Genomic DNA, 257,715 nt, shown 5'->3' with positions numbered 1-257,715 from the left:
GTCAGGCAGAGGCTAATAAAGCCTTGCAGCAAAAACAAAAACAAAACAAGAAACAAACAAAGAGGACTCAGATTTGATTACCAGCACTGTGAAGACAGGACAGAACAAAAAAAATAACAGGGTTCCCTAGAACAGCTGAACAGACACCCCGAGTTCTCGGAAGGCCCTGTTTGTATCAGAGCCCAGAACAAGCTTGGTTGGTTGCTTAGAGTGATAGGAACAGCTGCTGCCTGGTAATTTCTGGGGTCCAGGAAGGCTTGGATGGCCTGCCCCCAGCCCCTCCCTGCCAGCGTCCCTGGCAGGCACACAGTTGCTGGGACTGTCTCACATTCCTAATGTCCCATGTCAGGACACAGATGCTGATAATTCCCCTGTGCAAGCTTTGCTGCTCCGTCAAGCCTGCCCTCCGCAGCATGGCAACAGCTGGAGCCTGGCCCCTTAGTCTGTCCCGGTTCTTGAGAAGCTTCCAAGCCTCTGCACAGCACTGGGCTCCTCTCCAGCGGGCCACTGGCAGACTCTGCTGACAGGGACAGACAACACTCAGATCCGATCCGGGAGGCTCCCGCCCACGTGAAGCTGACAGGAGCACCTGGAAGAGTCGGGGTACGAGGGGTAGTGCGGCCTCTGAGCCTCTTTCCCTGCCCGTAACAGGGATGACTGATGACACCTGCCAACCAGAGCCTGAGTGCTTCGTAAACAGCGGCTGTTATTGCACGGTGATTAAGACAGGGCCTCTAGGGCAGGCTGCCACGCTGGGGTGGGGGTGGGGCGCTGGCCCGTTCCCTTCTCTCTGGGCAGCCCTTCCAGGAAGGCATTCTCACCCCGCAGCCCTTCCCTGAGGGGGACACTGAGGCTCAGAAGTTGGAAATAATTGGCCCGTATCACGTGGGGCAGAATAAAGGAAGCGGGACGTCAGACCGGCTGGTCTATTCATTCCCCTCTGAGCTCATGTCCATGCCCTAGGTGGCCCAGAATTCCCTAGTGTTCAGAGACCCTGGGAAGCACAAATCAGGGAGACCCGATCAGCCAGTGAGGCTGGACAGACACTAAGCTGAAGCCATCTGGGCCTCAGATCGCTGTTTTAACTGCAGCCTCATCACCTAGCGCCTGGTAACCACCAACGCCTTCACCGGGGTTTTCCTTCCGGGGACACTTCTGCTGTTCACTGGGCCAAGCCCGGAGGCTGGGGCTGTAGCTCAGTTAGGAGATGTTAACGAGCGAGCGGTCCTGAATCCGGGGCTCAAACTGCAGCATTGCATAAACCAGGCAGACCTGGAGTAAAGACCAGCACTTGAGAGATGGAAGGTTTACGAGCTCAGGATCGTCCTCGGCCTCAGCCGGGTTGGAGGTCAGCCTAGAGACCACAGCTTACTCAGACCCTGGTTCTCACAACAGTGTCCTGTGTCCTCTCCACCGATGCTCGGATTAACCCTGCGCTGCCCCGTGCCTCACTCCTGAGAAGAAGAGATGTCCCAGGCGGGGGCTTAGCTCTACTGACAGTTCCTGCCTAGTAAGGCTAAGCTCCTGGATTCCCTCCCCAGAGGCCACATACCGACCCCCCCCCCCCCCAGTGACTCAATGACTCTAAGCACTTGGGGAGGGAGTTAAGGAGGAGGGGAGAGCCATGGATTCAAGGCTGCCTGGGCTATACAATGAGTTCTTAGGCTGGCCTAGGCTCCAGAGTGGGAGTTGCTTCAAAAAATAAAATAAACTGGGGAAGACTTCCCGAGACAACCCACAAGGAAGGAAGGAAGCCAGCCTTTGCGGATAGAGAATGCTACCTTATTTTCCTTTTGGCTCCTTTGGCTGGAGATTGCACCTAGAGCCCAACACATAACCAACAGGCAAGAGTCCTACCACTGAGCTGCACCCAGGTCTTTGATGCGATTTTTTGGTTTTGTTGTTGTTTTTTTGGGGATTTTTTTGGTTTTTTTTTTGTTTTTTTTTGTTTTTTTTTTGGTTTTTGGTTTTTGGTTTTTTCGAGACAGGGTTTCTCTGTATAGCCCTGGCTGTCCTGGAACTCACTCTGTAGACCAGGCTGGCCTTGAACTCAGAAATCCACCTGCTTCTGCCTCCCAGAGTGCTGGGATTACAGGCGTGCGCCACCACTGCCCGGCCTTTGATGCATTTTTAAACACATATTTTCTTATATATCTGAGAAGTCAGAGAAAGGCTTGCAGGGAATCCGTTCTCTCCTTCCACTGTGAGGGTTCTGGGGATTTAACTCGTCACCATGGCCAGAGGCAGGCGACCTCACCTGTTGAGCCCTTTGCTGAGGCACATCTCTATAGCCCCTCCCAAGTTTTTCTCAAATAGCAAAATTGAAACTTTGGCATACATCACAATGACCTAGAGGGTTAGGGTTGCTGGAGCCCACCCCAGGAAGGCTACTGGAAAGGTGGGAGCCAGCATTTGGGAAGAAACCACAATTTCTGAGTCACTATATGTACACGTTTTAAACAGCCGGGCAGTGGTGGCGCACGCCTGCAATCCCACCACTTGGGAGGCAGAGGCAGGTGGATTTCTGAGTTCAAGGCCAGCCTGGTCTACAGAGTGAGTTCCAGGACAGCCAGGGCTATACAGAGAAACCCTGTCTCGAAAAAACAAACAAAAAAAAAAGAAAAAAAAAAGAAAGCCCATTACTTGTATGTGTGTGTATGTGTGTATGTGTGTGTATGTGTGTGTATATGAGTGTGTGTGTATATGTGTGTATGTGTGTATGTATATGTATGTGTGTATGTGTATATATGTGTGTATATGTGTGTATATGTGTGTATGTGTGTATGTATATGTATGTGTGTATGTGTGTGTATATGTGTGTATGTGTGTATGTATATGTATGTGTGTATGTGTGTATGTGTATATGTGTGTATATGTGTGTATGTATGTGTGTATGTGTGTGTATGTGTGTGTATGTGTGTATGTGTGTGTATGTGTGTGTATGTGTGTATGTGTGTGTATGTGTGTATGTGTGTGTATGTGTGTATGTGTGTGTATGTGTGTGTATATGTGTATGTGTGTATGTGTGTATGTGTGTGTGTGTTGGCACACAGCAGTGACCCCAGCACTTGGTAGAAGTGATGGCAGAAAAGTCTTCCTCAACCAAGAAGAAAGCTCAAATGTGTGCCACTGTACCCAAAGCTTGGCACAGTGGCACACATCTTTAATCCCCACACCTAAGAAGCACAGGTAGGCACATCTCTATGAATTTGAGGCTAGCCCGCTCTACATAGAGATTTCCAGGACAGCTAGAGATACACAGTGGGAACCTGTCTCAAAAAGAGTAAACAAAAAGAAAAAGAAAGGTAAAAGGAAAAGAAAAAAGGAAAGATGGCACAAAGGAAGGAAGAAAAGAGGAAAAGAGAAAGAGAGAGAGAGAAAGAACAAGGCTAGCCTGGGCTACATGAGACCCTATCTGTACTGGCTGGTTTTGTGTGTCAACTTGACACAGGCTGGAGCTGTCACAGAGAAAGGAGCTTCGGTTGGGGAAGTGCCTCCATGAGACCCAGCTGTGGGGCGTTTTCTCAATTAGTGATCAAGTGGGGAGGGCCCCTTGTGGGTGGTACCACCTTTGGGCTGGTGGTCTTAGGTTCTATAAGAGAGCAGGCTGAGCAAGCCAGGGGAAGCAAGCCAGTAAGAAACATCCCTCCATGGCCTCTGCATCAGCTCCTGCTTCCTGACCTGCTTGAGTTCCAGTCCTGACTTCCTTTGGTGATGAACAGCGATGTGGAAGTGTAAGCTGAATAAACCCTTTCCTCCCCAACCTGCTTCTTGGTCTTGATGTTTGTGCAGGAATAGAAACCCTGACTAAGACACTATCTCAAAAAAGAGGCAAAGAATATCCAAGGAGCTGGCGTGGTGAGGCAAGTGCTTGCGATGCAAGCATGAGGACCTGAGTTCAAATCCCAGGCATGCACATACAAAGGCAGGCAGGATCGCTGGGACTTGCTAGCTGCCAGCCTAGCTCCAAGTTGAGCAGGAGACCCTGTCTCAAGGGAATAAGGCTGCCAGTGACAGAGCAGGGTACCTCTGGTCTCTGAAGACGCATGCATAGGTGTACATAAGAGCACGAACCCCTCCCACACACACACACACAAGAGCAACCCAAGCCTGGAGCTAGAGTAGCGTGGTGAGTCGCTTGCTCAGCCCATGCAAGGGCCTGTGCCTCACCAGTCACAGGCACACCAAGACTTCAGTGGCAAGCTACCCTTCGTCCCATCCTCTCTCCACATCCCTGCCCCTTGCTTGCATGACCCTTGATCCAGTTAAGCTATTACCATTCTTATTTACACCCCTAAATCCCAACCCAGGGCACACATGGCAGAAATGGAGCACAGTGAAGCAGCGCGAAGGAAGGGACAGGGACAGAGGTGACCCATGCTCAGGTCTAGGCACCGTCGTCGTCGCATGTGCATAGGCAAGCCCATACGTGCGCAGTTTCCCCTTTCTCCTGCATGCACGCCTGGGCCTCTAAAGGGGAGCCTCCTTGTCACCTGCTGTGGGATTTGGCCTAATCTATGAGTATGTATTCGAGGAGGAGAAGGAAGAAGAGGAGGAGGAAAAGGAAGAAGGGAAGGTAGGGGGAGGAGGGGGAGGGGGAGGAGGGGGAGGGGGAGGAGGGGGAGGAGGAGGCAGCAACGACTGCAGCTCTGCCCTCCAGAGGAAGTACCCTCTTTACCCCTTACCGCGGAAACCTGACCTTCACTGCCACCTGGGCTCCACGGCTGGAGCCTGTCCCCCAAGAAGCAGCAGAGGATGGGGCATGAAATCGACAACAGCTGAGAGTAACCAGCTTTGCCCACATCCTTCCCAACCCCCGTCAATGTTCACATTCCACAGCACCAGCTCACCAGCTCGTTCCGGGCCCCCTGGTGCCAGGCTACCTTGTCCTTTTGCTGCTGCCAGAGCATCAGCCTGACGTGACGCTGAGGCTATGCCCTGAGCTCTTTATAGTTCTGGGACCTCCAAGTCAGCCTTGTACACGCCAGGGCTCAACTCAGTGCCCCTCCCTTCAAAAAACCATAGCCGTCCTGACCTCACAGCATAGCCGAGGCATTCCACATCTGCACACATCTGCACCAACTCTACCCACTGATGTCTACCTCACCCAAAGCAGGGGTCTCATGGGACTCACCTCTGTGATCTTAGGCCCAGGGAAGAACAGACCACCCTGAGGCTTTTCATATGACGTGACAAGCTGGGTTGTAAGGCTCCTGTAAGCGAGATCTCTTGGATAGACCCTATCACTCCATGGTGAAGGTCCCCGGGAACTCAGAGGTCCCAGTCTTCCCTCAGGGAGGCAGGAAAGGAAGGTCAGCTGCTAGGAGGGAGACAGCCATACACATGACGAACAGCAAGGCTGCCTTCAAGATGGGGCATGGAAACCAGGTGTGCTGTGCACGCCTGTGATCTGAGCACGTAAGACACAGAGGCAGGAGCACCAGGAGTTTAAGGCCAGCCGTGGCTACAGCAAGCTGCTGGCTATCCTGGGCCGAGGCTAGACGTGAATGTTTGACCCTCTTGCCTCTGACTCCCCAGTGCAGGAATCTCAGGCCTGCACCACCATGCCCAGGTCTTACTTGTTTCTGGATAGGATCTCACACAGGAGCCCAGGCCAGTCTACTACCAGAAGCAATCTTTCTGCCTCAGCTTCCCAAGTGCTAAGATGACAGGGATCCGACTCCACGCCTGCTCCCCACCCCACCCCCTTTATTTTTAGCTGGCCTGGAACCCACAGAAATCTACTTGCTTCTGCCTCCTGAGTGCTGAGATTACCAAGGTAAGGGCTGAAATTGAACTTGATAAGTAGCCCAGGCTGACTCAAACTATCAATACTCCTGCCTCCTCCTCTAGAATAGCTGGGATCACAGGCCTGCATTACCATTTGATTATTTTGTTTTCATGACTTCAAATATAAGTTTAAAAAGCCATGTAGTATAACAACATAGACTCTGTCCAGCACAGAGGTTCCCCACATTCCTGAGGCTACGACCCTTTACCACATATTGTGGTAAGCCCACAACCATAAAATTATTTCATTGCTGCTTCATAACTATATTTTTTACTACTGTTATGAATCATAATGTAAATATCTGATATGCAGGATATTATATTCCTGTGAAACGGTCATTTGACACCCCCCAGGGGTTGTAATGAATAGGTTGAGAACCAACAGTTTAGAGCATTCATAAAAGGGCTCCTCTGCTCAGACGAGGGTCCACACCCCAAATCCCAGTACTCGAGAGGAAGGCACGGAGGCTCTGTGTGAGTTTGAGGCCAGCCTGGTCTACAGAGTTCCAGGCTAGCCAGGAATATACAATGAGGCCTTGTCCCAAACAAAAACAAAAAAGGGACTGTTCTAGATGTCCTGATAGGGGATGCAGTTTAGTGAGGTCCTTGGGCTCAATCTACACCAGAGAAGAAAGGAAGGAAGGAAGGACGGACGGAAGGAAGGAAGGAAGGAAGGAAGGAAGGAAGGAAGGAAAGGAGAGAGGGAGGGAGGGAGGGAGGGAGGGAGGGAAGAAGGGAGGAAGGAAGGAAGGAAGGAGAAAGAAAGGTCCGGGCAGTGGTGGTGCACCCCTGTAATCCCAGCACTTGGGAGGCAGAGGCAGGCAGATTTCTGAGTCTGAGGCCAGCCTGGTCTACAGAGTGAGTTCCAGGACAGCCAGGGCTACACAGAGAAACCCTGTCTCAAAAAAAGAAAGAAAGAAAGAAAGAAAGAAAGAGAGAGAGAGAGAGAGAGAGAGAGAGAGGAAGGAAGGAAGGAAGGAAGGAAGGAAGGAAGGAAGGAAGGAAGGAAGGAAGAAAGAAAGAAAGAAAGGAAGGAAGAACGAAAGGAAAGAAAGGAAAGAAAGAAAGAAAGAAAGAAAGAAAGAAAGAAAGAAAGAAAGAAAGAAAGAAAGAAAGAAAGAAAGAAAGAAAGGAAGGAAGGAAGGAAGGAAGGAAGGAAGGAAGGAAGGAAGGAAGGAAAGAAAGAAAGGAAAGAAAGAAAGGAAAGGGAAGGAAGGAGGGAGGGAAAAGGAAAAAACCGTAGACAGTTCCCAGCTCTACTCTGGCTCCATAATCCTGAGCTTTGCCCCCCACCCCCATCCCCACCCCCATCCCCACCCCCAGCCATCTCCAGCCCTTTACCCATCAGTTTCCTTACCCACACCCTCTTTTCTTTTCCAGTCTCTGGTTTAGGAAGGCAATCAAACAATCAGAACAGAGTCAAAGGTGACATACTGGGGTGTTGGTGCCACCTGCTGGTGGCCATAGGAAGTGCAACAGCTTGTTTTGGCCTGGCTCAGCGGTGGTTTGCATTGGGGACCTATAGAGCGATGTCATCTCCAGCTTGTGGTCATCAGGACATTTTTGGAGGACAGTTTTCTTTCAACTGTTTATTTATTTTATTTCACGTGTATGAGTGCTTCATCTGCATGTCTGTGAGCTTTGCAGAAGTCAGAGGGATCGTCATCCCAGAATCGAACCCGGGTCCTCAGCAAGAGCAGCAAGTGCTTTTAACCCCTGAGCCCTCTCTCCAGGCTTCCCAGGAGGATGGTTTTCTTCGCTCATGGGAGCTTCTGAGCAATTGCTTCTACTCAAATCTCTCCACTGACTTCAGGATTGGGGTCCATGTGCCTTAACATGACGAAGGATTTCAGTCTGGTCCTCCTTGGTCCCAATCAGCATGGGTCCTCCTACGTGGTGCCTCCAACCCTGTACCTCAGCAGTAGCCATGGGTGCTGTGGTGATTGAATAGGTGTGGTCCTCAATAAGTTGCGTGTTTGAATGCTTATAGGATGTGGCACTGGGAAGTGTGACCTTGTTAGAGTAGGCGTGGCCTTGTTGGAGGAAGTGTGTGGCACACAGTCTCCTGCCTCCTGAGGAACTCCCAGCTCGGTCGGTATGCCTGTCATGTCTGCCTGTGTGCTGCCATGCTTCCTGTCATAACGATAATGGACTAAACTTCTGAAGCTGTAAGGTGGATGGAATGGGTGCCCACCCTGCCCAGGGTGGCACTGGCTTCATCAACACAGGAAGGCTGTGGCAGAAGCCTCACAGGCTCTCGAGAGCTCCCATCAAGAAGGCGGAAGCAGAGACTTAGCCGAGTCACCGGAGTCCTGTCAAGGGCGCCCAGTGCGAGCAGCTCTTCGCTTCCCATTAGCCAGGGTTTTTGTTTCTTTGTTGTTGTTTTGTTTTATTCTGTTAGGTTTGCTCCACACACCCCCTCCCTCCCCCACAAGACAGGGTTCCTCTGTGCAACAGCCCTGGCTGTCCTGGAACTCTCTTTGTAGAGCAGGCTGGCCTGAAACTCACAGAGATCCTCCTGCCTCTGCCCCCTAGTGCTGGGATGAAAGGTGGGACCACCATGCCTGGCTCTTGCCAGTTTGTTTTTAAGACAGTCTCCTATAGCCCAGCTTGCCCCTAAAGTCACAATGTAACCAAGAATAACCTGGCACTTCTACTTGAGTTAGTCTTATTATGTAGTTCCCCACTGACCTCAAACCACAGAGATAGGCCTGACCCTGCCTCCCAAATGCTAGATTAAAAGTGTGCACCCCTACACCTATAGGATCCTTCTCATTTTCCAGCACTGAACCTAGGGTTTCTTTTTCTTTTTTCTTTCTTTTCTTTTTCAATCTTTCTTTCTTTCTTTCTTTCTTTCTTTCTTTCTTTCTTTCTTTCTTTCTTTCTTTCTTTCTTTCTTTCTTTTTGATTGTTCAGCTGACAGCAGCAGCAAGAGGATTTATTGTACACAAGTTACACTTGGCCACAAGAGAGAGCAGAACTAATCTGAATGCCAGAGGTCCTGGCAGAGGCCCAGCGGGACTGTTGTGGTTGTAAGGAAGGCAGCCATTTTCCCAGGTGATGTCCGCGGAACGACGCTCGATGTCCACCGAGACTTAAGTAGCGACAGCAGCAGCCCGTCCAACACCTTGTTCCGGTGTGGCGGCCGTCAGCATCCCTTCCTTCAGCTCCTGCGGGCTTCGTGGGCGCTCAGGCCGCTTCACTCTGCCTCATCTTTCGTCTCGCACTTCGGCCTGCGCACTCGCTTCTTCTGTCGCTTCGCTCTCAGGGCGCAGGAATTTCAAAGAAGATGGCGCTAAGGCCGAGCCGACCTAGTTTTTATAAGGGGCCTTGAACGCGTACGAAGGAGCCCTACATTCTAGAGTCCTAAACGGCACAACAAATACCCTAGGCCAGAGGCGAGCTTCTCTCTTCTCAGACGATGACAGCTCAGGGTTTGGGAGCACGGGAGATGCCAGACAGAAGTGATGAGACAGGGAACTCCGCCCTTGCTCGCCCTTGCTGGCCGTGAAGGATTCCTTCCCTCCCTGAGAACTCCTCAATGTAATTCCCTTGCTTAGTCACATGGGGGTGGCAGTGTATCATGGAGACTCTGCTCCTCTGAGTCAGCAAAAATGAAAACTAAGTGGGGCTGGAGACAGTGGCTAAGAGTGCTCTTCCAGAGGGCCTGGGTTCGATTCCCAGCATCCACACGGAAGCTCACAACTGTCTGTAACTCCGAGATTTGATACCCTCAGTCAGACCTACTTGCAGGCAAAACACCAATGCACATATAATAATAATAATAATAACAACAACAATAACAAAAACATCAACGAAGATGCTTGCCGCCAAACTTGATGACCTGAGTTGAGTCTCTGGAACCCACATGGTGGAAGGACAGATCAGACACCTGAAAGATGCTCTCTGACCTACACTGGTGCACAATCCCCAAAAAGAATTAAATAAATGTTTTGTTTTGACAGCTAAGTAGTAGAGTCTTTGGGTGACTCAGAGAGCCACTGAGAATTCTTACCACATCCCAGTGGGGACAGGCCATTCAAATCCCCAACTGACAGTCAGAATGAATGTGGACCTGGCCAGTGTCTCTCCCAATCTGCTGCTGCAGCTTCTGTGCCTAGGTTCGAAGTCCAGCTCTAGCCTCTGCTGAGCATGGCGGGGGTGGGGGGTGGGGGGTGGGGGGTAGGGTAGAGGGGCTGGGGGGGCAGAGGGGGGCTGAGCTGCAGCTGGGCTGTCAGAGCTGAGTTCTTACTGGAGAGAGACATGCTTGCACAAGAGGTGGGGTGAAGGACTGTCTGTACCTCTGTCATAGAAAGGTTGGTCTGGCCGGGCAGTGGTGGCGCACGCCTGTAATCCCAGCACTCTGGGAGGCAGAGGCAGGCGGATTTATGAGTTCGAGGCCAGCCTGGACTACAGAGTGAGTTCCAGGACAACCAGGGCTATACAGAGAAACCCTGTCTCAAAAAAAATCAAATCCAAAAAACCAAAAAAAAAAAAAAAAACCAAAAAAAAAAAACCAAAAAAAGAAAAAAGAAAGGTTGGTCTGAGAGATGAAACATTTGCGTTCCCATATGTATATATATAGGAAAAATATATACACACACACACATATATACGCGCTTGCGCGCGAGTATGTGTGTGTGTGTGCATTTATATATGTGTATACACACATATAGTGTATATTGTAGGCTTTAGAGTGTGGTTCTCAACTTTCTTCATGCTGCAACCCGTTAATACAGCTCCTCATGTTGTGATGACCATGACCATAAAATTATTTTCATCGATACTTCATAACTGTAGTTTTGTTACTCTTATGATCACGATGTAAATATCTGACATGCGATCCCTGTGAAGGGGTCCTCTGATCCCCTTGCTCTACAGTCTGAATCCCTGGGTTCTTCTAACTTCGAAAATCAGAGACTCAGAGGGCACCAGCTAAACACTTTTAGCCAAACACCATGCCACTTTTATTTATTTACTTATATATTTGTTTTTGGTTACTGGGGATAAACCCTGAACCTTCTACATGTTAAGCAAGGATTATGCAACAAAGTGCAAAACTCTCCTTTTGAGACAGGATTTCACTATACAGCCATGGCTGGCCTACAACTCACTACCTCAGAACTCCCAGATAGCTGACTGCCTCTGCCTCTACCTCTCCCAGAGACCACGCCCAGTTCAGCTCCCAAGCACTCTTTCCCGTGTATTTACCACACTCTGCTGGTTACAAAAGACCAAAATATCCAAGCAGCTAACGTGCATCGTAAATATGTATTTAGATATTTTAAAAACAGAAGAAGCACAGCCTTAACTGTAGGTACTGAGGATGGAGCCCGGGGCCCAGGGCATGCATCGCCATCCCCAGGAAAAGCACATGCTGTGTCTGGGATGTCTGGGAGAACAGAAGTGTTAACGGGAGATCCCGGTGGGGAAAGAGAAGGAAAGCCAAGCTTGTGGAAACCTCGCTGTCTTTAAAAATCAGGATGCCCTGGAAACCCCGCTGCCTTTCCTGGAAGTGAAACAAAGGTTTTCAACCGCCAGCAGATTCACTATCAGAGATCTGCAGCCAGATTACGATGGGGACAAAGGCCGCCTAGACGGAAGGACGGGGGTGGGGTGGGGGGGGAGAGGATGGGCCTGGAGCCGGTTGTTTAAAAAAAAAAAATGGGGGCGGCGGGGGGATGGGGGGGAGGGAAGATTGCCGGGGAAAAGAAAGAAGAGGGGTAAGAGCTGGTACTCTGGCCTCTGGAGCAAGAGGAACTCAAGGAAGCACGAGGTCGGGCATGGGGAGCCCACGACCCTCCAGTGGGAGCACTGCTGGGTCGGGAGTTTACAAATCCAGATAGAAGGGCACCGAACCACAGCTGGATCCTGGGCGTGCTGGTCTGGACAAGAATTGGCAGTCTCTTCCCGGCTCCGCCCAGCTTGCAAAGCTCGCCTTTTCCCAAGGCGCCTCATCCCGCACCAACGTCATGGTTTTGGCTGGAGTGGCTGCTGATTGGTCCGTGGCAACCATGTGACAAAGCTGAGCCACCCTCCGCGGAATGCAGTCCCACGTGCGGCCGCTGCGGCCGCGTGGTGGTGTCCGCGGCGTTATCGCGGGTTTGCAGGGCTCGCTACCCGGGAGCAGAGACTCAGCCTCCCCCGGTCCTGTTCCGCTGGCTGGAAGAAGCGTCCCCAAGCCTGGTGCCAGAACGCCGTGTCCTTTTGCTAAGTCTTACATGGTTCTCAGTTAACATCCCACCTCTTCACTGATCCAAGGCTGTGTTTTAAACTGGATGTGGTACCTCAGGCCTTAACACCATTGATAGGATTGTGAACGCAAGACCAGCATTGACCGACAGTATGGAGACAGCTCAGGCCTAGCATTGACTACACAGTATGGAGACTTTAAAAAGAGAGGGAAGAGGGAATAAGAAGGGAGGAGAAAGAGAAGGTAGTATTTTAGATTTTGAGGGTGGGGATTAGTTCAACTGCTTAGGGGAGAGCATGGAAGACCTGGGTCCTAGCTGTAGAACCCACCTAAAGAGCAGAGAGGTCCCTAGAAATCCAGAGTGGGGTGCTGGCCTGTTAACGAGCCCAGGTCCAAGGTGAATGGTTCCTGAGGAGGAGGGAATGACGTAGGAGTACTCTGGCCCGCACTTACACGTGCACATCCACTCACACACAAACATAATAATAATATAATAATAGAAATCAAACGTTTTTTTTTTTTGTTTCTTTGTCTTTTTTTTTAAGTAGTGTTTTAGGTCTTGGGACTGTGACTAGGAGCCTATCAGTTACGATTCCCAGTGGTACAAAGAGTGAATAGCATTTTAGGGACTTGGAAGCAAGCACATCTAGCTGAAATGAACTGCCCATCTTGTGGCCTAGGGCAGATCTTCAGTTTGATTGATCCTCAGATTCCCTATCTATGAAAGAGGATTACTCAGAGCCGGTAAGATGGCTCAGAGGGCTAAGGCACTTGCCGCCAATCTTGTGACCTGAATTCACTCTCTTGGCCCATATAGTGGAAAGAAGGATCGACTTCTGCACGTCTTCTGACTTCCACAAAGACACAAGTCTGCCCACAAAACCACCACGCTCACCTCCACCGATAAAATACATCCATATAGTGTTTTCAAATCCAGGGGACTGGAGGGAAGGCTCAGAGGTTAAGAATGCTTGTAGAGGGTGGGGGTTGGGTGTGTATGCTCACCTTTGATTCCAGCAATCAGGAGGCAGAGGCTGCTGGATCTCTGTGAGTTTGAGACCAGCCTGGTCTAGAGAGTGAGTTCCCGGACAGCCAGAGCTACACAGAGAAACCCTGTCTTGAATCCCCACCCCCACTCTCTCACCACACCCCCAAAAGAGTGGTTATTCCTCCATCACAAGCATCAGTCAGGGTGCTCATAAAGACCTGTGACCCCCAGCTCCAAAGGATCTGATAGGGATCGGCACACATATGTGCACATATACTCACACACACACAAGTAATAAAAACCTTACACACACACACACAAGACTCTTGCCTTGTGTTGGAAATCTCTTTGTGTGTGTGTGTGTGTGTGTGTGTATTCATCAGTTTCCCAGTGTGTGTACACATGGAGGCCACAGGTAGATGCCCGGGTATCTTCTTCTATCACTTGCCAATTTTATCTTCTGTGACACTGTTGCTCGTTGCCCTGGATCTTGCTGTTTTAGCAAGGCTGACTTGTCCATGAATCCCAGCATCTGCTTGTCTCTGTCTTGGCTTGGCAGGATTGGCAGGGAGTACTTTTTTATTTGCTGCTCCATATCTCCAGCTCTTGCAGTACTTTGTTGTTTGTTGGGGTTTGGGAGTTTGTTTTGGTTTTGTGTTTTGTTTTGTTTTTTGAGACAGAGTTTCTCTGTGTTCTCTGGTTTGGCTGTCCTGGAACTTGCTCTGTAGACCAGGCTGGCCTCAAACCCTGCTCTGCTTCCTGAGTGTGGGGATTAGAGGCCTGTGACACTGCCACCGCCCCTCTTAAATCTTTAATTTTCGTTGGCATGTATCAACAGAGTTGGAACCACGGTGCCAGTCTGATTTTGCGTGATTGTTGAATGTCCAGCATCTTAGACCCTGAGTCAAACACAACTAGACTGAGAGAGATCCCATTGTGGACCAGAAAGATGGCTTAGCAGGGAAAGGTACTTGGTGACATTCCTACTGTCTTAGTCACTGATCTATTGTTGGGAAGAGACACCATAACTAAAGCAAATCTTATTTAAAAAAAAAAAAAAAAGTACTTCATTAGAAACTTGCTTACAGTGTCAGAGGATTAGTCCCTTATCCTGGTAGGAAGCTTGGTGGCACAAAGGCATGGGGCCAGAGAGCTCACATCCTCACATCCTGGTCTACTGGTCTACAGGTTGGCAGGGAGAGGGAAAGGGAGAGAGAAAAACCTACTGCCAAGGCTACACCTCCTACAGGGCCACGCCCCCTACAACAAGGCCACGCCTCCTACAACAGGGCCACGCCTCCTACAACAAGGCTACACCTCCTAATCCTTCCCAGTTAGTTTCACTAATTGATGACTAAGCATACAAATATATGAGCCTATGCAGGCCAATCTCAAGCTACCACACCTAACACCCTGAGTTAGACACCTAGGTGCCATAAGATAAGAGAGAACCAATTTCTTCAAGTTTTCCTGTGACGTCTACATGTGTGTGCCTACAAACACACACACACTTTCAATCAATGTAATTTAAAACATAAAGGATCTCCTGTTCTTCACTCCTGCATTAGCAAGATTCCAGTGTCTAAAGCTCCCAGAAGACTGGACAGCATGGGTGAAGAAGATGGAACCCGTCTGTGGGTTGAACAGTGATCTTCCCAGGGGTTACAATGTACTCCGCTGCAGGGAAATATACAGGAGATGGAGACAGTTCACCCAGCCGGGGACCAAGCAGATATGGCTGGTGGAAATGCAGCTGCCCCAGAGGCTGTCAGAACCAGGGACTAGGCTCCAGTGGTGGCCATGACAGGTCAGAGCGTGGCATGTTCCCCTTTTGGCCTGAGTGGAGCTGAGCCACTGCAGGGCAGCCCTAAGAGCATTGGGAGTGTGGAAATGCACATCGGCCCCACGGCAGCAGCGACACCCCAGAGTCAAAGGCTGTGTGCCATGCAACTGGCTGGATTAAGGGGCTAAATGAGGTAAGTCTGTTGTTGTGCCTGATGGATGCCTTTTCCTGGAGAGATGTGTCCAGACGTAGTGACAAAACCAAAAACAAACAACAACAACAACAAAAAAAAACCCAAAACCACCAATTTCACAGTAGTCTAGCTTACTAAACCAGTAAGTTCACCGAAATTACTCACAGGAGTGCAGGCAAAAGGTTACTGGAAGGGCCGGGATGACCGGAAGAAAGGCAGCTGTGTCCTGGGAGCTCCCGAAGGACCTGCAGGCGATCGGCTGGGAACTGCCCTCTTCCTGGTTCAGAGCTTCCAGCTCCTTGGGCAAGCGCCTTGTGAAAGGTGCAACTTACTAGCTCTCTGAGTTGGCAGAGCCAATAACTTAATAGCAACTTCCTAGCTCTCGGAGCCAGGAGAGCTTCCTCAGCTTCATAAATCTCCCATTGATTTATTTTGTGTGTGGTTTTTTTTTGTTTTGTTTTATTTTGTTTTGTTTTGTTTTCGAGACAGGGTTTCTCTGTATAGCCCTGGCTGTCCTGGAACTCACTCTGTAGACCAGACTGGCCTCGAACTCAGAAATCTGCCTGCCTCTGCCTCCCAGAGCGCTGGGATTACAGGGGTGCACCGCCACTGCTGCCCTGCTCTATTGATTTATTTTAAAGGCAGGTTTTCAATGTGTAATTCTGGATGGCCTCAAATTCAGAGATCTACCTGCCTCTGCCTCCAGTGCTACCGTTCCAGACAGCTACCTTCCTAAGGCTTCTGAGCCTGTCTTCCCTCTAGTGAGGAAAGGTGCAGCTCAGAGATCCTCATGGGAGCTCAGCCATTCTCTTGACAAAACAGTTGATCCAAGTGAGGGACGCTAAGAGACATAACTGGTGCTGTTCCTCAGGCTCCTCCATGCTGCTCATACCAAATGGTGCTTGCTTGGAATGAGCAACTATGGGCCTTTAGAGACCTTGATCCCTTCTGTACAAATATTAAATTATGTAACACTAACCCTTGAGTGACTTACAGATTTAGAAAAGCATCTAGGAAAAAAATTAAAATAATCATTAAGAAGAAACCATTTTTTGTTTTTTTCATTTAAAAATAAAAGTTTTAGGCTGGGCCTGGTGGCACATGCCTTTAGTCCCAACACTTGGGAGGCAGAAGTAGAAGGATCTCTGTGAGTTCAAGGCCAACCTCATCTACAAAGTGATTGGAGGATAGCCAGCACTCTGTTACACAAAGAAACCCTGTCTCAAAAGAAAAAGGTGCTAGAGAGATGGCTCAGTGGTTAAGAGCACTGACGGTTCTTCTGAAGGTCCTGAGTTCAAATCCCAGCAACCACATGGTAGCTCACAACCATCTGTAAAGAGATCTGATGCCCTCTTCTGGAGTGTCTGAAGAGACCTACAGTGTATTCATATATAATAATAAATAAACCTTTAAAAAAAGAAAGAAAAAGAAGGCAGGAAAATCCAGGTTGGGTGGCAGTGGTGGCGCACACTTTCAATCCCAGCATTTAGGAGGCAGAGGCAGGCAGATCCCTGTGAGTTCGAGGCCAGCCTGGTCTACAGAGCAAGTTCCAAGCCAGCCAGGGCTACACAGAGAAACCCTGTACAAAAAAACAAAACCTAAACCAAAGCAAAATAAAGAGATGTGCTTTATTTTTTCTTGTGTGTGTCTGTGCACCACACCTGTTCTTGGTGCACTCAAAAGCTGGAAAAAGGAGAGATCCCCAGGAATTGGAGCTATGGACCACGCTGAGGTGATGTGTCTGCTGGGAAATGGACCCTGCCCTCTGAAAGAACAAGTGTTCTCACTCCCTGCGCGCTCTCTCCAGCTCCCTGGAAGGAGCTTAAACAAAACCCTGCCTGACCGGGAAGGGGGCACGAGACACCAAAGCTCCAGAGGTCAGTTACATGCCGAGGACTAGGTCATAAAACCTGTAAAGACTGTTGCTTTGAACAAAATCTCAAACATCCAATGTTGCCAATAAAGACTCAGGAGCCAGATTTGGGGGTGAAAAACCTGCTTGCTCGGAGAAGCAGAGAAAGCACCCAAATGACCTTCCTCCACATCCAAGGTCCCAAAAGGCAGTTCTTCTCTGCGAGGTCTCAAAAGTCCTTCAAACCGAATGTCCCTCCCTTCTACTTCCTGTGCGCCTCTACCCATTCTCCTGACTCCCTCTAGGTTCACTTCCTGTCAGCTGGTTGCCCGCTCCACCTCTTGACTAATCCTATTTACAATATTGAAGCAGAAAGTTCTTGGATTAAAGGTGTGTGCTAGGACTGAGCCACACCACAACAGTTTATCCCGGTAAATAACACAATCCTGAGGCTCACAGCATGATCAAATATCCTGCAGCAAAAGCGTCTTGCTATTGGTGTTAATTATATGTGTACTACGATAGCTATTCTTAGTTGTTAATTTGACTACATAATTAAAACCCCCAAATAGAGAGGCACACCCATGAAAGATTTTTGCTTAGTTAGAAATGGGAAGATCCACTTCTAATCAGGATCGATCTTTTGAGCCGGGAAAAAGCCACCTGTAATCTGTATCTAAGGACATGGAGGAAGGAAACGTTCCTCTTTGCGTATTTGCTCTTCCTTGTTAGCAAGTCCATTCCTTTCCTGACATCAGAACCTACTTTTTCAGGATTCTGGCATCTAATGAGGAAAACAAAAAGATCCAGCTTCATGGACTGAATGCCTAATGGATTCTTGAACCTCCAATCCATAGGCAGCCATCATTGGATTAGCTGGAACACAGCTTATAAATCACTCTAATAAGTCATATCTACATCTAACTGTATCTATACATATAAATATAGATATAGATAAATACAGATATTCACTCTACAAGCTCTGATACTCTAGAGAATCCAGACTAATATAATACAGCTACTACTGAAGACATTGAATGGTTTCGGCTGAAATCAGGCTCCTGGGGTAGAAGTGTTGCTAATTGTCCTGCTTGGTTTCAGATCCTACATGCTACACAAAGGACACACTTGGTGTCTCAGTCAGGGTGCCTGTTGCTACACTGACACACAATAACAAAAGAGCAAGCTGGGAAGAAAGGGGTTTGTTTGGCTGACACTTCCATATTACTTTTTATCATTGATGGAAGTCAGGACGGGAACTGAACCAGTGCAGGAACCTGGAGGCAGGAGCCGATGCAGAGGCCAAGGTGGCATGTTCCTTACTGGCTTACACCTCATCGCTTTCTCAGCCTGCTTTCTTATAGAACCCAGGACCACCAGCCCAGTGATGGCACCACCCACAATAGGCTGGGCCCTCCCCCATTGATCACTAATTGATAAAATGCCTTACAGCTGGATCTCATGGAGGGATTTCCTCAATTGAGGCTGCTTCCTCCCTGATGACTTTATCTTGTATCAAGTTGACACCCCAAAACAGCCAGTATGCTCGAGCAAAAGATGTGTGGCTGTTATAGGGCAATCAGCTGCTTTCTCATAGGACTTTGCCTGTTCTGAAAGAGGGAACTCACTTTGTTTGTTTTTTAAGATTTATTAATTATTATATGTGAGTACACTGTAGCTCTCTTCAGACACTCCAGAAGAGGGCATCATATCTCTTTACAGATGGTTGTGAGCCACCATGTGGTTGCTGGGATTTGAACTCAGGACCTTCTGAAGAGCAGTCAGTGCTCTTAACTGCTGAGCCTTCTCTCCAGGGAAGTCACTTTGTTGTTATTGTTTTGAGTCAGAGTCTTACTCTATGATCTCAGCTGGGCTAGAACTCTTTTTGTTGTTGTTGTTGCTGTTGTTGTTGTTGTTTTGGTTTTTTGGTTTTTTGGATTTGGTTTTTTTGAGACAAGGTTTCTCTGTACAGCCCTGGCTGTCCTGGAGCTCACTCTGTAGACCAGGCTGGCCTTGAACTCAGAAATCCATCTGACTCCCAGAGTGCTGGGATTACAGGCGTGCATCACCACCACCCAGCTTGGGCTGGAACTCTTAAAGATCCACCTACCTCTGCTCCTGTGTACAGGGTGGGAGTGGGGGAGGTGGGAGTGTAGGGGTGGGGTGGGGGTGGCAGTGGGGTGGTGGTTAAAGGGCTGGACCACCATGCCTTGTAGAACTCCCATTTTGTATTATAACCCAGGCCAAAAGCCCAAGGCTAGAAGGAATGACAAACCTCGGCAAGGAAGCAGCTATTATTTACTGTCAAATGAATTTGATGCGGATAGCCTCCTGCCATCCACGAGTTTGCTCACACCATGGATTACTGATGCTTGATTTTTGAGGTAAACATCTTTTTTCCCCTCAGTGGTCAGTGGTTACTAAAGAGACAGCTGATCAAATTCCTTAGTTTAAATGACTATTGCTGTAATAGAATGGATTATTGTTCAGTCAGAAGTGGGGGTAAAAGACAGTCTCTCCAAAGTTCAGAAAACATCCCAGAAGAAGGTGTACAGAGTGTGAGAGTCAGATGGGCGACATTGCAGCACAGGCCTTAAATCCCAGCACTACAGAGGCAGGTGGATCTCTGAGTTTGAGGCCAGCCTGGTCTACAGAGTGGGTAGACTGGGTTCCAGGACAGCCAAGGCTACACAGAGAAACCCTGTCTTGAAAAACAAAACAAACAAAAAAGATTGTGAGAATCAGAGGAATGGGTGGAGTGTTATGTAGGTATTTCCTCCAAACTGAACCATTTCCCTACTGGGGAAAGGAGGAAAACCCATCAGACTCAGGACCTAAAGCAAACTTACAAGACTTAGGAAGTTCCTGAAAGTTACAAGATTTTTCAAAGACACATGTCCAGGTTATAAAGCAGTAACAATGGCTAAGAACAGTACGGTCTCTGAGCTTCTGAGTTTTATGAGGAGGGGAGAATACACCTTTCCTGCATCCTCACCCATGCTGCAGTGGACTTCTGGGTACTTTTGAGTTATTTACTATTTTGAGTTATTCGTGTTTCTGTAAAGTAAAGCAAGCACTCACCCCTACCTCTGTGAGTAATAAACTCATCATCGGCTCCTTAAGTTAGACTTGGGTTACAAGGAGTTAAGTTAGAGATTTTTTGAGGGGGTGAGGTTGGTCTGTCCTTGGTACACGCTGGAGTGAATAGTTGTTTGCTCATGTCTATATAGTGAAAATCGCAAAACATCTAGGCAATTTAACTCAACTTTGTCTGAAAATAAAAAGTAAAACAGAGCTGGCTATATCTCAGTGATATACTACTTGCCTAACATCTGTGAGGCTGTACATTTAATGCCTGGTACTCTAGAACTAGAAAAAATGGGATCATATTTTCATATTTTCTGTGTCTACAACCACAAGTGAAATATCTTCCCTCCACATTCAAAACCTCTCCAAAATTAATATCACAAAACCCAGACATCAGCCTTAGGAAAGAAACTTTCTTTTTTAATCTTTAAAGTTTGTTTTATTGTTTTATGCACATGTCTGTGCACCATGTGCATACTCAGTGGCCAGGAAGGCCAGAAGAGGGCGTCAGATCCCTTAGAACCCAGTTCTGAGCAGCCATGTGGGCTCTCAAACTGGAACACAGGCCCTCTGGAAGAATGACCAGTGCTCTTAACCTCTGAGCCAAGTCTCCAGCCCCAAGAAATATTTATCTCTCTGTGTAATTATTTGTTTATTATTTGTTTGGGACAGGAACTCCTTGTAAAGATCGTGCTGACCTTGAACTCCTGGTGATCCTTCTGCTCAGCCTCATAAGAATTGGGGGTTACAAGAGTGTCCTTTTGCTCATACTTAGAACAAAAGAAGCTTGTGTGTATCTGTGTGTGTGTGTGTGTATGTGTGTGTATGTGTGTGTGAGTATACTAAAACACTAGACTTTGCACATGCTGGACAAGTGCTCTCCCACTGAGCTGTATCTCTAGGCTTTATCGCTGTCACTCCCACCCCCACCACTACGAGTAATTTATTTTTAGTTTGAGAAAGAAACTAAGTTGCCCAGGCTCGCCTAGAGTCCTTTTGCTCAGCCTCCAGAGTGACTGAGGTTACAGAATTGCAACAACAAGCCTGGGGAAAGACACATTCTTGCCAAAAATTTTAACCCAATCTGCCCTAAGCCCTAACTCGGTGTCCACTTTTCAGAAAGAGTCGGAGACAAGAGAGAAGCTAGATGACAGCTTAAGGAAGTGCCTACTTCAGAACTTGCAGACTGCAGAGTAACTGGTCTAGTCACATCTAAAGTCAAGCCCTGACTGGGTATGGTGGTTCACACGTGCAATCCTTGCATTCAGAAGGCTAAGGCAGGAAGATTACCATCAGTTTAAGAGCAGCCCAAACAACAACAGCAGGACCCAGCCCCAAAAAGCCAGAAGAGGTCCAGGTGTGGAGACTCCCAGGAGTTTAGGCGACAGAAGTAGGCGGGGCATTTGAGGTCAGTCTAGTGTAGATAGTGAGTTCCAGGTCACTTGGGGATACATAGTGAGACCCTTCCTTTTGAGAGAAAAAAAGGAAGAAAGAAAGAGCGGGGCTGGTGAGATGGCTCAGCTGGTAAGAGTACTGACTGCTCTCCCAAAGGTCCTGAGTTCAAATCCCAGCAACCACATGGTGGCTCACAACCATCTGTAATGAGATATGACGCCCTCTTCTGGTGTATCTGAAGATAGCTACAGGGTATTTAAATACAATAATATTAAATAAGATCATTGGGCCAGAGCGAGTGGAACTGACTGGAGCAAGCAGAGTTGAAAAGGAAGGAAAGTCCGCCTAACAAATTCTAGTATGCTGGTAATTCTAGAAATCATGAAGTAGAGGCAGAAGGGTCATGAGTTCAAAGCTGGGAAGCTTGATATTCGGTATGACAGTGACTCAAGGGATGTGTGATGTGTGTAATTGGGCAGCATGGTCCATCGACTTCTGATCCCACCTCTTGGGAGGCTGAGGCAGGAAGACTGACATGAGTTAGGCCCCTGTCATAACACCCCTTCCTTATACGGAGCGTAGACTGGCAAGCTAGCAGGTGTGTACTTCCGGCACTCGAGAGAGAGAGGCTGAGGGTGAGGCAGGAGCATAGATATCCTGAAGATTCAACAATAAGAAAGAGATTCCCCAATCCCAGCACTAGGGAGGTAGAGGCAGGCAGATTTCTGAGTTCAAGGCCAGCCTAGTCTACAGAGTGACTGTAGGACAGCCAGGGCTACACAGAGAAACCCTGTCTGGAAAAGAAAAAAAAAAGAAACAGATTTCCCAATTTATTTCATTCCATTTTGAGTCAGCATCTCAAGAAATAACCCTGGCTGGTCTAGAACTCAATCTGTAGAACAGGCTTGTCCTAAACTCACAACAATCTACCTGCCTCTGTCCACTGGAGACTTGGATTAAAGGTGTGAGCCAACACATTTGGATCAATTATTGTTATTGTTCCTGTTATTGCTATTGTTATTATTATTATTATTATTTTACCACAGGGTTTCTCTGTGTACTCTGGAACTTACTCTGTAGACCAGGCAGGCCTCAGACTCAGAGATCTGCCTGCTTCTGCTTTCTGAGTGCTGGAACTAAAGGTATGCACCACCAGCACCTGCCAAATTTCCCAATTTTTAACAATAAGCAAAGACTCTAACCAGAGATTTCTTCAAAGGGGAAATATAACATGTCAAAAGCCAGTAAGAGGTTGTATGTGGTGGTACAACCCTGCAATAGCAAGCCTAGGTCACAGCATTTTGGGATCAGGATTTCACAGAGGCCAGCCTGGGCTACAGGAGGCTAGCCTGGGCTATAGGAACCCCTATCTGAAAAACTTAAAAAAAAAAAAAAAAGCATTGAAAAGATGCTCAACATCATTAGTCACTAAATAAACACAAATTTAAACCATGACAAGATGCCACTTCACATCAAAGAGGCCTGGGGAACTCAGAATCCTCATTCACAGCTCCTGGGAGAGTGAACAGTCCACGCACCTCCGGTTAACACTAGGCAGAGTATTTTCATCCAGCCTGGCAGTTCTACTCTCAGGTACACACCCATGAGAACTGTGGTGTATGTTCAAGCAGGCACCTTTACTTGGGGAGAGGAGATCTGGTTCTGTTGTTAAGAGGGGGGCCTGTTCCCAGCACTCTGGGAGGCAGAGGCAGGCAGATTTCTGAGTTTGAGGCCAGCCTGGTCTACAGAGTGAGTTCCAGGACAGCCAGGGCTACACAGAGAAACCCTGTCTCGAAAAAAACCAAATTCAAAACAAAAACAAAAGCAAAAACAAACAAAAAAAGAGTGGGGCCTGTGCTTACAGAGGCCCCCGAGGTTGATTCCCAGTCCTGCATGCAGGCAGCTCACAACTGCCTGTTGTTCTGTAATTCTAGTTCTGGGGAGATCTGATACCTTGTGTTGGTCTCCAGGGACACTGCACACAAGTGCGCAAACCTCCACTGAGGCACACCCTCAAAAGAGAAAAGCCAGGCTATGTTATGGCTAATTTTGTTCATAATATATTTAGTCAACTGATGCACCTTATGAAAAATTAAACTTTTGTACCAAGTTAAAAAAATCCAACAAACAAATAAAAGCTAGGTGGTGGTGGTACATGTTTTTAATCCCAGCACTCGGAGGTAGAGACATGCAGGTCTCTAACTTCTAGAACAGCCTGGTTCTACAGAGTGAGTTTTAGAACAGCTGGGGCCACACAGAGAAATCTGTCTCTAAAAACAAAAACAAGGGCTGGAGAGATGGCTCAGTGGTTAAGAGCACTGACTGCTCTTCTGGAGGTCCTGAGTTCAATTCCCAGCAACCACATGGTGGCTCACAACCATCTGTAATGAGATCTGACGCCCTCTTCTGGTGTGTCTGAAGACAGCTACAGTGTACTTATACATAATAAATAAATAAGTCTTTGGACCAGAGCAAGCCGAGCCAGTGAGAGAAGGAAAAAAAAACAAAAACAAATAAACCTCAAATCGCCGGGCGGTGGTGGCGCATGCCTGTAATCCCAGCACTCTGGGAGACAGAGGCAGGCACATTTCTGAGTTCGAGGCCAGCCTGGTCTACAGAGAAACCCTGTCTGGAAAAAAACAAATCCAAACCAAAACCAAAACCAAAACCAAAGTAAACCTCAGATTAAGAAGTGTGTGCACGAATGCTCAGGGCTACATTTTATGTGGTCCTGAAGAGAAAGCAAAGCCAATGGGAAACACTGTGTAGTGCAGGCGTGCAGACGAGTGACTGTTTTGAGAAGGCATGGGTAGCACCGTGTAGTGTAGGCATGCAGAAGTGTAGGCATGCAGAGGAGAGACTGTTTTGAGAAGGAATGAGGAGTCAGGACACAGCACACAACTGGACCCGGAGAATGTGACAAATAGCATCAGGCTCAACAACTTAAGCTTGCAGTCTCAGCTCTGGGGAGGCTGAGGGAGGACAACAGAACAGTTAGTTTGAAGCTAATGAGACTTTGTCTGGAGGGGGAGGGGAGGGAGAGGAGTAAGGAGGCAGGGCGGAAAAGGAGGAAAAGGAGGAAGAAAAGGAAAAGGCTAAGTTAAAGACGTTGGATCGTAAAAGCATTCTACTTATAAATGTTCTTGTGGATGTATTTATTTTTGTTGGTGGTTCAGGGTTTTTTGTTTGCTTGTGTTATGATTTTGAAGACCTTGGGGCTTCAGAAAGACCACACCAGGCAAAACAGTTCCATGTGAGGTTTATTGAGAGGGGAAAGGATAAAGATGGCGACTGAAAAGGAAAGAGGAGGGAGAAAGAGAGAAAGAAAGAAAGAAAAAGAAAGAAAGAAAGAAAAAGAAAAAGAAAGAAAGAAAGAAAGAAAGAAAGAAAGAAAGAAAGAAAGAAAGAAAGAAAGAAAGAAAGGGGGACGTTCCCCTTATATATATATATGGATGGTGATGTGGTCACAGGGTAAAGGTGAGCCCATTGAATTCTGGGAATATAGTGGCTGTTGCTTTGGCGACAGGTGTGTAGGTCGCACTGTCACTTATGTGATGTCACAGGTTTCAGAGGTCCTGGTTTTGTTTGTTTTTTTAAGACAGGGTCTCTCTGTGTAGCCCTGGCTGCCCTGGAGGTTGTTATGCAATCTAGGCAGGTCGAGATCTTACAGAGATCCTCCTACCTCTGCCTCTCTAGTGCTGGAATTAAAGGCCTGCAGCAACACGCTCAACCTAACTTTTTTTTTTTTTCATCTTGAGATAAGATCTCATTATATAGCTCAGGCTGGTCTCAAACTTTTACAGCAATCCTCTGCCTCAGCTTCAGTGATGTATAAGAGACACGAGCCAGGAGGTCACACCTTTGATCTCTGCACTCAGAAGCAGCGACAGGCAGATCTCTATGACTAGCTTGGTCTACAGAGCAAGTTCTGGGACAGCCAAGGCTACACAGAGAAACCTTGTCTCAAAAAGCAAAAAAATATACTCTAAAGGGGGCTGGAGAGAGATGAGTCAGTCTTTACCAGCACTGACTGCTTTTCCAGAAGACCCAGGTTCAACTCCCAGCACTCACATGGCAGTTCACAAGTGTCTTTAACTCCAGTTCCGGGACTTCCATCATCCCCATGAACACATACATGAAGACCACCAATGCAAATAAAATAAGTTATTAAAAAAGAAACACAAACCAATGCTCTTGTTTTGTGTGTCTTTATTGTTTGTGTGTGTTAAGAAGACAAGACTGAAAAAAAAAAGAAGACAAGACTGGATGTCTTTCTTAGATACTGTCCACCCACCCTTTCTTCCTCCCTCCATTCCTTCCTCTCTCCCTCCCTCCCTTCCTTTCTTCCTTCTTTTCTTCCTTCCTCTCTTTCCTCCTTCCTCTCTTGTAGGTCTCCCACTGGCCTGGAACTTGCCATGCAGACCAGAATTGGGGCTAGTGAGTCCCAAAGACTTTCTACTCTCTGTCTCCCCAATACTCAAGAGCACAGACCACACCCAGCCTTTATTAAAGCATGGCTTCTGGAAATTGAACTAATGTTCTTATGCCTGCAAGGATAGCAGTTTACTATCTTCCTAAATTCCCTCTCTCTCTCTCTCTCTCTCTCTCTCTCTCTCTCTCGGTGTGTATGTATTTGTGACCTGGAGGTCAGAGTTGAAATAAGATGTTCTGTTCAGTTTTTCTCCATCTTCTTTCATTTAATTAAGAAAGCATCGTCAGGCATGGTGGCACATGCTCAATTCTGGCATTTGAGAGGGAGAGGCCTCTGTTCGCCTCTATGAGTTCGAAGCCCACCTGGTCCATTGACTAGAAATGCCCCTTACTCAATGTCTAGGTCCCATATAAAAAAGAAAAACTAGACAAGAAATCAACTAGGACCACCAAGGACTTGGAGAAAGGGTGAGGAAAGGCAGGAACTAGTCTAGTAAAAGTTGGGAGGCAGAACAACTTCTGGGATGTCAGAAATATTCAAAACCATGTAGAAGGCTCGTGCTAGGAGAGTGGCAGAGGGAGCCTGGAGTAGGGGCAGGAGGGCATACCAAACATGGAGTCCAGGCATACTCAGTTCTGCCTCCCTAAGGTAACACAGGTTCAAGGGCAGTGCAGAGAACAGAGCAGAACTATTTTCCCAGGAACTTTTAAGGGAGTACCAGGCTAAGCACAGCTAACACCTTTAAAGCCAGCACTCTAGAGGTAGAAGTAGGAGGATCTCTGAGTAAAAAAACAAACAAACAAAAACCTTGACAAAATAATAAAATAAATTATTATTCTTATCACTCTGGGGGCAAAGGGTGTGTGTGTGTGTGGCAGAAAGACATTATAAAATTGTTTTTCTCCATTCACCTTTGGTAGCAAGCTGACCAGCTTGCTTTACCAGCTTGCTGACCCAGCTCCTTTTATTTTATTGTAAATTTTGGGACACAGACTCTCTGTGGAGTCCTGACTCGCCAAGAACTCATCAGGCTTGACTCCTGGGGCTGAGGTTAAAGACATGCATTACCACACTTGGGTCCCTGTTTTTTTATTTATTTATTGCTTTTATTTGTTTGTTTGTTTTTGAGGCAGGGTTTCTCTGGGTTGTCCTGGTTTTCCTGAAATTCACTCTGTGAACCAGGTTAGTCTTGAACTCAGAAGCCTGCCTTCCTTTGTCTCCTGAGCGCTTGGGATTAGAGTCGTGTGCTAGCACGCCCTGGCTCGTCTTGTCTTTCCCGAGAAAGTACCTGGCTGAACCTGGAGGTGTGAATTTGCCACACTGGCCGCCAAGGGGATCTGTGAGTCTCCTGTCTCTTCTTTTCTTGGCTGAAATTGCAGGTAAGCTGTGTTTTCCTGGTTTTTTTGTGAATTCTTTCCCAGTCCCTAGAATGTTTCCATTTCTATGAATTGTCCAAAATAGACAAATCTATAGAGACAAAGATAAGCTTGGTAGCCATGTACTGGAGGAAGGAAAGGTATGAGGATTCGCTGCTCATTGGAAATTTGGGGTTTTTTTTCTTTCTGAAAAAAATTATTTTTTAAGATTTATTTATTTATTTATTATATGTAAGTACACTGTAGCTGCCCTGCTCGCGCCGGCCCTACTTGCTCCAGCCCAAAGATTTATTTATTTATTATTTGTGCGTACACTGTAGCTGTCTTCAGACACACCAGGAGAGGGCATCAGATCTCATTACAGATGCTTGTGAGCTACCATGTGATTGCTGGGATTTGAACTCAAGACCTTCAGAAGAGTAGCCAGTGCTCTTAACCACTGTGCCATCTCTCCAGCCCTTCTTTCTGAAATTATAATATTACATCATTTCTTGCTTCCCTTTCCTCCCTCCAAACCCTCCTATATATCCCTCCTTGCTCTCTTTCAAATTCATGTCTTGTTAACTTAGTTGTTGTTACATGAATATGTATGTATAGGCATATATATTTCTGAATATAGCCAGCTCGATCTGTACAATGTCACTCCTGTGTATGTTTTCAGGGCTGACCACTGTACCCAGCTGGATAACCAACTGGTGTGCTCCCCTCTGGAGAAGATGGCGCCTCCCACTCTCAGCCCTCTTTGGTTGCCCGTGGTTCTTTGTGTAGTGTTGAGGCCTCTTGGGCTTTCTCCTTCTATTGCTGGCTTTTTATTTTATTGTTGTTGTTTTTTGAGACAAGGTTTCTTTGTGTAGCGCTGGCTGTCCTGAAACTCACTTTGTATACTAGACTGACCTTGAACTCAGAGATCCACCTGCCTCTGCCTGGGATGAAAGGCTGGCATTAAAGGGTTCCCCACTACCTCCGGCTTCCTGACCTTCTCAGCTGACAGGCCTCTTACAGGGCGGGCCCCCTGCAGGTGCTTCTCAACCTATGCTTTCATTTCATGGAAGGGCGGTTGTGTGACTTGTAAAAGTCACCTCTTATACAGACCAAAGGGACAAATCTATCCTGGCTCTTGGTTGCATGTTGTGGACTTCTCTCCTTTGTCTGAGTCTGTCCCTTGGGCTGCTCAAGCCTGGCATTCTCCCACTGCCACACAATGGAATCAGGTTAGGGACGCATCCAACAAAATCATGTACTTAGTGAACAGCTCTGGCTGTCCTGCTCGACCTAGTGCCAGGTTTGTCTGTCGTCTGTTTTGTCTTCCTGTACATTTTGTAGGTGTTTGTTTTGTTGATGTGGACACAGCACTGTGCATTGCCAAGGTTGTCTTTGCATATATCTCTCATGTATCCCAGGATGGTCTTGAACTTCCAATCACCCTGTTTCTAACAGCAAGGGTTAACATTACAGGCATGTGCCTTGAATGAAAACCTTCAAAACAGTTAAGATACAGGCTGGGAATGAAGGAGGGATAGAGTGGAGTTAGGAATTGTTTTCTGATGTTCTTTGAGCCTCACTGATTGATTTAAAGCTAGTCACTAGATGCCAGAGAACTGTGTGCTCTGTGCCTTGTTGTAGGAGCTCTCCAACTGACTGGAACAGGACTGAGAAGCAATAGTACCTTGAAGGATCATGCTTTTAGGGGGACAGGCAGGGATTATGGGTCCTTAGGACAGCATTAGGGAGACCTCTGGGAGGAGGCATCCTCTCCATTGATATGAACAAGTGTTTGCCTGACAGACAGGGGAAGACAGAGAGACTAGCAGGAGTATTGAGCTGAAGGCATGCGGCCTATCTTGGCACCAGGCCACACCCACAGGACTTTGCAAAGTGATACTTGAGGGGAAGGAAACTTGACAGTGGAGCTGGAGCCCTTTGAGTTAGAGCTATAGCTATGGGACAGCTTAGAGACAGTTTTTGGTACAGGAAGACAACATTGCTACAGGGCTGCCTGACCTCTGATCCAGCCTGGCTGACCTTAATCTTATGTATAAGTTAGCTCTGGAGAACCCCCTAGGTGGTGACATGAAGGAAATAGCTCATGGATTCCCACGAAGGAGTGGTCACTGTGTGCACTACCTGCATTTGGAGTAAATTACCAGAGGCCTTGTCGGCTCTGCCAAGCCCCGACTGAGAACAAAGAGTATGAACTGGGCAAGGGTAGGGAGTTTAGCTTTGTGCTTTTCATGTCTGCAAGATGGAAAGAATCCTGGAGTGTTCAATGAGACAGTGTCATGGATGAGGATAAGCTACTACTGTTTGTGGAATACAATAATCACGGCCTGTACCAGAGGCAGGGTCCTTTCTGGGCTTGGGATGTGTTTCTAGTGCTTTCAGAGAATAGCAGACTGTTTTTACTATACAGGTGAAGTCCCATCATCACATCCACGGCACCCTAGTTCCTTCCTTCCAAGGCTCTGCCTGATCGAGATCGAGCCTCTGTGAGTTTTCCTATCTTCATTTCAGCCTCTCCGTGCACATATCCAGCCTTGGGCCCCAGGCTCCAGATCATGGTTATGCTCAGCTGTGGTCAGCTCCTCCAATCTGGTGTTTCTCCAGGTTCTTCTGCTGGAATCCCTACCTGTGTCCTCCCTCCCTGACTATTCCCTTATATCCTTCAGAATCCCCACCCCACCCCCATTGAAGTCCTTTCTAGACCTGCTGGGTGCTCTCCCAGAACTTCTGGTTTCTCCCCCCGACAAGGCTCTCATCATGCGCAACAAGTATTTGCTGAGCTAACAAATCAAAAGGGAACAGTATTAACAGGGCTGCTGCACGGCCCAGCATACGTGCAGGCAGGTACCTTGCATCAGGGCACCTGATAAAACAACCATGGGTTACAGAGGAAGCAATGGGGCTAAGGTAATAATAGCACCTTGCCTGACAGTCACGGCCCAGTACATCTGTGTGGATGACTTGCCTGGCATTTTACAGCATCTGTTGGGCATGTAGGCCCGAACGAGAATGGAGCCTACCACACTTGTGAAAGTAATGGTCCTGAGACCTTGCACAAAGGACTCGATTAGTCCTTGATTCTTCGTAGACTAGTAAAGGGTTAAAGGAACAGATGTGTGTCAAGCCCTCTAATGCATAATACACGTTCAACAAACATTTATTCTCCTCCGTCTCCAGGTGAGGTGTACAGGCCTGGAATGGGTTCTTGAGTTGGAGTTGTGATTAGCAGAGAAGAGCTCGGTCTATACCCCTGAACCCCATCCTACAAGAAAGCAGCCCTGTCTCACTTGAGGATTCAGCATCCTTCTGAGTATAGAAGCTGAGAAGATACTCAACTCAGCTCCAGTAAGTGCACTGGTTGAGTCACTGTGGTAGACAGTTTTATAGTATGAGGTAGGGAGGGGCCCCAGGAGTTACCCAGGGAAGTCTGATTTTTCCCTGGGGTTCCAGTTTTGTTCATGTCAGTAACAAGGTCATCTTGAAAGAGGGAGGGAGGTAGGAGGTCAGAGGTCCCGCAGGGCAGTAGTCTGCAGAGATCAGCTAATCTCTCTCAGTACTTTTAGTTAACCCCTTTTTTCCCCTGAGGCCACAGGTTGCCTGGCACAGTATCTCACAATTTGGTTCCCCCAACCTGGTGCATTGCCTAGACTGCAGGACAAGGCGGCTGAAGGAAGCAATGACTTACATTTCAGTATTCATCAAGTACTGTCTGTAATTGTTAAGGATAGTGTTAGCTTGTTTCAGGATCCTCCCAGTTGCCTGTGACTTGGAGGCCACAGGTGAGGAAACAGAGACTGGGGGGCTGAAAGAAAACTTCAAGGCCTCCCAGTGGCAGTTATGAGTACCTCAACAAGTACTTCAAAATGGCTAGATACTGGGAAGGACCTTGGAGTGATTAGCATTGGGGCAACTGCCAGTTAGAAATGACCAGCTCAAATTATTATTTGTGAAAAAGGAACCAGTGAAAGCTTTCCCATTGAATTGCCTGACGGGAGTTAGGCAGGAGTTACTCCTCTGTAGAACAAAAGGCCAGTCTCCGTGGGATAGGGCCCCAGCTTTTCTCTGGCTAGTTTTAGCGCAGGGAAAGCTGCCAGTCAACTTTGCATCTGGAAACTGGAGTGTCTCCTTCTTTAACCTGAGGAGCCCTGAGGTCACAGTAGCCTCTTCACTCTTGCTTCCACCGGACACCTTCTCTCAGGAAACCCACTTGCGCTGTTGGCAGGGCCAGGGCTCCAGCATTACCAACGAGATGCTGCAGGCTTATTTCTGAGCCTCCTTTAATGGGTTGTGGGTCTTGGACAGCAAACAGCTGGAAGCATCCTACACTGCTGCTTGCTGGACACAGTCTCGAGGTAAAGGACAGGGAAGGATGGAGTTTGGCTCCACCAATGCAGATACTCAACCAGTACAGATACGCGGCAGGGGAATGCCAAAAGTGGCTGTTCTCCCTGGTGGGGGGTCTAGTTACCAGAGGGGCCCCGATAAACACTCTACTGGGGCAATAACTCTACACATTTACTAAGCCTCTGGAGGAATGGTGGTCACGTGGCCACCGAGGGCGGCGCCCTAGGCTTTAAAATGAACTCCAAATCACCGAAGGCTTTCTGGAAGAGGCGGGAATTCTCGGGCAGTCCAGTATGGCTTTCTCTCAACAACAAGGATGCGCTTAAAGCTCTAGGGACCAAGTAATGCCTGAGGTGAGCTTCTTGCAGTGAAGCAAACCCAGGAAGCAGCAGGGTCCGGGAAGGGAGAAGAGCCTCAGGGGACTGGAGTTGCGGGACCAGGCCTGGCTTGGGTTCCCTGACCCGTCCTTCCACTGTCTTTGAGGAATGGACGCGCTCCAGCCCTGCTAGGTCAGGGCGGCAGGGCCCTGGTGCTGAGTGCACGCCGAGGCCCGGTCCTCCTAACGCCGAGCGCTCCTAGGCCGGGGGTCTGTGCCTTTCACGCTTGGTCAGGCCGTCCAGCCTGTCGGCTGTCCCCGTGCAGTCCCGCAGGGGTCCCGATGCCTGGGCCTCGGGGGCGAAGCGCGCTCGAGAGGGCCATCTGCCTGGGTGCGGAGAACTGCAGCGTCCGCTGGGCGAGGCGCTGCCCCTCCCGGCCCCCAGCCCCGCGCGCCCGCACCTCGCCAAGGCCGCCAGCGCCCGCAGCCCGGGCCGCTGTGCCAGGCCTAGACCCAGACCCACAGTAGACGCGGGAGGCGGTGCAGGGATTAGTGGACCCCTCCCCCAAAGCTCCCCTCGCCCCGCCCGGGGCGGCGAAGACCCCTGGGCCCGAGGGGCACGAAGGAGCTTCGTCCCCGCGGTGTCTGCACTGGGGGCTTGGCCTCGCTGGGCGGGGGCTGCACGGCGGCAGGCCGAGGTGCGGGCGCGCTCTGAGGTTGCATCCCGGCCGGGGTGCGGTGCGGGGCGTGGGCTCAGTGCTGAGTGCGGGGCCTCGGGGTCTCGTCCCTGGGCTGAGGCCACGGTCCTGCGGCCAGTACCCCGGGCGGGTAACCCGACCCAGCTCCCCGGAGCCGCTCACCCCGCACGGCCCGGCATGGGGAGGGAGAGGGAAGAGGGAAGGGGGAAGGGAAGGGGTGGTGGGTGAGGGGCTGTGGGACCGCAGGGCCGAGTCCCCGGCCCGCCTGCGCTGCTCTAGGGCGGCTGCCCCAGGCTCCCGGGAGGAGCCAGCCCCCTGCCTCGCGGGCGTCGAGCCTGCGGCTGAAGGGAGCCCCGGGGCTGTACAGGCTTGGCTCGGGGAGGCAGACCCGAGCTGCTGCCTCCATTTTGTTTCCTGTTCAGCTTGGTCTGAAGTGGTGGTGGTGTGGCTTTGGGGTGCGGCTGGGCAAGGGGGTTCACCTGCGGCCACGTCTGCTCGGGGACTGGGGCCTCGAAGACCCTATCCCAAGCCCGCAGGTGAGCCCTACAGCGACAGGGGGGTCGCCTCGGCCTCTGGGTCGAAACCAGCGGGGCTGAGGGCAGGTGCCCAGTGGATGGGGAGCCCAGGCTGTAACCTAAGATGGAGGCCGGGGCTGACGCGGGCCTGAGCAAGGCCGGCGGGCCAGGCCTCAGCCAGGCCAGGTGTCTCCGGGGTTGGGGTTCAGGATGAGCAGGGTGCGGTTGGCCGTGTGCAACCAGGGGCTGGCGCAGCGCCCCGAGGTAGGTGAAGGGAGCCTAATGCCACCCACGACGCCCGCAGGCCCCGACACTCCAGGGAGGCGCGCGAGGCCCCCGGGGAGCCTGCCTCAGGCCCCGCCCGGGCAGCAGGGCCAGCCCGTAGGCCCCGGCCCCGAGCGGGCGCACAGGGGGAGGGGAGGGGGCGGCCGCAGCCGCTCCGCTGATTGGGCGGGCCGCCCGCTCGCGAGCCCGACTTCACCCGCCCTGAACCCCGAAGAGTGGGGCGCGGGAGCGCGCTCAGGGTGGGTGGGGGGGAGGGGAGGGGGAGTGCGCGCGCACCCGGGGCCACTATCGCACGCGGGCCGGCGCGAGGCGCTCTGCTTAGCACGCGCCGCCGCGGGGGCGCGCGCGGTGGGGGTGTGAGGTGGAGGAGGAGGCGGCGGCGGCGGAGGAGGAATAGGCCGGGGCAGGTCGCGTTCGCTGCCTTCTTGCCTGAAGAGAGACGAGGGGGGGAGGGGGGTGCGGCGAGCGGCTCCTCTCTCTGTCCTCCGCTCTGCTCGCGCCCCAGTGTAATGAGGGTCACCCCCTCCCCCCAGCTGGCCCGGGAGGGGGCGCGGGGCACGGTAACTAGTGCGCAGGGGTGGGCGACGGGCGGGCGGGCGGGGGAGGGAGGAGACAGCCGGGCCGGGAAGATGGTGGTGGCCGTGAGGTGAGGGACTCGGTGGAGGGCCGGCGGCCGAGCAGGGTTGGTGGCCCGCGGCGCTGCAGCCGCGGCGCCCTCCCCCTCCTCCATCACTACCAGCGGGCCTCGGGCCTAGCTGGCCGGGCTGCGGCGAACTTCCTCCCAACGCGGCCCGTGCATCGCCGGCCGTGGCCCCGCGCGCACCTCGGCCTCTGCTTCCCCTCAGGTAGCTGGCTGGGGGGCGCGGGGGCAGCTGCCCTCCCGCAGCAAACTTTGCTCGCTGCTGAGTGTCCCCGAGTGCCAACGGCGCTGCGGGGAGGTGCTGCCGCGGCTGTGGGAAGGAGCGCGGCCCGGGCAGGCGGCGTCGGCGTCGGCAGCAGCCATGTTTGTCAAGCTGTAGCAGCTGCTGCTACCCTGACTCGGCTCTGCCGACCGCCTTGGTTTCTCTCCCGGCCGTGTCCCCGGTGCCTCGGTCCTCGCAGCTGCGAACCCAGTACGTTTGCAGCCAGGAAGGCGAGCTTCGGGGCACACCCGCCTCGGCCGACCCGCTTGAGGCCTGCGCACGGTAGCTGCAAAGTCTCCGGCGCCGGCTGGGCGCGGGGTGCAGCGCTATTGTGACCGCTGCGCCCAGCTTGCGGAGGAGGAGGAGGAGGAGGGGATACCTTTTTGTGCAGCGTCCAGAAGCTGCCCCCGAAATCCGCAGCCCCTAATCTTTCAAGAGATTTGGCTGTCGGACCTTGGGCGTGGGGAGGAGAGCAGGGCTCCCGATTGAGATCTGGGAATTTTGACTGCCAAAGGGTTTTAATTTTAGTTCAGCCCCAGTGTCCACCAGCCTGCAGTGCAGGGAAGAGGAATGGGCTGTTTCCATGTGGCAGAATTTACCCAGCTCTGGGAAGATGTAGTTCTCACTGAGGCCATTTTCCTGTCGTCAGCCTGGAGAACTTTTCCCGTCCTTGGAAGTGCAGCAGAAAGGCCACTAGGCCTTCAGAAGTGGCTGCCATTTTGAAAAGAAGAGTCAGATGGTTTCTTAACTCAGATTAATTGCTGTGTCTTTTGGATTCTAGGTTGATGCAGGCACATTATGGATCGGACTTGTGAATTATCTAGAAGAAATTGTTTGCTGTCCTTTTCTAATCCAGTGAATTTAGATGCCCCTGAAGACAAGGACAGCCCTTTCGGTAATGGTCAATCCAATTTTTCTGAGCCACTTAACGGGTGTACCATGCAGTTACCGACTGCCAGTGGAACATCCCAAAATGCTTATGGACAAGATTCTCCATCTTGTTACATTCCACTGCGGAGACTACAGGATTTGGCCTCCATGATCAATGTAGAATATTTAAGTGGGTCTGCTGATGGATCAGAATCCTTTCAAGACCCTGCAAAAAGTGATTCAAGAGCTCAGTCGCCAATTGTTTGCACTTCCTTGAGTCCTGGTGGTCCAACAGCACTTGCTATGAAACAGGAGCCCACTTGTAATAACTCCCCTGAACTCCAGTTAAGAGTAACAAAGACGACCAAGAATGGCTTTCTGCACTTTGAGAATTTTACTTGTGTGGACGATGCAGATGTAGATTCTGAAATGGACCCAGAACAGCCAGTCACAGAGGATGAGAGTATAGAGGAGATCTTTGAGGAAACTCAGACCAATGCCACCTGCAATTATGAGCCTAAATCAGAAAATGGTGTAGAAATGGCCATGGGAAATGAACAAGACAGCAAGCCAGAGAGTAGACATGGTGCAGTGCAACGGCCATTCTTGCCATTAGCTCCTCAAACTGAAAAACAGAAAAATAAACGAAGTGAAGTGGACGGAAGCAATGAAAAGACAGCCCTCCTCCCAGCCCCCATCTCACTAGGAGACACAAACGTTACCGTAGAAGAGCAATTTAACTCAATAAATTTATCTTTTCAGGATGATCCAGACTCCAGCACCAGTACATTAGGAAACATGCTAGAATTACCTGGAACTTCATCATCAGCCACTTCACAGGAATTGCCATTTGTAAGCAGTTTTTGGTACAACTTAAATATATACTTGAATGTATATATACAGGCCACGTAAAGGGAAACTTTAATTTGTCTTTGGTTCCAGTTCATAGGTGGAAGCTAACGATGAGCTTTTTTTAGGGAAATTTTACTTTGATTTTTAAACCATATCTCTGAGGTGTGAGTTTGGTTCTTTATCTTTATCCCAAATTGCTTCGTTGAGGATTGGCTAAGAGTTAATGCTCTAAGGGCATTTGACTGAGGTCAGGTTTACATTTTCAAGATACAGGTAGGTATACATTTGATTCACTTTAAAAAACAACAGCAACAACAAAACTAAAGCTTTGGTCTGCTGATTCCTTGGAGTGGGGAACCGGTGTGTGGCCTGGAGTTCTGTTTCTTCGTAAAGCATGAGCCAAACTTGCTGCAAGTTGAAGTGCATTTTGGGCATAAATTTAACTTGGCTCAGATGGGAAGTTTTCTTGGCCAGCGCTCAGAATTTAAATTAGGTTAATTTTTCTGAACTTCTTGTAATGTTAAAGTGGCCCATCCTTTTGATGACTGCCATCACTGAGTTAGTCTTTGTAAGTTTGTCTGGGTTTAAAATTTGAAGTGTGTCTGTAGATACATCTTGTGTGCAAGCATGCAGGCGGGTATAGAAATGGAGAGGAATAAAGGAGTTCCTCAGTGTTCTGTAGTATTGCTGGAGGGCGGTAGTTCCTGAGGTCTTATTTTTTAGAACTTAGAATTTCTTGACTAGTGACCAGACCAGTTGATCTCTTTAGCCCCAGTTTCATCACTTCTAAAATTAAAAGTGCTTAATTTCTGAAAGACCACTTTTAGCTTTACATATTTGGTTCTGATTTAGTCCTGGTTCTGACACTACATTGTCATGGTTACTGTTAATGTCACCAGAGAAAATTTTTGTTTAGAGTCAACAGATGCCTGAAATTACAACATAGATTTTATAAGACAAATTTTTATGGTATATAGATGATTGTTTTGAGGACATTAAAATTTTATTTTACTTTATACTTCTGTCAGTCTCTAAAGGTACAGAGAATGTGGGTGTGTCACCTTTGTTTCTCTTTATTGATACCAGCTATGGTTTCTGAGCTTGACAGTTACAGATTTTTAAAAATTGCTGTGGTGAATATTTCAAATTTGTGTTGTATTGTCTTGGATGTATATTACAATTTGTAGTTTTATTTTGAAAACCTACTGACAGCTCATAGCTATTCTTGGGACACGTTGGTATTTATTGTACATGTGTGTAACTTCGTCTTTGCTTTCACGTGTACATTGGATGTGAGGGTAGAGCTAGATTCCACAGAAGCATGCAGTAGAAATGTAGACCCGTGTAGCTCGCTCTCATCGGGTGTACGTAGTCCGTCTCGTATTGGCCCTGTTAATTGCTACAGGGAGGGCTAAGCATAGTGGTTCACACCTACAGTCTCAGCACTCTGGAGGGTGAACACTCTTGAGTGTGAGGTCACCTGTGTTACATAGTGAGTTCAAAGTCACCCAGTCTACAGTATGAGACTTTCTCAAAAACCACCCTCCCACCAAAAAAATTAACCTTTTGAGTATATTATGCCTCTAACATGGTAGAAAATAAACTTGTATAGATGTAGAAATTTTTATTTATTCCTTTTTCTTCCTAGTATAAACCTGCATACATTGTACATATTAGGTGACATCTTGAGAAAATATTAGACCCCAAAGTTTGAACAGGCTGTGACCTTATTATTTAGTCTGTACTGTCTCATTGGGTGGTAAAAGAGATGTCATAAGAGGAGGAAGGACAAAGCCAGTCAGCTATGGTGGCTCATGCCTGTTTCCTAGCATTCAAGAAACTGAGGCAGAAAGGGTTACTTTGAGGTTGAGGCCAACCTGAGCTACAGTGTTCAAAACAAACAAAAAAAGATGTGGATTTTTATGATACTTCAGAGCATTTCAGTCAGAATTGAGTACTACTGGTGTCCTACTCTGTGGGTCCTGGGGATTAATTAAACTAAGGCCTTCAGCCTTGGTGGCAAGCTCCTTTATCTTCTGTGTGTCATCTTACCTGCTGTGTGTGTGTGTGTGTGTGTGTGTGTGTGTGTGTGTGTGGTTGGTTATTCAAGAAAGTGTTTTTCTGTGTAGCTCTGGCTGTCCTGGAACTCTGTAGACCAGGCTGATCTTGAACTCAAATAGATTCACCTACCTTTACTGAGTGCTGAGATTAAAGGTGTAGGTCACTACTGTCTAGTTCCTATGTATATGCCTTTGAGACAGAGTGTCATATAATTCTTGAACTCTCTATATAGCAGAGAATGACCTTGAACTTCTGATCCTCCTACTTCCACTTCTCAAAAGGATGGTTTTTTCTTGCCATACAGCCTAGACGGCCTCAAACTCAAATCTCCTGTTGGTATGACAGTTATGTATCAGTGTGTGCTCAGCCACTTGCATTGCTAGCTATGACTGCCCTGTGTAAAAACTGTCTTTTTTTTTTGAAGTGTCAAAGATGACTTTGAAACTTTTTCAAAGATTTATTTATTTAATAGATGTATATGGGTACACTGTTGCTCTCTTCAGACACCAGAAGAGAGCATCAGATCTCATTACATATTGTTGTGTGAGCCACTATGTGGTTGCTGGAGTTGAACTCAGTCCTGGAAGAGCAGTGCTTTTAACCTCTGAGCCATCTCTCCTGCCCAACTTTGAAACTTTTAACTGCCAGGCAGTGGTGGTGCAAGCCTTTAATCTCAGCACTTGGGAGGCAGAGGCAGGTGGATTTCTGAGTTCGAGGCCAGCCTGCTCTACAGAGTAAGTTCCAGGACAGCCAGGGCTACACAGAGAAACCTTGTCTCCAAAAACCAAAAAAAAAAAAAAAAAAAAAAAAGAAGCTTTTATCTTAGAATTTCTAATTACAAACTGATCTTTTCACTTTATGTCATGGTCACTTAAAATGTGATATTAAACTGTATGGCACATGTCAGTAATCTCAGCACTTGGGAGGCTGAAGTCAGAATTTGATTTTGAAGCTAGTCTGGGCTACAGAATGGATTTAAATGCTGGGTTGTTGTAGCACATTAAAGGCAGAAGCAGGTAGATCTGTGTTCCAGGCTAGCGTGGTCTACATATAGAGTTCAAGGTCAGCCAGAGCTATACAGTAAGATGTTCTAAGAAAGGTGTATGTTTGCATGCATGTATGTGTGTGTGCTGGATTGATGACTCAGCCTTTAAGAGTGCCAGCTCTTCTAGAGGACCCAGGTTTGATTCCCAACATCTGTATCAGGCAGCTCACAGCTGCCTGTACCCAGGGAGATCTGATGTCTCTGATCTCCATGGTCACACAAACTCATGTACATATACTTTTGTACATGTATACAAAATTAAAAATATAAATCTTGAGAGGCTAGAGAGAGATGGCTCAGCATTTAAGAGTACTGGCTGTTCTTCCAGAGGATCCAGGTTTGATTTGCAGCACCTACATAGTGGCTCATAGCCTTCTGTAACTTCAGTCCCAAGAAGTCTGACTCCCTTTTCTGGCCTCCTCAGGCACAGTATGCATTTAGTGCATGGATACACATGTGGACAAAATGTTCATACACAAAATAAAATGAAAAAAAGTAAAAATTAAAATCTTGAAAAAATTTAGACAAATAAGACAGTGGAGTGACATATGAAGGAAAAAGGGTGGTGAGTTCCATCACTCCCCCATCCCCCTTTCTCTCTCTCTCTTTCCCCTCTCTCTCTCTCTCTCTCTCTCTCTCTCTCTCTCTCTCTCTCTCTCTCTCTCTCTCTCTCTCTCTCATACACACACACACACACACACACACACACACACACACACACAGGTAAACAACCTGAGTCCAGTCTCCAGGACCTCCCACAGCCCAGCACTCACCTGCAGGTCAGAATAGCATGCTGGATTTAGTTACCTCCTTGTTTCTTGTGTATTCTCTGTACTCCCGGCTCTCTGGCCCATGAGTTTCAAGGCAATTGTGTCTATGCTGGGATTACAAGTGCAGACCACTGAATCAGGCTTTCTGTGAGTTTGGGGCATGGAGCTTGTGTGGTCAGGCTTGAAGGCTAGTAGTTTTACTGACTGGACCATCTCTTAGGTTTTTTGTTTTGTTTTGTGTTTGGAGAGGGGTTAGTTTGAGACAGGGTTTCTCTGTGTAGCCCTGGCTGTTCTGGAACTAACTTTGTATATTGGGCTGGCCTTGAACTCAGAGATCCACCTGCTTGTACGTCCTCAGTGCTGGGATTAAAGACATGTGCTACCACTACCTGGTTTCTTCACTGTGGTTTTGATTTATATTTTTGCTGATAGGTTAAAGCATACTTTTTCTAAAAATTGTCTTTATGTGTGGGTGTTCTACCTTCCTGACTATCTATATACCACTTGTGTGCAGTGGCATTGGAGGCTAGAAGTCGATATCTGACCCTTTGGAACTTGGGTTACTAATAGTTCTGAGCTATCATACAGGTTCTGGAAAATGAATCCTAATTTTATGGAAGAACAACCAGTGCTCTTAACTTACATCTGTGCAGAGCTGTGCTTATTTGTCATTTGCATGTTGTCTTTGCTAAATATATTAATATATTTTGTCTATTTTCAAATTGAAGATAATGGTGACCATTTTACTAATACAGTCCAGGTAACTTGTACTTTCCACCCTCCTGCCTTAGCCTACCACATGGTGAAATATTACTCTCCAGAGGTTTGAGGTAGGATTGGTTAATGTTGGTAATTGTATTTAGGTTTCCACACTTGCTAGGCAGGTGCTCTACCACTGATAGATAACACATGTATATGTATATCCATCCTTAATCCTTTTCTTACATTTTATTTTGAGAACAGGGTCTTGATAAATTGCTTGGTTTGGCCTTGAATTTACTATCCTTCTATCTCAGCCTCCTGAATATCAGGAGTAGGACTATGCTATAAGGCTCAGTAAGTTTTTAAAGAGTTCTTCCTGTATATTCTACAAGATAGGATTTCTCTGTGTAGCCTGGCTGGCCTGGAACTCAGAAATCTGCCACTCTCTGCCTTCTGAGTGCTGGGATTACAGGTGTGCGCCACTGTTGATCAGTGATGTACATTCTGTTAATAACTCAATAAACCATTATTTAACCTTTTTTTCTTTGGTTTGATCTGATCCCAAGCAGGTAGTCAGGCTAGCTTCAAACCCACTGAATAGGCAAGGATGACCTTGAATTCCTAATGTTCCTTTTTCCACTTCCTAGGTACTAAGGTTATAGGCGTGTGCCACCATGCCTGCCTACTTACAGGGTTTTTTTTTGTTGTTGTTGTTGTTTTTGAGAGTGTGTGTCTAAAAAAACCAGTGCTGGCTGTCCTAAACTTGCTGTGTAGACCAGGCTGCCCTTAACTCACAGATCCACCTGCTTCTGCCTCCCAAGTTCTGGGTTTAAAGATGTGAGCCACATTATGCTGGGCAATTTTTTTTTGTTTTGATCCCATAGTTTACAGGTAGTTTCTGTTTTTAGGAACTTGGTTGGAGATCCAATAAGATGATGCACGCTCATGCCCTAGTGTGCTGTATCGGGTTTTCATGTCTGCTGCTGCTAGATGAAATTAGAAAGGCCTTTAAAGTTTTCTTCATACTTTGGGCTCGTAAGATAGTTCAGTTAAATTCAGTAAATTTATTTATTTATGAGACAAGGTTTCTCTGTGTAGCCCTGGCTGTCTTAGAACTTACTATGTAGACCAGGCTGGCCTCAAATTCACAGAGATCCTCCTGTCTCTGCTTGCTTTGGGAGTAAAAGCTTGCACTGTCATGGTCAACCTTAAATGTAAATTTAAGCAACTTTTATATCCTCCTCTTCCTCTTTGTCCTCCTTGTCCAGTAGTCTCCCAGGGTATTCTTGAATTCCATGTAGTAGAAGATGGCTGGTCATGGACTTGATATTGATATGCTCTTCTGCCCTCTTCCCCAGTGCTAGAGTTAGGCATGCTCCACCTCGCCCATCCATGCAGGGAATAGAGGGTAGAACATAGGCCTCTGTACATCCTAGGCAAGTACTTGATCACAGAGCGTGTCCCTAACTATCCAGTACAGTAAAGAGTGCTGGAAGGCTGAGTGTAGCGGCAGATGCAGCCAGGGCTGCGTCATAAGATCCCTTTCCAAAGACTAATGCTAGAAAAATATATGTTGTGGAGGATGAACTATCTTAATAGATTAGATTAAATTAAAATTACTGGTTATTTGATATCCCTTCCATGCTAGGGACAGTCAAGAAGTAGTCGCTTTCTGGGTTATGAGAGTGTATTCTTCATATCATCTCTGATTTCTTTTCATGCTATAATTGAAGCTGTTGTAGCTCTCTCCTATAAGTGGACATTACTGTCACACTAATTCTCATAGGCATTTTATTCCCAGAGCATTTTTTATTGTTTTTTGTTTTTGTTTTTAACATCTTTAAAAGTATATTTGTAGCCGGGAACAGCATCACATGCCCTCAGTCCCAGCACATAGAGAAATACAGACTGTCAGTGTAAGTTCCAGGCCAGCAGGACCACATAATGGGACCATATTTAAAAACCAATAAGAGGCCATTTATACTTCTTTTTTCTTTTCTTTTTTCTTTCTTTTTTTTTTTTTGGTTTTTTTGGATTTGGTTTTTTTGAGACAGGGTTTCTCTGTATAGCCCTAGCTGTCCTGGAACTCACTCTGTAGACCAGGCTGGCCTCGAACTCAGAAATCCACCTGCCTCTGCCTCCCAGAGTGCTGGGATTACAGGCGTGCGCCACCACCGCCCAGCTCCACTTATACTTCTATACAAAATTATTAAAGACCTGTCTTCTGTGGGATATGTGTGTACTGTCAGTGTTGAGGAGACTGGAGCAGAAAGGTGGGATATGCAATATCTGATCTCCAAAACCAAAGCTGAGCACACAGTACCCTCAACTTGTGGTCCTGGTAGGAAGCTTAGGCAGGTGGTGTTACAGGACAGCCAGTATCAAAGTGAGAATCTGTTTCAGGGTTTCTGCCTATTAAAAAATGATTATTTTCTTGTCAGTACTAGAGATTGGACCCAGGACTTTGTTCAACCGGGTTAACCCTCTGTACTCCTAACCTTACATTTTTTTAAAAAAAATTATTTGATATAGATAATTACTTCTATTATGCCATGATCTATAAAGTATGGCAGAACACTTAAAGGGTAATAGAATTTTGTGCTTAAAGTGATTATTGTTTAAAAGAGCCTAGGGCTATGTAGTTCAAGCTGACTTTAAAGATTTGTTTTTCTTAGCTTTCTGAGTGGATTGCAGGTATGTCCTATTATAACTAGTTTAAAGTGTTTTGGAAACAGCTTTAAGGGTAGGAGTGTTATTATACAAACAGGTAAAATTAAGCTTCTAATATTAGTTTTTTTGGTAGAGGTGATATTAGAGTCTTTGTTTTTTAGAGAGGCAATTCTAACTCCTCCAGTCTTGACCTCTCAAATACTAGGATTATAGGTACAAGCCCCTATACCCACCTGTGAATGAAGTCTTGATAGGTAGGTACTGTATCAGTTTTATTGTTATCTAAAGATAAACTGACAGAATTATAAGGACAAAGGTAACTTTTTATAGTTCTTGATAGGCTTATATCTGCTTTGATTTCCATAAAGAATTGTAACAAACAATTCAGGGACTGGATAGATGGTTCAGTGGTTAATAGCTATTACTACTCTTGTAGAGAACTTGAATTTAGTTCATAAACACTTGTGCTGGCTGCTCACAACCACCGTAACTCTGCTCCAGGGGGCTGGCGTCCTCGGTTAGCTTCTGTGAGCACTTGTACACATGCTGCATACATATGTACAGATTTTTTTTTTCTATCTATACTTTTTGTAACAGGGTCTCACTTAATGCATGAAACACATGTAGACATCATGTGTAGACATCACCATAAGCAGCAAAATAGATTTTAAAATTCCTGTACTATTTGATACAGCAGTGTGCATCTGCTCAGTTTGGACAGCACTGGATCTTACCCTTTGTTTTCTCCTCCTTTTTGAAACAGTCTCATGTATTCCAGGCTGACTTCTCATAAGCTGTTTTATTGAGGATGACCTTGATCATGTGGTCTCCTTGCCTCTGTCTCCAGAGTTCAGGGATTATAAGTGTGCACCACTGTGCCCAGTGGAGCTGGTTTAGCATCCCAGGTGTCACCCATGCTAAACAGGCCTGGTTGCAACTGAGTTGCAACTCTGTCACAAATTAAATGTCTGTCTTTGTCTTGAGACAGGGGCTTACCAGCTTAGAAACGGGCTGCTCATAACTTTGGTGATCTTCTATAGTACCTGGGTCATCTCTCCTCTCTTCTCTCTCCTTCCTCCCTCTCAGCGCATCCCTCCCTCCCCCATACCTACCCCAACACACACACATAAACACACACACACACACAATTTGTTGCTTGTTTTTGAGATGTGTTTTGTTAGTAGCCTTGGCCTCAATTGAGGGAATAAAGATGTGTACCACCACACCCATTTTAAAGAGTGCTATCTGTGTATGTGTGTGGCTGCTGCAGTACACATGTAGAAGGCAGCGGACAACTCAAAGGAGCAAGTTTCCTCCTTCCTACTTTTGGGTTCTAAGGATTGTACTTAAACAGTCAGGTTTAACAGTAATGGTCTCTTCCATTGAACCATCATGTTATCTGTCAAACTTAATATTTGAATAAACATGTAGTGAAAAATTTTTAATGTTTAACAGTGAAATTGCTGTGCTATGCTGTGCCTGGTTAGTTAACATCTCTCATTACTATGTCTTCTTTCCACTAAATAGCACAAAGTAGCAGATTTTGTACAGTTAAGATTCTTTGTAGCCAGGCAGTGGTGGCACAAACCTGTAATCCCAGCACTCTGGGAGGCAGAGGCAGGTGGATTTCTGAGTTCGAGGCCAGCCTGGTCTACAGAGTGAGTTCTAGGACAGCCAGGGCTACACAGAGAAACCCTGTCTCAAAAAAACCAAATCCAAAAAACCATAAAACAAACAAACCAAAAAACCAACCAAACAAAAAAAGATTCTTTGTTCACTTAATACATTATCTGTGTGTTCTAGCCCTTCATTTAATTGACCTTGCTTTACCCATGTTCCCAGACTGGCTTAGAGCTCACCTCTTGTTTCAGCCTCCCAAGTGAATGTTGGGATCTTAGGTATGTACTACTGGGCTTGCTTAGATTTATAATTTAGAAAAGTAAACCCATCTGCAGTAGAGAGAGTGCTAGCCTAGCTTGCAGAATGTAGTGAATTCAGTCCCCGGCATTCTGTATTAACAGAAGAAGCATTAGTCGCATTAGTTGTGCCACTTTGTGGGGCAAAAGAAGGAGGGTCTCTTGTGAGCTCTAGGCCAGCTAAGGGCTGTATAATGGAAATCTGTCTCAACAATAAATTTAACAAAAATTCAGTAGCCTAAAGACGAATCTGTTTAGGGGAAGTCATATAACCAAGGTACCATTGTCTAAGGTAACCTGACTTTAAGTCATCAACATGTTTTGTTTGTTTGTTTTTTAATTTTATTATTTTTATTTATTTATTTTTGATTTTTCGAGTCAGGGTTTCTCTGTGTAGCCCCGACTGTCCTGTAACTCACTCTTATAGACCAGGCTGGCCTAGAACTTAGAAATCCGCTTGCCTCTGCCTCCTAAGTGTTGGGATTACAGGTGTGCGCCACCACCGCCCGGCCCTTTTTATTTTATTTTTTTAATGTAACTTGTGTATATAGATTTATTATTTTGCTGAGTTTTGTTTGGATAATTGTTACAAGGATAGAGTTTAATTTTCTGTAATTATTTTAAATGATGCCTAGAAAGAAAATTTGAATACCATTTAAGAAAAAAGTCATGCCATGCACTGGTGACACACACCTTCAATCCCAGAACTCAGGAGACAAAGGAAGGCAGATCTCTGTGAGTTCGAGACCTGCGTGGTCTACAGAGTGAGTTCCAGGACAGCCAGGGCTACCCAGAAATTCAATTAACCAAAAGAATAAACATAAAAATAAAAGTAAATAAATAAATAAATAAATAAATAGAAGAAGAGTAGTTAATATTATGGTTTGACTACAATCTGGTATATAATTTAAGCTACTACTTTTTAGCATTTAAATTACTATTGTTTATTATTATTTTGATGTTTCTAGATAGGCTTTCTCTATGTATCTTTGGCTGTCCTGCAAGCCAGTCTGTAAACCATGCTGTCTCCGAACTCAGATTAACCCGCCAGCTATTTCAATGACTTTTTAGCTCAGTGTTTGAAATAAAAAGATTCATTGAAGGGATTTATCAGGTTATTATTTTTAGTAATTAGATATCCAGTATGCAGTATACATTTACCAGAAGTGTTAAAATTGGCTTTTGTCATATTACTTTCTCTGATAGTGCAGTTAAAATCTAAAAAGACCCATTTTTATAAAAAGTCTACATTTGGGAGGTTCTCATAATAACTTTGTGTTTATCTTCTTGTGGTGATGTGAGGATGAGTTTTTCTTTTAAGGCAGAATCTTGCTATGCAGACTAGGCTGGCCTTTAACTTGCCGTGATTTCATCTTTTTTCTGATCTCTTCAGTTTATGTTGGGAGTCTCAGTAACTGTTGACTGTTCTTTTCTCAACATGCTTTTGAACCTGTGTCATTCCCAGGAGTTCCCCCCCCAGTGCATTAAGATTTCAGATGCACCGGGTGGTTGTGGCACACATCTGTAATCCTAGCACTCTGGGAGACAGAGGCAGGTGGATTTCTGAGTTCGAGGCCAGCCTGGTCTACAGAGTGAGTTCCAGGATAGCCAGGGCTATACAGAGAAACCCTGTCTCGACAAAAACCAAATCCAAAAAAACAAAAAAAAGATGTTTTGTAAGCTGTGTTAAAGATTTCTATTTACATTGTATGCTATTTTACTTCTGACAATAATTTAAAGTTGCTTTATATTTTTTAGAGAGCAAAGTATAAGATGAACATCTTTATATGGGAGCTGGAGAGAGTCTCAGTGAGTAAGACCCTGCTCTTCCAAAACTGGGGTTCAATTCCCAGCACTCACATGGAGGCTTACAATTGTTTGTAACTCTAGTTCCAGGAGATTTGGTGAACTTTGGACTCCATCGGCATCGGGCATGCTTATGGTACACAAACATGCATACCGAACACCCATATACATAATACTTAAAACAATTTTTTTCACACACAATAGTTTGTTTTTCAGGCATTATCTTCTGCATTGCTCAGGTTCACCTTACAATTTTGGTACCATGTCCTTCTTTTTTATTGTCCCAAGGAGTCAAGATTAAGAATCCTGTCGTTAGGCTGATATACGCATATACAATTGAAAAACAAAATGGCCAGGCATTGGCACACACCTTTAATCCCAGCACTTGGGAGGCAGAGGCAGGTGGATTTCTGAGTTCGAGGCCAGCTTAGTCTACAGAGTGAGTTCCAGGACTGCCAGGGCTACACAGAGAAACTGTGTCTCGAAAAAACAAAAACAAACAAAAACAAAAAAAACAAAACAAAAAAAACAAAATATCAAGAAAAACAAATGATCCAACCTTGGCAGCTCTACTGTTTGTACCTTACTATATTTTATGTGTGATGTGTAGGCCGCTATAGTGTCTCTACCTAAAGAACTGCCAGTTAGGTATGGTGGTACCTACCAGGAAGTCAGTAGTTAGGTCAAACCAGGAGCTCAAAAATACCCTTGTTTACACTGAATTGGAGGCCAGCCTGGGCTACATAAGACCGTGTCTCAAAATTAAGGGGGAGCCAGCAAGATGTCTGCCCAGAAAAATGCACTTGCCAACAATCCTGATAACCTAGTCTTGGAGCCCATAAAGAGGTAGAGAAATAATTTCCACATCTATTTGTGCTCATACACAAGCTGTATGTGTCACTTACACACACACACACACCCAGACTCATACAAACAATATAAATACAAAAGAGTTTCCTTATTCTTTTAACCGTTTTTTTTATTTCATGCCTGTGAATGTTTGCTTGATAGATAACGCCTACCACATGTGTACAGAGGCCAGAAGGGGATGTTAGATTTTCTCTGAAACTAGAATTACAGGTCAGTGTGAGCTGTCACGTGGGTGCTGGGAACTGAACCTTAGTTCTCTGGGAGAATAAGTGCTCTTAAGTGTTGGGCCATCTTTTCAGCTCCAAATTGCTTAATTTTGTGCTTTCAGATCATTGGTTGGATGAACCACATTTATTAATTAATTAGTCATTGTTGATAAACATTGAGTTTGCTTTCCATATTTTGCTAATGTACCTAAGTTCAACAATAATTGGTCTTGTATGTATACCATTGTACGATAAACATGTATGTATTTAAGGATAACATTCAGGGTATTATAACACAAGCCTGTGATTGTAGCCCTCAGAAGGCTGAAGCAGGAGGATTGAGAATTTGAAGATAGTTTGGACTTCTTAGAGAGATCTTATCTGGGAAACCAAGCGAGCAGCATATGGCTAGAGGACCTTGAGTTTGAGACTAGTGGTGAGTTCCAGAGCGCCTTGGGTTATCCACAGGAGACCTTATGTCACAAAACAAACAAGAATAGCTAGAGAGATGGCTAAGCAGTTAAAGTATGCAGCGCTCTTCCCTGTGTTTCATTCTCAGCAACCATATCAGAAAGCTCTCTGCTCCAGCATGAACTCCAGCTTCATGAAGATCCAACTTCCTCAGACATCTACACTCATGTGCATTCTCATTAATTCATTCGTTTACCCACTCATTCATTCTCTCTTACATGTGCACACATACACACATTTAGCTGTTGTAAAAATCTTTAAAAAAAAATACTAAAATTGTCTGACTTCATGGCTGAGTGACCTTGCTGCTAATTAAGCCTGATTATGTGAGTTTAATCTCTGGACCCCACATGGCAAATGGTTAGGACATTCATATTTGTTGATTCATGCATACATAACAAGTACATAAAATGTATAAATAAAAGCAAATCTAGCAACAATAGTAATAACTAGCAAAAAGTACTCTTTTAAAGTCAGTTTTTAAATGTATTGTTTTCTCATCCAGACAGCAGTTTCCCTACTCTCCGCACCTCCACCCTCAGCCCCATCTGCTCCTCTTCTGTCCCTTCAGAAAAGGGCAGTCTGCAGTGAGACTAGGTACCTCTGCTTGTTTAAGGCTAGGCAGTGGAGGGAAGGGCTCCAAAGGTCGGCAGAAGAGTCAACCTCTGCTCCCACTGTCTGGAGTCCCACAGGAAGACTTAGCCACACAAGTACTCTTTGTCCCTGTACACATGGATTCTCCATGTAGCATAGGCCTTCTTGGAACTTTGTAGACCAGGCCAGCCTCTAGCTCACCAAGATACTTCTGCATCTACCCTTGCCTCTGCTTCCCAAGTGCTGCAATTACAGGTATATGCTACATGCCCAGGAAGTACTTTTTTTTTTTTTTTTAACAAATAATAAGGGTCCCGGCAGTGGTGGCGCACGCCTGTAATCCCAGCACTCTGGGAGGCAGAGGCAGGCGGGTTCTGAGTTCGAGGCCAGCCTGGTCTACAGAGTGAGTTCCAGGACAGCCAGGGCTACACAGAGAAACCCTGTCTTGAAAAAACCAAAAAGAAAAAAAAAAAAAAAAGAAATAATAAGGGGTTTTGTTTTTGTTTTGATTTTTTTTGTTTGTTTTGTTCTTTGTTTGAGTGATACCAGTGATTAAACCCAGGACATTGACCACTGCCAGGTCAGAGTTATTATTATATATTCAAGCATTTGAATTGCCCCTTTAAGTTAGACCACAGTAGTGTTTGGTCAGCAGATGGGTTTTTGAATTTGTAGTAGGTGCTAATATTTTAAAAGTACCGTATTAAAGTTAGTAGTTAGAGTCATGCACTGGGCAATGCTTAATCTTCTTAGATTGGGTAAGGTAAAATCAGAGAGACTTCTTGGAGCTGGATCTTCCCTAAGCTAGGCTGACACTTAATCTCCTGCCTCAGCCTTCTAAGTCACTAAGATGACATATGTAAGCTATCGCTTGTGGCTTATATTAGTCTTTTGAACAAAATTGAAATTATTTGTGTGAACATGTATGACATGGACGGAGGTCATAGGACAAGTTTTGGGATTTGATTCCCTCCTACCAAAGTTCAACGGAATGAACTCACATCAGATTTGCCTGACAGGTACTTTACTTTGCTGGACACTTATGTATGTCTTGGTTTTCCTTCCTTCCTCCCTCCCTCCCTCCCTCCCTCCCTCCCTTTCTTCCTTCTTTCCTCTTTCCCTCTCCCCTTCCTCCCTCCCCCCCTCTCTCTCTCTCTTTCTTGATTTATTTATTTTATTTTTTTGTATATGAGTACACTGTAGCTGTCCTCAGACACACCAGAAGAGGGAGTCAGATCTGCTGATGGTTGTGAGCCACCATGCAGTTGCTGGGCATTGAACTCAGGACCTCTAGAAGAGAGTCAGTGCTCTTAACTGCTGAGCCATCTCTCCAGCCCTGATGATGTTTTCAGTGCTGAGGACAAATCCAGGGCCTTGAAAGTGCTGATAAAACCCTGTACTTACAGCTATATTCCTGACCTTTGATGCTACTTTTAAACTTAAGTCCTTTTTATGAAGGATATAAATAATTATAATTTTTTAAAAGAAATTTTATTTTTATTTTATCTGTGTAATTGTTTTGTTTGCCTGCATGTACATTCCTGGTGCCTGAGGAGGCCTGAAAAGAGGATTGAATACCCCTGGAGCTGTTGTTCCTATAGATGTGGGGAATTGAACTTGAGTCTTCTGCAAGAATAGCAAGCGTTTTGAACCATTGTGCCATCTTTGCAGCCCCAATTTTTGTATCTTGAGATGGTTGACAAGTTCAGATCTATTGTCAGTTAAAAGCCGTATTAGTCAGTGAGAGTAAACTTGTACTTGTTTGTTTTTATGCTAGGATGTCATGAATACCTTAGAACTGTAGTTACAGATGTTTGTGATCTGCCAGATGAGTGCTACGAACTGAATCCAGGTCCTTTGACCTGGTGCAGCTCAGTCATCTTCCTGCTCCCAGAACCCTTTTTTATTTTATTTTATTTTAAGTTTTTGAGATTATTTCTTACCCTAGTCCAGGGCATCCTTTAACTCTTGATCCTCCTGTCTCTGCCTTCTCAGAGCTGGAATTTTAGATGTTGGCACCATTCCTGGTTTAGGCAGTGCTGGAGAGTAAGCCCAGGGCTTACTAGACATAGATTCTATACTAGACAAGGATTCTGCCAAGAGGCCCCAGCCTCCACCCTAATTTAACTCATCTGCTTTTTCTGATACTTAGTAAACATGAATGGGGTTTTTATTAAAGTGCTTCATGTTTGAATACGTATTGATTTCTGACAACGTTTAGCCAGAAATGATAGCTGGGGAACATTTTCAAAATTTGAATTCAAATTAGTTCTGTCTATATTTTGACACAGAGTTTCTCTGTGTAGAACAGGCTGTCCTGGAACTCAGAAATCTGCCTGCCTCTGCCTCCTGAGTGCTGGGATTAAAGGTGTATACCACTGCCACGTAGCCTTCAACTTGGTTGGGGAAAAAAAAAAAAAAAAAAACCAAACAAGCATGTCTGCATTGAATGTGTGTTTACGCTTTCAGAGGCCAGAAAAGAGGGCACTAGATAGCCCTTAACAGGAGTTACAGATAATTATGAGCTACTAGGTAGTGCTGGGAATCAAATCTGGATCCTTATGAGTGCCGATAACTGTTGAGCCATTTCTCCAGTCTTCAAATTTTAAAAATTAACTTAGTGTGTAAAAGTGTTTATGTCATTGTGCTCATATTTAGATGGGAGGACAATTTGTGAGAATTAGTTTTCTTATTTTACCGGATGAGTTCTGGGATCGAAGTGCATTTGTCAGGCTTCTCAGGTTTACCATCTTGCTAGTCTTTGACTTTTTTCAAGAGAGAGAAATTATTTCTCAACTGTATTTATAGCTCAAAGCCTAGACTGGCCTGGTAAATGTTAAATACTTGAATGAAAGAAATATTTTACAGATTTACCTGAGGTTCATAAAAGAATTCCCTCAGAAACAAATGGCCTGGGGATATACTCTGTTGGTAGAGTGCTTACCTGATTAGCACAAGCCCTGGGCCTCATCCCCAGTACTGCATAACCAGGTGATGGGGCACACCTATAGACCCAGGACTCGAGTGTAGCAGGATTGTGAGGTGTGTGGTCAGTTTGGATTCAAAGTTTTCATATGCTGCTGAGATTTCAGCCGGCTACCCAGCCAACCACAGCTAGAGGACAAAGAACACATGCTTGTGCTGAATTGTGTCCTCTGCTTGCATTCCTTCTGCTGAGGCAGAAAAGGTTTAGAACAACCTAGAACCTGTCTAGAGGCCTGGGAGCGGTTGGTCAGTGAGACTTGGAAGTGGTTAAATGCACTACTTAAGAAAAGTTTCATTTCTGACTTGGAGTTAAATATTGGTTATTGGGATCATGAGCCTTTTGTGAATTTCAAGAGTTTAATCACTGTGTTATCCTAGGCTAAAGATGATCTAGTTTTGCCCATTTTGTGCCAGTCCTCAGAATACATTCCTGATATTTGGTGCTGGGGATATATATAACCCAGGACCCTGTATGATTTAGGCTTATGCTCACTGGGGAGCTATACACCCAGCCCATCTCTCCCCTGCAGGTCCTAATGTGTAGTCCTGATAGCCTTAAACTCCTGTGTAGTCTGGTTTGCTCTCCAACCGTGTTCTTGCCTCTGCCTTCTATGTGTGGGAGTAGAAATGTGAACCACTGGCTTTTAGACCGTGTTTTCTTTAAAATTTTTATTACATTTATTTGAGTGTGGCAAGTGAGGGTAGACCTGGGCCATGCACACATGGAGGTGAGAGGATCATCTTGTGGAAAAATAGCTTTACTCACTATGCCTTCTCTTTCTCTCTCCCTTCTTCCCTCTCCACCCCCTCACTCTTTCTCACACACACACTCCCTTTTATTAAAAAAAAAAGGATTTAATTATTTATTATTTATTATTTATGTATATTGTGTGAGTATATGTATATGTATGTTAGGTGTCCAAGGAGGCTAATCAAGAGCTCCTTGGAGCCAGGCAGTGGTGGCGCATGCCTTTAATCTCAGCACTTGGGAGGCAGAGGCAGGTGGATTTCTGAGTTTGAGGCCAGCCTGGTCTACAGTGTGAGTTCCAAGACAGCCAGGGCTACACAGAGAAACCCTGTCTCAAAAAACAAAACAAAAGAAAAAGCTCCTTGGATCCTCTGGAGTTGGAACTCGTGTAGTCCACTCTGACTTCAAACTCCTCAGCTTCCTATATGCTAGGATTATAGATTGTACAACTGTGTCCTGCTCCTCTTAAATAGATTTTTAGCAGAAGTAGACCCCAAATCTATATATACTAATTGTATTCCATTGAATTCACAAATTTAGTTAGTAGTCATCTGACATTTTTTATACTTTTTTGACTGTGGTAAATTATTCCATGAACATTTATATACATGTTTTTGTGTGTGTGTGTGTTTCCGTGTTTCCCTGGTGTTGATTTTTGAATGGTAAATTACTCTATGAACGTGTGTGTGTGTGTGTGTGTGTGTGTGTGTGTGTGTGTGTGTGTGTGTGTTTCCATGTTTCCCTGGTGTTAATGGCAGGCAAATATTCTACCACTAAACTATACTCTGAGACCCTGGCTTTGTATCCATTACTCTTGAATATATTTATGAGGAAATCTTTTTTTTTTCTTTAGAGACACGGTTTTTCTATGTCTGGAACTCGCTCAGTAGACCTTGAACTCAGAAATTTGCCTACCTCTGCTTCCTGGATGCTGGGATTAAAGTTGTGTGCCACCACCACCTGCACTGAAGATTTAGTCTTTAAAAAGAAAACTTTTTTTTTTTTTTAGATTTGTATACACGAATTTGGCCACATGCATGTATGCTTACCATGTGAATACCAGGTACCCACAGAGGTTAGAAAAGGGTATCATCCCCTGGAACTAGAATTAGTGGATATGGTGTGGGAACCAACCCTGGATTCTCTGGACTCTGAGCCACCTCTCCAGCCTGCATCTTTTGGTCTCTTCACACTGTGTATTAAAGTTAACCATCCTGCTGTGCTCCACAAGCACCTATTGTTTTGCTGGTCAGAGCTCAGCAATGTGTCTGATAATACAATGTAATCCATTTGTAATAGGTATATGAATAGAAGGCAGAACCAATTCCATGTCCTCAATTATGGTTAAATTTCTCATAAGTAGTAACTGAGGCTTTATTGTTACTAAATGATAAATGCAGCCATTAATAGTTTGAGCTTCAGTTGTCCTATACAGCCTTGACTCTATTGCCTAAACTGATACTGTTAGTGTGTGGGTTATATGCGTATGTGTGTACCTAGAGGTACATAGAGGCACCTATGCTTGGAGGCCAAAAGGGTCAGGTATCTGGTAGTAAATAAGTATAAATGTATGCCTAATACAAATGCAGGGAAGGGGGATGGAGAGATGGCTCAGTGGTTAAGAGCACTGACTGTTCTTCTGAAAGTCCTGAGTTTAAATCCCAGCAATCACATGGTGGCTCACAACCATCTGTAATGGGATCTGATGCTCTCTTCTGGTATGTCTGAAGACAGCAACAGTGTGCTCACATATAATAATAAATAAACCTTAAAAGAAATAAAAGAAATGCAGGGAAGATCATTGTGCTTGATAAACTCGGAATACCAAGTAAACATTATCTATATTATTTACATTATTAAGACTTGAATATTTATTAATGATTGCAAATAAACATTTACATTTAGGACTTGAATAATATCAATGATTGGCAAATTATTCTTTTGGGGGCGGGGGGAGTTCACACAGGGTTTCTCTGTCTCTGTAGCCCTGGCTATCATAGAACTTAATTTATAGATCGGGCTGGCCTCAGATTCATAGAGATCTGCCTGCCTCTACCTATTGAGTGCAGGTATCAAATTTGTGTGCCACCATCACCTGGTATCAAGCTACAGATTACAAACTGAGTTGGCAAAAGCAAATGTTAGTATCAAATAGATTTTGGCAAATAAAAGATTTGTTTTCCTTTTCAGGCATTTTGTTTTTTTGAGACAAAGTCTCATGTGGCTCAGATTGGCTTGGAATTTAACAATGTAGTAGCTGATGCTGGCCCTGAACTCTGAGTCTCTGCTGCCATACAGGGCTTCATTCAGGCTTTAAAATTCCATAGTTAACAAACTTTGAAAGGCTTTCTGAATTAATTGGTAAAATAGCTCCTGAGGGCTTTTTTTTTTTAAAGGGAAGTTCTATATTTTCTATTTAATTCCTTAGTGACTCTATGAAAATGAAAACTGTAGTATTTTCAGTTGAACCTAACTTACAAACATGAGTATTTTGAAGCTTCCTAAGGCCGGGCAGTGGTGGCACACACCTGTAATCCCAGTGCTCTGGGAGGCAGAGGCAGGTGGATTTCTGAGTTTGAGACCAGCCTGGTCTACAGAGTGAGTTCCAGGACAGCCAGGGCTATAGAGAGAAACCCTGTCTCGAAAAAACCAAATCAAAAAAAAAAAAGTATAAGGAATGAATTCACTGAAATAATCCAAATAAATGATAAATAATGCCCTTATTTAAAAGCTATCTTTCAACCTAAAGACTGATTTCACTTCGGGCTGGAGGGAAAGATCAATTAGAGCATATACACTCTTCCAGAGAATTGTGGTTTCACTGCCAACATACACACGCAGTAGCCACAACCACCTGTAATTCTAGTTCTAGATTGTTCGAGGCTCTCTTCTGAACCCTACTGCAACCAAACACATGCTGGGGTACACAGACAGGCACATAGGCAAAACACTTAAAAAAAAAAAGACTTTCATATAAAGCATATAAAATAAAATGACTTAGGAAGCTACCACCGCCCGGCCCCTTATACTCTTTATGACTACTTGAGTGCCAAGTGGATAGTTTTAGCCATTTAGGAAGGAAAATTTAATCTGGAGGAACTCTCTAAGCATGGCCTTAGGATGAAATGATACTGGTTTGTACCCACTTGGATTAAACAGGAGATACCTTAGTATGTTTTTACCTTTTTTTGTGTATACAGGATTAAAAGCTCAGGCCTGTGAAACACAAGTTTTTTCCTCTGAAGGCAAGAATTTGTGCTATTTAGAGACATGGACCTTGGAGCTGCGGAATGGAGGCAGCTATCAGGCATACTATTTTATTTTTGGAGAAAAATTTCAGCCTGAGTTGAACAATTCCTAAGAGCTTCATTTATTTTGTATTCTATTTGAATGTTGTTCAGATTTGTACTATGTAATATTTTATATATCTTCAATGTTACGGGAAAATTTTAGGTGGGGGTGTATTGGCATGAGTAGAGTATGACCTGTACTTCTAGTATTTGATTTTGTTCTGTTTGAGACAGGGTTTCATTATGCAGCTATCAGGAGCTATCAGGAGCTCACTGTGGTAGACCAAGCTGGCTTTGAACTAATGATCTATTCTCGCCTCTACCTCTCAAGTACTAAAGTTAAAGGCTTATACCACCATATCCTGTGTAATTTTAGGATTTTGTTTTTATAATGACCATTAGTGACTGTAAAACAAATTGAAAATTATTCTAAAAGGCTATGCTGTGAACAGTGGAGACAGGGTAATTTGTGCTGGGTTATCTTCTATTTCTTTCTTTGTTTTTGTTTTTGTTTTTTTGGATTTGGTTTTTTCAAGACAGGGTTTCTCTGTGTAGCCCTGGCTGTCCTGGAACTCACTCTGTAGGCCAGGCTGGCCTTGAACTTAGAAATCCACCTGCCTCTGCCTCCCAGAGTGCTGGGATTACAGGCGTGCGCCACCACCACCACTGCCTGGCTAACATTGAGCACTCTTTTTTTTGGGGGGGGGGGGGCTTTTTTGTATTTTTCTTTTTTTTTGGATTTGGTTTTTTCGAGACAGGGTTTCTCTGTATAGCCCTGGCTGGCCTGCAACTCACTCTGTAGACCAGGCTGGCCTCGAACTCAGAAACCCACCTGCCTCTGCCTCCTGGCTATTTTTTCTTTCTTTCTTTCTTTCTTTTTTTTTTTTTTTTTGGATTTGGTTTTTTCGAGACAGGGTTTCTCTGTATAACCTTGGCTGTCCTGGAACTCACTTGGTAGACCAGGCTGGCTTTGAACTCAGAAATTCACCTGCCTCTGCCTCCCAGAGTGCTGGGATTACAGGCCTGACAGCCACCACTGCCCGGCTTTTTTCTTTTTTTTAAACATTAAACATATGTATTCCTTGGCTGGAGAGATAGCTCAGAGGTTAAGAGTACTGACTGCTTTTCCAGAGATCCTGAGTTCAATTCTCAGCAACCACATGGTGGCTTATAATCATCTATAATGAGATCTGGTGACCTCCTCTGGGCTGCAGGCATACATGTAGTCAGAACACTGTATACATAATAAATAACTAAATAAATCCTAGAAACATTTATTGTGGTTGTGAGTGGATACTGTGCTAATGTGGAGGCCTGAGGGTAACATGGAAGTTTGTTCTCTGCACAATATGAGTCTCAGGTTGTCAGCTTGGCAGCACGTGCCGCCACTGAGCCATTCTGCTGGCCTGGCTGCCTTTTCATTTTGTGTTTCTAGGCATTGTTTTTCAGAATTCGAATTGAAGGGTAATGTTTAGAAGGTTTTTATTCTTATTGATTTCCCCATGTTTTGTCTGTCTAAAGTGTCATCCGAAGAAAAAGTCTACACCACTGAAATATGAAGTTGGAGATCTCATTTGGGCAAAATTCAAGAGACGCCCATGGTGGCCCTGCAGGATTTGTTCTGATCCGCTGATTAATACACACTCAAAAATGAAAGGTAATAATTTACAGTTGATTATTTGTTGTAAAATACAATATGGAATCCTGAGCTTATTGAAGACTTTAGTGTGAATCAGGACTTTTGTTATGTAGCAGTAATTGTTTTCTTGGAAATTTTTAGGAATTAACATCTTTCATCTTTTTAATTGTTTTTGTTTTGTCTTTGAAGTTGGTCTTACTCTGAGATTGAAAAGTATTAGACCAGGCTATTAGTACATGCCTGGAATTTCATGGTTGGAAAGATGGAGTCAGAAAAATCATGGATTCTTCAGTTTTTTGTGTATTTATATGTTTTAGTCATCATGTATTTATATATTTTAGTCATCAAGTATTTGACAATTCAAAGGCTAAAACATAATCTCATAGCTACATAGGGAGATTATGTTTTAAATTTCAAGATTTCAGGGTGGTGGTGCACACCTTTGATCCCCAGCACTTGAAGGATAGAGGCAGATAGATCTCTGAGTTCAAGGCCAGCTTGGTCTACAGAGTGAGTTCCAGGACAGCCATGACTGTACAAAAAGAAACCCTGTCTCAAAAAACAACACAAAACAAAAATCTGGGCCAGGAGGTGGTGGGGTACACCTTTAATCCCAGCACTTGGGAGGCAGAGGCAGATAGATTTCTGAGTTCGAGGCCAGCCTGGTCTACAGAGTTGAGTTCCAGGATAGCCAGAGAGCTATACAAAAAACCCTGTCTTGAAAAACTAAAAAAAAAAAGAAAGAAAGAAAGAAAGAAAGAAAGAAAGAAAGAAAGAAAGAAAGAAAGAAAGAAAGAAAAATCAAAAATCTCTTTATACACACACACACACACACACACACACACATATACAATGAAAAATAAAAATGGACACCGGGTAGAGGTGGCACACACCTGTAATCCCAGCACTCTGGGAGGCAGAGGCAGGCGGATTTCTTAGTTGATTTCTTAGTTCGAGGCCAGCCTGGTCTCCAGAGTGAGTTCCAGGACAGCCAGGGCTATACAGGAAAACCCTGTCTTGGAAAAACAAAAACAAAAACAGAACAAAACCAAATTCAAAAAAATAAAAAAAAAATGGAAATTTAGTTCTACCAATTAATGTATGTCCCTAGACCTCTTGTCACACACCCCTGACTCCATTTTTTTGGAAGTGAGATTTTATGTTTCTCATGCTGGCCTTGAACTGTCTGATCACTTGATCTTCCTCCATCTCCCATGTGCTGGGCTATCAGTGTGTGCCACCCAGTTTATGTGGTGCTGTCACCTAGCCTCGGGCTTTGTTTGTTGTTGTAGGAAGGCACTTTACAAACTGAGGTTCAGCTATTGACCTTAGAATTTACATTGTTGGAGCTGGAGAGCTTGCTCAGGGGTTAAGAGTACTGTCTGCCCTTACAGAGATCCTGAGTTCAATTCCTAGCAATGGAATGGTGGTTCACAACCATCTGTAATAGAATCTGATGCCCTCTTCAGGGTATGCGGGAAGACTGATCACTCATACATAAAAAATAATAAGTATTTTTACAAAAGAAAAGAAAAAATAATATACATTGTCTTTAGCCAGAGAAATGGCTTAAAGTGTTTGATTTATAAGCCTGAAGACCAGAAGGTCATAGGGCTACCTGTGGGAGAGGGCAAGAACTCTCACAGTTGCTATCTGACCTCCACACATATGCTGTAGTGTGCATATGTACATATTATATGTGCATGCACATACAATAAACAAGAATATTAGAAACATTTGGGAAAAAGTGTACATTGTCCAGAATCAGTTTTCTGTGTATTTAAATATTTTAGTCATCAAGTGTTTGATAATTTAAAGACTAAAATAACTCCATTTGAAATCTTGCTGGCTGAGGCAGTTGCATACCTAATAAATATACCAGCACTTAGGGGCAGAGGTTCTCAACCTTCCTAATGCTGCGACCCTTTAATACAGTTCCTCATCTTGTGACCCCAATCATAACATAGCTATTTCATAACTGCAATTTGCTATTATTACGTATTGCAATGTCAGTGCCGGTATTTTCCAATGGTCTTAGGTGACCTCTGTGAAAGGGTCATTGGACTCCTAATGGAGTTGTGACCCACAGGTTGAGAACTTCTGATTTCGGGCTTGGAAGCTGGAGGATCAAGGGTTTCTTCCTAGGTCATCTTTGTCTGCACAGTGAGTTTAAGGCCAATGTGGGGTATGCGAAACTTTCTTAACTAAGAAGAATGACAAAACCTTGATTTGGAATATTTTTCTTTGATTATTGTTTTTCATACTTGGTTTCTTACATTTGAATTTAGGATACTTTTTTTTGAAAACGAAGGCCTAAAACTTGCTGTACTTTTTTTTTTTTTAAATAATTCATTTTCTTAACATTATTTTTTAAGATTTATTTACTTGTTTTATGTATATTAATACACTGTCACTGTCTTCATACACACCGGAAGAGGGCATTGGAGCCCATTACAGATGGTTGTGAGCTATAATGTGTTTGCTGGGAATTGAGCTCAGGACCTCTGGAAGAACAGTCAGTGCTCTTTACCGCTGAGCCATCTCTCCAGCCCCTAAATGATTCATTTTTATAATTTTTAATATCTGTTATGCATGGGTCAGATTGAGAATGTGTCCCTAAGTGCAAGTGCTCACGTGGGCCAGTGGCTTTGAAGCCCCATGAGCTGGAGGTACAGGCAGTTGGGAGGCTTGGGTGTTGGCAATCAAACTCAGATGCCTATCTTTATTTTTTCGAAGACTAGGGTATTATACAGTCTTGTCTGGAACCGGCTATGTGGATCAGCTTGGCTTCCAACTTTTGACTATCTTGCTTCTACTGCAGAATTAAACTGTCCCCAAAACCAACTAAAAAGCTAGAAAGAAAGAAAAGTGATATTGCTGAAGTTCATTTTATAGTTTTGAGTGTTTTTCTTTTTTTGAGACAGTCATTAGCTGTCAGGTGGTGCTGGGAATTTGAACCTTGGTTTCCTGAAGAATAACCAATGCTCTTAACTACCACATACATACCCAGTGCCTGAGAAGTCCAGAGAGGGGCACTGGACCCCTGGGAACTCGAGTTCTGCCTGACTTTAGCTGCCATGTGCTGGGAATTACACGCACCTCAGGACCTCTGTAAGAGCAGCAAGTCCTCATGGCTGAGCTACCTTACCAACACTGAAGTTGGGTTTTTCTGTTAGTCTACCTGTGCTTGTATGGTTTTGCATTTTGTTTTGTTTTTAAAATGATTTTTCTAGACAGGCTTCTCTGTGTAACAAGCACTGGCTGTCCTCACTTTGTAGACCAGGCTGGCCTCGAACTCACAAAGATGTACCTATTTCTTCCATCTGAGTGCTAGAATTAAAGGTGTGTGCCTGGCTGCCTTTAAAAAAAAAATTAAGTTTTACTACATAGCCCTTGCTGTTCTGGAACATGCTGTGTCATCTAGGCTGGCCTCTAACTCTCCAGCCCTCTCCCCATGTTTCTTAAGAGACTGAATTTAGGCTGTCAGGCTTGGCTGCATGCAACTTTACCTGCTGATCTGTCCTGCAGCCCCTTGCTCATAGCAGTGCAGTCTTTTTCTCCAACTTCTTCGAAAAATTTCATACCTGCAGAAAATTTAAGTATGAAATAAACTATATACATTTAGATATAGCAATTACAGATTTATGGCAATTCTTTGTTTGTTTGTTTTTGTTTTTTGTTTTTTTGAGATAGGGTTTCTCTGTATAACCTTGGCTGTCCTGGAACTCACTCTGTAGACCAGGCTGGCCTCGAACTCAGAAATCCCGCCTGCCTCTGCCTCCCAAGTGCTGGGATTAAAGGCATGTGCCACCACTGCGCGGCTATAGCAAATCTTTTTTTTTTTTTTTTTTTTTTTGGATTTTGGTTTTTTCGACACAGGGTTTCTCTATATAGCCCTGGCTGTCCTGGAGCTCACTCTGTAGACCAGGCTGGCCTCGAACTCAGAAATCTGCCTGCCTCTACCTCCCAGAGTGCTGGGATTACAGGCGTGCGCCACCACTGCCCGGCATTGTAGCTATTATTTGATACAAATATAAACATTAGTGTAGTATAATACAGTATATAACAATATAGTGATTCCCTTGTAGGTTAAATATTTCAAATGCTGTTAGAAAACACAAATTTTGGGGTTGCAGAGATGGCTTAGTGGTTAAGAGCACTGACTGCTCTTCCAAAGGTCCTGAGTTCAATTCTCAGCAACCACATGGTGGCTCCATCTGCAATGTGACCTGATGTTCTCTTCTAGTGTGTTTGAAGACAGTGACAGTGTACTCATATACATAAAATAAATAAATCTTAACAAAAATACAAAAAAAAAGGAAAACCCTAGGGTCTGAGTGATGGCTCAGTCAGTAACGTCCTTTCCTTTCCAATCATGAGAACTCTTCAATTCTCTGCACTCAGAGAAGAATCCAGGCATTAGGGTATGCTCTGTAACACCAGCACTGAGGGAGGGGGTGCGGGGGGGGGGGGTAGGGGGACAGATGGTAATTCTATAAAGTAGAATTACAGGTTACTGTTGGTTTTGTGAAATGAGTGCTGGGAACTGATTTGAGACAGGTTTTCGCTATATATAGCTCTGGTTAGCCTAGAACTCTTCTATAGATCAAGCTGGACTTAAATTTATTGAGATCTGTTAGTCTTCCAAGTACTGGGATTAAAGACACATACTGATCTCTTGACTTATTTTTAGATAAGATATCTTGATGTAGCCCAAGCTGACCTGGAACTCACTTTATAGTCCACAGGCCTGTGGAAGTCAGAGCATTGGGTTCCTGTATAGCTATTGGGTAGCTATAAGCAATTGTGAGCCACTAGACATGGGCATGGGGAGCTGAAGTCGTCCTCTGCAAGGGCTGTACATGCTTTTAACTGCTGAGTCATCTCTAGACCCTTAAAAAATACTTTGACTGAAAAATCAAAATAAAAACCGTTATTTGTAAACTTTATACGAAATGTAACTCTTCAAGTGGAAATAAAAAATAAAATTTTGTCTATTTACTATTGAATACATGTAAGATTTCAATTTTTGTTATACTGAGAAAAAAAGCTCTTTTGTGTTGGGAAAATAATGCTTCAAAAAATAATTAGTAGAAAAACCCACCAGTATAATGTTTTGTCCTTTCAATACCAGCAAATTTGGGGACATACTGAGGATGACGTTAAAACATCCACAGGTGAAATGTACAAGTGTGTCTTAAAGAAACCTTTCCTTGTGATTGGAGATAGGTCTGAAATGAAGTAAACTGATTGGAGGTTGTCACAGCTGCTTTCAGGAGTTGTTGCCTTGATGGCATATTATGATGTAATGCTAATTGCTTGTAGGATAGTTGATTGTCAGTATTGAATCTTAATCTCTAGCTGCCGTCTTGTAGATATGGACGAATGTCACCAAGCATGTGTTTCGTATTTTGTTGCATCGTACACTGCAACTAATAAGCCAAGGAATCGACATATATTAGGTGCGTGTACTGTTTCTAAAAACCACAAACTAAGAATGATAAATTATCAATATAGTTTAGTACTTGCTAATTTTACTATACTCTTTTGTTATGTATATGTAGGGAAGTCATAGGGATTATAAATTCAATTTGAGTAAAGGTTAAAACCATATATTTTATGATAAAGGGCCTTTAACTTAAGATGGCCAAAGCACTGATATTATATATTTGCTGTAAAGAGAATTATAAGAGTTTTATTTTTCTGATATTAAAAGTTACTTAATAAAGACTTGTTTCCATTAAAAAAAATTACTTTGACATATTTGTATGTTTGTTTGCTCACAGAGGGCAAACCGTGTTGTGTCTCCTGAAGCAGCAGTTAGAGGAGGTTGCGAGCTGCCTGATGTGGTGCTAGGGAGTAAACATGAGTCCTCGGGAACACAAGGAATCACTCTGAACAGCTGAGCTATCACCCCAGCTACTCAACATTGTTTTAATATACATCTGCTTTTGGCCTCTTACATACTCAGCAAGTGCTGTAACAGCTCTCCTCTCATCATGTGTTTGCTGGAGAGCAACCTTGAGTTAAACTCAAGCTTGTCAGGTCTGGTGCCAAGTGTCTTTTACCTGCTGAACAATCTAGGCTCCTCTGGCAATAGGAGGTTTGGCTATTCTCTTGATGGTGAGTGCTCATCCTTTTGAAGAAATGACATTTTCTTTTTCATTCTTATCTAGTTGCCAATAGGAGGCCATATCGAGAATACTATGTGGAGGCTTTTGGAGACCCTTCTGAAAAAGCCTGGGTTGCTGGAAAAGCAATCGTCATGTTTGAAGGCAGACATCAATTTGAAGAACTACCTGTCCTTAGGAAAAGAGGGAAACAGAAAGAAAAAGGATATAGGCATAAGGTAAAGACAATATATAAACAAATGAATATAAAAAGTTCATCTTCTTGTGGGTTGGCTTATGGAAGAAACAGTGTTAATAGATTTGGAATATACTATTACATTTATTTAGCAGGATATTGAAGAAGTAATAGTTAGAGCATAGTGTCTTTTGTAAGGATTAGCTGTCCCTGGATTCCACACAGCATTATACTGATGTGTCTGAGAGGCGATCCTACTACCTCTGACTTAGCAGGGAGGTAATGGACACTGTTATAGGGTGACCAGTCTTTGGTTGTCTTTTTGGTTTTTTTGAGACAGAGTTTCTCTGTATACACCTCTGGCTGTCCTGGAACTCACTCAGTAGACCAAACTTATTCGTTCAAGTTATCAGTCCATTGTTGCTGTCTTCAGACACACCAGAAGAGGGCATCAGATCCCATTACAGATGGTTGTGAGCCACCATGTGGTTGCTGGGAATTGAACTCAGGTCCTCTGGAAGAGCAGTCAGTGCTCTTAACCTCTGAGCCATCTCTCCAGCCCCCTTTGGCTATCTATTTTTTTTTTAACTTCTTTATTTATTTATTTATTTATTTATTTATTGGATTTGATTTTATCGAGACAGAGTTTCTCTGTGTAGCCCTGGCTGTCCTGGAGCTCACTCTGTAGACCAGGCTGGCCTCGAACTCAGAAATGCGCCTGCCTCTGCCTCCCAGAGTGCTGGGATTACAGGCGTGCGCCACCACAGCCCGGCAACTTATTTATTTTATGTGAGTATACTGTCACTGTCTTCAGACACACCAGAAGAGGGCATCAGATTTCATTACAGATGGTTGTGAGCCACCATATGGTTGCTGGGAAATGAACTCAGGACCTCTGGAAGAGCAGACAGTGTTCTTAACCACTGAGCCATCTCTCCAGCCCCCTTTGGTTATCTTTTATGTAAGAAGAAACAACAGAATGGGGGTTTAGCTCACGGGAAGAGTTCTTGCCTACTAAGCATAAATCCCTTATTTTAATCTCTAAGACTGAACGGGAAAATAAAAATAAAAAAGAATACTGACCTTGTTAGCTTTTTTTTTTTTTTTTTAGACAGGGTCTTGTTCTGCATTTTAGACTGTTCTTGAGCTCAGGTTTAAACTCAGGCTTCCCTGTCTCGCACTTGCCAGGTGCTAGAATTATAGCAATGTCCCCGTAACATCTGACTTGGCTAAGGTGTTTTAGTATTTTTTTTTATTTTATTTTATTTTATTTATTTATTTATTTATGCCAGTTTTAAATTTTGCAGTTTCCTCCCCGGTTATATTTTAGTCACAAACTTTTCTGTGTGAGTGGGTTTTACTTCCTTTGTTTTGCTTTTAGACAGGGTCTCACTGTTGAACAGACAGGCTTCAGACTCTACAGGGGGTTTTGTTTTGTCTTGTTTTGTTTGTTTGTTTGTTTTTTCAAGACAGGGTTTCTCTGTGTAGCCCTGGCTGTCCTGGAACTCACTCTGTAGACCAGGCTGGCCTCAAACTCAGGAATCTACCTGCCTCTGCCTCCAAGCCCTGGGACTAAAGGCGTGTGCCACCACTGCCCAGCTGACTCTACAGTTCTCTTGCCATAGTCTTCAAGAATGCTGGGAATAGAGGAGTATGCCACCACACATTTGTTTATGTTTATGAAACAGAACATGTTATGAATCGTTTGCTTAGGTTTATGAACATTTGTTGCTTATTAATTAATCAATTAACTAATTTTGGTTTTTTTGGATTTGGTTTTTTGGAGACAGGGTTTCTCTGTATAGCCCTGGCTGTCCTGGAACTCACTCTGTAGACCAGGCTGGCCTTGAACTCAGAAATCCGCCTGCCTCTGCCTCCCACAGTGCCTGGGATTACAGGCGTGCACTGCCACTGCCCAGTCTTTTGTTTGTTTTTGAGACCCGGGTCTGTCCTGAAATTTGCTAAATCCTGTCCTGAAATTTGCTAAATCCGTATGTTTACCAATTTGGCTTTGAACTAAGAGATCTACTTACCTGTGTCTTAGAGTGCTGGCATTAATGGAATTTGACTTTAAGCCCAACCCAAAGGTGGTTTTGTTTGTTGTTTTTGTAATGTGGATGACCTTGAAGTCCTGCTGCTCCTACCTCTACCCCTGAAGTGCTGAGTATACAGAAATCTATCATCACCCTTAATTCATGTGGTGCAGGGAATTCAACACTTTTTTCTTTTGCTTGATGCTTTGTTATAGTTTGCTAAGAAAAAAAAAACGTTCAATTTATTTTCTTAAATGTTGTGAGTGCACACATGCATATTTGAGACAGCATCTTGCTATGTAGCCCAATCTAGCCTTGCTCTTGTTAAAATACAAGTAACAAACTTGTCATTCGTTGTCTTTTTTTTCTGTGTCTGTTTCTGTTGTCAGTCTGTCTATGCCCCCCACCGCTGTTGGGCATTGAATCCAGGGCCTCAGGCCTTTAGGAAAGTCCTGGTCAATGAGCTCCATCTTGAGCCCTTGCTCTTTCAGTGTCCTAAAGCTGAAGCTTCTCCATCCCTAATCCTTAGTTCTTTATTTCCTTTGTCCTACTAGTTATTGTAATTGTCGTTCTCTCTCCTGTTGGTCTCACAGTATGTTAGTGTCAGTTGAGTAGTTTGATAAGCTCTTGCTGTTTTGCTCCAACTCTTAATTCCTGGGCTCCTCAACCTCCTGAGTAGCTGGGACTATAGCTATAAAACAGAGTTTTTTGTTGCTATGACAAAACATTGTGACCAAAAAGCAGATTGAGGAGGAAAGAAAGTTTATTCTACAGCACTGTTTATCATTGAAAGTGAGGACTGGAACTCAGGGCAGGAACTAATGCAAAGACAATGCCTTGAGAGGGGTGGTGTGGGGGAGGAAGACAGGTGTTGGGGGAGGTGCTTACTGGCTTGCTTCCTTATAGAATCCAGGACTACCAGCCCAAGGATGGTACTATCCCCAGCTGAGCCCAACCCTATTGATAACTAATTAAGAAAATGTCTTACAGTTGCATCTCATGGAGATACTTCCAGAGTTAAGGCTCCTTTCTTTCTGATGACTATATTGTGTCAAGTTGACAGAGAAAACCAACCAGTACAGTTGATTTGTTGTCAACTTGACACACAAATACATCACTATTAAAGCCACAACCCTTCCTTTCTTATTCATTCACAAGAGCTCACATTAAAATAATAAACAAACAAGCCAAGTACTTTTTTACTTCAAGAGCAAAATATTAGAGCACAGACAATCAAATAAAAGCAAAACTAAATTCCAACCATCCAGGATCTGGGATCTACTCACGGTCTTCTGGGCTCCTCCAAAGGCCTTAGGGTTGGTTCTCTGGCTCTGCCCTCTGTAGCACACTCGAGCTTGACTTATAGACTCCATCCAGCAGGCTCCACTCCAACTGCTGCTGCTATTCTTGGTGGTCATCGAATGATACTGGCATCTGCAGAATCCTGGGGTCTTCTGCAACTGGGCTGCACATTCACCGATAAGCCTCATTGAGGCTCTTTTCATGGTGCCAACTTCAACTTCTTTGTATGACTCCTCTGTCCTTGGCCTTCAACTGCAACTTCACCAGTGGCCTCTCACAGTGCTAAGTCTTCAGCTGCTCTTGATGAACTCTTTATGCCTTCCAAAACCACTACCACCTGGGTGACTCTTGCATATTACAGTTTAGCTGTCAGCATAAGGACAACCTTGACTGCTTCTGCAGTCTCAGGAAATACTTCCCAGATTTTACCTTAGTGATGCTGAGGTAAAAGATGACTAATTCCTTAGCTCCGGCTAATAAGCATCAATTATCCCAGTAGCTCAAAGCTTCACTTCAGTGGTGCTGGTGTCTTGTTAATCGTAGCTGGCTCTGCAGCCCCAACTGACCAGAGTGACAGATTTAAGATAGCACAGAGCCCTGGCAGTATTTAAATTGTCTGAAGCTTCACAAGCCAGGCCTTCCCTCTTCTGTACTGCTCTCAACAGTCTTATCTTCCTAGGTCCTACAGGACATTCCGCTGAGAGCTCTTAATACTCCGTGGTTTTTCTAGCCTAAAAGTTCCAAAGTCCTTCCACAACCCTTCCAGAAGATTGTCAGGTCTGTTACAACACCCCACTAAGCTGGTACCCACTTCTCTTAGTGGTACCCATTTTTTTGTTGCTGTGACAAAACACCAGGACCAAAAAGCAAGTTGGGGAGGAAAGGAATTACTCTGCTTACACTTCCACAGCACTGTTCATCATTGAAGGAAGTCAGGACAGAAACTCAAATAGGCCAGGATTCTAGAGGCTAGAACCTGATGCAGAGGCCACGCAAGGTCATGCATGCAACTGATGCAGATGCCATGGAGGGATGTTACTGGCTTGCTCTTATAGCACCCAGGACTACCAGCCAGGGATGGCACCACCCACAAGGGGCCTTCCCACCTTTGATCACTAATTGAGAAAATGCCTTACAGCTGGATCTCATGGAAGCATTTCCTCAAGGGAGGCATCTTTTCTCTGTGATAACTCCAGCTTGTGTCAAGTTGACACATAAAACCAGTCAGTACAACCACCTTGCCCAATTTTCATAGTAAATTGTATAAGAAATAATTCTTTGAACTGGGTGTGTTTGTCAGTACTTACAGTTCTAGCACCTACAAAGCAGAGGCTGGAAGATCATTGCAAGTTTGAGGATAGCCTGCTCTACACAGTAGGTACTCTGCCCCAGCCAGGTTCATAGAACAGGGCTCTTAGAAAAGCAAAGGGCAGCCGGGCAGTGATGGCACACACCTTTAGTTCCAGCACTTGGGAGGCAGAGGCAGGTAGATTCCTGAGATCAAGGCCAGCCTGGTCTACAGAGTAAGTTCCAGGATAGCCAGGGCTACACAGAGAAACCCTGTCTCGGAAAAACCAAAAAAATAAAATAAAAAGTAAAAAAAATAAAATAAAATAAAAATAATAATAAAATTAAAGAAAGTAAAAAACACTAGTTCTTAGATTGCTGCCTTCCCCCAATGCCCAATATATGTAACTATTTTTATACTGTTTTTTTTCCTAATCATAATTTGGATAATTCGAGTTAGTGACAAACTTGATTGAACTGCCATTTATAACAAGTATATGGGATTTGTTTTAATCTCTTAAGTTAGCATAGTGGCCTGTACTTAAAATTATTCTAATGTTTAGAATTACAAAATACTATATTGTAAGGTTGTACTAGTGTGTACAGTTGTTAGGATGGAAGAGCTTGATGGCTTCTTGCCATTGTTCTCAGTGCATAGTGGTGGTGGAGGTGTCAGATTTTGTGTTGAGTTTTAGCTCTCATTAGAAGAATTCACTAGGACTTTTCTGTTTTGGAAACCTGATTTACTTTTATCACTAACATTAACACAGATATATGTGTGATTATGTCTGAAATAGACTAAATATTCAGTATAGTACTTGCCAGGAGGAACCTACCATTCTAGTAAACCTTATAGTTTATATATGTTGGCGAGCCTTCTAAGTATTTTATATATTTGTGAATAGTAACTGGTAGGTAGAGCGTTGCCAAATGACACTGTAGGGACCCAGGGATGGAAGGGTCTGAAAAGTAAGTGTGTTTCAAAGTTTGAATGTTCTTACGCATTTTGTGTACCCTTCTTGTTTTGTGTCTCTGGATTAAGTAATTATGCCCTGAAGATAACTTGGTTATGCTCCAGGTCATACATAGCACGCACAGAAGAGCTCTGGTTTCTTCCGCGCCCTTGTGATAGGTGGGGCTTCAGGTCCCATTGAGATAGGTGGGGCCTCTGACCCTTTCATTCCTATTGTCTCATTTCTCCATGCTTCACTTTTTAAATCTTTGCTTACCTGCCTGCTTTTGTTTTTATTCTGTTGAGCATGTATGTACTTGTACTCTTTCCTATGTCAGAAAGAAAAAAAAAATTTTTTATTCTAAGGTGTAAATATAGGGGAAATTGATCTTGCTTTAGAAATGTAATGTTAATACTTTTAATTGAAGTTAAGAGCCCACTCAGTTTTGCTGATAAATGCCAAGAGTGTGGTGATTTTTCTGAGACTAGTTGTTCTAGTTATGATAGGTAATTTGTTTATTTTTGGTTTTCCAAGACAGGGTTTCTCTATGTCACACTGGCTGTTCTACTCGCCCTGTAGAACAGATTTGCCCCCAACTCAAGGATTCACCTCCCCCTGCCTCCCAAGTGTTAGGGTTGATGGTGTGCAACACCATATCCAGCATGATAGGCTGCATCAATAACAGTAGTGCCTGGAATCCTTGGTAGGCAAGTTGTGATAAACTCAGATGCTAATATTGGGCAGTTCCCTAGGATGAAATTGAAGATCTAGGCATGGTAGTGTATACATATAACCTCAAGTCAACAACGGAACCTTTTTTTCTTTTTTGGAGACTTGGGGGGTAGGGGTAGGCTGTCTGGCTTCAGAAAGAGGACTTTGAATAAGAACAGTAAAGTTTTCAAGGAGTAGTAGTGGACATGTTTGATCCCAGTATGTTCGAGGGAGAGTCTGGTGGACTTATGTGAATTTGAGGCCAGCCTGGTCACCTACGTAATGAGTTCCAGGGCAGTGAGATCTGAATAGTGAGACCCTGTCTTGAAAAATAAAAAACAAAATAGAAAAAAAGATTTAAGGTAGATTCTGATTTGAGATGTTTTTTATCTTCTTGTTTTTCCTTTTTTTTTTTAATAAATGGTATTCTTATTTTCCTTTTAATTTAAGGTTCCTCAGAAAATTTTGAGTAAATGGGAAGCCAGTGTTGGTCTTGCCGAGCAGTATGATGTTCCCAAAGGATCTAAGAACCAAAAATGTGTCACTAGCTCAGTCAAGTTGGACAGTGAGGAAGACATGCCATTTGAAGATTGTACAAATGATCCTGATTCAGAACACGACCTGTTGCTGAATGGCTGCTTGAAGTCTCTGGCGTTTGATTCTGAGCATTCCGCAGATGGAAAGGAAAAGCCTTGTGCCAAGTCTCGAGTTAGGAAGAGCTCTGATAACATCAAAAGGACTAGTGTGAAAAAGGGTCTCACACCATTTGAAGCACATAAAGACGAGTCGAGGGGGAAGATTCCAGAGAACCTTGGCCTAGACTTTATCTCTGGGGATGTATCTGATAAACAGGCTTCTAATGAGCTTTCCAGGATAGCAAACAGTCTCACAGGGTCTAGCACTGCACCAGGAAATTTCCTCTTTTCTTCCTGTGGCCAGAACACTGCTAAGACAGATTTTGAGATTCCCAATTGTGATTCTTTATCAGGTTTGTCTGAGGGTGCTTTAATCTCTAAACATTCTGGAGAAAAAAAGAAACTCCAACCAGGCCAGGTCTGCAGCTCAAAAGTACAGCTCTGCTATGTTGGAGCTGGTGATGAGGAAAAGCGAAGCGATTCTGTCAGTGGGTGTCCCACTTCTGATATTGGAAGCAGTGACCTGGATCCTACAGAACACAACTCAGAATTCCAGAACAGTGTCCTTGAAAATACAGATGCTTTCAATAAAACAGAGAGTGCTTTATCTGTGCACAAAAATGAAACACAGTATTCTAGATATCCTGCCACAAACAGGATAAAAGAGAAACAGAAATCCCTCATTACTAATTCACATACAGACCATTTAATGGATTCTACCAAGACAATGGAACCTGAAACTGCTGAGATGTCTCCGGTCAATCTTTCTGATCTTAAAATCAGTAGTCCTATTCCCAAACCCCAACCAGAATTTAGAAATGATGGTCTCACTACAAAATTCAGTGCACCACCAGGTATTCGTAATGAAAACTCACTGACAAAGGGTGGGCTTGCAAATCAAACTCTGTTGCCCTTGAAATGCAGACAGCCCAAGTTCCGAAGTATAAAATGCAAGCATAAAGAAAGCCCCACTGTTGCAGAAACCTCAGCTACAAGTGAGGACCTCAGTTTGAAATGCTGTTCTTCTGATACCAATGGCTCTCCTTTAGCCAGCATACCCAAAAGTGGGAAAGGAGAGGGGCTCAAACTACTGAACAATATGCATGAGAAAACTAGAGATTCAAGTGACATAGAAACAGCAGTGGTAAAGCACGTTCTATCAGAATTGAAGGAACTCTCATACAGATCCTTAAGTGAGGAAGTCAGTGATTCTGGAACAACAAAGTCATCAAAGCCATTACTGTTTTCTTCTACTTCTAGTCAGAATCATATACCAATCGAACCAGATTACAAGTTTAGCACATTGCTAATGATGCTGAAAGATATGCATGATAGTAAGACAAAGGAGCAGCGGTTGATGACTGCTCAAAATTTGGCTTCCTACCGTACTCCAGATCGTGGGGACTGTTCTTCTGGTAGTCCTGTAGGGACATCAAAAGTTTTGGTGTTAGGAGGCTCCACACACAATTCTGAAAAACCTGGAGATAGTGCTCAGGACTCAGTTCGCCTTAGTCCTGGTGGGGGTGACTCCGCATTGTCTGGAGAATTGTCTTCTTCCCTATCCGGCTTAGCTTCTGACAAAAGAGAAGTTAAGCCAGTCCCAGCTTGTGGTAAAATTCGCTCCAACTGTATACCGAGGCGCAACTGTGGCCGAGCAAAGCCATCATCCAAATTGAGGGTAACCATTTCAGCCCAGATGGCAAAACCTTCAGTAAACCCAAAGGCCTTAAAGACTGAGCGAAAGAGAAAGTTGAGCCGACTTCCAGCTGTGACACTTGCTGCTAACCAACTGGGAAACAAAGAGAGTGGAGGAGCAGTGAATGGCCCATCAAGGGGTGGGGCTGAAGATCCGGCGAAAGAAGAGCCTCTTCAAGAAATGGACCATTTAAGAAATGAAGACACCCATTTTTCTGATGTACATTTTGATAGCAAGGTTAAACAATCTGACCATGATAAAATTCTTGAAAAAGAACCTTCTTTTGAGAACAGAAAAGGCCCAGAGCTGGGCTCTGAAATGAACACTGAGAATGATGAACCCCACGGTATTAATCAAGTGGTGCCTAAAAAGCGGTGGCAGCGATTAAACCAAAGGCGTCCTAAGCCTGGCAAGCGCACTAACAGATTTAGGGAGAAAGAAAACTCTGAGGGTGCTTTTGGAATCTTACTTCCTGGTGACCCTGTGCAGAAGGGCCGGGATGATTACTTAGAACAAAGAGCTCCTCCTACAAGCATACTTGAGGACTCAGCAGCAGATCCCAACCATGGCAGCCACTCTGAATCAGTTGGGCCTCGACTGAATGTTTGTGATAAGTCCAGTGTAAGCATGGTCGACATAGAAAAGGAGACAGGACTTCCCAGTTTGATGCCACAGACCAAGCTTCCTGAGCCAGGTAAGGACTGTATCTGGTAAAAAGAGAATTTGTTGATAATGTTGCTTTTCTGACAAAGTTGCTCTTTTGAGACTGTGTATCTGTTTGTTGTAATGGAAAATGTGTTATAAACTTGGAGTAAGAGTTACCAATTGAGTAAGAAATGACTTTATTTAGAAGACCAATATTTAAATCAGGGATATCTGTATTTTCAAATTTTTAGTTTTGTTTTTGCCATTCATTATTGGGGATTGAATTTAATACCTCAGTGGATGTTCAGCAGCACACTTCTACTGAGTTACCTGTTAATTTCTTATCAGAAGCTTTTTTTCCTTTTTGTAAGTCCCAGCAATTTTTTCTCCTTTCCAGTTTCTTATCTTATAAAGTTAAGTGACATTTTGGGATTGAGGATGTTATAGGCCTAAAAATTTAAGTGTAGTCAATAAAAAGTAAAAAGTACTGGAAATTAGGTTTCCTCTGATCACAACTTAAAAGGATGCACATTTTTATATAGGTAAGAGATGTGCTAAGAAATCCTATCCCACGGTTGCCTTCTCACTCTGCTCCTTTGAGCAGGATGTCTCTGTCGTGCTGGTTTGGTTGGCTTGGATTTTGTTGTTGTTGTTGTTGGAGGAGAAGTTTAATGTCTCCTATAATGCCCCTTTACTGGTTTTGCTCTTGATAGTTTTTGGTTAGGGATCATAGCCAAGAAGCTCCTGTCCTTCCCAGTGTGCTTCATTGTTGCGGGTCTTGTACCTGTTTGTTTTGTTGTTAATTTTTTTGTATGGTGGAAGGCAAAGGACCTGAATTCTTTTGATATGGATATACAATTTTCCTAAAATAGTTTGTTGAAGAAACTCTACTTTTTCCATTGTTATCATCTTGCTTCAGCTTCCTGAGTGCTGGGATTCTAGATGTGACATTCCCAGCTTCCGAAGGGTGAGAATGTGGAGCTGCCTGTCCAGTGCACCAGTAAACTGTAGGCTTCTTCTAATTCTTTTGTTTGTTTGTTTTTGTTTTTGGATTTGTTTTTTTCCAGACAAGGTTTCTCTGTGTGGCCCTGGCTGTCCTGGAACTCACTCTGTAGACCAGGCTGGCCTGGAACTTAGAAATTTGCCTGCCTCTGCCTCCCAGAGTGCTGGGATTACAGGCGTGTGCCACCACCGCCCGGCTAACTGTAGGCTTCATAGGTTTGGCTTTTTACATTTCATCTTTATTGTTTCCATTATATGTGGACATAAGTGCAGGTCTCAACAGAGGTGAACTAGGGTTAGAGGTCAGTGTGAGCCAGCCGACATGGGTGCTGGGAACCAAACATGGTCCTTTGGAAGAGCTCTTAACTGCTGAGTCATCTCTCCTTTGTTTTTTGTTTTTTGGTTTCTCTGTAGCCTTGACTATCCAAGAACTTAGCTCCGCAGACCTGGCTGCCTCTGCCTCCTGAGTACTGGCATGAGCTCAGCTTTGTTTGGATTTTATTAAAAATGATTCATATCATTCTTTAGTCTTGGATTGGCTATTTCAACGAATTTATTCAGTTCTTCTAGATGGTCCAGTTATGTATGGTTCCTAATGATATCAGTTATAATGTCTCTTTATGATTTAAGCCCTTTTTTTCTTAATGTGGCAAAGAGTTTGTTCTATAAGGCCTTGAGATGGCTCAGCAGTAAGAGTGCACACTGTTTTTGCAGAGTACCAGAGTTAGGATTCTAGCACACACATGTGGAGTGGATCATAACCATCTGGAACTTAAGCTCCAGAAATATAATGCTCTCTTCTGGCTTCTATGGACACTTGCACTCTGTGTGTGTGTGTGTATGTGTTTTGGGGGTGTTAGGTCAGGTGTTCCTCCCCCACCTGTAATTCGATTAAAAAATCAAATATAGCCGGATGGTGGTGGCGCACACCTGTAATCCCAGCACTCTGGGAGGCAGAGGCAGGCGGATTTCTGAGTTTGAGGCCAGCCTGGTCTACAGAGTGAGTGAGTTCCAGGACAGCCAGGGCTACATAGAGAAACCCTGTCTCAAAAAAACCAAATCCAAAAAAAACCAAAAACAAATATATATATATATAACAAAACAACAGTTAATGAAAAAAGAGGCCATGAATTTTTTTGGTTTTTTTTGTTTGTTTGTTTGGTTGGTTGGTTGGTTGGTTGGGTTTTTTTTATTTGTTTTTTTTCGAGAAAAAACCTGAAGAAACCAGGTTTATTTGTATTAAAGCCAGGCTCTGGCTGTTCTGGAACTCTCTCTGTAGACCAGGCTGGCCTTGAACTCAGAAATCCGCCTACCTCTGCCTCCCAGAGTGCTGAGATTACAGGCGTGGGACACCATCTCCCAGCGACATAAATATCCTTTTTAGTACTTCTTTTGCTGAATATTGTAAACTTCGGTCTATTGTATTCTTATTTGTCTCAACATATTTTTAATTTCTCTTAGTAATTTTTTGACCCAATAGTTTTCCAAAATTCAGTTTTATTACCATACATGTATAAATTTTTCCTGTTTTGTACTGTCAAGGATTTCTGCTTTCTTCCCATAGAGGCTGGTAACAATAGTGGTTTTAGTCTTCATAAATTTCTTTTTCCTTTTCTCTTTTTTTGTTTTTGGTTTTTGTTTTTTCGAGACAGGGTTTCTCTGTGTAGCCCTGGCTGTCCTGGAACTCACTCTGTAGACCAGGCTGGCTTCGAACTCAGAAATCCACCTTCCTCTGCCTCCCAAGTGCTCGGATTAAAGGCGTGTGCCACCACTGCCTGGCCATAAATTTCAATGACATTGTGTGAGCATGATGTATTTTGGGGGCTATTCTCTGTATACTTGAGAAGAATGTATATTCTGCTATTTTGTGGGATTGATTTTGTGTGTGTGTGTGTGTGTTCTGTCTAGTAACCTTCTATGTTCAAGTCTAGTTATCATTTTGTGCTTGAGTGGTTGCCCTATTATTTGAAATTTATTTGTGTGTGTTAGCCCCAGCTCACTGTGGAGGCCTAAGGACTGTTTGTAAGTTGATTGTTGCCCTCTATCATGTCGATTTAGTGGCAAGTGCCTTTATTACTCACTGAACCATCTCTCTGGCTTTTCCTACTTCTCTTTCTCACTTACTTTCTAGACCGCAGTGCTAGGATTATAGGTGTTAGTCAGCATGCCTGGCTTGCTTTTGATACAGGGTCAAATGTTCTAGTCAAGTTTTCCTGGAACTCAATATGGAATTTAGCCTGGCCTTTAAATCTATGTGGTGTTACTATCTGAACTTCCCAAGGATTGGGGCATTATAGGAATGAGCCACCATACCCGATTGTCTTCTCTATTGTTATAAAGTGGTGTTGGAATTGCTTTGTCTCCAACACCAACTGTGACTATCCCATATCGTTGAGCACTGTGATATCAACTTTTAAGCTTATTTTGTCATCCTGCAGTGTCTGTCAGTCTTTGCCCCTGTGGCAGTTTTTGACAAAGTATATTTTGTTTAATATATCTGCTATCTTTTGTTTGCTATTTGCATTGACTTAAAATATTTTATTTTACTTTGTGTATTTAGTGGGAACAGGAGTCTTACTATATAGCCTTGGCTCTCCTAGAATTCACTGTACAAATCAAGTGGTTTTTGATAGGATCTCACTTTTCAGTCCTGACTGCCCTGGAACTCCCTTTTTTTTTTTTTTTTTTTTTTTTTTTTGGTTTTTCGAGACAGGGTTTCTCTGTGTAGCCCTGGCTGTCCTGGAACTCACTCTGTAGACCAGGCTGGCCTCGAACTCAGAGATCTGCCTGCCTCTGCCTCCCAAGTGCTGGGATTACAGGCGTGAGAACTCTCTTAATAGACCAAGCTGGCCTTGAATATGCAGAGATCTTCCTGTCTCTGCTCTCCTAGGCTAGGACATACTTGGCTGGTGTAATTAAATTTTTATGCTTTTGTCAACTAAATTCTTTACCAGAACTATGCTCTTACTTTTAAAGCCTTATAGTTGTCAATATATAAATATTGTGGCCAACAAACTTAATTTTTATATGCTTTCTTGTTACTGTCTAGTGTCTGTTTAGTTCTGCCTTTAGATGGTGAACTACCTCAACCTTTGTCTGTCTAGAAAAGTCTCCTTCAGTTTTGAAAGGCAGTTTTGCTGGATATAATGTTGGCTTGCAGTTTTTCCTCTTTTAGTGCTTTGAATGTATTCTTTTAGTTCCTTCTTGTATGTAAGATTTAGGACATCTTTGTAATGTATAACATGAGCCTTATATGTGATGAATTATTTTCCTTGATGGTTTTAATATTCTCTGTGTTCAAAAAACTCTGAGGCAGGATGTGGTGATGCACAACTTTAAATCTCAGCACTCAGGAGGAGGAGGCAGGTGGATGGATGTCTGTGATTTTGAGACCAGACAAATTCACAAAGTGAGTCCAGGACAGCCAGGGCTACACTGAGAAGAGTAGTCAGGAAAAAAAACAAGACAAACAAACAAACACATGCATACATATTCATACATACTACATACATACATACTTATATACAGACTGTGATGGATCACAGTATGGGCTTCTATCCCTTGTATTTTTGGGTATCATACCTAGCACCTTTATAGGTTCTAAGCAAGACCAGTATTTTTGGAGTCCTTTGAACTTTTATTTCTTATGTCCTCTTTCAAGCAAGCTTTCAGTCCTTTTTTTTTCTTGAAACATTATGTAGTCTAATTGGTGCACTTGGAGGTGTTATGTGTTTATATTTTCTATTTCTTTGATTGCATGATTTTTGATTCTTTGTTTAAAAGAAAGGTTTGTAATGATTAGTGTTGTAAATTTGACAAGATCTAGACTCACCTGAGAGATGGGCTTCTGGACATACATACCTGTGAGGGATTTTTTTGATTACTTTTAATTGGTGTGGCAGGACTCTGGGACCTGGACTGTATAAGTGGAGAAAGCAAGGTGAGCCTTAGCTGCATACATTTACCGCTCTCTCTGTGGATATAATATGACTAAGAGCTTCACTGCCTTGAATTGTAAGCTATACTATTTTGAAGCTCTTTTTCTATTATTTTTTGTTGGGGTGTTTTCTTACAGCACCAGGAAAAGAAACTAAGGTCCAAGATGTTTACTAAGTCAGCAGAGTATATATGTGTAGGACACCCAGCCCTTTGAAGTCTTTCTTTATGGTTTGCTGATTTTCCTTTTCTCTTACTTAATCACATTTTCTGATGAATTTGTCTAGTAAATTTTATTTCAATTCTGATCTTTAGCAGCAGGGTTTTTGTTGTTTTTGAATTTTTCCTGTGGCGATATTTTAATTTTGTTCATGCATTGATTGAGTTTCATTTTTAATGGTGTGTCATGTAGATAATTGAGTTTCTTAGACAGCTATTTTGAACTCTTTATTGGGTTATTCTTAGATATGTGTTTTCTTGGAGTTGGTTTGTGAAGAATTTTTCTTCTCGTTTTATATTCTTAGGTAATATTCATCCCCATCCTCCAGCCCTCCTCTTTCCCTACCTCACAGAAAGACACTGCCATTGGATCTGAGCTGTATTGGTTTGGTGAGGGGCAATTTCTGAGAAAGTGAAAGGGATCTTTTTCTTACCATTTTATTGTGATTGTTCTGGGAATGAGGTGTTGTAACCAACTTTTGTAGTTACCACAAGGCTTGTAGTTTCCACAAAATAGTAATCTCTGGGAGGAATAAGGACTGGAATTGTTTAGTTTTATTTTTAAGAACCTCTCTCTTACTTCAGGTCTTTAGTGCTAACCGTATTACATTGTATGGATGAGTTAATTTTATTTTCCTCAGTTGGTAGATTTGGTTGTGTTTACACTTTTGGTCTTTTACAGATGTTTTGCAGGGATACATGTTTCTCTTTCTCCTGTCTACATACCTAGGAATGAAATTACCAAGTAGTATAGTAATTCTGTGCTTAGACCTTTGAGGAGCTATGGGAAAGCTGCTTTACCTAAATTTGATATTTCCAGTAGCAGTCTGAGAATTTCTGTCTCTCCAGATGCCTGCTAGCACTGGTGAGTGTGGAGTGCTCAGAAATTGTTGTTGTTTTGTTTTGTTTTGTTTTGTTTTGTTTTAATTTCATTTTCACTTCTCTGACTAGCAGTTTGGGTGTCTTTTCATGTACCAAATTGACTATTTGTATACCTTCATTGGAAAATGTCTGTCTAGTTTTGATTATATTATTGTTTATGTTTTCTTTTTTTGGTTCTCTGTGTAAAGCAAGGGTCTAGTGCATTCTTGGCTCTCTTGAGCCTTTTCTGGTTATCATAATTGAGCTCTGTCTTTAAATTGTAAGCATTCTTTATTCTAGGTATTATTAGATGTAATACAAGTATTCTAAGCTGATTTTTGGTTTGTTTTTCTGTTTTCTTGATCCTAACCTTTTAAAGTGCAAAAATATTTAAATTTTGACAGTCTTTCTTTGCTTGTGCATTTGTCTTATATTTTGAAGAGATTGTGCAATCTGTAGTCATGAAGATTTATTTACTCCTGCATTTGTTTCTAGAGCCTTAGATCTATTTTTTAAGAGTACTGGTATGAGTTAGGCTCCTAAACTTCATTCCTTTGCATGTTGGTATCCATTGACTCAAGTATTGAAAAGGATTATTTCAAGCTGTGCGTGGTGTTTCACACTTACATATTCCAGTACTTGCAAAGGGAAGTTAGAATGATGGCTGAGTGTTTGAAGTCAGCCTGAGCTATAGCGTGAGTGTTTCCTTTAGAAAAAAAGTATTCTTTTTTTTCCTGTGGTCTTGTTGACACATGCTGAAAACAACCTAGCAGCAAATACATGAGAGTTGACATTGGTTCCTTCCCTAAGTGTACGACACGTTAGTGTTTGAGATAAGGTGTCTTAGTGAATTTGGAGCTTGCTTACCAATTTTGCTAGCCTGGTCAGCCCAACAGGCCTCGGAAGTATTTTTTCTCTGCCTTTCAGGTCCTAAGATTACAGGCACACACTGCTAACCACAGCTTTTTACAGAGGCTAGGGATCTGAATTTTGACCCCATGCTTTTGCAGCAGATGCTTCACTGCCTCAACAGTCTCCTCAGCACCAGGTTCGTATTGCAGAAGGGAAGGGGCAGCCTTTGTACTTTCCTGTCTGCCCAGCTCTCTACTTCAAATACTCAGCTCAGAAGAAGGAGCTATTGATATTGCACAGTTCTTTAACAGTACTTCTGCAGTATTTATTTAATAGCTTTATCTTTAAAATTAGAGAGTGTGAATGTTTGAAGAATCGAACTCAGGACCTTTTGAAGAGCAGTCAGTGCTCTTAACCACTGGGCCATTTCTCTAGCCCCGCCTTCTGTGTTTCATATTAATTTAAATTTGTTAATTTCTCCACTGTCCACACTGGGATTTTGATAGCCACTGTGCTGAAGCTGTAGGCTAGTTCAGCATCCAGTCCACCAACATGGCATGACTTACCTAAGTTGTACTTTTGTTTGTTTCAATATTGTTTTGTGATTTTCAGTTTAATAGTCTTACACTTGGGCTGGAGAGATGGCTCAGAGGTTAAGAGCACTGACTACTTTTCCAGAGGTCCTGAATTCTTTTTATTTATTTATTTATTTATTTATTTATTTATTTTATTTTATTTTATTTTATTTTTTGGTTTTTGGTTTTTTGGAGACAGGGTTTCTCTGTATAGCCCTGGCTGTCCTGGAACTCACTCTGTAGACCAGGCTGGCTGGCCTCGAACTCAGAAATCCGCCTGCCAAGTGCTAGGATTAAAGGCATGTGCCACCACTGCCCCTTACATAATGGATAAATAAATCATTTTTTTAAAAAAGAACTGAAGCTTGACCTGAGTATTTTCCCTGAGAAAAGGAAATCCCTACTGTATAATGGGACTAGCATCCTCACAAAGAAAGGGAACAAGAAAGCTTTGAAACCTAGGAGAGGAGGGATACAGTGCTGGCCCAGGAGCTTTCTTTAATAAAAAGAACCCAAAGATTGTAAAGTGGACAGGCTGTGATTGTTATCATGGCTTGCCCAACTTAATCACAATGAGTTTGAAAACTCACTTTCTCTTTCTGAGCTTTAGATACATTATTTAAAAATGGAAATGCCATTGGCATGTTGAACTGAGAATTAAAGATCCATGTTGTTTCTTAACATGTTCTTAACATGTTCCTTCCCGTTAGAAATAAATGTTACTAGTATTGTAAAACTTGAATGTCTAATGGGGAATTTAGTAAATTATAATCTATTATAGCTGCTTCAGAGCATAAATTCAAGGGTATGAATGTGTTTACTTATTCCTAGGTGTGTTTAACTAAGACATAGCTTCAAGGCTTAGGATGCATGGTCCATTTTAGAAGGAACAGCATGGTGGCAGCAGGAACTTGAGACAATTTTGTTACATTGGTTGGGCAATTTCTCTACTTTGGTTCATTTATAGATATATTATCTAACATGAAACAGGAAAATACTGGGGTTTTTTTCTTATGCTTTAAGTAGCTGCATTATTATATAGGTAGCGATATTGGAATAAACTTTTGGTAACTATTTCAACCTTTTAATAGTTAACTTCAAGATTTTGATTTGCCCCCTTTATTGTTTGTTTGTTTGTGACAGTCTACTGTATAGCCATGGCTGGCCTCAAACTCTTTAGTCCAGACTAGCCTCAAACTCATGAGATCCTCCTGCCTCATGAGGACAGGGATTAAAGGCCCACATGACCAGTTTCTAATTGCTTTCTTTTCCTCAAAAGCAGCAATACCATATTCAACTAAGGCAGGTGCAGCTTCCACACAGTTTATAAATACCTCTTGTCTCTTAAATAGAGCATAACTCACAGTTATGTAGCTGAAAGCCTCTGGTCCAAAGGGGCTTCGCTGAGCAAAATTGTAACAGTGTTTTAAAACTGGGACTGAGTAGGCTAACCATGTATGTGTATGTATCTGAGTAGGAGAGTGGAGTAAATATCTGACCCTATTTGTACATCCTTCTAGAAGCTGTGAGCTTGGCTCCCGAAGGTGTTTCTGTTTTTGTTGTTTTGTTTGTTTGCTTTTGAGACAATGTCTTATTCTTCTGCCCAGGCTGGCATGAAACTAAACTATGTGTAAGCCATGCTGACTTGAACTTGCAGCAATCTTCCTGTCTTAACCATCATGCCCAGTTCCCAAAAGGTGTTTTTTATTCAGAAGAATATCAGATGCTTGCAAGCTCCAGTTTACCAGCACCCTGCATTTCTATTTTAGATGTATGCTAAAGATACAGCATAAAGAATGCTGGATTTAGCTTAATCTTTTCCTTAAGAATGGAGAATTGTGTAGATGGGGAGTTTATACAGAAATAAACTCTTCCCCAGGTAGTGGTGGCACATGTCTTTAATCCTAGCACTTGGGAGGCAGAGGTACGTGGAATTCTGAGTTTGAGACCAGCTGGTCTACAAAGTGAGTTCCAGGACAGTCAGGGCTACACAGAAACCCTGTCTCGAAAAAACAAAAAACAAAACAAAAAATGAGAAAGATGTTTTTACCATAAGAAATAATTTCAAGCTTTTTACTATTTAAGCCAGAATCCTTTTGCATCTTTTGAAATTGTTTTGAGCCTCTTTAGTCAGGAAGAATTTACTTTCAGGGGTGTGGTTGTGGTTTCATGAAATAGTGGGTTAAATTAAGTCAATTCATCACTTAGTATTGAAATTAACTTTTGTTTCAGGTATCCCGTCAGAGAAGAAACGCCTTAGGAAGCCGAGCAAGTGGCTTTTGGAATATACAGAAGAATATGATCAGATATTTGCTCCTAAGAAAAAACAAAAGAAGGTACAGGAACAAGTGCATAAGGTATGTCATGACATTTTAGGAGACTCCAGTTCATCTGCAGGATTTTATTTTATCTTCAGAAGACAGTTATTTAATTGGGATTTTGCCTTCTCAGGTATTTTTTATTTTGTTTTTTCTCTTTACTATTACCTTCTAGCACAGTGCCTACACTGTATTTGTTATTCGAAAAGTGTATAAATAAATCTACATGTCATGCTTCTCTTTAATTTCCTATTTTGAAGTGTATTTAAGTACTTAAAATATCATGTTGTAATATTAAGAATCTAAAAATGCGTACAGTTTTACCTTAATCTTTTTAGTGAAGTAAAGTTGTCATAGTGCTGACTGATCTTCTCTTTAGTTTTATTTTGAACTTTTGTGAATAAGCAGTATGTGTGTAATTATTTTAGTAGCAGAGGAATGTTCTAAACCCTAGCAGCTGTTATTATTCTATGGTTTAAAAAAAAAAATTGAACCTGTCTGTTATAATTATTAAACTGTCTGTTAATAATTTTATTACTGGGGCCGGAGAGATGGCTCAACAGTTAAAAATACTGATTGCTCTTCCAGGGGGTCCTGAGTTCAATTCCCGGCAACCACATGGTGGCTCACAACCATCTGTAATTGGATCTGATGCCGTCTTCTGGTGCGTCTGAAGACAGCTACAGTTTACTCATATACATAAAATAAAGTAAATTTTTTTTTTTTTTTTTTTGGTTTTTTTGGATTTGGTTTTTTCAAGACAGGGTTTCTCTGTGTAGCCCTGGCTGTCCTGGAACTCAGTCTGTAGACCAGGCTGTCCTTGAACTCAGAAATCCACCTTCCTCTGCATCCCAGAGTGCTGGGATTACAGGGGCGTGCCACCCCCGCCTGGCAAAACAAATCTTTTTTAAGAAATTATTAGTGATTACAAAGTAAAGACTTTGAGCAGTTTTTTCCCATCTTTTTCTACCTTAAGCACACAGTCTTTTTCACTAAACGTTGAAATTATTTAAAAGCAAAAAAAAAAAAAAGTTTCTTTTCATCAAGGTATTTAGTTTTAATTGGTAATATCATGAGGAACTTGGGTCCCTCCCACTCCCCACTTTGGATTATTATTAGTGTATTTGTTAAAGTTTTTTTCAAGGTTTATTTATTTTTATTACTACAGTGGAGCTGTCTTCAGACACACCAGAAGAGGGCATCAGACCCCATTACAGATGGCTGTGAGCTACCATGTGGTTGCTGGGAATTGAACTCAGGACCCCCTGGAAGAGCAGTCAGTGATCTTAACCTCTGAGCCATCTCTCCAGCCCTCAAATTTTTTATTTGTAATTGTTCTAAAACATTTCCAGAAGTCTGTTTTAGAATCTTTCTGAAGTGTGCAGTTGCACAGCATTAAGCACAGGTGTACTGCTGTACAGCCGTAGGCATCATCCATCTCTAGAAATTCTTAATCTTCTCAAACTGCAAATCTGATTGTTCTAGATAATTCATATTAAGGGAGCTGTGTAGTACTTCGGCCTGTGTGCCTTAACCATAATGTCGTCAAGCTTCATATCCATGTCATAGCAAGTATCAGAAACTCTGGTATTTTTAAGTTGTTGTTGTTATTGTCTGAATTCTCCTTGTACTTAAATGTTTTTAGGTAAGTTCTCGCTGTGAAGATGAAAGCCTTCTTCCCCGATGTCGATCTAGTGCTCAGAGCAAGCAGGTGGATGAGAATTCTTTGATTTCAACTAAAGAAGAGCCTCCAGTTCTTGAAAGAGAGGCTCCATTTTTGGAAGGGCCATTGGCTCAGTCAGATCTTGGAGTTGCACATGCTGAGTTGCCACAGCTGACCTTATCTGTTCCTGTGGCTCCAGAAGTCTCTCCGCGGCCTACCCTTGAGTCTGAGGAATTGCTTGTTAAGACACCAGGTAACGTGGGGATGGGTTTTCAGTGTATAAGCATATTTAATTGGAAGCAGCAGGAAATTCTACTATGTTTTCTTGTAAAGCTAACATCTTTTACTATATACAAGTACCTATTTTGTTTGAGGAAATCCCTAAAATAATACCAAATTTGATTAGCTTTTGACCACAAATGATTTGTGGAGCATTGTGAAGGAAATGTGTTTTCTTGTCCTTTCATGATTATTGGTGACCTGCAGTGTGAACCAACAAACAAGGTAGCAGTCAGAGGGTAGGAGTGCTGCACACTAGTGGAATAAGACCTTGTGACCTACAGTTCTTTCACCTGCCAGCTCTGCCAATTCATCTGCTCCTTGGATATTTGTTTAATCTGTAAACTTGTTTTTTCATGTATAAACTGACCATAATTAAGCCTAGGAAAATAGCTCAGTTGGTAAGTTAATGCTGTATACAATAATAGTACAATAATAGTGTTGTGAGACTGACAGCCTTGAGTAATTGGTGATCTCTTGGCCCTCGGGAAAGACATTCTCAGAAAAAAAGATGGGTGGATCTCTAAGGAACAACATCCAAGAGCATCAGTACCCATTTGTGGACTTAGCAGGACAGTGTTCAGGGAGTCAGTTTCTTGTCCCACATGTACTCCAGTCAAACTTAAATTATTATACTTCACACCAAGTGATGTTATACACAATGCCACCTCACTAGTCCACCAAAAGATTCACTTTGCTAGGTGGTGGTGGCGCACGCCTGTAATCCCAGCACTTGGCAGGCAGAGGCAGGCGGATTTCTGAGTTCGAGGCCAGCCTGGTCTACACAGAGAAACCCTGTCTCGAAAAAACCAAAAAAAAAAAAAAAAAAAGATTCGATTTGAAGAACAGGGATGAACAGTACCTATTTTATCACACAAACAGAGCATGTACAAGCTGTGTGTATGTTGGCATGTGTGTGTATATGAATATATATTGTAGAATTCTTGTTGGTTGTTTTTAGGGGAGGGGTGTCTCACTATAACTCTAGCTCTCCTGGAGCTCATTAGGTAAACTAGACTGGTCTTGAACTCACACAGATATATATACCTGTTCCAGTGTCTGGAGTGCTGTGATGAAAGGCATGCTCTACCTTACCCAGTGTTTTTCTTTTTCTCTTTCCTTTTTTTTAAAACGATATTAAACTATATAAATCTGGACTTGAAGGTCATAATTCTCTTTCCTTGTCCTCCCAAGTGTTGAGAATACATGTGTGTTTGATTATGTTTTATGTAATTTTTAAGAGCAGTCTTCTAAGGTATTTAGGTGTTTTTATACTTAACCAATCTTCTTATATATATTTAAGGACAGAATAAATATTATAGTCCTGGTCCATTTGTACCTAGAATCCAGCTCTCCTTTATCCCCAGCATCTATTGGTTGCTATAAATGCACTTTAGCCCTTTGATTGTTGCCTTTATTCTGTGGTTTACACATTTTTACACATTTACACAGTCATCATCTATTAATGTGTATTTTCATTGAATAATATTTGGCATATCTTAAAATAATGCATTCTCAGTGTGTCCTCAGAACATGACAAAAATGCAAACTAGATTGCAACTTGTAATTTTCATTTTTCAAAATTAGCTTGTGCTCCATTTCTAAAGCATCTAAGGAGAATTATATGTATTTCAGGAAATTATGAAAGTAAGCGTCAAAGAAAACCAACTAAGAAACTTCTTGAATCCAATGATTTAGACCCCGGATTTATGCCCAAGAAGGGTGATCTTGGCCTTTCTAGAAAGGTATGTTATCTTTGTCAATTCTATATAACCTTAAACCTGGGAATATATGATTTAAAAACTGCATTTTTAGTAATAGTTTTAATATTGATGTACATAGTCATTCTTCATTAATTGTGGTTACACCTCTACAGTTCCAAGTAACTAATAACTGTTGTCTGAAAGTATTGTATGGCAGATCATGAAGTGCACAGCTCCTACTTAAAAATTAATGTCTTGTGAGTAGGTGTGATAGGTTGCCCATGCTCTGGACTCGACTTATCCTTTGTCCAGGCTTTCAGTCTATGTTGCTGTGGGTTACTGGATTAATTAATGCTCACAGTGCCTGCTCTTGAGTAATCCTTTGGACTAATTGTGGTCCCAAAGTGCAAGTGTGCTGATGCTGGCAGTTTGGATATGCTAAAAAGACTGGTAAGTGCTTTCCTTAAGTGGAAAAGTAAATTTTACTAATGAAAGAAAATTGTATGGTGAGCTTGCTGAGAAGTATATTAAGAAAGAAGCATCCATCCATGAAATTATGAAAAAAATTGTGAAACTTTTGATATTGTTCCTCAAACTACAGAAGTTATAGCCAGTAGTAAATAATAAGTGGCCAATTAAAATGTTAAAGGCATTGCATTTGTGGGAGGAATCCATAAACCAGAAAGTCTGTAGTGATTGATGGCATTAGAGGTGTAGTGAGAATTCTGGAATTTTGGTTTCTTTAAAAAACACTGAAGTATTATAACAATGTTTTTGTTTGAAGCTCAGGTGTGGGGATGTGGGGCTGCTTCACATCAGCTGACTGTGATTTGCCTCGTGCTCTAGCAGAGGCATGGTTTTACCAGCTGCACATAGTTTCTGGGATTGTGTTACCTTTGGAATTCTGGGAATTTTTCAGACTATGTAAGTGCTAGGGGGTCTGAGGTTGGCTGAGTGGTTGTTCGTCATTTAGGGAGGTTGGTTGCTGTTTGTTAGTTGTGTGCAAAGACGAAACAAGAAAAAAGAAAACACCAACTACATAGAGGTATGCTACAAGAATTAAGCCATTATAAAAATATCAATTCAAGTAACACAAAGTTATGTATTGTAAATAAATTTTAGTTACACAAATTTACAAATAGGTTTGAATTGAAATATTTAAAATTTACTGGAGAAGGATTCATTGTCTGTTGATATAAGCACCTTTCCAGCAAAGCTGGGAGAAATGCTTAATGAGACATACTACATAAAGCAAGTCTTCATTGTAATAAAAATAAGCTTTTGAGCCGGGCAGTGGTGGCACACGCCTGTAATCCCAGCATTTGGGAGGCAGAGGCAGGTGGATTTCTGAGTTCGAGGCCAGCCTGGTCTACAGAGTGAGTTCCAGGACAGCCAGGGCTACACAGAGAAACCCTGTCTGGGGGGGGTGGGGGGGGTAAACCTTTGTAGATAAGGATGTCCAGTAAAAATATTTCTAAAACCACAAGGGAGGAACTTGCTTATGCATAAGACATATTTAGAAAAAATGAACTCTAGTATCTAAGTACACAAAGGACATTTTTAGAGAGAGAGAGAGAGAAAAAGAGAGACCCTGCCATTTACGTAATTTATCATAGTATAATATTGTAGTTTTGTTATATGCCTTATTAAAAATTCAGGCTTATCATATACTATGGAGAAGAAAACAGTACATATGATATTTGTATTTTCAAGAATTCAAATGGAAGATTTCAAGTGTTTCCTTGTGGATATCTTGACAGTGAGGAGGTGGGGGCAGGATAGACTAGTATATATAGAAATTAGTGTTAGTATGTATATTTGGTTAGTGTAAGATCCTATATTTAAAACTGCTTTGTCATACATAGCCTTAATGTGAGCTGGCTTCTGGTGTTTTTGTTTTTTTTTTTCCTTTTGGCAATATTAGAAATGAAGGCGTTGTATGGTGGTACACATCTTTAATCCCAGTACTCAGGAGGCAGAGTCAGTCTGTGTGTTAGAGGCTGTGGTCTACAGTGCTATTTCCAGGACAGCCAGAGTTATACAAAGAGGAACCCTGTCTCAGGGTGGGCTGAGCAGGATTAATTCTAGAGGCAACAGTTGCTCAGCATGCACTCTCTGCCCTGCCCACCCCCTATTATGTTTTATTTATTCTTTGAGGATTTTATACAATATATGTTGATGATATTCATTCCCCTCTGCTAGATCCTTCTTCATTTTCCTACCCATTGAATTTTATGTTCTCTCTCCCTGTCTCTCATAAAGAAATGAATGATTTTGGAAGTAAAAAAATTAAAAATCCTGACCTCTGGTTTGTGTTGACCAATTCCTCCTGGGCATAGGGCTGACCCTCAAGTGCGTTTGATAAAGCTAACGTTCCCTTAGGATTAGCAGTCATGCAGTAGCTCCTTGGCTAGTGATGATATTTCCACCTCTCCTCCTTTATGTTGGGAGTTTTGTCTGGTTTGAGCTTGTTTACCCTATCACACACTTTGAGTTTATTTGTGGAAAAGATTATTTCATGACTTTGTAACCGCAGGATCTTGGCCCTGTTGACAGTGTCAAGGTATGGGTTTCATCTCATGGAGCAGCTCTTAAATCCATCTTAAAAAGTGTTTGGTTGTTTCCATAGCTGCAATGCCACTGTTGCACCAGCCCTCCTCTTTAACTACTTTATGGGCAGGCAAGGTCTCAGTAAGTTGCCTTGGCTGGCTTCACAGTTACTTGGGCACACTGGCAGACCTGGAACTGCAGAACCTTAGCTTCACCAGGAGCTTTTGTTTTAGGCCTCGATCAGAAGTCTGAGACTTTCTTTACAGGTGAAAGAAAAGAATTAATGATTATGATAAAGTTGGTGTTATTTGTTTAAAGACAGATTCTTGCTCTATCCCAGGCTATCCTGGCACTCATTATTTATAGACTAGACTGGGTGTGTATGTGTATGGTCCTTTTTCTCAGTCTCCCCGCTATTGCTATTAGTGGCATGCCTAGCCTAGTCGACTTGTTTATGCCTTTTTTCCCACCATGAGTTGAAAACCTGACCAAATTTATTTCTTTTAAGCTACTGGTCTACTTTGATAGTATTTCTGTGTAACACCTCAGAAATATCTATATAGAGTATTATAATCTCTACGTTTAAATATTTGAAATCATGATTTTATAGTAACAAAGTTGCTTTTCAGTAACAGTGAAAAAAATCTAGTATCTTAAATGGTACAGGGAAGTAGAAAATTAATTCTATTATTGTAAATGACTGGTTATTGGTGCTTTAGAAGTCTTGTTGGAGAGATCTTTTAGACAGTAAAAGACTTTTAGTGCTAAGCCCAATGACCTGAATTTGATTCGCAGAACAACATGGAGAACAACAAGGAGAGAACCAACTTTTCTAAATTATCTCTGACCCCCCTCAGTCCCACAGAGTTGCATGCACATATTTCTTTCCAATAACACAAAATAATTTTATGCGAAAAAATTTTAATCTTGAAAAGAAGGAAACTGTAGAATATTTTAAAAGTCAAAGTATTTGGACTTCTGTCCCTGCTAAGCTGAACCAAGCATAGGTCTTATAATTCTGTTCTAATAGACTAATTGTTGCTGCATAACTTACTTGATTTGACTTGTCAAAAAATGTACTTGTGCTTCATACTTCATCTTAAATTTTTTATTTTTATTTTGAGACATGGTTTTTGTGTAGTCTGTGTGCTTTTTTTTCTCTGTAATGCAAGCTTCTGTCTTAATTTCTTTAAGACAATAATTATGTAGGCCAGTTTCTTGCTAATATCCCAAGATAACCTCAAACTATCAGTCTTGCTGCCCTAACCTGCTAATTATTGGAATTTTAGGCATGTGCTGTATGTTTGGAAGTTTTCCTGTGGGGATGTGGGGATTGAGACCTTGCACCCAGGGCTGTGCACACTCAATCCTGGGCTGTGCACACTCACTCCAGGACTGTGCACACTCACTCCAGGGCTGTGCACACTCAATCCAGGACTATGCACACTCACTCCAAGACTGTGCACACTCAATCCAGGGCTGTGCACACTCACTCCAGGACTGTACACACTCACTCTAGGGCTGTGCACACTCACTCCAGGGCTGTGCACACTCCAGGCTGATGTCCTTGCCACTCAGCTACCACTGCCATGTGAGCTTGAGGATAACAGCCACAGCATGTTCAGAAGACAACACCTTCTTGAGTGTTTACTTATTTTTTTTTTAAGATTTATTTATTGTTATGTATAAGTACACTGTAGCTGTCTTCAGACACCAGAAGAGGGCGTCATATCTCATTACAGATGGTTGTGAGCCACCATGTGGTTGCTGGGATTTGAACTCAGGACCTTCAGAAAAGCAGTCAGTGCTCTTAACTGCTGAGCCATCTCTCCAGCCCTAGTGTTTATTTTTATATTAATTGAATATCTATTTGAGGATCATAGCCAGGCATAGTTTTCTTTCCTTTCTCCAAAGTTTTTAGGCTCAGTGTACAAAACAATTGGTTTTTGTAAGATCTGGCAATTTTTGTACTTGTGTTCCACTTTGCATTGCTCAGTCCTTCTCCCTTCCACTTTTCCATTCAGTGTCCCTCACTCCCTTGACTGTCCCCTTTCTCCTTACACATAGAGTCCCAGCTCCATTTTTGGGGTTTAATAGTAACTTTAGTTTGTAGTGGTAAGTTGTCATGCTATTACATGATTTAGCGTTGTTTACTGCACGATTTTCATTGAGTGATTTCGTCGGTTCTCTCTGGTGTAGTATTGATTTAAACAGTACATATAGTTAAATTAGAACATACAGAGAGTGTTGGAACCTGTGTAATGAGGACATGGATATTGATCAAACAGCTCTCATTTGGTTTTCATTTTTATCCAAGCATATTCATTTATCTACATGAAAACAGAATTGAGACAGGCTCTCTGGTTGAAATGGTGATTTCAAATTCCTACATAGCTGAGGATGACCTTGAACTCCTGATGCATTTGGTCAGCCAGTGTAGTTCTTCAGTTTGTTTGTTTCTTGTGTCTTAAGGCAAGGTCTTGTTATCCAGTCACCAACTGTGGTATTCTGACTTCAGCTTCCTGAGTGGGTAAATTGTACTTATATACCTAGATAAACTAAGATTTGTTGCTGTGGCAGTACCAATTTTGTCACAAAAGATGTTAAATAACTGGTTTCAGGTACCTCAGTAAATCCTGTTGCTTCTCACTTACTTACAGTGCTTTGAAGCCAGTCGCTTGGAGAATGGTATTGTTGACTCACAGGCTACATCTCATTTGAAAGACTTTAGTGGAGGTGAGTATTTTTGATACTGAGAAAATGTAAAGCAGACATAAATTTAAAGCATTTTATTGACTTGAATTAATTTCACGTATAAAGTTATGAACCAGTACAATTATACTTTTGAGACTCTGACTACAATATCTCAAACCCATACGAATCTATAGCTATTTTTAAGTTTATGCTGTTATTAGTTAAGTGGAGTAAAATTATACTTTTGATAAAGAACTGTTTGAACCAGTTGTGAAAACAGTTTCTCCTTCATTTTTTAAAGTAATCTAAGTCTTCAGATTCTACCACTAATTTCATAGCATTGATCTCATTTTGATTTCTTTGTTAGAAAATAGTTTGAGAGGGAAATCCCAAACCATCTGACTTGTCCTTCCGCAAATTGTTTTAGTTTGTTTTTTATCATATCTAAATTGTCCTTAGTTTCTATTGGTACATATGTGGCTGTATGCTTGAATAAGAGCATATGATGATCCTACTCCTTTCATTATAGGTATCTGTTTTTAAGAAAAAGAAATTATTTCCTTCTTTCATTCTTTTTTTGTTCCCATCTTAATACTTCTTAAAATCCCCCCCAACAACATTCATATCTTTTTTTGTTGGTTTTTATCTTTTTATATTTCCATGATATACCAATTTTAATTTCTTTGATGAGCATAGGTAGGTGTATTAATGACTGGAACATGGACCATTTACTAGTATCTATACCACTGAAGAAAGTACTCTTCCTTTCCCTGCAGCTGTGATCAGCTTTCAGTGTTTTCTCGGGGCAGCACGAGGCTCTCACCAGTACCTCCCCAGCCTAATGGACTGTTGGCAGGCTTCACGTTGTAGAATGGCAGCCACTGTTGAGTTCCTGAGTAAGGGACAGGTCATATCTGAAGACAGTTTAGCGGCATTCCTCCTGTCCTGGATTGTTTTATCTCCTTCTGTCCCCTTCCCCCTGTCACAGCTGAAGTAAATGTCCGACTTAGGGCAGGGTACTCACCAGCACTTTCGCTGTGTACTCTGACCTGTCCTGAGAGTCTACTTTATTTTCTACCCATTGCCACAAAAAGCTCTGCTCAATCCTGAAAGCAGCATTGACTGCTGGGTGTAAACGTACACATTAGAAAGTAGAGTAGTGGGCTGGAGAAATGGCTCAGTGGTTAAGAGCACTGACTGCTCTTCCAAAGGTCTTGAGTTCATTTCCCAGCAATCACATGGTGGCTCACAACCATCTGTAGTGAGATTAGATGCCCTCTTCTGGTGTATCTGAAGACAGCTACAGTGTACTCATATACATAAAATAAATAAGTCTTTAAAAAGAAAAAGAAACGAAGTAGCTTGGCAACAAGTCACCAGCACAAAACAACAATCCAGATGTTCTCCCCTCCTTCCTAGGCCTAAGATCTTCCTAGCCCAGGGCTTTTGATGAACTTTTTTAGAACCAATTTTGAATTCCCTTCAGTGGAGCAGGCTTCAAATCCATTCAAACTGTGCTTGGTCACTGTTGTGTTAGTCATGCCCCTGGGGCACTGGTGGGCACCTCTTGCTTAGCAGGCTTTGCAGGTTCCCTAGTACTCTCCCTGGGCCTTCACTCCGTGAAAGCTGCCTAGCACAGAGTGAGCTTCCCGTTCTACTACAGCTTGAGTGAATCCTCCTTTTTTTGCAGACAGGGTTTCTCTGTGTAGCCCTGGCCTGGAACTCACTCTGTAGACCAGACTGGCCTCGATCTCAGAAATCTGCCTGCCTCTGCCTCCCAAATGCTGGGATTAAAGACATGTGCCACCACTGCCCAACGAACTCTCCTTTTCTTAACCCTAGACTTGAGTTGCTTTTCAAAGGCGGAAGTCTCACATTGCAGCCCTCACTAGCTTTGAACTTACTTTGTAGACCAGACTGATCACATATAGTAGTTTCTTTTGTTTTCAGAATATAGCTGTTCTCATCTTGTTTTTGTTCTTGCTTGTTTTTTGAGAAGAGTCTCTTTGTAGCCCTTACTATCCTGAGTCTCACTGTAGACTAGCTGATTTCTACCTTCACAGAGACCTACCTGCCTTTCTCAAAAATTAGAATTAAAGGCATATACCACTTAGCCCAGTCCCTGTAGTGACTCTTAAGGGCTTATTCTTTTATTGGAAACTTGACAAACTATGTCCTGACTTCAGGGTCATTGTTGAACTATCAAATGAATTTGAGCATATGGTATCAGATATGATCTGCTAAGTAAGTCTTAGATAGACAATTCTGGTGTACCATGGTTATCTGATTGTTATGTATGTTATGTTGGTTGATTTTGGTAATGAGCAATTCGAATTACCATTCCATCAATTTGCTTGCTTTTAAAAGAAATGGCTTGGAGATAATATCAGCTCTTCCTATCCTTTTATGTAGTTTGTAAATTTCATCTATATGGTTCAGCTCATAAGACTTTTGTTTCTATAGCTAGGCAGGGTAGCACACTATAGTCCTAACACTTGGTAAGCTGAAGTAGGTGGATCTCTGTGAATTAAAGACCAGACTGGTTTATATAGTATATTCCAGTCCAGCCAGAACTATATGACAAGACCCTCAAATCAACACAAACCAAAAATATCTTTCCTTAAATATAAATTCTAGGAACTAAGTTATCAGAGAGGACTTGCCTAGCATGCATGACATGAGTTCCCTCTTAAGCAACTCCAAGAGAAAAGGCAGCTGTCAATTCTTCTCTTAGTCTTGGACTGTTGCCTGTTCTAAGAGTTAGTCAACTCGAGCCTGGCAGTGGTGGTACACGCCAGTAATCCCAGCATTCTGGGAGGCAGAGGCAGACGGATTTCTGAGTTCGATGCCAGCCTGCTCTACAGAGTGAGTTCCAGGACAGCCAGGGCTATACAGAGAAACCCTGTCTCGAAAAAACCAAATCCAAAAAAAAAAAAAAAAAAAGAGGCAACTCGAAGAAATGTCTTGGAACTTCAATTTTTTTTGAAGATTCATCCCTGCAAACTGTTTTTAGTACATTAGAGTAGATATAGATTTCCTTATAATTAAGAGCATGCAGAGGTTAAGCACAAAGTCCTAGTATGGTAGAATATACACTTAATCCCAGCACTTAGGAGGCAGAGAGTTTGAGGCTAGCCTGGTTTACATGGTGGGTTCCAGGTCAGTCAGGACTGTATAATGTGGTTTTACAACAGAGGTTTTACAAATGTAAAAAAACAAACAAACAAACAAACAAAACACCCAGAATATTAAGCAGAAATGATAAAATGAAATATAGCAGTCCATAGTAGTGTTACTGCCTGCAACCAGGTCTAACAATTTGAGACTAACAGCCAGACTGAAATCCCCATTGTCCACAAACTGTAAAGTGAAGTATCTTTAGGAGAGGGTCACACTTTCGCTTTGACTGGCCTCGAACTCACCGAAATCTACCTGTCTCTGTCTCCCAAATACTGGAATTAAAGGTGTGTACCACCTTGTCTAGCTGGTTAAGTGTTTTGTTTTGTTTTTTCTGACAGTGCACACCCACTTGAGTTAAACCCGTCGTATTTTCTACTATGTAATGTGATTCTTTTTTGAGAAATATAAATCACACAAAGTAGTGATTTTAATATTAATTGCTCATTCTTTTGAAGTATAAAGTGTTCTAACTGAATTAAGATTGCAGATCAGGGGTAGGAAAGATGTCTTTAATCTCTAAGGCACTTTCTAAATTTCTTTTTCTAGTTTATTTGTTTTTCTTTTTTTTTTTTTTTTTTTTTTTCTTTTTTTTTTTTTTGGTTTTTTTCAAGACAGGGTTTTTCTGTGTATCCCTGGCTGTCCTGGAATTCATTCTGTAGACCAGGCTGGCCTCAAAATCAGAGATCCGCCTGCCTCTGCCTCCCAAGTGCTGGGATTAAAGGCATGCGCCACCACCGCCCGGTTCTACATTTCTTAATTATATATGTTTGATCCCTAGCGCCCTCCCCAATCTCCGTAAATGTGCCATAGCATGTGTGTACCTACACACACACACACACACACACACAACAATTATAAACAGACGATATAATGTTTTTGAAGATGCAGATCATTTTTAAATACTGTATACATCATTGCTACTGTATTAGAATTGTTTGTATCTGATATCCGTACAAATTATACTATCAAATGCTAAAGTTGGCATCAATCTAAAATGCTCATAAAATTATCCCGTAGGTATAAGTATAGGCCATGATTATCACATCCATTCTTTGTCTTAATAAATCAGAAATGCACGTTTCGGGACACTAGAGAACATGAAACCAATGATGTCAGCAGAGAACTCCATTGATGAGGATCTTCCTGAGTAGGCAGGCTGAGTCTACCTCTTAAATCCCATTCCAAATAGGACTTGTCATATTATATTCCTTTAAGAACAGACCTGTGTTATGTAAGTTCTGGTCATTTTCAGATACTGGACTTAAGGTTACCAGTAGAGTTCAGTTGGCAGAATGCTTACCTAGCTTGCTTGCAGTACTGCCTGTTCCACTGTCAGTACCAAATAACAAGGTATAATGGCACATGTCTATGACCTGAGCATTCTGGAAGATTCTGCAGAATGACTGCCATTAGTTTGATGTCACCTTGAACTATGTTGTAAGACATACTCTACAGCACCAGGAAAAAAATTGTTCTAATGACACAGGATAAAGATTGCAATTGCAGCATGGATGACAGCAGAAGAAAATGAAAGAGCCTGAAATAGTTCAAACTGGTGTGACTAAGGAAGTAGAATGCTATATAGCAAGCAAGTTTAAAATACTTTTGATAAGCTGGGCGGTGGTGCAGCACACCTTTGATTCCAGCACTTGGGAGGCAGAGGCAGTCAGATTTCTAAGTTTGAGGACAGCCAGGGCTACAAAGAGAAACCCTGTCTCGAAAAACTAAAAGAAAAAAATAAATACTTTTGATAGAAAAAAGCTGGAACACAGTTCCAACTACATTTGTATAACTATATAATAGTATGCTTTTACAAGTGGGTTTTAAAGTATGTATAATTCTGGGTCTAAGTACTTTAAAATTAGGAGACGGTTACAACAGTGGAAATGAACTAGAGAGGTAGTAACTTACCTGTTAAGAGGGTTTAGTGCTCTGTTAGATCTCATACCCACATAGGCCAGCTTCCCAACATCGTTAACACTAGCTCCAAGAGATCTGTAGCTCTGTCCGTCTTCAGTGAGCATGTTTACACAGTAGGAAGGGCATATGTGTTGGTGCACAGGTTTCAGCATAACACTTAAAAGGTAAAGGTCATAGCCAGCCAGGTCTACATAGCAAGTTGTAGGCCAACCAAGGACATATGAGACCCTGTCTCAGAAAATAAAATTAAATAGGAAAATAAAGGAAACTTTCCAGAATGTGAATGCACCAAATTTGGGCATGACTGTTAAATGTCTGGAAGGAAGCCCATGCCCTGAATATTGCCATAGCCAGGGCTCAGAATATTTTCCCCGAATGCAGGATAAACTTTCAGAAGCTCTGGGAGCCCAGTCTGGGGCCAGGGAGATGTCTCTGAGAAAGCCTAGAGCGGGGACACTGCCTCATGAGGAGGAAGGCTTACTAAGTTTTAAGACCTTGCTTCCTAAGACAGCCAATTACAGGAGAAAATGTTAGTGTTTATATTACCATTATTAAATATGAAACCATTTCTTATGCATCAAACATGGACAAGGACAAGGGATTTTGTGTTTGTTTGCTCTGATAGATATAACTACGTTACCGTTCTTCAAAGTGATGTTTAAAAATGGCCTAGAAAACACTTGTTGTGGCCGGGGAGATGGCTCAGTGGTTAGGAACATGGCTGTTCTCCCAAGTACCTGACAGTCTTACCCTGTTGCACATGCAGTCAAATCACCAATGCACATGAAAACAAAACAAACAAGAGTGGTAGGTAGTAAATTTAGGCAGTAACTCTAGCTCCTTCGATGCTCTTAGGGTTTGTGGCCCCACAACAATATTAAGGGCCGTATATTGTAAGACCAGCAAGTTTATCTTGAGTTTATGTTAGAAAAGTGATCTCATAGGTTGGAGATATAGCTCAGTGGTAAATATAAAATACCTTATAATATTAATATATTTCCCTTGCTGTTTTATAACAAAGGATTTACGAAACTAGAATTTCTTTTTTAATTTTGCCAGATGAGATTTTTTTATTCATTGTATATTGATGTTGAATGATAATCCTAAATTAAGCCACAATTTGTAGGAAGATCTTTTCCTACTCCCATGAGACAAATCTTACCTGTTTCTTTCTTAATTCTATTTTGATTTATTTTTCCTTTCTTTATGACCAGGTCTTAGACTTAAAAGTCAGGGCTTGTCTGGAACTTTTGTTTGTTTGTTTGTTTGTTTGTTTGTTTGTTTGTTTGAGACAGGGTTTCTCTCTGTAGACCAGGCTGAAACCCACCTGCTTCTGCCTCCCACGTCCTAGAATTAAAGGCATGTGCTACCACTGCCTGGACCCAATCTTAGATCTTAATTTCTAGTGATATAAATTGTTTTCTACAGTCTATAACCTAGGGACTAGAGTTTTTCCTGCATGGTAAGTGCATTTCCTATACCTCTTGTCATACAATGCAGTTACTCTAAATGAAAGTCTTATTTTTCGTATTTTGCCTGAATTTTTATATGTGCATGATGTTCTGTACATCTGTCCTATTTTTGATACAAGAATTCCTCTTTGTAGACTAGGCTGATTAGGCTACCCTTGAACTCAGTTTACCTGCCTCTGCTTCCATAGTGGTAAGATTGAAGGTGTGTACTACCATCCTTAAACTTTTTTACCCCCTAAAAATAGTCTTCTGTTATCCTGGAGCCTCAAACTTCCTTAGTAGATAAGGGTGACCTTTACATTCCTGAGTCTCCTCCTCTACTTCCCAAGTGATTGGATTTTAGAATTGTGCCACCACACCTTGCTTAAATTGCTTTAGTTTTATACATAGTAACACAGTATCTGCATGTGTGCAGTTCAGAGGACTACTGGTTGTTGATTCTGTCCTTCTACCGTGTTGACTTGAAAGGCTAATATCCTTATCAGCGAGGTATCTCTCTGGCCCTCATTTTGTTTTATAACTTATACTTTTGCTGTTTAGTTTATGTGAAGTCCTACTAATTTCTCCTACTAGTTACATAAAATTAAACAAATTTTACTTTTTTACCCTACAGAAAATCTTTGAATCAGGATAATGTACTGAAAACCAATTTTAATTGAAATATTTTTAACCTGAAAGATTATTCAAAATACAGCAGCAACGTTTTGCAGAGTTCAAGAAATTCCTTTTGGTCTGGAGGGGTAGCTCAGTGGATAAGAGTTCTTGCTACTCTTACAAGATGATCTGGGATCGATTCCTAGAACCCATTTAAGGCAATTTACAGCTGCTACCTATAGTCGCAGCTCTAGGGATATTCAGTACCCTTTTTTAGCTTCCCTCATCACTGCATATGAATGTTATATGAGTAAAATTGTTGTTGTTGTTGTTGTTGTTGTTGTTGTTTTGAGACAGGGTTTCTATGTATAGCCTTGGCTGTCCTGGAACTCACTCTGTAGACCAGGCTGGCATCGAACTCAGAAATCCACCTGCTTCTGCCTCCCAAGTGCTGGGATTACAGGCGTGCACCACCACTGCCCAGCTTAAAATTTTTGAAAGTTATTATATTTATGTTTTATTGATATTTCTTCCTTTCCAGGACTCTTTTTAAACGATTAAGTTACAATTAAACCGTTGTTATGATTCTTTAAAAAAGCATTACAAGCTTTTAGCTTTATGTGTTAAATAATGGTTTCTAATAAGATAAAAACTTAATGCTTAAGAATGGTCATATACACCTTTATCCAGTAGAGGCAAGTGTATCTCTGTGCGTCCAAGACTAGTCTGGTCTACAGCCAGGAAGGACTGTATCTCAAAGGATAAGAAAAAAAATCTTTATCTGTTTAAATATTGTAGACCTTTCAGTTATAAATAAATATTAAAGTTGGGTTTTACTTTAATCTGTGATTTTTTTTTTTTTAATTTAAGAATAAACGTTGGACATATTTGAATAGCTGTTACATAACAATTGTTGTCTTGTTATAGGCACTACCAAGATATTTGAAAAACCAAGGAAACGAAAACGACAGAGGCATGTCACAGCCAGAGTGCACTATAAAAAAGTGAAGAAGGAGGACTTATCAAAAGAGACACCCAGCTCGGAGGTACCACTCAGTTCTCACCTTTGACCTTCCAGAAAGAATCAACTTCCCACACTAGAAGTCCCCTCCCTCTCCTCTCCCATAAATCTAAAAATAGTGTTCTATTGAGATGATTAATTAGGTATAAGGAATCTTGCCTTATTGAGAGCCCATTCCTAGGAAAATACATATTGCAACTATGCATATAACCCCTTTAAAAGGAAATATCCCGTGCTCTTAAGAGCAGATACAATCTATGCAACTATTGCCTTAATAAGTAAAGTTGTTCTAAAACCAGAGGGTATAGACTAAGTAACCAAATACTCTGAATGAGCTAAGACAGCGCCCTACTGGAGTTATGACTGCTACATTTAACAGAAAATTCCACATGCTTATTTCTTGGCCATCAGTTGCTTAATTTGGGATGTTCATGAACATCGGCTTTAGAAAACATTGAAAACAAGTGTCTACAGAGCATGAGTGCAGTCACTGGCGCTCTCTAGCTTTTAAATTCAAGGTGAAAGTAGAATTGGAACCAGGGAGCGAGCATCACAGCCGTTGATGCCAAGTGTTTTCTTTCTAATTTGACTAGAATGCCCAAGGGGGGCATTGCCTAGGAAACACGGATCATGGAAGGACAAATAAGTAATCAAATAAACTTAAGAATGTTTTCTTTCCCTTAGTGAAACCTTTAAATGGAACAGCTCAAAAAAAGTTCCAGTGGAACAGCCTCAGAGCAGTTAGTGGCAGGGCATGAGGCGCCCACTACCCGTCCAATCACAGCAGGGTTAGAACTAACATTGCATGCAGTCCGCCCGCGTGATTGGCTGAACATCTGTAAGTGCTTAATGGCTAGACAAATAGCAGCCCAGAGGGAGGAGGGGTCAGATGAAGGAGACGTCAATTATACAGATGTGGGGCATTATTTTTTCTCTGCAAGGGAGAACTGATGATTCACAGGACTGCTGCCAGCCCCAAGGAGATTCTCGAAGAGGGTGTAGAACATGATCCTGGGATGTCTGCATCCAAGAAATTGCAGGGTGAAAGAGGCGGAGGAGCGGCACTCAAGGAAAATGTTTGTCAGGTAGGATTTATTTTCTTATTTTATTTTATTGTCTTATTTTTTGTTGCATGTGTACCTTTTTGAGAAACCACTGTTATCTCTCTTAAAGACCGTATCTTGGTCAGAGAAAATGCACACGGATGATTTGTGAGGAGCCCCTAAAGGCCATAACTCTTAACTCTTTTGACAAGCAATGAATTAAAAGAAACAGTTGAGTATTGATTACAATCTGCCCACGTGGCCCATATGTATGTGCCCCCATGAAGCAGGCAAGATATATTATTGCTTAGTGAAAAATAATTTTCTTGTTATCCATCTCTCAATACTATAGCATAAATCTCTTTCTCCTCTTTCTTTTTGTTTGTTTGGTTGGTTTTTAGTTTTCGAAGGAGTCACATAGCCTAGGCTGGCCCTAAATTCTGTCTGCATCCTTCTGCCTCTACCTCCCATGTACTGAGATTTTAGATGTATACCCCCTACTCAATGAACTTTTTCTGTAATTAGGAATGTTTCTTGATAGTTTTCAATTTTTTTCTTTTATTAGCTGAATATATAATATTAACTGTCTAGTCTTTTAATTCTTACATCATTCATTTTTAATGGCAGAGTTTTTAAATTACCCCCATTTTGCATATGAGTAAACTGAATTAACCTTGAGATTGATTAAGTAGGTGCGCATGTGGTCTTGATGCATTCTGGATTCAAACCTAGGTTTTTTGAGTCTTGTTATGCCATGTTTCCTTTCTGGCTTTGGGAGTCATACTACTACTTTCTTGATTTATCTATTTAAATTCTTAAAATCTTACATTATGAAAACCTGATAGGTGGATGGACAAATAAATGCAAGTGGCCAGCTTTGATAGGAGATCCTCAGGTGACTGACACTTTTTGTTTGAAACAAGGCCTGTCATTTGCTGTGTGACTTTGATCCTTTGGCCCAGCTGCATTGACTGTGCCCATCCAGGGGGTCTGCTTGTCCTTCCTTCTTTCCTTCCTTCCCAGCTCAGCACTACTGGGATCATAAGCACAGCAGATGCTCAGTCCTTTCTATGGGTTCTGAGAATTTGAACTCAGATCTGGTACCTACAAGGCAGGCACATTACTGACTGGTCCACTTCTTCTGCTGCCGTATTTATTTATTTGTTGTTGGGTTTTGTTGTTTTTTTGGTGGGGGCATGGGTTGTTTTATTTTATGTATATGAATACAGTGTTGCTTTCTTCATACACACCAAAAGAGGGCATCAAATTCCATTACAGATGGTTGTGATCCACCATGTGGTTACTGGGAATTAAACTGAGGACCTCTGGAAGAGTGGTCAGTGCTCTTACCCACTGAAGCATCTCTCCAGCCCTCTTGTTTTTATTTTTCAAGACAGGATTTCACTATGCAGCCCTGGGTGGCTTAGAGTCTCCATGTTGACCAGCCTGGCCTCAAACTCAGATCTGCCTGCTTTAGTAGTCACTGTACCTGGACCCTGCTGTTTTTAAGTAAAACATAAACCCAGGCCCATAATATGCTGCTGTGACATATAATTTTATTCCATTGTCTTTGCAAATTCATTTTCTTAACAGTAAGGATGTTTATCTGAACCAGGCAGAGTGTTGCATGCTTTTAATCCCAGCACTATGGAAGCAGATGCAGGCAAATATCTGTGAGTTTGAGCCTATCCTGGTCTCCAGGACAGCCAGTGCTACATGGTAAAACCCTGTCTTGAAAAGAATAAAGAATGATTTCCATGTTTGGACAAGCTCCCAAATGCTGTGTTAATATTGAAAAGCAGTTATGCATTCAATTAGTTATTGATAAGACAAGTCAGAGTATAAATACATTTATAATATTTGCCAAACAATGTTGTGCCCACATTTAGTACAAGCATTTAAAACACAGAGCCAGGTGAGTCTTTTGAGTTTGAAGTCAGCAAAATAGTCTACATAGCAAATTCCAAGCCATTGAGGGCTATACAGTGAGACCCTGCCTTAAAAAAAATCAAGCTGGGTCTGGTGTCGCACATCTGTGATTCCAGTACTGGGAGTTCTAGGCAGAATAAGGTCAATAGTCATTTTAAGCTACAAGCAGAAGGAGCAGAAGGAATCGGTACTAAGGTACCCTATGGTCTAGGCTTGCTGGACAATGTGATATAAGTACATTTGTTGTCTTGATATAATTTGTTTGTACCACTTCTTTGTCAAGTATACAGTTCAAAGATTAAATCATGTGCTTTGTCCCAATTAAGGGATTAGAGTGAACCATGTAGTTAATTTGAAAAATATTCAGTTTGTACTTTAATTGACATTTTCATATTTTAAACTGAGTGTGGATTTGCTTACTATATAAAAACTGTCATTGACCCTCAGTATATTAATACTGAAATCCAAGACTTTTTTTTTAGATTTATTTATTCTTATATGTAATTACACTTTTAGCTGTCTTTAGACATACCAGAAAAGGATATCAGATCTCATTACAGATAGTTGTAAGCCATCATGTGGTTGCTGGGATTTGAACTCAGGGCCTTTGGAAGAGCAGTCAGTGCTCTTATCTGCTGACTTTCCAGCCCAATCTGAGACTTTTTTTTTAGCTTTCATTTGGAAATAATAAATAATAGGAGAGTCAAATATTTTAGAATAATTTCTTCTACGTTAATATCCTAAGTTTGGTTACAGTTCTCCCCAACATTTTCCTACTTGTTTATTTAGGCTTGACTAAGACCATTAGTTTCTTTGAGCTCCCCAGCCCCAACCCATCCCCAGGACTAGGTTTCTCCTTGTACATCCCTGGCTGCCCTAGAACTTTGTACACCAGGCTGGCTGAAAAACCACCTGTGTGTCCCACTATGCCTGGCTGCTTCTTTGATTTCTTATAGATAGTAAATCTTGGTTTTGATGGATTCATCTAGTTGTATAGATGGAAAATATTTTTTGGAAAATTTTGTTGTAGTGTTTGTGATGTGTACTGTATAGTAGTTGATGACTGGGTCTGTTCTAAACATGTACGTATTTATTTGGAGGGGTACACATATTCCTGTGTAGGTGTTTGTACTATGTGACTGTTTGTGTGTATGTATGTGTGTGTATATGTGTGTCTATGCATTGTGGAAGTCAAAAGCCAAAGTAGGGTGTCATTCCTCTGGAGAAGTCTACTTCCTTTCTCTTTTGAGACAAAATCTGACTGTGTATCCCTCCCTGGCTGTCCTGAAATTTAATTTAGAGAGCTTAACTACCCAGGCAGTGGTGGTGCACAACTTTAATCTCAGTACTTGGGAGGCAGAGGCAGTTGGATTTCTCAGGTTGAGGACAGCCAGGGCTACACAGAAAAACCCTGTCTGGGGGGAGGGGGGAAGAACTTAACTCAGAGATCTTGCCTCTACCACTTGGTGCTGGGGAAAATCATCCAAGCATTACAACTCTGAAACTATGTATTCAGTAAATCACAAACAGAACAGGTAACATCATTATTAGCATAAATCATCAAAATATAACAATTCTGGCGGGGCAGTTGTGGCGCACTCCTTCGATTCTAGCACTTGGGATGCCGAGGCAGGTGTATTTCTGAGTTCGCGGCCAGCCTGGTCTACAGAGTAAGTTCCAGGATAGCCAGGGCTACATAGAGAAACCCTGTCCAAGGCTGGTTAATAAATCTTTATGGTCAGTGCTCACCCATTATTCTTGCTTAGGATCTTGGCCTAGGCTATCAGGAACCTGTAACTAAGAAAAGAAATGAAAGAAAACAAAACAGAAAAATTGTCATGAGAACTATGGCTCAATATGTTTATACCATCCAAGAGTTCCACAACCAGTTCTAGGAGTCCTCCTTCTTTTGAAGTCTAATGTCTCACTCAGTCTATGGAACTTGTCACACAGAATCTACTGGGGTTGGTGCGGCACATCTATTTGTTGTTCCTGGGTTTACAAGCGTGTACCTCTGTGCCCAGCTTTCTGTGTGGGCCTGGGGATTGCACTGTGTCCTAGTGCTTGAAGCACACACTTTACTGACTGAATTGTTTAGTTGGCCTCATACTGACTCTTGTTGTTGTTTCTTGAAAAACAGAGTGTAACAACTATTTCCTAGCATGCATACTATGTATATAATAAAAATGCTTTAAAGTATACATGAACACTGTGCATACATCCACTATCGATGCCGTCTCTATGTCATTTTGTATGAAAGATTTGGGTGATCACAGATTTTATTATGAGGGTGTCTTTGATAGTATAAGGCTTATTTTTGTTTTAGTATTTTGCTGATGATCACTGCGTAGATATAAATAGGGTAGAAAGTAACAAATATTGGGAGTTTCCAAGGTTTTCCTAATGAGAAATTAATTCCATAAGGCTCTTCCTCCCTTTAGTGATACCATGCCCTCTATGGGATTGTCTCAGTCAATAATGTGATCTCTCCTTTGCCTTGCTCCCAAGGCTTTATGTTTTATTCAGTGACCGGGATAAAGAGAAGGGTGTGAGATTTTTTTTGTTGTTGTTGTTGTTTTGTTTTTGTTCTTTTAATGAAGTAATTTGAGATACACTTTAGAGTGCTTTTCATATTTTGGAACTGTTAGGATCCAAATCCAACTGATATTATCTCCAACACACAGCTTTTGGGTTATTTTCTACTAACCAGCTACAGGAACCTTCTTAAAGGTGAGCACCTAAGGTCAGCCTTTAATAAATCTCCTTAGTGGTATATCTTTGCAATTAGAATAAAATCTGAAATTATGGCCCCCTGTGCCTTTTTAAAATGTCATTTCCTGCCTGACATGACTTGTCTTCACTTTAGTAAAGGAACAGTGGCTTTCTTTGGTTTCAGTACTTGCTACCTCCCTTTGTCTCTCTATGCACCTAATTTGAACATTCAGAGACTGATCTTAGAGGTCATCTTTCATCAACAAACCCCAGGTAGCTGACTTCTCATTAGCTTATCTCTTTCTTGTGTTATCATTAGTGTTAATAATCAACTCGATGGGATTTGGAATCATCTCCAGGCACACCTGTGAGGGATTATTTATTCTTTGGTCTTGATAATAAGGGATATTACCTTGATTAGGTTAATTAAAGTGGAGAAATTCGCTCAGCGTGGATGTGGCATTCATTGGCTGGGATTCTAGACTGAGTTGCTCTTTGCTTCCTGATCATGGATGGTGTATGACCAGCTATATCTAGCCCTGCTATCTTGACCTCCCCACTGTGGTAGAGTATATCTTAAAACTGTGAGCCAGAATAAACCCTTTATTGCTTAAATTTCTTTTGTTGGGGTATTTTATCAGAGCACAAGGAAAGTAACTAAACGTTTTGTTTTTCAGTTATTTGTTTGTATCATCTCTCTGTAAAAACCAGAGATGTTGTGCCTTGCACACAAGAGGTAATTATAAATATTAGTTGAATAAATAATGGGATTTCACAGGTTTTGAAAAGATATTTCTTAACTTTTGATCTCAAGGATTCTTCATTTGGGAGTAATTCTAAAGTCTTTCTACAGATATATTTGTTTCTTTTCCTTAACAGAACTGTGAGAAATTGGGTGAACTGCTGTTATGTGAGGCTCAGTGCTGTGGGGCTTTCCACTTGGAGTGCCTTGGCCTAACCGAGATGCCTCGAGGGAAGTTTATCTGCAATGAATGTCGCACAGGTAAAGTAGATAAAGTCTGTCTTGTAACAATTGGAATTTCGAGGATTTTAGGAAAAAGATGTATTGAAGACTGCAACAGTGAGCTTGTTGCTTGTCTAGATGTGTGTATTGTGAGATCCCAACAAAATGTTACTTGACAAATAGAATAGTACGAGGTAGTTCAAAGCAATATATTGGATGTGTGTGTGTGTGTGTGTGTGTGTGTGTGTGTGTGTGTGTGTGTGTGTGTGTGTGTTTATGTGTAGAGAGAGAGAATTTAAATTACAGTATGATCAGTGATAAGGCAATAACAGAAATTAAAATCTTAATTGTGGGTTTAAGAAAGAAAGAAACTAATGTGGCAGATTGGCCTTAGTGGTACTTGTCTATAAACCCAACAATTGGAAGGTAGGTAGCCGTACACTTGAGAATTTGCAGATAACCTGACCCCTGAATCAAGTTATGGGCCAGCAATACCTATACATGAAGACTGTTTACAACAAACAAACTACAACTGCCTAGGAAAAAGGGTTGAGTCTGGAAGAGTTGGACGAGGGAGGGAGGTGAATGTGATGAAAACATTCTCAAACCTCTCAAGAACTAATAAAGCTTAAAAATAAAATTATTTAGAGAAAGATTATTTGAGAAACTTATGGTTGGGATGAAAAGTGGAAATGATCTTCTAAGAGCAGCATAGAGTGCAGCAAAGCAGTCAGGCCTTCCACTGTACCTCTGGGGTTCTCACTGCTCCAACGGCTGCAGTTTGAGGAGGAGCTAGTGTTGGAGGCACCACCAAGATGCGTGGTCAGCAGAGACAGGTATGACAGCACAGCAAGGGTCATGTGCAGTGAAAGAAGCCTTTTTTATTTTTCATTGTGAAGGTACTTGATATACTGTAAAGCCTAACCACACCACCCTGGGTTGAAAAGTAAACATGTCCTCTTTTTGACAAGGTTTTAATTTGATGAAATTGAGGCAATAGCTGAAGCAGATATTTGAGAGTCAAGGGGGAAATCTTTTTGTTGTAAATAAGGACTTAGTATAGGGGCTGGCAAAATGGCTTGGTGGATTACCTGTTTGGTTCCCAGGACCCACATATTGGAGGGAGAGAACTAAATTCCACAGATACTCCATTGCATGAACACACTGAGAATAAATGTTAAAAATAGTAAAACCTTAGAGAATGTCATCACCCTAATCTTAGAAAAGACTTAATGTAATTTGTGCCAATAATTCATATTTGCCTTGCTATCTGTATCATTTGATAATGATCTCTGGCCGGCCTCCCGGTGTCACACACCTGTAATCCCAGCACTCTGGGAGGCAAAGGCTGGTGGATTTATGAGTTCAAGGCCAGCCTGGTCTACCGAGTGAGCTCCAGGACAGCAAGGACTATACAGAGAACCCTGTCTCAGAAAAAACCAAGTGCAAAACAAACAAACAAACAAACAAACAAAAAACTGACCTCAAGGTAAAGTTGTTCCTGGTTTATTTTGAAAATAAAAGATTTTTTAAATTTAAAGCGGGGTGGGAGAGTTCCTTATAAATTAAATAGTATGTAGTCATTTCTCCCTGTCTCAAGTGTGGTAATGGCTTTGAAATTGATCTGTGTTAATAATGTATCAGGAGCCGGGCGGGCGTTGGTGGCGCACGCCTGTAATCCCAGTACTCTGGGAGGCAGAGGCAGGAGGATTTCTGGGATTTCTGAGTTCGAGGCCAGCCTGGTCTACAGAGTGAGTTCCAGGACAGCCAGGGCTACACAGAGAAACCCTGTCTCAAAAAAAACAAATCCAAAAAACCAAAAAACAAAACAAAACAAAATAATGTATCAGGAGAGAGAGCATCTTCCTTCTCTTCTCATCCTCTCTACGCTCACCCCATTACTCGCACCATAGTCCCAGCTTGCTTTTAACTCCTGGCACTCTTTCTGCTCTGGCCTCCTGAGACTGTAGGTATGAACCACCATTCCTGTTCAGCTATTCTTCTTAAAATACCTTAGTGATGATATGTGTCGCATACAGTGTGGTAGCAATGCTATAATCAGGACGTTTCTGAGATTACAGCCTGTATGGACTTGCATCTTGGAATCCTTTTTGGTTTTTGTTTTGTTTTGTTTTGACACTGGTTTCTCTTTATAATCCTGGAGTAGACCAGCCTGGCCTCAAACTCAAAAGCTGCCTGCCTCTTCCTTCTACTGAGATTAAAGGCATGGGCTACCACACCCAGCAAGATCCTTTGGAATATGTCTGTGAGTGTGATTTTCTTTTGTTACTCTTAAATGTTTTTTATTTTGATGTTTATGCCTGGTGCATGAGTAGGCCAAGAAGCAGATGTCAGGTTTACTGGAGTAGGGACTTAACTGTAGTAGTGAGCGCCATATGTTTGCTGAGAATTAAAACTGTGGCCCTCTGGGAAGGTTGTTGTGTTCTTAACTGCCAAGACAACTCTCCAATCCCATGAGATACCTTTTCTTAAAAGGGGGTTGGATGTGGTAGGAATTGGCAAGATGGCTCAAACCTGAATATAGGTACCTGTCTCAGAACCTCAAGACCTGGTGCTCAGGACTCAGATGATGAAAGGAAAGAACTGACTCCTACAGGTTTTCCTCTGGCCTCTACCATACTGTGATGATGGCAGTGTTTGTGCTGCCTGAGGTTGAGCACTCATGAGCCAGAGGTGGGTAGGTGTCTGAGTCTGAGGCCATCCTGTTCTACATCGCTAGTTGCAGGCCAGTAAGAATTACATAGTGAGACCCTGGATCAAAAAGATGAAGTATACAGCTTGATATGTTGTGTTGTGCTATTTGTATTTATATATGCCTGAGAAATCATAATTGAGCATAATTACTAACTACCTATATTGTTGCTTATATCATAGTTCATTATCATAATCTCAGAGAGGACTTTTCCTTTGTTGAATAGTGTTAGTTGTAGGTACTTACTGCTTTTCTTTATCTTGATTGACATTTGGGTGTTTATACTTTTTTATTTTTTTTTATTTTTATTTTTTATAAAGGCAGATTATCAGAATTACACACCAGACTTTTTTTTCTTTTTTTTCTTTTTTTTCTTTTTCTTTTTCTTTTTGAGACAGGGTTTCTCTGTATAGTTTTGGCCGTCCTGGAACTCACTCTGTAGATCAGGCTGGCCTGGAACTCAGAAATCCGCCTGCCTCTGCCGCCCAAGTGGGATTACAGGCATGGGCCACCACTGCTTGGCTACTTTTTTATTTTTAAAGATTTATTATGTATACAGTATTCTGTCTTTATGTAAGCCTGTGTATGCTGAAAAGGGGTACTAGATCTCATTATAGATAAATGGTTTTGAGCCATAATGTGATTTCTGGGAATTGAACGCATGACCTTTGTGTAGAACAGCTAGTGATCTTAACCTCTGAGGCATCTTTCCAGCCCCAAGCTTCTTGTCTTTACCTTTGAATGAATATGTACCTGAGTAGAATGTGTATATTATGGTATAGCTTTGACTCACTAGAAACTGCAAAGAATTAGACCATTTTGTATTCTCTTCTATGATGTCTTATGGTTTGGTTCTTCATCAGTCCGCAGTATCTTCCATTTTATTGTGCTGATAGTGTATGGCTGACTCCTGGTTTAATTAGCGCTTACTGTTTGTTTGGGTTTTTTTTGTTGTTGTTTTGGTTTGGTTTTTTGGATTTGTTTTTTGTTTTGTTTTGTTTTGTTGTTGGTTTGGTTTGGTTTGGTTTTTTTCTGAAACAGGGTTTCTCTGTGTAGCCCTGGCTGTCCTGGAACTCACTCTGTAAACCAGGCTGGCCTCAAACTCAGAAATCCTCCTGCCTCTGCCTCCCACAGTGCTTGGATTACAGGCATGCACCACCACCACCCGGCTAGCGCTTACTGTTAAAGCTGGGCATCTTCTCTGTGTGCCTGTTTGCCACCTTCTGTTCAAGCCATTGAAGCAGTGAAGATAGGCTTCTTCTCCCAGTTCATGGCTTAAGTTTTTATTTTGTTGAGATTTTAAATGAGCTCATGTAGCTTTAATACTACTTTGTAGTTGAGGATGACCTTGAACCTCCTGATCCTCCTGTGTTTATTTTGTAAATGCCAGGATTGTGGGTGCATGTCACCATACTTAGCTATGACTCACAATTTTTTTATGAAAAAATGTAAATTATTTTAAATTTTAATCTATTTAAGATCCATGTGTATTTGTTTGTGATCATATGTCCTGTCTATGCAGATGCCCTTAGAGAACAGCAGGGAATGTCAGTCTCTGACTTGATAATACAGACAATTAGGAGCTGCTCCGTATGGGTACTGAGAAAGAAACCTTTAGAAGAACCAGCAACTGCTTTTAATTGCTGACCATCACTCCCTCTCCATGCATCTGTGTTAAAAATTATTAATTAACTCATAATTATTGTCCATTTATATGAGCTGCAGTATGCTGTCTACATGTTAATCTTTGTGATGATTCTAGGGTAATAAGCACACCTATCCCTTTAAACATTCATCATTTCTTTGTTGTAGAACATTTGAATTCCCCTCATTTGGCTCATTTTAAAATTTCAGATTAAATATAACTTGTGATTACCCTGCTGTGTAGCAGAGCATTTATTCTCTCCTAATTTTACATACATACATACATACATACATACATACATACATACATACATACATACATACGTATAGGAATTTTGGATATATATATATATATATATATATATATATATATGTTTTTTTGTTTGTTTGTTTGTTTGTTTTTTGGTATATAGGGTTTCTCTGTATAGCCCTGGCTGCCCTGGAACTCACTCTGTAGACCAGGCTGATCTCGAACTCAGAAATCTGCCTGCCTGTGCCTCCCAGAGTGCTGGGATTACAGGTGTGCGCCACCACCACCCGGCTTTACATTTATATTTTGTTGATCAACTTAATCCCGGTTCTCGAAGTCTCTGTACATGTTGTTAAAACCTCTACTTTTGTAGAGGTCCCTATCTTTTAATTTTTATTTTCTATATTGTTGTGTATATTATATATGTGAGAGAACTCTCATGCATGCTGTGGTGTTGTTGTGTATGTAGGTCTGAGGACAATTTTGTAGAATCTCTGCATTTTGGGGATCAAACTCAGCCCATTAGACTTACATAGCCAGCAGTGTTACTGAACCACAAATAAATATCATTAAATATTAGGATCCAGAAATTAATCAAACCATACTTTTTGCCAGAGAAAAGCTTCAAATATTCAGAACCAGTGGGTGTTCATTTCTTATAATCCCAGTACTGAGGGGGAGAGCAGAGAGGATTGTCAGAAAAGTTTGAGACTGGCCTGGATACCTTGGCTCAGACACACATTTAAATATTTAATCTAAAGAAAAACACTTGATCATTTAAATTCCTATATGTTGGTTGGTCTTTCTGTTGATTTCATTTGTGGGTTTGTGGAGTGTAGAGATAGGATCTCACTGTGTAGCTTTGGCTGGGCTTAAACTCTGTAGACCAGAATGTGTTAGAATTCCTGCTGCCTCTGCCTCCCAAGTGCTAGGATTAAAGATGTACTGTTCAGTTTGAGATTTAATTGTTGTGTTTGTGTGTTTCAAAACTAGGTCTCTCTGTAGCCCATGCTGGCTTTGGTTTTAGCTGTTCCCAGCCAGGTTTAAAACCTCATTTCAGTGTTGGGGCATTCATCTGGTCAATTGTCAAATATATAGTAAACTTGAATCCTGACTAGATTATATAAAACCCGCCTCAAAGAAGACAAGGCACACAAAATCGTAAACTAACTAACTAAATCTCAAACTCAGCTATCCAGACAAAACAATCAGAGACATTATCTTTTTTTCCATTGCCCTAAGCCCAGTATCAGTAAAGTCAGAGTTAACATGGACTCGCCTTGGCTGTGGTGACAAATGCTAGCTAGCTCCCATTTCTTCATTGTTCTCTTTGGTATTGTGTAAGTACTAGAATTGTATGTGGTTTATAGGGACTTGTACATCAGAAGGCGTGAGCTTCCATATTCCATTCCATTTTTCACTTAATTTCAAGCTTGTCTCTAGAGTTATTTACAAATCTCATTGCAAGAAATACCCAAGTTCTATGCTATGGATGAACCTCCAGAGAAGATTATATTGTAGAGAGGGTTTGTGAGTTCCAGGACAGCCAGGACTATACAGAGAAACCCTGTTTCAGGAAAACAAACAAACAAACAAACAAACAAATAAATAAATAAATAAATAAAAGGCCTACAGCCAAAAATGTTAGCAGAGGACCTTTGAAAGCTGGCCTTAACCCTAGACCCAAGTTTCCTTCCCATCCACCAGAGCATTATATCCAGGGCCATGACAGAAGTGAAAAAAGTCATGCACAAGGTTAAGGAGTCTTTCCCAGGTGGGAGGATTCTGGACATTGTGTCAGTGCATAGAGACCATATAGCATCTCAGGCTGGCTACAAAATCCTCAGTCCTTGAGCACTTGTCATCATTACTAGTATATACCAAGCATACACCATTACCCCTGGTTCAGGTTTATATTTGTGTGCATTTGTGACTGTGTCATTTGTGCACGTGCAGATGCCCACAGTGGCCAAAATTGAATGTCACTCCCTATAGCTGAAATTATAGGCAGTTGTAAACTGCTTGATGTAGATGCTGAAAACTAAAGGTAAATCCCCTGGGAGCACAGCAAGTGCTTTTAACCTCTGAGCCATCTCTAGACCTCAAGGCTCAGGATCTCTCTGCATGTAATATCATGTTACATATAAACAGGAACAGTTTAGCTTGGTGACTTATTTAGATGTATTTTACTTATTTCAATTTTCCTACTTCTCTGATGAGGTTCATTTTCTTTTTTCTTTTTTTAAAACAAGGTCTAGCCCTGGCTGGCCTGCCATGTAGACCTAGGTGCCTTTGAACTCCCTGTAATTGGAGTTATAGATGACTTTGAAATGCCAAATGAATGCTGAGAATTGATCCCGGGTCTTCTGCTGTATTTTTCCACTAATATATCTTCTGTGAAGTTTATAAATTCTGTCTTCATATTTATGTGTATATTGTATTTTGAAGTTACTTATGCTTTGTGATTTGAAGCATAGAGAATCTTTCATTTTTATTTTTCCAGAACTGCAACTTAGATTCCGAGTGAGTTAGAATCAGAGTCTAGGCTATACAAAAACACTGTATCACTGAACTGTATCTTCAGTCTGAGACTGTATGTTTTATATTATCTTTGTATCCCGAAAGATACAAAGTAACAAGATATTCTTTCCTTCCTGGATTTACTGCAACAGGGCAATTAGCTCATTGCTTGCATCACTCTAGTTTAGTAATAGCAGTTCTAAAGTACCCTTTTGCTTCTTTCTTTCCTTCCTTCTTTTCTTTTTGTGGGTTTTTTTTTTTCTTCCAAGACAAGGTTTCTCTGTAACTGCTACTTTCTTTACAAATACATCTTTTAATTTTCTTTCTTAAATGTTATTAACTGAGTGATCTCATTGTTTATAGATGAAAGTTTTAGTTAAGTGAACTCCTATTGCATTGCAGTTTGTAAATGTCAAGGAAGTTTAGTGCTCAGGACTGCTTTTCACTGCTGGTTCTCCCTTGCTCTGCTTCTCATGGTGCTCTGTCACCAAAGCAGGATCTCTTTTTCTCTCCTCCTTCATTTCTCCCCCTTACTTCTTTTCTTTCTTTCTTAACTTTTCGTTATGGACACACATCAAGGTAGAACAAAAAGTAAAGAGTTCGCATGTGTTTGGCTAGAAAAATGACTTCGTCAGTAAAGTGATTGCCGTACAAACATAAGGACTTGAGTTTGGTTTCTCATCTTCCATGTAAAAAGCCAGACATGGCAATACGAGTTTGTAATCCCAGACACTGGGAGGCAAAGACAGGCAGATTCCTGAACCATCACTATCTAGACAACCTGCTAGAACAACACTGTCTCAAAAAATCAGGTGGACAGGGCTACAGAGATGAAGAGGATTTCTTGGTGCTCTTTCACAGAACCTGAGTTCAGTTCTCTGCTCCAACACTGGCAGCTCACAAACACTTGTAACTCAAGTCACAGGGGATCCAACACCTTCTTCTGGCCTTAGTAGGCTCATGTACATATACTAACACAAACAAGGAGAGTGACTTGAGGAAGATATTCCATTTCAACGTTAACTGAAGCCTATGAAGCCAGGCGCACTAGCTGTAATCCTAGCCTGTAATCCTAGCACTTGGAAAGTGAAGGCAAAACATTATTAAGAGTTGAAGGTTGTTTTCTATTAAATACTAAGTTGTAGGCCAATCTGAATGTCATGACTCCGTCGAGGAGAGGGACGGGGGGGGGGGGGGGGGGCGAAGGAGGGAGGAAGAAAGGAAAGAAGGCAGGGAGGGAGGGACAGAACAAGGCAAAAGGGTGCCTATTATGTTCAGTTTTGGCTTTAATATTTTATTTCTCTTACTTGGCATTTGTAGTCCTTATCTTGCCATGTTTTCATTTGGTTGGTTGGTTGGTTGGTTGGTTGGTTGGTTTTTTTGTTCATTTATCTGCTGAAGCTTTGACTATTTGTCCTGTAGAATTTTCTACCCTCTAACTGTGATTGTTTGCGTGTTTAATACGGTCCTTTGACTTGTTCCTCTATTTTTGTCTTCAAAAAATTTATTGCTGGGCTGGAGAGATGGATGGCTCAGCAGCTAAAAGCACTGACTGCTATTCCAGGGGTCCTGAGTCCAATCCTCAGCAAGCACTTAGGAGGCAGAGGCAGGCGGATTTCTGAGTTCTAGGCCAACCTGATCTACAGAATGAGTTCCAGGACAGCTGTAGCTAACTGAGAAACCCTGTCTCGAAAAACTGAAAAAAAAAAATCTAATTTTATTCATTCATGTAATGCACTCACATGCCACAATCCCTGTATTAAAGTCAGAGAACAATTTTTTCAGAGTTCTCCACCATATAAGTCCTCAGGATAGAGAAACACTTATGCCTAGTGGGACCTCTAGCCATCCCTTGTTTCCTGTATCTCCTACAATACAGTTACATCTAGAGCCTGGACTTGACTAAAATTGTTTCTCTTTTGACAGGAATGCTTAGCCGGGCAGTGGTGGCGCACGCCTGTAATCCCAGCACTCTTGGGAGGCAGAGGCAGGCGGATTTCTGAGTTTGAGGCCAGCCTGGTCTACAGAGTGAGTTCAAGGACAGCCAGGACTACAGAGAAACCCTGTCTCGAAAAAACCAAATCCAAAAAAAAAAAAAAAGAAGACAGGAATGCTTGGTAGATGGTATACTACTACACATCCTGTAACATCATACCAATAAGCACTTATCTGATCAGACTGTCCACTAAAGAAAGATTCTGAAGTTGTTCATTTGTTAGGGTCAGATTTTATCAGTTTGGTAAATTTTATGTATATGTATCTATTTGGTTTTGTCGAGACAGAGTTTCTCTGTGTTGCCCTGGCTATCCTGGAACTTACTCTATAGACCAGGCTGGCCTCGAACTTAGAAATCCGCCTACCTCTGCCTCCCAGAGTGCTGGGATTAAAGGCGTACGCCACCACTGCCCAGCAGTAAATTCTATAAAGCTCTTCACTAATACCTAATGTCTAGATTGGGATAGAGTCTTGTAAAAGTATCAATTTGTTGGGGCTGGTGAGATGGCTCAGCAGTTAAGAGCACTGACTGCTCTTCTGAAGGTCCTGAGTTCAAATCCCAGCAACCACATGGTGGCTCACAACCATCCATAAGGAGATCTGATGCCCTCTTCTGGAGTATCTGAAGACAGCTACAGTGTACTTATATATAATAAAATAAATCTTTAGAAAAAAATAGTATCAATTTGTTGCCTTTTTTCTTTCCCAGGAATCCATACCTGTTTTGTATGTAAGCAGAGTGGAGAAGATGTGAAGAGGTGCCTTCTACCCTTATGTGGGAAGTTTTACCATGAAGAGTGTGTCCAGAAGTACCCACCAACTGTCACCCAGAACAAGGGCTTCAGGTGTCCCCTCCACATCTGTATAACCTGCCATGCTGCTAATCCAGCCAATGTATCTGCTTCTAAAGGTATGGGTTTTTTTGTTTTGTTTTGTTTTTTAATATAAACCAATCTATTTATAAGGCTTGAATTATTTTGGCAGTAGTTATTTTCAAGTGCAGTCTAGAACATTTCTTCATAAACTCAGATAAAGTGGCAATGCTGTGGTCTAGGGAGTGATGAATTCTATCTTAGCATGTTGTATTCTATGGAATTTCCAGCTGGCAGTTTAAAATAGTATGATATCATAGTATTTTGTTTGAAAACATCTTCTATTCAGTGCCTTTTATATCTTTGAATCGTTGCTACTATAGATTGATTTAAGAAGCGTGATGCTGGTTTTTAGTTGCTGTAATATATTAGGGGGACTATGTGGAAAACAGCATCAGAGAGTCTTCAGCAAATCCCAGTGGCTCACAGTTTCATTCCTTTTGATTTCGACTTATTCCCAGTGTTACAAGTATTTGAGGCAATTGTTTTGTCTCCTTGCTGAGGCAGCTGTATGTACAGTTGTACAGTCTGACTCCTTCTGAGGACTAGCACAGAGCGTCGTTCCTCTTACTCTTAACAGTGGTTACAAGTATAAGAGCCATGTTTTTAAGTGGTCCTTCTATTTGCTGATACTTTCTCCTTGCTGGCAAATAATAGACTTGCATAATGCCCCTTGTTTCTATATGTAATTTTTATACTTGCTCTTCCTGTTTCTCTGCTTTCGGTAAATGTAGGTCGTCTGATGCGCTGTGTCCGCTGTCCTGTGGCATACCATGCTAATGACTTTTGTCTTGCTGCTGGTTCAAAAATCCTTGCATCTAATAGTATCATCTGCCCTAATCACTTCACCCCTAGGCGGGGCTGCCGAAATCATGAGCATGTTAATGTCAGCTGGTGTTTTGTGTGCTCAGAAGGTAAGATGTGACTTCTGATTTTGAGTGGTTTCAAAGGGATTAACCAGTGTTTGTATTTGATTTGTATTGCTGTGAGAATATACACACCTTAGAGGAGTTTGTTTTCTCCTTCTACCATGTGAGTCCTGGATATTATCCAGGACTGAACCTGAAATAAGTTCTCTCAGTCAACCTGTTTTGGCTAGACTGCTGCGCTATTGAATCCTGGGACTGCTTGTCTCAGCTGTCAGTGCTAGGGTTACAGACTGGCCCATTATGATCTACTGAGTCACCTCTCCAGTCCCTTGTGTATCCTTGGTGATTTATAATACATGGGGCTGGGAATATAACTCATTGTTACAGTTCTTTCCTAGCATGCCCAGATATTTGATTTCATGTGAATTGGGGTCGTGGTATACAACATAATCTTTGCCATGTATGTCTGTAAATCATATGAATGCAGTGCCAGAAGAGACCAGAAGAAGGTGTCCGACCCCTTGGAACTAGAGTTAAAGAAGATTGTTAGTAAACATGTGGTTGCTAGGGAATGAAACCCTGGTCCTTTGCAAGAGCTTTGAACCACTGAGCCTTCTTTCTGAAGAAAACTTTTTATATATGTCTATTTTATGACAGGGTCTATGTACAGGTTTGGCTGTCCTGGAACTTGCTTTCTAGACCAGACTCACCTTACTTAGATCCACATGCTTCAGCCTCCAGAGTGCCTCTATTAAAGACATGTATTACCATGCCCAGACTGGAGACCATTTCTAGAACATAATAGAAAAACAAAAGCATGGTCTATTAAAGAAGTTCTGAACTAGATAAAAGTTAAAACCAAACCAAGTCCAAAGATCACCTAAAGTGTTCTTAGTGTGCTAAGTCTATAACGATGCTTTATTTAAACAGTTGTAATATGACTGTGGTGGCAAATGGAGGCTCTTATAAGTTATGAACAAAACACTCTGGTATCCTTTAGTAGGGATGCCAAACACCCCGCTTAGAAGTGCTTCATCTGATGTGACTCCCCTAAGGCAACAGAGCAAAACAGTTAAGATAACTACTGGTGAAACTGCCAAGTTCTGAAACATTGGGGGTTTTGTGGGCAATGAGGCTAACTATTTGTGTAACAGGCATGCGTGATTTGTTAACTTAGTTCTCAAGAGTGTTACTGTTCGTTATAAAATGTTGCTGGTAAGGAAATTAGATCTCAACAAGGAAAGTGAATTCCTAGCCGGACGGTGGTGGCGCACACCAGTAATCCCAGCACTCTGGGAGGCAGAGGCAGGCGAATTTCTGAGTTCGAGGCCAGCCTGGTCTACAGAGTGAGTTCCAGGACAACCAGGGCTATACAGAGAAACTCTGTCTTGGAAAAACCAAACCCACATAGAGACAGAGAGCTAGAGAGAGCTAGAGAGAGCTAGAGAGAGAGAGAGAGAATATGAGAGAGAGAGAATATGAGAGAGAGAGAATATGAGAGAGAGAGAATATGAGAGAGAGAGAATATGAGAGAGAGAGAATATGAGAGAGAGAGAATATGAGAGAGAGAGAGAATATGAGAGAGAGAGAATGAATGAATATTCCTGAAGTAATATGGTATAGGAGCTTAAAGCCCCCTCCTCTCACCAACTGAAACTCATATTTTAAAGTTGCATTCGTACAGCCTGTGGCGCACGCCTGTAATCCCAGCATTGTGGGAGGCCAGCCTGGTCTACAGATCGAGCTCCAGGACACCCTCCCTATACAGAGAAACCTTGTCTCGAAAAATCCAAAAAAAAAAAAAAGTTGCAGTCATACAAGCATGATAACCTGAGTTCAGATTCTCTTGCTCATGTAAAAAGCAAGGCACATTACTATAGCATAACATTGTCAGGTCAGAGACAGGCAGATGCCTTGAGATCATGGCTAGCAAGCCAACCTAGCAGAATTGATGAGCTCCCGGTTTGCCAAGAGACCCTGTCACAAAAAATAGGGTTGAGAATGATCAAGGAGTACATCCAGCACCAACCTCTGTCCTCCACACACGTGTGAAACACAACGTGTACATGCCTAAGACTTACTTGTGTTTCTACTCTGGTCTCTATTTGCCTTAAACAGTCTTAGAAGGGAAGGAAAATGTTTATAGTCATACTTGTTCATTTTCATCTCGTCGCCTTATCTGAAAACCTGATTGTACAGGGAGCTCAGGGATGTTAGAGCAGGTCAGGGCTGTTGTTGCAGAAAAGTCCTTTTTGCATATTTTACTAAGTCTCTACTGGGTTACAGATAATTGGGGAGGAGCTGAGCAAAGCCATTACTGCTGGGACTTTGTATGTGCCTTTCTATGTGGTCTAAATGCCCTTTTTTTTATTCCTGTAGGAGGCAGTCTTCTGTGCTGTGATTCTTGCCCTGCTGCTTTTCATCGTGAATGCCTAAATATTGATATCCCTGAAGGAAACTGGTACTGCAATGATTGTAAGGCAGGCAAAAAACCACACTACAGGGAAATTGTCTGGGTAAAAGTTGGTCGCTACAGGTGAGTAAGCATGCCTCGGTGTGAGAATCTTTCTCTCGCCATCTAGTTCTTTTCTTCTGGTAGATAATGAACTTTTAAAATGCTCTTCATGGTTTGGCATAGCAATCCCCACCCCAGTCAACTTTTTCTATATAACAAAAAATTAGATGATTTTTGGTTCTAGGAATAGTATATATGATATATAGTAGATTCTTTACTAAAGTAAAACAAGTCCATGATATCATAAAAAAGGCACATTAACATTTCAGAGTATTTATTTGCACTCTCCACCAAATAATTGTCCTTTTGTTTTTCCTTTGTTTTTCAAGTTGTGATTGAAATAGGAATGCATAGAAATGCACAATACAAAATAAAGTTTTCTTTGTTTGATTTTAAACAAGATTTTATTATACAGCTGGCCTCAAACTTGAAGAGATCTGCTTGCCCCTGATCCAGGCATTTACCCAGCCAACATGAATAAGTTTAATGTATAACAAAGGCACACTATTGTTAACATATTTTATAAATTTCTAGAGGGTAAGCTGTGTGTGGTGGTGCTGCCCTGTATTCCCAGCACTTGGGAGCCTGAGACAAGCTAAGTTCATGGCCAGTTCTGGCTGCATAGCCAGACCCTATATTAAAACAAGCAGAAAAGGTTGGCTACAGAAAAGTGTGAAATTATTGACACAAATAAATCCTAGGTGTTAGAAAATAGTTATATTATTAATTAGCTTGGTTAAATAATTACTGGGAGTTCTATTTTAGTTTTTGCTTTCGAGTAAGGGCCTTAATTATGTATCTCTGGCTGTCATCAAACTTAATGTGTAAACCAGGCAGGTCTGAAACTGACAGATCCATTTGCCTCAGCCCCCTGGGTTTAATTCCTTCCTGGGTTTAAAAGTATGTGCCGGGCAGGAGAGATGGCTCAGTGGTTAAGAGCACCAACTGCTCTTCAGAAGGTCCTGAGTTCAAATCCCAGCAACCACATGGTGGCTCACAACCATCCCTAACAAGATCTGATGCCCTCTTCTGGAGTGTCTGAAGACAGCTACAGTGTACTTACATATAATAAATAAAATCTTAAAAAAAAAAAAACCAAAAATTTAAAAAAAAATTTAAAAGTATGTGCCACCCAGCCCAGCCTGAAGGTTTGTCTTTCAAGTCACAAATTGTCTAGTATGCTACCGTTGATGCTGGTGATATCATGTATTCTTGTTTTCTCCACATTTTCATTTCTCTTGTTTTAATTAGTATTTATAAATAGTTGTGTATGTAGATATATGCATGTGAGTACAAGACCCCTTTGAGAGCAGAAACATGGCTGAGAAACATGGGCTATTCAGATCCTGTGGAGCTGGATAGGCCTGGTTGTGGTGAAGCCCCCTGCTGTGGTGCTGGGGATGGAGCAGCATCCTGTAGACAAGCAGCGTGTGCTCTTAGCACTGAGCCATCTCTAGTCAACACTGTCAGATATTCATCTCATTGTTGCAGAAAAGTCTTCAGCCAACATTATAAATATTTGTGTTCATAACTTTTTCATTAAAGTAAAATAATTAATTCTAAGACATATAGATCTGTTATTTCAGCTTCTGAAACATTCTCCTTTGTATTGTTGTTTGTAAAATTGCCCATGGCTTCGAAGCTGAGGATAATGGCTGAATGAACAAAGTTCTTGCTGAGCAAGTATGAGGACTAATATTCTGAACTTAGCACACTCATAAATGTGAGGCAGGTGTGTAGCCCACCTGTGGTCTTTGAGCTTTGGAAGCAGAGATAAGGATCCCCAGGGCAAATTGGCTAGCTAAACTTGGAAAAACTGGTGAGCTCCAGGTTTAGCTTAAGAACCCGAGCCAGTAAATAGAGTGGACTCAGAAAAACTCTGTGTTCACTTTGAACCTATACATACATACATACATACATACATACATACCTTTCCCACTGCCCCCCAACCCCATGATAAGTAGGTTATTTTCCTAGTGCCTTTGCATCCCTATAGAGGTTTCTTCTCTTATTGGTACCTTTTCCAGGTGGTGGCCAGCTGAGATCTGCCATCCTCGAGCTGTTCCTTCTAACATTGATAAAATGAGGCATGACGTGGGAGAATTCCCTGTTCTCTTCTTTGGATCCAATGACTATCTATGGACTCATCAGGCTCGAGTCTTCCCTTACATGGAAGGGGATGTGAGCAGCAAGGATAAGATGGGAAAAGGAGTTGATGGAACGTATAAAAAAGGTAACTTAACACTTACTATTCCTCAGGCATGTAGAGACTTCTGTAGCTGATGACTACTCTGTGTTCAAGTTCATATAATGGCCCAGCTTGTCTAAAGTGTTGTGTGGCTCACTTGTAACCCCAGCAATCAAGACTAAGGCGAGAGAATTGCAGGGGCAAGGCTACCCTGGATTATACAGTGAGTTCCTTGGTGATTCTGGTTATACAGTGAAACCCTCTCTCAAAGGAAGAAGAAGCCAGTATCAGATATAGTTTAATGGTACAGGGCTTGACTGGCATCTGTAAGATCATGAATTGATTTCCAATTTATGTATATTTCTAATTCCAGTTGTTAGGAGCATGAAGCAGGAGGACCACGAATTTGAAGCCAGCTTCTGCTATTGTGTAACAAGACCCTACCTTTTAAAATTAATTAAGGTCAGGTGTGGTAGCACTAGACTATAATCCCAGCACTCTGGAGGCAGAAGCACTCAGGTCTCTCTTAGTTCAAGGCCAGCATAGTGTACCTATTGAGTCTTTAGAGAGACCTTGTCTCAAAAAAAAAAATTAAATAAATACAATAGAATTCTTGTGCTATGTCATCGTGGTTCTGACCTGACAACCTCATATTTGCTAATGCTTTTGATTTTGTGGAGAAGTTACTCAGTAATCCAACCATCTCAATGTTAGCTCTAACAGTACCGTGAGGAGGGTTTCCTTTGCTCTTTGCCGTTATGTTGACTCAGCATCTTGTCTCATCAAGTAATCAAGCTGAGTAACTCAGTTAGTTTCCTGTGCAAGACTCAAAGCTCCTTTTTTGTTTGTTTGTTTGGTTGGTTTTTTTTTGTTTTTTTGTTTTTTTGTTTTTTTTTTAAGATTTATATAGATTTCTTTTTAAACAAAAGTAGCCAGGCAGTGGTGGTACATGGCTTTAATCCCAGCACGTGGGAGGCAGAGGCAGGCAGATTTCTGAGTTCAAGACAAGCCTGGTCTACAGAGTGAGTTCAAGGACAGCCAGGGTTATGCAGAGAAAGCCTGTCTCAAAAAACAAACAAATAAAAGTTGTAAAAGCAATTAAAATTGCAGGGAAATATAAACTGGTCTAGAATTGAAGATAATAGTGTGTGCTGAGGCTAAGATATATCCCCTGGTTATAAGCTTTACCATTTAGCAAGCAGGTAACACAGCTTTGAGCCTTTCTCTTAAGATATAATGGGAAAGAGTTTCTTTGAATAACACACTGGACAAAGTAAATCTGTGATGTACCTCGTGTTCCCTCAGTGAAAAATACCTTTTTCCTACCATTGTCCTTTCAAAGGCAATGTATTTCTTGTTAAATGGATATTGAAGCTTAAGAATTTGTTTACAGGGTGAGAAGAAAATGACCTTAAAGAACTGATGCTTACTAGTGAGTTGATTTTGAAGTAGCACTCGTTAGTTTAGAGCAGAACATTAGTTTAGCACATGTTCTGTTTTATCCCATGGTCTTTTTTTTTTTTTTTTAAGATTTATTTATTTTATGTATATGAGCACACTGTAGCTGTCCTCAGACACACCAGAAGAGGGCATCGATCCCATTACAAGTGGTTGTAAGCCACCATGTGGTTGCTGGAATTTGAACTGAGGACTTCTGGAAGAGCAGTCAATGTTCTTAACTGCTGAGCCACCTCTCCAGCCCCTAACCCATTTTCTTATGGCCTTATTTGCTGTATGGTGTTTGTGGGGAAACCTGGAAGATTGATACTAATACTATAGGAGCTTGAAGGTTGAGTCTTGTCATCCCAGATAGTCAGTGACTACAAACACCACCACCATCTTTGCCTGTGCAAAACTGCTTGTCGTTAAAGCCAGAAGAGGAGAGAGAGAGTCAGGAAAGGCCTGTCTGAGCCTTCTGAAGTCTCTTTTGTTACTCAATGAATGATATAGGAAGGTTTTTGGCTCTGGCAAGTAGACTGAAATTTCAATATCTTCTCATTTGAGACAAGATCTCAGTGTAGCTTATAAGATGAGAGCCTACATCTGGAAAGATGAGTGAACTCTAGATGGTTTGTGAAATAGGAAAGAAAGGCAAGATGTGCATAATAATCACCAGAGATTCATTAGGGGGTCAGAGGACAGAATTTCTTTAGAGGAAAAATAGCATAGAGAAAAGTGACATAAAGAAAAGAGGGTAAAATTACAATTGTCAATTTATTCTGGATGAAGAATTACAAATTGAATGCTTAAGTTGAGAAAAATTAGTCTTAAGGTTATTTTTAGACAATGCAATCTTTTAAGGATTTTGTCAGCATGCGATAAATTTAGATATAAAGATCTGCTTGTGGTTAGAACCCATAGTGATATTTACAGAGTGAGTGAGTATTAGGAGATTCGAGCAGGCAATTGATAATGCATGAGGAAGGGAGTTCTCAGGAATATAGTTTGCACATTCCCTGTAGCATCTCGGAAATTAATTGCACTTCTGGAAACGAAGGGTTTTATTTTTCTCTGATGGTGGTAGTCTATATTTTATATTTGTTTAACTGATTTTATTTTGTTTTCTCAGCTCTTCAGGAAGCTGCAGCAAGATTTGAAGAGTTAAAAGCCCAAAAAGAACTAAGACAGCTGCAGGAAGATCGGAAGAATGACAAGAAGCCGCCACCTTACAAACATATAAAGGTGAGAGGACACATCTTGGAGGCTGTATGTTAGAGTAACACTATACAGTTCCCTTCATTTCTTTATTAATGGTAAAAATTAGAAGTGTAAACAAACTTCTTAAGAGTTGAGAGCATAAAAGTAGAAAAAGTACTTGATTGGCATTGCCAGTCCAATCTGGGTATTCAGTCCTCTCCTTTTCAGGCCTAGCAGATCTCCTTCCCATTGAGCCACATCACTGTAAATCCCTGATTCCCACCCACCCCCAAAGTGGTTATTTTTATATATTAGATTATATAGCATCATCTTTTATCAGACCCTGCTTTAAAATTATTTTGGCCTAGCAACTTTGAAATCGATTTATTCCCAAGTACTAGAGTTTGTAGTCAAGAATTCTACAACTAAGTGGTGGAGAGATGGCTCAGCAATCAAGAGCGCTGATTGTTCTTTTGAAGGTCCTGAGTTCAAATCCCAGCAACTACATGGTGGCTCACAACCATTCATAATGAGATCTGACTCCCTCTTCTGGAGTGTCTGAAGACAGCTACAGTGTACTTACATATAATAAATAAATAAATATTTTAAAAATTCTACATTTAAGTTACAGTCCTTTTAAATTTGGAAATTGGGGTCTCAGTTGTCTGAGCTTGCCTTTAACTTGTGATTTTCTTAATTTTTCCAATAGCTGGGATTAAAGGCATATACCGGCACACCTGGTTTGAAATTACAATTCATGTATCAATTCAGGCATTATTATTGCATGAAATACCTGTGTCTTGATTTCTTCAAATCATATTAAGTGTGTCCTATAACTTAAGTTAGTGATGTTTGTCTGTTAAAGGTCCTGAACTGTTTTAGGTTGATGTATGTTATATGATCCTGTGTGCCTCTTCAGGTGAACCGTCCTATTGGCAGGGTTCAAATCTTCACTGCAGATTTGTCAGAAATCCCCCGCTGCAACTGTAAAGCTACTGATGAGAACCCCTGTGGGATAGACTCGGAGTGTATCAACCGGATGCTGCTCTATGAGTGTCATCCCACTGTGTGTCCTGCTGGAGGGCGCTGTCAAAACCAGTGCTTCAGCAAGCGCCAGTATCCAGATGTAGAAATTTTCCGCACATTACAAAGGGGCTGGGGTCTCCGGACAAAAACAGATATTAAAAAGGTAAACAAAACCTTATGAGATTTTGTTTTTAACTGCATGATAGAACTGGTTCATCTTGAGATGATATGAGAAATATAACAGAGGATACATTGTAAAGGATTCTAGTGAGTGCCACAGTGTAGAGGCTTGCAAACAGATGATCTTGTCATCAAAAGCCTTTACACAGAGAGCCAGCCAGTGGCCAAGGGCCTCCCAGCACTTGGGAAGCAGAGGCAGGTGGATTTCTGAGTTCCAGTCCAGCCTGATCTACAGAGTAAGTTCCAGGACAGCCAAGTCGTTACACAGATTATAATCACTACATATAGGGACAAGCAAAGTCATAGAAATGTCGTGAGATTATTTACTCTTTTGTGGAAATTCGTTCAGCCTATAATGAACGTGAGGAAAAGGAGATAGTTATATTATACTCTTTGTATTTTAATGGAGGGAAAACCCTTGGGTTTATTAAGTGTAACACGCAATGTTGAGCTTTGCCAGTGAAAATGCAAGAAGTCTCTAGTGTGAAGTGTGGATGGCTTTCACACCTCCTTCCTCATGTAATCTTTACACACTGGAGTTTTGAGAAAGTTATTTAGGAACAAATTGAGACATGCCCAATTTGGGCTTTTCCAACGATAGTTACCAGGTTGCTCAAGTTTTTAAGGAATAATATTGTACATCATGCATGAAAAATAAATCTTATTTGATAACCCTTTTTATAATTTCTAAAGAATTTTGTTGAGGTTTCTAGGTAACAGGCTGCTATAGCCTGGTTTGTTTAGTTATTTACCAAATACCTTGTTTCCAGCCAAAATTAAGATGAAAGTTTTGCATTATTTTGTGAAAGCCAGTACAGTTGTACTATTCACATGGGCAGAGTGTGTGATCTGTAGGAGGGAAGTAAGCAGGGGCACTCCCAGGGAGACGGTCCCTAGAGAAACTGGCTTGCAGGCCTCAGACAGGAAACAGCACTAACTTATTTCTTTATTGTTATGCATCTTGTTATTTCATCCTGGGACTTTCTGCTGGTGGGAGTGAGGAGGTGATTTACTTCATCAAGTGATTAAGGCACCATAAATAATGTACATAATCTGCTTTTGGAGAATTATCCATATTTATTACTTTTTAAAATAGAAGTTCTACAGGTAAACACCAGGATTCTTTTACCATTAAGTTATGAGCAATTTCTAATTGTAGGGTGAATTTGTGAATGAATACGTGGGAGAGCTAATAGATGAAGAAGAGTGCAGAGCTCGAATCCGGTACGCACAGGAGCATGACATCACTAATTTCTATATGCTCACGCTGGATAAAGTAAGTCCTGCATCCCAGACCTCACTTCTATATTTGTCCATACACATGAGAAGTTTCTTGAGTTTTGATTCTGGGGAGAGTTAGATTTGTTCTTTACCCATAACTAAAAGACAATAAAGTACTTTTTTTGAGTGATCTAATATAAGCTAGGATTTTTATGTCATAAAAGAGTATGAAAATGCCACAAGAGGGCTGGAGAGATGGCTCAGTAGTTAAGAGCACTGACTGCTCCTCCAGAGGTTCTGAGTTCAAATCCCAGCAACCACATGGTGGCTCACAACCATCTGTAATGGGATCTGATACTCTCTTTTGGAGTGTCTGAAGACAGCTACAGTATACTTAGATCTGATAAATGAATCTTTAAAGAAAAAGAAAAGGCTACAAGAGTTAACAGTTCTTTACCCTTTTATTTTACACACTTGAATACTAATTTGTTAATATTTCTTTTTTTGTTTTTGTTTTTGTTTTTCTGGTTTTTTTTTTGTTGTTTTTGTTTTTTGTTTTTGTTTTTGTTTTTGTTTTTGAGACAGGATTTCTCTTTATAGCTGTGGCTGTCCTGGAACTTACTGTATAGACCAGGCTGGCCTTGAACTCAGAAATCTGCCTGCCTCTGCATCCCAAGTGCTGGGATTAAAGGCATATGCCACCACTGCCCGGCTAATTTAATATTGGTGTATTATTTGGATCATATATAACACTGGTTCTCAACCTTCTTTTAATACAGTTTCTCATGTTGTGGTAACCCTCAGCCATAAAATGATTTTCATTGCTGTTTCATAACTAATTTTGCTACTGTTATGATGTAATTAAATATCTATCAGGTTTGATGATTTTTGAGAAGTGTGATGTAAATTGAAAAAAAAAAATTAAGAAATCCAGTCATTTTTCCAGTTTTTTCAGTGTTCCGTTTTTCCAGTGTTGTTGGGGTTTTTTTTGTTTTTTGGGGGTTTTTTTGTTTTTTTTTTTGTTTGTTTGTTTGTTTGTTTGGGTTTTTTTTGTTTTTTTGGTTTTTTTTTTTTGTATAGAATAGAGTTTATTCAGAGTAGGGGATGGGAGTTAGAGGTAGAGAAAGGCAGAGAGGGGGGGAGGGGGGAAGGGAAGGAGGGAGAGGGAGGGAGGGGTGGAGGCTGGCCATGACCACATGGGGGAGCCCAAGGGGCAGAGAGGTGAGTTTGTGGGAGAGCAAAAAGAGAGCGTTGTTGGTTTTTTTTAAATGTTCTGTTTTAGTGATCATTGGAGTTACATTTCAGATATATTTCAAAAGTTTTTTTTTTTTTTTTTTTTTTTGGTGGTGTTTTTTTGTTTTTTTGTTTTGTTTTTTTCTTTTTTTTGGTTTTGTTTTTTTTGTTTTTTGTTTTTTGAGGCAGGGTTTCTCTGTGTGGTCCTGGCTGTCCTGGAACTCACTCTGTAGACCAGGCTGGCCTCGAACTCAGAAATCCGCCTGCCTCTGCCTCTCAAGTGCTGGGATTACAGGTGCGCACCACCACGCCCAGCTCAGAAGAAATTTTCTAGTGTGCCTGTTTCTTAACATATGTTCTTTGAGCTTGAATATTAGATTCCAGTAAAAAAATTTTTTTTATTTTTTTATGGAATAATTTCAAAGTTCTCCCTTCCCTATATGAAAATCGACCTTGGTAATTTGTACACAATAGTCAAACATTATACAAATGAACTACTTCTTCAGCCTATTTTACTTTATTTATATTCTCTCATTTTGTTTTATTAGTACATGTTAGTTACTCTAAGTTAGGTTATTATAGTTGGATTTAAATCAGAACCTTGTTAACTTTCCTCAACTGGCCTGGATGTTCCATTGTCCTGCCTTAGTATTCTCAGAAGCTGACATTACATTGTGCCCCATTATGCCTATACTAACACCCCTCTCCTGGCAAGGTATCAAATACCTTGGAGATAGTTCTTAAGCTGTACTCTTGAAATCATGAGTCCTTAGTGCCAGATAGTTTGGGCTAGGGAGTCGGTTTAAGTATTTAAACCTGAATAGATGATATTTTTTAATGTGCCCCTGATCTGAAAACTTTTTTTTGATTTATTTATTATTATATGTAGTACACTGTAGCTGTCTTCAGATGCACCAGATGAAGGTGTCAAATCCCATGTCGTTGCTGGGATTTTAAATCAGGAGCTTCGGAAGAGCTTCGGAACTGCTGAACCATCTCTCTAGCCCCTGAAAACTTTTTAATTAGAAAAAGGAATAGCCTGTTGCGTCTCTGGGGTCATGGTTCATAAATGTCAGTGTGCATTAGAGTCCTCAGATTAGCTTGTCACAGCCCATTTTTAGACCTGCATAGTTTAGTGTCCCTTTGAGTTAATTTGAAGTATGACCTTCCATATGGAATTGGTGCTGATATTTGCTGCTCCATGGGTGAAACAGTTTGATTATAAATGCATCTTCATCTTATGAGAAAGAATAGCCTAATTTCGATATAGCAGTGGTCTCAGAACATCTGCCAAAGAGCTTTTCTTGGATATTCTAGGATCGAATTATTGATGCTGGTCCTAAAGGAAACTATGCTCGGTTCATGAATCACTGCTGCCAACCTAACTGTGAGACACAGAAGTGGTCTGTGAATGGAGATACCCGTGTTGGTCTTTTTGCTTTGAGTGACATTAAAGCAGGTAAGACTTATTTAAAGATTCTGTAGCTAAGACCCAAACTTCTACGTTCATTTTTCCCAAGGGTACATAGACCCGTAAAGAGTTTCCAAGTGGTGTAGGTATATTGGTGCATACCTTTAATCCCAGCACTTAGGAGAAGAGGCGGGCAGATCTCTGTTAGTTCAAAGTCAGTCTGATCTGCAAAGTATGTTCCAGGATAGCCAGAGCTACACAGAGAAACCCTGTCTTGAAAGAAAAATGGAAAAAAAAGAAAGAGACTTTGCATGTTGTACTTGGACATGTCTTTATTTTATGTATATTGGTGTTTTGCATGTGTTTATGTCTGTGTGCAGTTGTCAGTTCTCCTAGAACTAGAATTACAGGCAGTTGTGAGCTGCTTTGTGGGTGCTGGGATTTAAACCCCAGTCATGTGATAGAAGAGTCAGTGCAGCTAATCACTGAGCCATTTCTCTAGCCCCAGATTGGGTTTTGGTTTTTCTCGTTGTAGCCGGGCGTGGTCACGCACACCTTTAATCCCAGCACTTGGGAGGCAGAGGCAGGTTGATTTCTTGAGTTGGAGGACAGCCAGGGCTACACAGAGAAACCCTGTCTCGAAAAACCAAAAAAAAAAAAAAAAAAAAAAAAAACCTTGTAGCTTATCCAGTCTCCTCTTTCATCTTGCCTCCCACATTTGCCATAATCGTACCACATAAACCAAAGAATCTATTGCCCATCCTCATACCCCCCCTCTCTCTCTTCTTCCTTCCTTCCTTTCTTCCTTCCTTTCTTTCTTTCTTTCTTTTGGGGGGGATCCCCCCACCCCAGACAGGGTTTCTCTGTATAGCCCTGGCTGTCCTAGAACTCACTCTGTATGTAGACCAGGCTGGCCTCGAACTCAGAAACCCACCTGCCTCTGCCTCCCAAGTGCTGGGATTAAAGGCGTGTGCCACCACCGCCCAGCCTGGCACATGTTCTTTAAATTTGCTTGTGTGGTACTCTGATGGAGGGAGATGTAGTGCACACATGTCACAGACACCACATGGAGATGAGAAGACATCAGCTGGTGCCTTTACCTCGTTGTGGAATAGAATTTCTTTGTTCGTTTCTGTTGCTGACACTAAGCGTGCAGGCTCTCACATGTCCTGGGTTTCTCAGTCTCCACTCCTCAGGTCTCCTGTGGATTCTTACGGTTCAGGCTCAGGGCCTTGACTTAAACAGCTCCTGCCTTAACCAGACAAGCTTTGTCTTGCCGTAAGATACGGTCTCACTCTATTGAGTGCTGGGATCACAGGAGTGGGCCAACATCCTACCATCAAGTTGTACCTTTATTTTTGTTAGTGAGTTAGTGTATTTTGAATATAAATAATTGAAAAACAAAAAATGAAAAAAGTAGTAACTTTAATGGTAAGGGTTATTTTAAATATTAAGCTGCATAAATTTATGTTAAGTTATCTAATTAATAACACGTAAATTTCTGTTCCCTTTAAAATACTCTTAGCCGGGTATGATGGTGTATACCTTTAACCCAGTGTTCTCCAGAGGCCAGGAGTAGGAAGATCTCTGAGTTCCAGGTCAGCCTTGTATACAGAGTGAGATTCAAGATAGGCAGGACTACATAGACCCTGTTTCAAACAAAAGCAAAAAAATCAAATAAAATTATTCTATTAGAAGCTATTGTCACATATAATTAAGAAATAATATATCCATGTATGTTAATATTTTTGTGGTCTCTTATGCAGGCACTGAACTCACCTTCAATTACAACCTAGAATGTCTTGGGAATGGAAAAACTGTCTGTAAATGTGGAGCACCAAACTGCAGTGGCTTCTTGGGTGTGAGACCAAAGGTACCATTTTCTAAACTTACATTAGCAGCAATGGCATGTCTTCCCTGTCCAGTCTTCATTGTAAAAAGCTGAAAGATGCTATTTCTTTGAACTAATGGAATTGTTATCAGCAGTGCCACTGATAGCTCTTGAGTGGCTCATGCTCTAGTTGGTATTGCCGCAGTGCTGTGCAGTGTGATCCAGCTGTACTCTTCCAACTCCCCACCTGAGGGGCCAGACTGTAAGATGGAAACCTAGGAAGTAGGGTGCTTCTTCCTCAGCTCAGCTCATTCATTTATACCTTCTGGGAAGCTGTTTAGATACCCCAGGTGTTTCTCCCCCCCCTTAGATTCATTTGTGTGTATTCATACACACATTTGAGTTCATGTGTAGGGCGGAGGACACTTGTGGAAGTCATGTGAACATCAGGATGGGAGAAGAGGGACTTTGGGTCCTTTTTCATAGTTCTCCTGGTTTCCTTTCTCTTTTTCCTTCCTTCCTTCTACATAATGGTCTCACTGTGTAGCTCTCTTTTCTTTCTCCCCCCTCGTCTCCCAACAGAGTTTCACTGTGTAGTCCCTGCTGTCCTGGAACTGTAGACCAGGCTGGCCTTGAACTCAGCAATCCGCCTGCCTCTGCCTCCCAAGTGCTGGGATTACAGGCGTGAGCCACCACTGCCCGCCAACCAACAGTTTTTAGTGACTGTTTAAGTTTACATGCCTGTTCTAACAGTAGTTCAAAGAAGGCTACACAGTGACTCCAACTGGGCGTTTCCCATTATGTCTGTGAAACTCAATATTAAAAAATGAAAAATACATAGAAACCATTAAGGGTCTCATTGTTTTAAGCAAAATCTATGAAAGTGAAAAATATCCATTAATATTTTACCTTGTTAAATTAGGAAAATCTTACATTACATTAGGTATCTTAATTGATTGCTAGTTGATGGTATATTTACCATGTTAAAATAATAATGGAATTTATCTCATAGTTAATAGGGTCAGGTCCTTGTAAGATGACATTTCATGTATGATACTATGAGGATGAAGTACCAGAGCACAGTTTGGAAATTGAAATCACCGTATCCCATCAGAGTAGTAGGGGTTTTTTAATGAACCTTATTGCTGGCTAGACAAAGGCCTTATAGGAAGTTGTAGACATTAACCTAATTTGACCTAAAGATGTTCAAAACAAAAAGTGTGAAATAATCTTCTGTTTCCCTAATGAAGTGTTTAGTGAAAGTTTGTTGATTAAACTAATAACCATACATGTACATACAAAAATCGTTAGTTATATAAACACAAGAAAACAGTTACACAATAGGTGGCCTTCAATACTAGTCTTTGTATTAATGAAAAGTGTTTTTCTATTGTTCCATTCAAATATAAAGACTATTATTAATTAACAAAGGTGTTAATTAAATGAATGTGATAGCATATTCATGTAATCCTGGCACTGGAGAAGTTGAGGCTGGCTGAATTTCAATTCAAGGCCAATCTAGGTTGTATACAAGACCTTGTCTCAAAAAATAGCAAAATAGTAAAAGCCAGCAATATGGCTCAGTAGGTAAGGGGATTACTGCCAAGCCCAATGGACCTGCATTTTGTCTCCAAAGACCTAGAGAGGAGAATAGGGAACAGAGTCTGTCAAGTTACCCTCTCACCTTCACACATAAACACACACTATGGTACATCCATGCCCATACAGAGACACATGCACACAAGAAGTAGATGGAATTTTTTTTCTTAAATAAGGAATAAGCTGTGCATTGTCACACATACCTTTAATCCTAGCTGGCACTTGTGAGTGAGAAGCAGGTGGATCTCTTTGAACTTGAGGCTAACATGGGTAGCTACATAAAGTGGCTACATAAAGACCCTGTCTCAAAAACAAAAAGAAAATGTTTTGATTAAAGAAACACTAAAACAGCCGGTGGTGGGGCACACCTTTATTCCTAGCACTTGGAAGGCAGAGGCAGGTGGATTTCTGAGTTCGCCGCCAACCTGATCAACAGAGTGAGTTCCAACACAGCCAGGACTACACAGAGAAACCCTGTCTCAGAAAAACCAAAAATAAGAGGAAAAGAAACACTAAAACATTGATGGCCAATATCACAAGAACAGAACAAGATGAAAGCCTTCCAAAGCTGACAGTTTGAACAATACATGAAAGTTATGCCGGGCAGTGGTGGCACATGCCTGTAATCCCAGCACTCTGGGAGGCAGAGTCAGGCGGATTTCTGAGTTCCAGGACAGCCCAGACTACACAGAGAAACCCTGTCTCGGGGAAAAAAAAAATCCCAAAAAGAAAAAAGAAAGTTAATATAGTGTATATATATATTTTTTTTTAATTTCTATTCTATTACCTGTGTGTGTGTGTATGTGTATAACACTTGCAAGCCCGCAATTACAGGGGCTAGTAGAAGGGGATTGGAGTTATAGACAGTTGTGAGCTGCTATACGGGTGCTCCAAATCAGCTGGGTCCTCTGAAAGATCAGCAGGGGCTTTAACTGCTGAGTCACCTCCTCAGCCCTAATAATGCTAACATGAATTGGGTATCCAATGTGTCATTTGTGCCTTCCTGCTTTTTCTCTTTATCTTCTTTTTTTTTTTTAACATTTATTTTATGTATATAAGTACACACCAGAAGAGTCCATCAGATCCTCGTTACAGATGGTTGTGAGCCACCATGTGGCTGCTGGGGAATTGAACTCCAGACCTCTGGAAGAGCAGTCGGTGCTCTTAACCCCTAAGCCAGCTCTCCAGCCCCTCTCTTTATCTTTATGGCAGTCTATTGAGTGTTGTCTTATTCCAGAGGAGAGACTAAGGTTAATCAGTTAAGGTTACATACATGAGCTCAGGGTATTGATGGTTCAATATTTGACCTCCAGAATCAACCCATTGTCACAGAAGAAAAGTCAAGGAAATTCAAGAGGAAGCCCCATGGGAAGCGCAGGAGCCAGGGTGAAGTCACCAAGGAAAGAGAGGATGAGTGTTTCAGCTGTGGGGATGCTGGTCAGCTCGTCTCCTGCAAGAAGCCAGGCTGCCCGAAAGTTTACCATGCAGACTGTCTCAATCTGACCAAGCGACCAGCAGGTTGGTGCTAATGTCCATTCAGAGCACTCCTTCTCTGTCAGAATTTTCAGAACCTGATGCCACTTGCTTCACTCCAAAAGGGAATGCTCTCTGTAAGCACATGCCCACAGCCGAGAGGTCTGGGCCATGATCTTATTTGACAGTAAGTGAAAACAAAGGCCTAAAATCCTAGATTTGTAGGAAAGGAAACAGAAACATTTTTATTTCCATTGACATTATTTTACCTTTCCAGCAACCCATAAATATTTGTTTTCTGTTCTTATGAATGTCTGTACATGGGGAAATTCAAGTGAAGCTTGGTGAAATGACTTGAGGAGAGTTCAAAGAACCACACTGAGAGACAGAGTGAGATAATCTTAGAGACTTCACATGTTCAAGCCCTCTGTTTCTCTCAACCCTGCCTTCAGTGTAGACTTTTTCTTTATGAATGACGTAATTTAACACAGGACAAAGTTGCTCAGATAGATAAGGTACCCAGGAATTTGTGTTGGGAGAAGATGGTGTCCTTTGGGCAGTGACTTGGATCTTAGGATTTTAGCTATTTGGACATGCTAGCTGTTGTGAAAGACCAACAACAGATGGGGGGGCTCATTTAGAGGGAGGGTATTATACGTTGTACTGATTCCTCCTCCTACAATGAACAGCAAGCTTTGGGGTAGAAGTCAGCGAGTGTGCTTAGGAGTGGGTTCTCACCAGGCAGTGGTAGTGCACGCCTGTAATCCCAGCACTCTGGGAGGCAGAGGCAGGCGGGTTTCTGAGTTCCAGGAAAGCCAGGGCTACACAGAGAAACCCTGTCTCAAAAAAAAAAAAAAAAAAAAAGAGTTGGTTCTCTCTTTTGGTTTGCAGAATCTGGTGTTGCAATATAACAGAAATCAAAGTAAAATGTGGGCAAGCTCGTTACACTGAAATGTAACAACTAGGAAGTAGAAATGGGGATTTACTTAGAGAGTCTCCTGGCCCAGGATGTGACTGGCATAATTCTGATGGGTGCCATCAGTGAGGTCTGGCCTGTTCATTTGGAGATGGGAACATTTACATGCTGTTATGCATGGGGACTAGATGCGAGATTAGGATAGTTCTAGGTCTTTCCTCTCATTCTACATGGACAATGCAGGTAAAGTTCTGTGCTGGTTTCAAGACTTAAAATTCAGCAACGGTGAGTTGGCTTCCCTTATTATTTCTGCATCTGTATATATTTATTCTATTTCAGTTTAAAACAAAATAAGCAGGACTGTTAAAAGGCTGGAATGTTGCTCTTTCAGTTAAATATTTAAAAGCTGTCTAGAGCTCCATACCGTCATACACTTAGAACTGTAGGTGCAGGCAGTCCTGGGCTACATAGTGAGCCTCAATCTCAAACAACACAAAGGCAAATGAAATTTAAAAAGCTCTTCTAGGACAAACAGAATTTGCAAACAAATGTGGAAATATTGATAATTGATTCATCTTAAGAGGAACTTTGGGGTTTGGTTGGTTTTCTACTGTACAGCCCTTCTTGCTAGAAATAGTCTCTTGCTTGTATTTAGTTGATACTTAGTTACTCAACCTTGATTCTTTGCTGTTATTTTATATATTGTTTTGTGCAGAAGAGGAAGCTGAAATTCTGGGGAAGGAGTAATGGCAGGTGAGTGGCACCAACTATGAAGAACGTGGCAGTATGAAGGAGGCTTTGCAGCCACTGCTGTGCACCAGTCTCAGAGCCGTGGCTCATCTTACATGCATCTATTTCCCCTAAGCTTTTCTTCACTCTTGTTTTCAGGGAAGTGGGAGTGTCCTTGGCACCAGTGTGACGTGTGTGGGAAGGAAGCAGCCTCCTTCTGTGAGATGTGCCCCAGCTCCTTTTGCAAGCAACATCGAGAAGGGATGCTTTTCATTTCCAAGCTCGATGGGCGTCTATCCTGTACTGAACACGATCCCTGTGGGCCCAACCCTCTGGAACCAGGGGAGATCCGTGAGTATGTGCCTCCCTCATCGACGCTTCCTCCAAGCCCCAGCACTCAGCCAACAGAGCAGTCATCAGAGATGGCTACTCAGGGGCCCAAGAAGTCTGATCAACCACCTACTGATGCCACCCAGATGCTGCCACTCCCCAAAAAATCCCTAACGGGGACTTGTCAGAGGCCACTGCTCCCTGAAAAGCCTCCTGAGAGAATCAGAGACCTTGCTGGGTCAGCGACCAAATCCCAGTCCTTGGTATCCAGCCAGAGACCACAGGACAGGCCACCTGCTAAAGAAGGACCAAGACCTCAGCCACCTGACAGAGCCTCTCCAATGACTAGGCCAAGCTCCTCGCCTTCAGTCAGCTCCCTCCCACTGGAAAGACCTCTGAGAACAACTGACTCGAGGCCGGATAAGTCCATAGGTGCTGCCAGCGTAAAGTCCCAGGCAGTGGAGAGAACTCCAGCCTCCGCCGGCCTGAGACATTCATCACCAGACAGGCTGCTCACCACCAACAGTCCCAAGCCCCAGGTTTCTGACAGGCCCCCAGACAAGTCCCATGCCTCTTTGACCCAGAGACTTCCACCTCCTGAGAAAGTGCTATCAGCTGTGGTCCAGTCTCTGGTAGCTAAAGAGAAAGCACTGAGGCCCGTGGACCAGAATACCCAATCAAAGCACAGAGCTGCTATGGTGATGGATCTCATGGACCTGACGCCTCGTCAGAAGGAGCGGGCTGCTTCTCCTCAGGAAGTCACACCACAGGCTGATGAGAAGACACCAATGCTGGAGTCAAGCTCATGGCCATCTAGCAAAGGTCTGGGCCTTATGGCACGAACAGTGGAGAAAAGTGGTGTGCCAGAATCCCTCCAGCCAGCTGGAAAATCAACAGCTTCTTCAGAACACCCTTGGCAAGCTGTTAAATCGCTCACCCATGCCAGATTTCCTTCTCCTTCTGCCAAGGCTTTTTTATATGAATCAGCAGCTCAAGCCTCAGGAAGAACTCCTGTGGGAGCTGAGCAGACCCCAGGGCCTCCCAGCCCAGCACCAGGCCTGCTTAAACAGGTGAGACAACTATCCAGAGGACTCACTGCCAAGAGTGGGCAGTCCTTCAGGTCTCTTGGAAAGATCTCAGCTTCCCTCCCCAATGAAGAAAAGAAGTTGACAACCACAGAACAGAGTCCCTGGGGCCTGGGAAAAGCCTCACCAGGGGCAGGGCTTTGGCCAATAGTAGCTGGACAAACACTAGCCCAGGCTTGCTGGTCTACTGGGGGCACACAAACTTTGGCACAAACTTGCTGGTCTCTTGGAAGAGGGCAAGACCCCAAACCAGAAAATGCAATTCAGGCTCTTAACCAGGCTCCTTCTAGTCGCAAATGTGCAGAGTCAGAACAGAAATAATACAGTAAATGTCACATAACCAGTCAAGCTGTCCCAGGGTACCATTTGGGGAGGGAAATCTTCGTTTCTTTTTCCTTCTTGAAAAACAAACATATTCCCAACACTTCCACTGTTCTTCTTTCCTTATTATCTCAACACTCAGAACTCTTGTGACATTAGCCCATGGGGACTTGTGGTTGTAAACTGTGTATGGGAAGTCGTTGGGCCCCAGTCAAGGAGACACAGACTTGAGTCTCTTTGCCCTAACTTTTACATATGGTCAACTTAAAATAAAAAGTCCACTCTGGAATCAAGCGTGGAATTCAGCTGGTGAAGTTGGAAAGTGTAGGGACTCTCAAAGCTATTCTCCCTAGCTGGGCGTGTCCCATTGAGAGCCCTGTAAGGCCTTTAGGAGAACCTGGTGTTCACTCATGTCACTGGCAGTTTCCTGAGTATGGATATGTGCAAGGGCAGGGGCCAGTCCATGTTGTGAGACAGAACTACATAAGGTTTGGTCCCAGTGAGCTTAACTTGCCTGCTTGGGTCCCCAGATTTCATGGATCTTTGACCAGGGAACAACACAAAGTACTTGTAGGGCGTGGGTTTCCAGTTCTGTTTTCAAGTGGTTTGTTTTGGGTTTTTTGTTTTATTTTTTTATTTTGTTTTGTTTTGGGGGGTTGTTTTTGTTTTGTGGCCCAGAGTATGGTTATATAGAACATATATCTCCTGGTTGGAACATGCATGCAATTATGTGCATGTGTGTGCCTGCAAAGCTCTTCTGTAATTGGAAGGGTGCTACACCAAGGCCAAGGTGAGCTGTTGGCTGGGGCAGCTGCTGCAGTCTCTGTTGTAGTCTGAACATTTGTTCTTGGAGGAGCATCTGGTTAGAGGGAGATGTTCTCTGAGAATATAGTGTCCCAGAAGTGGACAAGGGCAATTGGCAAGCTCACCTTTCTTTTCTACTAATAATCCTTCTACAAGAACCTGCATCCTCATTTCCTCAAACACTCAGGTGCTTTCAGATTTCAGTCTCTGGCAGTGGACATAGGGAATTTCTGGCAAGCTCCGAGCAAGACACACCACCTTCAAGAAGAGTGTCAGGTTCCAAGGAAATTCTTTTCTTGGTCTTGTGCCCTCCTACCTGAAGGGAGAGAACCCTCTCCACTTCCCTGCAAAAGGTTGTGCTCTCTATTGCAGAGAGCACATGCCTGATAACTTAGCTCAGTGGCAAGCCAAAGCCCTTCCCAAGACTGGAGAGATGCAGTGTTTCGAGCAATGTCAGATCTAAGTGGTGACTCCTCATAACTGCTGACTATCTGTTCCTGCTGCCCTGAGCTGGGGGCCTAAGGGCTGGGAATATGTCGGTGCTACCTTGCCCTACCATTTCCCCAGCTCACAAACTGCCAACAGGAAGTACTGTTTGGCTAGTTGTACCACACCCACCTGCCCTTCTTTCTCAGATCCTATGTTTGTTTACCTGTCAGCTTTGCCAATTTAGCATCTTTAGCAAACAGACAGCATCTCCTGGCCTTTCTGACTCAGTTACAGCTTTTACACTCTCAACAGGAGTCTATACTTTCTCCAGTTTCCTCCTCCCTCAGTTTCTGTTGCGGTTATCCTCTATCTCTTCTCAAGAGGAAAGAACAGTGGTTATGGAAGCATTTGCGCTTTATATAAAAATTGGAAGTAGGATCTCCTTTTATTTCCCAAAGTCTGTCTCTGGAATTGAGACACTTGAACTCAGGCAGAGGGATGAGGCTGGGGCAGGGCTGTCCTGAGTTTGGGGGCCTAATCCCTGTACTTCCCTGAAACCTCAGAGTCTCCTCTCTGAATACACCGGCCTAGTTCTCTCCCCTTTAATCCTCTCTTCCTACTTCAGTAAAAAAAAAAGCTCTTTGTTGAAAAGGAAGAGAAAAAGCATCTTATTTTCTTTTTAAAAATTTTAAACCATGAAGAAAATATTTTTAAAGAAATTCACCCAGGACATTAAAGTTCACTATATTACATATTTATCATGTGTGAGAATATAACTATAGAACTGCAGCTAGTAGGCCCTCCCCCCTCCCTTCCTCCCTCCCTTCCTCCTTTCTTAGGTTGTGAGTAGGTTTGCTTGGTGCCAGTCCTGTGCCCTTTGCTCTCCTGTCATCTGTAGTTGTGATCAGAAAAAGATATCTGCACTGCACTGTCAAGAGTCTCCTTTCGCTATGTTGTGTGTTCAATTACAGTAGCTCTGTTTCATGAAATAAACTGTGAAGTGGGGGGGTGGGGGGTGCAGGCTATGTAAAAATTTTAAGTGAAGAAATTTGGCCTTGACCTAGCTTCTCTACAATAGGTTGAGAAGGTAATTGGCTTTGACCGCTGTCTAGAAGTGTCTCACAGGACAGAAGGGAGTGAGGTGGGGACACTATTGGCCACTTGTCTTTTGTTTTAATAGTTTCGTTTACCACCATTCATTGGAGCCTTCCTTCCAGACCTGCTGGGAAAATGTCTTCTGAGCTGTGTACTTGGTATGGAATGGATTGGGGATGCAGGTGAAGGACGGTCCTTCTGTCTAGGGCCACTGAAAGTCTCAGTGGAACCCAGTTCACAGCATCATGAGGATAGTGTTAGAAGTGAGTGGTTACTATACCTTAGTAACACAAGTGCTGGCATAGAGATCCTTGCAGTTCTTCTGGACTGCTTTTGAATCCTGTGATAACCATTTCATCAAGGGTGTGAATTGGCAGCAGGGAAATGGGTAGTATTTTGGCATTGTCTGGGTGTTTAAAGTTTGGATGACCAGAGCCTGCACATGAGACATCTCCCAGGAAGTAGTTTCCAGGTACAAGCCAAAGGCAGAAATGTTCATAAATACTAATACTTCTTGTTTAGTTGTAGGGGAGAGAATATAAGGGAATTGTTGCAATTTGCATTCAAGACTTCATTTTTCTTCTTGCTGAAGCCAACCCATTTTAATAGATGGTAGCCATCATTTGCCACCACCACCCCCAAAGTATTTTTAGATGTCTGCTTCCCTAAAATTACTGAGTTTGAGATTATTTAAGTCATTATTTCAGCCTTTTTAAAAAAAAAAAAAATTCTGCATCTTTAGTACTTAGCCTCTACCCCACACTACAGTCTGGGCTTGAAGTAGAGTAGTGAGCTTTTGTGGCCCTGCACTGTGAGTTCACTAAAGCTGGACTTAAACATCGTGCCCCAGTGTTGTTCCAGAACTGACAGGAAGGATGTCTAGGTTGTCCATCCATGGCAATCAGAGCATTTAATCTGATGCACACGCGCGCGCATGCGCATACACCCTCTGAGTCGAGATCTTGTCATCCTCTTGGGGTTTGTTACTGGATGAGAAGAGGCCTAATGTTCTCACATCCTAGATCACAGGGCAGGAGTGGCAGCAGGAATTTACTGCTGTTAAAATTGAGCTATTCAATTATCCCACGTAATTTAGACCTAGGTGGCCACTACAGGAGCTTTGATTGGCTGTGATCAGTCAGTCCACTCTCAGTTGAACTTACTAGGTCAGTACAGAAGTTGCTATAGTGTAAATTGAAATAAAAATAATTGCTTTGTACACAAAACAATGTAATGATGGTGCTAATCTCATGGTATAAATAAGCACTGCCAAGGGTTGAGGGAGTGGTGACATGAGAAACCCAGGTCCTGTGAGGAAGATAATTTATATAGGTTCCTTTCAGCTCCGAGAGGAGCGACGCAAGCAGAGCCAGTAATGCCTGCCAACCCAACCCTGGAAGGCTTCAGTCCAGAGGAGGAAGAGATCCCGTGTCCAGACGATGGCCACTGAGCTTCTTAGGGCTAGCATCACCTTGGTCATAGCCTTTGTTCATCTTGCCCAGGAAAGGTCAGGAGAGAACTATGAATGTGGGGTAGACATTACTTCTGCTTCTCTACCTCTTTCTCCTCTCAACGGCAGCATCTCAATTGCTTATGAAGAATAGGGCAGTGTTTAAGGACATCGGAAGAGCTTAGACAACTGCAACCTCAAGAGAGATGTTTCCTGACCAGTATAAGCAAAACGCATTAAACTCTTTTATGGCTCTTCCCCTCTACCAGCCTTCCTGTGACTTTACATCAGTCAGTGAGAGGCCCTGGGAGTTGTTCCTGGGAGCTTAGTGCAACTGGGCAGAGGCAGACAGGGAGCAGAGCAGAAACTGAGGTCTTGGTGTTGTTTCTAAGGTGGGTGGGCAGAGCAGGTGGTCTCCAGGTTGTGGTGGTGCCACTTTGTGTGTGTGTAGGTGAGTGTGGAAGGAAGCTGGGTGAGTACAGCGTCTAGGAGCTTGTGGAAAAGCAGCTTTCTGGGTCTTAGCAAAGAAAGCTGACCAGAAAGCTATCTATATTTTTTAAATGGGGAAAAGGGTTCAACAAAGGTCCATCACTGTGTTCTCTCACCCCCAACCGATTGTCAGCTGGAAGTGAACCTAGTGAAAAAGAGGGGAGCCCTGTGCTAGGACTCCCCATAAACATGTACTGTAATTCTTTGTATATAGAAAAAAATTACTGTAAAGTAAAGTTTAACTTTACTCTTATGGCCCTTGCCCTGTGTTTTTATTGTCTCTGGGGAAATGTAGCTTAACAAGCTAGATGGAGGGCTGACTGGTTTGGGGTGACAGCAGGAGCCAACCTGAGGCTCCAAGCACTTGGAGAGTGACATGGGATTCCTCCCAGGTGCCTAAGCACCCATCCTTTCTCTTCCCACTGAGCATGGCTGGTGTTAGCTTCAGTGGCTTCACGGGAATCCTCTACCACTTGGGGTATTTTGAGGGATTATTTTAGAGAAATGAAACCAGCACTGTTGAGTTTCACTGTGTAGTTCAGGCTAACAAACTAGTCTTCGTCAGGTGGAAGCTTCAGAGCTGCTTGGATGTCAGCAGTGGGACCAGGCTGGTGGTTGTGAAATCTTCAAAAGGCAAGTTTGAAGACTCAGGCTTAAGAGGGAAAGCAAATGCAGAGCCTGCCCTAGCTGAGCCCACACCCTCACACAGAGGATGGGAAGGGAGGGTCTAAGACACTTCCTTTGCCGAAACAGGAAGTATTAGCCCTTCTTACATAAGCACCTAGCTTTTTAGTGCTTCTTTTTTGGGGGGGTGGGGGGACGCTTTTTGGCTTTGGTTTTTTTTCAAGACAGGGTTTCTCTGTGTAGCCCTGGCTGTCCTGGAACTCACTCTGTAGACCAAGATGGCCTCAAACTGAGAAATCTGCCTGCCTCTGCCTCCCAAGTGCTGGGATTACAGGCGTTCGCCACCACCGCCCGGTTTAGTGTTTCTGATCCTGAACAAGTTAGCAATTACCTTATTTTTCTTATTTGCCTTTTAGTTGTTTTGGGGGAATGGGCTGTTTCTCTGCAGCTGTGTTGGCCTGAAACTCAGAGAAGCCTCCCTGCCTCTGGGGTGCTAGAATTAAAGGCACAAGCCACCATTCCATCTTCAAGTCCTTTTTTTGTTTTGTTTTTCACAATAGTTTAGCCCTGGCTGTCCTGGAACTCACCCTGTAGACCAGGCTGGCCTTGAACTTGGAGATCTGCTGCCTCTGCCTCCTGAGTTCAGGGAGTAAAGGTGTGCCAGCTTCAAGTCCTTTTTCTAAGTTAGCAACTAAACTAGATGCGTAAGACCTTTAAGAGTTGCTTCTTGTTGAATACATTGCAGGGTTTCCCTGGGAAGCTTAGGACTGAGTCACAGGCCTGAGCACAGGTCCAGACACCACATAACAGATAGAGCTAGCCAAGACAACTTGTCTCAAGGTTGATGTACCTGAGCCTTTCATCTCTGGGCACAGCTGAGGTGCTCTGCTTTGTCTTCTCCATCCCAGCCTCAGCCTATCTTCACCCCCACAGAAGAAAAAAACATAGCTGCAGCAATCAGCAATATAGTTCTTACCTATTATGTTAGAAGCCCTGGGATTTGCTCCACACTCACAGACATATAAGCACTAATTAAAAAAAAAAAAAAAAAAAAAAACTCCTAAAAAGAGCCCATTGTTTCCATGGTTTCAGTGATAACCTTAAGAAATCGTAACTTGATTTCCAGATGGGAAGTCTTCATATAAGTGAGGCCCACACGGCCCCAGGAACAACTAGGTGTTTTGACACCCAGTGCACACAGCAGGGAAATGCATCAATTTTATTTACAGTTCAGAAGCTACTTAAATAGTCTGGACAGAAGTTCTGGCCAGGACAGAAGCCTGGGTTTCAAATCAGCCCTTATCCCTCCTTATGCCCACAGTCAGCCCAATACTGCCTCTGTTCCATGGGCCAGCACACACAGGTGCCACCTCTGCTGTGACAGGCACCTGGAATAGCTCAGACGCTTAACCACTTCAGCCCAGACAAGAGCCCCTCTGGGAACGCATCTATTCGACTGGGCCAGACGAGCCGTGACTCAGTGATGACAACAGCTGTAGAAGTAAGGGTTTGCCTTCTGGCTCAAATCCACACCTTTGTCCTCTGTCAAAGAGAGGTGGCTGCTCAGCACTATTATGTTGGGGGATCAAGTAGGTCACCAAGAGGGCTGGGGACCATGAGGAAGTACACACCTGTCATCACCTGGAAAGCAGCCACACTGACGTAATCCTCTGCCACTTTCTGGAAGAGCTCGTCTGGCAAGCAGAGAATCAGTGAGAGCCTGAGGCCAGCAGCCCTGGGTATCCCAGTCGTCCAGCCCTCTGAACCTGTCAGATCTACTGTCTCCTGCTGACAGGACCCAAGGCAACACTCACCCACACTTTGGCCTGTCTTGCTGGATGTTTCAAAGAGCTGGGCTTTGATATCTGTAAAGAGAAATGACTAGGTCTTCATACCTGGGGAACACCTAAATGTAGCTAACAGTCCAGTCTCCTGAACCCCACAGGTTCACAAAAGTGAGAAAACAACCTAGACTGTCATTCCCATCTTGGGAATGACAGTCAAGCAGACAGTATCCACTCCCAAACCCCCATCCTCAGAGACATAAAAACAGTTACTCTCAGCATAGTCTTGAACATCATGGAAGTCTACACGACGGCGCCGCCTGTCTTCCTCCAGCAGGTCACTCTTAGTTCCACACAGGTAGATTTGACAGCCCTGTAGCAGAAGACAAGGCTGAGATTATATCCACAGACCAATACAGTCTCTGTCCCTAAGAGTTCTGGCTACCTACCTCTTCTAAACTGCGCAGCTCCTTAACCCAGAACTTGGCTCTCTCAAAGCTGCTGCTGTCAGTGAGGTCTTGGTGGAGTAAGACAGGAGACACGTTAAGGATCAGTGGCTTCCCTCTGTTGCTGGCCTGTAACCCAACCGTTTACTGGAACAGGGCAGAATCCAATCCCTTACCATAACAGACAATTGCAGCTTTAGCACCCCGGTAATAGATTCTGCTCATGGCTTCATAGCGTTCGGAACCTGCTGTGTCCTGAGGGGTGAAAGGAGTTAATAAGTTCCTTCCCAAGACAAAAAGTAGGCCCACATCTTCCAGACATCCCTCCCCACCTTTTTTAGACGACTAAGTGGGTGTGAGGAAGGAAAAACGACCTCTAAGAGGCTCCAGTTGGCTGGTTTAAGAGGCAAGACATTAAAGTTAGGAGATACGTTTGCTCAAGACTATTCTCAAGAGACTTACCCAAATACCCAGAGTCACCGTCCGATCTCCAACGCACATCACCTTGGCCACGAAAGCAGCGCCGATGGTCTACAACCAGGGAAGACATAAGAGTCGAATGCCGGCCGGGCCCCCTTCCTCCCAAGCCTGCTCCGCAGGGGTGCACTCACGTTCTGATAGGGCCCCACCAAGAAGCGGTCGTGCACGTATCGTTCCACCAGGCTCGTCTTGCCCACGTATTCCTTGCCCAGCATAACCACCTTGACGTCCACGCGCTGCCCGCTCATGCTCCCGGGGCCGCCTCACCCACTTCAGGGTCCGCGCGGCCCAGGCAGAGCCCAAGCGTCAGACCCCAACCCCAAGGGCCTTGCACTTCGCAGGCCCCTGGTGCCTCGGCCCGGGGCGCTCCGTCCCTCGCAGAGTCGCGGCGCGGGGACGCGGACAGCGCCCTCCACCGCGCCGCAGGGCCCTGCGCTGCTCACTCGCGCGACCGTCGCTGCCACAGAAGCTCCGCTGCGCCCGGGTTACCGATTGAACCTGAGGTCCCCGTAGCTAACTCCAAACAGCACCTCTAGGACTGGACGACAAGAGGCGGGACGCCCGGTCACGTGACGCAGGCGCCGGAAGTGGCCGATCCTGTACAGCCGACGCCGGAAGCGTCGCGCAGTCCTATAACCCCTGATGGCGGCGGTAGGGACTTGGGCGCGGCGCCGCGGTGATTGAGCTGCGAGCCTGGCGGGCCGGTGCCTAGCCACGTGCCCCCCACCCCCACCCCCACCCTCGGGCTCTTCACCCTGATGCTGCACGGGTGCTGAGCCCGCCCGGGTCGGGACGATGGTGAAGTATTTCCTGGGCCAGAGCGTGCTCCGAAGTTCCTGGGACCAAGTGTTCGCTGCCTTCTGGCAACGGTACCCGAATCCCTATAGGTACGTGGCGGTGGGTTGAGCGAGTCGCCCCTCCTCTCTTCCTTTGGAGATCCGTCTGTAGGCTGTCTTTGAATAATGGAGCCAGGAAAGACCAGACAGAGAATTCGATGTGGGCGATCTGCGGAACTGTGGTACTTAGTCGTCGGATTAGGATCAGGCCAAGCCTGCAAAGTCCTCGAAGACCGTCTAGATTGTGATTTATATCAGGCTCTAGATTTCTATTTTGCGGTCCAGAGATGGTGAGATAGGAAGAGGCTGCAGCAGCACGGGAGTTGAGGGGTGTTTCGGGGCCTGAAATCCTGAGGGTGGCTTGCTTATCTGCTGGTGGCGCTCTCTAGTGGTATAATTCTTGAGATTTCGCTCGATTTGGAAGGCCACAGAATCCTTGTCAGGGTGGAGGAGGGAGTTGGAATTTGCCCGGGGATAGGTTCAGTGTACTCTAATTCTGAACCCGGGTACAGATCACGCTGTAAGATTGCAGGCAGCCATGACCCGGAGGCTCTAAATATGAACCCGTAGACATTTTGTCAGCAGCAGACCCCTGAGAATCATCTTTAACATTTGCAGCAAACATGTCTTAACCGAAGACATAGTGCACCGGGAGGTGACCCCTGACCAGAAGCTTCTGTCCCGGAGACTCCTGACCAAGACCAACCGGATGCCACGTTGGGCAGAGCGACTGTTTCCTGCCAATGTTGCTCACTCTGTGTACATCCTGGAGGACTCCATTGTGGACCCACAGAATCAGACCATGACTACCTTCACCTGGAACATCAACCACGCCCGGCTGATGGTGAGACTTCCCTTGGTCCCTCAAAATAGTTGCCCTTCAGATTTCAGGCAAGAGAGTTGTGGGAGTTTCTGTGTCCAGAGGCAGGCCTAAAATACTGATAAGCTACTTCTGTAGAGTTCTGCCCGTACAGCCGGGCAGTGGTGGTGCACACCTTTAATCCCAGCACTTGGGAGACAGAGGCGGGTGGATTTCTGAGTTCAAGGCCAGCCTGGTCTACAGAGTGAGTTCCAGAGAAGCCAGGGCTACACAAAGAAACCCTGTCTCAAAAAAACAAAACAAAACAACACACTTACATACGTATGGGGGCGGGCTTTCAGGAATTATGCTGGGCAAAGAAAGGGAGGCGGCGTTCTTTTGAGAGTCTCATCAAGGCGGAGATGGCCAGGATGCACCTTGGTTTCTGCGTGAGACTTGATGGAAGGCATACAGACCTTGGATCTTCCTTTGGAAGGCTTAAAAACCCATGTTTTGGAATGTTCACACAGTGAATAACCTGCAAACTTGTAGATGATTCTTTCTCAGCTTCTGTAAGCCTGAGAGGTAGAAATTGTGTTTCAAAAAAGAAAAGCTTTATAAAGATGTGCACCTCACAGTCATTGAGTAGAGCACCTTTTCCTGCCCAGCCCTATCTGAAGTCACCTCAGCTAAGAGCTCTGCTTGGTAGATAGCACAGTGATATGTTTGTGACTACTGTCTTCACATTCTATAAGAGGTTGCTGCACCCTTTGATAACAAAAGCTGTCGTTATTGGAGTGTGTGTGTGTGTGTGTGTGTGTGTACAGTATCAGGAAGCTCAAAGGAGAGGGCAGAAGGCAGACGAGAAACACCATTCACATCTAGATCCAGAGACCCCAAGGTCAGGTTGGACTAGTGGCTGATCCCAAGAAACTGCTCTACTTCGAAGGCTCTACAGAGACGTTACAGAGGCCAAATAGCCTCTCTCTGGGCCTGGGAAGAACTTTGTCATCGCTTCCTCTTGTGAAGGAGGCGAAGGAGGCAGGGACTCTGCGGGTGTTGAGTTTAGAGGAATGGTGCTAGCTTGGGCAGCACAGTACAGACAGGGTCTGAGCGTGCGGGGCAGAGCCACGGGAGCTCCTTTGAGGTGGGTGCTCAGCCTAACTTCCCTCGAAGGTGGTGGAGGAACGATGTGTTTACTGTGTGAACTCTGACAATAGCGGCTGGACCGAAATCCGTCGGGAAGCCTGGGTCTCCTCTAGCTTATTTGGCGTCTCCAGAGCTGTCCAGGTAAGAGGCTGCAGGGCGGGGCAGGGTGGGGCTCCTCAGGGCAGGGTAGGCGTGGCTCTGGATCCTTGAACTGCTCTCCCATCCTTCCCCTCCCCTGCCAGGAATTTGGTCTTGCCCGGTTCAAAAGCAATGTGACCAAGACAATGAAGGGCTTTGAATACATCCTGGCCAAGCTGCAAGGTGAGGAGGCCTTGACCCTGATCCGGGAGTTGAAAACCTCACTATAAGTAGCTGGAGTGGTCCTACTATTGCTTGACCAGAGGCATTGGGCCAGACGCTGCCCTGATCTGAGCCTGTGACTCCTATGTGTGCGGGCGGGAGAATCAGGAAACAGGGCACCCACGGACTCTATTCCTGAGAAGCCGGGCCCATCAACAATGCCTGAACAGGGAGTGGGTGGGTCTTCTGGGCATAGTCTGAAGCCAGTCCCTGTCATTTGCCACAGGTGAGGCCCCTTCCAAAACACTTGTTGAGACAGCCAAAGAGGCCAAAGAGAAAGCAAAGGAGACCGCACTGGCAGCTACAGAGAAGGCCAAGGACCTGGCCAACAAGGCCGCCACCAAGCAGCAGTCGAAGCAGCAGCTCCTATAACTTCCCTCCTCCCCTCCCCTCAGCGTACTTGACAATTAAAGATCAACCTGCCGCCCTCTCTGCCGACAGGGCTGGTGGCTCAGGGCTGTCCTGGTCAGCATCTCCACCACACCCAGCTCTGTCTGCTGGGCAGAGGGATGCAGTAACTTGCCCAAGGTCACAGCAGTGCTCAGTTGATAGACTGTACGCCTCAAGAGGGCAGGGCTCCTTGATTTATTCTCTGCTGTGTCCCAAGTACCCGGAACAATATTTAGCACATAACAGGCACTCAATAAACACATGATTGGATTAGCCCCAGTTCTGGAGTCAGCTTTGGTTTGAATCAGGAGCTCAGGCTGAGGTCTTCTGCCTCAGCATCAGGATCACAGAGCATCCTCCACGCTATCAGATGCGCACTGCCTTTCACATGACCCTGTTGCTGGCCACTGATCTTATCTCCTCTTCAGCTGTGGCTGGGACTCCCTCCACTTCATCGGGGCAAAACCATGGACGGGACTTACGAACGAGGATTTTAATGAAAATACTATGTAGTATATATGGGCAGAGGCCTGGGGCTTTGCCCAGGAACAAGAAGTTACAGGCTTCCTGTCCCTGTGGGAGCAGCAAAGTAGACCTAAGTGCTACATAAAATTCCCTGGGGGATGGGGAGGCTGGTCCAGGCTCAAACTGTGCGGCAGAGTCCAGAGTCTGCTCCACACGGTGGCGGTACAGTCTCTTCAACATGTGGCTCTAAGCCGACTTGTGTGGGGCCACTGACTGGCAGGCTCAGTCCAGAGAGTACAGGCTGCGACAGGCAGCGGTCATCATAGCCAGGTGCCGGTGCGGTGTGAGTAGCTGTGCTCCTGCCCAGCGCTGAAGCTCTGGAGGAGCTCCGTCTCAGTCCCAAACACCAGGCCTTCCACATCCACTTCCAAATCCTCTGCAAGGAAAAGACGGGCTCAGCCGTCCATGCACCCCGCCCCAGCCTCACCCTTTCCAGGGCATACTCCCCACCTTGGTCTGAGTCAGAACGCTCAGAGGACAGGCCGGAAGAGTCCAGGCTGTCTGTTCTCAGCCGGTCCCGTTCTCGAGCTCCCGGTGGCCCCTGGAGCTGCTCCAGCTGCTGCTGTAGGCTCTGCTGTTTGCTTCTTAGCTTCTCCTTGAGCTGCTGGGCTTGCTGCTCCTGCTCCTCCAGCTTCTGTAGAACCCACGGGGTCAGGGGCTGGGGTCAGCTGCCCAGTCCCAGGCAGCCACATAACCCCACCCAAGGTGGCTTCAGAAGATTGTATAGGTGAGTGTGGATGGCAGGACACCCCCATCTCAAATGTCTTTAGGGCCTAGTCGCATTATACAGTGGAGTGGAATATAATGTCAGTACAGACTTGGGGACTGGAGCATCCTGACAAGCAAAACTGAAGGATGTGGCCTCACCTAGGTCTCTACCCACTGCTGCCCCAGTCAGAGATCCAGCACTGTCTGGTCTCCATTTCTTTAACATCAAGTGTACTTTGAAGTGCTGCCAACTAAATTGCTGAACTACAGACTAAAAGGTTACCAGTTCACCAGGCAGAAGCCTGCGTCAGATACTCAACAAGAAGAGATGGCAGCCACAGATACAGCCCGGGTAAGGCGCTTGTCTGGCCCTTGCAAGGCCCTAGGTTTGATCCTTAAGCCATACAAATAAGTTTGGATTTTTGCTTTTTTCTTTAAAAAAAAAAATAACAAAATAACAAAAAATGGCAGAATAAGCCAGAACACTCTGGACAAGGTACAGAAGGAAACGTGTCCTCACCTAGACTAAACTACAGGGCTGGGTGCCATCCAGGCAGAGGGACCCTGGGAAGCTTGCAGAGTCCAGCTTCGTCTCCCTCGGGTAGGCCAGGAGAGAAGCTTTTACAAGCTGTCATGGGACCGCTTAGAGCCCAGAAAAGCAAGGCCTGTGTTAGGGAGAGGCTTGAGTTTCACAGGAAGCAGGAAGTGAGGCTGGGTCCCGTCAGGGATCCTAGCTAGAGACAGCCTCCATAGATGTACAGAGTAGAAAGCAGCCCGGTAGAAGGGCCACTCAGGAGATGCTGCCCAGGAAAGAGCTGGTGCCCCTGTGCCAGCCAACCCTCCGGAGAGCACACTCATCCACCTGAAAATGAGAACGAACAAGCTCATGGGAGAAACCTAAGCTCGTGGGAACAGGACAATTGGAGGTGACAGCAGGCATGTATGTGACAGTGCAGGTAATGTGCTGAATGGCAGGAGCACTGACTGCCCTGGCTCTGCCTCATCTGCTGTCCCTTCAGTCTGACTGTAGCTGTTTCCTTCCATCAGATGGGCCCAGAAAGCAGGAAACATCCTCTTCTGTTGCCAAGGCAGCGTCTAACATGCCCATGTGGTGGGCACAGCCTTGGCGTCTGCACACCCACTCCTGTCCACCAGGGGGCCTGCAATCCCACCCTAGCAGCAGCAAGGCCAAGTGCGGCCAGCTAGTTAGTAGCTCACTCATTCTTTGCCTCCGGAGTCTCTCCCCACTCAACAATACCAGCAGAACCTAAACCAGTAAGCCCTGAGGACAGGGGGAGAGGCTAGGTACCGGCCCTCTGCGGTCTGCGGAATCACATCACGTGACTTAACAGCATTTTCACCAGCCGTCTACTCCCTGCCGAACCCAACAGGAAACAGACTCATCCAAGGTCTCACAGCTAGGACTTAAGTACTGCTGACCATAACCAAAGGAACATTTACAGGGCCTCAGAGCAGTCCTGCTGTCTGCTTTTCTTCCCATTAGACGGATTCGAGGACTAAAAGCACATAGGATTGTCTCAAGTCACACAGGATGGAGGCGGGTTTCCAGCCAGGCCATCCACGCCACAAGACCACACTGTCTCCCAAGCACAGTGCGGACAAGACAGCTCCTTACCTGGATATGCACCCTGGCCCGGCGCAGCAGGCTCAGGGTAGTATATCGGGTACAGTCAACTCCCAGGGGCATCTGCTGCCTCAGTTGCTCTAAGCACCGCTTCAGCTGGGCTCTCCTGCAGGGGAAGGAGTCTGGAGGGCAGTACCAGCCTCACCTCCCCAGGCAGAGGGATGGCAAGGGACCTGGTCTGTTGAGGGCCAGGCTGGGACTCACCTTCGTTTCTCCAGCTCATTGTGCGCAGACCTGCAAATGCCAAGAGGATGAAGTGAGGGGCGCTGGTGCTGGGCAAATCCTCAGCCCCGGGTGGGTTTCTATGAAACTCAAAACTCATTACAGATATCTGTGCCAAGTAAGCCTTTTGTGAGGGCCTGGCCTTAGGAAACCAAACTCCAGGTAGTGGCAAAAGGAATCAGAGACACACACACACCAAAAGATACAGGACACTTGCCCAGGTACTTGAGGGGTCTTCCCCTGACAGCCAGGCAAGACAGGCTCCCTGGACAGGTGTGACACTTGATCAAAAAATAAATAAAATAAAAACAAGCCTGCCAGAGAAAATCAGTAGAGAGGAAAGTATTTTAAAGGAACAGAATATGCAAAAGCATAGAAAAGCAGAAGCCTGTACTGGAGACAGTTCAAGAGTGTGAAGGACGTGTGTGACGTGTGTGTGTGTGTGTGTGTGTGTGTGTGTGTGTGTGTGTGTGTAGAAAAGGAAGATGAAGCCGGGCAGTGGTGGCGCACGCCTGTAATCCCAGCACTCTGGGAGGCAGAAGCAGGTGGATTTTTGAGTTTGAGGCCAGCCTGGTCTACAAAGTGAGTTCCAGGACAGTCAGGGCTACACAGAGAAACCCTGTTTCGAAAAAACCAAATCCAAAAAACAAAAAGAAAGAAGAAAGAAAGAAAGAAAGAAAGAAAGAAAGAAAGAAAGAAAGAAAGAAAGAAAGAAAAAGAAAGAAAGAAAAGGAAGATGGTGCAGAGTGTCTGGCCAAAAGAGCAAACAAGGACGTGAGAAGAGGGTTAGACAGGCAGGCTAAGGACCAGCATCCTTCTGCACACTGCCCCATCGCTGCTCACCGTCCACTGTTCAGCGCGCCAGGAGCTTGCAGGGGTGGCTTCCTCCTCCTGCAGACGGCCCCGGGACTGTGGGGACACAGGGACGCATAACCGTGCTCCGCCTCTGCCAGAGAGAGACCACATCCGTCAGCTGGAGCCCCTGGTACGGCATAGTCAAGGAAAGGCTTTTGGCGCCAGGACTCTTCCCCAATCACTTCCCTGCTTGGTTGCCTGCGAACTCCTATGGATGTGCGGGCGGCAGCGCGCCAGCTGCGCTCCCGCCGTGCTCCATCCAAGTTGGGAGCCAAATCCAGGCCGCGCGCGGGGTCTGCCCTCACCTCTCTCGCGCCTCTCCAGGAACTCTGCTGCCTGCAGCAGGACCTGGATGTTGCTAGCCACCGGTTCCATGTCGGCGACAGCCGAAGGCGAGCGGGCTAGGGATGCTGGCCCAGGCAGCCAGCGGTACCACTTTTGTTTCAATATAACTGACAGAGTGCCACAAGCACAGGACCCACCCCGCCCCCGGCCGCCCCGCCCCAGAACACGCCTCTTCTCCGCCCCTGGGAACCGCGTCCGCCCCGCCCCGCCCCGCCCAGCCCGCCACTTCCCGCCCAATCTGACCTGGGCTGCGGTTCTGCGCCCTGGTGACGAGCCCTCCGCCGGGCCGGCAGCCTGGACATCGGGCGCTGCGAGATGCCCCACTCCTGCGACAGGCAGTCGCGCGGGTCCTGGCAAGCGCGGCCCTGGACAGCACGTGTGCGCGGGGCGCAGCCACATCCCCCCCGGCGGGCCGCGAGACTGGGTTGGTTGGCGCGCGGCCCCGCCCTCTCCCGCCGCAGGGGCCCCAGCTCGGGCGGGAAAAGCCGCAGGTTTCAAATTTGAAAACCCGGACGAGGAGGGCGGGGGCGAGCTGTGAGAGACGGCCATGCGCACGCGCCCGTGTTGGGACGCGGACGCAGGACAAGGTACAGGCCGCCCAGCATCTGCCCCTTGTTGGTCTTTGAATGGGAATCCCTTTCGGCTCTCCCATCTTTTGCAGGGAGGTTAATGTCGTCGTGAAAACATCGGTTAACGGCTTCCCAAGCCAGGGCATGAAACACACCATCTCCATCTTTTCCTGAGTTCTGGAGCTCTTCTGGAGTCACTGCTAGGTGTGACAACTTGGGTACCGTGAGACAGCGTTGCGGAGGGGTTAGAGTTAATGCCTATGTATTGGCCAGCAAGCAAGTAGCCAATTTCTCATTAGGGCCATTGCAACCAGACAGCCCCTGGGAAGCCCATCTAGAACAAGGCTCTGCCAGCCATCCGGTGGAGGCTTCTGGAGGAGTACCAGCAGGGTAGCCATACCTATGAGTCAGGAATGGTGGGGCATTCTGAGAGTCCGCGGGACCAGAGAAGGGGGCACTATGAAGAGACGGCCTAGGTAAAACATTGTCACGTGCCAGTCAGGCCCCTGAGGAAGAGGCTTTCTTCCCCAGGGAAATCACCAACCATTTTTTTTTCCTCTAAGAGTTGCTGCTATTGTGTAACAGCTTGTAGACTGAAACAAAGAACCTTTGGCTATGGCTAGAGACACCTGAAGGTCTGCCCAGACACCGAACAGTTCCCGTCAGCAATCAACCTCATGAGGTTTGAGGATGTGTTTCCCTTGGAAGAGAATGAGGAGCGAATTGACACAGGATCTTATGTGCAACAATCTAGCTTCAAAGTTGCTATGTAACCAAAGATAACAACCTCCTAATACTCCTTCCAGCTCCCAAATGCCAGGGTTTCAGGGGAGCACCACGTAGCCAGTGAGTACCTAATCTTACTTCTCTAACACAGCACGCACCCAGCACAGGCACAAATCTCATCATGCATCTGGTACCCAGGAGACCTGGGCCTCAGAGCAGGATGGAGACAAAAGGTTCTCCAAGGAAAGTCCCAGCAGAAGGCAGGCAGGGTGATGTAAGTGAGGCGGGCACTGAAGAGGAACTGAGCGGCCACACCATCCAGGAAACATCATCCTAGGAGCTCTAAGGAGGAGGTCAGCCTGGCCTCAGACCTCCCATGAATGTGGGTGGGGCCGCAGGCCAGAACAGGCAAGAGTAACACTTTCTAGGGAAAATGCGGGTGTGGAGATGAAGCACCTGCAAGGCAAGTTCCAGCCAGCGCCCTTTCCAGGCCCAGGCCCAACCGATGCCCCAGTGACCTGAGAGCCTCTGTTGTCAGTCCGCACTCCTGTCTGGGGATCCACGGCCCTGTCAGCTACAGTAACTGGAGTGGTCTTAACCTTGTTGCAATTTGTCAGATGCTAATGTCCAAGTGGATTTGTGCCTTGCCCCCCCCCCCCCCCCCCCCCCGCCCCAGGAAGGCAGCCTTCCATCTCCTGCTACAAATTTCAGGATATAGTCCTGCTGTCTCTGTCCCCAGAACCCTGCAGTCCTCTTTGCAGATGTGGGGACCTGACTCAGACACTGGACTCCTTTTAGTGATTTTCCCCTTGCTGGAAAATCAACTTTTAAATGACAACCTTAGGAAATATATATCTTATCACAGTCTACCTTGAATATGCTACAGTGTGTGTGTGTGTGTGTGTGTGTGTGTGTGTGTGTGATGGGTAGATAATCCTTCCACTTGCTTCCTGACAGTTGAAATTTCTTCCCAGTGACGTTATACTTTATTTCTACACATTATGCTTCCTGAGTCACATTATTAGACTTAGACTTTCTGTTTGTGCGTGGGATTGAACCTGGGACCTCACATGCTCTTAGGAGTGAGCTGACTCACTGAGTTACACCAATAGCTTTACATATCAAGAATAAATGTTTCTGGAGCTGGAGAGATGGCTCAGTGGTTAAGAGCACTGACTGCTCTTCCTAAGGTCCTGAGTTCAAATCCCAGCAACCACATGGTGGCTCACAACCATCTGTAACGAGATCTGACACCCTCTTCTGGAATGTTTGAAAACAGCTACAGTGTACTTAAATATGATAAATAAATAAATCTTAAAAAAAAAGAGAGAGAATAAATGTTTCCTACCGCTGGAGGTGGAACTTAACCGGAGCCCTTGCCTGGTATGTGTGGGACCAGGAGTTCCATTTGCAAAACAACAGCCAAGACTTTCCTATTTCACCCCACACTTACCAGCTCCTTCTTCCCTTCCTGCCTGCCATCACCTTCCCCACCCTCCCCACCGCCACCTGCCTTCCTCGCTCCTTCAGTGCCTCCATCAGATTGGCCTGTGACTGGCACTGTCCCTAAGCAGGTGGGCCTGGGCTGCCTAAGAAGGCAGCTGAGCAAGCCGGGGAGAACAAACCGGTAACCAGCGTCCCTGTCCCTCCATGGCCCTGCCCTGCCTTCCCTCGGTGAAGGACTGTGATCAAGAGGTGAAATAAGCCCCTTGACTTTCCCCAAGTTGCTTTTTGTCAGAATGTTTTACCACAGCAATGGGAAAGCAGACTAGAATGTTGCTATACTGTATGACTTAGGAAAAATAGGCAGGTGAGTCTATGTGCAGCCACAGTAGCCTGGTCAGAATGTTAGATGCAGAAATACAAAATCCAAGAGATGGATGGAGGACCCAAATTTCCTATTTCGAAACAGAACCGATTAAAAAAAAAAAAAAAACTAGCCAGGCGTGGTGGCGAATGCCTGTATTCCCAGCACTTGGAAGGCAGAGGCAGGTGGATTTCTGAGTTAGAGGCCAGCCTGGTCTACAGAGTGAGTTCCAGGACAGCTGGGACTCCACAGAGAAACCCTGTCTCAAAAAAAAAACAAAAAACAAAAAAACAAAAAAAACCCCAAAAACAAACAAACAAACAAAACACCAAAAACTATTGGGTTGTATTATTACTGTAGTTTTTAGACATATTTGTTTTATGTGTATGAGCATTTTGCCTGTGTGTATGTATGTGTGCCACGTACATGTCTGGTGGCTGCAGAAGTCAGAAGAAGGGTCTAATCTCCTGAATCTAGAGTTACACGTGGTTGGGAGTCACCATGTGGGTACTAGGATTGAACCCAGGTCCCTGGCAAGAGCGCTAAGTGCTCTTAACTGCTGAGCCATCTCTCCAGCGCCCATATCCCCTCCACCTGACTCCCTGCCCCCAACCACTGATCAAGGTCATGTGTTCCCCAAAAAGACACACTCAGGTCCTGCTTCCCAATAAGAGATGTCTTTGGAAATTGGGGATTTGGGGGGAGGCTGTGTAGAATTAAAGTAAGATCATTGTAGCGTGGCTGAACTGTGTCTTCATCGAAACAGGAAATCTGGAGACAAACACTAGGCAGGAAGATGCCACATGACCAGGGACCAGAATCTGCAGCAGTGTGGCTGCAAGCCAAGAACTGCAAAGACTGCAGAGATCAGCAAAAGCTAGGAGGGAAAGTTATCCTCTAGATAAAGAGGATACACCTGGGGCAGCAAGGATCTGTTGTCTGGGCCTCAAAGCCCGAGGTGCACTGTGACTGCAGTCAGTCCTGAACAAATTCAAGCATTTCCAACACATTTATTTCTCCTGATTTTCCCATTGGAAAATCACTGCCTGCATTCCACAGTGAAAACAGTGTTTAGCCTTGTTTTAAAAAGAATGTGTGGGGAGATGGAGCGGTTAGAGTAACTCTCTTCCAAGAGGACCCGGGTTGAATTCCCAGCAACTGTATAGCAGCTCACAACTGTATGTAACTCCTATTTGAGGAGCTCTGACACCCTCACACAGCCATACATGCAGGCAGAACACCAATGTACATAAAATAAGTCATAAAAGAAAAAGCAAGGTGATGGTGGCCGTTCTCAGAGGAGGGTCTCTGTGAGTTCCAGCACATCCAGGGCTACATTGAGAAAGAAGTTCTGCCTTGAAAAACAAACAACAAAATAAGGTGTATATATACACAGGCATGTAGGTGCCATGGCCACATGTGGCGGTCAAAGGACAACTTTTGGGATGACATCCCTCCTCCCACATGGGAACTGTGTGAAAGAGAAGGACAAAGGGAAATGGGCTTCCTGAGACAACGGCTTCTTGCGCCAGGGAGACATTTTGAGGAGCAACACCAAGAAGGCACTGAGGTGGGTAGACAGGACCACAGCAGAAAGCGGAGAACACAGGGGCGCTCTCCGCCCACCCATCTGTCTGCCTGTCCGCCTGTCCATGCAGACGTCCTGGTTCCTTCCCTTCCAAAGGGGTAAAGGCGCTTCCATAGCTCAGTCTGCAGTCGCCTGTGCTGTGCAGGCCAGGGAAGGAAGGGTTCAGTGACCCCTAGATGGCATTTCTTGGGGTCTCTCATTTGGAATTTCACTTGAGGTCGTATCTCCGGCTAAAAATTCTGCAAAAAGGACCAGGAAGTGGCCATGGCCTATCCCACACACTGAAGTCCCCTGTTGAGCAAGAGGGGCCTCCCAACGCCCACTATGAACCCCCAGTCAGGCCCTACCTGCTGGAAGTAAGAAGAGTAGGGGGCAGGGCTCTTGGAGACCCAGAGCTTTGATGCCTGTGGCTTTACCAGGCAGTCCGAAGCTAGAGACAGGCAAACTGGACCCCACGGGACCAATCATCTTCCTGGGCAGGAAGAGTGGCAGAGGCAGGCACCTGGAAAGGTTGGAAGGGAAGGTCATTCTGCTCTATAGCTTGCTTGTAGTAACAATTTTGAAATTTTGGTTTCTTTTAGAAACACAGAGCCGGGCGGTGGTGGCACACACCTGTAATTCCAGCACTCTGGGAGGCAGAGGCAGGCAGATTTTTGAGTTCAAGGCCAGCCTGGTCTACAATGTGAGTTCCAGGACAGCCAGGGCTATACAGAGAAACTCTGTCTCAAAAAAAAAAACCAAAATCCAAAACAAAAAACCAAACAAAACAAACAACAACAACAAAAAAGAAACAGAATGGGGACGGGAGAGATGGCTCAGCAATTAAGAGCACTGACTGCTCTTCCAAAGGTCTTGAGTTCAATTCCCAGCAACCACATAGTGGCTCACAGCCATCTGTACAGCTACAGTGTACTCATATACATAAAATAAATAAATAAATCTTTAAAAACACAGTATGGGCTGGAGAGATGGCTCAGCCATTAAAAGCACTCACTGGCTGCTCACCCCATGGTGGCTCACAACCATCTATACTGGGATCTGATGACTTCTTCTGGCATGCAGATGTGCATGCAGGTAGAGCACTTTTTATATACATTAAATAAATAAGTCTTTAAAAATAAGTAAAAATTTAAAAACCTAGAAATCGTATAAGACTATGTTTTCATTTTAACCCCAGGTGTGGGAAACAGAGCTGCTTCAGTTCGCCCACAGCAGCTGACTATGATTTGCCTCGTGCTCTGGCAGGGGTGTGATTTTGCCAGCTACAGATAGTTTCTGCGATTTTATGATGTTTGGAGTCCTTAGAGGGGTGTGGAGTGGCAGACAGGGTTTCCCTTAGCTGGACTGTCTGGCGGATACCCCCCCCACCTGTCCTTTTCCAACACAGCCCCCCATTTCCCTGTTCTATGTGCAAATGTCTCTGCTGGCCTTGCAAGGGACACTGGGCTCTGGAGGTCCCCAAGCCGATAAGGGAAGAGGGGGCCCCGGGTGGGGGAGGCTTGGCTTAAGCTTTGACACTGCAATAGTCCTTGACAAAGTACAGACCTTCTGTGTCAGAGTTTCAGATATTTACTAGGTAGGTTTGTTAGTTTGTTTTTGAGACAGAATCTCACTATGTGACCCTGGCTGGCCTGGAACGTCCTGCCTGCTGCCTGCTGCCTGCCTCTGTCTCTCTACTGGGACTACCATGCCTGGTCTATTTATTGGATTCTAAAGGAAGCTTCTGTTTTCCCAGCCTTGTGCCTCTAGAGCAGTGGTTCCAACCTTCTAATGCCGCGACCTTCAGTACAGTTCCTCCTGCTGTGGTGACCCCCAAACATAAATCTATTTTCGTTGCTACTTTATAACTGCAACCTTGCTACTGTTAGGAGTCATAATGTAAATATGTGTGGGTCTTAGGTGATCCTAGTGAAAGGGTCATTGAACCCACAAGGGGTCTCCACCCACAGGGTGAGTGGGAGCCAGTGCTGTGGCATGAGCTAGGGCTAGGATTTCACGGCAGATGCAGAAGTCTGGGGCTAGGTGTAGATGGGCTCCTGTCAGTCACAGCCACAGGCAAAGGAGGACCAGCCTGCTGGCTGGGAGGACGGAACTGGGGACTCCCTGGGATAGAAGTCTGTAACTGGGACCCCACTGTCTCAATGCCAGCTCTGTGGCTTCTCCAGTGCCGTGGTTTTCTCTCCACTCATTGTCAGCTGCTTTTGCTTCTGCCCCACCCTGCCCCAGGCACCCATCTCCTGCCCCACCCTGCCCCAGGCACCCATCTCCTGCCCCGCCCTGCCCCAGGCACCCATCTCCTGCCCCGCCCTGCCCCAGGCGACGGTCCTCTGACACCATAAAACTGAAGAAAAGTGTTCCTCACTCTGGATTTCTTGAGTTCAAGGCCAGCCTGGTCTACAGAGTGAGTTCCAGGACAGCCAGGGCTACACAGAGAAACCCTGTCTAGAAAAAAACCACAAAGGGTGGAACCTGTGGTAAATACCCACCCTGTGCACTTATCCATTGCCCTTGCTTACAGATTACAGATTTGAGGGCCAAAGGGTCGGCAGTTTTACTCCAAAGCTTTTGAATGTTGGATCCCAGAGGAATTCATTAAGGCCACAAGGTATTAAAGAGCCACATGGAGCAAATACCTAAGCAGGCTTATCCTCTTTGATGGTCACCAAGGAGGAAGGAGGGAACATGAGTTCCCATGCCCATGTTGGTAACGAGATCTGGATGACATCAGAATCTCTCTCTTTTTTTTTTTCAAAGATTTACTGTTTTATGTGTATGGTGTTTTGCCTGCATGTATGTCTGGGCATCATACACTTGGTGTCCAGGGAGGCCAGAGAGGGTGTTGGGTCCCTTGGAACTGGCGCTACAGATGTAGTGAGCTACCACATGGGTGCAGGGAACCAAACCACCCAGGCTTTTGGAAGTCAGTACTCTTAACTGCTGAGCCAGCTCTCCAGCCCCTCCGCCTTTCTGACTTCTTTGTGTTACAAATTCTGGTCATCTGCAAAGGCTCCCTAAACTGTGTTTCACCATTGAGATTTCTTGTATCACTGGGCAGTGGTGGTACATGCCTTTAATCCAGCACTCGGGAGGCAGAGGCAGGCAGATTTCTGAGTTTGAGGCCAGAGTGGTCTACAGAGTGAGTTCCAGGACAGCCAGGCTACATAGAGAAAGCCTGTCTCGAACCCCCCCAACCCCCCTCCCCCAAAAAAGAGATTTCTTGGATCATCTTCTGCACATGGCCAGCCTAAATAAACAGGGACAGGGGAGTGGCCTTTAGTGGAAAATATGAGACTTTGTAAACTTTGTAACTCCTTAGCAAGCGAGCTAACAGCCAAGCCACCCATCTCACACTTGCAGGCAGATCCTCCCATGGAAGGGTTTCCTGCTGGGTGGAGCTGGACAAGCGGTCACAGGTCCCTGTGTTTCCAGAGCACAAAGGAAGCACTTTCAAAGCAGCCCCAGAAGCTTCGCATCGAATCGGAGGGAGGGAGGGAGGGACGCACTGTACTTGGGAGAAGCCACTGCTATGGTTTCAGCACCATTGTTATGCTCATAAAAAGAGAAAGAGGTTTTAGAGAATGTGGTATAAGGTGGTGTGGGGGGTTAGGGGGTGCCCAGGCATCCCTTGCACTGAGGGACCAGACACACACAGACATGGTATAGAGTTTATTTAGGGCAGAGATGGGAGTTAATGGGGTAGTGGAGGCAGAGAAAGGCAGAGGGAGAGAGTAGAGAAGCAGAGGCCAGCCATGACCATGTGGAGGAAAGGGGAGGGGAGGAGAGCCCAAGAGGGGCAAGAGGAGTAAGAAAGAGAGGAGGGGCCTATCACCCTCTTTTATAGGCCAGGCCTATCTGGCTATTGCCAGGCAACTGTGGGGAGGGGAATACCTGGCTGTTGCCAGGTAATTGTGGAGTGGAGCTTAGACAGAGTCTGTTAGGCCACTCACTACTTGTCTTAGTTAGGGTTTTACTGCTGTGAAGAGACACCATGACCAAGGACAACATCTGTTGTGGCTGGCTCACAGGTTCAGAGGTTCAGTCCATTGTCATCAAGGCAGAAGCATGGCAGCATCCAGGCAGGCATGGTGCAGGAGGAGCTGAGAGTTCTACATCTTCATCTGAAGGCTGCTAGAAGACTGGCTTCCAGGCAGCTAGTGTGTGCCTACTCCAACAAGCCACACCTCCTTCAGACCGCGTTACTGTAAGAGCAGAACAAAGGGTTGAGTGGCAGGGCTCTGGCATCGGCTGTTCTGAGAAGCCAGGTGTTCACCTGGGTTCTCCCCATGGAGTCAGGGTGGCATCTAGTTTTACTTTTATCCTGTCCCCAGTGCTACCTGACAACCTCAGCCTCTACCCCACCCCTGTAACCTGCCCCTGGTCTGATGGTTTTGGCCAGGGCTTCTCCTGACATCAGAGGATATTGTTATCCTAGTGAGAGTGTGGACAGATGGGACGAACTGGTTCCAAGATCGCTCCAGTGTCAACACTCAGATGCCTTCCCAGACACTGAGCAACATTGGACCCTCAGACTTTTTTTGCTTTGTTGTTGTTGTTTTTTTTTTTTTTTTGGATTTGGTTTTTTCAAGACAGGGTTTCTCTGTGTAGCCCTGGCTGGCCTTGAACTCACTCTGTAGACCACTCTGGCCTCAAACTCAGAGATCTGCCTGCCTCTGCCTCCCAAGTGCTGGGATTAAAGGCATGTGCCACCACTGCCCAGCCCTTAGACTCACAAAACAAAAAGGGAGTGATTTTATTTTTTCAGGATGCCTAGACCCAGCATTCCTTGGGATGTCTCCCTTGCAGGAGATGGTGGGAGAATTCAAGGTTTTCTCATTAGAGGAGTCCAAAGAAAAAGAGTGAATCAGGCTTTTCAAACTGTCTGCTTCTGTTTGCAGACAGACACAAACTTGATTTGGTTGTTCATGCTTCCAGGTAGTCAGTCATCCCAAGTCTAGGCAGGGAGGGTCTCTAGCGATACACGAGTAAAGGCAGACACTTCAGTCAGCATGGTCCTCACTGTGTGCTCACTGCCAGCCCCAGCCCCTCTCATACAGGGAAGCGTCTCCCTCTTCCCACTGCACGTGAGACTCGCCTGGACAAATCTGTCCTGGTTGTAAGGCGCTTTGGGTCCAGCCATTTGTCAGTTTCCTGTCCAGTGTAAACCAGTGGGGTCAGTTTTGCAGAGGTACAAATGCCTGTTGTGTATATAGTAAATTGTGCTATGCTGTTGGAGTCACTGAGAAGCTGGCTTTGACTATTCTACTGCAGAACCAAGCATGTTTGTCTCAAATGTCCTCCAAAGCCTCACCAATCCAGGCTGGCCCAACTTTTTTTTTTTCTTTTTCTTTTTTTTTAAGATTTTTATTTATTATATATAAGTACACTGGAGCTGTCTTCAGACACACCAGAAGAGGGCGTCAGATCTCATTATGGATGATTGTGAACCACCATGTGCTTGCTGGGATTTAAACTCAGGACCTTCAGAAGAGCAATCAGTGCTCTTACCCGCTGAGTCATCTCTCCAGCCCTAGCCCCTGTGTCAGGGAGAACAGAAAACGGACTACTGGGGGAGGGGAGAGTCCAGGGGCTCTGGGAAATAGCAAAGCCAGAGTCACCCATCCTAAAGGACTAAAACTGCTTTCTCCACAACCTGATCCTTTTCCCCTGGACGTTCAGGTGTGTGTTCCAGGCTAGACAGATGACTCACATTAGCAGGGGTGGGGGGGGATGCTAGGCTGTTCTCAGCTTAAGTAACAGAACACACAACTCACACTAGTTTGAACAAATAAGGATTTATTTCTTACACACACACACACACACACACACACACACACACTCTCTCTCTCTCTCTCTCTCAAAGCCCAGCAGTTGACAATCTGAGGCTTGAGGCAGTTCTGACCCCGAGGCCCCCAACAGGTGTGTGCTCTCTCCAGCCCTCATCACAGGTGCTTCTGGACGCCCAGGGTCCGACCACACTCCGCACCTGAGGTCCTCCAGTTCTCCTGAGCCACAGGTTCACATGACCTCCCTTGCTTGAAGGAAGCTGGGAAGAGAAGCATCCCAGCTGATGAGCAGGGAAAGGGGCAGGATCAGGAGTGGATATCTGGGGACCAGCCACGGGCGCTGGAGCATGAGTGAGTCAGAAAGGCTCGGCCACAGCTGGGTGGAGACAGCAGGGACGATGGTGTCAGCACTGTGCCAGTCCCACTTCAACAAAGTGCAAATTTTTAAAGGCCAAAGTTAGAAACCTTCAGGAAAATCATCTTTGGAAAAGATTAATAAGTGCCATTTAAATGTAGATCACACATCAAGTGACGTCATTAGCAGATCAGGAAGCCAAGCGTGTGGGAAGGAACCTCAGCAAAGCGCAGAACCAGAGGCTGACAACAGGAAGTCCTCAGCATCAGTAAAAGGCCCGGGGCTAAAGCGACCCTGGCAGAGGCGCACAGCAGGGCTTCTCACACCCAAGCTCAGCTCTGATGCCCGCTGCTGAGGGGGAGGGAAGGGGAGAACAATTCTCTTCAGTATGCAGTGTAGCTAAACTGGAACTAGATGCAAGCTGCAGACCTAACTTCTCAGGATGTGAGAATACAATTCAAGACGATTTGAGGCCACACCCTGTGTAAGCACTGCCAGAGGCCATCTTACAGTCCTGGGTAAGGTAACAGTACAGTCACCAGCGTGCCGGAAAGCAGGCTTCATGGGCTGCACGTCCAGGGCGCACAGCGCTGTTGGAGATGAGGAATACAACCAAACACTATCTAAATGCTTTTGTAAACAAAACAAAGTTTTAAAATACAAAATTTAAAGAACACTTTAATAACCATCAACTCTGTGGGGAGGGGACAAAGGCGGCCATGTGACTCAGCAGGTTTGTGTATTTCCAACACTGCAGAGAAGATACAAGAAGTGTATACATTTGTGCTTCCAGGAGGATGAAGAAGGCAGGCCTTTTTTAGAAGCATATGACATAATAACTAATTGTGGAATCATTCCTGTGTGAAAACCCAACTCTGGGGATGAACTTAGAAACAGTTCTTCACAAGTACAGGGAGGCTATGCAATGTCAGATGGAGAGCCCACCTAGAAGGTAAAACAGCCCCACGAGATCACAAAGGGCTGGCACCTAAATCTGAGGTTCATTACAGACCTTGCCCTGGTCCTACCCCGCGAGGCTCACTAGGCCAAATGTGGAGAAATGTGGAGGCTTTTTTTTTTTTTTTAATGCCATGTGTGTGGAGTCCAGAGCACACTGGGTGTGATCTTTGGGAATGCCATGTGCCTCCTTTGGCATGGAAGTCCCCAGCTGCCCTAGTGAGCCCCAGAGACCATCAGCCGCCAGTGCTGTAATACAAGTGTTTATTGACCGAGTTATCTTCCCAACACTACAGCAGCTGCTGTCAAGGTGGCTCTAATACACAGAGGTAAATCTTAATGATAATGTGCCGAAACAACTCGGGACACCGAAAGTCCAAGTTAGAACCAAGAATTAAAGGTCAATCTAAAGACACCGGTGCTTTCTGATGGCAGAAGCCTGATGCTCGTTCCAAGCTGGCTGTTGTGCCTGCCCCACATAATTGCTTGGACACACCCCACATGGTAGTGTCACAGGAAATAAGCAATGCATGCTGGGAAAGCAACATGTCAAAAGGAAAGATAGGGGTTCCTCTGACAGGCTCAGACCTGGGAAGAAGCAGGAAGCTGGCCGTTGCTGTGAACCTCTGAACACCCAACCGTGGGCAGTTTCTGACAAGGACAGGTGGCTCCTAGCAGCTCAGTGAACAGCTCTGCTAAGAGAAAGTGAAGATGGGGGTACTAAGAAGCCGTGTTTACCCCAGGTGGGTGTCCACCACCACCTGCAGCAACAAAGTGAACTGAGGACGTCACAGAGCAGAGATGGCAGCCTTTGCTTGTGAGGTAAGACACCAAGCGTTGCTTGACTCTGTGGAGGGCTGACAAGGAAGGAGACAGACTTGGTGAGTCCCCAGGGAGGGACAGGGTAGTGAGCACAGAAGAAGACACAGTCCTCCACGGGAGGAGCCTCGGGTGCTGGCTGTGGTAACGCTTGCTCTCCACTCAGCCCCTGCTCTGCTCTTCAGCTGCCTTCCATCCCTGCCTCAGCAGCTCCTTCCAGATCACCTCAGTCTCCTCAACATTTCTGTCACTGCCCACTCCGTTCCCCCGTGCTTGTGCCCTGGGCTGAGGTCACATCCTATGTACAGTAGCCTTTCCCAAAATATTGCACACTAGGCAAAACTGGGTGAGTCTGGTTTGACCTGAGAGTCCTGCTTTCCCAACTGGCAATGTGACGGCCACCATCTCTCTTCTCTAGGACTGCTGCAGGCCAGAGAAAAGGGACTGGGAATCACCAGATGTGAAAAAAAGCCCTTAGGACAGGCACAAGGCTGAGACTGGCTACTTTATTTAGTAAATTGTCATACCTTGTCTGCACTGAGCGCTCCTCCAGCCTTAGCTGAGGTCTGCCTTTGTAAAAGCTGCAGGGAGGCCCAGAATCCCAAACCCTGTTTGCTACCACAGGCCTCTGAACAAAACCACTGCCTGGAACCCTAAGGAGCCATCCATACACAGGGCCTCAAATACAGACTCCCTTACTCCCAACAGCAAGCCTTGGGATGGGGCAAGGCCCTCCAGCTGTGGGGATGCTAAACCCTGGCCCCAGCCCTGCCCGCTGTCTCAGCTGGGCAAGAAGCAAAATGTAAGAAAATATTTTAATTATTTCTTTGAAACAGTTAAGAAATAAGGTCCATTGGTTTTTACAATCCCAGTAGAAAAAAGTTCACATGAGAGCCCGGCCCAGGTCAGGCCCTTCCCAGGCAGACCGGCCTCAGTAGAAACGCTTGTTCCGCTCCTGGCGCTTCTGAAACACCACAGCGCCCACCACGGCACAGACGATGATGCCCAGGAGCGCGCACAGCAGCAGCAGGAACACCCTCCACCCCGTCAGGGGCCCGCTCCGGAAGTTCCCAGTGGGGTCATCCACATTGTCTATGGAAAGAGACAGAGATCAATGTACTAAGCACGAAAGGGCTGCAGCTTACACCCAGCACTGGCGAAGGGCAGGGGTCAGCTGGATCTACTTTGAGGGAGACTTCATAGGCCACATGATCCCCAGAGCAGCTTAGCCTTGTAGCCCCACGGGTGGGTCACGACGGCCTGTCACTGCTCGGTCCTCCACCAAGCCATCAGGGACAGAGCTAGACATGGATGCTTTGGAGACGGCAGCCTTCACGTGAGTGGACAAACAAGCTGACCCCGTCTCGACTGGCCCTGCGGATGCGATGGGCAAAGCCATCGGCACTTCCAGGAGCAGGGGCCAGAAGGATTACCTTAGCTCTAAAATCTACAGCTGGAGGAATGGCTCAGGGGTTGAGTACACACTGAAGTTTGCTTCCCAACACCCATGTTAGGAGGTGACTCCAGCTCCAGGGAACCCAATGCCTGCAGCCTCCATGGGCGCCCACACATACCTCAATGCAAACAGTAAAATTTAAAAGCCATGAGATATCAAACACCAGGCCTGGTGGCGACACCTGTAATTCCTATACCCAAGGTACAGGCAGGAAACTCAAAAGGTCAGCATCACTGTCAGTTATACAGTGAGTTTGAGGCCAGCCCAGGCTACACGAGATAGAATGTGAGATGTCCTATTACCAAGAACAGCGAGCTCTGGTTTTTCCTAGACCGCTGGAACGACAGGATAGTGACCTATACTTTCAGTGGATCCATAGTTGCCCGTCGTGGCTCTGAGGAGTAGAATGAGGCACAGGTGTGCTCGAGGAGGGAACCAAGGCTGGGGTGAGGGCTAACCGCCACCTTCCTTTCAGGAGGAGCAAACAAACCTATGAGTCAGCCCTAACGGGTCACAGAACCTAGGCGTGACAGGGAGGCCTTGGCACGTATTGTCTGTGTGGACAACAGACTGGCCACACTTTAGCCCAGGAAGCAGTGGACACTAGGCGCTCACACGCCTGCTGACTAGGTGTCAGTCAGAGCCTCAACAGGATCCACATGGCAAGACAGCATCTCCTCCTCTACTCAAACACTCACCAAAGCCGACCTGGCCCAGGCTCTAGCAGGAGCAGCAGGACAGGCGCAGCTTGCTCCCCTGCAGCCCTGGACGGAGGGCGGGGCTGCATGCACACACACCTTTAGGAGACTTGAGGAAATTGACACCGGGCTCGATCTTGGTCCAGTCAATGCTCTCCTCCTCAGGCGTCCGTTCCACCGTGAGCTGGAAGAGCTTGATGGAGATGATGTCGTGGTTGTCTAGGCAGAGAGCACCACCTTAAGACATGGCCGCTGCCCTCCCCATAGGCAGAGAGCACCACCTCAAGACATGGCCACTGCCCTCCCCCAGCCTCTCAGGGCTGGCCCAGAGAGGGTTTCTGCCCAGCAGTCTCCTCTCCTAGGCAGGCAGCAGCTCAGGGGCTGGAGTGCAGCTCAATGCTAAACAAATGCTTAGCACGTATAAAAGCCTTCGTCAAGCCCAGCTTGGAGAAGGTGGGAGTGTTCCAGAGACAGAGAAAACAACAGAGAGAAAAGCAGTAACTTTGATGTTGGAAACGATCTAGAGCTAAACTTCAAGACTTAGTTTCTTTGCAAAATCGAAGCAATGCCCATATTGAGGGATCGCAATGCCAGGATAGGCAACTGCCCACGCAGTGCCGAGCGGAGGATGTGAACTAAAACCAGAAAGCCGACAAGGGCCGGCGTGACCATTGGGGCTGCTCATACCCCAGTGCTTCCAAGGGGGAGCAGCCGGCCAGCCTCGTCAGATCCCCATGCAGGCTGCAGATAATGAAGGAGCAGCTGAGCTTGAGGCGAGGAAAGGGCGTGGTCAGCACACTACCCCAGGTGAGGCACTGAGGTCCATGTGGCTCCTGGCCAGTCAATTCCACGTGTAAACCCAGCACAGCAATTAATGTGAGGTAAAGGTCCTTAGGGCAGGAAACAAGGAGCCACACAGTGAGCAGCTGGGGGCAGGGCAGGGCAGGCAGAGCCCTGGCTCCTGACACTCAGTGCATAGACCCTGAAGCAGAGAGCCAAGCCTTGAGCATCTGCTATCAAGTCAGACTCTGGCTGCTGCCTGGATTCTGCCATTTTCTACTTATCAAGGAGAAATTTCCCTTGATTTCAGTTATGTGAAAATGGAAAGAAAGCAACACCTAAGTAAACAGTGGCTGGCCCGGCGGTGGTGGGGCACGCCTTTAATTCTAGCACTTGGGAGGCAGAGGCAGGCAGATTTCTGGGTTCGAGGCCAGCCTGGTCTACAGAGTGAGTTCCAGGACAGCCAGGGTTACACAGAGAAACCCTGTCTCAAAAAAAAAACAACAAACAAACAAAAAAAAAAAAAACCAGTGGCTGGTCTGGTGCTGCACACCTTGATCCCAGTACTTAGAGGCAAGTGGATCTCTAAGACTGAGGCTAGCCTGGTCTACATAGAGGATGTGAGGACAGCAAAAGTTCATAAACACCCTTCCCCCCCAATAAAAACCCTGGTGCCTGCCTGTCTCTTCAAGTGGCCACTCCAAACAGCCCTGTGGACATCTACCTGTCACAGACAGTCATCTGTTCCATCAGGAACCCTCTGCAGACATGGGAGTACTGTCACATGGAATCCCAGGTAAGCCAGGGCAGGGGACAAGAAAGAGCAAGGTCCATGCTGGGTCGTTACTGACATGAGTCTGGCCATGAGCTGCTGACAACTGAGGCTGGGGTGTAGGAACTTTAAAGAAACACAACAGCAGCTCTGGGACTACATGGCCTTGTGCTCTTCCTGGAGAGGAGGGAGGCATCTGGACAGAGGGGACATTATAGTCCCTAAAAGAGTTTATCCTGGGATAAATAAGGTCTGCTAGCTCACGCACATCACAGCCCAGTTCTGGTCAGCTGGAGCTGGTCCAAGGGTAGACCTTTCTAAACATCCCTAGTAGACTGGGTCACAGCCTCTTATAGTGTGGGGAGTGGAGGGACAGGACCATAAACAGGAAGCAAGGAAATTACACAGCTAAGACACGTTATACAGAAACCAGAGCTGGGGAAGGGAGGGGGATGAAGAGCATAGACTGGAGCAGGAGACGGTTTAAATGAGGGAAGCAGGGAATTCACATTTAAGGAAGACACTAAAAACATGACCAGGCCCCAAGCAGAAAGGACAGGACAGCTGGAGTCACCTTCAGCACAGGGAGAAGCCAAAGCAGGGAGGTGGCCTGGGGAGGGCCTGGCAGCCATTACAGATCTGCGCACAGGGATAACATTCCAGGCACCCCTGGGCGTCAGTGAGAGGTGGCAGCAAGGAGAAAGATGGGCAGTAGATCTGCGGAGTACGCGGCGGCAGGAGACGAGGTCCAGGGTGATGCCAAGGTATGTTGTCCCAGGCAACTAGAAAGACTAGGATGCCGCTTCACCTTGATGGCAAGGCCACCATTGGGGGGGGGGGGGGAACTAAACACCTGTGTTCTATAGATAGCTGGCGCTAGGAATCCATCAAGCTGCAATACCTAGACCCAAGATGAAGAGGCCAGCCGACGGCTTGCGCCTGCCCTTAAGCACACCAACAGTTACAGCTGATGAGCTGTTAACTGCCCAGAGCATCCTTTCACACACTCACCAGACAGGTCACCGGTGCCAGCAGAGGCTCCAAAGTAGTAGCCAGTGGGCAGGCGCACCCCGGTGATGTCGATGCAGTTCTTCCACTCGTTCTTGTCCTCCAGGTCAGTCATCACCTGCAGTCAGCAGGCAGGTCAAGCTCACGCCCAGGCCCAGCCAACTACCTTCTGGAGGCTCCGTGGAGCCAACACAGGCCCAGCAGCCTCCCCCTCATGCCTGCTCACCGTGAGGCGGCCCCGGGAATAGCGTACAGCTAGGAAGGTGTCATGGTCCCGGTTGCGGAAGTCAGCTGTGCAGCCTGCCAACTCACTCCAGCGGCCATCTTTGCTGTGATCATATGACAGGGAGCCATTGTTCACCATCACGGAGATGTACGGGAACACACGCTGGAACCGAGACACCGGTTACACCATGCCTAGCCAGCCTGGGGGCACATACCATCCTGCCCCTGGAGGATGCTTTTGGCTAGAATCACATCAAAATCCTAGTCCCCAGTCTCAAGCCAGCTGCCCAGCCCTCATTCGCCTGCCTGCCCCACAGAGGAGAGCAGGGTCCTACCTCAGTGGTTTCATCATTGGGATATGTGTCCAGGAAGATGGCCAAACCGTGGAAGTTGTCTTTGCTTCCAAACACAGGCCCTGGAATTATGAGATACCTTCAGAAGAGGATCAATCCTGGGCAGAAGTAAAGTCCAACCATTGGTGCCTCAACCAAGAAGGAAGGAACCTTGAAGGACAAAGCTGGTCGGGAGGAGCCCAGGACTCTCGGGACAGAGAACTGAAGACTGAGGCCCAGTATCACCAGTGCCATGAGTTCAAGGACAGCTTCAGCTTCATAGTACCAGGTCAGCCAGGGCCACAGCAAGGTCCCACTGAACAGCAATGAAGACTGAGGCCTTAACAAGGCGAGTGCTGGGAACTGGCAGTGCCCAGTCTAGAACACATGGATGGAGCCACAGAAGAACCTAAAGCTACAAGCGGCCAATTTCTGCAAGGGCCCAAGGGCGCCTTCAGCCCTGCTGGCTGCACAGTCTACGTGCCAGCCTTTATGTTTGGCCTTTAAAAATGGCAGAATGGGCCCACAAATGGCCAACAGGTAAAGGCCCTTGCCACCAGGCCTGGTGACTTTAGTTTCATCCCCAGAAAGTGCATAAAGGTAGAACCGATCTCACCAGCAACCCTTTGCTCTCCACAGGTGCTGTGGTATGCATGGGCACCCGTGCATACACACAAATATTTCTAAAATCTATGGGAAAATGGCCAGGTATGGCAGTGCATACCTGCAGCCCAAGTTGAAAGACTGAGGCAGAAGGAATACTTTCATGTTTTAGGTAGCCTGGGCTAATGAGATTAAAACCAGACTGGGATATATAGTCAAAGTCTCTAAAAACCTAAAAATTGTTAGGTAGGCAGAATGGTTAAAACCATGTCAGGAGGGGTGGAGGGGCTGCACCTCAGGCACTCCTGCCACCTCCAGAGCCAGGTCAGCAGCAGTCTCCCAACAGAGGACAGGAACACAGGCAGGCCACTTGCCAGGTCCACCCACCGCTGTGGCTGGCCACAGCGCCACGGCACCTACGCTACTGTTCGTGCGCCTCCCCACCTGGTACAAGGCGGTCTCGGGTGTACCACAAGGCGATGCCATCTCCATGGAGATTCTTCTTCCCTGTGCCATGGACCTTGAAGTGGACATGCATTTCCCAGTCCTTAAGGAAGCACGGCTGGAAAGAAGCAGAGAGGCCCTCAGAGTTACCATGGCTTTCGAGCAAGCTGAAGTGCGGCCTGGTGCATTCACTTCCACACACTTACTCCCTCTCCACCAAAACTAGGCAATCACCTCAGGGGTCAGGCAAGGGAACCTTAAGTGATATTGGCCCCTAAATGAGGGAGGGAGGCCAAACAGTGTCCCCTGGCTCTCTGCCAAGGCAGGCCTTTTCCTCAGTGTATAATCCCAACCCTGCTTTATCATCCTCATCTCTGATGCCTGTCCTAGAACCTCAGAGAGGATCGCCAGCTCCGTTTAAGTCATGTATTTTAAAGATTTATTTATTTATTTTATGTATATGAGTATACTGTCTTCAGACACATCAAAAAAGGGCATCAGATCCCATTACAGTGAGCCACCATGTGGTTGCTGGGAATTGAACTCAGGACCTCTGGAAGAGCAGTCAGTGCTCTTAACCGCTAAGCCATCTCTCCAGCCCCACATATTTTAAACTAAAAGACAAAAAATAATTTTGAGGCAAAATAACTTATTCATAACTGATAAAGTGCTGATTCGCCAGGCAGTGGTGGCAGTGGTGGCGCACGCCTTTAATCCCAGCACTTGGGAGGCTGAGGCAGGAAGATTTCTGAGTTGGAGGCCAGTCTGGTCTACAGACTGAGTTCCAGGACAGCCAGAGCTATACAGAGAAACCCTGTCTCGAAAAAACCAAAAGAATTTTGACTCATACCTAAGTCTAACTGAAACTCTGGCCAGTTCTTATACTCCCCACAGCCTCCAGGCATTTAAACTACCCTATTCCTTTCTACAGCCCTCTATTCTTTTTTAAAGATTTATTTATTTATTTAATGTATGTGAGTACACTGTATCAGATCTCATTACAGATGGTTGTGAGCCACCATGTGGTTGCTGGAATTTGAACTCAGGACCCCTAGGAAGAATAGTCAGTGCTTTTAACCACTGAGCCATCTCTTCAGCGCCCTCTACAACTCTCTTCTAAAATCCCTCCCAAGGACTGTCACTGGGGCTCACATCCAAGTCTGGCCTAGGGCAAATCCAGCCCTGCCTGATCTGGGGCCCTGGCAGAGCTCATGCCTCCACCAGAGGAAGCACCAGCTCCCGGCAGGAGGACCAGGTGCAGAGCCAGCTCAGTCCACAGAGAGGGGAGTAGCTAATCACCAGGAGACTCCATCAACACTGGGACACACGGTGAGCCACTCCACCGGAAGCTGGGGCGTGGTGGAACATGTCCATAGCCAGCAGTCAGGAAACACTCCAGTGTGGGGCTAGCCTAGTCTATTTAATACCCAATTCAGGTGAAGGCGAAAAGACAGCTCTTGGTGTGTGCGGTTTCAAGCTGCACCCCCACCCTTTCTTTTGGTTTTCTTCCTCTTCTCCTTAATCTTCCTCTTCTTAAAAAATGTTGTTTTTGTTTCTTGCTTTTTATTTTTAATATTCATTTTATATGTCTGTGTGATAGTTTTGGATCCCCTGGAACTGGGGTTATATACAGTTGTCAGCTGCCATGTATGTGCTGGGACTTGAACCTGGATCCTCTGGAAGAGCAGCCGGTGAGTGCTCTTGACCACTGAGCCATCTCTCCAGCCACCGCGCCCAACACCACTTTTTTTTTTGAGACCAGATTTGTCTGTGTAACTGGAATTCATGTTGTAGAAAATTACCTGCCTCTGCCTCACAAACGCTAGGACTGAGGGCGTGCACCACTTTGCCTAGCCCATTTTTCCCCTCCCTCCCTCCCTCCTTCTCTTTAAAGTGTGTGCGCGTGTTGGAGACAGGGCCTTGTGCACCCACATCAGCCTCCCGAGTGCTGGGGTCACAGACACGTGCTGCCGCGGCCACGCGGTCTCATGCAGCTATTAACAATACAGCTCATGAACACCTGGACTTGGACCCACAGACCCTGGGAGAAGACGATGAAATGGCAGCCGTGCAAGCCCCAGGGTGCTGGGGGAAAGACAAGCAGGCACAGGAGGAGGAGGGCGCTGCAGGCTGAGGGGCTGGGTGGCCTCCTTCAGAATGGCCCCAGGTGCCCGTGGACTTGCAAGCTGTAAGGTAACAGACCCTTTCCACCCCAGCAGCTTTTGGTCCTGGCCATAAGTCATAACCCTGACTAGACGGAAACCTAGCTCAACCTCTCCCTCACCCTGAGCCCGTGTATCGGTGAGGATGCTACGCCCACTGCAGACAGGCTGGCTGACAGGAGACAGGAGACAGCAAACAGCAGGCAGCACAAGCAGCCTTGTACACCATTTCACTAGTCTTCACCCATCCTTATCCTGACGGCAGCCATGGTAACCCCGAGGAAACACAGAAGGAGGGGAAAAGGCTGTGCCTGACTCCCAGGAAAACAGTCATTCCCCGAAGCATTACTGTTTCTGCACTTTTAACACTCCCCCCAACTCCTGATCCTCAAGGTTGAGAAGTTGATTTTCCAGTTTATCTCCCTAGTCTGTTCCTAGCCATGAACAGCACTCCCTGCAACTCCTCAATTAGAGGTGGTCCTGTTACTGTCTGCACAGTTCCCAGAGGGAAAAAGGACAATCTGAGGAACTTGACAGTACAATGAAATGTATTATTCTTGTATCCAGGAACATCTCCATTCAAAAATTAAAATATACTATGTCCTACCACAGGCAATGTGCCCAGTGCACTGACTGATCAGTTATGTGCACCAGCAGGGACCAGGGACCCGCCCTGGCCACAGAACAGGAACTAGTAAGTACCTGTGTGACAACTCAGAGCAGCCGGGTGGTGGTGGCTCACGCCTGTAATCCCAGCACTCTGGGTGGCAGAGGCAGGCGGATTTCTGAAGGACAGCCAGGGCTATACAGAGAAACCCTGTCTCGAAAAAACCAAATCCAAAAAACAAACAAAAACAAAAATCAAAACAAAAAACAAAAAAAAAACAAAACTCAGAGCAACAGGAGCTTCCCTAGCTCTGGAATTTCACTAGTCTTCGCCCAGGCATGGATTGGGAAGGGGCAGCTAAGAGATGGTGACAGGTAGCCACAAAGTCAGAAGCTAAGAGATGGTGACAGGTAGCCACAAAGACAGAAGGAACCTGAGCCAAGGTCTGCAGAGGGAGATGGAGGCAGTGTCCAAGTTGGGTCTGCAATCTAAAAGAAAGTGCACTAGCAGGGCCCACCCAGGGAGGGACTCAGCTCCCTGTTGGGCCCTCTTCCTGGAATTAGGGCTAAGTGACTTGGCCAATCTCAGCAGGGATGACAAGTAACCAGACACCAAAGAGACAGGGTGGGACTGAAACCCAAGAAAGCGGAGCTGCTGTACAGACTGAGCTCCTGGTAGCTTCGGCCAAGGAGTCAAAGGACAGTTATGAGAATTTAGCAGGTTAAGTGGTATTCTTAAACTCTCACTAAGAAACAAAATTTCAGAACAATATATGGTAACGTAAGGGAGAAACTTAATAACAGATGAAGAGATAACTGATATATCCAAGGTTACTCAAACAAATACCAAGAATGGTGCATGGGGGCAAAGAAAATATTCAGAATTGAAAGTAAGATCCCAGAGTAAACAGCACAAATAGTTCAATTCCAAATTGAGACACACGAGACTGAACCAAACAGCAGAGCTCTGTGATAAATCCCAATGGTCCTAGAGCCACAGGAGAGGAAGGACATCTACATTCTGGATGTGGGCTGACGCAATGGAAGAGTGTCCAGCAGAGAGCCGTGGGTGTGGCACCTGCCTAGATTCCATCCTGACACTATAAACTCCTCAAAAAGGTGACTGCTCTGGGGGGTGGGGGGAACGGACAGGGACGACGACTGGCCACTCCCAGTCTCCTTTTCTGTATTTCCAATGTGAAGCTATTTGTGTTGTTTTCCTAAGATGTACCTTTTTATTATTTTTAATCATTGCGAGTGAGCACAGGTGCCACGGCAGTCAGAGGCTTTGGATACACTGGCTGTTGCGAACCTTTTATAAAAGCAAAGCCTGCCTGTAAGTACTGAGCCATCTCTGCAGCCTGTTTCTGTTGGTCCTGTGACAACACGAAGTCTCACAGAGCCTGAGCTGCTCTAGAACTCACCATCGGCACCAAGGGCCGCCCTGAGCTCCTGAGCTCCCTACCTCCAACCCCCAAGTCCTATGGCAGCGTATCCAACTTCATAATGCCCTTTGCCTTGAGGTGAAGGGGTGGAAGCCCTCAGATATCTGGCTTTTCAGACTCCAAACTTTAACTTTGTAAAACGTACTCCTCCTTACAACCTTCATTACAGTAGCAACCAGAAATTCAAAAAAAAAAAAAAAATACAGATCACCTTCAAGGAGCCAATAAAAATTCTGGCTGGGAATGGTGTTATCCTAATACTCAGAAGGCAAAGATATAAAGACTTAGCATACTGGCCTCAAATTTGCTTTAGATGGAAGAAAAAAAGAAAGAAAGGAAGAAAAAAAAGTCCAGGAATAGAAATCCTTGACCACGGCATAAGTAAAACGAGATCAGTAAGCTATGTACCAAACTACCTAGAAAGCCGTATGTGTTTAAAACGATTTCACGTTCTCGTGTGAATGGCTCCTCTGCCACCTGTGTGTCCGCACATGGCGCTCCCAGCCCCTAGAGCAGCATGTCTGCCTCAGCCCAGGCCCCCAGGGAACGCTTTCTCTTTTAAAGAGCTGCCATGGTCATGGTGTCCCTCTACAGCAACAGAACCCTGACACAGACAGTCCCTGAAGACTACACATAAGGAAGAGCCCAAGCCAGTGCAAGGCCAGCCCTGGAACAAACGGACACGGGAGAAGGGAAGGAGAAAGCAATTGCAAGGTCCATGTCAGGAGAGCCCAGGACGTCTCAGGAGACCACAGGCCTCAACACCTTCAGCACAACAGGGGGCCTCTAGGAGATGTAAATCAGGTGCAGTGTGGTCTGATTTACTTCTAAACTGTTTGTGGGGCCAGAGTTCTTCTCCCTGAGTCCACAGAAGTCCTAATACCTTGTTACCAAACCAGAACAATGGAAACAGAATCATCTTGCAGAACAAGTCATTTAAAGTCAGATAGTTTCTACATCTCTGCTTGAACAAAATAAACCACAGAGATATCAATCAACCAAGAGATCATTATAGGGATATCACCTGCAGTGGGAGGATCACTTGGGACCAGAGTTCAAGGCCAACCACAAAAAACAGCAAGACTTTACCTCACAAAATAACAGATGAAAAGCTAGGCGTGGTGGGCTACCCAGCTCTACCCCACTTCTTCCGGGTACTAAGTGAACACTGTCTCACTGTCTGGAGGCTGCACACAAGGATGTCTGACAGCAGCTGTCCCAGTGTATGCTGCTGAGGTGAGAGGTGGCTCAGGCCACAGTGCCTACTGCACAAACACAAGCTCCCACACTGGGATCCCGGCACCAGTACAAGCAGACACAGGGCACCCAGAGCTGCAGGCACCGAGCTGGCAGATCCAGAAATCTTGCTGGTTAGACAGTCCAGGTTCAACTAGAGACCCTGCCTCAAAAAATATGGTGGTAGGCAGGGCATGGTGGCACATACCTTTAATCCCAGCACTGGAGAGGCAGAGGAAGGCAGATCTGAGTTCCAGGCTAGCCTGGTCTATCTTGCTATTGTTCCAGGCCAGCCAGAGCCATATATCTAAAATAAAGTCAAAATGCATACTGTGGGCTAAGGAGATAACCAGGTTAGTCCAGTGGTGCTCTGCAAACACAAGGGCCTGAGCCATTGCAGACCCCGCATCAAAGAGAGCCTGGCCGGGTGCCATGCATTTGTGCTTCCAGTGCTGGGGAGGAGAAAGGGGATACTTGACACTCACTGGCCAGAGAGCAAGCCCCAGGACAGTGAGAGGCTCAAGAAACAAGGTTGCCATCTCCGAAAGAACAACATCTGAGGGTGACCTCTGGCCTCCACATGCTCATACACACAGCTGCACCAACACACACACACACCCCTAATGTGCACCAACACACACGGTGGCACAGGCTGTAATGTGGGCAAGTGGGAAACTGAGCAGAAAGATCATCCTGGGCTGTGCAGCAAATGTGAGGCCAGCCCGAGCAGATGAGACCATCTCAAAACAGAACCTGATGATCAGTTTGAGTTCATTCATCTTTGTTTGTTTGTTTGCTTTTTTGAGACAGGGTTTCTCTGTGTAGCCCTGGCTGTCCTGGAACTCACTCTGTAGACCAGGCTGGCCTCGCTCAGAAATCCACCTGCCTCTGCCTCCCAGAGAGTGCTGGGAGTAAAGGCTGCGCCACCACGCCCAACCGTCATTTTTATTTGCTCTTCTTCTTTTCTCTCCCTCCCCTTGCCCCTTCTCTCTCTGTCAGCTCTGTGTAGCCCTGGCTGTCCTTGCGCAGACTCTCAGCAGTCATCTTCCCTCAGCCTCCTGAATGCTGACAGTATAGACAAGTGCCATCGAAGCCATCTTGTTATAAAGCATCACTCACTATCTGGCATGCAGGAAACAACATCCTTTACAAGCCTTTCTTCAATGCTGGGAGCTGAACCCAGGCCAAGACAAGCACCTAACTGTCCCTCTCACCCCTCTGCGGATATTTAAGCCCAAGACAAGTTCTTCAGGGGAAGGGGTGCTTTTTGTTTTTGTTTTAATTTTTATTTATATGTATGTGCGGATTGCAGAAAATGTCAGGTGTTGAGCACCCTAGAGCTAGAGGTCCAGGCAGTTATGAGAGCCGCAGTGTGGGTGCTAGGAACATACTCAGCACGCAGAAAACCATGTCCTGCAAGAGCAGCAAATGCTCCTACACTGCTAAGCCATCTCTCCAGCACCCAACCTTAAAGAGAGTCTCTCTCTAAACCTGGAGCTGCCTTAACTGGCTGGCCAGCAAGCTCTAGGAGCCCTTTGTCTCTGTCTCTTCAGGGCTGGGATTGCAGACAGCCAAGCACCGGCCTCTTTACCTGAGCTCTGGTCCCCACACTTGTGCTGCCAACTCTATACTCACTCGGCTGCCTCCCAGCCTCGAGCTGCCTCCCAGCCTCAAGCTACCTCCCAGCCTCTGCATCAACTCTTAAATTAAAAGAGGAAGGGGATCCACAATCTTGAACTGGCACAGTAAGCTTAATATGTAAGCTTAAGCCAGGCAGTGGTGGCGCACGTCTTTAATCCTAGCATTTGGGAGGCACCCGCAGCGGATTTCTGTGTTCAAGGCCAGCCTGGTCTACAGAGTGAGTTCCAGGACAGCCAGGGCTACCCGTCTCAAAACAACAACAACAAAAAGTTCTATCAACATTTTTATCTTGCTTTTTACAAAACAAAATGTTAGCTATACTTAACTCCTTTATGTGAAAAGCACAGGGCTACAGCGCCCGCGCACACACACGCACACACGTGAAAGAGTAGCTCCAGCTATCTGTGCAGCTCAGGAGTGACATGCTTGTCTTGCCCGGCATGCAGCGGTCCTGGTTTCAATCTACGGCACCACAAAATAAAATTAAAAGGAAAGAACAAAAAAAGTATCTGAAAAGCTGAACCAGAATGATGTGACAGACTGCGACTTGGGGACATGAGGTTCAATCGAGCACTCGGTGTGCGTGGCATCTGAGTGCAGACTTAACAAACGAGAAGAAGCCAAGGAACAGTCACAGGCCAGGAGGCTCTGTCCCAGACAGAGGGAACAGGACCGAAGCCCCTGAGGGAAGAAGGCAGACAGACAGACAGGCTGGAACAAACTGACAGAATGACTGGAGATGCCAATCCCCAAGGGACACGCTGTCCCGGGAGAATGTAGTTTTCCATTCCTGAGAGGTCTCAGGCTCTAAGGGACAGAGCCAAAGCAGATGAAGAGGGTAACCACAGACTCCCTAGCCTAGAGCAGTGTGGAGGCAGGAGGCAGGGAGAGAGGAGTGCTGAGGGGGCGAGCCGCTGAGGCAACTCCAGGACAGTGCAGTCTCACAGAACTAATGGCAAAATCAGCCAGAAGGGCCAAGAGAAAACAGTGATGGAGAGAACTAGGCCACTGCTGACAGTAAAGGCAGAAGGGAGGGCTAGATCAAGCGGGCTCAGGAGAAGCGGGTTTCCTTTCAAGCCATGGCCCATCCACAAATTACTTCTTTTCTCCTCTTCGCCAGCCTACACTTCTTCTCGCAGACATTGCGCAGCATTGCTGCAGCACCAAGGCAATGACACCTCAGGCGTTCTGTTCTCGGAAGGCAAAGGCCACAGAGAAAAAAACTGCCTGTAAGTTCAGTGGAGATATATAGCTGACAACAAGACTTTCAACCTAGCACTGAGGAAGGTAACCAGGTTTGTTAAGAATGTTGAAGGATGCCTGGCGGTGGTGGAGGACGCCTGTAATCCCAGCACTCTGGGAGGCAGAGGCAGGTGGATTTCTGAGTTTGAGGCCAGCCTGGTCTACAGAGTGAGTTCCAGGAGAGCCAGGGCTACAGAGAAACCCTGTCTCGAAAAAAACAAATCCAAAAAAAAAAAAAAAAAAAAAAAAGAAAGAAAGAAAAAAGAAAAAAGAATGTTGAAGGGGCTCTCCCATTGCTAATCAGAAGGCGTCGAGTGTCTCAAGGGGACTGCTGAGGGTGGAGGTCAGAAAGATCAGTTGAAATACTGTTTTTTTTCTATTCCCGGGTGCTATACTACCTCAGCATAAAGTCACACAATCTATTCCAAACACCTCGCTTGAGAATTAAATCTCATAAGGTGTGGCAAGATCAGAACCCAACACACAGTAAACTACTCCATGAAGATAAGGTTTCACCCTTCCCACGATTAATCCGGTTCGGTTTAGTCTGACAACACTAGTTAACTAAGAGAAGCTCAACTATGCACCTGAGCTTCTTACTTAAGTCACTAAAAAGCGGACACTGTTACTTAGCTTGTATGCTTTCTGAAGAAATATGTGAAAGTGTAACGAGTCGCTCACGGTTTCTGACACCCAGTAACTACACAAGTCTCTCTTAATGATTTGTGTGACCAGGACAGAAAAATCGGCAGGACAAAACAGGAACACGTGTGTACACGAAGCTGGCAGCTGGGGAGGCAGGGATTTCTGTATCAGTGAACGGTCACGCTGAGTCTCTTGGCACACTCACCTGGTGGTTCCAAATCGAGCCCTCTTTGCTGCGCTCGTCAGGGGTCAGACGCACGTACTGGCTCGTTAGCATCGTGCTGCCTTGGAAGTCCCAGAGCGGCATGGAACTGGAACCGACCCCTGTGGGCAGAGACGGACACAGGCGCTCAGAAGGCCGCGCCAGAGCTCTACAGCGCCACAAGAAGGGCATGCCCTCCTCCAACCCACGCCAGCCCCGCGGCCTCACCTTGGTAGGGCTTGATGAGCGAGTGCTCCCGCTTGAGGTGCTCACTGTTGCCGTCGGTTATGTCCGCAGCCACCGGCCCCAGCAACATAAGTAAATGTAGAAACGTAGTGAGGCCTGGGCCGGGGCCAGGAAGCCCAGGCCTCCCTGGGCACCGCTGACCCCAGCCCCAGCCCCAGCGCCAAAGCCAGGCCTCAGCCGCCATTCTCCTTTTCTCTCGGCCACTTCCGCCCTAGGACTTCCGCCTTCCGGGTGATTTTCCTAATGGTCTCCGGCCGGAAGCCCTCCAAACTAGTATCACCGGAGAGTTAAGAAGGAAAGCCTCGCAGTCAGCGGGATGGCAGCCTTATTGGCTGGCCAGCCTCCTATCCTAGGAGAGCGCGGTTCCATAACTTTGGAGGTTCCTGGTCGCCTGTCGGCCGGCCACTGCCAAGGGTTCTCATGAGCGACAAGGGATCCCACCAATCATGGAGCAGCACGTTAGGCTTGCAGGCCAATGAGAAGCAGAGGTTTCTTTGAGGGCTGGAAGAAAGCCGAAGTGAAGCATCCTGGAACTTGTAGTTTCACGGGCTGCTTGCTCAAGCTGGGCACTCTATTTGGTTCTAAGCTTCTAGAAAGATCCTGACTTTGAAGTGATCTTTCCAGTACGGTGGAGAAAGCCGCACTGGAGTGAATTAGAAAGCTTGGAGTCCAGTCCCAGCGCCACCCTGGACTCGGTGGGTGGGGCAAATCCTTTAGGCCACCTCTAGCTAGTACCACTCCTCTGGAGACTTAAAGAGGCCAGTTAATTGAGGGCCTCTGCTATCCCCAATGACTCAAGAACAGTCAGACTGAAGCAGGAGGAGCACACCAGATACTGACCTGGAACCTCAGGGAAGGCCGGAAGTCATCTGGCTCCAAAAAGTGTCAGTTCCTGTTGACATACAAAGTGTCTGTGGAAGGTCCCAGGACAGCTGGCTCCTGATAGTTGAACATTGTGGTCTGCAGCCAGATTGCGTTCTCTTATACCTGTTAATCTATTTAGCAAAATATTCAGCTGCCAATACCTTTTTTTCAGTACTTAAATTTACATTAGAAATCCCAACTTCAGGGACTTCAGAGATGGCCCAAGGACTAGGAACACTTACTGTACCAGGTTGGTCTCGAACTCACAAAAATCCACTTGCCTCTCCTTTCTAAGTACTGGAATTAAAGGCATGTGCCTTTATGCATGGCTTCCAATATACTTTAAACCATCTCTAGATTACATATAACACTTAACAAATTGTATGTAATAGTGGTGTAAGAAGTGTGCTGGAGTCTTTTGGAAGAGGCAAACATTTGAGCTGAGAAAATGACTCCATAAGTTCTGACTATAGGGCATTTTCTTCTTACTTAATGATTGATGCGGGAAGATCCAGCCCATGGTGGGTGGTACCATCTCTGGGCTGGTGGTCATGGGTTCCAATAAAAAACAAGCTAAGCAAACCAGTAAACAGCACTCTTCTGCTATCTCTGCATCAGCTCCTGTCTCCACGTTCCTATCCTGTTTGAGTTCCTGTCATGACTTTTTTTTAAAGATTTATTTATTCATTATATGTGAGTTCACTGTAGCTGTCTTCAGACACTCCAGAAGAGGGCGTCAGATCTCATTACAGATGGTTGTGAGCTACTATGTGGTTGCTGGGATTTGAACTCAGGACCTTCGGAAGAGCAGTCAGTGCTCTTAACCACAGAGCCATCTCCCCCACCCCCCCAGTCCTAACTTTCTTTAGTGATGAACAGTGACATAGAAGTGTAAGCTAAATAATCAACCCAATCCTCTCAAAGTTGTTTTTGGTCATGGTGTTTTACCACAGCAATAGTAACCCTAATACAAGAAACATTTTCTCTGAATATCTCCCGTTTATGATTAGTTGAAACTACAGGTCTAGATCCTGCTGATATAAGGGTTAAGTTTATAAATATTTATTGTGTGCATGTGTGTGCACATAGATACATAGAAAGAGAACATACATGTGCAACAAAGGCCCTCTGCCTCTTGTCTCCTCATGAGCACCCTCTTCAGAGATCTGCCTACACCATTTGCACTAGGGTGTGTGCATCGCACTGAACCTCACCTGAGGGCTGAGCTTGTCAGGCACAGTCACAGCGGAGTCCCAAGAATGGAGAGAAGTACACCTGGGAAGTAATTAACTGCTGAAACACCATTTGTTCTAGAACCGGTCATTGGGTCATGAAGAACAAGGAGTTCACCCAGTATTTGTCTGAGAAGTCTCTCTCAGCACAGGAAGCAGAGCTAGGGGTGTGAACCTAAAAAGAAACACAATGATTTGGAACAGATGTGGAGTTTGTGGTATTTGGGCATGGTAGCACATCCTTGTAATCCCAACACTTGGGAAGTGGAGGCAGGAGGATCAGGAATCCACAGTCATCCTCGTATACATAAAGATCTTTGAGACCTGAGGGCTACTTGAGACTCTGTCTCATAAACTCTGTATTTATCTATTTGTTATTTATTTATTTATTTATATTTATATGTGTACACTGTAGCTGTCTTCAGACACACATCAGAAGAGGGCATCAGATTCCATTATAGATGGTTGTGAGTGGTTGTGGGAATTGAACTCAGGACCCCTAGGAAGAGCAATCAGTGTTCTTAACCGCTGTGCCATCTCTTCAGCGAGACTCTTGTTTCGATCAAACAAGCCAAGCTGTGGAATTGGAAAGCGTGGTGGACAGATGGTGTAATGGTTGATCTTCACTGCCAACATGGCTAGATTCACAGTGACCTTTGAGACACATTGCTGGTCGTGTCTGTGAGGTGTGAGTGAACAGAGAAGGCTTATTCCAAGTGCTGGAGTCCTGAAGAAAAAGGACAAAGCAAGCTATGCAGCAGCGCGCACCTCTGTCCACTTCCTGTCCACAGAAGGAATGCGAGCAGGATGCCGGGTAACCAGACAGACAGCACGCTGTCCTCCTATCCATCAAACAGGAGTGATGAGCATCATTCATATCACGGTCGCGAGGACCAAAGGAAGCCGTGTCAGGAGAGGACCTTGTAGACTATAAAGCACCCCATGAAATCTGAACGCAGCCTGGGTCCGTGGTACAGCAGATGCGTGGACTGCAGTCAGGTCGCGTAAGCTCCCTCACAGGTGTGCTATTTGCTCCTTTATTCTAGGGCTGGGCATTGTCTTAGGGTTTCGCTGCTGTGAACAGATACCATGACCAAGGCAACTCTTATAAAGACAACATTTAATAGGGGCTGGCTTACAGGTTCAGAGGTTCAGTCCAGTATCATCAAGGCAGGAACATGGCAGTGTCCAGCTAGGCATAGTGCAGGAGGAACTACATCCCCAGCCCTTATGCACCTTAATAAGATCATCTTCACCACTGCTCCAGCCCCTAAAGCAACCTTACACCATTCAAATTCCTACCTGGGGGACAGGAGCAAGGTATCCAGAAAGAGATGAATAAACTAGGGCTGATTGCTGCTACAACAAATGGACTCTGACATGTACACTGGCACCGAGTTCACTTCTGAGGGCTCTCAGAATCACCCAAAGCTGCTGTTCCAGATTGACGGATGCTGTGCCTCCATGCACCTGTGCACAGATCCTGTATCTCTCTTCTTGTGGCTTCAAGATCCTCTGGGGTCTCACCATCTTCTGTATCCAACCAGGAAACACATCCTGAGGCAGAAGAATTCTTTGAACTCAGAAGTTCAGGATCCAGCTAGACAACCTAGTGAGACCCCAGGGCTGGTGATGGCGCCATGGCTAAGAGCAGGTGCTGCTCTCATATAGGACCTGAGTTCAGTCTCAGCACCCACAGCTCACAACTGCCTGTAACTTCAGGTATCAGATGCTTCTGGCCTCCTCAGGTGCTGGCACACACATTCCCATACCTACACACAGACATGCACACAATGATAATGACAATGACAACAATAATAATAACTCTACAAGCCAGGCAGTGGTGGCGCACGCCTTTAATCCCAGCATTGGGAGGCAGAGGCAGGCGGATTTCTGAGTTCGAGGTCAGCCTGGTCTACAGAGTGAGTTCCAGGACAGCCAGGGCTACACAGGGGAAACCCTGTCTCAACCCCTCTCAACCCCCCAAAAATAGAAAGGATAACTACTCATTTTATTAATATTTGGAAATGTTGGGGATGGATAGAGCCTTTGGACAGAAAGCACATCATGCACGAGATGGACTGGGTATGGTGGGACAAGTGTCATTTATAAGACAAGACAGGAGAGAGCATGCCTCCTTGCTCTCTGCTTTCTGACACGTTGGCACAACAAAAAGATGGCTGTCTGCAAGCCAGGACTTGTCAGACCACAAGTGTGTCAGGGCTTGCACCTGGACACGCCACCTCCGGCTGGAACGGTGAGAACAGAATGTCTGTTGCCCCTGTCACCTGGTCCATGGCAATTTTTTTCGCCATAATTTAAAAAATATTTTTATGTGTATGACTGTTTTGCCTGCCTGGAAGAGTAGCCAGTGCTCTTAACCACTGAGCCATCTCTCCAGAGCAGTTTGTTTTTGTTTTTCTGTTTGTTGACAGGGTATCACTATGTAGTCCTGACTGGTGGATAAGGGAGGCCAGCCTTGAACTCACAGAGTTCTGCCTGCTTCCTGGACATTGTATTTTTCTTATAGAGTCTGATCTAAAACAGTTGTGCACGAAGGTGAGCTTCCTACATGAGTACGGCTTACTTTACCTCTTTGGTGTGAATGTACCAAATCCATTCTCCTACCTTTCAGTGCATGTGTGCATACCTGGTCCCTGGGGTGTCTGACTCACATAGGCCTACATACATATTGGTATGCCTGTCATATGCACCCATCCAAGGCACTATGCTCTATCTATCTTATTTTGTTTATATTTAGATATAGATACAGATAAGGTAGAGATACAGATTGGTATCATGTAACTAAGTCTGACCTCAAACTATGTTTTTCCTGCCTCTGCTTCCCAAGGGCTGGCATTACACACATGTGCTGCCATGTCCAGCTTTGCATATAAACTGTGAATGTCTGAGGATTCAGGTATGTTCATGACACAGCGTGCCCACGTGCACGGTCACACATGTAATGTGTTTACCTCTGTGCTCACCTGTCCATCAGATGACAGCCTAGGAATAGTAGTCTTCACATACAAACCACCTGGGCCAGGGGTGCTAAGCATGCATAAGCCTGGGACATAGAGGTAAATAAGTACTGAATGAAACACATGTGTGGATGCCTAGGACCCAGTACACATGTCCCACGTCCACGGAACCCGCCGCCAGACTACCTGCTCCACAAGTGCCTAGTTGTATGAGCATACACTTCTACACTTCTGCGTGCTGACACATCCTCGGAGCCTTCAGACTGAGACAGAACACTCCGGGTTCCTCGCTGGGCACAAGGAGGCTCCTGCTGGGTGTTGGTGCTTGCATTGCATGGGGTGCGACCGAGGGTGCGTTGGCGGCATGTGTGTGTGTGACCGTGTGTGTGTGTGTGTGTGTGTGTGTGTGTGTGTGTGTGTGTGTGTGTGTGTCAGAGTAGGAAGAGGCATTCGCTCTCTTAGATTGCTTCTTTCTGTGGTTTGGTTTCTATAGAGACACTTCCTGTGGCAGAGAAAAGAGGTAGTGAGCTGGTGTTTCAGGATGTAAGGGCCCGGAGGAGCAGAGCGAGCTCTCTCCACTGCCTGCTCGCCACCCCGAGAGTGCTTCCCCGATCCTTGTGGTGGTGGGTGGTCCCCCACGGAGGGGACCTGTGATCAACAGCGGTATGCCAGGGAAACCCAAGCACTTGGGTGTCCCCAACGGGCGCATGGTGAGTGTGGGCTCTGAGCCAGAGCCACAGGAGGGGGTGGGCACACCCAGGGTGGAGTCCAGGAGGCACACCCGGCAGGGTTGTGGAGGAGCCCAGGGGGGCTGCCAGCCAGCTGGAGGTGGGTACAGACAGCTGCTGGCAGTGGGACCTGGTGCTGTCACCCCAGGACCCTTCCAGATACCCAGCTAGGAGTCTGGTGCAACCCCAGGGATTAGTCCAGAGCACGGTGGGCATAGGTCTCTGGTTCCACAGGCAGTTTAGACTCGCTCCTCCCTCATCCACTACTGAGGTTGCTGAGGCTGATTGCAGAGTAGCTTGGAGACCCAGTGGTTACTCTACAACTTCTCAAGCTCTGTATCGCTGGCCTTCAGCCTTCCTCTCTTCACCTCATGGTCCAGGTGCCCGAGATAAGGTTTTAGGAGCGGCCCTTGCTGGGTCACTACATCAGCCTGCTCCAGAGGCAGCCTGCCAGAACTAGTGTTCTTTGGGCAGCCCAGTAAGGGCAGGACAGGAAGATCAGCTCTGTCTGTTCTATTCCTAGCCACTTGGTATAGGATGCCCTGTTTGCGGACCTCCCCCTTACACCCTCTCCAGGCTGTTTAACTCTGACTGGAGCTGTCCCCGAGTTTCTGGCTCTTCTTTCATTCACTCAATGGGGCAGGCTGTGTTGGGCCTCTCTTTTCTCCTTAGAGACCTGGCTCACACAGCAGGGTCACTAAAAACTCCAGGGAGACCAAATGGTGTCCTGGTAGCTCCTGTCCTAAGGCCCCATCCTAGAACATGGGACAAAGAGGATCAGAGTGACCTGGGATCCAGAGTGACCTGGGACCTAGTTCTAGCTCTGTTGTCTTTTCCCAAGAAAGATCCTGTCCTGTTTTGTCATCTGTAAAATGAGATAGAAATGGATCAACCTCCTGTTTGCTGAGTGACAAAACGAGGATGAGACCCTTGAAGCGTTGCAAAGGCCAAGGAAGGGTTCTCCCGATAGCCCCTGCATTCTCATCCCCTCCATCTCATTAAACAGTTCCCGCCTCTGCTTTCCAGTTCCCCAGGTTAGCTCTCATGTCTTGCCCAGAAGCCCTTTACTGCTAGCACCATGCTATTTTGGTGGAAGGGAGACCAATTCCAAAAGCTGTCTCGGCCCCCATCCTACTTCCTCTACCACCAACCCAACTTAGAAAGTCCGTGGAGAGCCCCCCCCCCCTTGCACCCATGCTGGTGGGCGTGACTCTTGGCATGCTCTTCTCTAGGTGACTTGGCCACAGGGCCAAGGAGAAATAGCTCAGGCCCTCCCCCAAAAGAATAGCTGGATTGATGCTTCTGGAACAGAACCCAGAACCACAAGCCAGCTGAAAGAGAGAGCTGGAGATAGACCCAGCCTGTCCTGCCTGTGGCAGCCCGTGGCCTCTCTATCTAAAAGTCATTCAGAGTAAAAAGGACGGTACAAGCTAGGTCCTGCCAAGCCCACAGCTGCCCCAGATCCTCTCAGCAATTGTCGCATATGTTTATTTCTGTTCTGTTTGGATCAGTTCTGAATCCTCTGCATGGCTCTTGAGACCTCATGGTTCACAGATGTCTACTTGTTGGACAATGGGCAGCTTTATGAGGCCATACTTGGCTGGGCCAGGGATGGGAAGACAGGCACTGGCAACTACAGTGTAGACGTGAACGGAGAGGGGCCTGCGGGCAAGGTGTCTGTTATCTCATGGGGGAGGCTCAGAGAAGCAAAACCAATATGCTGTTGAGCAGAAGGGTCACCACTGGCGTACCCCCCACGGGGTCTGGCTTTGGTTCCTCCCCACACACACCATTCCTTGCTGAGACAGTGTCAATCAAGAGCCTCACCCTCTGGCAGTCAGCTGTCACTTAGAGAGGCTCCTAACCCCCTCCCAGAGAAATTGTCACTCGGTACCAGCTGTCGCTTGGCTTGTGCATTCATCCATTCCCTCAGAGGCTTGTCTGGGTTGTCCCACCCTGAGCACTTAAGACCCAGGTCCCAGTTAGCACCAGTTAGCAAGGCATGACAGACAGGAGGGAAGAATACTGGAATAAGCTTCTGGTTTGGGAAGGAGCTGTAGGTCAGGAGTGGAGAAAGCCTGGGAAGAGCCTGGCAGGGAAAACCATCTTCTCCATTAACAACTATGGCTGTAGAAGATGGTCCTTAAAGCACATGCAGGCTAGAGGGGGAGTGGCCCAGAGGGAGACTTGCACATAGGAAAACATACAGAGATGGTAGAGGGCTATGCCCCAAGGGAGTCTGTGAGTTTAACTTCGTGTTAGTCATAGTTCTCTTTCTGGAAACTTAGAGATGGTCCCCCAACACACTCTGGCAAAGAGACCTATGGAAAGTCCATGTGCCTCTATGTTCCTGGTGTGCTACTCAGGGTCAGGGATGGCAGTGCGGGGGTGCATTATAGAAGGGTCATGTCTTGGAGAAAGCTCTACAGAGCTGGCTCAAGCTGACGGGATCAGGCACCTAGGGTTGTATAGATAGACATCCACAGAGAGAAACAAGACCACAGGCCATGTGCTCACCTCTGGAAAGGCACCGGGGACATGGATAAAAATTCTGGAATAAAGTTCTGGTTTGAGGAAGAGTCGTGAGAAGGGAGAGAGGAAGCCTGGGGTATCTATCAGTTGATTGCTCTCTCTGAGATCTGAATCCTCTAGGGACACAGTTCAAGAGGCATCCCTGGGCCTCACCTCCATTGACCTCACCCATTTGTGCCCCGAAGCTACAAGCCCTGCACCGCCAAGCTCTCCTATCTATAAGGGAAGTGGCAAAGCTGGGTGCCGTGCCACGCGCCTGTAAGACTGAAGGCAGAGGCAAGTGGATGGACCCTCTGGAGATTAGAGGCCAGCCAGGGCTACAGAGGGGGTGCCAGGGCTACAGAGGGGGTGCCAGGGCTACAGAGGGGGTGCCAGGGCTACAGAGAGGGTGCCAGGGCTACAGAGGGGGTGCCAGGGCTACAGAGGGGGTGCCAGGCCTACAGAGGGGGTGCCAGGGCTACAGAGGGGGTGCCAGGCCTACAGAGGGAGACCGTGTTTCACATATGTACATGGAAGCAACACAGAGAAACATGGCAGAGTCTTCAGATTCCATCAGTGTCAGGCCTGCTTGCCGTCCAATATTATCTCTGACACTTTTTCAAATCTGTAACTTGCCTGGCCCTCAGGTTCCTTGCCTGTAAAATGGGGACATTAACATCTGCTGCAGGGGACAGAGATGTTGAGGTGAAGAAGTAAGAAACTATGGGCTACTTGTAACACAGCTAGATCGGGAAACTTGGTGTGGCGGGGTGGCCGCCTCACTGTCCTCTGCTGTGCTACCAGCAGCTCCCTTGGAGCCACTTCCTAAGAGTGAAGCGTGACAAACTAAAGCCAGAGCCCACTATGGGTTGGGACTGTCACCGGCCGCCACACCCTTCCTCATCCTTTCTTCCCCTTTTCTTCCATTCACTCAGCAGGGCTCCTCGAACAGAGGTAAGAATCGGGGTCACTGCTGAACCCCAGTTCTCCTTGCCTTGTAGTCTGTGTAAGCCATAGCTGTGGCTCTGGATCCCACTTTGCCATAGATGGTGCTCTGACTGAAGTTGCCCAGGTTAGCCTCCCAGCAGCTTCCCAAGGCTGGAACCGGAGCCTAGTGCTCCCCTGGTGGAACTGGGCTATTTCAGATTCCCAGGTGACTGAGCAGGAACTGGGCTGCATTCCTTCACCCCACCCCCGCCCCCTTGAGATTAGGGGTCCCTCTTCCAGTTCTGTCCCAGTTCTACTTTCATCAAAAGAAGCTGGAAGAAAGAACCCGCCACCTGGGGCAGCCTCTTAGTCCAGACTGCTTAGGCATAGGGTCACAGAGGGCGCCCCTGGAGCAGGGATTTCAGAAAGACTCCGTTCCCAACAAGACCAGCCCTCTGGGAGCTAGCTACCAGGCTGCGGGGGGTGGGGAGGTGGGGGGGTGGATGAGAGGCCCAGGCTGAGTCCGTACAGAGGGCATGGTGAAGACCAGCTTTTGGGGATAACTGATGGTGGATAGGGACCCAGGAGCAGTGCTGGGGGCTATAGAAGCAGGTACTCGGGCAGAGGAAACAGCAAAACAGGAAGCAGGGGTGTGGGGAAAATAGAAGTTTGATAAAGTGTAGGGTGGAGGCGAGGAGGAGGCAATGATGTTGGAGGGGCTCATTAATCAGGTACAGGTAGGGGAGGGGTGTAACTGTAACCTGGCAACAGCAATCCTACCGAGGCAGGCAAGGAACTGAATACAGGGTGGAATGGTGGGGAGGGAAAGACCAGGAGAAAGCCTGAAGCCAGCCTTACTTAAGGACATAGTTAATTAAAGATAATATAGAAATCAAGCTCCGAGGGCCAAACAAAACCCTAGTGTGGCTGGCTTCAGTTCCAGTACCTTTGGCTGTCTAGAACTCCTGTCCAGAGAGAGCTCCCTACAAAGCCCAGGCTGATTTGGGATTGCAGGGGCACTTTACAAAGGCTGAGGATCCTGGAAGAGGGAAAGGCCCTGCACTGAGATGGGAACTGCACCAGAGAGTTGGGGGGAGGAGCAGCGGTGGGGCGGGGAGGACCGCAGCTCAGGCTCTGAAGCTAGAAGCACAGCTGCAGCCCTGCAGCAGCTGGGGGAGGAAGACAACAGTGGGGTGCAGGCAGGTGAGGAAGGAGATGGCAGGCTGCTGGGGACCTCAGGCCTGGTGAAGACCTCCCACCTTAGGAATCTGGACTTGCTTCCCTCAGCTGAGAGGGATGAAGACCTTGGAGGGGAGAGATGACTCTAATGATGAGGAGCATCTGGAGGAGTGTGAGACACAGTGTAGGGAGGTGAGGGGGGAGCCCGAAGCGTGATGTTCTGGGGAGCTGGTCCCACACCCAGCTCAGACAATTGCAGACTTTCTCTCTTGCTCTCAACCCCCATGCAAGGTTGTAAAACCCGGAAAAAGCAGAGCTAGGATTTGCATCTTTGTCTTGAGGACTCAGACCATTGTGCCCTTTGCCCTCCAGCACAGTAGCAAACCCAGACACCTGGCAGCATCTGCCATGCATATTGATGTATCAACAGCATCTGGAATGTTCTAGAACATTTACTGGACACCACAAAGTGTTCTAGTGTCTACAGTGTCACTAGACACCACGAAGTGTTTTTGAGCTCCCTCTGTGTGTTTAAGTCAATGGAATGAAGCAGTCCTTTCCAGGGTCGTTGTTTGACCAACTTCTATAGAGGATGGACTAAGGTAGAAACACGCTTGATTATCCTTCCCGAGGTCTCAGAGCACAAGCATTGATTGCTTCCCATCGCCTCCCAAAGAAACACAGATGTATCTGACTGGCCCCAGAGTCCCTTGACCAGAATGGAAATACCCTTAGGGATGGCCACCAGCTGCTCAGGGCCAGCCAAGGATGCTGCTCTGAGGAGATGCTCACAAGACTTTGAACATCGCTCTTTTTCCTTTTTTTGTTTTTTTGTTTTTTTGTTTTTTGTTCTTGTTTGTTTGTTTGTTTGTTTGTTGCTTTTTTCAAGACAGGGTTTCTCTGTATAGCCCTGGCTGTCCTGGAACTCACTCTGTAGACCAGGCTGGCCTCCAACTCAGAAATCGGCCTGCCTCTGCCTCCCAAATGCTGGGATTACAGGCGTGCGCCACCACCGCCCAGCTTGAGCATCGCTCTTAGAGAGAAATGGAACCCCTGGGAATCTCTTAATTTTAAAACATACGAGGTCCCTTTAAACTTATTTTTTTCCCTGGATGCCAAATAATATCCTACAGTATCTCACAGGCCAGTCCTGACTCCCACAGGACCCAGGTGCCCCGAGGGTAGGAGTGGAGGGTGGAAAGCAGGGGAGGGGAGGCTTTCCCACGCTTGCCTCCAATGGGGTGGAAAGAAGGGACATGGCAGGGTTTCCATGACAGGGTCTAGGGAAATGTAGGAGCTAAGGAGACTGGAGGTGCAGGCATCTAAGTGATGGAAAAAATACAGGTATAGGGAAGCTGTTTCAGGACTTTATAGTGGGAATGGAGGAGTGTCCATTTGAGACTGGCTGAGTTTGAGTGGTCTAGAAGCCAGCTGAGTGTGGTGGGAGCTAGATGCTGGAGTTGGGGTGTGAAGGGCCCACAACAGAACCTGGAAAGGGGACGGCCCACCTTGAATGGCTAGAGGTCTACAGAGGAGCTGGGGAGCTTCTGGGGGGGCAGGAAAGGAATCGAGAGAAACCATTGCAAGAAGCCCTTCAAGGTGATGGTGGGGAGCTCTGTCTCACCAATGACTCAGAACTCAGAGAAGCCAGGGTTAGTATGCATTGTAGGAGAGAAATAATAGAGTTGGCGAGGATGGCAGTGCTACTCCTGCCCCTGGACCAGCACCAGAATTACCCAGAAGCCTGTTATAAGTGGACAGCCTCAAGCCCCATCCTGAATCTACTGATTCTGAATGTCAGGGAGGGAGGGACCTCATGGTCACTCCGGTAAAGTCTGATGGACTCTGCTCTGTGCCCCAAAACCATCATCCCAAGCCGTGCCTGCCTATGGTGGGGTGGGATGAAGGCCCCGAGGTGAATCCGTGCCAAGAGATCACTAACCACAGAAACGTCTCTCCTCCCTCCAACACAAAGGTTGGCATAGCAAGTGAGCTGCTGTGTCCAAAGCCTTATAGACAGATGGTACCTACCGGAAGAAGCAGGGTTGAAGTCCAAGCTCACCTGGGCTCACCTAGCAGGGGCTGGGAGAGAAGGGAAGGGGGAGGGGCACTAGAAAGAACCCTGAGTAAGTCCCAGTGCACGGTGGTTGCCACATGACAGAAAGGGGGCCGGGGCAGACTGAACAAAACTCTAGGCAGTAATGACTCTCTGGAGCCAGTCAGCTATACTCTCTAGGGAGAAAACACAGTCCCCGCTCCCAGGACATCTGCTCGGTGTGGCTCCTTACAACTTGTAAGGGGCTCTCCTCTGATCTTCTCTACCTTGGGTCTCTCCTAGGTTCTGGCAGTCTCTGATGGAGGTGAGTGTCTCTGATGAAGATGTGTGGAGGAGGGAGGGGGGGTAGGGAGGGAGGGAGGCACAGGAAGTACTGTGTGGGGCCACTCCAGCCACATGTTGACCTCTCAGGTAATCAGACTGCAGAGTAGATGAAGGTCTGCAAGGAGGGCCTGGGCCACAGGTGGAGGGAGGAAAGGCTCACCCTAACTTATCCATCTCTCTGCAGAACTGACCAGCACGGCAGGTTCCCAGGCCCAGGGGGAAGGCAGAGGCAGCTCCCTCAGCATCCACAGCCTCCCCAGCGGCCCCAGCAGCCCCTTCTCCACTGAGGAGCAGCCTGTGGCCAGCTGGGCCCAGTCCTTTGAGCGGCTGCTACAAGACCCACGGGGTCTAGCTTACTTCACTGTAAGCCCCAGGGAGGGTGGAATGGGGGAGGAGGGGCCGCTGCAGGGAGGGGGTGCAGGAGAGGACACAGACAGCTTCCGGCTGTCTGTCCGGGAGTGCTGCTTCTCTCTGTGGTCCGTGTCTTTGGCATCCTTCCCCTATCACTAAGCTGGGGACTCTGCCTTCTTGTCCTCACCTCTGCTTCTTTCTTCCGGTACTCCAGATCTGCTTCCATCTGTCTGTCTGTCTGGTCTCTTGGCCTCCGTGTCTGTCCCAGTCTTTGAACACGCCCGTCCCTGAATCAGCCTGTGTCTGAAGGCCTTCCTTCTCCTTCTCCTCACGCCAGGAGTTCCTGAAGAAGGAATTCAGCGCGGAGAATGTGACTTTCTGGAAAGCCTGCGAGCGTTTCCAGCAGATCCCAGCCAGCGACACCAAGCAGGTGGAGAGAAAGATGGGTCAGGTGGGTGGGGGCTAGGGCCTGGGACATGACTCCTGACCTCTTCTGGTCCCTCATCCCCCAGCTAGCTCAGGAGGCCCACAACATCTACCATGAGTTCCTGTCCAGCCAGGCGCTGAGCCCAGTGAACATCGATCGACAGGCCTGGCTTAGTGAGGAAATGCTGGCCCAGCCCCGGCCAGATATGTTCCGAGCACAGCAGCTTCAGGTGAGGGGATCAGCGGGCAAGGACAGGATGAGAAGGGACACCAATGGGACACTCAACAGGTCCAGATACAGGGGCAGAGTCAGAGCCAGAGCGGAAGGGGCAAAAGCCTTGAGGGATGGGTTAGGGCGGGGTCAAGAGTAGGGGCGGGACTCAGACTCCATGTAAACCAGGCTTTGGGGAGGCATGGTTTGGGGAGCTTCCCTACGTGGACTGGCTAAGGTAGGACCTGGGGCGGGAAAGGTTCAGGCAGAAGCTAACATCCAGCCCTCCGCTGTCCTCTCCCGGTGCCAATCACCACACCCCCGCTGGCCAAGCAGATCTTCAATTTGATGAAGTTCGACAGCTATGCGCGCTTCGTCAAATCCCCGCTGTACCAGGAGTGCCTGCTGGCCGAGGCCGAGGGACGGCCCCTGCGGGAACCTGGCTCCTCACACCTCGGGAGCCCCGACACAGCAAGGAAGGTGCGGACGGGGTGGCAGTGGGCGAGATGGGGCGGGGACTGCGGACAGTCTCAATACGGGTCTTCCTCAGACCTAGATGCGTGGTGGGGGCTGGGGTGCCGCTCCGCACCACCAGCGTCTTCCCTGTATCCCCAGAAGCCAAAGCTGAAGCCTGGGAAGTCACTGCCGCTGGGCGTGGAAGAGTTGGGGCAGCTGCCACTTGCTGAGGGCCCCTGTGGACGCCCTCTCCGCAAGTCCTTTCGTAGAGGTGAGACCAGGCCCTGGCCCTGGAATGATGTGGCCAGGAAATCTGGGCCAATTTTGGGAACGCCCTTTTCTTCCTACCTGACCCAGTCCGCAATAAGGCAAAATCCAAACCCAAAACGTATGCTCTCGGGACTACCTAGTTTCTCCAGGAGACTGTGCTCCTACGCCCCAGAAGTTGGCTACACAGAGACACACCCAGGGTCCCACACACTTTAAGTCCTCGAAGGATGGCTCCAAACAAGGCCCATCGAAAGGGAGGTCCTAGTCGGAGGGATGCTGAGAGGAAGAAGGACCTTTCATCACTGACTTTCCCCTAGAGATGACAGGTGGAGCTGCGAATTCCGCCCTGCGACGAGAGTCTCAAGGATCCCTGAATTCTTCCGCCAGTCTGGACCTCGGCTTCCTTGCCTTTGTGAGCAGCAAATCTGAGGTGAGCAGCCTCTGAGAGCCGGAAACAAGCAAGGTGCTTTCTGCTTAGGACCGGTGCGGGTTCCCGGCATTCACTGCGAACATCTACGCTTACACTCCGAGCTTGCTCTGCAAAGCTATCACCTGACCCGCCTTTTCTCTCCATGCCTGATAGAATGGTCTCTGCACATACTATGTATGCATGCACATCCTCGGCTGGGAGATGTGTGTGTGTGTGTGTGTGTGTGTGTGTGTGTGTGCCTTGGTATATCCTGTAGCTGTGTAGCTAGTTAGGGGAGCTATCTTTGAGTGTCCAATATTTTTTGTTTGTTTTTTGATTTGGTTGGTTTGGGGGGGGGCGTTGATTTGTTTGTTTGTTTTGGTGTCTGTAGTCCAGGTATGCTTTGAACTCAGAGCTCTGCCTGCCTCTGCTTCCAAGTACTAGGATCAAAGGCGTGCATGTTGGAGCAGACTTGTGTTTCTGGAACAAGACTGCGTCTTTGCCTGCTTCCAAGTGTACATGTATGTGTCCACGCATGTCCTCACCTGTGTACATACAGCCTCCACCTGATCTTGCCCACAACCAGAGCCACAGAAAGAGCCTTGGGAGTGGAGAGAGCGAGAGCGAGAGCCGGCCGGGGAAGTACTGCTGCGTGTATCTACCTGATGGCACAGCCTCCTTGGCCCTGGCTCGACCTGGCCTCACCATCCGCGACATGCTGGCGGGCATCTGCGAGAAGAGAGGCCTCTCTCTCCCTGACATTAAGGTCTACCTGGTGGGCAATGAGCAGGTGCGAGCAAGGCCGGCCCCAACTCTCGCCTCCTTTCTGATCATGACCTGATTCTTTTTCTAATCCTCTGCCCCTGCCCCCCAATTCTAAGTCCTCTATCGCCAACCCCTTCCTAGCTTGTTCATGAACCTTATTCCTACGCCTGTGTCCAAGTCCGCACAGGTTCTAGTACTGACTCCTTGTTCATTCTCAGACACACACCCATGTCCCACAAAAATCCCACTCACACACAAGTCCACCCCATCATCCTGGCTCCCAGCTTTCCCCGTCGCCCTGCTCTGATGGTTTCCAGGAGGTAGAGCTGGGGAGAGGGTCCTGCACCCCCGCCCCCACAGTTCACTCTGTTATCCCCACAGGCCCACTCCTGGTGTTACCACTAAGTAATTTCCTCCTCTCTGCCATCAGACGTATCCACTGAACCTAGAGCCCAAACGCTTCCATTAAGTGCAAATGAGCATTAAACTCTTAAGGTCCAGGCAAACTCACGGAAAGGGGGTGCCACCATGTAAGGGGGCCTCAGGGGAGCAATGCTGCTCCAGGGGAAGTGACAGGAAATGATCAAGCCCCAAGAGGCAGCCAAGGTATATGAGGAGAACTGGCTGGGAGGCTGGCTGTGCTCTGCTAGGTTCAGGCTGCAGGTAAGCCAAGCAAGAGGTGGTCACCAGTGAAACCTCTGGGAGAGTCTTGTCCAGAGAAGATGGCACATCTGGCCTGAAGGCTTGGAGAGAAGCAGAGGCTAAGGAGGGCAGAGCAGTCTGTCTGGGAGAACTGCAGGGAGAGGACATTCCAGGCAGAGGGAGGGAAGGAGGTGCTGGCAGGACATGCTTAGGGACCCAGGGTGCGGGGGTGTTAGGGCAGCAGTGAGAGCCGCTCTGCCCACTTTCCCAGACCACCGGAACAGCTGCCAACAGCCCAGATGGGCTTCTGCGCCTGCTAAATATAGCTCCACCACCCACCTTCCACCTGTTCCTGTGGCACAGCGCGGGCCTACTGTCTGGAAGAGTCTCCACGCTCCCTTTTAAGCTCTCCCCTACACGTTTTATGCTGGGTCAGACAGTGGGCTTGTCTGCATACCTACTGTGCGTTTGGACTATAGCAAATGCTTTACATCGTTCTGGTCTGATGCGCATGTTGGGGGTGGGGCTGATCTAGGCATTAAGGAGGCAAGAGACGAGAACCAGGCCTCCTTGGTCAGACAATGGCCAGTGGTGTGGGGGAAGTGTGCCCAGAGGGTCTGCTTGAGTGTCCCTTACCTGAAGGAAGGACACACACTCTGAGAGGCAGGATCCTCCAAGCTTCATCCTTGCTAAGAATCCCCGCTAACTTGTTTACCTGCATCCCTGTTTCCCTGAACCAGAGTCTTTCCCAAGCTTCCCCTAGCATTCACAAGCATCTTCCACTCTTTTCCTTCTTTTTAATTTTTCCAATGGGGTCTTACTGTGTATCCCTGGCTGTCCTGGAACTTGCTATGTAGTCCAGGCTGGCCTTAAACTCCATCAGCCTCTGCCTCCTAAGTGCTGGGGACAAAGGCTTATATGAGCATGCCACAATGCCCAGGGCATCTTCTAATCTTAAGATCCCTTAGCCTTAGTCCGAGCAGGCTTAAACTTCACTGGTCCTTGCCCCATCTGCCTCTTCAGCCTTCTGTTATTCATGGGCTGGCTGGTCCTCCTGATCTTTAGGGTACCACACTAGAGGCCACAGGAGGAAATGAAGGTGGTTTCCGAGTATCCCCAGGGGATGGTTTGGGGTGGAGGGAGGGGATTCTTAGACCCTGCCTGGCATCTGCAGAAGGCCCTGGTCCTGGATCAAGATTGCACCGTGCTGGCAGACCAGGAAGTGCGACTGGAAAACAGGATCACCTTCCAGTGAGTGCCCCACCCTAAATCTCAGTCTACTGGTCCCCAAATCTCACATCTCATTCTGGGCAGGGAGCTTGGCCCCCTAGGCTAAAATCCCACCCCCCAAACCGTTCCACTCTCCAGTTCAGCTTTGTCCCCTCTGGGCTTATTTTGGGAAAAAGGGCCTGGGTCTCCCTCCATCAGTCTGCAGCTCTTGGGTCCCATGCAGGCTGGAGCTGGTTGGCCTGGAGCGCGTGGTACGGATCTCTGCTAAGCCCACCAAGCGTCTGCAGGAGGCACTGCAGCCCATCCTGGCCAAGCATGGCCTGAGCCTGGATCAGGTGGTCCTGCACAAGGTAAGTGATGGGGCTTTAGGTCAAGGGGGGGCCACCCCGCAGGGAAGTCTTTGTGGCCAAGCCCAGAAGCTGCTAACCTCTCTCCGTAGCCAGGGGAGAAGCAGCTCATGGACTTGGAGAATCTAGTGAGCTCAGTGGCCTCGCAGACACTGGTTTTGGACACTCTTCCAGGTAAGTGATGTTTGTACCTGGGACTTGGTTTCCCAGTGTGCCTCTGGCACAGGAGACGGGGCTTCTGAGAGGAAGGCCAAACTCAACAGCGGTGCTGTCCATTATAGATGCAAAGATGAGTGAAGCCAGAAGCATATCCCCCTGCCGCAGTCAGGTAACTGAGAGCCTCGGGGTCTCCTTCCCTACCCTCTGCTTCTCCCTCCTAGTTGTGCCCCTGACCCAACTTTCTTGCAGGGATGCTTCCCAAGAACCCAGACCAAGGACAGTCACCTCCCCCCATCATCCTCCAGTTTGCTGGTAGAAGATGCCAGTAGTTCTACTGGGAGACGACAGACCTGCGATATTGAAGGTGCCTTGTGAGGACAATGGGGGCTATGGGGTCAGAGGGATGAGGGAAGTGGGTGGAGGATCATTGAAGGTGGCATCAGAGAGGCCTGAGCTAAGGCTGGGGCTAAAGGCCATTTGCCCTGGAATATACTGATAGTCTGGGCTCAGGAGGCTGTGTTCACAGAAGGCACAGAAGGTGATATAGGTGCTTTGGCCCTATGGCTCCTGACTCTGTGGCTACTCCCACTCCCCCAGGCCTGGTGGAGCTGCTGAATCGGGTACAGAGCAGCGGGGCCCATGACCAGAGGGGACTTCTTCGCAAAGAGGACCTGGTCCTGCCAGAATTTCTGCAGCTTCCTTCCCAAAGACCAGGCTCTCAGGAGGCTCCTCCATAGACTGAACCAACTATTCAGCCCAGGGAGGGCCCTTCAGACTCCAGCACCCACCCGGTCCTCTGACACCCGTGGAACAATCCAGGCTGTCTGCATGGTGCCTGTGCAAACCAAGCATGCCACGGGTCTGCGCTGCATGCCCTGTCTGTGCCATGAGTGTCTTTGGCCCCTTTCTGCTATGGGCAGGCCCATAGAAAGGGCCAGGAAGGGGTGGCTACCTGCTCTCTCATAGGGTTTGCCTACCCATTCCTCGCAGTAGGCCATCAAGGGGAGACAGGCCTAGTCCCTTGGCATAAGCATACTGAACACGAAGGGGTGACTTTGGCAGTGCCAGCCTCCTCAACTTGTTCTAGGCTTTAGCAGGAGGTGGGAAGGAGGGGCTGGCCCCTCCTTAGAGAGTTGATGTATGCAAGACCTGGGTGTACCAGTGGGCAACCCTCCCTCCATCCTCAGACTCTACTGTACATATGAATTTTATGGTTGGCTTGGGGCAGCTGGGTTTGTCCTGGATATATGATACTGTTATAATAATAATAATATTATTATTATTCAGCCATGAGGTGTGTTTCTTGTATGCCACTCTACCCTGTGTGATCTCACTACCCCACTGCCTCTGTGCCAGGCCAGGAAGTCTTGGGAAATCTTAGTGAATACCTCCTGACTTCCTGTTTTCTAAATCTCTCTTCTCAGGGCATAGAATGTAGAAGGCAGGGAGGGGGGAGAGGAAGGGGGAGGGGAAGAGGGTGAGCCACTCCCCACCGCTGCCCCTTTGCCATCACCCAGCTGCCGGCTGCTACAGTGTCTGTGGGACATGAATGTATCCTTTTTGTTTCTGTTCTGTTTCTGTAAGGGATACAATGTATCTCTACATACACTACTAAGAGCTCCTTGAGATGCATGGAAAGCTTTTTTGTGAGGTTAGGCTGGGCTGCATATTCTTTTCCTCATCTGCTTTGGCTGGGTGGTAGCCCATTTCTAGGCAGCTGGAAAAGGTAGGGAGGGAAGGAAGGAGGACTTCTCAGAAAGTCTCAGCATGCAGGAGAGAAGCCCAACCTGGTCCCACCTAGGGAGGTAAGTGTAAAGGAAGTTAGGAAGCTAGATAACTTGGGGCGGAGCCCTGCACACTGGTGAGTCTGCACTGACCCCTCCACCAGGACCTCCGCCATCTTGCCTTCCTCTGGGGGGGGGGGGAGTTTCAAGCTTCTGTCACCTGGTAACCCCTCACTCTGTCTGTTTAAAGCATCCCTAGGCTTCTAGGGTGAGCTGATGACATATCCCATTCCCCATGGGCAGAGTTTAGCTCAGAGGTTGTTGTCTAAAGCTACTCTGTTAAGAATCCTAATCCTCGGGGCCGGAGAGGTAGCTCAGTGGTTAAGAGCACTGGCCCTTCTTACAGCGGGTCTGGGATTGATTCCCAGCACCCACTTGGCAGCTGAAAACCATCTATAACTGCAGTTCCAGGAGATCCACATCCTCTTCTGGCCTTCATAAATACTGTGCACACATAGTGACCATACATACACGCAGGCAAAATACGCATATGTGTAAAATAAAAATAAACAAATATAAGCCAGGCGGTGGTGGCACATGCCTATAATCCCAGCACTCTGGGAGTCAGAGGCGGGCAGATTTCTGAGTTTGAGGCCAGCCTGGTCTACAGAGTGAGTTCCAGGACAGCCAGGGCTATACAGAGAAATCTTGTCTCGAAAAAAAAACAAATCCAAAATAAAATAAAATAAAATATAAAAAAATAAACAAATCTTTTCATTTTAATCCCAATTCTATTGGCTTGTCTTCTACCACCTTCTGAGCATCTGCACAAAGGCCCTGTGAACAGAAGGCCACCCAGGAAAGCAGGACTGTGGTGGCAGCCATCCTGCCACTTCACCCATGCCTGAAATGGCCTCTTCTTGACTTTCACCTTAGGCAAGCCAGTAAGTTCATTCTTGGAGAACGAGCTTGTTACAGTGACGTGGGGTTCTAAGACCCGCATCTACAAGACTCCTGCTTCCCTGATGAGCTTGGTAGGCGGGAATAGGCTCAAGGAAGCATGGGGGCAACCGGCATCAGGGGACTGCATCGTGCTAGGGTATATGTGTGGTGTTAGGAGTGGGAGGAGGGAGACAGATTCCTGATGCTAAAATAGCTTTCCTGCGAGAGATGTAAACAGCGTCCACCATCCTCCTAAGGTCCCAACAAGAACGAAGAACGATTTTCTCCCCAAGTGCCCCAGGAACACAGATCATTCAATCAGCCACACTGGGAAGTCATCACCCAAGGAATGATGGTATTTCAGTTAGGGTTTTACTGCTGTGAACAGACACCATGACCACTGCAACTCCTTTTTTTTTTTTTTTTTTTTTTTTTGGTTTTTCAAGACAGGGTTTCTCTATATTGCCCAGGCTGTCCTGGAACTCACTCTGGCACAGCCACTCTTATAAGGATAACATTTACCTGGGGGTGGCTTACAGGTTCAGAAGTCCAGTCCATCATCATCAAGGCAGGAACATGGCAGCATCCAGGCAGACACGGGGCTGGAGGAGCTGAGAGTTCTACATCTTCATCCAAAGACAGACCAGAGAAGACTGGCTTCAAGGCTGCTAGGACAAGGGTATTAAAGCCCATGTCCACAATGACACACTTCCTTCAACAAGGCCACACCTCCAAATAGAGCCACTCCCTAGGCCAAACATAGTCAAACCACCACAGATGGCTTCCCCATGGCTGTGTCGATGGAGCCCCAAACCTCCGATGCTTTAAGCACCAATATCTTCTAGCTTCTCCCCCAAGAGCCACACAATTAGGGAAGAATTCCATACAGCTAGTTGAGAGGGGTGACCAGAAACTCCATTGAGAGCCCATAACCTTCCTTGGCCCTCCTCCTGTGAGGAAAGTAGACAGTCAGTGGGCCCAGCTGTGACCATTGACCAGCAACTTAGCAGAACTCCTGATGATGCTAACTGGCTCACAGGGCAGTCAGGTTCGACAATCCTAGTCTTTCCCTCTATCAGCCACAGATCTCCGCCCTGTTTTCCTTGGACATATGGGAAGAGAGATCTCCAGAGAAGAAGAGGGTGAGATGGGCTCTCTCCCCAAAGCTGGTGGACCCAACAGGCCAAGCTATCCTTTCTGGAACCCCTGCGCAAGTGCAATGATACATTGTATACTTTCGACCTTGTGAAATCTGAAAGGGCCAGTAGAACAGTTTGTCTCCTGCTGAGAGACGCTTAAATTGGAGTGTGGGGGGCTGACTGCTCCTGAAACTTCATTATCACTCAGGTTTCTGGGTGCGGAGGCATGGTCCCAGGAGGACTGCGTGATGTCATTGTCTGGTGAGGAGCCATGGCTATCTTAGGGGAGAGTATATTGGCATGGCTGCCCGGTTCTGGAGGCAGGTCAGGAGTTTCTGTTAAAAACCACAAGTAGAGCTGGAAAGATGGCTCAGCAGTCAAGAGCCCTCAGCATCCTCTGATCTCAGCATCCATGTACCAACCTGGGCATCCTCTGTACGCCTGTGATGCCAGCGCCAACTGAGGCAGAGACAGGAGGACCACCAGGGCTTTCAGAATAGCTGAGAAAATGTAAGTCCCAAGTTCTGAGAGAGACCCTGCCTCCAAGGAATAGGCAGAGGATGATGGATGAGGACTCATAACATCCTGTCATGGTCTCCATATATGAGCACAAACAGAGATGCACAGAGACAGAGACACACATAGAGAAACACACAGACACACACAGAGACAGACACACACACACACACAGAAGCAGAGACACACACAGAGGCAGAGACACACACAGACACACACACAGAAACAGAGACACACACAGAGGCAGAGACACACACAGAGGCAGACACACACACACACACACACACAGAAGCAGAGACACACACAGAGGCAGAGACACACACAGACATTCCTTTTAACTAATTACATTTTTTAAATTTTAATATGTGCCCATGGAGGTCAGAGGTCTTGTAGAAGCTGATTCTTTCCTTCTCCCATGTGGATCTTTACGGTTGACCTCAGGCTTGGAGGCAAGCGTCTCTACCTGCTGAGCCATTTTTCCAGTCCAATAAACACAACTTTTTTTTTTTTTTTTTGGAGACAAGGTTTTTCTGTGGAACGTTGGCTGGCCTGGAACTTACTCTGTAGCCCAGGCTGGCCTTGAACTCAGAGAGCCACCTGCCTTTGACTCCTAAGTACTGGAATTAAAGGCATGCGCCACCACTGCCCAGCTGTCAATAAAAACATCTTTAAAAAATAAGATAAACTCTTTCTAAGCCGGCACTCCGTAAGGACGAAGCCATGTTCAGCTTGAGCGCCAAGATTGTGAAGCCCGATGGCGAGAAGCCGGACGAGTTCGAGTCTGCCATCTCTCAGGCGCTGCTCCAGCTGGAGATGAACTCCGATCTCAAGGCACAGCTGCGGGAACTCAACATCACCAAGCCAAGGAAATTGAAGTTGGTGGTGGTTGGAAAGTTATCATAATTTTTGTACCAGTTCCTCAGCTTAAATCTTTCCAGAAAATCCAAGTCTGGCTAGTTCGTGAACTGGAGAAAAAGTTCAGTGGGAAGCATGTAGTCTTCATTGCTCAGAGGAGGATTCTGCCCAAGCCAACCTGGAAAAGCCTAACGAAAAATAAGCAAAAGCGCCCTAGAAGCCGCACACTGACAGCCGTCCTTGAGGACTTGGTCTTCCCAAGTGACATTGTGGGCAAGAGGATCCGGGTGAAACTGGATGGCAACCGGCTCATAAAAGTTCATTTAGACAAAGCACAGCAGAACAACGTGGAACACAAGGTTGAAACTTTTTCTAGTGTGTACAAGAAGCTCACAGGCAAGGATGTTAATTTTGAATTCCCAAAGTTTCAGTTGTAAAGAAAATGACTGAATACAGTATCATTCATAGTTAAAAATAAATAAATAAATAAATAAATAAATAAGATATAAATAAATAAGATAAAGCTGGGCGGTGGTGGCGCATGCCTGTAATCCCAGCACTCTGGGAGGCAGAGGCAGGAGGATTTCTGAGTTCGAGGCCAGCCTGATCTACACAGTGAGTTCCAGGACAGCCAGGGCTATACAGAAAAACCCTGTCTCGAAAAAACCAAATCCAAAAAACAAAAAAAAAGAAAAAATAATAAGATAAAGATAAAAAAGCAATACCACTAGAGAATCATTCAGTCCATCCAGAAGGCTGATCATCCCTATAGTATTATTTACAATCCAAAACCTGGCCAACAGTCAAAAGTGGATAGGTTGTTGGGATAGAAGTGACATGCCCATGCTCCACTATGTCACATAGCAAATAAATAATTGAGAATATCCTTGACTAATGAGGAAAATTCTCCAGCATATATTAATGTTCGGGGAGCAGTGCATTTGACACGATACCTGTCTTCATGTACTTTCTGTTGCTACAACTGAATAACACACACTGGACAAACATATAAGGAACTAAGGTTTACTGCGGAGGGTGCAGCTCAATGGTTAAGCTTAGCATCCTTGATGCCTTTAGTCACTGTCACCAGAAATACAATACAATAAAATAAAATACAATAAAATAAGACTGGAAGTTCATTTAACTCACAGTTCAGGAATGCGGGACCTCTGTGGTGGTTTGAATATGCTTGGTCCATCGAGGGGCACTGTCTGGAGGTGTGGCCTTGTTGGAGTAGGTGTGTCACTGTGGGTGTGGGCTTTAAGACCCTTGTCCTTGTCCCACAGAGAGAAACACACACAGACATACATAGAAGCAGAGACTGGAAGCTAGTATTCTGCTAGCAGCCTTCAGATGAAGATGTAGAAGTCTCAGCTCCTCCTGCACCATGGCTGCCTGGATGCTGCCATGTTCCTGCCTTGATGATAATGGACTGAACCTCTGAACCTGTAAGACAGCCCCAATTAAATGTTGTTCTTATAAGAGTGGCCTTGGTCATGGTGTCTGTTCACAGCAGTAAAACCTTAACTAAGACTATGTCCTAGAGCATGGTGCTGGCACCTGGAGAGGCCTTTCTTGCCAAACTGTAACATGGTAGAGGACATACATGCTGAAACAGCAAGCTAGCATGGAGATGCTTGATAACAAAGTCCCTCCCCAAACCATCCATCAATCCACACATTGATCAATCAATTCACGACAGCAGATCCTTGAGAAGCCAATCGATTCTCCCCAAATCCTGCCCCTCGGATGTGGTTCTTACCTATAATTCCAACAGTGGGAAGTGGAGGCAGGTGATAGGTGATACTGTGAGTTTGGGTAACCTGGGCTACATAGTGATTTCCAGGCAAGTCTGCATCACAGAGTAAGGCTCTGGAGAGAGAGAGAGAGAGAGAGAGAGAGAGAGAGAGAGAGAGAGAGAGAGAGAGGAAAAGAAAAAAAAACTTTAAAATTCATCCTTCAAAGCACAGGCTAGGGCTGGAGAGATGGCTCAGTGGTTAAGAGCACTGACTGCTCTTCCAGAGGTCCTGAGTTCAAATCCCAGCAACCACATGGTGGCTCACAACCATCTGTAATGGGATCTGATGCCCTCTGCTGGTGTGTCTGAAGACAGCTACAGTGTACTCATATAAATATAATAAATCTTTAAAAAAAAAAAAAGCACAGGCTATACAGAGAAACTGTGTCTCAAAAAAACAAACAAACAAACAAATCCAACCCCCCGACCCCCCCCCCCAAATCACCCTTCAGCGAGGGAATTCACAAATTCCCAATATAAATGTTTAGGAAACACATTCCCAAGCCATACTGGTATCTGTATATAAAATACAAACATGCAAGACTCCTGCAAACATACAGAAAGGAGAGAATGTTCTAGAAGTATAAAGCTGAAGATAGAGAACATCAAGAAAGGTACCAGCATTATACCAGGGTTAGGAAGATCAAAGATTTTCAGCTTAGCTTTAATTTTCTTACAGGTACAATTTTAAGTAATTTAATTACTAAAAAGACCTCCCCAAGAATCCATCTTTACTTCTGCAGGATAGCCATTCTTGGCAGAATTTAATACATTTTTGGAGACTTGAGACCCTGGTCACTCTTGGTCCATTTAGTTGGCTAGTATGCCCTTCTACCATAATCCCCTCTGCTCTTTTCTTATCAAATAGCTTTGAAGACTTTTCTTTGAGGAGAAATGAGCAGGCCCCTACTCATCCAAGATGGGGTACCAACCACAGACCAATAAGATGATCCTACTCAAGTCTAACCTCATGGCCAATGAGGTTAATGCCATTGTCACAGGAGCCTGTGTAACTTAAACAGCATTCACGCCAACCATTATGAAGTATTTAAACAGGCTGACAAAAGGCAGGCCTCAGTGTTCCTCACGGGCTCTCTGGGGAGCTCCTTGTGGGCTGCCACATAGGCTGTGTTGTGTGGGTAGCCACGGTTGTTCTGGTATGGAGACCCGTGGCATCCTGCAGGGCTCAGTTCCACAACAGTTAGTGTGAGGTGCTCCCTTCTCTCTTCTCCCTCCTCCCATCCGCTTCACACTTAGAATCCCTCACAGTCTTGGGCCTTCACCGGCAGCCTAACCAGGCCTCATCTTCAGGAAGAGGACACCACACCTTCAGATTCCTCTCCTACCAGCTCATTACCATGGGCTATATGTCACAGCCACTGACACACACTGATTCAAAGGAGGGCAGGCAAGGGGGCACAGAGCTGTTCACCTCTGCAAAAGGGAAGCTATGAAGGATATACAGTATAGAGGAAGAGAACGTATACTATATGTTAAACCAGTTTTGCATCCTGACAATACCCTCCCTACAGAGGATCTGGGCTAAGCAGCTAAGACGTTCTTAAAGACTCCCAGAGAGCCCAAGCCTGTGCTCCAAGCCTCTGCCAGACAATTTTGCTGTTTCTTACTCTTCTCTGTCTGCAACAGTCTAGGGCTGGGGGAAGGCATGCTGCCACTTGGTGACCTTAGGACCTGTGCGGGGGCTGGGGGGTAGGCAGAAACACTGACCGCTCACCTAGAGCCCTAGCTGAAGATATGCAGACACAGCAGTGTACTATGCTTCCTGGAACATCTACTCTTCCCCGCAGTGATGCACCCTGTGCCCCCCCCCACCTGCTGGTCAGGTGACTCTGGCTTCTGAGAGTGCAGAAGCTAGAGGTCATTTCCACAGGGAGATGAAGGACCCGACGAGGGAAGTGCCCGTAGTTGTACCACTGAAGCAGATATAAATTATATATCAACTGTACAGCCCTGCAGAAGACTTTGGAACGAGAATGCTTCCGATGGAAAAAGCCCATGAAATGGTAGGGTCTAGATAAGGTCTCCTCTGTGGCCACTGTAACCATTGTGTCTCAAGACATTGGCTAACGGGGAAGAGAAGAACCGAAGGGAGAGAGGAAGACCATCATGGAACCAGCTATGACGCTGCCTGTTGCTCAAAGCTGTCCAGCAAAGACATGTGGGCAGGGGTAACCTTATCAGTCAGGGGCCACCGCACTTCTCTATTCCTGGAGGAGCTAGAACTCAGTCTAAAAATAGACTTTAGCCTAAAAACGTTCTAAAAATGTTCTGTAGAACAGAACCAGAACTGGGTGACCAGAACCCAGAACATGGCGCCAAGCACCCAGAACCAGAATCTGAAATCTAACCTATAAAGCCTGAAACTCTCAGAGCCCGGGCCAGGCTCTCAGAGCCACCACTCAGCAGGGCAGACTTGCGGCCCAGAGTCCTCCTTAGAATGTAGATTCGAGAACCTGTGGCTAAGCTCCAAGCCCACAGCATAGAGCCCAGGACTCAAAATTTAGTAGAACTCAAAAGTCAGGGCAACAAGATGCCAGAGGCTGGGACTGCCTCGGACAGCAAGTGGCTCACAGCCTTACCCTCTGGCCAGAACCCTGAGACCAGTGAAGGTCGCGGGCAGGGCCACAAGAGGAGGGAAGTGTAAGGAAGAGGTAGTTTCTGAAGAAAACACACACACGCACACACGCGCGCGCGCACACACACACACACACACTACCCTCAAAGCAGCCTCAGCTATTTTGGCCAGACTTTGGCCTTGTCCATAAATACGTGACCAGAGCCTAGGCTCACAAGATTAATAATTACACAGAGTGCTTATTTTCTATACTAGGTTGGGGCATCGTCAGGTCACAGAAAGGCTTGTCTTCCCCATCTGCTCTAGGCTGGCGCTGGGCAGCTCAGGATGAAATCCAGGCTCTCCAAAGTGGGAGAGGTGACCCATATCTTTAATCCCAGCCCTCAGGAGGCAGAGACAGGCTGGTTTCTCTGAGTTGGAGGTTAGTCTGGTCTGCAGAGTGAGTTCTAGGCCAAAGGCTATGTAGGGAGATCCTGTCTCCAATCAGTCAGTCAATCAATCAATCAATCAATCCAGGCTCTCCAAAGGTAGACTATGTCAGGAGAAGAGGGGGTGCTTTGTGCCCATGAAGGGTGGTGGCAGGATGTGGCCCATCGTATCAGCCAGCCTGCTGCTGAGACCACGCCCCTCACAGTGGTCTGATGCTGGGAAGGAATGTTCACTGCTGTCTCCCACATCCAGCCCTGTGCTGACCCACAGTGAGGCTCATGGATTTGTTACCTTAGTAGCACGCTTGTGAGAGAAGCCAGGAGCTCTGACAATACTGTTCCATAACTCTGTGGGATCACAGAGCTAGTCCATCCAGATTGAGTGGCTCCAGCTTCGTAACCCTGGCATTTGGGAGGCTGAGGTAGAAGAACCATGAGTTCAAGGCTAGCCTAGGACATCCAGTCAGACCTTCTCTGGGAAAAACAAAAAACAAAAAACAAACAAAGAAACCAACAAACAAACCCAGTGTATGGAAAAAGTGGTTCTGGTTGCTGCTTTGTCTCCTCCTCAGTTATTCTTGGGCTTTAGGTTCTATTGAAAAACATCAGATAAAGAAACCACATATTTAAACAGCGAATGGTCCAGGTGTGGTATCGCTTCTAGTCAGGCAGATCTGCAAATGGGAATTCTGTAAGTTCAAGGCCAGCCTGATTTACAGTGTTTCAGGGCAAGTGGCTACACAGGGAGATCCTGTCTCAAAACCAACCAACCAACCAACCAACCAACCAACCCCAAATTGATCTTAAGAACCAAGGAATCAGGGCTGGAGAGACAGCTCAGCAGTTAAGAGCACTGGCTGCTCTTCTAGAGGAAAAGGTTCAATTCTCTGCACCCACATGGTAGCTCACAACTGCTTATAGCTCCAGTTCCAGGGGATCTGACGCCCTCTTCTGGTCTCCTTGGGCACTGCGCACATGTGGTGCACAGTGCAGGCAAAACACCCAACTAAATAAATAAGCAAACAGTTAATTACATTAAAAAATAGCTGAGGCCTCAGCTGGTTGCTTCACTTCTGTAGCCTGCTCTATCTAGCCCTGGATACATCCCCCCACCCCTGCTGGCTCTCCAAGTTCAAAAGGAGCTCCTGGGTGCTAAATCTGCCATGTTCTTTTCTTCCCCCCATGTTCTTGAGTTACATCTCAGCAGCATTCGGCCCAGCCAGCGGACCAGTGTGTCTCTCAAAACTTGGTTAACCCTGGTATCTGGGGCAGTTGCTCTTTTGTTCTTCCTCCTGACCTGGTATGCCTCTTTATCTCCCTTGCCAGTCTCTCTTGTTCTGCCCTCTTTAAATGTCTCTTATCTCCTCCTGGACCCCTGTTCTTTTTATAATTCATGCTTTCTCTCAGGGATAACCCCTTAGGCACAACCTAAGGTCAGCAGGTGAAGCCCTGATGCACACTGGCCCCTTCACACTGGGGCAGGGTGTTGGTCAATAGGCTAAGCGGATAACAGAGGCAGGATCTTAAAGGGAGCGAGGCATACATCCACAATTAGCTTGTCTCCTGTCTTCCGTTGTGCCTCTGAGAAGCCTTGTCTTCATCATAGGCCAAATTGGTACTTCTGCTGCTTCAGTCTTCTAAGAGATAAGTCTAGGTGGGAACCACCGTGGCCACCAGCTTGGGTTTTCAGATGATCACTGGCTGTGGACTCTTAGGTGGGTCAGCAAGTCAAGGATCTCTGCCACGGAGCTTGAGGACCTGAGCTCGCTCTCCAGGACCCACCTGGCAGAAAGAACAGTCTCCCTCAGGTTGTCCTCTGACTCCACACATATGCCGACACACACATACACACACACACAAGCATAAAGTAAAACTGTAACGAAAGACCACTGGCTGCTTCCTTTAGAGGATAGACCTGGAACAATGGGGGAGGGGAGGGCTTAGGCAGAGCACCTGGGAGGCCTTTGTGTCCTCTGCAGGAGAGGACAGTGGTCTGACCTGCTGCCCAGAGATGCTGGATAGACAGCTCCTGGATGATTAGGAAAGCGTGCAGGGGAGAGGTTGCTGGGAGAAGAGTTGGAAGAAGGGACGCAGAAGAAACAAGAGTCAGAGATGCCTCCGTGGTATCTGGCAGGGATCCGGGCCCTGGGTGCTGTTTGAAAAGTCTGTGAACATGAAGGAGCGGAGGACTCTGTGAGTACAGCCACAGAGGACTCAACTGGTACAGCCACGTGATTCTGTCAGGGATCCATCTGACAGGCTGTGCCTCTCTCCCACAGATGGCTTTTCCTCTCGGGGTCTCTCCCCACCATAAAATTCCCCTAACCACCCAGGTGCTGACATTAGGAAGGTCTAGGGAAGGCTCTCTCCAGAGCCCTCGTGTACAGATAGGATATGGAGCACCATCTGTGGGCATGCAGCCAGGTAAGTGTGACAAAAAGAAAGGATGCTGGCAGACAGCGTGCTCTTAGAAGTGCTTGGGTATGAAGTCCACGGCATTTTAGAATCGTATCTTTGGGATGCATTTGTTAAATAATTAGTTTATTCTAGTCATCAATTGTCCCCCAGGAAGGAAAGTAGAGTTTAAATATCAAACAAACAAAAAACCAAGGCCACCCTACGGCCTTAGCTGTCCTGGAACTCGCAGAGATCCCCCTGCCTCTGCCTCCCAAGTGCTGCCACTAAAGGCATGCTCCATTGTCTCTGATTGTTTAGAACATCATTGTTCATCAGTGGGGGGTGGGGCACATGCCTTTAGTCCCAGCAGAGGCAGGGGGATCTCTGTAATTTGGAGGCCAGCCTGGTCTATAAAGTGAGTTCCAGGACAGCCAGGGCTGCATAGAGAAACCCTGTCTCCAAAAAATAAATAAATAAAAAGCAAAAAAAAAAAACAAAAAACAAAAACAAAAACAAAACCACCTTGCCTTTCTTTAAAAGAAAAAATTTAAAGTTTTGTTTTGTTTTAGCTTAAAATCTCTTTTAAAATTCAGTCTTTCAACTGTGAGCTCCTGTCAAGTCAAAAATAAGTTGAAAACTTATATATAAAATTAGGATATATTTTTATATATCCTATGTATATATATATAATTTTATATATGTTATAAAAATATAAAAAGAGGGAAGAACCAGGACACAGTCACAGCCAAAGCAAAACCAAACCCGACTCCAATGGTGTAAATAATGCAGTGTCTACCTGGGGTCCACTCACGCTCTTCCGGGCTCCTCCAAGGGGCTTAAGGCCACATCTCTGGCTCTGCAGCACACACAACTTGTCTTCTAGGCTCCAAGGGGTTCCACTCCACTGCTGTTGCTGCCACTGGTGGCTATCCCACGGTACTGGCATCTCCAAAAAGGTTCTGGCGTCCTCCATGGCACCTGGGCTGCACTTTCACCAATAGCTTCTCTTGAGCTCTCTTCACAGTGCCCAACTTAAATTTCTCTGCGTGTGAATTTCTCTTACTTCTTAGGCCGCACCTTCACCAATGGCCTCTCCTGGCCACTTCCAGTGCCAAGCCTCAGCTGCTGTCCATGACCCCTTCCTGCCTTCACAGCCGGCACCACCTGGGTGACTCTTACACTGCCAAGTTCAGCTGCCACCGTGAGGCACAGCCTTGTCCACCTCTGGAACACAGCTTCTCTGTGCTCTCAGAAAACACTTCCCAGGAGCATTCACCTCGACAGTGCTGGTGCCCTCTTAATCCCCACTCATTCCTCAGCTCCAGGTGACCAGTAACGCAAAGATTTCACGTTAGTAGTTTCCGTGTCTTGTTAATCACAGCTGATGCTCAGCCCCTGCTGACCAGAACCACAGAATCCTAATTCAAAACAACAAACGGCCCCGATAGCCTTTCAGCTTCCCTCTGAAACCACAAACCAAGCATCCATCTTCTGCATGGCCCTCAATATTTGGCTCTCTCTCTCTCTCTCTCTCTCTTTATTTATTTTTGTTGTTGTTTTTTGAGACAGGGTTTCTCTGTATATCCCTGGCTGTCCTGGAACTCACTCTGTAGACCAGGCTGGCCTCAAACTCAGAAATCTGCCTGCCTCTGTCTCCCAGAGTGCTGGGATTAAAGGTGTGGGCCACCACCGCCGGCTTTAAGATTTATTTATTATATGTAAGTACATTCTAGCTGTCTCCAAACACTCCAGAAAAGGACGTCAGACCTTGTTATGGATGGTTGTGAGCCACCATATGGTTGCTGGGATTTGAACTCAGGACCTTCCGGAGAGCAGTCAGCACTCTCAACCACTGAGCCATCTCTGCAGCCCCCATTCTGGTCTTTCAAGCTCCTGTACAGCAGCTCACCAAGAACTGAGCACTCAGTCGCTTTTCTTGCTCAAAGTTTCAAAGTCCTTCCATAGTCCTCACCAAAATGATATGGTCAGGTCAGTCACAGAAATAAATACCCCCCATTATCCTGGTACTGATTTAGTTAGGGTTACTATTATTGTGATGACCAAAGCAACCTGGGGAGAAAATGGTTTCTGGACTGGCACTTCCACATTGTAGTTCATCACTGGAGAACCCTGGAGGCAGGAACTATGCAGAGGTGCTGCTTACTCCCATTGCTTGCTCAGTCTGTTTTCTTAAAGAACCCAGGACCACCAGCCCAGGAATGGCACCACCCACAATGGGCGGGGCCCTTCCACATCCATTTTACTAATTCAGAAAATGCCTTTTGGGCTTGCATACAACCCAGTCTTATATGTAAAGCTGACATAAAGCTATCCAGTAAGTTTTCTTATTTCTATTCTATTCTGTATGTTTAAGTACTTTGTCTGTGTATCAAGTGTGTGTGTGTGTGTGTGTGTGTGTGTGTGTGTGTGATGCCTGATGAGGCCAGAAGAGGGCAGCAAATCCCTTGGAACTGGAGTTCCAGAAGGTTGTGAGGCACTATGTGGGTGCCAGGAACCAAACCCAGGTCCTCTGGGAAAGGAGCTATTGCTCTTAATTCCTGACCCATCGCTTCAATCTCTAAGTCCTTTATACTTACTACTCCATAATTTCTAATCCTTTGCTTCCAGTCCTTCCAACTGCTGGAACTGCTCTCCAAAGCAGGGTAATTTTCAGAGTGAAATGGGTATATGTACTGACAGTTACAAACCAAGATTTAAAACTGAGCATAGCAGTGCACACCCCTAATGCCAGCACTTGGGAAGCAGAAGCAGGCAGATTTCTGTGAGTTTGAGGTCAGTCTGCTCTATGCAGTGAGTTCTAGGACAGCCAGAATTACATAGTGAGACCCTGTCAAAAAAAAAAAAAAAAGGTTTGGTCAAGCAAATTTAGGATCACTCTACCTAAAATGTAAGGGTGCAGCACAGGGTCAAACCACTTTCATAGTGTTGTGCAATGCCTCATGTTCCATCTTCAAACAGTCAGTTCCAGTTGTACCCTGTATCCCTTCCCCTCTCTTTTGAGCATTTTGTGGCCTAAATTATTGCTTTGAGGTAGAGCTGGAATCTGACCCAGCTGGGCTTGTTCTGTGTGCTTAACCACTTCACAGAGAGTCATTGGAGAGTCACTATGCCCAGACTGTGGCGTACTGATCAGTTAGCCCTGAAGAAACTGAGTGGTCCCTGCAGTTGCAGGGACCCTGAGCAATCAGAGGGCAGCTGGCGAGTCTTGAAGCTCTGTTGAGAGAGAACCTGAAGGTGACCCCAGGGCCCGGCCGCTCAACCCTACCCCAGCCCATCACCCTGTCTTCCCGTGCTTCACTCTCCTGATTCCTTGGACATCCCAACCCAGGCCTAGCCTGCTTTGCTTCCCCTGAGCTACAGGAACCATCCTCTTCCTTCTCTTGAGACCCATGTCCTGCTGTGGACCGCACTGGTGCAGTGGTTCCCAACCTGTGGGTGGCCTAAGTGCTCCCCTTTGGTGGGGGACACCTAAGGCCACCAGAAAACACAGGCACTCCCATTAGGATTCACAACCATAGTAAAATTAGACTTATGAAGTGGCAATAAAATAATTTTATGGTTGGAGTTACGACAACAGGAGGAACTGTATTAAAGGCTTGCAGAGTTGGGAAGGCTTGGGACCACTGCTCTGCGGTCATAACCTCTGGTTGCCATTTCTGCTCGCCAAGAGGTTACATCATTCGCAGTTGTTTCCCTCCGGGTCAGACTTTGAACATCCCGAGGGCAGTGGCTGTGTGTTTTCACTTAGGACTGTACCGCAGCATCCAACTCAGAACTTTGGATCTACTCCACATTCATGAGATGCTTGTTGGGGTTGGGGATGTGGCTCCTGTGAACTCTTTCCCACAGGACTTACTGTGTACCGTGTACTTCCAGATCCCAAGTATCCTTCTCCCTCCTTCCCGACGCCTCTGGGAAGCTTCCTGCCCTCTATTTCTCTTGAGCCCACTTTAGTCTAGCACTGTCCTCTGTCCCCTGAGCCTCTCCTCAGCACCTCAGCTGCTGTCTCTGCTTCCAGATGCCCATCTGACGTATCCCATCAACGTTTTGAGAAGGATCCTAAACTGCAGAGCCATCTCTTCTTGGTCTGGGAAGCGTCTCCGTGATCTCCCAATCTCACATCTCAATCTGTCATTAAGCCCTGCAGATCCTTCACGGTTCGCATATGCAGCCTCACTGGGAGTCTCCCCTGGGCTCCCCCTCTGTTGAACCATACCCCTCAAGACACACACACAGCTGCACAGACATCCAGATGTATGGCAAGGTCACCAGATGTCTGGGTCGCTCTCTGGGGAGTCCTGTCCATCCCTAAGCAAAGAAACGGACAGGAGACACAGAATCACTTTCAAGTCCCTGAGAACAAAGTACCAGAGAGGCGTCAGGGTCTCTGTCCAGGGCAAGGATGAGCCTGTGCCCTGTGGGTTGGGATTTGTGCTGGGGTGGTGAGAGCGGACAGCCTGGCCATAGGCTCCCCCCGCCCCCCACAGAGCTGAAGATTAGCAATTAACTGGAAGGAATCTTGGGGGTAAAGTTAATTTAATGGAGAAAAGAGGGAAGGCAGATACAGTTCTTCTAGTTCATAAAGGACTTTGCCCTTGATCCGAGGGTATAAAGAGGAGGGTCTTGATTCCTCTTTAGACTTCCCTAAGCAGCCGAACTGGAGCAGAGCCACAGTCGAGGTGAGCCCAGGGCCCCGTGTCTCATCCCTATCCCTTCACTCCAGCTCTGTCTGGGTTTCCTCTTCCTGCTCCTCGTGACAGCCCAACCCCGGCCCAGCCTGCTTTGCTCTCTGAGCTGAAATAATCCCTGCTCTTCTTTCTCTCAAGAGCCCCTGCAGTGCCTTGCCGTGGGACCCTCTGGGCATAGTGGTACCTGTATTTGTTACAATACCTGGTTGCCATTTCTTTTTTGTTTTTTTGTTTTTTTGTTTTGTTTCGTTTTGTTTTTGTTTTTTTCGAGACAGGGTTTCTCTGTATAGCCCTGGCTTTCTCTGAACTCACTCTGTAGACCAGGCTGGCCTCAAACTCAGAAGTCTGCCTGCCTCTGCCTCCCAGAGTGCTGGGATTACAGGCGTGCGCCACCACCGCCCGGCTCCTGGTTGCCATTTCTATCCACTGAGATATGACATTATTAGCAGCTGTCTCCCCACTAGACTTGGAGAGCAGAGGCTGTATGCATTTTTACTTGCTACTGTACTCTAGCATCTAACTCAGAACTTAGTAGACACTACACATCCAAGAAGCACTTGCTGGGATTGGGGATGTGCCTCAATATTGGGGTGCTTGCCGCCTCCTATGCTGGGGCCCTAGATTCTGTTCCCAGCCAAACAAAACAGCTACAAAGCCTTACTGGATGGATGAATGGCTGCTTAAGTCTGTGACAAGCACCTGGGTGTCCATCTCTAGCTGTGTCTGAGGATGAGCAGAATCACAGACCCTCAGTTGGATGTCCTCTATGTGGTATGAGTGTCCCAGACACAGCAACTATCAGATTTGCCCCAACCTGTTTATACATAGGACTCATTGTGGGTGCCCAACATGATGTCCTATGGTGAGAGATTGGGGGGACCGGCTGTCTCCCCACTTCCAGTCCGTGGGAGACACATGGTGCATGGGGCGGCCTTCGCATACGTTCCCAGTCCACAAGGTAAGTATCACTCCCATCCCCAGAGACCTGCTTGCCCACAGTTGCCTACCTTCTGTCCCTCTACCTGTTTCTCCTGGGCTGCTAAGGCCTCTGGGAACTCCTAATCAGCCTCCTTCCTCAGTCCTGCACAGGATTCCTGGGACATCCACCTATGCCATCTCCAGTCTGAGCCCGGTAACCCTCACAGAGCACAGCTGTCCCTGTGGGGAGGTCCTGGAGTGCCATGACCCACTACCTGCCAAACTGGCCCAGGAAGAGGAGCAAAACCCAGGTGGGCCAAGTGGGGCGAGGGGGGCACGAGTAGTCACTTCCTCTAGTGTTCTGTCCACAGTATTCATGCCTGCCCCACCTCCAGAGCCCAGGCTGTCTCAGAAGCTTGCCCAGGTTGGCACGAAGCTCCTGAAGGTGCCGCTGATGCTAGGTTTCCTGTACCTCTTTGTCTGCTCTCTGGACGTGCTCAGCTCCGCCTTTCAGCTGGCCGGAGGTAGGGCCCAGGTCAGGGAGGTCAGGGGAAGGGTTCAGAAGGGACCTCAAGTTGACGCTGGCTTGCGTTCTGCAGGGAAGGTGGCTGGGGATATCTTCAAGGACAATGCCATCCTGTCCAACCCAGTGGCAGGGCTGGTGGTGGGAATCCTGGTGACGGTTCTGGTGCAGAGCTCCAGCACCTCCACATCCATCATTGTCAGCATGGTCTCCTCTGGCTGTGAGTTGGCCCAACGTGGCCAGGGATAGATCCCAGGGGTGTGGTCCTTCAGAATCAGAATCGGGGCGGGCATGTGGAATTGCTGAGGAGGCTGCGGGGAAGGGTGGGGCTCCAGTATCTCTTATACTGTCCTCTAAAGCAAGAGCTGAGTCAGGAAGGGGTTTCAGGAGCTGGGGAGTGTGACAAAGGGGAGCACAGCTCCCGACGGCCACTTCTGCCTCACAATTGCTCAGGAAAGCCAGTCAGTAAAACCCACCACATGCACGCAGTCTATCGCCAAGAATCAACTTCCAAGGGCTACAGAGATGCTCTCAGGGGTCAAGAACACAGGCTGCTCTTCAGAGGACCCAGGTTCAAGTCCCAGTACTCTCATGGCAGCTCCTAACTGCCCATAACTTCAGTTTCAGAGGATCCGACAACTTCACTCAAACATACATGCAGGCAAAACACCAGTGCACATGAAATAAAAATAGATAAATCATTTTTTAGAAAAAGAATTGACTTTCGAGATTGTGTGGCTGGGTGCCCAAGTCTGACATTTACAGTGTGAGCGATTCGGACGGGCAGGATGTGTAGGCGGAAGCCAATCCTGCGAGCTACAGGTGAAATTTCTCCCTTCAGGGAGCTTCAGTTTCACTCTTGAGACTCTCTCATCCCATTGGCTGAGGCCCTCCAAGCTCAGGAAGAATCTCCTTGACCTGGAACTAGGGAGTCTCAGTGGGTCAGAGCGCTCACTATATGACGTGAAGGCCCAGGTTTCAATTTCCAGTACTCACATAGAGGCCGGGCACAGCCGCATACACACCAGTGCCGGGGCAGTGGTGGAACTGCTGGAGCACCATGACTACCGAGTAGCTCTGGGCTATGCAAGAGATGCTGTCTCATGGTAATTAGAGAGTTCTAGAGCTGAACTCGTGAATTCTTCCAGTCTCTACTTTTGCATACACACCAGGAGTGCATGCGTGCGCGCGCATGTGTGTGTGTGTGTGTGTGTGCGCGCGCGCGCACATGTACGCGCGCGCACACACACACATGCTCACACATGTAGACACACAAGAATAATCTAGTTAAAGTCGACTGTATGCTATAGGCTAGCCAAGTTGACACAGAAACCAACAATCACACGTGTGTAAGGCACACCTGCACAAGCACACTGTGGACTGCACAGGGTGTGAGTTCCCATAACGCAGTCACATGCACATGTCCGTCCTCAGTAGCGTGTGGACACGTCCTGTACAGAGCGTGCAAATATGTCACATGTGGATATGCTCACACATGAGTAAATACACAGTGTGTGTACACGTGGACCTGTGAGGCTTTGCCTAGGAAGTCAAGAGTATTCTGGGAAAGGCTGTCTGAGGCGAGAGCACAGAGCTCCTTGTAGCTACCAACTAGCTCTAGGTTATACAAGAGGTGTCGAATTGTAATGAATTAGAGAGTGCTAGAGCTGAACGCTTGAATTCTCCCACTTTTGCATACACACCATGCGCGCGCGCGCACACACACACACACACACACACACACACCTCGTAGGAGTCCCTGTAGGACAGAGCCTGCAGCCGCAGCCCAGGCGTTTGACAGCTTCCTCTTTTGCCAGTGTTGGAGGTGAGCTCCGCTATTCCCATCATCATGGGCTCCAACATTGGAACCTCTGTCACCAACACCATTGTGGCGCTGATGCAGGCGGGGGACAGGACTGACTTCAGGCGGTGAGCTGGAGAAGGAGGGTGGGGGGCTCACACTTGTTGGGGGAGAAGGCAGAACTGAGTGCTGGGACCCCTCAGCTTGGGTGCACCTCGGGTCTAGCTGTCCTGCAATGTGACCTCCCTGCTCAGGGCTTTTGCAGGGGCGACCGTGCATGACTGTTTTAACTGGCTGTCTGTTCTGGTTCTGCTGCCCCTGGAGGCTGCCACGGGCTACCTGCACCACATCACTGGGCTCGTGGTTGCCTCCTTCAACATCCGTGGTGGCCGGGATGCCCCAGACCTTCTCAAGGTCATCACAGAGCCCTTCACAAGACTCATCATCCAGGTGAGGGTGGGCCGTGCTATGGATGTGCCATGGATGGACAGATGTGGGATAGAGAGTGGCCCTACCTTCACCTCCCACTCTCCCTTCCCCTCCCCTTCTCCCTCTCCTCTTCCCTCTCCCCTCCCCCTTCTCCCTCTCCCCTTCCCTTCTCCCTCTCCCCTCCCCCCTTCTCCCTCTCCCCTCCCCTTCTCTTTCTTCCCCTCCCCTTCTCCCCTCCTCCTCTCCCCTCCCCCCCTCTCCTCTCCTCTCCCCCTCTCCCCTTCCCCTCTCCCTCCCTCACCCCTCCCCCTTTTCCCTTTCCCCTCTCCCTCCCCCTTCTCCCCCTCCCTCTCCTTTTCTCTCTCCCCTCCCCTCCCCTCCCCCTTCCTTCCTCTCTCTATCATCTTGCTCACAGCTGGACAAGTCTGTGATCACCAGCATTGCTGTGGGGGATGAGTCCCTGAGGAATCACAGTCTCATTCGGACTTGGTGCCACCCAGACGCAACAGAGGTGAGTTCCAGAGCCAGGTAAGATGATGCCCTCTTTAGACAATGGCCTGTTTGTCTCAGAGACCTCAGAAGTCACTCGCCTAGGAAAGAACAGATGCATGCAATTGTTCTGCATCAGTATAGCCATGACAGACATTGGCAGTCCCTCCTAGCTGCACACACTGCTGTAGGCAAGCGTCATCTGTACATCTAGCATTGCATGTCATTGATCTGGCCCAGTGGCTCTCAAAGAGCCCTTGTTCTCCAGACTCACAGCATCGATACCACCTAGGACTCAATCAGAGATGTAAACTAGATACAAAGCAGAAAATCCACTGCACAGTAGTGTGCACACATCCTTCCTAGAACAACTGAATCAGAAAAAAACGCTGGGAATGAATGAGCCCAGTTGCCTGTCTCCTACTTGCCCTTTAACTGCTCTGTGTAGTTTGGAAATCGTGGATCAAGCTCATCCCTTTGGTTTCATGGACAGAGACTCAGGCCCAAGGAGGCTAACTTGCCCAGGGCTACCCTGTTGCAGGGACACTCACTGGGCTCCACCATGCTTGAGGCTTGAGGTGAAAGCAAGGTGGAGAGCAGGGGAAGAGATTCTAGAAGGATCGAGGAGCCTGGACCCCTGGATCCCAGCTAGGGAGCAAGGCAGTGGCCACCACTCCGGTGTGGTGCTCACTGGCTCCCAGGGATGGCCCCCTGAGAGACACAGCTGCTGAGACACCCCTGCTGCTGGCAGGGGGCACTTTTTCATCTGGAGCCTTGGGCTCATTGTCTCTGCTCAGGATGAGGAATTGTTGGGATTGGTTGGGCGTTCCTGGAGCAGCCGTTATGCCAATGGTACCAGGCATAATACCAAGGCGATTAGGCACAAGGAGGCAGGCAATTAGCACACTTTCTTACTCAGCCATAAAAGGGAAAAACGCTTCACCAAGCCACAAGTCTTCCAAATCTGCTTCTTCTTAATTATTACATACAAGAAATAGCTCCATTTAGAAAAGCTACAGGGAAATCCAAAGCCACAGCAGAGGCTTGGCCCAGCCTCCACCTTTCCTCCTCCTGGCGTGGATGTTCCGGGTCCCTTCTACCAGCACTCACGGAAAACACGCCTCAGCTCACCCCACGGCACTCCTTTGCCTCCCAAGTGGCACACGGCGTCAATACTGAGGGTTCTGCTCTTCTGAGAGTTCAAGGCAGCGTGATGACAAAAAGCCCACGTGGACAGCTTTGAGGCTGGCTTTGTGATCTTCCTAACACGGCAGCCACCTTCTCATGAGCTCCCTGTCACTCTCAGGCAAGCTCTCTGAGTCACTGCAGCCTCAGAAAGCACGGGTGGAGAGAGGAAGAGAAATCACATACTGATCTAAAAAAAAAAAAAAAAGAACCCGGAGAGATTTCCAGCCTGACATGTCTTGGGCAAGTCTCTACCTGTGCCCTGAACCTCCTCACCCACCGTAGTCATGAAGCAAGACCAGCCAAGCGTGCCAGCCATTTTACAGAAATGGAAGCTCAGCTGGGCCAGCCTCAGGTTCTTTGCTGTTCCAACTGTCACTTGCCAGAGCACTGATTCAGGTCCCTGCAGTAGCAGGAAACCTTTTTCAGTAACAGCAGGTTGGAGTCTAAGGCTGGACAGGGACGTGACTCACTCAGCAGCAGCACGTGGTCCTGGGATATGCCTTTTTTACTACCCCCCCCCACCCCCGGGTTTTCTTTTCAACTCTTCGAGGCCTCTAGCCTTCACCATGCTGGACCCAGCATTAACACATCTGGTCTCCAGGGCAGAGCAGGAGCCTTCTCCATGAAAAGGGGAAAAACAGGCCTTTTGAGTGTTTGAGACTTGTAGATGTCCTTGGAATCCCTTCCGAGAGTCTCAGTGTGGACTGACAACGGTACCTGCCTGATTTAAGCAGTGTCTCTGGAGGACCAGTAACTAGGGACAACTGTTATTACATCTCCACTCTGCAGATAAGAAACAGCCTCTCTTAGAGGGGCACAGCGACTTCCTGTATTATTGCTTCCTATAATGGAGGGCAGGTCTCACTCCTGATAGAAAACTCACTCCTGGTGCAGCTGCTTCTCCCAGATGCCACTCTAAGGTACCCGCATCCGTGTTCATTTCTCTTTCTGCTGCGGCGCCCCAGGCCACTCAACCCCCTCGGGGCTGGTGGGCTGGAGATGCTCTGAGAAGTGCTCCTTTTGGCCACCAGATGGCGCTGTTGGCCCAGAGTGCTCTGCGGCTTCTAGAAGAACAAAGGGCCCCCGCAGTTCCCAGACCCTCAGAGGGGAAGCTATTGTGCAAGCCCACATCCTCTGCGGTTCTCTCCTGAGGAAGGACTCTTGAAATATGGGAGCCTTTTGTGAACTTAATCACCTCCTTCAGTTCCCAAAAGTGTCTCAATCTAGGGTGTCCCGGTAGGCTCTTAAATACCAACTCTCTCTCCCAAGATACTTCCAAGAAGCCCGAGTTGGTGGGGGGGGCGCGGAAGAAGACAGCATCAGGGACTCTGTCATGGAGACAAAGAGAGGTTGAAGCCAGAGAGGTTACATGTGCCTGGCTCCATTTCACACAGCGGAGAATAGCTCAGCAGCGCTGTGAGCACAGGACTACGGAGGACTCTTTGTACTGCTTTTAATTTCCACTCTGCTCCCTTTCCATTCCCCATCTCTACCCCAGACAGGATGGACACATCTTGGAACGGGACCAGATCTGGGCTTCCCAGCTCTGTGAACTAAGTCGGAGTCTACCTTCTCTGCCCTGGAAGGGCTCCTTAAAGGGTTCTCTCTCCCTTCAATTCCCTAGCCTGGCCTGACAGTGGATCCCTTGTCACACCTGCTGTCTCTCTGTTCCCCTTTTCCACTTTAGGGTCTCTGAGTCACTTTCTGGGTTCAGTTAAGGTCACACAACCCCAAGAAGAAAAGTCAAGTTTCCAGAATTCCATAGGAGGGTGGAGAACGGAGTCACTGTTGCGTGAGGTCCGGGGTCAAGGGTCAACCCGGAGCACTAAAAATACAGATAAACAGCAACACTCCAGCTCCCTCAGCCCTCAGCCTAGTCCTGCCCCTGACTCAGTCAACCCTAAGGTGGGACCTGTGCCAAGCTCCTCTCGTGCCACTAGCCTCTGAGGCCCACAAAATCCCCTCCCCAGGAGACCCCAGGATGCAGCTCAGAGAAAGCCAGGGACTCACACATACATCTCAGGAAGTCATCTGCTTCCTAGGGCTTTGGGCCGAGGACCTTCAGGAAGGTCTACCAAGTCCCTTCCCAAAAGGGCCAGCATCCACAGGAGTTTCTGCAGGAGCCTCTGGTCAGGACCTAGGAGGTCGAAGAGAAATGATCTGTACTTATCTGGGGGCTCAGTTTGCTTGGAGTCTGTGGTAAGTCAGACCCCCAAAGTGAGGAGTTCCCTTTCTCCTAAGACCTTTATATCTTTACTATCCCAATTTATTTTTTCCCAAAGATTTATTCGGTGTATGTGTATTGGTGTTTTGCATGCATGTATGTCTATGTGAGGGTGCCAGATCCCCTGGAACTGGAGTTACAGACAGTTGTAAGCTGTCATTGTGGGTGCTGGGAATTGAACCTGGGTCTTCTGGAAGAGTGCCCTGTGCTCTTAACCTTAGAGCCCCTATTATCCAGATTTAAACAGGCTCAGAGAGATGGCATGACTGGCCCCAGAAAGCTGGTCTAAAAAGTAGATTTGAACTCAGCAAACACCTGGCTCTTCCCCCTGACTAAACCCCAGCCTGGCTCTCCCTGACTAAACCCCAGCCTGGCTCTCCCTGACTAAACTCCAGTCTCTCCTGAGCAGTATTATCTCAGGAGCATTAGCTCCTCATTAGTTAATTATTGTTCTGTTTTCTTCTTGAGACAAGATCTCAACTCTAGTTCAGGCTGGCTTTACACTCACGGCAATCCTGCTGCCTCAGCTCTCCAAGTGGCCATCTGGATTTCTGTCTTAGATTTTCATCCTGGTTTCTTGCCTAGAGCTCAGGCCTCTGGGCTTGGTGGTGCCCCAAGGCTGAGCTGTAGTGAACAGAGCAGAGGTGGTGCCCCAAGGCTGAGCTGTAGTGAACCGAGCAGGTCGTCTTGCTCAAGGCTGAGCTGCAGTGAACAGAGCACATCGATAGTCTTACTCAAGGGAGAGCATCACACAACTGTGATGTTAGAAGCAGCTGCCAGATGTTGACCCTGTCAACATTACACTGGCGGTGTTTTGTTTTGTTTTGTTTTCCTTTTGCGATATTGGGAATGGAACCAGGACCTTGTCCATATACACAAGGCCTGGACCTCTGGTCCAAGCCCCAACCCGATCTTACATTCTTTAAATGACTCACGGCTTGGATCGGAACCTAAAGAAGCCATAAGCACCCCAGTGCCAGCTCCCTCCTGAGCCCCACGTTGAGCCTCTCCACGGCCATTCCGTTTCCTCTTGTCACAGCTTGATGGGTCCGGGGCACCAGTGGGAAAAGTACAGAATCCTGGTTTCATTTTCAACAACTCCTTAATCCAGTGACACTACAGATGAGTACTTTACAGACTGAAAGGACACTTGTGCTGGCCTGGAACTCTGCTTCCTGGAGCTTTACAGTGTGTCTCCATACGCCTAGTGACACAGGCTGTGACTCCTGAATACTTGGGGGCTGAGGCGGGAAAATGGCACGGCCAGGACCTACCTGGACAATCTAGCGAGACCCTGTCTGTCTCAGAAAAAAAAATGAGATGGGGTCTTAGGGTGTAGCTCAGTAGTGGGATGTCTGCTTAATATTTGTGAGTATGTAAACTCAATCCAGAGTACTGAGAAAAAAAGGCCTCTGAGTAGCTACAACATGCATAGGAATTGAACCTAAAACTCCAGAATTGTGCCTTTTCTTCTTTCTTTCTTTCTTTCTTTCTTTCTTTCTTTCTTTCTTTCTTTCTTTCTTTTCTTAGATTTATTTATTGCCTGGCAGTGGTGGTGCATGCCTGTAATCCCAGCACTTGGGAGGCAGAGGCAGGCATATTTCTGAGTTCGAGGCCAGATTTCTGAGTTCGAGGTCTACAGAGTGAGTTCCAGGACAGCCAGGGCTACACAGAGAAACCCTGTCTCGAAAAACCAAAAAGAAAAGAAAAAGATTTATTTATTATATCTAAGTACACTGTAGCTGGTCCCAGGGGATAGGCTGGTCAGGCCAGTGACAGTGTAGAATATGTACACTGGCCATATTCCTGGGGGGTAAGTATTTCAACCTCATCTCTTCCACAGAGAAGGTAGACTCAAGCAACAGGCCCATGATCACAGAGCCAGAAAACATTCTGGTTCTCCCATTCTCCCGGACCCCCTCTTAGCTCTGCCCCCAGGCTGTGCTTTCCAGATTCGCTAAGTCACCTTCCTCTGAATTTAGGCTTCCGCTTCTATGTCCAGGGTAGAGGCCATCAACAGCCTTGCAAACACCACCATGGAGAAATGTAAGTATCTCTACCATAGGAGGTGCCCCACGCCATAGGGTCCCTGCACCGCCGTGCCCTGGCCACTGCTCTGTCCAGCCCCGGGAAAGGCAGCTGAACTCTGGGCTTACGGCAGTCCCTGGTGCAGAGGTTGAAGGAGTTTGAGGTGGGGGCCTTAGGCTCACAGCCCCTGGGGGTTGGCAAAGGCGGGAGAAGGGTGTAGGGGTAAAGACTCCGGATACCGCCCTTTCAGGCAACCATATCTTCGCGGATACGGGGCTGCCCGACCTGGCTGTGGGGCTCATTCTGCTGGCGGGATCCCTGGTGGTTCTGTGCACTTGTCTTATCCTCCTTGTGAAGATGCTCAACTCCCTGCTCAAGGGCCAAGTGGCCAATGTTATCCAGAAGGTCATCAACACAGGTGAGCTGGAAGGCAGGCTGCAGGCCTAGGCAGCGCCCCGCCCCCATGCCCATGAGTAATTCCAGGTGTCCTTAAATTCACCGCTATCATCTGTGAGCCTCAGGCTCCCCTAAGGGTCAACAAGAGGTGGGACCGGCTCCTTAGAGCCTCCTGCTGACAGCCAGGAAGCTGGGGCAGGCTCTGACTTTTGCATTCCCTAGCAGATGGCAGCCTTAGAAGCCATTGGTTTGCTTGGCGTTGGTTTGCTTTTTCGAGACTTGGTTTCTCTGTGTAGCCTTGGCTATCCTGGAACTCACTTTGTAGACTAGGCTGGCTTTGAACTCACAGAGATCTTCCTGCCTCTGCCCTCCCCAGTGCTGGAACTAAAGGTGTGCACCACCATGCCCATCTCCCTGGTTTGGTTTTCATTTGTTCTGGATTTTTCAAGACATGGTTTTATGTAGCCCATAATGCCCTAGACCTTGATCTGCAGCCTAGACTGGCAAGAACTTCTGATGTTCTTGCTTTGACTTCTCAAGTCCTGGGATCACAGCGATGCATGACCATGTCTACCTAGCAACCTCTGTTTAACAGGCAAATAGGCATTAAAGCCCCTACTGTGTGTCACAGGACACAGGAATAAGGCAAACAGAGAGGGATCCTTGATCCTAGGATCTCAGAATTGTGATTTTCCTCACAGAAGCAGACAACTAGGCCATGCTGGGCTGTGTCCCAAATGGTGGCAGTGGCACAGAGCTGATTAGTTATTGTCCCTAAAGATCACCATTTCCTCATGCCACCTGGGTGAGCCTGCCATTTCAGTCACCAACTGGACTTTTCCTACCTGGGCCTTCCTCGGGGAGCCCCTCACTTTACTCCCAGGAGATGAGGGCGAAGGTAGGGGTGGGGAGGGGCAAGCGGTGAAGGGTGAGCGTGGGTGACTGACTGGCAAGGGGACAGAAGGATGAACAGCAACACAGCACAGTGTGGAAGAGGCCGTTTCCAAGGTGACAGAGGTCTGTCTGAGCGAGCAATGACCTGCATAAGGAGTCCAGTGTGGAGGAAAGGGCTGGATGGGGGACAGGTGCCTACCATCCCAGCGCTCAAGAAGTGTGGGCAGCCGGATAGTAGTGGTGCACACCTTTAATCCCAGCACTTGGGAGGCAGAGGCAGGCAGATTTCTGAGTTCGAGGCCAGCCTGGTCTACAGAGTGAGTTCCAGGACAGCCAGGGCTTTACAGAGAAACCCTGTCTCGAAAAAACAAAAACAAAAAACAAACAAATGTATGCACCACCACTACTCTTGGGGGTATATATATATATATAGTCTGGAACTCGATATGTAGACCAGGCTGGTCTTGAACTCAGAAACTCTGCCTCCGAAGTGCTGGGATTAAAGCCATGCACCAATAAAACTCTGCCAAAAACAAACTCAGAGCAGGACCAGGGTTCTGTGCTGGCTGTACACGCCTTTGGAGCCTGTGTTGGCTTTCCATAGCCCACAAAGGAAGCCAGGGGTGGGGGCATGCCCGTTCTACCAGTGCTGTGAGGCAGAGACAGGAGGATCCCGGTCTGGCTGGCCAGCTGAGCCACTTGATGAGATCTAGAATCAAGATGAGAGACCTTATCTCAAAAAACAGGTCACCCAGGTGGTGGTGGCGCATGCCTTTGACCCCAGCACTCGGGAGGCAGAGGCAGGTGGATCTTTATGAGTATGAGGCCAGCCTGGTCTACTGAGTTCCAGGACAGCCAAGGCTACACACAGAAAACCCTGTCTTACCCGCACCTCCCTCCCCCCAGAAAAGAACAGAAGACACAGAGAGATAAAGACACACAAGTTTTCCCTCTGACTTCCACACACGGAGAAATAAAATACACGTGGATAAAGCCAGATGTGACAGCTCACAGCTGTAATCTCTGCACGTGGAAGGCTGAGGCAGGAGGATTGAGGAGAGTGAGAGGCCAACCTGGATTATGGAGTGGAGACAGTGGCAAGTGCAGCAGGTGTGGGACAGAGTGGGCACCGGCAGCAACTTGGGAGGGACAGGCCAAGGCTAGAACCAACATAGAGCGAGCCAGATTTAGGGGCCTCTAGACTTTACCCAGAGTCCAGGCTTTACTGAGGGCGATGGTGTATTTGCAGGATTCGGGGCAGGGGGGTGACATTAACTAACTCTCATTTTAAACTACATTTTGGGCTTTGAGTTACTGCATCGACACTGGGGAATCCCACAGTGATGGACGTGGGAGTAAGGGATACCCAGGTCAGCATGGGCTTTCCAGCACGGAGGTGATCCCTGGGGTGAATACAGTTGACATTCTGCCTCTGTGGGACCCTGATCTACAGATTCAGCCAGCCATGAATCAAAAATATTTCAGAAAGATAATTACATCTGTCTTGAAGCAGAGTTTTGTAGCGTTTTTCTTAAACATTACAGAATAACAAATATTTACACTGTTGCAATGTTTTTGTTAGCTTGTTAGTTATGGGTTTTTTGTTTTGTTTTGTTTTTGGTTGTTTGAGACAGGATCTGTCAATCATAGCCGGCATAGAACTATGTAGAGCAAGATAGCCTCAAACTCATAGAAATCCAACCGTCCCTGCCTTTTGAGTGCCAGAATTAAAGGCATGCACTATCAACCATGATATATATATTCGCGCGCGCGTGTGTGTGTGTGTGTGTGTGTGTGTGATTTCCACTGTACTCTATGTTTGGGTGTGTGCACATGTGCACACCATGGCACATGGAAGATCAGATGACAGCATGCATGGGCTGGTCCTCTCCTTCCATCGTGGAGATCCCAGGGATTGCTCAGGTCGTCAGGCTTAGCAGCAGGAACCTTTCTTCACGCACAACCTCACCAGTCACAGCTTTTTACCGAATTAGGTCTGATAAGTCATCCAGCCGTGACCTAAAGCACACTGCAGCACGTGTGCACTGTTACAGAAGCATGTTCAGGTGTCGGCGCCCATGGGCATCCCTGAGCTAATCCCCAGTGGATTTAGACACTGAACAGCAAGCACAGCTAGGGCAAAGGCACAGAGACTGTGATAGCCCCAGTAAGGCACAGAGCGTGTGATAGCCTCAGTGAGGCACAGAGCGTGTGATAGCCCCAGTGAGGCACAGAGAGTGTGACAGCCCCAGTGAGAAAGCGCTCTGCTCACAAGAGCAGGCAGGGCAAATGAAAGCTGCTACAGGGGGGGAGGGCGGGGGGGGGGGGAACAGAGGACCAGCTAGGTTCTCCTGAGGAAGCCACGCCCTCAGTACCTTCTCCCTAAAGCCAGGGCCTGCTCTCCCAAGGGCTCTCGCTGACCTGGCTGACTGAGGGCTTGGCTTCCCTTCAGACTTCCCAGCCCCCTTCACCTGGGTCACCGGCTACTTTGCCATGGTCGTGGGTGCCAGCATGACCTTTGTTGTCCAGAGCAGTTCCGTGTTCACCTCAGCCATCACCCCGCTCATTGGTGAGTGCCCATGACCAGCCGTGGGCAGCAGGGGGGTGTGGGGTGTGTAGGTGCTCGAGGAAGTAGACCAAGAACAACCACATTCTCTCCTGCCCACCAGGCCTGGGTGTGATCAGCATTGAGCGGGCCTACCCTCTCACCCTGGGCTCCAACATTGGCACTACCACTACAGCCATCCTGGCAGCACTGGCCAGCCCCAGGGAGAAGCTATCCAGCTCCTTTCAGGTACATGGGAAGAAGGGGCGGTTTGTGGTAGTCGAGGGCTGGGATGGAGAGGATGGAGGGTGTAACAATGTATAATCAACATCAGCCGCCCCACTCACTGCAAACCAGGGTGGACAAAGTAGACCTTGATGAGTCACTGCTACATTGTATCAGTTAACAGCAGCAAGTCAGGGTCACACCCTGGAGGTGTGCTGTCAGAGGCGTAGATTTGGGGGAACAAGATTGCATAGAACTGGGGATGGTAAGCAGATGATGGCAAAGGGGCAATTGATTTAGGAGCAAAACAGCTGACAAGGGGCTGACCCATTAAAAGGCCAGAATGGGCAAGTGAAAAAAAAAAAAAACTTTAGTGGCTGCTAAAGACAAGCACCACGGTAGGGAGTACATGTTTGTAATCCCATTACTTGGTAGGAAAACGGCCAAAAGACCAAGGTCAGCCTGCAAGGCCAGCCTGGTCTACATAGCAAGAAGATCCTGTGTCAGGAAGACGTTTTAGGTGCTGGGATGTTGATGAGGGGAGCTAATAGGACACAGGTGGAAAGTTCAGGGCAGTTATCACCAACTCAGTTCAGCAACACAGTATTTTAATAAGCAGTCAGGAGTTATCTGGAGCCACATCAGCCTCAAGTTTTCTCCTGCTACCCAGATCACGTGGGGCCTCTAAGATCTAGCCCTGCTGGGCTCACATGCCAGCGCCTGACCACTTCTGCCTTCTCCCCTGCAGATTGCCCTCTGCCACTTCTTCTTCAACATCTCGGGCATCCTGCTGTGGTACCCGCTGCCCTGCACACGCCTGCCCATCCGCATGGCCAAGGCACTGGGCAAACGCACCGCCAAGTACCGCTGGTTTGCGGTCCTCTACCTCCTTGTGTGCTTCCTCCTCTTGCCCTCGCTGGTGTTCGGTGTCTCCATGGCAGGCTGGCAGGCTATGGTGGGCGTGGGCACGCCCTTTGGGGCCCTGTTGGCTTTCGTGGTGCTTGTTAATGTCCTGCAGAGTCGAAGTCCCGGGCACCTCCCCAAGTGGCTGCAGACGTGGGACTTCCTACCCCGCTGGATGCACTCCTTGCAGCCCCTGGATGGCCTTATCACAAGAGCCACCTTGTGCTATGCCAGGCCTGAGCCCCGTTCACCCCAGCTCCCCCCTAGAGTCTTCCTGGAGGAGCTTCCTCCCGCCACGCCCTCCCCCCGCCTGGCACTGCCTGCTCACCACAGTGCCACCCGTCTCTAGGCTGCAGGCCCAGCCTACTGCCTGGAACAGGGAATGTTATTTTTTATGGAGTCCACAGTAGAAAGGCAGAGCATGTGTGTGTGCATGTGTGTGGACGCATGTCACTTGAGGTACATGATTTTGTGCCACCCTTGGGTCCCTGTCCATATGTTTCAGGGCCACAGTGCCGCAGGCTTTTGTAATTAGGAGGTAGTGTGCTCAGATACATGCTAGGTGCTGAGCCTGTGACTATCGTCAGTACAGGTGTATGTGAGTACATTGTGTGGGTACAGGGGGTGCAGGTTCCTGGGGAGCTCCCAAACTTTTCTGGGAAGAGTCAGCTACACCCTCTCACCTTCTCACGACCCTTGTACCAACAGGAGGGACAGAAGTACAGCTGGCCTCTCTATACGTGGGCCTTGCCTCTGCCAATTCTGCTAACTGTGCATAGAAAAGAAAATTTAAACTTGCATTTGTCCTGATCATAAATGGGCTTTGTAAAGAATCATATTCCTTACCCCTACGGCACAGTAATTATTTACATGGCTTTTACAATATTGGGTACCTAAGTCACCTGGGGGATCACACACCAGGGGGATGCAGGTGGAGTCTTTGCAAACACTGTCGTTTTATACAAGAGACTCGAGCATCTGAGGATTTGAGTATCCACAGGTGTCGTAGAACCAAATCTCCAAATATACCGAGGGCCGGCCACTTGCCTCTAGTCTGAGTCCCACAGACCTTGGCTGGCGTGTGCGGGCGAGGGAGATACTGGGAGGAACTCTGTTCATTGTTAAATCTACTTGTGTGGAAAATTCTATGAGAAAGAATGCTGATCCTGAGGTAAAGTCTGAGAACTTATCACCCAGTTTCCTTCTCAGATATGGGGTCCCTAGAGCACTGGGAAGATGCCAGGACCAAAGGCCTCTTTCTACATGGCACCTACCACAGGAGAGGGGGAACAGGCTACGGGAGGCCTGGAAGACCACCAGGATTGCTTTGTTCTGCAAGAATCTCCCCATGAGCTAGTTTTCTTGTTTGCAACTCCTCACAAACACGCGAAGAGGATAACTCCCCGAGTGCCCAGTTCAGGGTTTATTCTGGTCTCCCTACCAACCACGGGTGGCCTGGCTGTCCTGCTAAGAGCACTGCTCTCGCAGCCCACCAATCAGATCATGCACTGTCTTATTGAGGATGCCTCCATGCACGCCTCGTCTGCCCATGAGCACCAGGAGCGCCCGTGGCGTGTGGCCCACACAGATTGCACGCCCGTCCAGCCCCTTGGTGCGCGCATCCAGCACGCCGTCACCCTCGGCCAGCAAGTAGTCACGGATAACGCAGCAGCGGCGGCCTGCCACGCTCAGACCCGTCTGCAGAAAGGTGTGCCGGTCCGGCCCGGTGAGCACACCCACCTCCTGCGGGGAGATGGCCGCCAGCAGACCCCCAGGCCGTGATGCCCACACACAGCGATTGTCCGAGTGGCCCACGATAGCCACGTCATCGATACGCTGATCCCGCAGCACCGCACTGATGTACCCCTTCCAGTCACCCATCTCCGCTCAGTCAGTCCCAACAACTCGTGCTTCTGTTAGAGGGGGTGGCCGGCATTCAGAGCTAAGAACACTGGCGGCACGCCCGAAGTTCGTAGGGCGGGGCTATGACGCGAGGCAAACGTCACAGAACATCTAACTAGGAGGAGAATGTGAGGGCGGTGGAGTCGGTGGGGGTTGGGGGCGGTTCTAAAAGTAGCATGTGGGAGGAAATGGAAGAAGATGGATGAGAGGCTGGAGAGACGGCTCAGCGTTAAGAAAGAGCATTTATTACTCAGAACACGAGTTCCTTTCCCAACATCACCTCTTTTGGCCTACAGAGCCTATAACTGCCACTCGAGAGATCTGACAACTCCTTAGGCAAGCTCACATACAATCACACACATAATTTAAATTAAAAAAAGATCCGGTGGCAGAGCACCATTTTCACAGAGGACCAGAGTTCAATTCCCAGCACCCAGGTAAAGCAGCGCACTGATGCCCCCTTCTGGCCTGCTTGGGCACCTGCACACATGTCCACAGAAACACACACATAATTAAAAGTCGTGAAATTTTAACCTTTTTAATTATTAAAAAGTGGCTCAGACAGTAAGGGTGCCTTGTCCTATAAGCTTGGTGGCCTGAGTTTCATCCCTGGAGCCCCCATAAAGGCAGAACAAGAGAAATGACTCCAGAGTTGTCCTCTGACCTTCACACAGCGCCACACAAACACAACACCCACAACAAAACACAATTTTGTTCTTAATCTTAAAAACAACAGACATGGTGGCATACACTTAAGCCTGTCACTCAGGAGGCAGAGGGGAGTGGATCTGTACAAGTTCAAGGCCACACAGCAAGTCGCAGGCCAGACGAAAGCTACCTAGTAAGACGCTGCGGAAAAGATGGGTGTAAGGACTGGGACTGTAGCTCGGTCCACACAGTGCAGTCGACAGAGGGCCTGTATTGGATTGATTTCCCCAGCACCACATAACTGGGTGATGGTACAGGCCTATAAATTTGGCATTAGGAAGACTGATGTCTCAATAAATCAATAAACAGAAGAATGTTTTTAAGAGCAAGAAATGTGCTAGTCTGGCCACCCACCAGACTCCTCTGCTGCACGGCAACCATTCCCCTCACTTTGTAGTCGCCATGTCCCGGAAGACTTTGGATTGCTGGCTCCTACCCCAGCTTGTACTCAGAGGTATGAGATGCAGCCTCGGATTTTCCTTGTCACCAACTTGCACCACCATGCCAGGCTCAGAGTTCCAAAACCCACAACACGACGCCCCCCCCCACCCCTTTTTTTAATGGGGTGCTGGGATTTAACCACGCCTCACACATGCTCAGCTGCTGCTGTCCACGCCACAATTCCCATCTGGAACATTCCTAACTACAGTTTTCAACCTCTATTGCATAAGAAGTCACCTGTAGAGTTTTAAATATATACCATGACTGCCTTCTCCCTAGAGTCCAGTTAACTGATCTCAGGTGGACTTGAACACTGGTGCCCTAAGCTCATCCAGATGACCCAGAAGTATATAGTCCAGGCTGAGAACCTGTTACTGTAAACATAGAATGAGGGAATTCTGGTGAATCTGCATGCCTCCTTGGCAAGGGATGGCACAAAGTAAGGCTGAGAAAATATGGTGGCCTGGACAAGAATCTACACCTCCTGTGCTGAGATCTGGCCAGCTGTCTTTTCTAGGCAATGAGGGGTTGCCTTACCTGTGCTCCCACTTGACATTTCAAGACAGAATTCTGAGGAATGTTTTCAAAGCACTTTATTGAGTTTCTGGGCCCCTGGTTCCCGGTTACTAGCTTCACTGTGGCCCAGCACACCGTATCCACCGTCCATCCCAGGAGCACACAAGAGGGACTGACCGACCCTGGTCAGTTACGAAGCAGTATGCTCCTGGATCCATGCCAGGTAGTTGGCCACGTCAGTGTAAACTCCGGGCTTGTTGCGGTCACCACAGCCGGAGCCCCAGCTGATGATGCCTCGCAGGGTGAGCTCTGCAGTTCCTTCCTCACATACCAGAGGACCCCCAGAGTCACCCTGAGTGAGGGACAGACAGCGTGTGGCTCTTGCCCTATTGGTAATAGGCAGGGGGCAAGGTACCAACCAGGACCCTAAGGCTGACCTGACAGGCATCGGTGCCTCCCTCCAAGAAGCCAGCACAAAGCATTCCGGGAAGGATGGCATCTCCATGCACGTCTGAGTTGGAGCAGCGATCCAAGGAGATGAAGGGTACCTGTGCCTCCTGCAGGAAGGTGGCGTATTCTTCAGCCCCTGAAAATCAGAGGGTGTGGGGAGGGTGTGAGCAGAGCTCTCTGCGTGGGCCGGTACCAGACAATTCCCCGCCTGCCCCAACTTTGCTCCCTCACAGCAAGCCTGAGGGATGGGGGACCTGCCAGTAAGTAGTTCATGGCGAGGACACTGAAGCCCAGAGAAGGGCTGGGCTGAAAGCACAGGAAACCCCTCCCAGCCTCTCCCACACAGCATCTCAGAACCTGGCTCCCAGAATAGTTCTCCCCATTGTCTCCCATTGCTCCAGCGTGGGGACCGAGTCCTGGTTACACCTTTATAATTTGGAGCCCAAAAGAAGCACACAGAAGTTCAAGTCTCTCTGTCATCCTGTGCTGGGTTACTGTCTGTCAATTTGACATGATCCAGAGTCATCTGGGAGGAAGGAACCTCACCTGCCTCCCGAAGACTGGCCTAGGACAATGCCTGTGAGGCATTTTCTTGATTAATGGTTGATGTGAGAGGGCCTTGCCCACTGTGAGTGGTGCCGCCCTGAACAGGTGGGCCTGGGTTGTATAAGAAAGCAAGCTGAGCCAGAAAGGTGCGAGCACTGGGGAGGCAAAGGCAGGTGGATCTCTGTAAGTTCAAGGGCAGCCCGGTCTACAGAGCTGGACAGCTCCTGGACAGCTAGGACTACACAGAGAAACCCTGTCTTGAAAACAAAAAAACAAAAAACAAAAACAAAACAAAAACAAAACAAGAAGAGGAGGAGTAGTAAGAGAAGGAGGGGAAGGAGGAGGAGGAAAAGGAGGAGGAAGAGGAGGAGGAGGAAGAGGAGGAGGAGGAAGAGGAGGAGGAGGAAGAGGAGGAGGAGGAAGAAGAGGAAGAAGAAGAAGAAGAAGAAGAAGAAGAAGAAGAAGAAGAAGAAGAAGAAGAAGAAGAAGAAGAAGAAGAAGGAGGAGGAGGAGGAGGAGGAGGAGAAGCTGGGTGGTGGTGGCGCACGCCTGTAATCCCAGCACTTGGTAGGCAGAGGCAGGCGGATTTCTGAATTCAAGGCCAGCCTGGTCTACAGAGTGAGTTCCAGGACAGCTAGGGCTATACAGAGAAACCCCGTCTCAAAAAAACCAAATCAAAAAAAAAAAAAAAAAAGGAAGAAAAAGGAAGAAGAATAAAAGAATAAAAGAGAAAAGCAAAGCAAAGATAGCTCCAGCACCTCGAGGAACCAAGCCACGAGGTACTAGGGCTAGCTCAGAGGTTATGGGGCTAGCTCAGAGGTTATGGGGCTAGCTCAGAGGTTATGGGGCTAGCTCAGAGGTTAAGAGCACTTGCTGTTCTTGTAGAGGCCCTTGGTTCAGTTCCCAGACCCCACATGGTGGTTTTCAACCTGTACTACAGATGTGGTTTCCCCTGTACCAGGTATACATATGCCACACACATGTGCATGTAGGCAGTCTCACATGCACATAAAATAAAAATAAATGAATTTTTAAAAAAGAAAGCTGAATAAGCCATGAAGGGAAAGGCAGCAAGGAGTGTCCCTTCCCATTGTCCCGCCTCAGTTCCTGCCTCCAGTTCCTGCTGTCGCTTCTGCGATGGTGGGCACAACCTTGCAACCTTGGAAGCCAAATAAAGCCTTTTCTGCCTAAGCTGGGTTTGGTCATGGTGTTTATCGCCACCATAGAAGGCAAACTAGAACAAACCTCAGGGGACTCGGGAACCTGGACAGAGAAGTCTAGATTCTGGGAAAGTCACGCTACAGGGACACGGTCCTGCGTGGCTTTTACAACTGTCATGTCAGTGAAACGTGTCCCCCAGGTTCATCGGGGCCTAGTAAAAGTGCACGATCGGATAACCAAAAGCCTCTAACCAGCACCGAACAGTTGTGCCTACCCTCGAACTGGTGACCCCAGCCGGCCACCTCGCAGATCACTGTCTCAGAGGGTGGGGCTGCGCTGCTGGGCAGACACACTGGCTGGACGTAAGGCGACATGATCGCGCAGCTGTTGCTTTTGCCCTCTTGCAGGCGCACCAGAGCTACCCCGAAAGAGAGGGGGTTAGATGGCGACATAGGGCCCCAGCCCTCCCCATCCTTTCTCCCTATCCCTGCAGGGCCACCCCACCCAAGTCGTGCTGGTAGGTGATGGAGGAGTAGCCCTCGTGAAGGCGGTAGGAGCGCACAGCCAGAGTCTGGCACTGCTCGCAGCTCTGATTATGGCGATCTTGACCAAGGACCACTGTCAGTTCCTCGGGCGCTGGCCTGCAGTCGGGTGGGGGACAGAGCGCGCTGAGACGGGCTACAAACGTTTTAGGGGCGCCCCTGCCTCCAACCCCTCGAGGGAACTCAAAAATGGCGGGAGGGGGAGAGTAGGGTGCAGGGACTGTAGGGATCTATGGGTCCCCGAGGGTGGCGCTTGCCGGTTCTGCAGGCAGTGAGCCGCGGTCAGCACCCAGCAGGGGGCGATGAGGCTGCCCGCGCAGAAGTTGTCGCCCCAGTACAGCGCTGCGATGTAGGGGTGTGACCCAGGCAGAGCCACTAGTCCTCCCACCACGCGCCTGAGCGAGGACAGTCGCTTGCTGAACCTCTGTCCGCAGCCCACCGTGGTGGTCCTGGACAGAGAAGTCTGATGCTGGACCGAGGCTGTGGAAGGAGAGACTGGCTGAGGCCATGGCTACAGGCCACGGGCTGCCTGGAAGAAGACTGGCCCTTGTCCTCTGCGCCGGGACCCCTCCTGTGCCTAACCATCAAGTGCACTGGACAGAGATGGTCCCTGAGCCGGGGACGAAGGCATGTGCACTATGGGAGGCTCCGTCACGTCTCTACTCTGAGGGGAAACTGAAGGTGTGAGCGTTGGCGTCTGGCACTGCTCCAGGTCGCAATACTCCCAGCTCAGCCTGTCGCCACTCCAGACGAAGCACCATGGACGCGTGTCATTATCTGGGTTCCTGTAATCTCAAGAGGGAGCACCGTCAGAGCACGGGGAGCCTCCCGAGGGCCCCAAGGGGAAGAAAATTACCCTGCCCTGTCCCTTCTCGCAAACCGGCAGAACGCGTGGTGGCCCAGGCCCCAGTTTAGCGCTTGCTCCTCAGTCATGTTCCGGTAGGTGGCCTCCGAGGCCCACCGCTGACATGGCGCACCCGACAGAGTAGTTCTAGCCTGGCCCCTGTAGCTGAGACCTCTGCCTTCATAGCAGGTCGCCCTAAGGTCTAGAGAGGGAGAAAGGGCTCCCTGCAGTCAGGGGATGGGTCTGTTGTTGCCCCGGCCCCCGTTCACTTTTCCATTCGCTCGCTTCACCTCCGCAAGTGGGAAACTCGGGGTCCTGCTCACCTAAGTTGCAAAAAGGTCCGGTGTAGCCTGTAGGGCAATGGCACAGTCGGCGCTCCTCCACGAGGTGGCAGCTGCCCCCATTAAGGCACGGATTGACGCCGCAGGCTGGGGGAGGAGCAAACTGAGTCCTCCCTGGGTACATCATACCACCCAGCCTTCTACGGGGGCTCCTGACCTTCTGCCCTCCTCCCCACAGTCCCCACCCGTCCACTTACCCTGGCTGGCCATTGGCTTGCAATGAGCCCCAGGACTTTTGCACTGGCACCTGGCCACGCCTCCTGGCCCAGTTCTAAGCCAGATCTCATTCTCATGGAAGAACTTAAGAAGCTGAGGCTCAAAGCATTTCTCTGGGGACAAAAGGAAGCCAGTGGGACCATGCCAAAGCTCCAGGGCTCCAGGGCCCTGGGGCTGGGAGGCAGTTCCTCTTTTTTACCTTTCTGGCAGTGTTTCCCAGTGAGGTGTTCAGGGCAGAGACAGTGTGGGCCATTGGGGGTGTTGACACAGGTCCCTCCTTTGTGGCACGGGCTGTGTTTGCTGCAATGGTCTGAGAGGTAGATACAAGAGAGAAGCACCCGGAGTCAGAATGACACCTGTAGGGACCAATGCCCTGCCTGTGCCTGCTTGTTATAGAACCACAGAATCCCAAACTTTTAGACTCTTAAGTTCATCTGGGCAATGGAGGCCTCTTTCCCCGGAATTCCTTTTTTGTTTGTTTGGTTTTTGGGGTTTTTTTTTGTTTTTGTTTTGTTTTGTTTTGTTTGTTTGTTTGTTTTTCGAGACAAGATTTCTCTGTGTAGCCCTGGCTGTCCTGGAACTCGCTCTGTAGACCAAGCTGGCCTTGAACTCAGAAATCCACCTGCCTCTGCCTCCCAAATGCTAGGATTAAAGGCTGCGCCACCACTGCCTGGCTTCCTCAGAATTCTTCCTCTGACTTTTGAAAGCATGCTGTAGGAGAAGGGAAGAGGCCAAGCACAGAATCCCAAGTGGGTGGCATCGGATGACACCAAGAAGGTGCTGGGAATGGAGTGAGGAAAAGGGAGCCACCCAGGGCTGGCACGACATACCTTTCACTTTCTTGGGCTCCAAGCAGTATCCCCATTGCTGATCCTCATCGAAGTTAGGGGTGGTAGCACACCTGGGGGAGAGATAAGGTTTCTCTGCATTGCCTGAGGCTGGCTAGGCTAGCCCAGCTTAACACACACACACACACACCTTTTGCCCAAACACCATTGATTCTTAGTTAGCTAGGCAGAGTCCATGCCATCCAGGCCCCTCCCCCAACCCCTATTAGAAATTCTTACCAGGGCCGGGAACCTGACCATCCTTTGTGGATGCATTTGTGGTGCAGGCGACGGTGATACAGAAAGGGAAAGTGGCAGAGCTTCCCGTCCGCAGTGAGAACTGTAGGAACACCACACCTCTGAGTCCCACCCCAGGGCCCAGCTGCCCAAGCTCTGCCTCACCGGGCCTGGCTCGGAAAAAGGACAGCCATGCACTCAAGGTTGCATCCTGCTTAGAAAGTTGGCTTCTAGAGTCAGATGGCTGGAATAGATAGCTGACTCCAACACTTGGCTCTGTGACCATGAGCAAATCTGAAACCCAGGTTGCTTGTCACAAAGTTGTGCTTATTAAATATTGAGGTCATATGCCTTTCATCCCAGCACTTTGGAGATAGTGGTGGGTAAATCTCTATGAATTCGAGGCCAGCCTGGTCTACAGAACAAGTTCCAGGACAGCCAGGGATATTACACAAAGAAAACCTGTCTCCCTCCCCACCCTCCAAAACCCAAATACATACATACATACATACATGCTTACATATTTAGGTCACTTTACCATCTTTGGTTTAATAACCTGGCAACAGTAATGCAGCCGCCAATCCTCATCACTCACTGACTTTATATTTACAAATCTGCCTGTGTTGTAAACATTTATTTGTAACCCCCCAGCCCAATACTTGTGCTTCAGGTTGAGGATATAGGTCAGTAGTGTAGCATTTGCTAACAAGACACCACAAGGCAAAAGAAAGCCAAACAAACTGCCAACGTTTGCAGTGCCTTCGTGGTCTCTAGGGAACTGTGTGGATCAGTGGAAGATGCTCGAACACACATTCGTGTGCATGTGCACATGCACACACTAACACATACATACACACACATGCATACACACATACACACACAAACACACATACACATATGCACACACACAAACACACATACAGACACATGCACACACATACACACACATGTACACACACAAACACACACTTCTTTTAAAAGAGGGCCAGAGCTTTTGCTCAGTGGCCGAGCACACACAAGGCTCTAGGTTCAATTCCCAATACTTTAGGGAGAAAGAGTGGTTCTATATGTATGCTCAAGTGCTACCTGAGGCTCCTACCTGCAAGAACACAAGAAGCTATGTGTGCCTTCTGAAGAACACACGTCAGGGACACCTTGTTCAGACAGGTGGTCATAGTGGCATCGGTCATTAGGTCAGCGTTAAGGGACCAACAACATGCACACTGAATAACGTCTTTGAACAGAATCCATATGTAACAAGGTGACATGCTAATGACTGATGAAAACGTCATAGCCAGAGGTTCACGGAGCCTAAGAGAATTTGTGAACTTGATGTCCATGGTAGCTGTGAAGAATATAATTAATCATAAGAAATAACTGTATGGGGAATGGGGGGGGTTGGAGGAGGAAAGGGAGGGGGCATGGTGTGATTATATTACAATCTCAAAGAGAAAATGAAAAAGAAATCGCTCTCTACTTCAGGGGAACATCATGAGGCTTGGTGGCGATGGGACATTGCGCCCAGTGCCTAGTATGTGCTCGACAAACATGTGTTGCTTTTTAGCGTCATTGTAGCAACAGGGAGAGGGGAAGAGAGGGAGGGAGGGAGGGGGAGGGGGGAGGGAGGAGGGTCCTAGAACTTTGGGACAGGGGACCATCGTGGGGTCAGGTTGAAAGGGGCAGCAGCTGTTGGCTTAGGGTGAAGTTAGGGCAGAAGCCTGGAGGGTCACACTGAGGTGGGCTTCAGTGTGAGAGAAACTACAGGCCTCAGCTTGGTTCCACAGACAGGCCTCATCATGGTAGAGTTCCGTGCTCACAAGCCCCATGGCAGGGTTTGGGGTGGGATGGGGGTGGGACCCTTCACCTGAGTTAAATTTATTAAAAGTTAAGAACTTTTTCTTGTGTGAGAGATGGCTCAGCATTTGAGAGCACTGGCTGTTCTTCCAGAGGTTCTGAGTTCAACTCCCAGCAACCACATGGTGGCTCCCAACCATCTATACTGGGATCCGATGCTCTCTTCTGGCACACAGATGTACATGCAAATAGAGCACTTATATACATAAAATAAATAAATAATTCTTTTTAAAAAAAGAATTTTTCAGCTGGGCGGTGGTGGCGCACACCTGTAATCCCAGCACTCTGGGAGGCAGAGGCAGGCGGATTTCTGAGTTCGAGGCCAGCCTGGTCTACAGAATGAGTTCCAGGACAACCAGGGCTATACAGAGAAACCCTGTCTCAAAAAAAAACAAATCCAAAAAAACCAAAAAAAAAAAAAAAGATTTTTTCTTTCTTTCCTTCTTTTTTAATATTTATTTATTTATTTTATGTATGTGAGCACACTGTTGCTATCTTCAGACACACCAGAAAAGGACATCGGACTCCATTACAGATGGTTGTGAGCCACCATATGGTTGCTGGGGGTTAAATTTTTCAAAATTTAAAAAAGGGTCATGGATTTTTTTCCACACAGTGCTGCAGATCAAACCCAGGTGTGTGTGTGTGTGTGTGTGTGTGTGTGTGTGTGTGTGTGTGTGCATGTTGGGCAAATGCTCTGCCAGTGAGCTATGCCCTAGCGTAAGAGCTAAAGTTCTGTTTTTTGTTTTTGTTTTTTGTTGTTGTTTTTTCAAGACAGGGTTTCTCTGTGTAACCATGGCTGTCCTGGAACTCACTCTGTAGTCCAGGCTGGCCTCGAACTCAGAAATCTGCCTGCCTCTGCCTCCGAAGTGCTGGGATTACAGGTGTGCACCACCACGTCCGGCAAGAGCTAAAGTTCTAAGGCATTTTCCTGGCAGTAGCATCTGGGTGAAGCGCTTTACAAGGTGAGGGACTCGTTTCTCCACAACAGCCCATCTAGTTTTACAGACCGGGAAGAAGTGAAGACGAGAGTAAACGCACGAGTGAGAATGCTGGGGTTGGCAGACATCTGGGTGTCTGTGATCTGGGGTGAGTCTAAAGCTCTGTTCTGGCTCCCATCACCCACTGAGACTCTCAGCTCTACCAGTTATGTCTGACATCCTCCGGGTGTGTTGGAAGGAAAGGGAGGAAGATGGGGAAGCCGAGGGAGACTCAGTGTACAGGTGACATCATCAGTCGTATATCTCCAACACTACTGAGTACCTGTCAGGTGCTAACACAGGCATTCAGGACAGCCCAAGCCCTGTCCCCCAGGCACACATCTGGATTTGCTAGCATCTGGATCTGTGGGTACCCAGGTTTAAATATCAACAGAACAGCTTCGCTAAGGATCCCTCCTGTGCTCCAGAGGCCTGAGACCTCTGCCTGGAGACCACACAGGCTGAAGCATGCTCGTCTCCACAGAGTAGATTAGGAAGAAGAGCCAGGTCACTTACCCACAGTGGGCCCATCAGCCCCATCCTTGAATTCCTTGGGGCCTTTCCACGGTGGAGCCTGCAGGAGAGAGAAAGCAGGAACATCGCCCGCAATGTCAGACTTTCCTTGATCCTGTGTTAGACCTCCTGCCGCGCCCCCCCCCCCCCCCCCCCAAGCACAGGATTTCCTCACAAAACATGGCTTTCCTCTCTTTTCTCATTGTCTCTGGCCTGTGTCTTCATATCCACCAGCATGGACTGATACCTCCTTTGTCTGGGCCTTCTCAGTTAGCTGTGCCTTCTTCCCACACAAGTCTCTCAGTCACCTGAGCTAGCAGGTGACAGGCAGAGGCTAAAGTGGAACAGAGAGACCCCTCACTGACACTATGGCCTAATCCCAGAGTTCCACAGTCCTCACCGAAAGTATCAAATCCAGACTCATCAGCAGAGACCCCAGGAACAACAGAGCCGTCATGGCGTCTGCCGATGGCCCCACTGCCTGCCCAGGAGTGAGGATCAATAGACGTGGGGCAAAGGTCTCAGAAGCCTCAGAGGTGGAGACTGGTCAAGCTCACTCCTGGGCCTGAGGACCACAGGCCTCATGGAAAGCCCAGCAGAACAGCGCTGTAGAACCCTTGCGGGCAGGGAGTCGCAGGGAGTCGGATCGTAGGAGTAGAGTACTGAAGACCTGGGCTCCTGCCCATGCCTCTCCTGACCTGGACAACATTGACTTAGCTAGGATGGTGTTCCAGGTCCTGTTGAGGGTAAGGTAAGAACGACTGCTGACAGAATCTTCCAGACTATCACAAAGCATGCTTGCTTCCTTCTGTTGCATGACCAGTTACCACACTCTGAGCACCCTAAAACAACATCCTCATAAAACTATGTTTACGGATGCATAGACTCATGGGTAAGCACTTGGTGCTGCATAGTTAAAAGTTTCTGCCCAGAGCATCAGAAACCTGAAGCTCACGCTGAGGTCTCTGGAGCTTCTGAAGTGAGATCCCCTCCCAGATCCAGGTCATAAATCACTTCCGTGTGGCTGCAGGACAGATGTCCCAGCTTCTTCTTAGCTGTCGACCATGGTGTGATTCCTACATTTCTGGTCACCTGCTTCCTCTGACTTTAAAGCCAGTGTCAGGGCTGGAGGTGTGGCTCAGCAGGTATGGACACTTAGATCCGAAGGATCCAGGTTCTATTCCTGTCTACCTACAGGATGGCTCAGAACTGTCTGTAACTCCAATTCCAGAGGCTTTTTTGTTTGTTTGTTTTGTTTTTTGGATTTGGTTTTTCGAGACAGGGTTTCTCTGTATAGCCCTGGCTGTCCTGCTGGAACTCACTCTGTAGACCAGGCTGGCCTCGAACTCAGAAATCTGCCTGCCTCTGCCTCCAGAGTGCTGGGATTACAGGCATGCACCACCACCGCCCGGCTCAATTTATTTATTTATTTCATGTGTGTGAGTACACTGTTGCTGTCTTCAGACACACCAGAAGAGTGCATTGGATCCCATTACAGATGGTTGTGAGTCACTATGTGGTTGCTGGGAATTGAACTCAGGACCTCTGGAAGAGCAGTCAGTGCTCTTAACCTCTGAGCCATCTCTCCAGCCCAATTCCAGGGGTTCTGATGGCCTCTTCTGGCCTCTGCTGGCATCAGGCATGCACGTGGTACATAGGCATGCATGCAGGGAAAATATTGTACATAGGATAAATAAACTAATTTTAAAAATTAAAAGCAATAAAATAGAGTGTGGAGCAGAGAATGTCCCTGTATTGAATTGCTTCACCTTTTTGCGTCTGCTTTGCCAGGAAACATCTGGTCCCTTTTCAGGGCTCATCTGATTAGGTCAGGCCCATTAAGGATACTTCCAGAGGGTGGGAAATACATGATGGTACAGGCTTTTAGTCCCAGGATGCAGAGGCAGGTAGATCTCTACGAGTTCGAGGCCAGCCAGGTATACATAGTGAGTTCTAAAACAGGACTATATAGGGAGACCAAATATGGGCCCTTAATTGCATTTGCAAATTCTTTTCCTTGGGAGACACTATGTTCCTCGGGTTGACCTTTGTGATTCTTCCGCCTGCTTCAGCCTCCCTAATATGTGCCACAATGGCCAACCATATTGGCAAAATACTCTTACAAAAGGACTGGGGCTGTGACTCCTCAGTAGCAGAATGTGACTCAGTGGTAGAACGCAAGGGTTTGGCTCCTGGCAGTTCAAGAAAATATTTTACAAAATAACTTCAATCACATTAACTTGGGTCACTGGAAGCAGGCAAAAATACACGGGAATGAAGATCTCCGTGTCATCTCAGACTTGTACTCTTCCAGAGCAAAGTGCTGAATCAAAGGACATGGCCTCGCAGCTACAGAGCTGGGGGGAAATGGGGAGCGGGTACTGTGGCTTTTTCTACCCAGCATTCATTTTGCTCAATAGGAACCATCCCTCCCTCCCTCCTGGGCTTCCAGAGTTGCCAACGGTACCCTCTCAGTTCAAGAGCCAATCAGAGCATGGCATCTCTAGACCACAACTCAGAAATAGGCTTTCTTCTGCCTCCTGAATGCAGGGATTAAAGGCATACGCCACCAGGCCCCTTCCCCGACTAGCGTCTGGGATTGTTGGTGGAGATCTACCACTGATCCAGGACAGTCTGAGAAGAAAAGGCCAAGCCAGCAGGGAAGGGAGGGTGGAAAATCCTCCTAGGTGATTTCATTTTATAGACAACAAAGGCAGAAGGTAACAGGTTCCTGGGGCTCAGTGAAGAGAGGAAGGCTGTGGTTAGCTTCGCAAGCAGAAGGCCAGAGGAATGGGTCACTTATTAAACTTCTGGTTTCAAAAAGGAACTTTTGGTGACTGCCACAGGACTTGAAGACAGTGTTATGGGTCTGGGATCATTCAGAGACTCGCTAGTCTGACCATTAATAAATTTTAACAAAGAGGCTTTTATTCAGATACTGGGTCCTGGTCTTTATTTGCACGTTGGGATTCCCTAACACAGCGCCCAGCTACCTCAGTCAGGGGTTTATAAAGGCAAAGAATACAAAGTTACAATGTGTTCTGGCACAGGAGCAAAATAAGCTTGTTTATAGAAGCCTAAATAGTAGTAAAAAAAAAAAAATCTAAACCTTAACAGCCCTTAACATTTGGAGTTCTCATTTTGCTTTATAGTTTTCTTGAGCACAGACATTTTAAACTTTTAAACATAAAGTTAGCTGTCATCATAGCCTTAGCCAATCACAAAAGCAGGTCTGAGTCACGCAGTGGAGCTGACCAAAGTGAAAGAACTCTGTCAGTCCGGGGTGGCACCCGCAGCGCAGACCTTGGCCCCAGGACCTTACCCTATGACTACAGCCTCCTGGGGGAGGGTCAGTAGGCTAGGGAAGAGGAACTGGTTTGTACCATAGAGGGTGTGGTTATTTCTTTGTTTTGTTTTTAAGAGAGGGACTTGATCTAGGCTGGCCTAACTGCGATTTCCCTGCCTCCACCTCCTAACTGTGGGAATTATGTGTTATCACCACAGCAAGCTAAGAGGGTTTTACAGTAGGGAAGGGAGGTTATGCAGGCGCACAGGACTCCATGCGGTGAGTGGTTGTTGCATCATGAGGTGCATGTGTAGGGTAAAAGGTCCAGGCTCACTTCAGGGTTCAAAAACTCACCAAACCTTACCAATCCCTGTGCTCGAAATCCTACCAATCCCCTCCCTAGAAATCTCCACCTGGAAAACTCCACCTCCAAGAAACCCTGAATAAAGCTTGTCTCCTGCTTCATTCCCTGCTGGAGGCAGCTACCCTCTTGTATCTCTCCCAATAAATCTCTTGTGTGAGGTTTGCTGTGCAGTGTGACGTCGTGATGTCCTTGGTTACTGAATCCAGGATACCTTTCCCCTCAGAGCTATAACACATCATGAACCAATGGTGGATGATCTTGCACATTTAGAGGACGACCATTTATGACTGTCTACTCCCTAGCCCCAGGGAAAGTACAAACCAGTCATTGGTCAATACTAGAGGCTTAGCATGAGCTGAGTATGGTGGTACATACCTTTAAGCCCAGTGATCAGAAGGCAGAGGTAGGATTCCTCTAAGTTTAATGTGGGTCTACTTTCATGTAGCAATTCCTCTACAGCAAAGTATTCCTAACACACAGAAAGTAAACTTAGGAAGCCCAGGAAGATCCTGAAAGTTACAAGATTTATAAGGTTTGTTTCCAAGGTTATAAAAGCAGTAAACAGTTGCTGGAGAGAGAGGCTACTCTCCAAGCAGCCAAGCCAAGCACAACTTCCTTGAGTTATCCTGATGCCGGAGCAGCTTTTATGGAAATGTACCTGCCTTTAAGTCACTCATGCTCCCACAAGTGACCCCTCACACATATGTCTATAAGCAACTTCAGTAAATTTACAGGTTCAACAAACTAGACTTGGCTCAATCATTTTTTTAACCTGTCATTGTTATCCTTGTAGTGAGAATTTTGGTTTTGTTTTTTTTTTTTTTAAAGATTTATTTATTATTATATCTAAGTACACTGTAGCTGTCTACAGAAACACCAGAAGAGGGCGTCAGATCTCTTTACAGATGGTTGTAAGCCACCATGTGGTTGCTGGGATCTGAACTCAGGACCTTTGGAAGAGCAGTCAGTGCTCTTACCCGCTGAGCCATCTCTCCAGCCCCAGAATTTTGGTTTCTTAAAAACCCAGTTATGTGACTATGTTTATATTTTAATCCCAGGTGTGGGATAAGAGGCTACTTCACAGAAGGTGAAGGTGATCGCACTAGCAGGGGTGTGAGTTTTGCCAGCGGTAGATAGTTTAATTCTGGGGACTTTAGGGAGGGTATAAATTCGAGATCCCCAAGGGGGCCTGGGGAAAGCTGCTGCTCCAATTGCTTGCTGTTGTTGTGGTTTGAAGAGAAGTTGGGAGCTGGGTATGGTAGCGCACACCTGTAATCTCAGCACTTGGGAGGCAGAGGCAAGTGGATTTCTGAGTTTGAGGCCAGCCTGGTCTACAGAGTGAGTTCCAGGACAGCCAGGGCTACACAGAGAAACCCTGTCTTGAAAAACCAATAAATAAACAAACAAACAAATAAATAAATAATTTTTTTAAAATCTTTTTTTTTTCTCCTAGGATTCTCTTTCTAGCTTTAACACACACACACACTTTTTGGATTTGGGGTTTTGTTTTGTTTTGTTTTGTTTTGTTTTGTTTTGTTTTGTTTTCCGAGACAGGGTTTCTCTGTATATCCCTGGCTGTCCTGGAACTCACTCGGTATACCAGGCTAGCCTTGAACTCAGAAATCTGCCTGCCTCTGCCTCCTAGAGTGCTGGGATTACAGGCGTGCGCCACCACTGCCCGGCTACACACACACTTTTTAACATACACATTCTGTATAGGAGCAAAAACAAGATGTCTAGATGTTTTCCTTCCTGAGTATGGGTTAACACATGATTTTTAGTTGTCTCCATGTTCCTGCAAATGTCATGGTTTTGCTGCTTTTCATAGCTGGATCTTGTATACACAGATCCTGTTCTCTTGATTCCCTTTCTTGGCTGTCGTGACTACTGCAGTTATAAACATGGATGCTGAGTATCTCTGACATAGAGTATGTTGACATAGAGTCCTCCAGGAACCCCAAGTGGTGTAGCTGGGTCCTCAGGTAAATCTATTTCCAGTTGTTTGAGAAACCCCCACACTGGTTTCCATGGTGGCTGAACAGATTTACATCTCTACCAGCAGCGAGCAGAGCTTCCTGTTTCTCTGCTGCACAGCGGCATCTGTTGTGGTTTGTTTTCTTGGTGACAGCCTTTCTGCCTGGGGTGACACAGAATCTCAAAGCAGCTGTAATTGTATCCCAGGACAATTAAAGGTGGTGTGTATTTTCCCCTGTAGTTATTGGTCAGTTATACTTTTTCTGCTGAAAATTGTTCAGTTCATTAATTCACTGACTCAATGGTTTCTTTCACTGGTGTGAGGTCTGGTGATTATATCCTTTGCTACACAGAAACATTTTCAAATTTATTTTATTTACTTGTTTATTTGTTTCTTTTTAAAGATTTATTTATTTATATGAGTACATTCTTGCTGTGTTCAGACACACCAGAAAACAGTATCGGATGTCCATTACAGATGGTTGTGAGCCATCACGTGGTTGCTGGGAACTGAACTCAAGACCTTTGGAAGAACAGTCAGTGCTCTTAACTGTTGAGCCATCTCTTCAACCCCAAGGTAACTCTCCTAAAAAACATTTATTTGGGACTGACTTACAATTTCAGAGGTTCAATTCACTATCATCATGGTGGGAAGCAGAGCAGCATCTAGGCAGACATGGTGCTGGCTGGAGAAGGAGCTGAGAGTTCTACATCTTGATCCAATAGCAGTCAGGAAGTGAGAGTGTTTAAGACAGGGTTTCTCTGTGTAGCCGTGGTTGTCCTAGACCTCTCTGTGTAGACCAGGCTGGTCTCAAACTCATAGAGATCTGTTGCCTCTGCCTCCCAAGTGCTGGAATTAAAGGCGTGTACTACAGCCACCTGCTTCCATAAACCCTTTAATTTCACTTCCTTTGTCAATCCTCGGGGTGTTCCCATGCTGTTTTCAAAATGTCCTAGCTAGTGTTCATATCTTAGTTTAACCTATATTTTTCTCTAAGAAAATCAAAGTTTTAGGTCTTCTATGACAGTATTTGATCCATTTTGGATTGGTCCTTTCTTGGTTATGGCTCTGGGTGTGAAAATCTTTATGGTCACAGGATGGCTGTCTCGGTTCTGAGAATCACATCTACGCTCAATCACTGTTGTTCAGGTGAGAGAGTGCTGTCCATCCTACCAGCTGCTTCTGAGAAATGTGGATGACTCTGAACAACTGCTAAGTAGGTGCTGGACGCCGTGGAGCATGCGGGAAGCAGAGACAGGAGGTCACTCAAGATCTCTCAGAAAGATGAAGCAAGGGCTGACGAGACAGCTCTGGGGAAGGGCACCTGCCACCAAGTGGCAATGAACTTGAGCTTCCATATGGTGGACAGAGAACAGAATGGACTCTCACAAGTTGTTCCCTGCATGTACACACAGACACACACACACACAGAAAGGAAGGAAGGAAGGAAGGGAGAAAGAACTGCAAGCAAGCCTCTCTTCATGACCAGGCCACACCTGGTCACGTGACACCCTTAGACCTTCTCTATCAAGGCCTAGGGGAATTCCCGTTGCTGGCTTAAAGCGATTATTCTTGGCGCCAGATCGAAGAGCTCCGAGGTTTAGTAGCCACTGCAAACAGGGCAGAGAGGCCTGGGAAGGCATGTCAGCCACAGGCACCAGCCCCTCCAACCCCCTGCTTCCTGCTGCCCACCCTCCTGTGGACCCTTTCCACTTCCATTTCCACGTGTATTCTCTGCGGTTGACTCCGTGAACCCTGCAGGCTTTCTAGAGAATTCCCTCCTGTTTACAGAGCCATTACTTGTTGGCAGAGCGGGACTCTCCCACTTCTGTATGTGTCATGCCTGACCAGCACCATGTTCTGTTTACCTCACTGCCTGGACACGTCATGTGTCACTTGGCAGGGACATATCCCCAGAGACACACATTGGTAGCTAGCTGACAGTCAATATGTGAATGCCACAGAATGTACTTGTGCAAGCTAAGACAGCCACTCAGTCACTAGCTCACAGACTCTGAAGGCGGCCTCCACCAAAACACTGCTGTGCGGCACATCACTGTGCCCCTTCCCCACTGCACCTTGTGTGTGTGTGTGTGTGTGTGTGTGTGTGTGTGTAGTCCATGTTCGTGTGTGAGAGACCAGCGATTGATGTTAAGTTTCTTCCACAATCACTCTCCTTTTTATTATTATCATTATTTTATGTGATAGGGTTTCTCTATATATAGCCTTGGCTGTCTTGGAACTCATTATGTAAACCAGGCTTGGCTTGACACTCACAGAGATCTTTCTGCTTCTGCCTCCTGAATACTGGGATCAAATGCATGCACCACTACCACCCACTAGCCACTTAAAAAAAAAGATTTAATTTTTCATGTACACCAGAAGAAGGGTTCAGATCCTATTACAGGTGTGTTTGAACCACCAGGTAGTTGCTGGGAATTGAACTCTGGACCTCTTAACTGCTGAGCCATTTCTCCAGGCAGCCTCGTGTTTTTTGTTTGCTTTAGCATCTGTATGTTTATATACATGTGTGTGCAGGTGTCTGCAGAGGCCAGAAGAGGGTGTCAGATCTTCTGTGGCAGACCCAGGTGGTTGTGAGCTGCCTGGCATGGGTGTTAAGAGCTGAACTTGGCAAGAACTGCATTAAGTGAGGAGAGCTCTCCCTAGCCCTTTCTCTTTTGGGGACAAGCTCTCTCAGTAACTCTGGAGCTCACTAAGCCAGCTAGACAGTGAGCTGCCGGGACCCTCCTCTCTGCCTCCTTAGTGCTGGAATTACCCAGCACTGTGAATGAGTGTCTGAGAGCCGAGCTCAGGTCTGCTTGCTGGAGCAACAAGCAAGCGCCTTACCCATGGAGCCGGCTCGCCAGCCTATGACCACACTTTCAAACTTCTCCATCTTCATTTCTACAGTCGTCCCTTCGTCTTCCAGGAAGTTAGAGGGGGCCCAGGTACTGGTGCTATCAAGCTAGAGGTCTATCTGTGGCAGGCTGTACATTTGTCTGTCTATGGGGTATTGTACATATTTGTGAGCCTGGAAATGCTGGCATCTAAAACATCTCAGACAGAGAATAAACACAAGAGATTAAAAACAAAGACGGGATTGTGGGGTGTAGCTCAGTGGCAGAGCACTTACTTGAGGCCCTGGGTTTTTCCCCAGAATTGCCAAAACCAAACAAAATGCTTAACAGTGGAGTCAGACATGGAATAAAGCTTTTGAGTGACACAGCCTTTGAAACCATGTCTCCAGAGACATCTGAGTTCAGGACCACCTGTGTCGTGCAAGTACTTTAGAAGGTAGATGCCCTTCTTGATTATGCCAATCTTATTTAAAATCAGAAGTATAGGGGCTAGAGAGATGGCTCAGTGATTAAGAGCACTGACTGCTTGTCTGAAGGTCCTGAGTTCAAATTCCAGCAACCACATGATGGCCCACAACCATCTGTAATGAGATCTGACGCCCTCTTCTGGTGTATCTGAAGACAGCTACAGTGTACTTAGGTATAATAATACATAAATCTTAATAAAATAACATCAGAAGTCTCAGCTCACGAGAGAGAGAGAGAGAGAGAGAGAGAGAGAGAGAGAGAGAGAAAGAGAGAGAGAGAGAGAGAGAGAACACCACAGGAGTGGAGGGAGGCGGCCTGGGGTCCTGTCTGGGCCAAGGCCCATTGCATGCTCCTGGGTCAGCCTCTCTGACCCTTGACTTTCTGGGATCCTTCGGGAAGAGTGGGCGCTGCCGCCAGTGGGATGTTGGTTGGGATGGAGACACACAGGGAGGCAGAGCCAGTCACCATCTGACCCTCGAGAATGGAGCTTTACCTCACAGCCACACTCTCAGAACTGCCGCACTTGCCTTCTGCTCCTCTGAACATTTGTTTTTCTTCCGGCCCCTGCAGGACAGACAGACATGCTCTCTCTGTCTTGGCTTCTCTCCTAGCAAAGCGGGGCTGGGGGAGTCTCACAGAATGGGAACCATCAAGGTCCTATTCTTGGGTGTTGTGATCGTGCAGAGACTGAGTAACTTAGGCTGGCTTTGAACCCTCACGGCTCCTGCCAGGCTCTCTAAGCTGGGATAGAGGCCTGCTCCATACTAAGCTCCACTTCTTCTTAGCAGAGACTTGAGGCCTGGCTTTCAAGAGGTTGCAGACATACTTGTTCAAAAAAACCCAAAAACTGGGGGACCAGATAGTGCCCAGTCCATTGTCCTCCCCGAGTCACCCTGCTTGACATGGGGAAGTCTGACAAGCAGCTGCTCTCCTTCTAGCTAACAGCTCAACCTGAGGGAGCCTTTTTTAAAATGTATTTTATGTGAGTACACTGTAGCTGTCTTCAGACACACCAGAAGAGGGCATCAGATCCCATCAGAACCACCATGTGGTTGCTGGGAATTGAACTCAGGACCTCTGGAAGATCAGTTGGCTCTTTAACCACTGAACCATCTCTCCAGCCCCATTGGAGCTTTTATGTGGCTCCAAGTAAACGAACTATGGCTTCGGGAGACTGAGGAACCGGAGTCTGGTTTGAGAAGGCTAGACTGATTTTGTGACAGGCTTCAACCGTAATTGGCAGTTAAGGAGATGAGGCCTAAGTCTCTGTTTCCAAGAGCTGGGCAAGTCCAGGCCTCAGAAGCTGCCCCGCCACCTGGCCTCAGGCAAGGACAATGGGTCAGCAGCAGTTTCCAGACCTCCTCAGCAAATTCTGAGCCCCCACACCCTGGTAAAGGCATGTCCTTAGAGATGGACCCAACAGATTAACTTGGAGGTCACCTATCCCAGAACTGCCTAATGTACTTTAAATCAGGCCCTGCAAGCTCTCTTGGGTGTCTATTGTGGTAATGGGTGACCCCAGCATGACGGACTTCCACAGAATAGAACACTCTCTGCGTTTATATACTATTTGAGTCTGAGGTACTATTCTTCCTTGAATCATGGACCCTTACAGGTTCTTATTTTAATGTTGATGACCATATATAGATGGTGGCTACAATATGGAGAATTGTGGTTCCAGGGTAAGAGGCCATGCGTATGACTGCTGGTGCATTCCGAGCAAGGGTCTACAGACAGTGGGGGGAGAAGCAGGGCCTGGATCAAAAGCACATTTGTAGGCCATCTGGAGGAGCCTGGAGTCGTTTTTCTTTTATTCACTGTGTTTTCTTTTATTATTTTGGGCACAGGAAATGAAACTGGAAGCCTTGTCACTGAGCGACTTAGACTTGGCAATAACATGTCATGTTGGCTGCATTCTTCTCCTCTGAACTCCTTCAGGTAATGCTGCCATATTCAAGGAGTGGGGACGTTAGGGTACGAATATCCTTCCAGGGATTAAGGCCAGGGACGCTTTAGAAGTTCTCCACCATGGGTTGCCACAGAAGGTTCTCAACAATAGTGACTGGGTCAGGTGGGTTGGTTGCTTTGGTTTTTCGAGAGACAGGGTCTCTCTACCCCACCCTGGCAGTCCTAGATTTCACTTTGTAGACCAGGCTGGCCTTGAACCCACATAGATACATAGATATGCCTGTCTTGATCTCCCAAGGGCTGGGATTAAAGGCGTACACCACACGCCTTGCACAGTTGGTAGTTTTAAAAATAAGCAGCCTGGTTGGGTGTCACAGCACAGACTTATAGTCCTTACAGGGGAAGCCAACTCAGGACTGCTTACGGTCCAAATTCAAGACCAGCTAGGCCGAGTGACAACCGTGAAGAGCTTGTTGAAAGAAAGAGAGGAAGGAACGAGGGGAGGGAGGAGGAGGGAGAAGCGCAGGACTCCACAGGAAATGAAAAACTGTAGTTGCTCAACTAGTGCACCACTGTGAACAATGCCGCAATCGCTAACCTTGATGTTTATGTCTCTGGTCCGAGTGCAATGACTTCTACAGCCCGGATTCCAGGAAATGCAACCCTGACATTATTGTGTGGTTATTTCATCTGAATGAATTCTCTTTCCCGGAGATGGGAGGTAGGAGAGATATCTCAAAGAAAGACCAGGGAAACTAGTAAGGGTTATCGAGCTCCGACAGTTTCAAGATTCACAGGTTATAGGAGCAGGAAACAAAGTCTCAGGGAAAAGGGACTCTTTGGTTGAGCTGTGTGCACACTGGACAGGGAGCTGGGTGGGCGGCTTTCCTACGTCCTCCCCTCTGCTGGGCGGGCTTCTAGGTGCTTCAGCTGCCTTTGAGTCAACCAGAATGCAAGCGGCCCAAATAAGGTTATTGGTTCAGGAAGCCAGAACCGATTGGACTGTGCTCAGTTTTCCTTTGTAAAAGCATCTCTGAAACCTGGGAGCTGTGACTGGTATCTTCTCTTCACCTCCTGTAAATTCCAGCTCAACAAAGCTCAACATTGTTTACATGGTCAGTACAGGGTTACCACTATTCTGCTAATGGTGCATCCCAAGAGGTCTACTTCCTGTCTTAGCCAAATACTTGGTTGCAAGCAGCCAAACCAGATTCCGGGTAACTTAAGACCAGGAAGAGAGAGACTGGACAGCTCTTGGAGGGGAGCGTGTGGAATTCCCCATGCTGGCTTAACCTCACTATCCCCTAGCCCTTCAACCCCCAACCCCCCAACTCCACCACCCCTCCCACAATGAATTCCAGTGACCAGCGGCCCCCCCCCCCCCCAGCTGTCTTATGTTGGTTCCTTCCTTGGCTTCAAAGACCCGGGTGGAAACATTGGAACACGGTCTGCTACCCTGGACCCAAGAGAGTAATTCTCACTGTCCTTTCAGATTTTCTTTGACTCAGGGCCTGCCTCTGCTTCTTGTTGGACTCCTCCCATATGAAAGAGTGTGAAGATACTGGACACCAAAACAGACTGCCTGCCACTCATAGCCCAACAGCAGTAGGGCAGTCTAGAGCCCTTTAGGAAAGAAAATCTACTCGTCTCCTTAAAAAGTCTGGGCTCAGCCGGGCGGTGGTGGCGCACGCCTGTAATTCCAGCACTCTGGGAGGCAGAGGCAGGGGATTTCGGAGTTCGAGGCCAGCCTGGTGTACAGAGTGAGTTCCAGGACAGCCAGGGCTATACAGAGAAACCCTGCCCAGAAAAATCCAAATCCAAAAAAAAACAAAACAAACAAAAAAAAAAAATCTGGGCTCAGCGGTTAAGAACAGCGGCTGCTCTTCCGAGGTACTGAGTTCAATTCCCAGCAACCACATGGTGGCTCACAACCATCTGTAATGGTATCTGATGTCCTCTTCTGGTGTGTCTGAAGACTACAATGGTGTACTCATAAAATAAATAAATAAATCTTTAAAAAAAAAAAACATTCACACACAAAATAAAAGGCCAGATTTGGTTTAAAAAAAAAATCTGCCTCCATGACTCCCCATCAACTTCAAAACAAAATCCAAGGACATCCTGGATCCAGTTCCATCCAGAGGCCCTCCTCACTCCATGCTCCAAGGCCACCCCAATGCCCACGTGAATTCTACAGCCGCTCTGCCCTTAGGTGCTATATACATTAAGCACCCTTCCCTCCTCTACTGACCCTTGTTCATGCTGCGCTTGTTTAAATACATTTGTTTTCTTGTATTAACTTATTAATTTGTGTGTGGCTAGAGGACAACAAATACAGTCTTCTTCCACCAGATAAATCCCAGGATCGAACGCAGGTCTTCATATTTGGTCAGGCTTTACCAGCTGAGCCTTCTCTCCAGCTACAGGATCCTCGAGGATGCTGAAAGTGTTCTTTATCCAGAAGGTTCTTTCCACCCTCCATGCCGTCAAACCTTCCTTCAGAGGTGCGCATTCTCACTAGCCCTCAGGTCTCATCTGGACACAACAGTCTCCACTTGGGGCGTAATCATCCACTAGTCCGAGAGCTATCATTGGTAAATATAAATCACTCTTCCAGGAGTTTCACATTTCACAGAATAAACCACTGTCTGTAAACCACACGCCTTCCATGGTCTAGCTGACACACCTGCTCATGGTTCGCCTCTGAGCACTGGATTCTGGAGCCAGTTACGCTTCTGTCCTCGCCAAACTTAACTTCAGGTGCTGTGCTTCTTCTAGATCTACTCAAATGTCACAGCCTGAGACCACTCTGGTTTCTTTAATGACCTGGGGGGGTGGGGTGCGGCTGGGCATACTAAGCGCACTCTACCACAAAGCGATGTTTCTAGTTCTTTGTTTTAGTAGCATTCATTCTAAAACCACCCATTAATGTGCTCACTTACAGGATCATTACCACCTTTCTTCCCGCCTAGTACGTAAGCACTGAGAGTTTGGTTTTCTTGCT

The 257,715-nt window shown here is 46.3% G+C and overlaps 9 protein-coding genes and 1 pseudogene across 17 annotated transcripts; 5 read left to right on the top strand and 5 right to left on the bottom strand.

The window, feature by feature from the left end:
* The first annotated feature begins 32,734 nt into the window (after positions 1-32,734).
* Nsd1 (nuclear receptor binding SET domain protein 1) lies at positions 32,735-142,777 on the top strand. 6 transcript variants are annotated; one of them, XM_052156670.1, is made up of 24 exons: positions 33,612-33,807; positions 34,931-35,871; positions 57,527-57,662; positions 63,821-63,993; positions 70,687-73,261; positions 82,890-83,014; positions 84,621-84,891; positions 86,553-86,662; positions 91,831-91,906; positions 99,958-100,076; positions 100,993-101,136; positions 106,615-106,738; positions 116,531-116,731; positions 117,428-117,607; positions 119,942-120,098; positions 122,105-122,310; positions 124,835-124,947; positions 125,822-126,091; positions 127,268-127,384; positions 129,880-130,021; positions 131,740-131,846; positions 134,717-134,921; positions 136,508-136,545; positions 136,681-136,779. In XM_052156670.1, the coding sequence occupies exons 2-23, from the start codon at positions 34,948-34,950 to the stop codon at positions 136,537-136,539; spliced, it is 6,507 nt and encodes a 2,168-aa protein (XP_052012630.1). In that variant the 5' UTR covers positions 33,612-33,807; positions 34,931-34,947; the 3' UTR covers positions 136,540-136,545; positions 136,681-136,779. The 6 variants fall into 6 exon arrangements, with proteins under 6 accessions (XP_052012625.1, XP_052012630.1, XP_052012624.1 ...); XM_052156665.1 differs by lacking the exons at positions 33,612-33,807; positions 136,508-136,545 and adding an exon at positions 32,735-32,983 and having other exon boundaries at positions 136,681-142,777; XM_052156664.1 differs by lacking the exon at positions 136,508-136,545 and having other exon boundaries at positions 33,613-33,807; positions 136,681-142,777.
* A 1,576-nt stretch (positions 142,778-144,353) lies between these two features.
* On the bottom strand, positions 144,354-146,425 carry Rab24 (RAB24, member RAS oncogene family). 2 transcript variants are annotated; one of them, XM_052156662.1, is made up of 8 exons: positions 145,990-146,425; positions 145,841-145,909; positions 145,555-145,633; positions 145,382-145,449; positions 145,206-145,305; positions 144,963-145,013; positions 144,780-144,842; positions 144,354-144,690 (listed from the first exon to the last, which is right to left on the bottom strand). In XM_052156662.1, exons 1-8 carry the CDS (start codon positions 146,104-146,106, stop codon positions 144,626-144,628), a joined length of 612 nt encoding a protein of 203 aa, XP_052012622.1. In that variant the 5' UTR covers positions 146,107-146,425; the 3' UTR covers positions 144,354-144,625. The 2 variants fall into 2 exon arrangements, with proteins under 2 accessions (XP_052012622.1, XP_052012623.1); XM_052156663.1 differs by having other exon boundaries at positions 146,008-146,425.
* A 74-nt stretch (positions 146,426-146,499) lies between these two features.
* Positions 146,500-149,671, top strand: Prelid1 (PRELI domain containing 1). Its single transcript, XM_052156658.1, has 5 exons — positions 146,500-146,745; positions 147,313-147,538; positions 148,670-148,783; positions 148,885-148,963; positions 149,229-149,671. Exons 1-5 carry the CDS (start codon positions 146,654-146,656, stop codon positions 149,372-149,374), a joined length of 657 nt encoding a protein of 218 aa, XP_052012618.1. The 5' UTR covers positions 146,500-146,653; the 3' UTR covers positions 149,375-149,671.
* Positions 149,672-149,870: 199 nt separating this feature from the next.
* On the bottom strand, positions 149,871-153,823 carry Mxd3 (MAX dimerization protein 3). 2 transcript variants are annotated; one of them, XM_052156660.1, is made up of 6 exons: positions 153,653-153,823; positions 153,336-153,474; positions 152,475-152,504; positions 152,262-152,376; positions 150,368-150,551; positions 149,871-150,293 (listed from the first exon to the last, which is right to left on the bottom strand). In XM_052156660.1, exons 1-6 carry the CDS (start codon positions 153,720-153,722, stop codon positions 150,178-150,180), a joined length of 654 nt encoding a protein of 217 aa, XP_052012620.1. In that variant the 5' UTR covers positions 153,723-153,823; the 3' UTR covers positions 149,871-150,177. The 2 variants fall into 2 exon arrangements, with proteins under 2 accessions (XP_052012620.1, XP_052012621.1); XM_052156661.1 differs by having other exon boundaries at positions 153,336-153,438; positions 153,653-153,821.
* A 13,274-nt stretch (positions 153,824-167,097) lies between these two features.
* Lman2 (lectin, mannose binding 2) lies at positions 167,098-182,442 on the bottom strand. The gene is made up of 8 exons (XM_052156367.1): positions 182,022-182,442; positions 181,797-181,915; positions 172,615-172,732; positions 171,571-171,650; positions 171,237-171,398; positions 171,014-171,128; positions 168,550-168,669; positions 167,098-167,388 (listed from the first exon to the last, which is right to left on the bottom strand). The coding sequence occupies exons 1-8, from the start codon at positions 182,221-182,223 to the stop codon at positions 167,228-167,230; spliced, it is 1,077 nt and encodes a 358-aa protein (XP_052012327.1). The 5' UTR covers positions 182,224-182,442; the 3' UTR covers positions 167,098-167,227.
* Positions 182,443-187,624: 5,182 nt separating this feature from the next.
* Rgs14 (regulator of G protein signaling 14) lies at positions 187,625-201,393 on the top strand. Of its 2 annotated transcripts, none has more exons than XM_052157063.1 (15): positions 187,625-187,826; positions 194,800-194,821; positions 195,026-195,204; positions 195,530-195,622; positions 195,705-195,848; positions 196,166-196,309; positions 196,445-196,556; positions 196,873-196,985; positions 197,524-197,754; positions 199,546-199,622; positions 199,825-199,951; positions 200,041-200,122; positions 200,230-200,276; positions 200,357-200,471; positions 200,705-201,393. In XM_052157063.1, the coding sequence occupies exons 1-15, from the start codon at positions 187,782-187,784 to the stop codon at positions 200,842-200,844; spliced, it is 1,671 nt and encodes a 556-aa protein (XP_052013023.1). In that variant the 5' UTR covers positions 187,625-187,781; the 3' UTR covers positions 200,845-201,393. The 2 variants fall into 2 exon arrangements, with proteins under 2 accessions (XP_052013023.1, XP_052013025.1); XM_052157065.1 differs by having other exon boundaries at positions 187,627-187,826; positions 197,551-197,754.
* Positions 201,394-205,140: 3,747 nt separating this feature from the next.
* On the top strand, positions 205,141-205,734 carry LOC127664737 (40S ribosomal protein S7-like; annotated as a pseudogene).
* Positions 205,735-218,060: 12,326 nt separating this feature from the next.
* Slc34a1 (solute carrier family 34 member 1) lies at positions 218,061-232,123 on the top strand. The gene is made up of 12 exons (XM_052156961.1): positions 218,061-218,169; positions 218,291-218,440; positions 218,525-218,653; positions 218,729-218,872; positions 220,470-220,581; positions 220,708-220,903; positions 221,298-221,393; positions 226,766-226,829; positions 227,062-227,229; positions 230,554-230,670; positions 230,771-230,895; positions 231,620-232,123. The coding sequence occupies exons 1-12, from the start codon at positions 218,061-218,063 to the stop codon at positions 232,121-232,123; spliced, it is 1,914 nt and encodes a 637-aa protein (XP_052012921.1).
* Positions 232,124-233,241: 1,118 nt separating this feature from the next.
* Positions 233,242-233,694, bottom strand: Pfn3 (profilin 3). The gene has a single exon (XM_052157583.1). The coding sequence runs from the start codon at positions 233,653-233,655 to the stop codon at positions 233,242-233,244; it is 414 nt and encodes a 137-aa protein (XP_052013543.1). The 5' UTR covers positions 233,656-233,694.
* A 1,727-nt stretch (positions 233,695-235,421) lies between these two features.
* Positions 235,422-244,309, bottom strand: F12 (coagulation factor XII). Its single transcript, XM_052157639.1, has 14 exons — positions 244,253-244,309; positions 243,856-243,913; positions 240,509-240,608; positions 240,272-240,342; positions 239,641-239,751; positions 239,423-239,554; positions 239,208-239,312; positions 238,921-239,086; positions 238,623-238,825; positions 238,298-238,520; positions 238,003-238,139; positions 237,773-237,916; positions 235,779-235,927; positions 235,422-235,693 (listed from the first exon to the last, which is right to left on the bottom strand). Exons 1-14 carry the CDS (start codon positions 244,307-244,309, stop codon positions 235,532-235,534), a joined length of 1,818 nt encoding a protein of 605 aa, XP_052013599.1. The 3' UTR covers positions 235,422-235,531.
* Between the last annotated feature and the right edge of the window lie 13,406 nt (positions 244,310-257,715).

The sequence above is a fragment of the Apodemus sylvaticus genome, chromosome 14, assembly GCF_947179515.1.
Source record: "Apodemus sylvaticus chromosome 14, mApoSyl1.1, whole genome shotgun sequence".
Taxonomy (NCBI): domain Eukaryota; kingdom Metazoa; phylum Chordata; class Mammalia; order Rodentia; family Muridae; genus Apodemus; species Apodemus sylvaticus.
The sequence above is the reverse complement of the archived record's forward strand: the minus strand, read 5'-3'. Positions and strand labels throughout refer to the sequence as shown.

Coding starts and splice junctions, on each gene's coding strand:
- Rgs14 (XM_052157063.1), top strand. CDS start 187,782: ATGCCAGGGAAACCCAAGCACTTGGGTGTCCCCAACGGGCGCATG. Junction 196,557..196,872: donor CCGCAAGTCCTTTCGTAGAG/GTGAGACCAGGC, acceptor ACTTTCCCCTAG/AGATGACAGGTGGAGCTGCG. Junction 199,623..199,824: donor GAAAACAGGATCACCTTCCA/GTGAGTGCCCCA, acceptor GGTCCCATGCAG/GCTGGAGCTGGTTGGCCTGG.
- Slc34a1 (XM_052156961.1), top strand. CDS start 218,061: ATGATGTCCTATGGTGAGAGATTGGGGGGACCGGCTGTCTCCCCACTT. Junction 218,654..218,728: donor CGCCTTTCAGCTGGCCGGAG/GTAGGGCCCAGG, acceptor TGCGTTCTGCAG/GGAAGGTGGCTGGGGATATC. Junction 220,582..220,707: donor GACAGGACTGACTTCAGGCG/GTGAGCTGGAGA, acceptor CTCCCTGCTCAG/GGCTTTTGCAGGGGCGACCG.
- Lman2 (XM_052156367.1), bottom strand. CDS start 182,223: ATGGCGGCTGAGGCCTGGCTTTGGCGCTGGGGCTGGGGCTGGGGTCAG. Junction 171,399..171,570: donor CCAATGATGAAACCACTGAG/GTAGGACCCTGC, acceptor TCTCGGTTCCAG/CGTGTGTTCCCGTACATCTC. Junction 168,670..171,013: donor TGGCACCGGTGACCTGTCTG/GTGAGTGTGTGA, acceptor CTCTCTGCCTAG/ACAACCACGACATCATCTCC.
- Prelid1 (XM_052156658.1), top strand. CDS start 146,654: ATGGTGAAGTATTTCCTGGGCCAGAGCGTGCTCCGAAGTTCCTGGGAC. Junction 147,539..148,669: donor TCAACCACGCCCGGCTGATG/GTGAGACTTCCC, acceptor CTTCCCTCGAAG/GTGGTGGAGGAACGATGTGT. Junction 148,784..148,884: donor GCGTCTCCAGAGCTGTCCAG/GTAAGAGGCTGC, acceptor CTCCCCTGCCAG/GAATTTGGTCTTGCCCGGTT.
- Nsd1 (XM_052156665.1), top strand. CDS start 34,948: ATGGATCGGACTTGTGAATTATCTAGAAGAAATTGTTTGCTGTCCTTT. Junction 57,663..63,820: donor TACACACTCAAAAATGAAAG/GTAATAATTTAC, acceptor ATTCTTATCTAG/TTGCCAATAGGAGGCCATAT. Junction 101,137..106,614: donor TCAAGGAAAATGTTTGTCAG/GTAGGATTTATT, acceptor TTTCCTTAACAG/AACTGTGAGAAATTGGGTGA.
- F12 (XM_052157639.1), bottom strand. CDS start 244,309: ATGACGGCTCTGTTGTTCCTGGGGTCTCTGCTGATGAGTCTGGATTTG. Junction 238,826..238,920: donor GGCCACCACGCGTTCTGCCG/GTTTGCGAGAAG, acceptor TTGAGATTACAG/GAACCCAGATAATGACACGC. Junction 237,917..238,002: donor CACCTACCAGCACGACTTGG/GTGGGGTGGCCC, acceptor CTTTCGGGGTAG/CTCTGGTGCGCCTGCAAGAG.
- Mxd3 (XM_052156660.1), bottom strand. CDS start 153,722: ATGGAACCGGTGGCTAGCAACATCCAGGTCCTGCTGCAGGCAGCAGAG. Junction 152,377..152,474: donor AATGAGCTGGAGAAACGAAG/GTGAGTCCCAGC, acceptor CTTCCCCTGCAG/GAGAGCCCAGCTGAAGCGGT. Junction 150,294..150,367: donor GCGTTCTGACTCAGACCAAG/GTGGGGAGTATG, acceptor TTTTCCTTGCAG/AGGATTTGGAAGTGGATGTG.
- Rab24 (XM_052156662.1), bottom strand. CDS start 146,106: ATGAGCGGGCAGCGCGTGGACGTCAAGGTGGTTATGCTGGGCAAGGAA. Junction 145,450..145,554: donor AGCTGCAATTGTCTGTTATG/GTAAGGGATTGG, acceptor TACTCCACCAAG/ACCTCACTGACAGCAGCAGC. Junction 144,843..144,962: donor CAAGACAGGCCAAAGTGTGG/GTGAGTGTTGCC, acceptor TCTGCTTGCCAG/ACGAGCTCTTCCAGAAAGTG.
- Pfn3 (XM_052157583.1), bottom strand. CDS start 233,655: ATGGGTGACTGGAAGGGGTACATCAGTGCGGTGCTGCGGGATCAGCGT.